At 42.8% G+C, this 232,185-nt stretch overlaps 1 protein-coding gene and 1 pseudogene across 5 annotated transcripts; one reads left to right on the plus strand and one right to left on the minus strand.

Annotated features, from left to right (window-relative positions):
- Window positions 1–19,396: 19,396 nt before the first annotated feature.
- Window positions 19,397–220,621, plus strand: EGFLAM (EGF like, fibronectin type III and laminin G domains). Of its 5 annotated transcripts, none has more exons than XM_033179399.1 (23): window positions 19,438–19,980; window positions 100,199–100,308; window positions 101,377–101,460; window positions 112,998–113,115; window positions 114,653–114,788; window positions 132,384–132,550; window positions 162,075–162,190; window positions 162,777–163,095; window positions 163,755–163,855; window positions 165,268–165,368; window positions 168,656–168,800; window positions 174,192–174,381; window positions 181,045–181,170; window positions 183,178–183,421; window positions 187,325–187,436; window positions 191,361–191,477; window positions 194,488–194,668; window positions 201,862–201,894; window positions 204,462–204,540; window positions 207,472–207,615; window positions 214,783–214,866; window positions 218,980–219,083; window positions 219,906–220,621. In XM_033179399.1, the coding sequence occupies exons 1-23, from the start codon at window positions 19,884–19,886 to the stop codon at window positions 220,058–220,060; spliced, it is 3,063 nt and encodes a 1,020-aa protein (XP_033035290.1). In that variant the 5' UTR covers window positions 19,438–19,883; the 3' UTR covers window positions 220,061–220,621. The 5 variants fall into 5 exon arrangements, with proteins under 5 accessions (XP_033035293.1, XP_033035290.1, XP_033035291.1 ...); XM_033179400.1 differs by having other exon boundaries at window positions 19,687–19,980; window positions 201,862–201,885; window positions 219,906–220,616; XM_033179401.1 differs by lacking the exon at window positions 201,862–201,894 and having other exon boundaries at window positions 19,696–19,980; window positions 219,906–220,616.
- Window positions 186,057–186,743, minus strand: LOC117064641 (annotated as a pseudogene).
- Window positions 220,622–232,185: the final 11,564 nt, after the last annotated feature.

Consider the following 232,185-nt stretch of genomic DNA (forward strand, 5'->3'; position numbering starts at 1 on the left):
ACTTCAAACTATACTACAAGGCTACAGTAACCAAAACAGCATGGTACTGGTACCAAAACAGAGATATAGACCAATGGAACAGAACAGAGTCCTCAGAAATAATACCACACATCTACAGCCATCTGATCTTTGACAAACCTGAGAGAAACAAGAAATGGGGAAGGATTCCCTATTTAATAAATGGTGCTGGGAAAATTGGCTAGCCATAAGTAGAAAGCTGAAACTGGATCCTTTCCTTACCCCTTATACGAAAATTAATTCAAGATGGATTAGAGACTTAAATGTTAGACCTAATACCATAAAAACCCTAGAAGAAAATCTAGGTAGTACCATTCAGGACATAGGCTTGGGCAAGGACTTCATGTCTAAAACACCAAAAGCAACGGCAGCAAAAGCAAAAATTGACACATGGGATCTAATTAAACTAAAGAGCTTTTGCACAGCCAAAGAAACTACCATCAGAGTGAACAGGCAACCTACAGAATGGGAAAAAATTTTTGCAACCTACTCATCTGACAAAGGGCTAATATCCAGAATCTACCAAGAACTCAAACAAATATACAAGAAAAAAGCAAACAACCCCATCAAAAAGTGGGGAAAGGATATGAACAGACATTTCTCAAAAGAAGACATCCATACAGCCAACAGACACATGAAAAAATGCTCATCATCACTCGCCATCAGAGAAATGCAAATCAAAACCACAATGAGATACCATCTCACACCAGTTAGAATGGCAATTATTAAGAAGTCAGGAAACAACAGGTGTTGGAGAGGATGTGGAGAAATAGGAACACTTTTACACTGTTGGTGGGATTGTAAACTAGTTCAACCATTATGGAAAACAGTATGGCGATTCCTCAAGGATCTAGAACTAGATGTACCATATGACCCAGCCATCCCACTACTGGGTATATACCCAAAGGATTATAAATTACTCTACTACAAAGACACATGCACACGTTTGTTTATTGCGGCACTATTCACAATAGCAAAGACTTGGAATCAACCCAAATGTCCATCTGTGACAGACTGGATTAAGAAAATGTGGCACATATACACCATGGAATACTATGCAGCCATCAAAAAGGATGAGTTTGCGTCCTTTGTAGGGACATGGATGCAGCTGGAAACCATCATTCTTAGCAAACTATCACAAGAAGAGAAACCAAACACCGCATGTTCTCACTCATAGGTGGGAACTGAACAATGAGATCACTTGGACTTGGGAAGGGGAACATCACACACTGGGGCCTATCATGGGGGGGGGGAGGAGGGAGGGATTGCATTGGGGAGTTATACATGATATAAACGTCATGCACATGTACCCTAGAACTTAAAGTATAATAAAAAAAAAAAAAAAAAAAAAAAAAAAAACCTTATAAGGGCAATAATTGGAAAGGGTCTTTACCAAGTAACTAGATGTCTTTTTTCCCTAAACTGGGAAGCCAGGCCAGACGTGGGGGAAAAGTCACGAAAAAGATAGTGACAAAGAAAGATAAAAAGTTAACTTGATCTTTTGGTTCTATGTGAACTTCTGAGTCTAAAATGAAAAAATTGTATTACCTAAGGCCATTCAGATAAAAATAAATTTAAAAAAGCCGTTTCCCTCAATTCTTCTTGCTGAAAATGAGAAAGTTAAAGGTTTCACAATTTCTTCTTCATGTAATCCTATCTCAGTGCTGTCAGCATCTTAATAGTGTATTGATTGGCTCACACTCCTGCTATCTTTAAAGAAGCATTATTACTCTGTTCGGCCAAACATGAAAAACTATGTTTAAAGACCTTTTTAAGGGTTTTTTGATTTTCCAAAAGCTTCTTGGGGGCTTATTGAGTTTCTCTGGCCGCTAGAATTAACTCTACAATGCTCGTTCTCTATTTCTGAGACAGTGAATTTATCTGAAGCCGGCAAGTTATCAATGACTCCAAGACAGGGAAGATAACGGGGCTCTCAAGATAAATTAATGTGGTAATTAGTTACCTGGACACCTGTAAATTTAGATTAGTGAGAGCATTTTTGCTGCCATCGCATTGGAAATTCATGATAATTTTCAATAGTCATTGAAATATGTGAGGCTGACTCCAGCGTCAAGGGGTAGGGAGTATGAAGAAAAGAAGATGGATTGTAAAAATTAAAACTTTTAGTACATAAAATAGCATTATACTGTTGTTCAATTATCAAAATGCCTGGCAAGCTGAAATATGACCAAAATCTTCATTTATAGCCCCACTGTACAATATTTATTTGATATCTATAATTCTTTTCTCAATTATTAGAAAAAAGCATCAGAATAATTTTTATTGAATGTTTAGAAAAATATTTGATGATCATACACTAAAATGTTATCACTTTGGGTGATGGTTTGTGCTTGGGTCTTCTGTCTTTGCGTTCTGGATTTTTTTGTGTGTTTCACCAGTTTTCTCTACTGAACATATGTTCTTTTGGACCCAGATTTCGTTCCTCACTCTACTCTTGGAAAAATTGCTTAACCATCCTGAGCCTCATTCTGCCATCTCAAAGTGAAGATAATAATAGTATCTACGTCAAAGGGTCATGGTAACGATTAGATTAAATCATCCGAAATGGCTGATATTTGACTGCCTTTTGACCTATAAAGATGGCGATATGAAATAGCTCAACATAATATTAAGTAAGTATTTAACATTGCATCTGGCAAATACTAAGCACTCAGGAAATATTAGCTATAGAAGTGCATTAAGGAAATAGAGAACTAGTTCAGAAATGGAGAAGATACCATATACAATTTTTAAAGTCAGATTTATTGAAAATAAGTTACATTTAGTATATAGTTCTATAAATTTTGACAAACACATACAACTGGGTAACCATAAACTATAGAATGATTTAATCAGCTCCCTCAAAATCTACTGTACCCCCTTGTAATCAGCTCCTACCCTACCCTCCCCCTCTATCAACCACTGATCTTTTCTCTGTCCCTATAGTATTGCCTTTATAACAATTGTTTCCCCTTACTTTAATTATCCAGATGTGTTCATTTGCCTTTTTCCTATGTGGACAGATACCTACTCCCACAGAGGCAGAAGATACACCCCATCCCTTTGGTCAACCACTACTTCAGTTACTTCCCAGAAAGTCTGGTTTAATTAGCACCGGGGAGTGAAGGATGCTAGACTCCAGGGTGTGTAGCAAGCAGGGGAAGACATTTGCTGAGTGTTTATTTTATTCAGAGTTCACAACTCCATGTGAATGGAGGTGAGAGTGTGATCAAGTCGACCTTTTGGGCTACTTTACCCATTATCAAACAAGGTTTTAGACTCTATGATTTTGCTGTTGATTAAAACATACACACCTGGCCAGGCACGGTGGTTCAGGTCTGTAATCTCAGCCCTTAGGGAGGCAAAGGCGGGCAGATTGCCTGAGCTCAGGAGTTTGAGACTAGCCTGGGCAACATAGTGAAACCCCATCTCTAGTAAAATCAGAAAAAATTAGCTGGGTGTAGTTGTGCACGCCTGTAACCCCAGCTACTCCAGAGGCTGAGGCATGAGAATTGCTTGAACCCAGGGCGCAGAGATTACAGTGAGCAGAGATTGCACCACTGCACTCCAGCCTGGATGACAGAGCGAAACTCTGTCTCAAAACAAACCAACAAACAAAAAACATACACACCTGCTTGTCAGAGGACTCATTAGCTAAAGATCAATTTAAATTCCAGATCTCCAAATAGCATTTAACAAAGATCTGTTCTTGGTGCAGCTCTCCTTTTAGAAAAATGCCCAACCCGTGGATGTAGGCAAAGACCTCCTTTCTTGGAGGCCAGGGCATGCATAGCAGGATCTTGTTCGTGTTTCATGCTCTTTGAGTTACATTTTTCCTGCCCATTGTCACCTTTTCATCATGGTATTACTTTGCGTGAATATAATTTGCTACAACATCCAAATGACTGATCTTTATAATCTTGAAATCCAAATGTCTCTCCCTGTTACAAGCCTTCAGTTCTCTTCCATTGTTTACAGGATGAAATCTGAACTCCTTTGCCTTTCAGATAAGCCCTTTATCATCTGATCCCATCTAGATTTGAATAATTCAGATAATAAGTTTGGTTTATTTGATGCAAATTGGAACCAGTACCTACCAAGTAGAGAACCTGGAACATTTACAAACATAGGTCACTTATTAGCCATAAAACAAATTTCAACAAATTTCAAAGTGTTGGTATCATAGACAGAGGCTGTTTCACACAGTGGAAAAGTTCATAGCCTTAGGAACCCACTTGCCTTTCTTTGGCTCCCGACCACTCCTGGTAGCAGCTCTGTGACCTCGGTCTGGTTCCTTAACCTCTCTGTGCCTCTGTTTCCTCTTTTGTGACTCTCAAAGACTTTGGTGAGGAAAACTGTCCTTCCTCCATCATAGCACACTCTCCCAGGCTTCTCTGACTTTGCACTTGCTGTTTCTGCAACTGGACATGCCTTCTCCATGCTAAGCCCATCTGAAAACGTCCATCATTCTTGGAGTTTCAGAATGAAATTCCTGACTTCCTTAGTTAGCCTCTGGGCTCCTTAGGCCTTTCTGAACAGCCAGGAAATCCATTTTGCAGATTTATTATATGAAAGTTGTTGGGATCTCTGTCTTCCCACTGATCTGTAAACTCCCTAAAGTAGAAAGAGCATCTAATACTTAATGAATAGTGAGTGAGTGCTTATTGCAAGCAAGGCACCATTCTACACTTTTTCGTATATCAATTCATTTATCTCTAGTACAACTCTATGAGCTGGCTACTATTATTTTCCCTACTTTACAGATGAGGAGACTGAGACACAGAAAACTGTGTAATTTGCCTAAATTCACCCAGCTAGGGAGTGGTTAAGATGAAATTCAAACCTAAGAAATGTAGCTCCAGCATCCACATTTTTAATCATTATGCTGTATCAAGAGTATGACTGACTAAGTAAAAGCTATAAGTCAATGCTTCTCAACCTAATTGTGCATAGGAATCACCTGGACATCCTGTGAAAATACAGATTCTGACTCAGTATATCTGAGGTGGCACTGAGATTCTGCCTTTTTAACAGACTCCCAGGCAATGCTACTGGTCTACGGACCACACTTTCAGAAGCAAGGCCCTAGACCAGTGGTTCAAAGCTTTGTCTTCTTTTGTCTCAAGACGCTTTTACATTCTTAAATATTGTTGAGGATGGCAAAAAGCTTTTGCATACATATGTTATATCTGCCAATATTTACCATAATAAAAATTAAAACTAAGAAATTTTAAATTATTTAAAATAGTTAACTAAGCCCATCCATTGTGAATAACATGACATGGAGTCTCTGGAAAACTCCATGGTATAATCATGAGAGAATCTGAGCCAAAAAGTTAGATGACATCTTATTATTATTGTAAGAAAATTGTAACAGTACAGAGCCCCTGAACAGGTCTTAGAGAGCCCACCAGTGTCCCCAGTCCATACTTTGAGAACTACTACTTTCGATTACTAAAGAATCCTAGAGTATTATGAAAGTTGTAGTATTCATTGTGGAATTAAGCTTTAGTGCTTTGTAAAATGTCTGACTTGCAAAATTCTGTAAGAATATTCTAACTCTAGATTCTGTCTCTTTTTCTAGTTGCAAGTTACACCCTCATCTTCATCTTCTTTTTATCATTATTACTATTATTATTATTTTTTTGACACAGTCTGCTCTTGTTGCCCAGGCTGGAGTGCAATGATGTGATCTCAGCTCACCGCAACCCTCGCCTCCCAGGTTCAAGCGATTCTCCTCCTTCAGCCTCCCGAGTAGCTGGGATTACAGGCATGCACCACCACACCTGGCTCATTTTTTGTACTTTTAGTAGAGACGGGGTTTCTCCATGTTGATTAGGCTGGTCTCAAACTCCCAACCTCAGGTGATCTGCCTGCCTTGGCCTCCCAAAGTGCTGGGATTACAGGCATGAGCCACTGTGCCTGGCCTCATCTTCATCTTATACTGGTGCATAATAATGGGCTCAGCAGAGATAAGAATCTCTTCTGAAAACCAACAGCCTAAAAGTGTTACCCGCTCCAGACAGAAAATTTGATAAAGAAGATCATTAAAAGGAAAAACACATATTTTATCAAGTCCCTAAAAGATTTTAAAAATTGCTTTAGAATAAATCATCCCAATGTAACACGTTGACTTCAAGCTAATATGATTTTCCTTTGTATGCATTTACTACATTTATGTTTAAAGTTTTTGTCCAAATATGGTTCCACAATTTAAAAAATATAAAATGTAGAGCGTTTGAAATCATTTGATATGTTTAAATATCACACATTCCCTTCTCTTTCCTACCTTTTCAGACCTTACTCTTGTGACTGTATTTCTAAGCTTACACCAACTCTACGCAGGAGCACATCTGAATAGGCTCATCGGTTCCTTGAGCTGAACTTCCCTTTGAGCTCTGAATTGTTTCCTTAGAACATCTGCTTCTCTGCTAGGTGTGTATCAACCTGACTCCTCAACTGTACGTAGGGAGTTATTCTCCTTGCCAAGCTTGTTTATTGTCATGTCAGGGCTTGACAGATATCATATTGAAAATTCAAGCCTCCAGGTTCTCTCTCTGGAAACTTACCTCCCCAAGCCTGATGCTTTCAATTCATAGAATCATAGAACCTCAGGATTGGAAAGGATCTTTGAGGTCATCTGGACCCTTGCCACTCAAATGTGGGCTTCAGATCAGCAGCCCGGGCATCATCAGGGAGCCTGCTAGCAATGCACAATCTCAAGAGCACCCCGACTGCTGAATCAGAATCTGCATTTTAACAAGATCCCAAGAGATGAGTGTGTACATGAAAGTTGCAGAAGGGCTGCTCCAGACCAGCTTCCCGCCTGAGGCAGAAGTCTTGTCTGCAGCATCCTCCTCCCAGCTACCTGTAAGTGCTCATCAACCTTCACATTCCAGCTCCAAGACATCACTCTAGATGTCCTTTCCTTCTAGAACGATGGTTCCCAACTTTGATTGCACATTAAAATCACTTGGGGAGATTTGAAAAGTCCCAGTGCTGAGGCCTCATCCCTGACTGATTTAACTGGAATCTCTGCAGATGGAACCTAGGCATTGGTATTTTATGAAGTTCCCCCAAGTGATTCGAATGTGCAGCCAAGCTTTGAACTACTGATCCAGAGCCATCTATTTGCATCTTAGGCTATCTACTTTTTCCTTTGCTTTGATTTCCTGTGAAATGCAAATATGCCCTCAGAAAGGCAAAACTGTTATCTCCCATTTACACTTTGCTTGGAAATAGGTTTTTTTTTTTTTTTATCAGCATAAATAATTTATTGCTAACTCTCTAATATCATATACTAAAGGCTTGGCAATTGACATAGTATTCTGGGATGGGAAAGCCAAAAGTTAGGAAATGAGATGAGAGCGGAGGATGTGAAGACAGTTGCTAAGGGGCAGACTTCATGCCTTCTGGTGACCAGCTCTTGGTCAGTCAAGCTGCCTTGCGCAGGAAGGAACTGGGCTGGGCCAAGAACCTGAAGCTCTCCTGTGGCCAACCCACTGCAGGTTTCCAGCACTTTCTCCCACTTCCTTATTCATGGTGCTGTGGGGTGAGGAAAGTGGGGAGAGGTAAGACACTCTATAGTTGCTGCAGTTGTGGGCTCTGTCAGCTGAGCGTGGGGTCCCCAGTCTAGTCCTTGGCCTGATAGAGCTAAGAGAAATTTTGTTAATGATTTAATCTTGCTGGCCGCAAAAGCTACTTGCTGTTTTCCTCAACTCAATAATCCTTTTGAGTAATATGCCTTTTTGTTTGTGACATTACGGCTTAACAAACTGAAATCTGGATATTTTTGCAAGATTTAGAAGAATACAATTTTGTGAACACATTATTAGCTTTTAAATTAGCTAGCTTTATTTAGGTAAAGCTACATTAGAATAATTGTTGTTTGGGAATATATTCATAATGTTAACAAGTAATTCTGAACCGACTAAACACATAATCAGCTGAAAATTTAGGGAGAAGGAGAAAATGTTATTTTAAAGGGAAAATTAATAGTACATAATTATATATTAATTTGCTATTAATAAAAATATAACACAAAATAAAACCTTAATAGTACATAAATTTGGAAGCTTTTAACATTTTAGATTCTAATGAGTATCATTCACATACTAAAATTTAGAAAATGTGTAGTTTGGAGCCGGGTGCAGTGGCTCATGCCTATAATCCCAGCACTTTGGGAGGCTGAGGCAGGTGGATCTCGAGGTCAGGAGTTTAAGACCAGCCTGGTCAACATGGTGAAACCCCATCTCTACTAAATATGCAAAAATTAGCTGGGCATGGTGGCACACGCCTGTAGTCCCAGCTACTCAGGAGGCTGAGGCAGAAAAATCACTTGAACCTGGGAGGCAGAGGTTGTAGTGAACCGAGATCATGCCACTGCACTCCAGCCTGGGCAACAGAGCAAGACTCTATCAAAAAAAGAAAAGAGAAAAAGTAAATGTATACCTTACAAACTCACCTCCATGCATATTTATTTTGCAAACTAAATAATTTTGCAAAATAAATAAATCTGATTAATTTAGATTTTGAGAATAAAATCCCATCACATCTTCTACCTCCCATTTCCTGCTAAATCTGGATAAACCTTCAAATCTGGATAAACACATCAGAGTGTTAAGAATGAATCAGATACATTTGACAGATTTATAGATGCTTTGGAGATTTGAAAAGTTGACTATCAGTTCTTTAAATGACCCAACAGGTAATTTTTAGAGATAATGTGCTATTAAAGTTTACTCTTTAGACTAAGCAAGTATTGTAGGCAGAAGGAATTGTGTTTTGGGTGCCTGAAGAGGTGCGAAGAGGCTTAGAGTATTTATTTTCTTTTTCTTTTACGTAAAAATTAACTTTCTGATTGTACTAAGAACACTTGTGATCTTAACAAAGTTTTAAATGTACAGCACAGTATTATCATTTATAGACACAATGCTGTACAGTAGATCTAAGAACTTGCTTAACTAAATGAAGCTTTGTACTCATTGATTAGCAACTCTCTATTTCCTCTTCCCCTCATCCCCTGGCAACCACCATTATATTCTCTGCTTCTAAAAGTTGACTATTTTAGATACCTCATATAAGTGGAATTCTGCAGTATTTGTTCTGCTGTGATTGGTTTATTTCACTTAGCAGAACGTCCTCTAGGTTTAGCCTTGTCTCACAGACTGCAGGATTCCCTTCTAAGGCTGAATTGTTAATAATATTCCAGTGTATGTACATATATACCACATTTTCCTTATCCATTCATTTGCTGATGGATGTTTAGGCTGCTTCCACCTCCTGGCTATTGTGAGCAGCACTGCCATGAACATGAGCGTGCTCATGGAGTATTTCTCCTCTCCATCATTGAACCCGCAGCTTGTCTTCCCAAGAAACTGTGAGAAGGGAAGATGAAGAACATTTTAAGAGAGCTTTTTTTTCTAAGTATGATGGTTTTTTTTCAATAATATAATGTTTGCATTTTTAATTAAATCTCAATTTTGGTACATATATTCTACTTTTTTTACCAGCTTATATTTTCATTTCAATAATGCTTTATCTTTCTATTTGAAGATACAGAAATTGAAATTTAAGCTAACATTTTAGCTTAAGTGTCTATTCTACTCTCAAGTCAAAAACACTTGGAAAAGTTGTCCTGTAGTGATTACTTCCCTAAAATTTAAGAAAAATTATTTTAAAATCCCAATCATTTCCCAAAAGAATCTTTTATATAAATTCAGATTTCTTAAAAAAGGGCACACCTAGAAAGAGCCACCAGTTTGGACTGGCAACTTTGCTTATCTACTTGACTTGTCATTAAAATGCTAAATAGTTAAAATTTGAGACCAATCTATCGAACCGGTGAGCGAATTCTGTGGGCTTTCTGGAATACAGGTGGCAATGTTCTTCCTGCTATCTACATCTTCTACTTTTGTCCCTTTCTCCACTTTCAATCTCTTTTCTTTTTTCATTTTTTAATGGGAGATCTGGATTTTATTATTACTCAAATCAGCCTCCCCAAGCATTTGGGGATCAGAGTTTTTAAGGATAATTTGGTGGGTGGAGGGCCAGTGAGTCGGGGGTGCTACTAATCTTTTTCTTGACATCGGGGACATTTTCTCGTCTTCATTTCCCTCCATATAGTCCTATACTGCTTGGGAAAGCCCAGGTGTGCACACATACATGTACACATACAGGGGTACACATACATATACCAATACTTTCGTTTGCATTAGAAATAAAAGTCATTATTTTTCCAGTGTCTGCTTTTTACCCCGATGAAAGTGGATAGCTTGAACTGTGTGCCTTTTTGTTTTTGTTTTTTTCAATGAAACCCCATGATTATGAAAGAGCTTGGGACCAGAGAATGATTAAAGCCATACTTTTCTGTTCATCAAACAAATACTTACAGGTTTGCCTACTACACACAAGCCAACATCTCCACATTCTGAGTTTTCTTCATGGGTTTTTCCATCATCTAGACTCAGCGATCACATTAATGTATTCCTTCAGCTCTGACATCAGAGTTTTAATGTTAATAGCATTTCTCAAGGATAGGTAGTTGGGACCTGGGCACAACTGAGAAGAATGTGTCTGGGCTGCCATGCCCAAACATAGACACAAGGATGTCTGAGCTGAGAAGGATCCTGTGCTCTACCAGTTAAGCCCAGGAAACTCATGTCAGATAGGCAATGTGACTCATCTAAAGACGTATAACAAGTAACAAACAAAGATTAGAAACAGGGAACATGAAAAACAGGCATACTGGATAAATTAAGAGGCACTAAAGCAAAAGGAAAATATGAATGGGCTAGCTGTTCCCAGGAGCAGCCAGGACTTAATGGTGACTCCTACGAGTTGTAGGTGTATCCTGTATGCATTTTCCTTTCTTTAGATGGCTCGGCCGTGATTCCTACCCCAAAGAATCCCCTTCTGGTATTTCATTATCTTTTGGGGGAGATCATTCATTATTCCAAAATGCAATGCTTGATTTTCCATTATTTCCAGTTCCTGTACAAAGTGTCTGGGTCAAAGCTTCATCTTTGGCCTTAAGTCTCATGTGCCATCCAAGTAATAATCTATTAGTGCTTCTGGGGTTTAACTTTGGAGAGGACTTAGCTTGTCTCTGTGATAGATGTGACTGATGGAATGATAAAGCCAACCCACATTCAGTGACGGTCAAGGGTGTGGCATGAGCAGTGCCTTGGATTATCCTATCTGATGGGCACACCCTTTAAAGTAGGTGTTACATTTCATTGTAGGAGGGAGATCAAATCTGTTTCCTCCTCCTCCTTAACTGTTGATCTTTCTTCATATTGTCAATTAATTTTAAAATAGGAATCTAAGCCATTCCCTCCCACTAAGGAATTTCCTTTAACGTTATTCCGTTCTTATTTCCTGTCACCAGCACTGCCATTCTGACATGCCGCCCACCTTCTTCTCTGGCTTGAACTCTTTTCTCTCACACCCTTCCTTCCCTGGGACTGGGTACCAACCTAACCATAGCTAGCTAACCATAACGTAGCTAACCTTAACTCAGCTACTTGTCACCTTCTTGACACCTTCTACTTGGCGACACTCACCGATCAGACTGTACTTACAAATCCTTCAGTCCCCTTTGTCCTACTTCCCCCTTTAAGAAAAACACATGGACATAAAGATGGGAACAACAGACACTGGGAACTACTAGAAGGGGCGGGGAGGCAGGAGGGTGTGAGCTGAAAAACTACCTATTGGGTACTATGTTCAATACTGGGGTAATCATCCATACCTCAGCCATACCTCAGCCATACCTCAAACCTTAGCATCACGCAAAGTACCCATTTAACAAACCTGCACACGTACCCCTGAATCTAAAATAAAAGTCGAAAACATTTTTTTAAAGAAAAACACAGAAAAATATCAAACTCAGACTGAAAAACTGGCCTCTTGCTTCTTTTTACAGGTTTTTTCTTGGCATCAGAAAATCTGCATTTGTTTGTACCATTGCAGAAGAAGCCAGAAATGGAGCCAGCATTTCTCGGCTTCCTACGCTCACCTCCCCACAGGAGTCTTCCTTGCCCTCCCTTCTCATGCCTCCCATTTCCGCTCTCTGGATGGACTACATAGGGCTGGCTTGGAAACTATGAGTCAGCTTCCTACAACCATCTCAGAGGCAAGGCATTGCTTTTGTCCTCCCATCTTTGTGTGTGTGTGTGTTGTGTGTGTGTGTGTATTAAATGCTGCATTTTATTTTGTTTTGTTTTCATTTCACTTTTTTGGCTAGAGACTTGCTTTCCAACCTCAAAGATTTTCCTGATAAAAAAACTTTTATAGGACTCTTTTGTGTTTAACAAGTGACATCTGCCTGTCCTGGGAAAAGGAAAGCAGCTCTGTCATGAAAGTGGAGACTGTGAGCCTTGGGACAGACTGAGATGGCATTTTATCTGACATCTTCAATTCCCAGAGGAGAAGAATAAGGGATAGAGTGGTTGATGGAATTGCTAAAGTCCCACTGTCAATAGTGACAGAGATGGAATGAGAGTGCAGATCTCCTGACCTGTACTCCGTGGAGATCCTTGCTGCCGTGCCATTTCACAAACTAGCCCTACGTTTGAAATTGTGTGTGAGTCTCCAAATAGATGCCTGTTAGTATGGTATGCAGTTGCATGTGGCCACTTTGGGGCTCTCTCGTTCTGTTGCGTCCTGTGTAGTTCACGGTTAGGTGGAGGTCACAGGACCCTGAAGAATCCCTCACATCTTCAAAACATGCACAATACAGGGGGTCTCCCTGTATTTTCAGGAAGACAATGGCTTCTCCATATTCCTGAAAATACAGGGAGAGACCCTGTTGTGTGCATGTCTATCTTTCTTTCTCCTCCAGTCTGGCAGCTCTAGACAGAACCATATAACTTGTGAGGTCTGCTTTTCATGCCCACGTCCCCCTTGGGAGTGCTGGTCTCCATCTCTTCATCTTCTCTTTCTCCTAAGGTGTTCAGGATCTATATCTCGTCTCTTGGTTTTTCAGATCCCATCATTCTTCCTGTCCCACCAAGCACTCCACCTAGACTGCCCTATATTCTTTTAACATTCATTCATATTTTCTTTTTAACCCAAATAGACTTTCCTGTAATTAAAAACATAAGCAGTGAAAACTAACACAATGCTAATTTTCCCCCATTCACCTCAGACACTCCAGTCCTCTTCTCACACTCCATTAACACATTTGCACTGTCCAAATTTGCTGGATTCACTTTGTTTCTTGCAGCACATGAAGCTCTAAGCAGACTTATTTTTTATTTTTGAGATGGAGTTTTGCTCTGTTGACTAGGCTGGAGTGCAGTGGCATGATTTAGGCTTGCTGCAACCTCTGTCTCCTAGATTCAGGCAATTCTCCTGCCTCAGACTCCTAAATAGCTGGGACTACAGGCGCCTGCCACCATGCCCAACTAATATTTGTATTTTTAGTAGAGCCAGAGTTTCACCACGTTGGTCAGGCTGGTCTCGAATTCTTGACCTCAAGTGATCCACCTGCCTGGGCCTCCCAGAGTGCTGGGATTACAGGCATAAGCCACCCACTGCACCCAGCCAAAGCCCATCTTTTTAAAACAGCTGCAGAGTGCTCTACTGCATTCCACAATTTATTTTACCAGTCTCTTCTCCAATGATGGTTGCCTTTATTGCTTTCAGGGTTTTGCTATTACTAACAATCCATATCCCAGATTCTGAAAATTTTCCTTCCCAAATTACTATTAAACTCATATATTATTCTACTTGCTGTAGACCCTGGAGCTGCTGTCCTAGGTGACAGCTAAATGAGCTAATAAATGAGTCCCCACTGTGTTAACAGGCACAGTATTCATGAGTCCTTCCTTCCCCTTCAGGAAACATATGTCCATTTTAAGAGGGACCACCTGGATAAAAGTTCTTAAAACATTTCTCTCCCATGATTTTTGGAATAGAAGGGCTATAAGTCATAAATAAGTCATAGTTTTAACCCATGGGAGTATTTCAAATGACAGAAATTTCACGAAGACATTTGTAAAATACTTAATTAAGTGAGATTTTGGGGGCAGATCGGCTTTGTTGAAAACACATAGATGCAGGGTGGCAAACTAGAGGGCTTATCCCAGGTGAGATGTGTAGTTCCAGCTTTAGCCCTGAGCCTTATCTTGGCTGACGCTGGCAGAGAAGGTACAGCACAGAAGCCACAACCTGCAAACCACATCTCCTTCCTGTGGAGATGCAGCTGCCCATATCAAAATCAGGAGGGAGCATTCAGTTAAAAAGGCTGTGAGCACTACGTCACATCATACATAAAAATCTATTGCAGATCTAAATGTAGAAGGTAAGCAAGAAAGCTTTTCAAAGAAAACATGGGATAATGTCTTTGTGACCTGGGGCAAATTGCTAGTCGTAAATGAAAAAAATGGATCAATCATACTACATTAAAACTAGGGTTTCTGTTCATTAAAAGTCATCAGGAGAGTTAAAAGACAAGACAGAGTGGAGAAAATATTACCAATGTATTCAACTACAACAGAAATCTCCTCTTAATTGTATCCAGAATATATGAAGAACTTCCACAAATCAATAAGAAATAAGTAGACAACCCAACAGAAAAATGGGCAAAAGAATGAATAGACACCTTATGAAATAGGATATACAATAGCCAATAAAGAGGTGACAAGGTGCTTGACTTGTTTTCAAGGAAACACAAGTCAAAACCACAGTGTGGTATTATTAACATGCACCAAAATGGCTAAAATGAAAAAGACAAACAACATCAAGTGTTGGTATGATTTTTGAATGACTAGAACTCTCATATACTTTGATGGGAGTGTAAATGAATATAGCCACTTTGGAAAAGTCTGACAATACCTTCCAAACCTAAACATATGCCTATCATATAACCTGATCATTCTGCTCACAGGTATACACAGCAGATACACATACATACACCTGCCAAAGACACATACAACAACATCTTTGTTCACAGCAACATCTTTGGTTGTAGTTCCAAACTAGAAACAACCCAAATGTCTATCAGGAGTAAAATGGATAAACAAATTGTGATACATTTATATAATGGAATCCTACACAGCAATGAACATGAATAACTACACAACTTGGATGAATTTTTCAAACATAATGTTGAATAAAAGAGGCACAAATGATTACATTACTGCATGATTCCATCTATATAAAGTTCAAAACCAGGCCAAAATAATCTAGGTGCTAGAAATCAGGAAAATTGTTACCTATTTGGTTGTGGGGTAGGTTATGGTTAGTAGGAAGAATGAAAGGCTTTTGGGGTGCTGGTATTGTTTTATGTCTTGATCTGGGGGCTTATTACACACATTTGTTTTGTCAGTCCATTGATTACATACTTAAGTATAATCAAGTATAAGCAAGGAGGACATAATGCATAGCAGATGGCTGTGCATTATACAGTATATTATTATATATGCTATCATTTGTAAACCAGGGTCTTTGTCACTCAACCCAACAGCACATTATTTGCACTCTTATTTAGGGCTTCCTTTGTTCTGCTTTATGGAATAATTGGCAGTGCAACTGTCTTCATCTCCCAACAAATTTGTAGTCTTCTTGAGTGCAAAAAACATTGCTGCATTTTCTCTAATATATTATTTCTGCTCTTAGCACAGAGCCTTACACATAATGGGATTCAGTCTCAATATTTGTTTTACATTGGAGTAGGGAAAGTGTTTACTTATTTTTACTGATCTACTTTTATTTGTGTGTTTTACTTAAAAGTAAATGGGAAGTTTGAATTCTCATCCCTCATCCTTCTTCAAAAATATACACTTCTAGAGAGGAAGCATGAGGAGGGCTTTGTGGGGCTGCTGGTCATATCCTATTCCTTGATCTGGGCAGTAGTTAATAAAAGTTATACAAGTGTTCTCGCTTTGCTATAATTCATCAAGTGGTACACTTACTATTTGATACTTTTGTATGTTGTATGTTGATTAAAATGTAACATATAAATATATGTATATTTATGTTTCTAGTTTGATAAGACACTATGTTGGTGAGAGTTCTTGGAATTAGTTAGGCACATATTCTGCTTATTGGGGTGTAAATTAGTACAACCTCCTTGGGAGGAAATTTAGGCAAATTGTCAAAATTGAAAAGGCATTTACTGTTTGACCGAGCATGGTTAGTCTAGAAATGAACCCTACAGTCTATTATAACATGTGCAACCTATTACACATTCAGCGTCATTCATGCCATGCTGTTTATAATAATTGGAAACAACAGAAGAAAGAACAAAGAAATTACACATCACACAGTAGAATATTCAGCAGTTAGTAAGGAGGCAAATCTGTATCTGCCGATTTGGAAGGATCATCAGGTTAAGAAGTGTGTAGAAGATGCTCTTGGTTGTGTAAAATATATGTGTATATAATTAGCCTGTCCATTCATAGACCATCTCTGGAAGGATATCCAAGAAACTGGTGATGGTAGAAGGAAGAAAAGGAAACTTACTTTTCACTATACACTCTGCCTGATCCACATTTCAAATTTTACATGTACCTATAACCAACCAATTTAGAAAAATAAATCAAAAAATGATTCTTGGCTGCTGCCTCTTTGTCACTTTCACTTAGAGTCTTAATAAACATTCTATAATTGATAAGTTTGCCTTTACTTTCTTCTACCAGCCTCTAAATCTATTCCATGCAGGAAAGGTCAGATTCCTCTTCCATGATAATGAGCAAAGTAGGCAGGTCACTCTTCTGCTGGTGACCTTATTAATAGAGTTTAGACCTCCAGTGAATTTGAACAGATTTTTTTTTAATGAAACATTCAAAGCCTCTTGGCCCCTCTTCAGTTCTCCTCCTCTCAGAAAGCAGGAAGAGAGTGAAAGCAAGTGTTCTATTTGTCTTTAGTCACATTTACAAATGCCATAGTTGGTTATCAAACTGGAAGGAGAGGGAATCTTGCAGGATGCGATTTGAACTGCAAAGGAAGGGAATAAGTTTGATGCAACATGTGCCCTAGATTTGAAGCGGATTTTGTGAAATAAGGTCTTATCTCAATAGCCTGATAATCCAGAGTGTTTGCAGGCCCTCAGAGGTAAAGTACAACAATATAATCTAATGTAATGCCCCCAAGGAAGAAACAAGAAGGGCCTCTGAAGAAACCAAACCTGTTTCCCAAGTCACCTACGGCCATCTGCAAAAAATGGAAGGGAGGCACAGGGCCGGGGATGCCGAGGTGGTGCGGGCACATGTGGAGGACATCGGCAAGAAGGCTGAAGCCCAGGCTTGCGAAATTTGCAATGGACAATTTGCACAGGTCTTTCAAAAGGCACATTCAGCGTAAAGGTAGCTTAGATTAGATAGTGCTGTTTTATCAGCTAATAAAGAGAAAGCAAAACCTGGAATTTACTGACTGTTTCATCCAGCCCATTCATTTTTACCAAGGCACACTATACGCAGAGCCTAGGATTAAACACCCACATCTCCTGATCCTCTCGGTCCACTGCTGTGTTTACTTTCCACATTGTCCTCTTAAAAGCCTGAAGCCTGGAACCAGACCCCGCTGCATGCGAGCTGCATGACCTTGGGCAAGTTTCTTAATCTTTCCATGCTTCAGCTGCCTCATCTGTAAAAGGCGAGAATAGTAATAACAGTATCTTCCTGGTATGGTTGTTATTGGGATTAAAATGCACTTCAAAGAGGGTTTGGTACATAGAAGACGTTAAATAAATGGTAGGCATAATATCAATGATTATTATTACTTCCAGTTTCTGCATCACAGAGAATCATTTCTAAGTGGGAAAGCCTGCATGGGAGGCATCTGCATTGCAACACTTGCTTGGTTCTGGGTGCCACATTAAGTCTGAGATAAGAAAACACTTTCGCATAAAGAAAGGCCTCCAACAACTTCCCAGCTGGCGCTGGAGGCTGGAGGAGCTCTCTGACACAGGTGGAGTTCAAAGGGAGGTGACGCCACCCACCACCAATGCTGAAAGCAGATCCTGTGTGGAGTGGAGGCAGGGCCTAGATGGCCTTTAGGGCTCCTGGTAATGCTAAAAGGTCTATGATTTTGGTACCTTAGAGACTAGTAGCTTCGGAAGCAGTCACTTTGCTTAGCTTAGTGACCGGCTTTATGGTCACCTTGGAAGTGAAGAGCATAGTCCTGTCTGCACTTTGCTCCAGTTCTGTGTAAGAGGACAAGCTCTGGTGTCACAGCTAAGACTTCCAAATACTCAAGTTGGAGGGGACTTTGAATTTATTTGTGAACAGACAGTTGCACACTTGAAAATGCCAACACATAAGGGAACATACTCAGCTTTGTTAACTGAGAAGATTGAGCTCATTACAAACTCTCCAGCCAGGGGATATTTCATTCTTAAAAGAGGAGTAGAAATCCTACGTGTGTGTTTGGGGGGCTGGGGAGGGGAGAAGAATATATCAGTCAGCATTGTTTCCTCCGGCGCTCCCAAACATAGGCTAACTGTGAAGAACCAGGACGCTCACCGAGTCCTGGCAGCGCTGCAAGGTGGGGCGGGGGCGGGCGCAGTCTTCTCGCTGGTGACTGCAGATTTCCTCTGCGGGGTACTTCCTAGGGCCTTTGATCTTTTCCCAGAAACTGGCGAGGGCCGCGTTTGCCTCTAAGTTTATTCCCTCTTGGTTTATTTATTGTATCTGTTTTCTCTTCTCGCTGGTTTGGAGGTCAGAACGCCAGTATGCAACGGGACATGGGTCCCAAGGTTTCCCATCTCCTGTCACTACCGCAAAATCTGGCAAAAGGTACATTTTACTGAGTCCTGGGGCAGCAAATTCAGCGGAAGAGAAAGAGTCTTTCTCCTCTCAGGGAGACAACCCAGGAAGCCCGATCGCGGGATCAGAGGCCAGGACCCCGCCCTGGCCCCCTGCCCCAGCCCCATCTGGGCGCCGCCGGGTGCTCTTCTCAGTACGCCAGAGGACTCGAGCTTGCGTCCCTCCCTGAGACGCCAGGCTTAACTTGGAGTTTCATCTCCTCCCCAGGAGGGTCTCAAGTTGCCTTCGTCTGCCGGTAAGGGCTCCCACTCCCCCGCTCCGGGCCCTAATCTCCACCCGGCGTCCGCGTCTGAGCCGCCGGGCCTCAGCTCTCCATCTGCGCGCCTTAAATCCCATTTATCTTCTTAGCGCCTCAGACCCGGCCGGCCCCGCCCCTCTTCCTCTCACCCCCCACCCCACTTGCAAATCACAGACCCTCGTCTACCCCTCGCTCCTCCAAGTGCGCTGGACAAACTATAGCAACTTTGAGGTGTTAGAAAAAGTCGCCAGGCTGGGTGGAGGTGACCTAGAGGGGCAGGAGGAGGGCCCGGGTGGAGTGGGGGGCGTCCCAAGATTTCAGGGTGAGGACCGCGGAGGGTCCTCGACCGCAGTCGCCTAACTCCTGCCTTGCGTCTCCAGTGCTTGAAGTCGGTCCCTCCCAGGCCCCCAATCTAGGTCACCAGCGGGGAAGGGCTGCGCTGGGGGTCGCTAGAGAGGGTGAGGGGCGGTCTGTCTGCTTCCGAGGTGGGCAAGGAGTGAACGTTTCAGGGCCTGCCCCTCTCAATTTCACTAGATTGTAATTTCATCCCAGGGCCGGTCGAGCCTCCCTCCCTCCCGCGGCCAGCCCTTCCCTCCCGGTCTGCCTCCTTCGTTGCCCCCGCCCCCGCGAAAAGCCCTGCAGCTTGCAGCAGGCTTCACTCCCGCACGCCGACCTCCCGGCTGCAGTCCTGCCTCCTGGAACTGCCGGGTGGTTCCGGGCCCAGACCCCGAAACCCCCCACCTCCTCGCGCTGACCCGGGGATCCGCGGGAGTTGCGTCCTCAACGCGCCCCCGGAGACGCCCTTTCCCTGTGCGCCCGGGACTTGGTGAAACTTTGCAGGCGCCGGCGGCAAAATGGATTTAATCCTAGGCGTCTTGCTCCGGCTCCTGCTCCTGGCTTCCAGCCTCGGACCCGGCGCGGTGTCGCTCCGAGCGGCCATCCGAAAACCAGGTAATGCGCTCCTCAGCCCGGAGCCACCACGCCCCGAGCGCCCCTGCTGGGCTCCCGGGCGAGGACCCAGAGCCGGCAGCGCACCGCCTCCTTCTTCCCGACCAGCGTCGGCTTAACTCGCTGCAGCTCTGCCAGGAGCTGAGAAAAGACGCGAACCTCGCCCTCCCCCGCGCCCGGGCGGCTCTAGGGATATTTATTTGTTAAAAGAATGATCAGTTTTCCAGACACAGTAGGGGTGGTGGTCCCCGTGTTTGACCGCAGAGAGCTGAGAGTTGGGACAGCGATCCTGCTGTCTCAATTACAGAGGATGGCAACCGTGCAGAGGAGTCAAACCAGCCCCTCCTGCGTCTCCAAACATCTTACTGAATTCATAGTGTCCAGAGCTCAGCCATTTCCTGTTAAATGTCTTAAGGGCTGCCTGGAGCCCCCTCTGCCCATCTCCGGTCCTGCCCACGCACCGTGCAGGGATGTGGACTCTGCTCTTAGCATCCTCTTCCACTCTGGGGCCGTTTGTTCAGAAGGAAGCACCCAGTGGGTTAATGTTACCGTGTTTTGAACTTCTGTCTTTGCTCTGCTATTTAAACAAAGATATGTGCGTTGCAGCTTGTTATAAGGGATTGAGGATTGGGGGAGAACTTGAAACCATAATAACGTGTATTTCCTCTAGCTGCATATAGGTAAAAAGTCTTCGTTTATTTTGGTCTACTTTGATTTGGCCTATGTTGTGAGATTATTCAAAGTAGAACATTCTGAACAATGAAGTTCTAAACACTGTTTCCCAAATAACGATTTTTATTATTTTCTGCTGGGACCATATTTAGAATTCTGAAAAATCTGTTTTGTCTTAGCTTACTTTGTAAGGGAGGTTGTCTTATGGGATTAATTATATCTTATGAACAATGGAAAACAATGTAACTTTTATTTGAATGCAGTCTGCAAAACCTCACAGAAAGTGCAGTTTGTCTTCACAAACGTTTCCCTAAGAAAGAGACAAAGCTGGGAAATTTTATCAGAGGGCAAAGAAAATCGTCTTAGCGGGATCCCATGTGGATGCTTAAATCTTTTCACATTGGAACTCTCTATCTAGAAATATGACTTGTTGCATTTCGGCTCTGGAAACGCCCTCAGTCTTTGCGCTGTATCTCTTATTACCAGCACTTGTTACCTGCCTTGAAATCTAAGGTCGTTATCATAATCTACACCATATTTAAATTATGAGCCATTCCATTGATGAGCTCTTCAATTCATTTTGGAGATAATAGCTTCAGTCCAAGGTAATATCACATTAAACTGTTTCTCTTCCTGCATGCACACATACACACACCTTCAAGGATTTCAGTGAAGGGCTTCTTTCTAACTTTCCTCCTTAAGATAACCACATCATGATCAATTGCATTTTGCAGATTTATTCACATGAAATAACCCATTAATTGTCACAATTTTTAAACAAAGCGTAGTTATATCTATAGTTTTAAAGCATGAACATTGTATGCAATGCTTTTTTAAGGATATATTTTAATCCATTTAAGGGGAATTTTTAAGAAGTATTTTATAAAAATCTGTAGTATAAAACTACTCATATGAGTCACCATATTTTCTTTCTTATTTTTTGTAGTTCTTCTCCTAAAAAGATTTTCTACCTGGTTCATTCAGGGTCTCATTCTGATATTCATATCAGGTATATGCCATGCTAACCTCTTTGGTTTTATTTGAAGCATAGATAGGGTTTTGATAGTGGAAACACCACCTCTTAAATGCTTTGGCATATTAATTACATAAAATTTGAGATAGAAGTGTTTAGGTTCAACCTAGAAGAGTTTTATTTTTATTACTTTATAATTTTATCCAGACACTGGCTTTCAGGTTGGAAAACTTCTCAGATTAAAATGACGGCTACTTCATAAACTTCAGGGGAAATTTCCCTCCTGGACTCATTTACATCCCTTGGAAAGCCTAGTTTTTGATCCGGAAAATTGGTCCAGATTAAAAAACTGAATGTGCCCTGCTTGGCTCTGATGTGAGCAGCAACCAGCTAATTTATAATTTTCCCCAGACACTAGCAAATCCTGCTAGTATCCATATGGGAGTTTCTTTGTACCTTGTTTCCTCAACAGAAATTGGTTCATATATAGTACTTTGAAGGTATCGTGGCCACTGTGCAGGCATACTGGATCGCTTCTGTTTTATTTGGATGACTCTCCCTGTCTTCTCATACTCCTAAGTCTACTTTTGATAAGTACAGCATTGTTGGAGAAGTCTTGGATTCAAAATCAACCTGCAAATTCCCCATCCCCACCTACCTCTGGTGAGAAAAAAACGAGTAGCAGCTTCAAGTCTGAGTCTAGTTTGGGTTCAACACAAGCAACCTTTCTTTTCACCCCAAGATAGCTCCTCTTTTGACACTGAACATTAATAAAGAAACCTCTGCATTTGCCAAGACTTACAAGAAATGACAGTTTTCAAATTAAGTTAAATTAAATCATAATAACGAACACTAAGTGCTTGCTACACTGTTCTAAGAACTGGATGCATAGTGATTTATTTAATCAACCCAATAGCCCTGGGAGATGGGGACTATTATTATCCCTTTTTTTCTGAAGGAGAAATTGTGGTTTAGAGAGGTTAAATATCTCACCCAAGGTCACACAACTAGTAAGCGGTGGAATGGAAATTTAAGCTCTGATATTCAGGACCAGAAACTGAGTCCAGAACACTGTGTTTGCAGAGGTGTATAGCATGTCTTGTAGGGTGTCTTCTTGGAGGTTGAAGAGTGGAGCTCCCGTGGGTCAGATACTGGAGGCTAGGTGGAGGCTGCTGTTTTGTGTGGGGATCCTGTGTTGCTCTTAAACATTTGTAAATGGGATATGCTCATGCCTCCTAACACAACAGAGTGCGTATGATACTGAAAAAGTTTTGGAAGCTACTATCTACTGGCCTCATTTATACGAATCACAGGATGTGGCCTTATGGTGTGATGATGAACCACTTGCTTCTCTTGTTGAACTCCTGAGGATTAAGGCTTGTGAGGACCAGAGGGCCCACTAGAGTACCTGAAGGTAGAAAAAGGGGTCACCGAAGAATGGAAGGGTTTAGGGCCCTGTCCTTTCCCCAGACCTTCACGGTGTGGAAACACAACGTGTTGGATAGCCTTCATTCCTTTTCAGACTACAAGTTAGAATCATAGGCCTAGAAGGAAGTGAAAAATCCTCATTTTGCAGTGAGGTTGAGGGTGACTCAGTGACTTGCCCCAGTTAACATCAGAAGCTGAACTGGAACTAGCACCTAGACCTCCCACCCTCCTGAGTGGTCTCTAGCCTAGTGCTTGTCCCATCACCTGAGTTTCACCAGAAAGTGCAGGAGGACTGCCATTCTTCTGTGGTGGGGCAGGAAGAAGGGAGGGGGAAATCCAGACAACTGCGGGAACCAGCATGCAATAAGTCACTTCATTCCCGCAGGCATAATGCTAACTCTTGTCCTTATTATCATTTTAAAGTCAGATTTATTGAGGTATAATTTATATACAATAAATTTCATGAAGTCTACAGTTTGATGAGCCCTAACAAACATACACAGCAATGTAATCACCACCAGAATAGAAATATATAGAACATTTCCATCATCCTTACATATTCCCTTGTGTCCTTTTGTAGAAAAATGACTCCCTCCCAGCGCCTGGTAACCACTGATCTAACTTCTATCCCTGCAGTTTTGCTTCTTCCAGAATGTCATATTTTGCGTCCGGAAGATGCATCCATGTTTTTGCATATATTGGAAGTTTGTTCCTTTCTTATTGTTGAGTAGTGGTGCGTTGTATGGACCATGGAATTCCAGTTTGTTTAACCATTTGCTAGTTAGTGGACCTTTAAGCTGTTTTCAGTTTTAGGCTATTATGAATAAAGTTCCTAGACACGTGCACATATAAGTCTTTGGAAGATATATGTTTCCATTTCTCTTGGTAAACAGAAGGAGTGGGATCACTGCATCACATGGCAGGTGTATGTTGAACTAGATAAGAAATCACCAAACTGTTTTCCAAAGTGACTGTACCATCTTACATTCATACAATGTATGAATGTTCTAGCTGCTCCTAATCCTCTACAACACTTGGTAGAGTTGTTTTTTCGGTTTTGTTTTAGCGATTCTATTATAAAAAGCATGTAATAGTATGTCATCACAGTTTTAATTTGCATTTCTCTAATGACTAATTATATTAAACATTTAAAAAATTATTTATCTGCCATATTTTCTTTGGTGAAATCTGTTTAAATCTTTGGCTGATTTTTAAAAATTGGGATGCTTGCCAGGCTTGGTGGCCCATGCCTATAATCCCAGTACTTTGGAAGGCCAAGGTGGGCAGATCACTTGAAGCCAGGAGTTTGAGGCCAGCCTGACCAACATGGCGAAACTCCAGCTCTACAAAAAATACAAAAATTAGCCGGGCTTGGTGGTGCATGCCTGTAGTCCCAGCTACTTGGGAGGCTGAGGCACGAGAATCGCTTTACCCTTGGAGACGGAGATTACCGTGCGCCAAGATGGCGCCACTGCACTTCAGCCTGGGTGACAAAGGAAGACTGTCTCAAAAAAAAGAAAGAAAAAAAAATTGGGATGTTTATTTTCTTATGATTAGTTTTGAGTGTTTTTTGTATATTCTGGATGCAAGTCCTTTATGAGATCCGTGTTTTGTGAATCTCAGCTTCTAGTATGTGGCTTGTCTTTTTGTTTTCTTAATAGTGTCTTTCAAAATGCAGAAGATTTACATTTTGATAAGGTCTAATTTATCGTTTTTTAAATCACTCATGCTGTTTTTTTTTTTTTTTTTTTTTTTTGAGGCAGAGTCTCACTCTGTCGCCGGGGCTGGAGTGCAGTGGCCGGATCTCAGCTCACTGCAAGCTCCACCTCCCGGGTTTACGCCATTCTCCTGCCTCAGCCTCCCGAGTAGCTGGGACTACAGGCGCCCGCCACTTCGCCCGGCTAGTTTGTTTTTTTTGCATTTTTAGTAGAGACAGGGTTTCACCGTGTTAGCCAGGATGGTCTCGATCTCCTGACCTCGTGATCCGCCCGTCTCGGCCTCCCAAAGTGCTGGGATTACAGGCTTGAGCCACCGCGCCCGGCCCATGCTGTTTTTTTGAAAGCTTAACCCGTGGCTGCAAAGATGTTTCCCTATGTTTTATTGCAGAAGTTTTTTAGGTTTTACGTTTAGGTCTAAAATTCATTTTGAGTTAATTTTGTATGAGGTGTGAGATAAAAGTCGAGGTTTATTTGCTTTTGTATGGATATCTTGGCTTTATTTTCTAAGCACTCTTATGCTTGGTGGTGGGAGGTGGTACCTCAGAGGCAAAGAGATCTCCAGCGTGGAAGGCTTGCTGTAGCTCTCAAGCCACAGTGGCTGGCGCCATTAAGACATCCTCATTTCTGTGCAGTAGATAGGGTATAGATCTTTTGTCTCTCTACAAGGTTCTGTCAGTGAAATCAGACTTAGGGCTGACTGCCGCGGCATGTCTGGGAAGGGTTCCTGGGGTTAAAGACCGGTGCTCCCAGGCCTAGAGCCTGGGGCTGCTCTTTGTTTATTTAGACAAGTCTCCTGACATTTATTAACTCTCTGGCACTAGAGGGGCTGGAGAACTGCACCGGTCCTCTCTTTTCTCCTGCCTGTCCAGTTTGCCTGAGGTCCCAGGGTCAGTGGGAGAAGATCAAATCAGCGTTCAGAGTTCAAGGTTTTCCCTGGAGGATCTGAGCGTCCACAATCATCCTTAGCAAGATGCAGCTCTCTCATCTTTTTCTTTCCACTTTCTCAACATTTCTCTAGTGGTATAATCAAACTAGAATAAAGATGTAAGGAAAGTCAGGAAGCAAAAAGAAAAGGCTGGAAGAGAAGAGTTAGCTTATGGGCAATATACCTTGTTGGTTGCTGGTAGAGATACATGCACCTCTAGTGGCATTCTGCTGCTGCTAGTGTGAGACTGAATGGCTAACGGGCAGTGGCCAGGGATCAGGGGTCACCCTGGTCTACTTCCCCAATGCCACCTTGATCTACCTGGAATTCACAAGAGACTGGTTACTTCCTCGCTTATAGCTTTCATCTAAGCCCTCTTCCCAAAGCATGGCATTTGGGGGAGATTCTGTCGTCCGTGTGTTCCTTCCTATCCCCTTTCCAGTCCACTGTACTCTATATTGCAGTGCTGGTTCAGGCTGTCTCATTTCTCCAGGAACTCTCTAGCTCAAAAGCTATGGGGCACTAGAAGCTAGGTGCTAGGGACGTAGCACACGCGTCCCCAGCACCCAACTCCTAGCGCCCCAAGCAGTTCAGGCAGACAGACATGTTTTCCTCTGATTCTTCACTCCGTCAGCCTGCCTCCCCTCCTATTGGTTTCAACATCGTGTTTAATCCTCTCTCTCTGACTCCATCTCTCATTGTTTGTCTCACTCTTTCTTTCCATTAATTCTCTGTGAGGTAAAGAGACAGAGAAGTCAAGGTCAGGAGTAAGTGTAGTTTAATGTGAGGCAAGACTTGTTTTTCTGAATTCCTTCTCAGGGAAGAGTGGCTTGGCCAGAAAGGAGCTGAGTGGTGCTTTTTGTTTTTCTTACCCAGAGCCGAGGGCTTTAATAACCTTAGCATTATTTGGGGAATCGTTGTCCATCTGTTCATGGCTTACTACAGCCCAAAAGTGGTCTAGTAATTTTGGCTAGATTTCTGGAAGACTAGGACTCAGCATCTGAGGCTGAGGTGGGACCCCAGCTTGACCAGAGCTATCCTGTAGCTACCTTGTGTTCTCATGCCTCACACCCTGGCAAGCCGGACTGTAGTGTTTCCCAGCTGACTGAATGATGTGATGTCTTGATTGCAGCAGAAAATCTTTTGAGTTGCTAAAGGCCCGTGTGCCTTGCCTTTGTTTTTACATGTCAAGCTGCACATCTTAGAGATGCACCTGCTATTTCAGGTATCGTAAAAGGGAAAAGGTGAGGAGATATGGCAGCTTTTAGAGGAAATTCCCCCAAACCATCTTTGATTGTGGACCTCCCCTTCAAGGAAGGACCCCAGGATGTAACTTCAGCCTCCTGAAATGAGCGGGGGTACTTTTGCTTCCTTGCAGAACCCGTCATCGGTTCTCATGTAGAGTGGCTTAGGTGAGTCAAACAAAATTTCTGCCAGTAGAGGGCGCACGTTCCAGAGCTGGCTCTGCGCGGGTCTCCGCCCTCAGCAGTAATTCCTGCAGTAAGTGGATGTGAATTTTTAGAGTGCAAAGCCAGGCACTCGCCTTTTTAAACAAGAACCTCAGATGACTTGATGCACACTTTGAGACATGCCAAAAGAGAGTTTGGACTCCCTTACTGCCTTCCTCTCCTTGGTACCTCGAACCAGGTATTCTGTGTTATGCTGATCGTCTCCACTTCCTACCACCACGCCCAGCTGTAACTCCTGACGACAACACGTTGCTCTGGGCATCTCTAACCAGAACAATCCCGCTCTTAGACTCTAAGTTGACTGGTCAAAGAGGGAAACCTTGCAATGGCGTTAACAAAAAAGCCGCGCTGTTCTCTATATAACCAATGTTTTCCCCCCTTACCTCCCATCACCCCCAATCCCAAGCTTGTTCTTTCAGCCTTCAAGGCTGGTTTCTCTTGGTGGAGCATGAAGGCTTGCGTGAGAGCACATATTCTGATATTACACACATTTGGGTTCAAGTTCTGACACTTTACAGCTACGTGGTGACAGTGGGTCAGTTATATATGCTCCATAACCCTCAGTTTACTCATCTGTAAAAATAGGATAAAGAAAGACCCTACCATATAGTGTTCCAGGGAAGATCCAATACGGTAATGTACCAGGGCATTAAAAAGGATTAGAAGACTGACATTTGAAGGCAATGTTTAAGAAATTGGGATTGTTTAATCTGGACAAAGAAGAAAAACCTGAGAGAATTTCTAATTTCCAGGCATCAGAAGTAATAAACACAGACATTTATGATTTTATGTACTTTTATTCTTTTCCATATGTATTAAGGTATGGTTACATGTGATGTAATTTGTATTGAATTGTAACATTTTTCAGACAAATGAATTAACAAATTAGAAAGACTCTCTGGTCAACCATATGCCTTGATTTTTGGTTTGGAAAATAAGGATGATTTTTGCCTGGTAATTGTCTTGGGGGAGGTTTTGCAGGATATGGTAGGGCAGCAGCTGTTCCTAAAACAGAATTATCCAAACTGATATGTTACTGGGAGTCAGTGGAAGTCTCCGTAAAGCCAGAGAGCTAAGAAATGGTCCAGGTTTTGCTCACTGATAAGTTGGTTGAAGTAATTCAGGAAGCACTACTAGGGACATGGAAAGATAGACCGGGCTCACTTAGTCCATTTCCTATTGATGTTTCCTTAGCTGGAAAAAGCCCCCACTTATCCAAAGCAGACTAGTGCTTTGAAAGAGCTGAAGTGCTACCTAAGGACAGAAGATGCTCTAACAATAGTCATAGTAATTATTATTACTTTCACCAACCAGACCGAGCAAGGATATACATCCCGGTGCTTTGATCTCATTTCCAGTATCCCCCATCTCTATTCCCCTAAAGACACTTGACAATTCTTTCTTGTCTGACTCTGCAAGTCCTGAGCAATTTAAATTTTAACACTTGTGTTTGCTGACAGGGCAACCAAAATCCCGAATCAGATTTAATGCAATGTTAATGCTATTTATTTTTCTTGGTGCAATAAGTTTATATTAGCCATTTAGTGGCTTACATTGTGCAAAAGGAGTTGTATCAGCAGGCACTTGTCTGTAACATCTGGGCACTTGGAAACATAATACTTAAATACAACCTGAGTTTAAAGACTTCCACGGACAGATGGCTAATTCTATTGAACTAATCTTTCAGTTAGGAATAGATCCCATGATCCTTTGCTTGTACTTCTCGGAGTGAGCAGAGAAGTAAGTAAAATGGGTGATGGCTGTGAATTAGGCACCTGTTATATTGTCTGTGATTTATTTTTAAAATGCTTCAATATAAACAGTGACTGTATGAATTACTTTAATCTCTGCCCTAGGGGATCTTAGTTAACACTTGAAGTAATCCAGGCTAGACGGTACCACTCTGGCATAAGAATTTACATCTATTTTCATCTCCTGGTGATTGTGCCATGCCAGTGGTTAAATATTTGGAACTTCACCTCTGTCTTAGGCAGGAATTCAGACTGGTTAGTGATTATTTGAAGAACTTTATTATGACGTTCAAAGTGGCAGCAAAAATAGAATGATGTTATCAGATAGTTACACTAGAGGGTTTGTTAATTGGCATAAATTATGTTAGATGCAATGTTTTTATTGGTGAAATATGTGATTAACTAGAAAGATTATTCATGTCCCTCTATTTTTACATGGACAAAGAGTAAGAATCCAGCAACTCCAGAAATCAAGCTACTTTGGAGTGGCTGAATACAGCTAGAGTTCCATTCATTTCTGCATTTCCCTTACACAATAGTAGTCATTTGCCTGGCCCCACCCAGCAAGATGGTTTGCTGATTTTGCCATTAGAATATTGATGTATCTCTCTCAGCAGATACAAGCAGGTGCTTGTATTAATTAGGGTAATTAGCATTACCTATTGTAACAAATCCAAATCTTGGTGGCTTGACACAAAATTTATTTTTTGGACTTAGTCTATAGTCCAAAGTGGACGTTTCTTTCTAGGCAGCCCGCCTCAGCTGTCTTCCTCGAAAGGGTGACTTGAAGACTCGGGTCATTCTGTCTTTAATATCACCATCTTATAACACCACCATCTTTAAAATGGACCTCCAGGGTAGGAGGTAAAGAAAAAGAAGTCTTGTTAGAGATTTTCTGTGCCAAATCAGAATGTGGTCATGTTGCCCCAACCCAACTGTAAGGTTTCTGGGAAATGTGGTTCAGTAATGTGCACAGGAAGAAAAAGAACCAGATGTGGTAGATTGTCTCTGATGCAGTGCTTTGGAGTTCCTGAAAGGACAAAGAGGAGACATCACCAAATTTACAGCAGCAGGTTGTATGATAATTTTTGTGGCTTCTTGCCCGTGGATATTTGTATATGCGGCAGAATTTGACTTGGAATTTGCTTTCGTTGTAGTGTACAACCTGGTTCAAAAGCAAATAGTTACCATCTATTTTTACTTGCTGGAGGCCACCACAATTTTAAAAAGGAATCTAAAAACCAAGCCATCAAATTGATTTAGGCCAGTTTGCAGTAAGGTTCAAAAATATGTATATGGGTAAGTGCATATGTGCTATGTTACTATATGTTTCCCACATTTTACAAAGGTAAAATTAATCCCTTTTAAAAAAAGTTGGCCAGGCTGAGTGTTTCATGCCTGTAATCCTAGCACTTTGGGAGGCTGAAGTGGTGTGTGGATTGCTTGAGCCTAGGAGTTTGAGACCAGCCTGGGCCACATGGCGAAACCCCATCTCTACTAAAATACGAAAAATTAGCCAGTCGTGGTGATGTGCACACTTATAGTCCCAGCTACTCAGGAGGCTGAGGTGGGAGGATCACCTGAGCTCAGGAAGTCGAGGCTGCAGTGATACATGATCCTGCTGCTGCACTCCAGCCTGGGCGATGGGAGCAAGACCCTGTCTCAACAGCAACAACAACAAAAACAGCCAAAAAGTCACTACCCAGTGGATTAAATAAAGTGAGTTTCTAAGGCATATCAACTAGAACTCTAGTCCCTCCCACCCCTAGTTTACTAGAAACTCCTTCTGTTTGTGTCCCGTAACAAAAAGGACTGACTATTCAAGGTAGAATATTCAGTGAGAGTTGCTTCTTAAATTATAAAAAAATCTTTTTTTTAGACACCACAGCCTTCTTTGATGAAGATGAAGATGGTATGGGCTGATCTCAACAAAAACAAATTGATACAGTTGGTTGAACCACTGTGCACTTTTCAAAGCACTTCTAAAAATGATCTCATTTGATCTTTGCAATCCTTGCCCTACCAGGAAGTCAGGGCAGATGACTTAACAAAAAGGAAACAGGAGAGCCAGGACATGAACCGAGGTCATCCAGCCTCTAGCCCTTGTTGCTTCCCATCAACCCAGAGGTGTTTCTGCAGCTAATGGATAAGAGTGTGATTATTGCTATGTGCTTCAGTCTAGCTCTGTAGCCAGGAGGGACCTCATCAAGAAGACATGCTCCTCATCCAGGCTTCACGTAGAAAGACTCCATGTGTGTCGTGGGACACTCTGTAGAGTGACCTGGGACAGCTTTCAGTCATGCTCCTCACTGGTTGGTATGTGGGGAAAGTGGCTTATTTTACAAAATGCTGGATGACTGCAGGTCTGTTTGCAACTGAGAAGCAGCTGTAGCAGCTGGAGGATATCCCCAAAATCTTTTCAGATGTCTTCTATGGAAAACTCTCTTGGGATCTCAAGGACCACCCAGATGACACAGCTTGGCTCTGAAGCTTTCCATCCCGCCACAATTTAGCCATCCTCCTTAGTAGCAAATGATATTTGTTAGACCTTCAGTGTGTCATATTTCAAGGTTTATCATTCCAGTCTCAAGGCTTCTGTTAGTTTCTCAAACATCTCTTTGATGTTCTGGGAATTCCTAATTGGTGTAGTTAAATAAACCATTAGTTTGAAAAAAAAACAAAACAAAACAAAAACAAGCATTAATTTGATAGTCGTTTTTAAGTAATTGACAAGCTTAGCCACAACCTATACCCATAATACGCATCCCTTCACCTTGGAGGAACTATAGTAAGACTCCAGTCAGACAGACCTGGGTTTGAATTCTAGCTTTAAAATGTATTGCTGTCTGATTCCAGATAGAATAGTTTCTTTATGCCTTATATATTTCATCTGAAATTTAAGGTCCATAATATGTACTACAAAGGTTTTGTGTGATAAATAAATGAGAAACTATGATGACAGAAGATATACCTGCAAAAGTACCTAAACATTTGGTACATAATGGGCACTCCAATGTTAGTGCATATTAATTAGATTCATTGTGGTTTATAGAGTTTATATAGTGGTAGAGATGTTAACTTTTCTATATTTATTGTAACCCCAAATATTGACAACATTGACATAAATGTATAATTGAGCTTAGGTATCCACGAAAGTGGACATGAAAATAATTTCATTTCCTTAATTTCATACCATGAATTATTAGAGTTTATTTCCTCAGATGAAGACTTTTGGTGTTTATATTACCCATAAAGTTACTGATATTGATGAAAGAGTTGGAGTCAGCTTTGAGTTTAATAAAAACACCTAACATTTGTTTTGGACTTTGTACAAAATCAAGAAGAAAGGATCAGGCCACAGTAGTAGTAATAGATTTTTCAGGCATCAGCTGCATGGTTCCCTACCCTGAAAGACATTATTTGCAGTTAGAATATCAAAATTTCTTTAGCTACGTTTTTACTGTGATATTAAGAGAATAAATGTAAAAGATGCTATTTCTATGATGTGTTCTCCATCTTCATTTTGCTTCAACCATACTCTACCAGAATAATATTCCCAAAATGAAGTTCCGATCCTATCACTGTTGAATTTAATATTCTTTTCTGGCTTACTACTGCTTTCCAAACGCTAAAGCTGGGCCTCTGAAATCTGTCACAATATAGCCCCAACTCACTTTCCTGTCTTTTCACTGAACACATGCCTGCATTCCAACCAGGATAGATTATTTGCTAATCCAAAGACCTCCTCTTCACTTTCCCAATGCCAAATGTTGTCCACATGTTGATCTGACCCCTTGGAATATCCTTCCCTTATCTCTACCCAAGGAAACACAAGCTTCAAAGCATGTCCCAGTTACCTCCAGTTCTATGAAGTCTTTGTGTACTCTTCCAGCCAGAAGCCATTCCTCTCTTCTCCCTTTCTACTTTATATTATATTATCTGTATACCTGACTCATGTCTTCTGTTAGATATGTAACTTGGTCAAGAAAAGCACCATGGCTTCTCTACTGTTGTATCCTCTTCATTGCCTAATGGATTATCTTACATATGGTTGGCCCTTCACAGACAGTTATGGAATGGAAAACAATGGCTTCATTTGGGGAAAATACATTTTCACATTGTGTGATTAATTTGATCCTACTCCCAGCTTCTGAAAATTCATTTCATACAGAAAAAATGTCAATTCCATGTGCCAACATTTTTGCACAACATATGCAGACATTTGAAAACCCACATTTCAGTATGATTCAGAGAAGTGAATGCCCCAGAGAGTCACTCTGAAGCAATATATAATTTAAATCCCACCTACATGCTGCCAAAAGCTATTGGAATAGTGGGGTTTTAAGGAGACTCTGATTGAGTCTGTGCTGTGAAATATCTCATCTTCAATACCTAGAGAACAGGTAGAGCTTGAAGTAATGCATGGGGCTACCTCAGACTTGCTTTATCATGTCTTTGGAGGCTAAGAAGCAAAGGCAATACCGTTTACTCATACATTGAAAAGTAGTAGGTGGGGAGGGATTAAAATAGTCCAATGTTCAACAATTCTCCTTCCCCCATTTGTCTTTAAAACCAAAGGAAAGAGAGGCTTGTGTGGGAATGGCATGGGAGGTATGATTGAAAAGGCCAAGTTGCAGGAGAAGGGATAAAGCTAGTCCAATCTACCATAATGAGATCTGACTGTGAAGTCATAAGTAAAACAGTACTCCAGTTCTTCAACATTCTTCTTCAATTTTATTGTACTGACCCTGGCTTGCTTTATGAAGATCAATTCCGTATTCCTTTGAAAGCAAAGCAGCCAAAAGCTAGAGTGTTTGCAAAGGATTTTTCATTCTTTGTTTTTTAAGAACCAACATGCCTGATACAGATGAGTGCTCCTGGTAAGTCCTATTGAAAACAACCAATTGATTGGCCGGGCGCGGTGGCTCAAGCCTGTAATCCCAGCACTTTGGGAGGCCGAGGCGGGCGGATCACGAGGTCAGGAGATCGAGACCATCCTGGCTAACATGGTGAAACCCCGTCTCTACTAAGAAATAAAAAAAACTAGCCGGGCGAGGTGGCAGGCGCCTGTAGTCCCAGCTACTCGGGAGGCTGAGGCAGGAGAAGGGCGTAAACCCGGGAGGTGGAGCTTGCAGTGAGCTGAGATCTGGCCACTGCATTCCAGCCCCGGCGACAGAGCGAGACTCTGTCTCAAAAAAAAAAAAAAAAAAAAAGAAAAGAAAAGAAAACAACCAATTGACTGGAACATTCATCAGCTGACATTTTGAGATGGGGTTGTGTGTGTATGTGTGTGTGTCTGTGTCGTGTATAACCTAAAAAAAACCTGCATTACAATAGCAATTAAAAATAAACTAAGTAATTTGTTTTGAATTGGTGAAGTATTAGTGATAGGTGTACCAACATCTGAAATTTACTTTGAAATACATTTAAAAAAATAAGATTTAGAAGAGGAGGATGGTGTAAGATGGTGGAATAGGACTCTCCAGCAATCATTCCCCTGCATAAACATCTATTTGAATAACTATCCACACATGAAAATACTTCCCAAGAGCTAGAGAAACCAGGTTGGAGATCACTGTACCTAGTTATAGCCTAACAATAAGAAAAGACACATTGAAGAAGGTAGGAAGGACAGTTATACATTACCCATGTCACCGCTTCCCCAGCAATAGGCAGCATAGCATAGAGAGACATACCCATACACTTGAGAGAAAGAAAGAGAAATAAGCATAGGACTGCTTTGCACTCCAATACTAGGCCCACCACAGTAAAACCCAGCGCTGGAAAGTCCTACACAGCCTGATGTCAGGCTGATACCCACAGACATAGCCCCTAGACCTATCCCAACACCAGATGGGAACACATAGCCCCTGCAAGATGGACTCAGGTTCTGGTCTGCATCACTGCTGGCTAACTACAGAGGCTTTGGACTCCAAATAATCCCTAGTGACAGGAAGGCCTCAGAAGCTGTGAGTTTTGGGCATGCCCCAGTGCTGTACTAGCTTCAGTGACCATGGGCTTTGGGTTACACCTCAGCACTGCAGCAGTCTCAGCAGCCATGAGATTCTAGCCTTGTGCTGTGACAGCTTTAGCAGCCATGGGACTTCAGCTTGGCACTGTGCTAGCTGTGACAGACCTGGGCTTAGAGGGCCCCTTTGCACTGCAATGTGTGCAGTAGTCACAGTCTTGGGGACTACACCCTGACAACCTGCCCAAAATCTCTAGATAGGCTTACTATTGAAGGACATTCTTTGACAAAGCTAGACTGTGAACACTGGATTAAGTATCTGCTTCATCAATGTGTAGACACTGACACATGACCAAAATGATCAAGAACAATTAGGGAAACATGACATCATCAGATGAATAAAATAAGGCACCAGTGACAAGCCCTGAAGAAATGGAGTGCTATGAACTTCCTGAAAAAAAACTCAAAGTAGGTGTTTTAAGGAAGTTCAATGAACTTCAATAAAATGCAGAGAAACAGTTAATGAAATGAAGAAAAGAATAAATGACCAGAATGAGAAATATAATAGAGAAATATTTAAAAAAATCAAATATTGTAACTGAAAAATACAATGAACAAAATGAAAAATATATCAACAGCAAAGTTGATTAAACAGAAGAAACAATCTGTGAACTTGAAGATATTTGAAAATATACAGTGAGGATTAAAAAGAGAAAATGAAAAAGGAATGAAGAAAGCTTAAAGGATTTATGGGATAGCATCAAAAGAGCAAATGTTTGAGTCATTGGCATTCAAGAGGGAGTAGAAGAAAGACAAAGGGGTAGAAAGCTTATTTAAAGAAATAATAGCAGAAAACTTTTCAAACATGGAGAAATATATAAATATCAAATTACAGGAATGCCAAAGGTCTCTAATCAGATTAAATCCAAATAAGGCTGTCTCAGGACATATTACAATCAAACTGTCAAAGATCGAAGACAAAGAGAGGATCCTGAAAGCAGCAAGAGAAAAGAAGCAAATAACATATAAGGGATTTCCAATATGCCTAGCAGCAGACTTCTCCGGAAAAAACTTACAGCCAAGAGAGGGTGGGATGATATATTCAGTTTTGAAGGACAAAAACTGCCAGCTGGGAATACTGTACCCAACAAAGCTGTCCTTCAGAAATGAAGGATAGATAAAGACTTTCCCAGACAAACAAAAGCTGAGGAAATTTATCACCACCAGACCTGTCTTACAAGAAGTGCTAAAGGTAGTTCCTCAGGCTGAAAGAAAAGGGTACCAATGAGTAATACAAAAACATCTGAGAGTATGAAACTGAATGGTAAAAGTAAGTACACAGTCAAATTCAGAATACTCTAATACTGTAATGGTGGTATATAAATCACTTACATCCTTAGTATTAAGGTTAAAAGATAAACTGTTAATAGTAATAACTACAATCATTTGTTAAGGGATGTGCAACATAAAAATGTAAATTGTGACATCAAATATTCAAAATATGGAGGGGGAATGGAGCTAAAGTGTAGAGGTTTTTTTTTTTTTTTCCCAATGAAAGTTAAGTTATTAGCTTAAAATAACCTGTTATAACTGTAAGATGTTTTCTGTAAGGCTCGTGGTAACCACAGAGCAAAACCTATAATATACACACTAAAAGCAAAAGACAAGGAATCAAAAATACTACCAGGGAAAACTGCTTAACCAGAAAGAAATATGGTAAGAAAGAATGAAAAGATCTACTAGAAAACAATTTTAAAATAGTGGTAATAAGTGTGTACCTATCAATAATTACTTTCAATATAAATTGATCAAATTCGCCAATTAGAAGACATAGAGTGGCTTGAAAAAGAAGATCCATCTATACACTGCCTATAAGAGGCTCACTTCACCTATAAAGACAAATGTAGTCTGAAAGTGAATGGATGTAAAAAAATATTCTGTGGAAATGGAAACCAAAAGGAAACAGTAGTAACTATACTTATATCAGATAAAATAGACTTTAAGTCAAAAACTATAAAAAGAGACAAAAAAGATCAGTATATAATGATAAAAGAGTCAGTTCAGCAAGAGGACATAACAGTTGTAAATATGTGTATAACCAACATCAGAGTACATAAATATATAAAGCAAATATATATGAACTGAAGGGAGAGATAGATTACAATACAGCAATATGAATAGTAAGGGATATCGATCCCCCACTTTCATCAATGGGCAGACAGAAAATCAGCAAAGAAACACTGGATTTAAACTGCATTCCAGACCAACTGAACCTAACAAACACATACAGAATATTCTATCTAACAGTTGCAGAATGCACACTTTTCTCAACTGCACATGGAACATTCTTCAGGATACATTATATATTAGGCCACAAACCAAGTCTTAACAAATTTAAGAGGATTGAAATTATATTAAGTATCTTTCAGACCACAATGGCATAAAACTAGACATCAATAACAGGAGGGACATTGGGAAAATCACAAATACATGGAAATTAAACAACTTACTCCTGAACAACCAATGGGTCAATGAAAAAATTAAAAGATAATTTATTAGTCCATTTTCTCGCTGCTGATAAAGACATACCTGAGACTGGGAAGAAAAAGATTTAAGGGACTTACAGTTCCACATGACTGGGGAAACCTCATAATCATGGGGGAAGGCAAGGAGGAGCAAGTCACGTATTACATGAATGGCGGCAGGCAAAAAGAGCTTGTGCAGGGAAACTCCCCTTTTTAAAGCCATCAGATCTTATGAGACGTACTCACTATCATGAGAACAACATGGGAAAGACCTGTCCCCATGATTCAGTTATCTCCCACTGGGTCCCTCCCACAACACATGGGAATTACAGAAGCAAGAAGATGAGATTTGGGTAGGGATGAAGAGCCAAACCAATCAGATAAATTAAAAAATTTCTTGAGAAAAATGAAAATAGAATGACAACATATCAAAGCCTATGGGATAAAGCAAAAGCAATTCTAAGAGGGAATATTTTAGCAATAAATGCCTAATAAAAAAGGAAGAAAGATATCAATTAAATAACCTAACATTGTACCTCAAGGAACTAGAAGAACAAGAAAATAAACTAAACTCAAAATTAGTAGAAGAGAATAATAAAGACCAGATCAGAAATAAATGAAATATAAACCAGGAAAACAATAAAAAGATCAACAAAACAAAGAGTTGGTTATTTAAAAAGAGAAATAGAATTGACAAACTTTTAGCTAGACTAAAAACAAAGAGAAGAGTAAATAAATAAAAATCAGGATGAAAAAGGATGTATTACCGTGATACCACAGAAACACAAAGATCACAAGAGACTCCTATAAATAATTCTACACTGACAAATTGGATAATTTAGAAGAAATGGATAAATGCTTGGACACATACAACCTATCAAGACTGAATTATAAAGAAATAGAAAATCTGAGCATACCAACAATGAGTAAAGAGATTGAATCAGTAATCAAAAGTCTCCCATCAAAGAAAAGCACAGGACCTGATGGTGTCACTAGTGAATTCTACCATACATTTAAAGAAGAACTAATACTTATTTTTCTCAAACTCCTCTAAAAGAATTTAAGAGGAGGGAATACTTCCAAACTCATTATTCAAGGCTAGCAGTACCCTGATACCAAAAATCAGATAAGGATATAACAAGAAAGAAAACTACAGGCCAATATACCCAGCAAACTTGAATATAGAAATCTTCAACAAAAAATTAACAAACCAAATTCAACAGTGTATTAAAAAATCATTCACCATGATCAAGTAGGATTCATCCCAGGGATACAAGGATGGTTCGACATATACAAATCAATCAATGTGATATGTCACATCAACAGAATGAAGGACAAACGCTATATGATCATCTCAACAAATGCAGGAAAGGCATTTGATGAAGTTCAACATTCCTTCATGATAAAAAGTCTCAACAAATTAGGTATAGATGGAATGTACCTTAACATAATAGAGGCTGTATATGACAAACCCACAGCCAATATACTGAACATGAAAAAGTTGAAAGCTTTTTTTCTAAGATCTGGAATGAGATAAGGATGTTCATTTTCCCTACTCTTATTCAACATTGTACTAGAAGTTCTAGCCAGAGCAATTAGGCAAGATAAAGAAATAAAACGCTCTAAGTTGGAAAGAAGAAGTCAAACTGTCCCTCTTTGGAGATGACATGATCTTATGTATAGAGAAGACTGTAGATGCCACCAAAAAACTGTTAGAACTGATAAAAAAAAAATCAGTAAAGTTGCTGGATACAAAATTAACATGCAAAATCAGTAGCATTTCTAGCAAACTCTCTGAAAAACAGTCAAGAAGACAATCTTGTGTATAATAGATACCAAAATTGAAATACTGAGGAATACATTTAAGCAAAGAGGTGACAGATCTCTACACTGAAAAACTATAAAGTATTTATGAAAGAAATTGAAGAAGACACAAACGAATGGAAAGATATTCAATATGCACAGATTAGAAGAAAGAATATTGTTAAAATGTCCATAGTACCCAAAGCAATCTACAGATTCACTACAATCCCTATCAAAATACCAATGACATTCTTCATAGAAATAGAAAAAAAATCCTAAAATTTGTATGGAACCACAAAAGGCCCCAAATAACCAAAGCAATCTTGAACAAAAAGAACAAAGCCGGAGGCATCACACTACCTGACTTCAAAATACACTAAAAAGCTATAGTAATGAAAACACCCTGGTAGTGGCATAAAAACAGACACATAGACCAATGGAACAGAATAGAGAGTCCAAAAGTAAATCCACACATTTATAGCCAGCTGATTTTTGACACAAGTGTTAAGAACACTCTTTGAGAAAAGGATAGTGTATTCAATAAATATGCCAGGAAAGTTGGACATCTACATGCAGAAGTATGAAATTAAACCCTTATCTCTCATGATATACAAAAATCAACTCAAACTGGATTAAAGACTTAAAGCTAAGACCAAAAACTATTAAATTACTAGAAGAAAACGTAGGCAAAGAGCTCTATAGCATTGATCTGGTCAATGATTTTTTTTTTTTTTTTTTTTTTTCTGTCACCCAGGCTGGAGTGCACTGGCATGAATTCAGCTCACTGCAACCTCCACCTCCTGTTTCAAGTAATTCTCCTGCCTCAGCCTCCCGAGTAGCTGGGATTACAGGTGTGTACCACCACACCCAGCTAATTTTTGTATTTTTAGTAGAGACAGGGTTTCACCATGTTGGCCAGGCTGGTCTCGAACTCTGACCTAAAATGATCCACCTGGCTCGGTCTCCCAAAGTGCTGGGATTACAGGTGTGAGCCACCGTGCCTGACCTCTGGTCAATAACTTTTTTGGATATAATTTTTGGGATAAAGCACAGGCAACAAAAAGAAAAAGACATATGGGATCCATCAAACTAAAAGTTTCTGCACGTCAAAGGGAACAATCATTCAACAGAGTGAATAGACAAACTACAGAATAGGAGAAAATATTTGCAAACTATATATCTGATAAGGGGCTAATATCAAAAATATATAAGGAACTAAAACAATTCAATAGTGAGAAACCAAATAACACAATTAAAAAGTAGGCAAAAGATCTGAATAGACATTTCTCAAAAGAAGACATACAAATGGCCAACAGGAATGTGAAAAAGTGCTCAATAATATCACTAATCACCAGAGAAATGCAAATCAAAATTACATTGAGATATCATCTTACCCCAGTTAGAATGGCTGTTATCAAAAAGGCAAAAGATAACAAGCGTTGGTGAGGATGTGGAGAAAAGAGAGTTTTTATGCACTATTGGTAGGAATGTAAATTAGAACAGCCTTTATAGAAAGCAGTATGGAGGTTTATCTAAAAATTAATAGAACTACCATATGATCCAGCCATCCCACTAATGGGCATACATCAAAAGGAAATGAAATCAGTACCTTGAAGAGATATGTGCACTCCCATGTTTATTGCAGCACTAGTCTCACTAGCCAAGATAATGGCATCAACCTAAGAGTTCATCAACAGATAAGGAAAATGTGGTGCATATCCACAATGAGATATTATTCAGCCATAATAAAAAGAAGGAAATCATGTCATTTGCAACAATATAGACGAAAAAAGTTGAAAAAAGTTGATTTCATAGCACTAGAGATTAGAATGGTGGTAACCAGAGGCTGGGTGGTTAGTGGGGAAGGGAATTTGGGTAATGTTGACTAAAGGATATGTAACTACAGTTAGATGGAATAAGTTCAAGAGATCTATTATACAGCTTGCTGAGTATAGTTAATGATGATATATTGTATTATTGAAAAATGCTAAGAGTAGATGTTAAGTGGGCCTAACAAAGTGATAACTATGTGAAGTAATGCATTTGTTGATTAGCTAGATTTAACCATTCCACAATGTATGCATACTTTAAAACATCATGTTGTACACAATAAATACACACAATTTGATCTTTCAAATAACAAAAATTTTAAAGAAGCTAATAAAGCAAGATATACTGATGATGAAGAAAGGGAGAGATTGTTGGATAGATATATGATAAAGCCAGTATAGATTCTACCAGCTGGTGCATATACACATATTCACTTGAAAATTATTTTTCTTTTCTGTATGCTTGAATATTTTTATAACAAAATGATGATGGAAAAATATGAACTACCAACAAAAGAAACTACCAGTTTGAAGACATAAATGACTACAAATCTTTACCCATAGTGAGTTTCTGGCATGCTCTGTGGTGCACCCACATACTGGTGGGTTTGCTATGATTGTCCTGCTTTTCACTCCACAGTTACTGTCAGCTCTTCTCTGCCCTGCTCAGTGTTCTGTGGGGCCTGATCTCACCAGCTGTGTCACTTACTCCTTTGCCCCCTGGCTTCTTTGGGTTCAGCCAATGGGAGGCACCTGAAGGAGATCCAAGGAAAGCAGGGGAGAGAATTTGTTTCTTTTCCCTGCTTCCCCCCAATTCCTCTCTCCTTTGGTACAGCTTCACTGCCCACAGCCATGTCTCTCTACAACTACATACAGCTCCTGGCCCTCCATGGCTTCCAACTCTGGCAGGCTCCGTGACATTACTCCCCGTCGTACTCTTAGCCCTGGGTAGTAACAATGTCTTATTGGTGCTGGGTCTCTGGGTGCATCAGTGTCCCTAGTTGTTCCTTAAAGCTGCTCACACCTCTGTAAGTAGTTTTCTAATTGAAATCTTTCTTTGATTAAGTAAATTCCTCTTCCTGCTGGGGTCCTAATTGATACCTTTGGTACTACTGCTTTGTAATAAATACCTATTTATATTTTCCTCCTTAGGCATAAGCATTAGGTTTTGATTTGTGTTTAGTTTGCATTCAGAACTCTCTGAGAATTAGGTCTGGTCTAGCTGAAGGATGCCTGCTGTAAATTCATGCAGTAACTACAGTGTAAGGGAAACCGTGATCTTTGAGGATGCACTAGTCCCCTGGGCCCAAATCTGACCACTTGGATAAGGGGATATTAAGACTGACATAGGGATAGCTGTGTGGTGTTGCAAAATGATTGCAGTGGTATCCAGGACTCAGTAGAAATTCTATGAATAAGTTCTAGAGATCCCTTATACAACCTTGTGCCTAGAGTCAGCAACATTGTATTTTATACTGAATCTGTTAAGAGGGTAGACCTTCTTAGGTTCTCTTACCACAAATATTTGTAAAAACTTAGTCCTGTTACACATATTATGCTAAGTTTTGATTCAAGTATGAACTAAATAAAGAGATAAGCTAAGCATCATATCTAGTGTTGCCAGATAACATACAGGATGTCCAGCCAAATTTGAATTTCAGATAAACAACAAATAATTTTATTAAAAAAATCATTGGATCAAACAAATAAGTTTTAATGTAGAGCTATCCAAAATATTGCATGGGACATATTTATACGAGAAAAGAAATCATTATTTATCTGAAGTTCAAATTTAACTGGACATTCTGTGTTTCTGTTTGCTAAATCTGCAAACTCTAATCATATAATACTTACAGTAATGTGTCATATTATGTTTGCTCAGTCTCAATGCCTCTTGTGTCTGATGGTAATAGCCATATGTCTTTTGTGGAAGTGGCACAGGGGGAAATTGAGCATGACATTCGGAAGAGGACTGATAGGTATTTGAATCTGGACTCTATCATTACTAGCTAGGTGAAATGGGGCCAGAAAATTAACCTTCCACAGGATTTACCACCTTTCCCCAGTAAAATGGGTTTACTACACAAGACTTGCAGATTCTGTAAGATTGGCCAACAGTAAATTGACTGTGCTTGATACACTGTAGCTGCTAAAGAAGATAAAGTTATTTTATTGTTCTACTTATTCTAATAAAAATAATTTAACTGGAAACATAATTCTAAGAATCCAAAGGTTTCTGGACGCATATGAAATAAAGGGAAGAGAATTCTTCATCTCCTGAGAGTCATCATGAACCCAAACTAACCTCATATTACTTTAGTGAGTTTTACCTAAAGGGAAAGATTACTGTAAGCTTGGATTCTTTTCCACTTCTGTTTAGGTTTAGCTTTTTGCTGATTTTTATGGTCTCAATATGTTTTAGACTCTTCTGATTTCTTGGCTGTCAGTATCTTATACTTTCTATTTTACTGATTAGTAGAGGTGAAAATGATTATTCGTCAAGCTAAAAATTTAGAATTAATTAGGTCACCTCCATTGTCTTAGTTTGGATTTCCCAGAAACAGAACTTACGACAAAGATTTGATTGAAAATAGTTTATTTGAAAGGTGCAAACAAAACAAGTAAGGGGAGGGAAAAGTGAGACAAGTAGTCAATGAAGATTTTCTTATCAAGCAGTTTACATGTGGATGATTAGAACCTAAATTCATGGGAGAAACTCTAGAACATGGTATAGAACAAGCAGCTCAGTTATCCCACCTGAGGGGTGAAGCTGGGGTATTGATATCAGTGCTATCAGTCACTGGGGGGAGGGCTGTGGGAAGGTAGGTGTTAATTCCCTGGCACTCCCAGGCTAATAGGCAGAGCAGTTTCTGTGTCTTCTGAGAAAACCCTCAGGCAAAAAGTTGCAGATCCTGGTAGCTGGAAATGGTGAGGCCCCAGAAGTTATGGCAAGCACTCACATTTTGGCTATACCTATAATTGCTAACTTCATTTAGAAACTTAAGACTGAATGCCATTTACCATTTTGATAGACAACTGTTTCCTCCTCCTACCAGGTTTATACACTGTATATAATCATGGGAAGAAGGCAAAATACATTAGGAAACTTCAAATCCTGAATCCCAGTTCTCATTCCCAACCTGCATTGAGATTTTCTTTCTTTCTTTTTTTTTTTTTTTAATTTATGAGACAGGGTCTTCTTCTGTCACCCAGGTTGAGTTCAGTGGTGCAATCAGGGCTCACTGCAGCCTCGGCCTCTCAGACTCAAGTGATCCTCCCACCTCAGCCCCCTGAATAACTGGGACTACAGACATGTATCACCACACCAGGCTGTTTTTGAATTTTTAGTTGAGACAAGGTCTCACTATGTTGCCCAGAGCTCAAGTGATCTGCCCACCTAGGCCTCTCAAAGTGCTGGGATTATAGGTGTTAGCCACCATGCCTGGCCTGGAATTTTCAATGGGGAAGAAAAAAATCTACATCACAGTACAATCTACAGCCTTTGATTGAATGACCAGTTCTCCAATTGGAGATATTCTGGAAGGGCTTGGGATTTGGATACAAGAACCACCTCCAACAATTAATGTGGGGGAAAAAAAAACTTTATTCATTTGTGCTGAGAAGAAGACCAGTAGGAGTTACAGTCTTCATTGCTTATGGTTACACCCTGTTGTTGTAAATTGCTTCTAGATCATTCATTGTTATAGTGGAGAAGAATCCATGTTTACATTTAAAGGCATGCATTGTGCCTTTACATAATGATAATGGTAATTAAGATTTATATAGTGCCTGCTATGTGCCAGGCACTGGTGGTAACAGCATAGCCTCCTAAGGCTGGCATGGTGCAATCTTAGCATTTTAGCACTAGAAGGGACTTTAGGGGTAACTGTCCAACCCTGCCTGGTCTAGGGCAGACAAGTCACTTGTCTGAGTTCATGCAGCTAGTTAGTGGTAGAATCAGGATGAGGACCCAAGTCTTCTGACCCCTAGTCTAGAGCTGTCTCTGCTAGATCCACCACCTCTCTGACTCCATGGGGTAGGCAGAAGAAACACATATGTAGTGGAGCTTCTGTTTTCATTAAGTAGTTCTTGCCTTTTGAATTTAGTCTTTGCTTCTACATTTAGAGGCAATGAACCCTGAGCCCAGGTTTGTAAGATGGTTCCATGCCTGCAGAAACAAATGACCTGTGGAGAGGTTGTCCTTGCTCTCCAGTCACAGCCAAACCTACCTTCTCAGCTCTTCAGAAGCTCCAAACTACAGGGTCTGTAAGAGGCACCAACTTGTAAGCCACAGACACCTGCAGGTAAAAGGTGGGGGTGTCAGTGTAGATGTGAAGACAGTGCATTTGTACAGTGTCAAAACTCCCATCTGGAATGATCTTCTCAGCCGACTCCAAAGTGAGGTGCTACTGAAGGGGAAATAGAGGAGAAATTTGTGTCATAGGACAGTGTCAGTGGCTTAGTTAATCACTTGGCTTGCCTCTCATTGTTGGGGATAACCTTGAGGAATTAATCTACTATGGCAAGGTTCCAGAAAACTTTTTAAAAACACAGTTACAGTCATACTTCATAATAGAGTTCTGTCTTGTATAGAATGGATCCTTTAGAGCCAGGGTTAACAAACTTTTTTTTTTTTTTAACAGATCAGACAATACATATTTTATTCACTTTTATTTCTATTTATGGGGTCTTTCTTGCAACTACTCAGCTCCACCATTGTAGAGCAAAAGCAGCCACAGGTGATAGGCAAATAAATGTGCATGATTGCTTTTTAATAAAATTTTATTTGTGGATACAGGGTGAAGGCCAAATGTGGTCCATGGGCTGTGGTTTGCTGAACCCTGCTTTAGAGTGCAGGAACCCCGAGCCTTCAGATAGGGCGCTCCAGCAGGCCTGCTGCTTTCTTTTTTTTTTTTTTTTTTCGAGAAAGAGTCTCTCCCTGTCGCCCAGGCTGGAGTGCAGTGGCGGGATCTCGGCTCACTGCAAGCGCCGCTTCCCGGGTTCACACCATTCTCCTGCCTCAGCCTCCCGAGTAGCTGGGACTACAGGCGCCCGCCAGCACGCCGGGCTAATTTTTTTTTTTTTTTTTGAGACGGAGTCTCGCTCTGTCGCCCAGGCTGGAGTGCAGTGGCCGGATCTCAGCTCACTGCAAGCTCCGCCTCCCGGGTTCACGCCATTCTCCTGCCTCAGCCTCCCGGGTAGCTGGGACTACAGGCGCCGCCACCTCGCCTGGCTAGGTTTTTGTAGTTTTTTTTAGTAGAGACGGGGTTTCACCGTATTAGCCAGGATGGTCTCGATCTCCTGACCTCGTGATCCGCCCGTATCGGCCTCCTAAAGTACTAGGATTATAGGCCTGAGTCACTTCACCTGGCTGGCCTGCAGCTTTCTTTTGTGTGCCTACTCTGTTGTCTCCTCATTTATCACTGACATTGTGAACATTCTCTTTTCCTGCCTAAATTCTCTTTCTTCCTGGCAAATAGATTGATTCAATTCTCAAGCACCAGCAAAGACTGGGTTGTAATGGTTGAAATGTATGCTGCCGCTAAAGAAAGTGCAGTGGAGTTAGCTTCAGCAGTAGCTGGAGTCACTTTAATTGTAAATAATCTTGAGAAGATAAAGACGTCACCAAATAAACTCTCCATTTTGATGTAGATAATAGGCAATAATAACTATGTATATTCAAAATACATAAACATTACGTAGAAAGCTTTATAGACCTGATCCATACCCCATTCTACTCATATTTTAAAGTAGTGACAATAGCTCTGTTATCAAGAAAAAACAAGACTCAATTGTTATCAAGAGCAACTATTTTCATGTAATTACAGTAGAAACTCTCTTGTCCAGTCCAATTTGGATTTGTTAGTTGATTGTAGAAGTTCAGGGGATGATTTTCACATAGATTTTATTATATATTTTTTCAGTTCAAAATAGCAATGGAAACTTTTTTAAAAAAATGAGAGCCCACCAATTGGAGTTCTTGGTAATTCTTCAAGCACAAACTGCAGCCCCAGTGCATGATCAAAGTGCAGAATGCTTCTAGATTTCCCCATCTTTTAGAGTCACGGCAATTGCGTTTCAGAATCACCTTTTGGAGTTATTCTAAAGCAATCACCTTACTTTTTACAGAAACTTTTTCTTGTTGTACTTGTATTTCATTCATTTACAAAATAAAAAGTCATGTGATCAAAACAGTGACCAGGACTATCACAATGGCGTCATGGTAACTGTGCACTCTACACACTACTCCACATTTGCAGGGAGGGTGGAACTGGGCTGGGGGATGATGCACCAGAGCCATACAGAGTGCATCCCCAGCCAGCCCAAGCTACCTTCAGGGTCAGTGTCATATGTTTGACAGAGGGAGTGGAGGCCATTGGTCTACTCAGGAAGTAACTTAGTGTATTAGTTCATTCTCACACTGCTATAAAGAACTGCCAGAGACTAAGTAATTTATAAAGAAAAGAGGTTTAATTGACTCACTGTTCTGCATGGCTGGGGAGGCCTCAGGAAACACAATCATGGCAGAAGGTGAAGCAAGCATCTGCTTCAAAAGGCAGCAGGAAAGAGAAGAGAAAGTGAAGGGGGAAGAGCCCCTTATGAAACCATCATATCTCTTGGGGACTCACTCATGATTACCAGAACAGCATGGGGGCACCTGCCCCCATGATCCAATCACCTCCCTCCCACAACTCGTGGGAATTACAGTTTGAGATGAGATTTGGGTGAGGACACACAGCCAAACCGTATCACTTAGGTAGACTTTCTTTTGCTCACTATGATTTAGTTCCAATTGATGAAACTCTTTCCAGCGAATGACCAGAGTCATCGCTAAAGCCTGAATCTTCTGTAATGACACACATATGTAAAAATTAGAGTGATCAGTAAACTCAGCATTTTGAAAAAATAGTAAACATTTGTATAGCTTAACTATATGCCAGCTGCATTTCAAGCACTTAGAAACAAGAACACTTTTATTCCTCTTAACATCCTTTTGAAGTGGGTATTCTGCATGATCATCTTGCGGTGCTCAAATTTCTTGACTGAGCCAGAAAGAGGTTAAGCAACAGTCAGGGTTAGAACCAAGGCAGGCTGGGCTGGAGTCTTTTTTTTTGGCCGCTTCTCATTTCTGCTTTTCTAGGCTGAAGTTGCTCTACAGAAGGAGGGTTGGAGATATGACCCAAGTGAATACTCTGACACACAAATCTTTTACATCTTACAGTCCATTCCAATGAGCACACGTGATAGGTTCTCAGCAAAATGTATCAGGAGGTATCAGCCTAGGGGAAGTAAGAGGTGAGCACACCTTCCCAAGTTATCCAGCTCCTCAAGGAAAAAAATGCTTGACTTAGTGGCATGGTAGACTTCCCGCCAGGAATGAGGTTTTGTCAGGGCATGGAAAGCCCTAGGTAGTTTACCAAGCATATATCATCCTTAGCCTTGTCACCTTGAAACTCCAGCCAACTTACCTTTTGTAGATATATTGCCATTAGGAAGCTATATCTCTGGATTGAATATCTGAGTTTGGGATACTTTGCCATCAGCACCATCTTGCTACACTTTACACAGATTATAAAATAGTGAGTAGACATCACTCCCAAAAAGTGATTTTGCACCTATGAGATGGTGACCAATGTGTGAATATACTCAGGCAGTCATGTCCAATCTAAACACACTGAGAGGAGATTGAACAAAGCAGGCCTGGTCAGAGCCTACCACAGGGCCCTGATAAAGTAAAGTACTTGACTGATATACTAAATGGTATTCATCAACTTCAGACAAGAGAGTCTATGAGGGCCATGATAGAAATACAGGAAACTGACAGATTATGATAACAATAGCTTCGTATTTGTATGGCACTTTGGTTTACAAAATTCTTATCTCCTAGGATCACTATTGCTGACAATGTGGTTAGTCCTAGGTAACAGATCTTGAACTCAGATAGATATACTTTACAATCCTACCTCCTAGATTTGTGACCTTGGTCAGTTTCCATAATCTTTCTGAGCTTCAGTTTTTTTCTTTCATTTGTAAAACGGGGATAAATCATTTACCTTTGGGGGTTTTATGGTTTATGGCATATAATGCTACTAGGGGTTAAGGCATATATGTGCCTAGCACAGAGTCTATTTGGCAGTAGGTTCAATGCAGACCTCCTTTTTTTTCAGTTGCTTTTGAGATGAGGTCTCTCTCTGTTGCCCAACCTGGAGTGCAGTGGCACAATCTTGGCTCACTGCAATCTCTGCCTCCTGGACTCAAGCAGTCCTTCCACCTCTGCCTTCTGAGTAGCTGGGACCACAGGTGTGCACCACCATGCCTAGCTAATTTTTGTATTTTTTGTACAGATGGGGCTTCGCCATGTTGCTCAGGCTGGTCTCAAACTCCTGGCCTCAAGTGATCTGCCCACCTCGGCCTCCCAAAATGCTGGGATTGCAGGTGTGAGCCAGTGCACCTGGCCAAGACAAGCATATTTCTATTTAATGACTGGTAAGGTAGAGGTACTGTCTAGTTGGAATGAACTCCCAACCAGTCAGAAAGAAATTGATCCATGTTCTAAGCTGAGATGTGGAAATGAGTATCTTTTATGCCCTAAGCGGGGGCAATGACAAATCAATGTGATTTTGCTAATCACTCATTAATGTTTACATATCTGTGTATTCATTTAGCAATTGTTTATTTAAGTACCATATGCCAGGTATTGTGCTAACTTCTGGGAACATAGTGAGTGAGAAATACAATGATTTCTCTAAAACTCATTAACGCTTTGGAAAATTCCAAAGATACAATGATTCCTGTTGGAAACAGAAATTACTTAGTTTGTAATTTAACTATATTAGATCTAAATCATCTGATTAAAGATTACAGAACTAATTATAAAGCTGAAAGGTACATTATGAACTGCTTTTTCAGTGTAATTTCTTAATATAGATTTTTATTAATGTAGTTTTATATAAACGAAAATTCACTGCACAGGTTAGATGGTCTGCAGATTTTAAAAAACTGTTAAAGATAAAAGGGCTTAAATATGTGGTAAGGCTGTTTTATTGTATTATCCAATTTTCATGACATCTTCTAGCACTTTCAATATAATTAGTAAAATAACTGTAATTTTTGGGGTTATGAAAGAAAGATGGTCAGTTTCAAAACTGGAAAATGGAAAAAACATATTGCCAGGAAAGACAGGGTCTCCACTGTGATATGATCTATTATGCATATTATTATTAGCCTTCTGATCACATAGATGGCCCTCCTTTCACAATTGTACTTTAACTAGAAAAACTAAATGATTTCATAAAACTTTATAATAGCCAAGAGTTTGACTGAATAGTTCACTTTTAAGGTTTGAGAGTGGAGTTTTGAGTTCCTCACGCTTTGGTTCATAAGCTGAGAAAATATAGGGCTCTTACCAATTATTGGAGAGAAGTGGTATTGTTCAGTTGCATAATGAAGCTTAGGACAGCCTAAATGTACATTTTCTTGCGGTAAAATGCTCTCAGACTATAAGAAAGGAGAAGATTACAAATATTTGTTTTTTCTTTAACAAGTTACATATTTCAGTTGTCTAGACAATATTAAATTAACCAAATTGTTGAGCAACGGCTCCTCTGGCTCTGTAGACCAGATGTGTGTTGTTTCTTCAGTATTGGGGTGGTTTTGAGTGGTAGGGAAAGCACTGTATTATAAGGTAGAAGCCCCAAGTAGAAGCTACCCCACCTTTATGTTCTATAACTGCGTCTGTGATCACCACATGCTTTTATAAGGGTAACCTTAGAGAAACCCTTTGTAGCTCATCTCCTTATTAATCCCCCAATTCCTGCCCTTTTGGGGGAGTGGGAATAGGAAGGCTTCCTTTGGTGATATGAAGCAGAACGTCTTTAAACTCAGGTCTCATAGCAAACGAGTCTCCCTGACAAACCTCTTCTTCTATTCTTGCCTCTTTCTCTTATGATACCATCTTCCTTTCAGTTTGCTAAGCTTGTATCCTAGAGTCATCTTTAATTCCTTTCCTCTCGTTCTCTACCTGCTAATTCTTCTTCCTTGGCAATTACTCTTTCTTTTTCCCCACACACATTTCAGTTTCTGGGTCTTATTTCAGATTCTTTTTACTTGAAAACTGTAATAGACTCCTAACTAACTTACTTTCAGTCTTTCTGATTCCTACCCATCTGTATTAGTCAGGGTAAGGTACATCATACTGCAGCAACAAGCAGCCACAAACCTCAATGGCTTGGAACAAAGGTTACTTGTGGTTCATGCTACACTGCCATGGTAGATTATAAGAGGCCGATCTCTGAAGCATCTTTACTCAGTGACCCAAGCTCCACTACTTAGAATTTTGTCAGTTTCTAATAGAGGAGGAAAGCGGACAGAAGGATCTCACACTGACAAATGTTCTGTCCAAGAAAGGACACACTAACTTCTACTCACAACCATTAGCCAGAACCAGTCACGTGGCAGAAACATGTAAACCTCTCATGGGCTTGGAACGTGTGGAGAAATGGATATCAGGTATCCTACAATAAAGGCCGGAATTCTATAGTGAAGACTAGGGATATACAAGGAAGGCCAGGGTCCTACATTCAAGACTAAGTTTCTCCAAAGAAGGCCACGGTCCTCTAAGGAAGGCCACGGTAGTCTCCTCAAAGCACTCCATTACTTAAAGTCTTTTGGCAGTTCCCACTATCAAACAGCCCAGAATGCAAGGATCTCTAACATTTATTGAATAGCCAATATTTGTGAAGCACTTACTATGTCAGGCACTTTGCTAGGTTCTTTATATCCATTATCTTATCCCACAACAGTTATTCAGGTGGGCATTATTATCCACATTTGACAGATAAGCAAACTGAGCATTAAAGAGTGTCTTAGTTTGGGTTTTTCCAAAATCAGACCACAGAGATGAAGACTTGGGTGCCAGGAAGCCCACGGAGGGGTCAGGGTAGAGGGTCAGTAATGTGGTGAGTGAGTCACCATTGTGAGCAGTTCGGGCTCAGCACAGCTGCAAACCCTCTGAGAGCCTACAGAACAGAGCTCCCCATGGTAGACCAAGGAGCTGGACGAGTTTGCCACCGATTCCTATCCCTCCTTGCTTGAGACTTGTTCTTGAGATGTTAACTCCCCAGCCAGTCCACCTGCCCTGCCACAAGCCAAGCACAGGCTGTCAGCCAGGATATACCCATAGGCAGAGGCGAGGAAGCTGTCAGTTTTCTGGAACTGTGCCGATAACCCGAGGGGATATGAGCACTGACAGCATCTGTTACAGAACAATGCAGTGGGCAAGATTTAAACCCAGTCTTGTTCCAAAACCCACTGTCTGTTCACACTGGCCTCTTACTACTTGCTACTACTAGAGATAGCTCTGTGCTCTAACCAAAATGTATTACTGACCTCTCTCCAAACCATCTTGTCCTTTTCCTTCTTAATCCCTTCGTTCGTGCCATTTCTTCTTCCACTTAGAGTTCCCTTTGCCTCTGGCCTCCAATGCAAATTCTGTCTGTGCTCTGCCCAGCTCAGTTGCTTTCTCCATGAATGAAGCCCTCTTTGCCCTCTGGGATGCTGCCTCTCTCCTTTAAAACCCTACAGGGATCAGTTATGCTGCCACACTCACTCTGCGGCGTCCCGCATAGCAGGGATACTATCACTTAGAGATCTTTTTCTGGATCTAGTCAGGATGTAGACTCCTTGGGGGCATGGACCGTATTTTATTAAGTTGCTTCAAATATTTGGTGGAATAAGTCAGGTAAATATGACTGTAAATGTGCACACACATATCCATATGCATGTCCATTTCATTTTCAGCCCATGTTGGCTGACCTTCCCAGAGGTCACTCTGAAGTCTGGATTTGGGGAGGAGAAGGTTTTCTCTTTCTCTGCTTCCTGCACCACTACCAGCTTCTCTACTCACCCAACCTCTGGCATCTGTGTGGCCACTTGCAGTTTCCACTCTTGAGTAGGAACAGAAGAGGGAGCTGACTAATGAGGGCAGGGTGGTTTCCAGCAATTTGCAGCAGGTTCCTCTCCATGTGTCTCCACGTGTCATATCTGGAAATGTGTACCTGTCATTATTCCCATTAGAAATAGAATTGGAATGAAAATGGTTTGCTCATTCTGAGGACATGACAAAGAGAATGCAATTAACCTTAAGGAAAACTGCCCAGAAACCTGTACATGCTTAGCCATATGCCAAGGATTGCTAATGATTAGGAGGTGACACAAACCTTTGGCTTTGTTTGGTTCAGGCCTAGAAAAAGGAAGCGACTCTTCAGGGCTGTCACCTGATATTCAGAGTTGCACTTTTCATAGTCTAAGAAAAATTGGCATGGACCGAAGAGGGAAATTCCACCTGGTTCTTCCTCACTTACATGTTTCTGAAGAATGACTTTTAGATTTCCATTGCACTGCAGAACTCTATGTCAAGAAGTAACAGCACAATCAATGGCCCTGGCCTCATCCATGGAGTCACTTTCTGGGTTTTGCAACCTGTGAAGTTTTCTAACATGGTAACCCCAACCCCTCCTTGTTAGTGTTGAACTTCAGTTTGAAATGTTGAGTCCAAGACAGGAACTTCTGGCCACAGATGGTGATTCACTAACCAAAGATAAGTGGCCCTTCTCATTCCCCCGCCCAAGATGTGCAGAAACAGAATATTCCTAATCAGACCCTTAACAATATCTTATCACATTACTTGCTTCAACAATTTCCTGCACAGCAAATTTATAAGTTAATTATGCAGTGGACAAAAAAAAAAAAAAAAGCATTTTCTTTTACCTGTGTTAAACAAGTTGCCTTCTGATTTCATTGTCCACCCCTTTGTTCTTACATGGCTAAGAGTTTGTTTGAGGAATGACTTTGTTGCGTTTCATGTGTTTGTCACCGCTGCTTAAATTAAAAGTTTAAAAGGAAAACATTGAAAAAGTCAGCTGCCCAGTGGCGGTCTCTTGCAAGTACAGGTAACCTAAAAGTTTGCTTTCATCTTCCAGGTTCTGAAACCATCCCATTTATTAATCACGTGTTCCCCAGTTTGCTGCTGAATGCTAACTGAACACCCAAGTCATTGAGTTGATATTATTCCTGTATCAAAATTGCATGATTCCAGGTATACTAAAGGGATAGTACCCAACTATACACATATAGGCATTTTAAGTATACTATGGAAAAGTATGTCTTCCTATCATGAAAATTTTGTATAAATAGGTGTAAGAAGATTTGTCAGGGCTGGGGGCTGGGTGGCATGTGTGATTAATCAAGGAGAACTTTCTGGAGGAGTTAAATTCTGTGCCAGTGTTGGAAGGAAAAGACATAATAGCATAAAGAGTCATATGAACAACTATAATTATTACACTAGATGAGGTAAGTCAGAGTTTCTATGGGGAACCATTAATCATCACAAAAAATGTCCTGCTCTGTCTATTCTCTTCACCATGGAACATAAAACAGAGTTATCCTGGTGAAAAGCAGCTTCACTGGAAATGTCTTTTCCTGTTTTCTGTTTGTTTGTTTTTAGGTTGCAGCTTTTATTTCTGCCATTGAGACTCTGACTCCATATGTTTTTCATTTCCACTTGGAGAAGTTTGAAATGCTATTGCCTGAGAACTTCTAGTCTAATAAGGCTTTTTATTTGTAACCTTTTAATTCATCTGGTGCTTCACACTATGAAGACCCTTGACTTTCTAATCTGTGCTGTATAGCAGTTGTTTTTGTATGAAAGAACATAGGATTTGAATCAGAAAACCTGGGTTCAAGTCCCAGTTCCTGTACCAGTTTCAGTTGTGTCATCAAGACAGAATCTTCAACCTTTCTGAACTTCGGTTTTCTTGTTTGTAAAATAAATTAAATAAGGATAACAATACTTATTGCCCACAGAATTACAATGAGGATTAAATTTATTCATGCTCATTGTATAAATTTTAAGTGGCTTTAAAACAATGATCATTGTTATTATTGTACTGGCACAGTATGGAGACTTGGCTGCCAAGAATTCCTCCTTTAAGATCGTCTTCCATTCCTGAAATACTTCAATCATAAACAGTTATCCACACACACAAAAAGTGAAAACATATTTTTTCCTTAGCTGTTTACTAGTTCCCCGAAGTGTTTTCATATATGGTTCTTCAAGATACAAATGGTGGAGTTGCAGGTTTTATAGGGTTATATAATACACTACATTATATAAAAATTATGCAAGAAATCAACATTACTCTTGAAAATCTTTATTATGATTATTCATATAGCATATGTGATTTGGTGTCCACACATATGACTTTCATGTTGGGAGCCATTTGTAGGAAAAATATTTCTCTTTAAACACCAAAATCTCACTCAGGGTTTGACTCTCACACTGGGAGATGCACATAGGAATTAAGACCTATTAAGGAACAGTAAATTCAGGACTCCTGGCTCATACTCACTCCAGGTGCTTACTCATTAAGCACTCTTTATATTACTGTTTCTTTCTTTTTAAAATTACTCGATTAACCAGCTATTGCTTTATGGAAAACCACACCAAAACTCAATGATTTGTAACAGTTATCATTTATTTTCACTCCTGTTTCTGCATATTGGCGGGGGTCAGGCTGACCTAGGCTGGGCTCAGCTAGGCAGTACTGTTTCAAGCTGCAGGTTCTCATGAGCTTGGACTCCTTGTAACAGGTTAAACTCAGATCTATTCCACGTATGTCTATTCTAGGACCCAGGCCGAGGGGGCAGCAGTTTCTCATGGCAATGACAGAGGCTCAAGAGGGAAGCCCAAGTGTGCAAGAACACTTCAAGCATCATACCTGCTAACATCTCATTGGTCAAATCAAGTAATATCTTTAAACTTAAACACAAGGAGTGGGGATGTATATATACCTTGCTTACTATGAAGTGAAAGCAAATAATATGGCCATCCCCAGTGTGAAAGGGGCTGAGAAGTATGCTCCTTCCATATTGGGCAGGAGATTAAATACTTTTTATCAAAAATCTAACCTACCCCTATAGCCAAGTGCATACAGTTGAGTTTCTATAAGTAAATACGCAGGTGTTGCATAATTTTATAGTATAAGCATAGAAGGCCCAGTACCCCTCTCCAATGCTGAAATGACATAGAAGATGATGGTCATAGGGTGATGCTCCCATACAGCATCATTTTCATTGTTTAAAAAAAATGAGAAAGGCTATAGGTTTTACAGGCTTATCTTGGTTCTAGCTATAATTTTACCATTCATCTCTCCTTCCAGAAAGTATAATTTGAATCCAAATGATACTAATTAAGGTTTAACTAAAAATCTACCTTGATTTATTTTAAAAAGCAACTCATTATTTTATTTTATTTTAATTTTTATTTGTTTATTTGATTTTTTTTGAGACAGTGTTTTGCTCTTGTTGCCCAGGCTGGAGTGCAATGGCACAATCTCGGCTCACCGCAAGCTCTGCCTCCTGGGTTCAAGTGATTCTCCTGCCTCAGCCTCCTGAGTAGCTGGGATTACAGGCATACATGCCACCAGACCTGGCTAATTTTATATTTTTAGTAGAGACAGTATTTCTCCATGTTAGTCAGGCTGGTCTTGAACTCCTGACCTTAGGTGATCTGCCCACCTTGGCCTCCCAAAGTGCTGGGATTACAGGTGTGAGCCACTGCACCCTACTGCAGCTCATTCTTAAACTTTGGTACTTTTGGTACAATTAGTAATAAGGTGCTTGCAATGAAGCTCACGCTGATGGCAACACATCATGACTAAGAAGCACAGCTAGATTCCGCTAACCACTGGATCTGAATAGTTGACTATAATACAAAGTTTATTGAATATTGCAGTGACCAGGGCTTTTTAATTCACTTTTAATCAGTTTGATTTGGAAAGGAAAGCCTATTTGCAGTAGTAGCCAAGACAGAGAGAGGTTGTTCAAATAAATGGATGTTTATACATAATATATTTGAAAAAGTTTTAAAAAATATGGCTGGTGAATAAAGTTTAGATTGACAAACTGCTGAATAGGGAATTACCAAATAGAACACCCCTTTTCCTTGCTCCAGATGTAGGCTGGAAGAGTCTCATTATTTCATTATTTCATTACATGGGAAAGTCTAGAATATAATTGATTAAAAATAGAAATAATTTTTAGGTCAGGAGATCGAGACCATCCTGGCTAACACGGTGAAACCCCGTCTCTACTAAAAAATACAAAAAACTAGCCGGGCGAGGTGGCGGGCGCCTGTAGTCCCAGCTACTCGGGAGGCTGAGGCAGGAGAATGGCGTGAACCCGGGAGGCGGAGCTTGCAGTGAGCTGAGATCTGGCCAGTGCACTCCAGCTTGGGTGACAGAGCGAGACTCCGTCTTAAAAAAAAAAAAAAAAAAAAAGAAATAATTTTTAAAATTTTAAACTAGAATGGATAGATAGATCTTGATGTGAAATTTACCCCTTTATAACTTCCCCTATCCTCAAAATGTACCAAACAATAAAGTAAGGTTATGGTTATTAGGCAACTAGTAAAACCTGTCTTCCTTCCAAACTTGTAGTAGGAAAAAATGCTTGTGTAAAGCAGAATGTGTTTCATTTTTAAGCAGACCTCCTTTTTCAATTGATAGTGGGTTAAAAGACCTTAACTCTATATTGTGAAGGCAAATATCACAGTATAAGTAGTACAATTTGCAATCCTGAAATGTGGAGGAGTACTTGTTATATAGTTAGGATTAGTGCTATTTAAATTGCAAAGCACAATCGGAGACAAGTCTCAAAATAATTGTTAAGGCACTTTGGTGGGTGGGTGGGGGACGGGTTGACATATCTGTTGATTCCTAGTTACACCTAACCCTGCTGGCTAGGAAATGTTTTAGAAATGTTGTGTATGATCAACATGGGGATTTGGGGTGGGGGTGAGAAATGATGTATGGGGGGGAAAAAAAAAAGAAAAGGAAAATAGGGTCCGTAGGGTATTGATGGGTTCAAGTTAGGAAGAAGAGTGGTCTCCCTCCAGTCTCTTTGTGGGAGAAGCCAAGGCAGAAAGAAAGTTTTCTGACTTTTATTGCTGTAACTATTCTAAACCAAGCTAAAGAGTTGTTCTGTAGCAGGTAAGCATTAATTTGATGATGATGATGGTGGTGATGATGATAGAATCAACTTACTGAATATGCAGCCCCGTAAGTTGAATAGTCTGGATTCTCACAGAAGCCAGTTTGACTCTGAAGTCCATGCTCTTTCATCTAAATTCGGCTGCTTCACAGGATACTCAGCTGCCTGGCACTTAAAGAGAATGGCATTTTCTTTACAGTAGAATTCCAACTAATAAACATCAAAGGAGTGAGGGAAATAGAAAATCACCATTAGGCAAACACTGCAATAATAACTGAGGCAGGCAAGATCTACCAATGGATGCTAACATTAGTGGGCAAAAGTTTGACAGAAATAAAATAATTCATAATACCAAAGTAATCTGCACCCAAATATATTTATTACTTACAAAAGAAAAATAGTAACTTGCCAGTGGAAAGAGTGGGCAGACATCACCTTATTCCAGTGACTAGGGTTAACATCACCAGTAATAAGACACATTGACACTGTGTACCCCTTGATATAATTTACTGAGAAGGGCACAGCACTTCTGTGGTATTCTTGCTCAAAATGTATAACCTCAATCTAATTGTGAAAAAAAATTACAAAGCCAAATTGAGGGATATTCTACAAAACAACTGACCAGTACTCTTAAAAAGTGGGAAAGTCATAAAAGACAAGGTAAAATGTAGGAATTGTTACAGATCGGGGGAGATTAAGAAGCATAACAGCTAAATGTAATATGAGATCCTGATTGGATCCTGAAACAGAAAAAGGACATTAGTGGGAAACTGGCAAAATTTGTATGAATGTTAATTCTTTTGGATTTTTACCATTGTATTATGGTTATGTAAGAGTTAACAGAGGCAGCTGGGTGAAGGATATAGAGGAACTCTATTACTATTTTTACAACTTTTCTGTAAGTATAAACTTATTTCAAAATAAAAAGTTTAAAAAATTAAAGATAATGGTGTAGTTAAATTAAGAGAGGTCAGGGATCTTATTGTATACTTAGAGAGTCATCTTTGTACCCAATAAAGGCCATTATTTTCCACTATTTACTTATCCAGAAACATAGATATTCCTAGAATTTAAAAATATCTAATCTCTTGTCAATGAATTTCAAATCACACAATTTTGGTTTAGCATTAAACTGGCAGTTGGATATTTTATTCCTTTGGATTCTGCACTGTGGATTTTGGAATTTTTCTAAAGCCTAGGTTATGTAAAGATTAAATCACATCTGAAATGGAAAGGAAGCTTTTAAGAACGCTGTGTCCTAATCCAAACTTGCTTGACCCTGAGCCTGTCCTCTGCAGCAATTACCTGGTCTTTAAAGTCACACTTCTCAGGCAAAAAGCTAGCAAGAGTCATTCATTAGTAAGTGTTATTAGCGCCAAAGGATCACGCTTATTGTCCCTGGGCTCACTATCCAAATAACAGCAGTAGGAGGTGTACCAGTCATTTCTCGGCTCTGAAAACCTCTCACCAAAGATTCAGAGCTATTTCTGGGCACCTCCGGGTCCTAAATCATTTTGTAAAGAGACGTGGCCAAGGAGGAGACAGCTTGCAGCTGGGATCCTTTACTGTCCTAAGGACAATGTTGCTTGAGCGCATTTCAGTCAGGATCCAGTGTCCTTGAGCCAAAATCCACACATCACATAGAGAACACCCTGGGAAGAGCAGCTTGGAGAAAACTGAAGACTTCAAGGGCTTGTGAAGACTCGGAAAACATCTCTAAGCTTGACAATGTAGGTAAGAGGGGATCTGTTGTCTGCTTAGAGAAGGAGGGAAATGGTTTTCCGACATGCTAAGGCTGGGAACCTTTACTAGCACTGAGTCTTTCTTTGACATTTTCTTCTTTCCCGCCTGTACAGCGATTGGCGTTGTTAAAGGCTTTGGCTTTAATAGACTATCATACCCGCTGAATTTGAGCAATGTAGGAGTCATTATTAGAGGTAATTTTTTAGATACTGTCTTCCAGGGCTCTCTGATTAGGAAAGATGTGAAACATCTCAGCTCTTTGTACCTTCTCTGCTGCTCCCTAGGAGCATGTTGCTGTACAAATAGCTCCCTCCCGCAGTCCTATCAAGCTTACACTTCTACAAGCCCCAATTCGCTGCATCATCTCTGGGCCTTTAAATCATTTGTAGAAACTCCTGTGTTGGGGTTCTGAGATGGTATTAAATACTCTATTATACGGTCCTATCTGAATGCCTGTGAACATCAAAGCTAAACCTCCCACTGAATCACCAAAATAAATATCAATACAACATGTAAATATTTTGACAAACATTAGCTAAGATTCTTGAATGTTTATTATATATTAAGCATTGTTTTCAGTTTCTTATCTTTTTTATTTTTTTTTTCTTGAGACAAGGTCTCACTCTGTCACCCAGGCTGGAGTGCAGTGGTGTGATCACGGTTCACTGTAGTGTTAACCTCCTGGGCTCAGGTGATCCTCCCACCTCAGCCTCCTGGGTAGCTGGGACCATAGGCACACATCACCATGCCCAGCTAATTTTTGTATTTTGTATAGAGACAGGGTTTTTACCCCGTTGCCCAGGCTGGTCTCAAACTCCACCTGCCTCAGCCTCCCAAAGTGTCACATTTCTTACCTTATATTAGCTAACTTAATCCTAAACTGCACATCTTTAAAACAATATTGGATATGGGCACAATGATTTCTTCCTAGTTGAGAAAGCTGAGGCACAGAAAGATAAGGAAATTACCCCTGGGAATTATAACTAGTGAGTGGTAGAGCAGGTTGTGAACCCAGGTTCTGTGGTCCAGAGACCTTGTTCTTGGTCACTACCATGTGCTGCCCCTCGGCTATGGCTTTTATTCTGCAACACACAAGAAAGAATGAGGACAGACAAGACTCTCCCTACTTAGATGCTCATTACTGTGGAAAAATACAACTTTTTTTTTGCCTACTCATTCTCATTTACCTAAAAGTATCCATGTACTATGTGGCTTACATAAAGAAGCCACAGCCCAGTGAGTATTTAGAATTCAAGACATTGTGGCAAGACAGTGAGTCAAGGTGAGGCTTGGCTATGGCACGTGTCATTGTCTGGATATTTGTTCCCTCCAAATCTCGTGTTAAAATATAATCCCCAGTGTTGGAGGTGGGCCCTGGTGGGAGGTGTTTGGGTCACGGGGGCAGATCCCTCTTGAATGGCCTAGCACCATTGCCTTGGTGATGAGTGAGTTCTTGCTCTGAGATCGTTGGATCATCTCTGGGCCTTTAAATCATTTGTAGAAACACCTGTGTTGGGGTTTTGAGATGGTATTACTCTGTTATTTACCAGAGGTTATCTCACTCTGAGTTCATGCAAGATCTGGTTGCTTAAAAGAGTATAACGCCTCCCCCACTCTCTCTTGCTCCTGCCCTCACCAGATAATATGCTGGTTCTTCATTTGCCTTCTGCCATGATTGAAAGCTGCAAATTCTGATGGCCAGCCTCCCAGAAAGGTGTTAGGATTCACTTGACATGTATTTATGGAGCATCTATTATGTGCTGGGCAGCATTTTAGGTGGTTGGGATGCCTTAATGAACAAAAACAGACACTGTTTTCTGCTGTCATAGAACTTGTTCTCGAGTGGAAAAAATAAACAATCTGAAAATAAATACATAAATGTATATGGGTAGTGCTATAGAAAAGTAGGAAGTGTTGCCAAGTAAGGAGGATAAGGAATGCTAGGCAAAGAGAGAGAGGGGTTGCAGTTTTAAATGGAGTGTCAGATTGGCCTCACTGAGAATGTTAAAGAGTTACCAAGGAAGTGAGGTAGTCAGCAATATGAAGAACAGCCAGTGAGAAGTCCCGAGGTGGGGGTGTGGCTGTCCTGTTTTAGGAACAGGACAGGCCTGGGTGGCTGCACCTCGGGGTCAGATCATGCATGGTCCCAAGGGGCATGTTTACACAAGTCAAATGAGGAGCCACTGCGGGTTTTGAGCAGAGGAATAACCCTGTTGTATTTTTCTTCTCTTCTCCTCCTCTCTTCTCTCTTTTTTTTTTTTTTTTTTTTTTTAGATTTAGTCTCACTCTGTTCGGCCAGGGCTGGAGTGCAGTGTGACACGATCTCGGCTCACTGCAACCTCCGCCTTCTGGGTTCAAGTGCTTCTCCTGCCTCAGCCTCCTGAGTAGCTGGGACTACAGGCACGTGCCATCACGCCTGGCTAATTTTTGTACTTTTAGTAGAGACGAGGTTTCACCATGTTGACCAGGCTGGTCTCAAACTATTGATCTAAAGTGATCACCCATCTTGGCCTCCCAAAGTGCTGGGATTACAGGCGTGAGCCATCGCGGGCCGGCTGTATTTTTCTTTCTGAAGTAAAGCTCTGGCTGTTGTGTTGAGAATAAAAATAGAAACAGAGAAATCTGTTAGGAAGTAATTGCGGTAATCCAGGAGAAAGAAGATGGTGGCTCAGTTCAGGTTCGTAGCAGCAGAGGTGGTGAGAAGTGATTAAATTGGGACAATATTTTGAAGATAAAACTAACAGAATTTCCTGACCCTGTGGATGAGTTATGAGTAAAAGAGGAAGGAGCAGAGAATGATGCTGAGATTTTTAGCCTGAGCAACTAGAAGGAAGGACTTTATGTCAAGTCAGATGAGAGAGACCGCGTGAAGCGGATTTGATGGTGGTTGGGAGATCAGGAATTCTGTTTTGGAGGTGTTGTTACATGTGAGATGCTTGTTAGAAATCCATGTGTTGGGAGGGCTGTTGAATGTACAAGTCTGGAGTTCGGAGGGGAAACTGTGGTCAGAATGATGGTACTGAAAGCCAAGTGTGTTGAGGTCACCAGGTGCTAAAATATTAAGAAGCCAGAGAGATAAGGAAGAACTCACAAGAGATTCTCAGGGGAAATGAGGTAAAACCAGGAGGAAACCAGGAACCCAAATGAAGACTGTCAGGAGGAACAAGTGATCGACTTGCAAATGGTGTTGAGCATTCAAGTAGGGTGAGAACAGAGAACTGGCCATGGGGTTTAAGCAAAGGCAGAGGACACCAGTGCCTTTGAAGAAAGGTATTTTAGTGGCATAGTGAGGGTGAAAACTGACTGAGGGGAGTTTAAAGGAAAATGGGAGGGGAGGAATCAGAGACAGTGAGTATAGATAACTCTTGGTTGCTGGAAAGAGGATAAAAGAAATGGGTGGTAGTTGCTTGGAGAAACAGGGTCAGGAGAATTTTTTTAGATGGGAAAAATAATAGTAGGTTTAAGTGATGTATAGTTCAGGTTCTTTAAATAGCATTATGACATCTTTCTGTGCTAGGGTTAACACAGAAAACCCAAGAATTATGCTTGGGTCATGGAGCTTGAAATGGAGTAGGGTGGGAATGAGATAAAAATAATAATGGGAAGAAAAAGAGCTATGTTAAGGTTGAAACTTGTTACATTCTGAGAGTTTGGGAAGAGCTGGTTACCAGTCATGTCTAAATCAACCCAAGCCTTTGATGCCAGACAAGTTTGCTGTCCAGTGCCTGGTATGCGGTTGGCACCAATCTCCAATATCTCCCTCCCCTGACAGCCTCAAAGGTCCTGCTTAATCTTGTAATAGGAGGAGATCAGGCCAGGCGTGGTGGCTCACACCTGTAATCCCAGCACTTTAGGAGGCCAAGGTGGGTGGATCACTTGAGGTCAGGAGTTTGAGACTAGCCTGGCCACCATAGCAAAACCCCGTCTCTACTGAATACAAAATTAGCCGGGCATGGCGGCGGGCACCTGTAATCTCAGCTACTCAGGAGGCTGAGGCAGGAGATTCATTTGAACTCAGGAGGTGGAAATTGCAGTGAGCCGAGAGAGTGCCATTGCACTCCAGGCTGGGTGACAGAGTGAAAGTCCATCTCCAAAAAAAAAAAAAAAAATCAGTCTCATTCACACGTATAGATTTTGTAACATAGACAGATTATTTAAAGTCAGAGTTCCTCGAGGATAACGATGACAAACACGGCATAGGCGTGGGAATCAGACAAGCTTGCATTCACATTTCAGCTGGGCCATCCTCCTGCTCCGTGACCTTGGGCAAGTCTCTGAGCCTCCATTTTCTTAACTGCGTTATGGGGACAATAATAATGACTACCTCATAAAATCATTATAAGAATTCAAAGATAGAATAAATGTAAATATAAATTTCGACATGAAACAAATAGTAAGTTAGCAAGAGAAGTGTCTCCTTTCTAAAATATAAATTAACTTTATCTCCATTTCTTGGGTTCATTTTCCCCCAACAGTCCAGAAGCACTTCTGCACACAGACTCTTGACATTTCAGACTGTTTCTTTAAGAGATTTATTTATAAGGTGTCTGAGAATCAAAAACGAGCACATGGAAAACAAGCCTTTTCTCCCATGTTTAAGTAGCTGTAAAGTAGACCATATAGATTTTTCTAAAGCTTCGCTGATACCTGGTAAGAGACAAACCTTAGTTATCTCAGCTTCTGAGTATTTTTTCCAAACAGGCCATAAGTGTCTGAGTGAGGATTTCATGAGAAACCTCCATCCTCACTACTCCTGGCTATCGTCATGCCAGATTCAATAATGAGCTCATTCTGGATTCTTAGAATACCGGGGTTTAGCAGGTGTCTTTTAACTCAGTTTGTGCAGCTGCTTGTGAGGAAAGATAGGGAAGGGTTGCCATTCCCATTTCACAGGGAAGAAAAGCATGTAGTAGTTGTGGAAGAGCAGAAATACACCCATTGTCCTTGGGATTTACCCAGCACACTCTTCAAAGGACTTCATTAAAGAAAAACATTCCCCCAATCTGAATTCTCTCCCCAAGTCTACTATAGTATTCTCATCAGTCTTCAATCAGTGAAAAATTAGGGGAGATAGCAGCTGAGCAGTTGCCTGAAGAATGCGAAAATATCACAGGGAAGTAAAAATTTCACTGGAAATATAAGATGAACACAATTTTAATTACACGAACACCTCTTATAGACAGTAATTTATGACTGGAAGATAAATATTGATAAAGATGCTTTGGGAGGAGTGAATGGGATAAAACCTTCAAGGGGAATTCTTGTTAACAAAAGAGTCTGTAAAATGCTGTGTAGGGGAGATGAATCCAGTTATCTATAGGGCTTCTAAGTTTTGCTGAGAGAGCTAGGCAAGTCTGGGGCTGGAGCTGAATTGCTAGGCAATAAAACTGAAGCTGTGGATCACTCACCCTTCTTTGTCTTCCCTAAAGTAGTGAGCAGCCTAGCTTTCTAAATAAGTATTGCTTATATATGTAAAAAATATTTATTTGTGTCTCTGCTGAAATGTTGAAGGCAATGAGGGTAGGTTAAACACATGGCTACTTTTGCCCCTACTCAAAGCTCCACGAAAATGACTATAAATTTTTTTTTTCCAAAAAAAATGATAACTGCCATAAAATTTCAAAATGGAAAGTAGATAGAAAAGTGATAAATGACTTAATAGACATAAGAAAACAGAATGTAGGCTTGGCATGGTGGCTCACGCCTGTAACCTCAGCACTTTGGGAGGCTGAAGCAGGTGGATCACCTGAGGTCAGGAGTTCGAGACCAGCCTGGCCAACATGGTGAAACCTCATCTCTACTAAAAAGCACAAAAAATTAGGCAGGTGTGGCCTGTAATCCCAGCTACCCGGGAGGCTGAGGCAGGAGAATCGCTTGAACCAGGGAGGCAAAGGTTGTAGTGAGCAAGATCATGCAATTGCACTCCGACCTGGGCAAGAAGAACAAAAGTCCATCTCAAAAAAAATAAATAAATAAAAATAAAAGAGAATCTAAAGCTAGCATTAAGGAACACTGAGAGCCTTCAGATTTACACTTTAGAATCCCCTAAATTCTCAGAGTTTGGTACCAAGTACTTCTGGAAGTAGAAGGTAAAAGAGAAGAGAAAGAAGACTGATTGAAAGTGTGATTGAGAAGCAGTCAGAATTCCATATCTCTTTCCAATACCTGCATAGCCAGACAATCCCCTCCCTCTTCCCAAAAGACTAGTTAAAAGCAGAAGGTCTGTGAACAGGGGGCATCCATCACAACTGGGGATATGGATACCATACCGCAAAGTATATGTACATGGGATGTGGAGACCTCAGTCTTCTTCCCTGCTCAGTTCCCATATTTTGGTCAGACTTGTTCCTTTAGGTAGGATATTGAAAGATCTTCCCTGGGATTTGACCAGCCTAAAAGGAAAAACATAATGATATTGACATTAAAAACTCTCAAAACATCTACAGTAAAGTTCACAGTCAAGAAGCCCCACTCACACACACACAAAGTTTACAATGAGCTTTTTATTAATGAATACTTAAATATGAGCAGATAATCAAGGATTCCCAAACATCTAAACAGTGCCTCTAACATGAAAGATAAAAGCCAACAGCATAAAGTAGAAATATCTTGGAGGAAATAGAGACCATGAGAAATGAAGAAAATGTAACAGAAACACACCAAAAAAAAACAAAAACAAAAACAAAAACAGTATTCACTTAGATCCCTAGACGGATAAAATACTGCAACCGTAAACATGAGCAGGATAGTATATAAAAGTAAATACATAATAATAAAAGGGCAAAAAGAGCTTTGAGATTTTAATAATATGATATCAGAAATGGACAACTCACTTTAAGGATTAAAAAGAAATTTGGAGAAATCTTTTGGAAAGTAGAACAAAAAATAAAGAGATGGCAAAAAGGAGAGAACAGAAAATTAGTGCCTTAATTCAGGACATCAGCTGTACAAATAACAGGCATTCTACAAAGGAAGAAAAGAGAAAAAATCAAGGAAATATTACCAATAAAATAGTTCAGATATACAAAAAGGTGAAAATAGACCCAAGCCAGGAAATGAAAAGAAAATGCTACACAATTCTGGAAAGTAAAAACAAAAACAGGAAAAGTCAAGAATCAAAATGACTTTGGACTTACCAGCAATACTGGCAGCAAGAAGACTGTAGGGCAATTAGTTCAAAATTCTGAAGGAAACCTATTTCTAACCTAGAATTCCATACCCATCCAAACTATCAATGAAGGATGAGGATAGAAGACTCTTAATACATTTACCTCCTTTGCATCTTTTCTCAGGAAGGTGGTGGAGGATGACCTTTACCAAAACTTGGAAAGAACCACGATGCAGGACCAAAGGTGCAGGAGACAGAAGATCCAACCCAGCAGAGGGATATAAGGAGTCCCCAGAATAATAGTGGGAAGGAGATGCTAGAATGACAAATATTTACTAGATAGAAAAGGCAGCCAGTCCAACTGGAACAGGTCAGTAGGCTCTGGATGAAACTTACTCTGCAAAGTAACGTTGATAAAATACCTGACATGTCTGAATGTCTTGAGAAGAGATTTAAAAGACTGGCAAAGTACAAATTTTGTATTATTCCTAGGGAATCCAAACTAACGAAGATTAGAACACTGGAGTGAATTTATTATGTAAGTTGTGCATGTCACCCTCTCACTGTGACCCCAGAAATGTTCAGAGGACACGTCCTTCACCAAGGCAGTAGGACAAACATTCATTAGGTGTGTCCTGGCATCCTTAAGGAACTTGGTAGTGGTTTCTTCTGTGTAAGCGAGAATTGAGAGTGTAAATGGCTGCATCAAAGTGGGCTCCCTAAATTCAGTGGGGATGATGGGATCCTGGATTATATGAGCCAAGAGGTAGCACTTTATCACTAGCAACTGAGTGGGTGACCATGGTTATGATAATTGGCAGTAGAGCCAAGCAGTTATCAGAATGGCCTGACCTACAGAGCTCTTTGGTGTTGGCTAGTTCATCATGGTGTCCTTATGACTGAAGTAGATGAGCAGTCTAATAAATGATTCCTTGATTTGTAAAAGTGGAAAAGTTCTAGGCCTAATGAATAAGAAATCTTACCTGAATTACTGTGATCTTTTTAAAAAGAGAGAGCATCACTTTGAAGGGGCACCAAATTGTTAGCCAACTCACATATCAAAGTTCAACATTTGATCACTTGGTAATATCTGTTCTAAGACAATGGACCCCAGAAGAAGCATGTGTTTTCCACCAGGGGGCTGCTTGGCTAAGCTGAAGTCCTGGTTGCTGGTGGCCTGACCTGGCCTGGCCTCTGGGCTCACACGGAAGCTACCCTTCCTCCCCCATGATGGCTATTACAGTTTAGTATCTTCTGTTCGGGGCCGTTTTACTGAATTGCAGTTGCAGCTATTGTTGCTATTCTATGATTTATGTTCTTTTTGCTTTCATGTAACTCTAATTTATTTTGTTTATATATACATTGTAGTTACACTGCTGAATATACAATTTTCCTCAGACTAGTGAGAAAGATCACCCTTTGTCTATTACATTAGTGATTCCCCAATGTATGATACTTCCTGTGGGTATTCACACACTTCTGTAGTACCCTCTCCTTGGACAGGGGCTAGCCCTGTGATTTGCTTTAATCAATAGGATGCAGAACATGTGATATTTAGTCAATTTCAGGCCTCAGCCTTATGAAGTTCTGACAGTTTCTGCACATAGGAAATCTAAGTACCCTAAGAGAATTATACAGTGGGGAAGCTCAGTGTAACTACTACTTTAAGAGGCCTCACATAGGAGAATCAATAAGCCCAGCTGGCAGCAAGAACCAAGAACCAAGGTCCTGGGTCGCTAGCCCCAGCTGAGCTTCTAGCCAACTGCAGTAGTGCCTAGTCCCCAGTGTGAGTAAGTCGTCTTGGAAGTGGATCCTCCAGCCATAGTCAGGCCAACCCACTGATGCTATGTGGAGCAGAGACAAATTGTTTTCACCAAGCTCAGCCCAAATTGAAGAATCGTGAATAAATAAATAATATCATTATTTTAAGTTGTTAAGTTTTGGGGTTGTTTTCAGGAACAGATAATATATTCCTAGTTTTGTTTACTTGTCTATCTGTTGTACCTGGTACCTTGATATGGTTTGGTTCTGTGTCCCCACCCAAAACTCATCTTGAATTGTAGTTCCCATAATCCCCATATTTCATGGGAGGGACCCAGTGGGAGGTAATTGAATCATGGGGATGGTGTCCCTTGTGCTCTTCTCATGATAATGAGTGAATTTTCACAAGATCTGATGGTTTTATAAGGGGCTCCCCTTACACTCAGCCCTTCTTCTTCCGGACACCATGTGAAGAAGGCCATGTTTGCTTCCCCTTCTGCCATGATTTTAAGTTTCCTGAGGCCTCTCAGGCCCTTTGAACTGTAAGTCAATTAAACTTCTTTTCTTTATAAATTACCCAGTCTCAGGCAGTTCTCTGTAGAAGCATGAGAATGGACTAATCTATACCTGGTGTAGCCCTAAATCTCTGCTGAGCTCCACTTTGTCACACAGCTCTGAAAAAATTGCTGCTCTTCTTCCTATTACTCTTTGCATATTATTCTCTTGGCACTTACCTTTCTCTTTGCATGTCTGTCCAACTAAAGAAATATTTGAAACTGCTTAGATATGCAGGGGACCATATGCCTAAAGATCTACAAATTCACTGGGTAGGATTTTCCAACATTTTTGACCCCAGAGTTACACTGACCTGTGGCCTTGCTGCCTATTCCAGCCTGAGGGGTGGTCATGGCTTTCTTGGCTTTGACTTCTGTCTTGATGTTTCTCTGGTATGCTCTGACTCTTGGGTCTCAGTTTGTTTCAGTTTGTTTCCTTTTGAGCTTCTGGGGAAGGCCTGGTTAGTCCATCACCATAGTGTTGTGTGGGAAAGAATAGTTTCCCAGAAAAATATGTTGTTGGAAAGATGTCCCCTTAGGAATAAACAGACTTCTTTCTCTACATGCTTTTTAAATAGTCCCTTTCAAAACCTCTCCCCTCTCACAATTGCTAAATAAAAGACAAAAGGGTAGCCTTTACTACACCAAAGTGGCACAGCCACAAAGTTCTTGTTAACATTTTAAAATTAGCCAGGCCTACTCTTGTCCCTTTTATTACTTCCTTCACAGAGCTGTGGGGCCCTGCCCACCAATGGGGCCAATGTCAATAAGAACTTGTCAATGTCCTTATTGCTCTTTCTCTTTTCCCTTGGTGAAGCTCTGACTGGGTGACTTCTGCTTGTGAGAACGTCCACATACTGAAGGCTGGGATGTACCAAGGGAAAGAAACTTGGCAACTTGGTGTCATTGGAAGAGCACCAATTTTGGAACCAGACAGATCTGGATCAGAAGACTGGCTCTGGCATTTTTTTTTTTCTAGCTGCATAACCTTAAGCAAGTTACTTAAACTCACTTGGGTTTCCTCATCCAAAAACTAGGAAATTTAATGGTTACTTTTAGGGTCACTCCAAGGTTTAAAAGTAAATTATGTTAAGAACTCAGAACTAGAATGGATGCTCAAAAAAAAAAGGTAGCAATAAGGAAGATGAGGATGATGATTGACTCTAGGGAAAGAGTTAGAGGTCAGAGAGTTCTTAAATGCTTCTTTCTATCAGGCCCATCTCACTAAGGTAGTCAGACAGAAGAGGACTGTGGGAGAAGAAAGAATCTGGAATGAAAAACCAAGATACGCCCTGGTTTGCATATTACCTACAAGGTTGATGTGTTGAGTTGAACAGGTTGTGCACTGCATTGCCCAACTGTACAACAATATGTGGATTCGGACTGCCTAGGAATCTGAAATGTTGTGTTGGTAGCTGTATAGAATTAGGAACAGTGGTGTACTAGAGACAGCTCCTACAGACTCACAAGAGCCAATTGTTAAATTTTCAGGGATTTTGGAAGCCAGCTGCCAACATAACCATTATTAAAAATTAAATTATGTTGTATGAATTTATCATCAAATACTCAAAACTCATCACTTACTAATTATTTTAGTACATTTTTGTGTTGTCTGTGTTCTTGAAGTTATTTACATCTACTATTTGTACCATGGAAGTACATACTACATAAAGTGCTACTGCACATCTCTTCCCAAAGTCGTGTTCATTGATATTATAATGGTAACTTAAAACTGGCCATGGTGTGAGTATTTACACCACAGAAATTGGTATGCACTACAAATTGGGGCTTTCAGAAAAACTTTTACCAGCACACCACTGAGTATAGGCAAGGTTGAGACATGCAAACAGTAATGAAAACATTTCACTCTTCTCTAACCCACTATATGTTGATTATATTTAAGCCCATCACTAGCACTAGTAGGAAAAAGAAACTGAGGAAGTGAAAGGCAGTGAGATTTTGCCCCACCTCATTAGCCTGTGGTGTAGATTGCTCTGCCCTCTCTCTCTTTTTCTGTATTTTTTTGAGCCCAATGTACCCCATACTGAGAAGCCCACAACCATCAACTGTGTGTACTCAGTGCAAGCAAAGGAACACTTGGACAATGTGACCTAAAGCCTTGAGTCAAGAGCACTGTGTTTGTACTGTAAAGCATACATGAAGGTTGCAGCTCCCTGTGTGGCTGGTGGTCTGAGAATGCTTATATTTCAGCCTGGCGCTTGCTTTTGTTTAATTGTCCCTCTCACTCTGGTACAACATCAAAAGGGGACAGTCAGTCCACTTCAGGACAGTAAATTTAACTCTTTGGGGGACAGACGAAATCCAACTTGCCTACACCTTAATAAATGACAGCGACCCAATATTACACAGTAACACCAAATGCCACCACTGGTGTAATGCCAGACGATGGCATCAGCCATGACAGCGATGGCTCAAGTAGGCCATAATGGGGAATTCCAAGCTGCTAGCACCGTTCAGGACCTCAAGGATTGCCGAGTGCTTGAGGAACACACAGAGAAGCATTGACACTAGATGTTATTTCATCCCTAGAGCAACAGTCGAGTCTTATCTTTTAAAGCGGCTAAACAGATTGGAATGGCCTTTCACATATGCTTTTCTAGCTGGTAATCCTCCAAATCCCCAAACAGTATAATCTTTCCTCGTCTTCATTTATTTATTGTAAGCCACTGTTTTGCTCTGAGGTTGCTTTCTTCAGATTAGGAAAGTGGTTGTGAGCTGTGGGCTCCAGGGTGAGAGAGTCAGAGTTCAAATCCATGCTCTCTCACTTACTAGCTGTACACTTTGTACCAGAGTTTCCTCATCTGTGTACTGGGAGTAATATAACCTACTACATGAGGTGACTGTGAAGACTAAATGAGTTCTACATATGTACTTGTCAGACCCTGTGTGACACAGAGAGGGCTCAAAAACTATTAAAATTATTCTTTAGCTATTTTCATATGAAGCTATTCTACCCATGCCTCCTGTGCAATTTCCTTTCTTCCCTCCTACCTTCTTCATCCTTTTACCTCCTTCTCTAGGAATCTCTCTGATTGTTATAATTTAACTCCCAAAAAGAAAAAAAGTATCAATTTTTTCCTAATGCCTTAACATAAATATTAAGGCCATTATCAATATCTACCTTCGTGGCCTGAATTTGCAGGTGATTTTTGAACATAACACAAGGTTACAGATGTAGTGATACAGACCTTTCTTAAGATTCCTGTTTCTCAGGCACTTGACCTGACTTGCCACTATTTAAGCCAGTTTGGCCAATAAACTCATTCCTTCTCACGAAGAGCTGTTCACATGGGAGAACTACTGAAAAATGATCATCTGAGGGTGGCACTTTGGCTATGCCACAGAGCCTTGTGATGCGGACAGCCCTAGAGAGATGCAGGGTTCAGCACCTACCCCATCCTTAATCTCCCACTGCCCTGCGACCCTTCCTCTGCTTGGCTCCTTGCCATTCCTTCTCCCACTTGGAACCATGGGTTGGTCACATTTCCTATACAGCAGTCACCTGTCTGTTTTGCAAATTTTTAAAAATTGACAAAAAATTGTATTTATTTATGGTGTACAACATGGTGTTATGAAATGCAGCCACTGTGGAATGGCTAGTGGAAGACTATCAACACACATACTTATTTATTAGTGGTGAGAACATTTCAAATCTATTCTCTTAGCAGTTTTTAACTATACATTATTATTAACTATAGTCATCATGTTGTACAATAGACTTCTTGAACTTACTCCTCTTGTGTAACTGAAATTTCGTATCCTTTGACCAGCATTTCCCCAATCTCCCAGCCCCCAGCACCTGCCTGGTAACGGCCATTCTACTCTGTTTCTGTGAGTTCAACTTTTTAAGATCCTACGTCTAAGTGAGATAATGCGATCTTCGTCTTTCTGTGCCTGGCTTACTTCACTTAATGTAGTATTCTTCAGGTTCATCCATGTTGTTGCAAATGACAAGATTTCTTTCTTTTTAAAATGGCTAAATAGTATCCCATTGTGTGTGCACATTTTCTTTGTTCATCCATTAATGGACAAACCTGTCTGTTTTTTGCATTTTTTTCATTTTTTCTGTTTTTGGCGATAATGACAGCAAGAATGTAAATAAAGACATCTATAAAACATTGAAAAGCCCTTACACTTAGCTCCCTACCAAGATATTTAACAAATCATAAACTTGAAGTGAAGTTGGCAATCCTAGAGTTGCTAACACTGAGAAGGGGATGCAAAAAAGGCAAAGAAACAGAAGGAAGGAATGGGTATAAGAGGTCCTTGGACAATCGACAAACTGAGTAACTAAGGCTATATGCCCCTTAACCAAGAAAAAGGGAGCAGCAGAGGAAAAAACAGAGAAGTATGGGACATACATATATATATATATATATATATAGTTTATTTCATAATGTAATTTAAGCCAGTGGTTTGGAAGGGGAGGGGATTCTGGGGTATGAGTGCCTGAGTCCATTCTTGCTAGCCCTGTAACCATCGTCATTTAATTCTCAAAGCCTGTTTTCTCATTTATAACGCGGTATAATAACAGTTACTTTATTCCCAGGGGTGTTGTGATGATTAAATGCAATAATCTCTGTAGAGTGTGGTTACACATGTTGGCTTTGGAGCCAGTCTGCCTTGGTTCAAATCGTGGTTCCATCACATGCTCACCAGCTGTGTGGTTTTGCAAAAGTTACTCCAGCTCTCTGTATCTCAGGTTCTCATATGTAAAACAGGGATGATAATAACATCTATAGGATAAATATATGGGATCAGTTAGAATATATCTGGCATCTAAAACATGTTAGATGTTATTCTTCTGCTTTGGTTGTAGGTACTTGCCCTGATTTTGTAAAGTGCCCAAAGTTTGGCACCTGACACAGTCAAAATTCAGTTATTATTATCAATTATGAAGATGCTTATTTTCTGTCATAAAAGTAATTCATGCTCTTTAGAGAAAAGTTAAAGTATGTGGGCTGAGTGCAGTGACTCATGCCTGTAATATCAGCACTTTGGGAGGTGGACGTGGGTGGATCACCTGAGGTCAGGGGTTCAAGACCAGCCTGCCCAACATGGGGAAAACCCCTCTGTACTAAAAATACAAAAATTAGCTGGGCATGGTGGTGTGCGCCTATAATCCCAGCTACTCGGGAGGCTGAGGCAGGAGAATCACTTGAACCCAGGAGGTGGAGGTTGCAGTGAACCGAGATGGTGCCCTGTATGCCAGCCTGGGTGATAGATGGAGCAAGACTCTGTCTCAAAAAAATAAAAATAAAAATAAAACAAAAAATAAAAAGTAAATAAAATATGCGGAAAAGTAGACAGAAAAATTAATCATTTTGAGTCAAGCATAATCTTTTCCGATTTTTTTATCTCATGATTTTGCTTTGCATAATTTTTTTAGCTCACACAGATGCAAAGGGAGGCTCTACATAATTTTATATTGTACGTGCGTTCAATTCACAGACTGCCTTGTTTACATGCATCATAACAAAAACATTTCCACGTGTTGTCTTAAATTCTTGGCAAGCATCATTTCAGTAATAGGCCATCAAGTACAAATATGTTATCGTAATTTGCTTTAATGTCTTACCTGAATTCACACTTTTTTTTTTTTTTTTTTGAGGCGGAGTCTTGCTCTGTCGCCCAGGCTGGAGTGCAGTGACCGGATCTTGGCTCACTGCAAGCTCCGCCTCCCGGGTTTACGCCATTCTCCTGCCTCAGCCTCCGGAGTAGCTGGGACTACAGGCGTCCGCCACCTCGCCCGGCTAGTTTTTTGCATTTTTTTTTTAGTAGAGACGGGGTTTCACCGTGTTAGCCAGGATGGTCTCGATCTCCTGACCTCGTGATCCGCCCGTCTCGGCCTCCCAAAGTGCTGGGATTACAGGCTTGAGCCACCGCGCCCGGCCCACACTGTTTTTAATTTTAAGTATTACAAATATATTGAGATGAACATGCTCATGCATAAAATATTTTTTCCATATCTGATATTATCTCATTAGGATACATTGTGAGAATTATTAATACTAGGGCATATTAGTGTATTTTAAAGAGTCATCATACATCACCTAATTACTTTCCAAAAGAGTTTTGCCAAGTAAAATAACTAATCAAAACATATAAAAATACTCCCTTTATAGAACTGGATTCTATCATTTAAAAAAAACTTGTCTTGATTTATTAGCAATGGCCCTCAGGATTGCAATAAGTTGTACTTCTTTAATTACTCATGTAATATTTGAATTACTCATGTAAAATATTTGAATGTTTTTCTGTGTTTTTAAATTTTACCTTTTCTAATAACTTGTCTATGTAAGCCTTTTGTCCATTTTTATCTGTGCACCATAAAATGTTTTTGTCGTATTTTGTATTCATTCTTTATATGTTAAATGATATTAATCTTTGTCTGTCTGTAGATATTTGTTCCCAGGCTGCATTTTAACTTTGGTTGTTGTTTTGACAGAAGGAAATGTTTTAAAAAATTTTGTTGTATAATCTGTTTGTTTTGTGTATGATTTATTCTATTAAGAAAAACTTAGAAGTAATTCTGCGGGGGTGGATGGGTGTGAACGAGGAGAATCTTCTTGTTCTGTGGCTTTACAAATATATATTTTTCTAATTCTTTATTCCATTTGGAGTTAAAGTTACATTGGTGTGTAGTATGAATTAAGGCTAGAAATTGATTTTCTCTTCTAATTTGCTAACCAGCTGTCCTAATGTCATCTGTTGAATAATTCTTCCATTCTCCATTGATCCAAGATGTCTTTTTTATCATAAATTAAGTTTTTATACATTCTAAGGCTATCTGTTCTGTTCTATTGATCTTCCTGTCCATTCCTATGCCAATACCATGGCGTTTTAATTACAGTTAAAGGGTATTTTAAGTCCACTATTTCAAGAGAGAGTCCGGCAGAGCCAGAACCATTATGTGAATGTGAGGGTGTGGGCAGTGGACGTATACAAATGCCTGATAGTTTTGTTCTCCTTGCCTGTCTTTGGATCCTGATCAAATCACAGAGTGATTGCTATGTTGAAAAGAGATCCTCAGGGATGTGGATGTGACCCTAGAAGGGCTCCCAGGCATTGGGTCCCTTGGACAGGGCCTACGTGAGCACTGCCATATTTTTCCTCTCTGATTTAGATTTTTCTGTGTTCCAAATGAAACCTTACTGCCCACCCAAAAGACACGGTTTTTCTTCACACGTTGGCAGAATGCTATTGTTAATCCATAATGGTGACTTGTTGAACTCGGGTAAGTCCATATGACTATCTCTGGCCAGTGAAAGGTGAGTGGTAGTCACTTGTGTCATTACTGGGAAGGAGCTTGAACAGTGAGCACATGCTTCCCCGTGCTCCAGATGAGGCTATTCCACTAGCGTGGGTCCTACAGTGGGGACAGTATGGAGTGGAGCTGCAGCTGACCTTCGGTGATTTTCTAGAATGCATGACAAAAAAAATCTTGCCATAAGCCACTGTATTTGGGGGTCATTTGCTAAAATAGACAACCTAGGCTATCCTGACTAATAGCAGTAGGCTAGTCAAAATACTTAACAATTGGTATAACATGAGCATTGACTAAAATCAACATAAATACCAGCTAGGACACCAAGAGGAGGTGCATCCAGGATGATTTAGCCTTGCACTTTTTTCAGGTCTCATTATCCCATCTCTTTAAGGTGACTTTGCATATCTCAAATCTCATTTACTAGGTATTGATTTTCTAACTTAGATTTTATAATCCCTAGTGATTCCAGCCTCTATGGTTCCCCTCTTCTCTACTCCCTGTGACATGATTTGCTTGTGCCAGAAAATAGAGAACTCATCACGCTTTATTGTGTCAGTCATGCATACCTTTTCCCGTTATTGATATCGTAAGTCCTGATAGGCACTTTCCATGTTATGAGACTTCTGTCCCTTCACAAGCGATACCACTGTTTATTGCACAATATATAAGTGCATTTTTGTGTTTAAAAAGTTTATGTGTGACATGCTGCTGTTATACTTTCTCAATTAATCATAAGATATTATTGCTCCCAACTGAACAGACCTTATGTAGATATTCTGAAATTAGAAGCTTGAGAGGAAATTGGTGTCCTCCCCAACAAGAGAGAGCATTAATGAGCCAGTGAGTGAGAGGCTGGTTTCTAACCTGGATTCCTAGCTGCCACCTATGAGGTGTGTGACTGGGGGACGTTATTTAATTTCACTGTCAGCCTCAGTTTCCTCATCTGTACAATGGGATTCTTGTGAAGTTTAAATGAGAATATATGTTTAAAATGCCTAGGCACAGGCTGGGCATGGCGGCTCATGTCTGTAATTTTAGCACTTTGGGAAGCTGAGGCGGGTGGACCACCTGCGGTCAGGAGTTCGAGATCAGCCTGTCCAACATGGTGAAACTCTGTCTCTACTAAAAATACAAAAAATTAGCGAGGTGTGGTGGCAGGTGCCGGCAATCCCAGCTACTCAGGAGATTGAGGCAGGAGAATTGCTTGAGCCCAGCATGCAGAGGTTGCAGTGAACTCAGACCGCGCCACTGCACTCAAGCCTGGGCAACAGAGCAAGACTCTGTCTCAAAAAAAAAAAAAAAAAAAAAAAAAGCCTAAGCACAGAATCTGGTCCTTAAAGCAGTTATTGATACTTTTATTTAATTTTATTACTAGTATAGCCCGTGCGGTGCCTCCTGTTTTTTGGTTCGTTGGTTGGCTTGGATCCCTATTTCAGGACTCAGAGCAACTCCAGGCTCTCTCTAGGATTCTGATAGAACCTTTTACCTCTTTGGAGTGTGATTCTGTCGCCAGCTCCAGTCCCCACGACTGTGTCATTTCCATCCTCACAGATGCAAACACCAGGCTCCATGTGTTACTCCCCAAGGGCCCCAGGCTCTGGAGTGGTCCTGGTTCATGGTCTGTCTGGATTACCTTGGAATAGCTACTTAACTTCTCCGTTTCTCAGATTCCTCTTTCTTAAAATAGGACAATAATAGTGCCTGCCTTGTAGAGTTGTTGTAAGGATTGATGAGTTAACACATCCAAAGCTCCTAGAACTGACGTCGACATCAGTGAATACATTTTAGCTATGATGATTCTTCGTTCCTGCATTTTTGTGATTTTGGCAATTTTTATTAAAGATTCTGCATCTCTTCCATACTATGGACTCAATTCCATGACATTCCACTGACTTCCAAAGCTCATGTGCTCACAGCATGCCCCTCACTGCACTCTGAACACCCTTGGGACATGAGTTCCAACTCAGCTGCTCCCACGCTTCTCTTCTGGAGGATAACCTTGCCAGGCCAGTCTGCTCCTCAACCCCAAATCTGAGGAAATAACATTTCTCAGTTTTCCTATGTCAGTTTTTTAAGTTCTTACCAAGAAAAAATGATAGCAAGAGAAGACTTGCTGCTTTGGGCCAAGGACAGAATGAGCAGGATGAGTGGTTGATGTGACTTCTGCCAGCAATTACTGCCCCATGTGGTAGTCTGCTTGCTTCCTGCAACGTTCCAGTGTCCATTCTATCACGTGATCCTGGAAGTAACTGGAAACATCTGTTGCAAAGTCAGAGAGACCCACGGTCAAATCCTGACTTCTTGCACAAGGATGCAGCAAGATTACTTTCTATGATCTTGAACATGTCAAAAAAATGTCTGTTTTCTGTTTCCTCATTTGAAAAATGGGTTTACTGATACCTACCTTGCAGAGCTGTTGAAAGAATTGAAAAGACTAACTTATATAATGTTGTGTGCAGCTGAGAAGGCAGAGATCTGCAATTCAGCTGGGTATCATCTTGTTAAGCCATGAGCTGTTGAGACCAAAGCTGCTCAGGAGGGAGTAGGGCAGGGAGAGGGTGAAGATGGGATGGAGGGTTGGAAGCGGGTTACATCCTCTCACCACGCCTTGTTCCTGGCCTTGGACTCTATGTCTGCCAGGAAGGGGAATCTTTTTTTCTGTTTTCCAAATTGTGCCTGTAGGCTTCGGGGCAGCAGACTGTCTTTGTAAAATGCCAAAGAGTGCCAGGCTTAGAGATGGTGGCCAATAAATTATAGCTGTTATCATCCCTAGCAAGTTCATACCATAACCATGAGTCTTCAAAGTTTCCAGCATTTTGGGAAAAGGGATGTGGTTTGTTTTCCATTTAAAAAGTCTTTGAAAGACAGGAAATGTCAAGCCTTTTGTACTACATACAAGGTTGTATGGCTTATTAAATTATTAAACCCCATGTTCTAACCCAGTGGCTTTACAGGCAGGAGCCACAGGTGAAGACCTGGCAAAATGTTTCAAGCTTCCGTCAGGAGAAGTGCAGAGACCAGATTCTGGCCCAGTATGAGGGTAAGGGGAAAGGAAGTTGCTGCCTAAGGCAGGTGTGGATTAGACAGCTCCTCACCAGATGTGCTGCCTTATGTGCTGGAGGCCAGTGTTGGCAGGAGGAAATCAGAGAGAAACCCGATCCTGAATGAGAAAAAGAAGGAAAGGTGCTCTCACCCATGAGTTAATGCGGTTGTTCAATGGCTGTGAGCGGGCACTCAGTGAAGATACCAAGTTTCTGTTTTGATTTTCAGGACAGTTCTGCTCCCATTGCCTGGGGAAATGGGCCCTGCCTTATGGAAGAGAGTCTCCTGCTGGGATTGTGGTGATGAAAGAAAGGACCCTCATTTTTCTCAGCTGTTTTATTTTGGATTAATTTTAGGCTTGTTAATTTTAGACTTATAGGAGAGTTATGGTGATAGTATAGTAGACTATACTATCTAACTAGAGTATGCTATACTAACTATAGATAGTATAGTATACTAACTATATAGTACAGTATACTATACTAACTATATAGTATAGTATACTATATTATCTAACTAGATAGCTAGATAGTGTAGTATGTACTATATTATCCAACTAGATAGCTAGATAACATAGTATATACTATACTAGTATAGTATCTAGCTAGCTAGATAGTATAGTATACTGTACTATCTAACTATGCTATTTAGTATGCTATACTGTACTAACTCTCCTATAAGTCTAAAATTATTCAAACACCAGAGCCCGGGCATGGTGGCTCATGCCTGTAATCCTCTCCACCTCCTGGGTTCAAGCGATTCTCCTGCCTTAGCTTCCCAAGTAGCTGGGATTATGGGCATCCACCATGCCTGGCTAATTTTCGTGGTTTTAGTAGAGACGGGGTTTCACCATCTTGGCCAGGCTGGTCTTGAACTCCTGACCTCAGGTGATTCACCTGCCTCGGCCTCCCAAAGTGTCGGGATTACAGGCATAAGCCACCGTGCCTGCCCTCTGGTGTTTTAATATGATTCTCTCTTTCCTCAAGAAAGACTCCCAGCATGGTCACAATAACTCAAAAAAGCCACTCATCTAGCAGTGAACCAGAGGAATTCCAGAGAGGGCTGCTTTCTGAGAGAATAAACCATAGTTCCTGAGGTTATCTGAGAGAACTTTCTAGAAGGCTGGTTGCAAATGTTATAGTCCATAGTCCTCACTAGGAGTCCCTATGTGGTTGTGCTCTAGGCCCATGAGGTGGTGAGAATTAATATTAGGGGTAAATATCACCTTGGCCTTTCTCCAGTGGTTTCTCCACACCTTCTTTGGAAAGGTGACCTTGTTCCAGAGCTCTGTCTCCTTTACCAGACACCCGACTCCCAGGGCTCTCTGGAGTGAGACATTGTCTTTAGTTAGACCTTCAGACTGGGGATGCCTGGAACCTGAGCCTGGTCTCAACCAAGACAGGGGTCTGATGTGGAGAGATGACCCATGCTTGATGCCATGATTTCTTTTCCCTAGTGGGCTTTGAACCTAGAAGAGAAAATTCAGGTTGAGGGATGTCAGCACAGATTGATGGGAGGCAGGATAGAGTCACAGCGGTAGGGCTAGAAGGAGAACAGGGATTTATTCAGTCAGCCATTTAGTCAATCAGGCAGCAAATACTATGGAATGCCTATTAAGGGTCGGAAACTACTGTAGCTGCCAGGAATAAAGAACGAACACAAAAGTCCCTGCCCTCGTGGAGTTTGCATTCTACGGGCTATTGGGGGCAACATAGAGAGTCATATCTGGAACACAGAGAGGAGGTGTGAACAACACTCCCAGATTTCAGGACTATGGGGAATGTGGGAGGAGACAGAGATCTAAATGGGGAAGATGATGGGTTCTGTCTGGAATGCTTGGCATTTGGGGTGTTTGTGAGCCATCAAGGCTGAAGTGTCTAGTTAGATATTCATAGTGTACTTGAAAAGACACATTTAGCAGGTGCCTGGGAACACTATACAAATGGGTGAGATCACCTGGCAGAATGGGACTAACAGTGGGGTTCAGGCAGGAGCAGGGGCATGTCAGGGCCACTTGGGGAGCTTCTTTAAACTCCATGAAGCAATGCTCTTGATCCAGACATTTAGAGGTTTGAAACACTGCCTGAGGGCATCCTCTCCAATTAGGAATCACTACCATTGAGGTGTCTTCTAAGAGGCTGTCTATGTTGAAGCAACAACAAGACTTGGGAGTCACTATATGGCTGGAGAACAGGGCCCAGGTAAAATTGGAAGCCATCATGGCAGTGTAAAATTTGGAAGAACATGCTAGGTGGTAGAAAGCACCTGGCTAGGGACTCAATAAATCAAGGTCTTCGTTCCAGTTCCTCCCTAACTACTGTTGCCTCACAGACACTAGCTTCTTTGAGTTTTAATTTTCCCATCATTAAAATCTGAGATTAGACTACACCAGTGGTTCAAGAGGCAGCAGTATCAGCATCTCCTGAGAACTTTTCAGAAATGCAAATTCTTGGGACCCCTTCCTGACTTAGCGGAATTAGAAATAGGGTGGGGTCCAGCAGGCAGTTATTACAAGTCTTTCAGGTGATTCTGATGCTTCCAAAAGAAGTTTGAGAACCACTGGCTTAGATGAATTTGAAACTCCCTTCTAGCATTAAAGCTTCTACACCATATTCTTGTTCACATGCCTTTGTCAGATTTCATAGTCTGTGCTTCTTTGTCCTCCTCCAATTGTTAAATGATTGTAAGTCAGTTTCTTCTTGAGGTGGAGGATGTGTGCTTTGTGCATATGCCTGTGAATGTGTGTGTCTGCATGTGTGCGTATGCTTATGTGTGTGTGTGTGTGTATATGTGTGGTGATAGGAGGTTGGTGGGTGGAGATGCAGAGCTTTTTTGCTTGCCTCCTTAGATGACGTAAGACAGCAGTCCCCAACCTGGGACCCCCCTGGGAGTTTGGGGTCTGCTAAAGGAGACAGGGCTTTGGAACAAGGTAATCTTTCCAAAGAAGGTATGGAGGAACCACCGGAGAAAGACCAAGGTGATATTTACCCCTAATATGAATTCTTACCATCTCATGGGCCTGGAGCCTGACCACATAGGAACTCCTAGTAAGGACTATGGATATAACATCTGCAACAAGTCTTCTAGAAAGTTCCCCCACCTTTTTGACACCAGGGGCTGGTTTCCTGGAAAACAGTTTTTTCCATGGATGAGGGTGGGAGGTAGGATGATTCAAGCACATTGGAATTATTGTGTACTTTATTTCTATTATTATTACATTGTAATATATAATGAAATAATTATTTCTTATACAACTTACCATAATGTAGAATTAGTGGGAGCCCTAAGTTTGTTTTCCTACAACTAGACAGTCCCATCTGGGGGTGATGGGAGACAGTGACAGATCATCAGGCATTATTAGATTCTCATAAGGAGTGCATAACCTAGATTCCTCACACGCACAGTTCACAACAGGGTTCGCGCTCCTACGAGAATCTAATGCTGCTGATCTGACAGGAGGCGGAACTCAGGCAGTAATGCTAGTGATGGGGAGTGACTGTAAATACAGACGAAGCTTGGCTCACTCACTCACCACTCAGCTCCTGCTGTGTATTGCCCAATTCCTAAAAGGCCACAGACAGGTACTGGTCCATGGCCCTGGGGATTGGGGCCCCATGATGTCAGAAGTGTGCTTGAGTCGGTGACACAAACAGGTCATACTGTGTAGGCTCCCACACAGAGTAGATACTTGGAAGCGGTTTTGTGCCTTTACCATCTCTAACATAACTGAGTTAATTGATAATCCCTCTAGTAGGTTGTCAACTCTTTGGTGCTGCCACTGTCTCCAGCAGCTCTTGATCTGTGATATCTGTGTTCCCCTGGGATTTCCAACTGAGTCTAAACAGGAACCACTGCTAGAGGCTCTCAGCATGGATTGCTCTCTGCCGGAAGTCAACACTTGGGCCAGAAGAATCCTTTGTGACATCCCTTTACAACCCAGCTGAGTCCAGTTTGTGAGCAGCGTGACACCCAGAGGTACAGACCTACCCCTGACACTGGTGCATGGAGCACAAGAGTTCCCATAGAAGCCCACGTACATTTGTCTTAAAACCTACAAGTCATTAAACAGGCTAACAAATTATTAGACACAATATTTTCTCTCCTTCCATCCTAACAAATATATAGTACACTTTCATAATGACCAGAAAGAGCAGGTTCCAATTCCAATTTCTCAGACTCCTTGAATATCTACTTCGAAAGGAGGCAACTTCTATTTCTACTTGGAGAGAACTGCCCTGCTGAACCCTGGTCTGCCCCAAGCCGAGCCCTGCCCCTCCCTGAAGGATGTTCATATGCACACGCATGGACACCTCTGCCCACAACCCTAGCTAGTGCTGTCCACTGCCCCGTCCTGCAGCACAGCAACCCATTGGCCACCCTCTTGCCTGAGGGCCCACATGGCTAGCAGTGCAGTCCACCCTCAGAAAGACACGCCCAGGGACAAGGCCACTGAGGACCAGGAAAAGGGCTCAGGACTCTCTGGGCAGGGAATTCCAGGGTCATGAGTACCCAAGGAGTGGATGGAGCATAGGCTTTCCATAGGAATGTCCTCTTAGCTTGGGACTCCACACTCCACCCATGGGGAGTGGTGTGGCTAGAGGAGGATCCAAACTGGTCCTTCTAAAACAGGGCCCACGTTTGCCTGGGTCTGAGGGAGCTGCGCTGAGGAGCTGTTCTGAGTGACTCTCTTTCCTGCTCACTGCCAGTGCTCTGCAGATACTTCCCCATGAAGTGTTTAGGGAGGAACTCTAATTTATGATCATCTAATCCAGCCCATTGACTAGGACATGAAGAAATTGAAGCACTCCAGAAAGGTGGATTACTCCCTGGAATTACACTCGGGAATGATGGATTACTCTCTGGGATTACTCTCTGGAGTGGCAAACTATTCTTTGGAATTGCACTCTGGCATGATGAATTTCAAAGGCAAGCATGATTGTGATGTGCAGGGTAACTGCTCCACAGAGAAAAGCCAGAAGGGGTCTGGAAAGCTCTTCCTACTTCTCCTTAGTGACTGACAACTTCTTTAATCCACAGGTCACTAGAACAAACACTGTTCTGTGTTTTAAACCCACTTTTTCACTGCTGCCTTGAAGGCATCACCTTGGAAGTAGCTCCAGTGGCCACTTTTTTTTGGGTTACATATTCATAGTGCTACTTTAATAATAATAGTTGGAACAAGCTTCAAACAGATGGAAATATGGTTTTTGTTTTTCTGCTCAGAATTTTCTGACTATTTTTAGTTAGTCTGGGCATTCTCTATTGCATCAGTGAATGTAGCTTGGTTCTTTCTGTGAAAATCAAATAACTAAAAAGCTAGCAATGTATTTCTGTCACAGATGATATTTTTGTTTGCATTTTGAAGTGTTTTTATGAACTGGATTACAAAACTAATTGAATCAGAGATGAATTTCGCTCAGAACTTGAAGTATTTTATGAAATAAAATTTCCATAAGAAATTGACCTAATTATTCAGAAGTTTCTAATGCAACAGCCTAATACAGTTTTGAAAGTCCTCCAGAGAAAAAAACTCAAGCATACGCTCCCTCATAGCAAAGAAACACCCTTTTTATTTACTTATTTCTTAAGCAGTATAGCTTTTAGTTCACAGGAACACAGCTTCAGGGTATATTGTATAGATGCATTATTTTAGTTTCAAATGCTGTGTTTCTTCAAAACTAGTTTTCTATTATGTACCACATTTTTCCATCATTTGTAACCGTTATTGGTGAAACAAGTGTTATTTTTGTATTTAACTGCTTAATATTACTTATCTCACACGTAAGTGGCCTACTGCTTAGATTTTTTTTTTAAATATTGAGGAAGCACTAGCATGTTTCTATGTAATAGATAAGATCCCAGAAGACTTCAGAGTTATAACCATTATTTAAAAATTTTTGTTTAATTAAGAGTTTTTTCAGCCAGGCACAGTGACTCATGCCTGTAATCCTAGCACTTTGGGAGGCCAAGGTGCGTGGATCACTTGAGGTCAGGAGTTCGAGACCAGCCTGGCCAATATGGTGAAACATCATCTCTAGTAAAAATATATAAAAGTTAAGCTGGCATGTTGGTGCTTGCCTATAATCCCAGTTATTCTGGAGCCTGAAGCAGGAGAATCACTTGAACCCAGGAGGCGGAGGTTGCAGTGAGCTGAGATCGTGCCACTACTCTAGTGTGCATGACAGAATGAGACTCCGTCTCAAAAAAAAAAAAAAAAAAAGCTTTACTTGCCCTAGCCAAAGCTTTTCCTGATGATTCAGACATTGTAGAGATGTGAGGAAAGCCTTGGGTGGTTTCCCTCTTTTGTTTCTCTCTGGTAGCTGGAAGAGATTTAGAGAATTACTTTGATCTGCTCATCGCAGTTGGGACTATACCCTAACGTCTCCGCGTCTCTTACGGTGATACCAGACCATGTGCATTGACTTTGCCTGATGGTTTCTCTGGCCTTTCTGGGTTCACCACGTTTCTGTACCTAGAACTTATCTCTAGCCCATGGGTGGTCCCACTGGTGGCTTACTCCTCCCTTTAGCCTGTGCCCCCTCCACACATACCCCAATAATACAATATCAATATACTTGCTCTACAAATATAGCTTCAGATGGGCCTGGACTGGGTCCTGCCCTGCTCTCAAGGACACTTCAAACAAACACACAAATAGAAAAATGCTGTCCTCAAAATGCAAATGTCACTTGAGAAAGCCTCTGGTTCTTCCTTCTATCTGCCATTTATAAGCCCTTCTCCACACAAGTTTTAGAGGTTCCAATCCAATGGCCCCAACTTTTGTGCTGCACTGAACTGCTTTACAGAAAAAAAAAGTTTCATTTACAAACACACATTCTTCAAAAGAGGCTGCAGGAGCTGTGGAGAGGGAAATCATATCCCTTAGGATCGGGGGAAGGCAGTGGGTTGCACTGCGTGCACAGCTCTGAACAATTAGTAGTGCTGCTCCAGGCCCAGTGTTGAGCAGGATTCTGAGGCTTCCTTGAAGAGGAGAGGATGGAGACAGTGTGACCAATTTGACGCAGAGGGTGACTTGCAGGTTTCTGGAAGTCATGGTGGATGGTGATGCCATCTACCAGGGTTACAGGAGGGGCTCAGGTCAAAAAGAAATGATGAATTCAGTTCTGTTATGTGGAATTTGAGAGGCCCAGTGTCACCTGGGTCCACCTGGCCATTGGGTATATAGGCCTGCTCCTCTGAAGGGAAGAGCTGGGCTGGAGAAATGGGTGCAGGAGCCACAGCATATGTGTGGCACTGACTGGCAGGGAAGAGGGTATAGTGGGAGCTGAGAACAGGGAAACTGGGCAGAGTCACCAGGAACATCAACGTGAAGGGTAGCGGAGAGGAAGAAATTCTCTACCTGGCTTCTCACTGTCCCATTGACAAGATCCTCATTCAACAGACTCTAGACCTCAGTTTCTTCATCTGTAGAGTGGAAATATCTTCCTCCACTACCTCTAGCAAACATGAGGAGTTGAAAAACATACTTACTACTGATCTCTTCAGTCCCCATTAAAATGCTTGTAAACTGGGGAGAAGAGTAGTAACCAGCAGGACAAAGGAAACAGACAAAGATGGCAGCAATAACGTTCGAGAAACCGAAATGTGCATGGACAAGTGGCGACAGATTTAGAAACCTAAGAAAGGTGATTTCTAGGCCAGCAGTGAGGCGAAGATCAGAAGTGGGCTAAGGTTTGAGCATTGCTTTAAGATTTACAAAGGCGGCCAGGCGCGGTGGCTCAAGCCTGTAATCCCAGCGCTTTGGGAGGCCGAGACGGGCGGATCACGAGGTCAGGAGATCGAGACCATCCTGGCTAACACGGTGAAACCCCGTCTCTACTAAAAAAAAAAAAATACAAAAAACTAGCCGGGCGAGGTGGCGGGCGCCTATAGTCCCAGCTACTCGGGAGGCTGAGGCAGGAGAATGGCGTAAACCCGGGAGGCGGAGCTTGCAGTGAGCTGAGATCTGGCCACTGCACTCCAGCCTGGGTGAAGAGCCAGACTCCGTCTCAAAAAAAAAAAAAAAAAAAAATTTACAAAGGCATCTCCCTCTCTCTGTCCTCTCAAATAGATCTTCCTCTTTTTAAGGAAATACAGAATACTCTTTTTAAATAAATTCAAGTGGTAAAGATACTGGTGCACTGTATGGGTAAACCATCATTTATCCATCTCTTTACTGATGAGCAGTTAGATTATTCCAGGAAAAATAAACATGCAGATAAAAGTACATACTTCATGAGGATAAAATCCAATAACATCAGAATGGTTGTTATCTCCGGAAGAGAGGAAGGAGGAAAGAGATGCAGTATGAAGTTTTAGTTGTATTTTATTTACCTTTATTTTCTTCTTTAAAAACTCTGAAAATTAAAATTATAATAATTATAGAACTATATAAATGTTATGTTTATGTATATATTAATAAGTTTATGTATATACATATTATAAATATTAATTTGAGAAAGAGAAAAAAACTCTTCCAGTCGGTATGTGGTGACAGGTGAGTGTGCGTGAAGACAGCCTGCTGGGAGCACGGGCTTCCCATAGCTCTGCTCAGAACCTTCATGAGGGCGTGGCGCTGGAGCCCTGGTCTTGGGCCTGTCTCCCCTCTCCCAGACACTGTGAGACCTGGCCCACCTTCCCGTGAGGGCCAGTGGTGGTCCCCCTCTAGCTTCCACAGCTATGATGGGGACCCAAAGGGACATGATGGTGGGACATCATTCAGAATCAGAACTGTCCTCAAGAATCCAAGACATAGAGAGCAAAACATTTGAAAAATCCTGTTCTAGCTGATGAGCAGCCACCAAAGTAGAGAGGAGCAAGGAGCCGCCTGTTCCGTGCTCTTTATAATCAGGTCCTCCCTGATAGTGCTTTGGTCACTGTCTGCTGACAGTTCCCTGTGGCCTTGTTCACAGCACTAACAGCCTCCTTCCTGGGCATCTTCATTTTGTTGTGTCCGTTAAGGGTAGTTATTTATTTATTTATTTTTAGACAGAGTTTTGCTCTGTCACCCAGGCTGTAGTGCAATGGCACGATCTCGGCTCACTGCAACCTCCACCTCCCGGGTTCAAGCGATTCTCCTGCCTCAGCCTCTCAAGTAGCTGGGATGACAGGCATGCGTCACCACACCTGGCTAATTTTGTATTTTTAGGAGAGATGGGCTTTTGCCATGTTGGCCAGGCTGGTTTTAATTAACCCTGAACTCAGTTGATCCAACCACCTCGGCCTCCCAAAGTGTTGGGATTACAGGTGTGAGCCACCGGGACTGGCCGATAAGGGTATTTTATGCGGGTATATTACCCTTTGTTATTGAGAGCTAAAAGATCTGCATCATTCAGGCCGGGCACGGTGGCTCAAGCCTGTAATCCCAGCACTTTGGGAGGCCGAGACTGGCGGATCACGAGGTCAGGAGATTGAGACCATCCTGGTCTACACGGTGAAACCCCGTCTCTACTAAAAAAAATACAAAAAAACTAGCCGGGCGAGGTGGCAGGCGCCTGTAGTCCCGGCTACTCGGGAGGCTGAGGCAGGAGAATGGCGTGAACCCGGGAGGCGGAGCTTGCAGTGAGCTGAGATCCGGCCACTGCACTCCAGCCTGGGCTACAGAGCGAGACTCCGTCTCGAAAAAAAAAAAAAAAAAAAAGATCTGCATCATTCATCACAAACTATTTTTAGCCATACCCTGAAATACAGAGAAACAGACTGCAAACATGAGACAGCACCATTTGCTCCAACCCAACTGGTGCAAACTTCATGAAGCAGTGTTATTTTGCAGATTTCCTTTAGTAACCAAGGAGCGTGGTTACCCGCACCCACATGTCTTTTGATCTTTGAATGTAAAAATATTTTTGAAAGTGAACTTTTAAAATTGGGAAAACAATGTAACATTCTGGAAAGGTTGCCAAATAGAAGAATATGGGAGAAAAATTGTCCTTCATCTCAGCCACCCTGATGTATCAATTAGCTTTCTTCTCTTACCTTCAAGTTATTTTTCAAATGAACATATTGAATAACTTTAATAATAGTATTGGTGGCCATTGAGTATGCTTTTCTGTTTAATACTACATCGCAATTTGCCACAGTGTCATACAAGCCTCTTTTTTTAAATAGGCTTTTCATTTTGAAATAAATTTAGATTTATAGAAGAGTTGGGTAGTCACCAGAGAGAATGCCTATCCACCTTTTACCAGTTTCTCCTCGTGTTAACATCTTGCATAACCATGGCACATTTGTCAAATCTAAACAATGAATTAGTGATAGTACTAACTAGTTATTGTACAGTACTATCAACTGAACCACAGACTTTATTTCATCTTACTGATTTTCCCACTAATGTTCTTTTTCTGCTCCGGGGTCCAATTCAAGATACCACAAACACATCTTGTGTTTATTGTGTGCATACCAGTAGATTCAGGTGATACACCATACTCGACCTAACTATTCTTTCTTTCTAAATATTTAGATTGCTTTTGGTTTTTCTGTATCACATGTAGTACTATGAAGAACATCTGCATGTGGGTAGTCGTATTAGTCCATTCTCACACTGCTATAAAGAAACACCCGAGACTGGGTAATTTAGAAATAAGAGAGGTTTAATTGGCTCATGGTTCTGCAGGCTGTACAAGAAATATGCCTCGGGAATTTCAATCATAGCAGAAGGTGAAGGGGAAGCAGACAATGACTTACGTGGCCAGAGCAGGAGGAACAAAGGGGGAGGTGCCTCACACTTTTAAAGAACCAGATCTCATGAGAACTCGCTCCCTAGCGTGAGAACAACAAGGGAGAAATCCTTCACTATGATCTAGTCACCTTCCACCAGGCCCCTCTTCTAACACTGGGGAGTACAATTCGACATGCGGGGACACAGATCCAAACCATATTTGTAGCCTTCTCTTCTTTTAAGATTCCTTCCTTATGGCTGTCTACAGTCAGATTTCTGGAGGCCCAAGGGGTAAGAACAGATTTATGGCCCTGGATACCATTGCATATTGCCGCCAAAGTGTGTTCCACAATGCCTGAATACTCATTTGTATCGCCATGAGCAATCTTTTGAGAGTAGTGCGTTCATGAACTATTGTCAGCATTACTCTCACTTTAATATTTTGGCGAATTTAGTAGGTGAAAATATCTCAATTTTTGAAATGTGTATTTTTTTGATAACTAGCAAATTTGAATATTTCCCCGTGTGTGTTTACTAGCAATACTCCTTTTTTTTTTTTGCAAATTATCTCTTCATATTTTATTTATTAGGGTCTGAATGTTCTGATTAATATGCATGAGTTTTATAATAAAGATATCCATTGGCCTCTCATTTTGCTGCAATTATTTACCCCTCCATCTATTGTCTGAATTTTTTCTTTTGTAATTTTCAAAGAGCATAAAGAAAGTTTTATGATGTAGATTCCATTATTTTTAAAAAATTTATTTATTTTTAGTCTCTTTTAAGCTTAGAAAGGTTCTTCCTCAAAGTCTGGGTTTAGGGTCGGGCACAGTGGTTTATGTTGTAATCCCGCATTTTTGGAGGTCAAAGCGGGAGGACTGATTGAGCCCAGGAGTTCAAGACCAGTCTGGGTAACATAGTGAGGCCCTGTTTCTACAATAATAATAATAATTGCAGGCAATTAGCTAGATGTGGTGGCACGTGACTGTAGTCCCAGCTACTCAGTTGGCTGAGGTGAGAGGATCAATTGAGCCTGGGAGGTGGAAGCTGCAGTGAGCTGAGATCACACCACTGCACTCCAGCCTGGGTGACAGAGGGAGACTGTCTCAAAACTAAATAAATAAATAAGTAAATACATTTTAAAAGTCTAATTTTAAAATTCAATTATTTTCTATAATTTGAGATCCCATATTTAACTGATTCATCTGGAATATTTTTGGTATTTGGTCCAAATGTCTGACTGGGCCACCTGTCACTCACCAGCTGCAGGTGACCACACCTACAACTTCATGGGTGGTCAAGCAGAGTCACTTCCAGCTGAGTGACTGGCGTCCTCCTCCTCTGTGTTGCCCAAGCTAGAATCCTTGAAGTCACCTAATTTCTATTTTATTTCTTTCTTTCACTACCCACATCCACCCAGCCATGGAGTCCCAGTAGTTCTATATTCGTGGTTCATCCCCCAGTTCTTTGGGGAAGAGTATATGCTGCTCTCTCTGCCTGGGACCCTTTTCCCTTCCTTATTCTGTCTGCCTCGTTCCTATGGGTCTACTGCACAGAGCCTGGTATGTCCTTGCTATGGGCCAGTAAAGTACTCCAACTTCCTAACCCTAATTCTCACATTCAATCGTAATATCCTGCTAATTTGTGTCCCTGTGTCTCTCTTCATCATTAACGTAGAGACTGACAGTGCGTGGTATGTATAGGGTGCTCAATATGTATGTTAGGTGTGTGAAAGAGCAAATAAATGAGTGAAAATGCCAATAAAATAGGAGTCATACCTAACCAGGGCCCAGCAGGGTCTGATTTAAATACTTTTCTACAGAATATGAAGGTAAAGGGGATAGCATTACAATTTATGCTTTTTATGGGTGCCAAGAGGTCATCGATACCTAAGATTGGCTTGTTCACCTTCTGGATGACTGTTTTATCCTCCTTCTAGATGCCATTACTATAATGCAAAGACTGGAAAAATAAAAACTACATTTTCCAGACTATCTTGTAGCCCATATTCTGGATGTCAATTAGGTCCCACAAATTGGATATACTCTTGAGAGAGAGGGAAGGCAGAGTGGGGTGGAGGCCATTTTCCTGCTGTTATTTCTCTAGCAAAGCAACGCCACGAAAACATGAGAACTCATCATTCCAGGGCCCATCGCCAGTCTTGTGGGTGTCTGGAAGCAGTTGTGGCAGCAGTAATGCCAGTAGTGAGGGTGAAGGCAGAGGCGTCCTGATTCTGAATCACCACTAGAGCATTCTCTCATTCATTCTCTCTCTCCCTCTCTCTCTCTCTCTAATAGAGCCATTGGAAATTCCAGAATTAATTTCTCCACTCTTTCTACCAATTTCCATAACCGTCTTCCTGTTTAAAATACCTAGAACATTTCTATTTTCTGTACTGAACCATTGCAGATACACAAAGGATAGAAGAACTGGTTTCCCTCTTAGTGACCCAAGGAGACTGCCTTGATCAATTGCAATTTTTCCCAGAGCAAAGGAAGCAAGAAATACTCCTAAGACTATGTGTGAGGCTATGCTTACTGGTTATTTTACGGTTCTACAGGGGACTGATAAATCATTTCCATTATCTTTCTCCCCACTTTTCAGCCACCTTTAAGACTGTGTTAGAATAGGCCTCTTCACTTGGCAATAAATATGGCCAGTACTGGATAATTACACAGGGGGAAACAAACAAAACTACCTGGAGAAAATATAGGTGAATAATTCAGATCTTTCCCATATTAAGGGTACTTACAAATCAGTGAGAAAAAAACTAAAACCCAATTGAATATGTGCAAAATACTTGAAAATAGGGAGAAAAATAGCCAAAAAAGATGCTAAAATATTTAAGCTTTTTAAAACCAAATTTGCCAAGGTTTTAAAAGACTAGAGTTTCAAATTCATAGTAAAATTGAGAGGAAGGTAGAGAGATTTCCCATATACTCCCTGTCCCCATGCATGCATAGCCTCCCCACCATCATCATCTCCTACCAGAGTGGTGCATTTGTTGGTGAACCTACATTGACACATCATTCTCACCCAAAGACCATAGTTTACATTAGCGTTCACTTTTTCTATTGTGCATTCTGTGGGTTTAAACAAATGTATAATGACATGTATCTACCATTATGGTATCATATAGAATAGTTTCACTGCCCTAAGAACCCTCTGAACTCTGCCTATTCATCCCTTGTTCTCTTCTAATCCCTGGCAACCACTGGTCTTTTTTACTCTTGCCTTTTCCAGAATGTCATAGAGTTAGAATCATACAGTATGTAGCCTCTTCACATTGGCTTCTTTCACTTAGGAATACCCACTGGTTTCCTTGACGTGGAAACTTGGAGGATTGAGACTATGGATGAGGCTATGCTTACTGGTTATGTTATGGTTCTACAAGGGACCGATAAATCATTTCCATTATCTTTCTTCCCACTTTTTAGCCACCTTTAAGACTATGTTGGAATAGGCTTCTTCACTTAGCCTATTCTAAGGCTAAGTGAAGGAAAAAGGAAAAGTTTCCTTTTCGTGGCTTGATAGCTCATTTCTTTTTAGTCCTGAATAATACTCTGTTGTCTAGAAGTACCACAATTTATTTATCCATTCACCTACTAAAGAACTTCTTGTTTACTTCCAAGTTTTGGCAATTATGAATAAAGCTGCTGTAAATATCCATGTGCAGGTTTTTGTGTGGACATAAGTTTTTGACTCCTTTGGGTAAGTACCAACGAGTGCACATGCAGGTGGTGTGAGGAGTATGTTTGGTTTTGTAAGAAGCTGCCAAACTGCCTTCCAAAGGGGCTGTACCATTTTGCATTCCCACCGGTGATGAATGAGGGTCCTGTTGCTCCACATCCTTGCCAAAATTTTGTTTTGTCAGTGTTCTGGATTTTGGCCATTCTAATAGGCATACAGAGATGGTATCTCATTGGTGTTATAATTTGCATTTCCCTGGTGACATATGATGTGGAGCATGTTTTCATATGCTTACTTGCCATCATGGTATCTTTTTTGGTGAGGTGTCTGTTAAAGTCTTGGTTCATTTTTCTTTTTCTTTTGTTTGTTTTCTTTTTTTTATTTTTATTTTAGGTTTGGGGTACATGTGAAGGTTTGTTACATAGGTAAATATGTGCCATGGGGGTTTGTTGTACATATTATTACCTCACCCAGGTATTAAGCCCAGTACCCAGAAAAGTTATATTTTCTACTTGTCTCCCTCCACCCACTCTCCCCCATCAAGTAGACCCCAGTGTCGAGACCAACTCGGTCAGGAAAACCCTAACCCAGCAGTGCTAGAGGAATTAAAAACACACACACAGAAGTATAGTGTGTGGAGTGGGAAATCAGGGGACTCACAGCCTTCAGAGCTGACAGCCCCAAACAGAGATTTACCCACATATTTACTGACAGCAAGCCAGTAATAAGCATTATTTCTATAGATTATAGATTAACTAAAAGTATTCCTTGTAGGAAACAAAGGGATGGGCTGAAATAAAGGGATGGGCTCTGGCTAGTTAGCTGCAGCAGGAACATATCCTTAAGGCACAGCTTGCTCATGCCATTGTTTGTGGTTCAGGAACACCTTTAAGAGGTTTTCTGCCCTGGATGGGTCAGGTCTTCCTTGCCCTCATTCCAGTAAACCTACAACCTTCAGCGTGGGCGTCATGGCCATCGTGAACGTGTGCTGCAGAGATTTTGTTTATGGCCAGTTTTGGGGCCAGTTTATGGCCAGATTTGGGGGCCTGTTTCCAACATCCCAGTGTCTGTTGTTTCCTTCTTTGTGTTCCTAAGTTCTTATTATTCAGCTCCCACTTATAAGTGAGAACATAGGGTAGTTGGTTTTCTGTTCCTGCATTAGTGCTAAGGATGATATCCTCCAGCTCCATTCATGTTCCCACAAAAGACATGATCTCGTCCTTTCTATGGCTGCATAATATTCCATGGTGTATAGGTACCACAATTTCTTTATCTAGTCTGTCATTGATGGGCATTGAGGTTGATTCCATGTCTTTGCTCTTGCAAACAGTGCTGCAGTGAACATTCACATGCATGTGTCTTTATGGTAGAATGCTTTATATTCCTCTGGGTATACCCAGTAATGGGATTGCTGGGTCAAATGGTGGTTCTGCTTTTAGCTCTTTGAGGAATTGCCACACTGCTTTTCACAATGATTAAACTAATTTATATTCTCACCAACAGTGTATAAGGGTTCCCTTTTCTCCACAATCTTGCAAGCATCTTTATTTTTTGACTTTTTAATAATAGCCATTCTGACTGGGTGTGAGATGGTATCTCATTATGGTTTTGATTTGCATTTTTCTAATGATCAGTGGTGTTGAGCTCTTTTTCATAGGCTTGCTGGGTGCATGTATGTCTTCTTTTGAGGTGTGTGTTCATGTCCTTTGTCCACTTTTTAATAGGGCTATTTTTCCCTCGTAAATTTGTTTAAGTTCCTTATAAACGCTAGATATTAGACGTTTGTCAGATTCATAGTTTGCAAATATTTTCTTTTTTTTTTTCTTTTTGGTAAAAGCCATTCTTTTTTTTTTATATTATACTTTAAGTTCTAGGGTACATGTGCATAACGTGCAAGTTTGTTACATATGTATACTTGTGCCGTGTTGGTGTGCTGCACCCATCAACTTGTCAGCACCCATCAACTCGTCATTTACATCAGGTATAACTCCCAATGCAATCCTTCCCCCCCCGGCCCCATAATAGGCCCCAGTGTGTGATGTTCCCCTTCCTGAGTCCAAGTGATCTCATTGTTCGGTTCCCACCTATGAGTGAGAACATGCGGTGTTTGGTTTTCTGTTCTTGCGAAAGTTTGCTGAGAATGATGGTTTCCAGCTGCATCCATGTCCCTACAAAGGACACAAACTCATCCTTTTTTATGGCTGCATAGTATTCCATGGTGTATATGTGCCACATTTTCTTAATCCAGTCTGTCACAGATGGACATTTGGGTTGATTCCAAGTCTTTGCTATTGTGAATAGTGCCTCAATGAACATATGTGTGCATGTGTCTTTATAGCAGCATGATTTATAGTCCTTTGGGTATATACCAGTAATGGGATGGCTGGGTCGTATGGTACTTCTAGTTCTAGATCCTTGAGGAATCGCCATACTGTTTAAATAGGAACACTTCTACACTGTTGGTGGGATTGTAAACTAGTTCAACCATTATGGAAAACAGTTTGCAAATATTTTCTTCTACTCTGTAGATTGTCTGTTTACTCTGCTGATAGTTTATTTTGCTGTGCAGAAGCTCTTAAGTTTAACGCGATTCCATTTGTCAATTTTTGCTTTTGTTGTGATTGCTTTTGGTGTCTTTGTCATGAAATCTTTTGGTCCATTTTTCACTCAGGTTGTTTGTTTATTTTTATTGTTGAGGTTTTTTTTTTTTTTTTTTTTGAGATGGAGTTTTGCTCTTGTTGCCCAGGCTGGAGTGCAGTGGCACGATCTTGTCTCATTGCAACCTCTGCCTTCTGGGTTCAAGCGATTCTCCTGCCTCAGCCTCCCAAGTAGCTGGGATTACAGGCTCCTGCCACCATAGACAGCTAATTTTTGTATCTTTAGTAGAGATGGAGTTTTCCCACGTTGGCCAGACTAGTCTCGAACTCCTGACCTCAGGTGATCCACCTGCCTTGACCTCCCAAAGTGCTGGGATTACCGGCATGAGCCACCATGCCCGGCCTGTTGAGTTTTAAGAGTTCTGTGTTATCTTAGTTTGTTCGGCTGCTATATCAAAATACTATAGATTGAGTGGCTTATAAACAACAGAAATCTATTTTTCACAGTTCTGGAGGCAGACAAGTCTAAGACCAAGGCACCAACTGATTTGGTGTCTGGTGAAGGCTCACTTCCTGGCCCATAGACAGTTGTGTTCTTGCTGTGTCTTCACATAGCAGGAGGGGAGGGGGCACTCTCTAGGGTATCTTTTATAAGGGAACTAGTCCTGTTCATGAGGGCTCCACCCTCATGACCTAATCACCTCCCAAAGGCCACATCTACAAATATGATTACATTGGGAATTAGAGTTTAACATATGAATTTTAGAAGGACACAAATGTTTTCTCTATAGCATTTGCATATTTTGGATAACAGACCTTTATCAGATATTTCTTTTGCAAATGTTTTCTCCTAGTCTGAGGCTTTTTAAAAAAATGTTTTCATTCTCTGAGCAAAAATTATTTAAAAAGTGGTAGTAGTAAGACCTGGTGGGGCTGTGTAACTTTACACTGTTACTTATACATCTCATACCCCACTATAAACTTCTAAATTGGTTAATTTTCTAAAAGTAAGTTTGATGATATTTATTAGAAATCTTTAAAATATTCATTCCCTTAAATCAGTGGTTCTCAACTGGGAGCAGTTTTGCCCCTTGGGGAACATTTGGTAATGTGTGGAGATGCTATTAGTTTTCACAGTGGGTTGGGGAGTACTACTGTCATTTAGTGGGTAGAGACCAGGGATGCTGCTCAACATCCTATAATTCAAAAGGGCAGCCCCCACAAAAACTAGGTGGCCCCAAATGTCAATAGTGTCAAGGTTGAGATACTATCTTAGACACAAGAGCTCTGAATTTACCCAAATAAATAATTGAATGCACCTAAAGATTTATTCATTTACTCTTTTGGAGAGAGCAATAAGTCATTAGTAGTAAAAATGGAAATGTATATACTTGATAAATTTTATAGGTATCCATCTTAGAAACACTGGCACATGTGCGCAAAAAGGCACATACATAGATGTTCTTTTCAGCATTATTTTTACCAGTGATATTTTGAAAATAACTGCAATGTCAATCAATGGAGTAATAGTTAACGTACACGCGTGCTCTGAAAAGCAGAGTTTCGGCCATCCAACTTCCCACTACTCTTTTCTATGATTCTATCCTCCTGCGGGGTTCCTTCTTTGCTGTGGATGGGCTTGGTGGAAGAACAATTCCCAGAACTGGTCTCATCCTGTCGTTTCCCAGTTTAGAAACCAGAAAGGACTGCTCTTTCCTCTCCTGCCGCTTGGTTGAGCCAAGAGGAAGCCACGTGGCCTAAGTCTAGCCAATCAGATGAGACATTAAATTGTGAACAGATTTAATGGCAGAGTGAGAGAGATCGTTAAGAATTAAATCTCTGAGTGGTGACAATCGTAGGTGTATGTGGGGCAGAGGGGAGCTGACTTTTGGCCTCATGGTTCCTGCTGACAGTGCTGGGCTTCTTCTATTTCTCAATCCATTAGAAAAACTTTGGGTTCTGTTATTAAGAACATTGATGATAAGCCCTAGCAGCAGTTCTTTAAATAGATACGTTAGATCTCTGTGAGTTGCAAAGGATCCTAACTGATAAGCTGGAGAATTACATGCAATTGTTAAAAAGAAAGCTTGCCGGTGCATATTAGTAAGAGGAAAATCAAGTTGCAGAATGTTCATTCACTTAAGGAATGTTTATTGTGCTTTTGCCATGACTAGTTTCTGTACTTGGAACAAGATAGACCTGGTCCCTGCCCTTGTGGAGCATTATTTAAGACAGCAATAAATTGCCTAATAATTGTGGGATGACAAATACTGTTTATTATGGCAAGTGTTATATGGAAAAATTTACAGCCATTAAAAATAATGATTTTAATGATTGTAAATATGCTGTTTGTACTATATATATATACTAAGTCAAATAAGACTTAAAATTATTAACATGTATGTATATATACATAATCACTATATATAACAAAACAATTTAAAAATTACATACATATGGCCGGGTGTGGTGGCTCATGCCTGTAATCCTCCCACTTTGGGAGGCCAAGGTGGGCGGATCACGAGGTCAGGAGATGGAGACCATCCTGGCTAACACAGTGAAACCCCGTCTCTACTAAAAAATACAAAAAAATAGCCAGGTGTGGTGGCGAGTGCCTGTAGTCCCAGCTACTCAGGAGGCTGAGACAGGAGAACAGCATGAACTCGGGAGACAGAGCTTGCAGTGAGCCGAGATCACACCACTGTACTCCAGCCTGGACAACAGAGCGGGACTCTGTCTCATTAAAAAAAAAAAAAAAAAAGTTACACATACACAAGGTTGAGCATCCCAAATCCAAAAATCTGAAACCCTAACTGCTCCAGAATCCAACTTTTTGAGCACCAGTATGATGCTCAAGGGAACTGCCCATTGGAGCATTTTGAATTTGAGATGCTCAACAGTTAAGTATATTGCAAATATTCCAAAATTCAAAAAAATCTGAAATTTCAGATAAGGGACGTCAACTGTATAGAAGCACGCACACACACAAAGTTTTTTTAAATTGCACGTGACCAACAGGAGATATACCACAATGCTGTCAAGACTCATTTCTGAATGTTAGAATTAGATATAATGTTTTATGTTTTCTAAATTGTGGCAACCTGTATATATTATTTTATAATTATAAATCTTATCATCTATAACTATGAAGTTACTTAAGATAAATAGATAGTAAAGCATTTGAAATTTTTAAACTTCATTTTATACATAACTATATTTTTGAAATGCCCCACAATAGGAATATCCTAACTATATAAGCGAACACATCTATATAATGTATACATACAACATATATGCTATTGAGTAAATACAAATGTGCCTGTCATCTTACTTTAATACATTTTAAATTTTTAGAGTCAAGTCAGAAGTATTTGTGGTCTATGCTACCCTGTATCTCCCTTTGTTGGTCCCTGACCTATTAGAAGTTACCTGAGAGAATGAGGGCAATAGCTGGACTGATTTATCTACTGATGCCAGGTTGGGAGGGGATAGCAAAGTGAGTGAGGTCAGCTGAGATAGGTGTGGTGTATCAGAAATTGACTGCATTTCTGGAATTATCTTTAAGTAGGCTTTTCATCTATCAGAGAATGCACTCTTAAATCTTGTGTAAGTATACTCAAGGTGGGATGTGTGGAGCTTCTAACACAATCTCTTTTGTTTGGGGGCAGGCAAGGTAGGGGCTCCTCTTGACATCAAGCTGGGCGCATTGAACTGTACGGCTTTCAGCATCCAGTGGAAAATGCCAAGGCATCCTGGGAGCACCATCCTTGGGTACACTGTGAGTCCACGGGCGCGGGAGTTTCCTCAGTGGGTGTGTTGTGTGACTGTATGTCTTTCTCATCCTTGCTTTTTCTAGGTATCTGTCCTTTCATATCAGTAACTGCCCCATTCTCCCTCCATAAAGCTGGAAGAGATGTCCCCCTTTGAAGGATATTTGTAAATGCCCTGAATGTCACATCACACCTGCATTACTCACTTAGGATCTATCCAGTCCTTTCTCTGTTCAGCTGTGGGAAAATATAAACTAAAAGGACGTGATTGTTGCTATTCAATTGCCTATAGTCAAATCTGGAGAATAAAGTATGAACATGGGAAAGAGGAAATCACTGTGGAATGTTGTCAATAAGTACAAAATAATGTAAAGTAAGAAGATGGGTAGGCAAGGTGGAGGAAGCAGCAGAGAATGCATTCTTACCTATCAGAGGCTGCAAACTGGGCTGATATCTTTTCACCAAAATGTTTTCTTTGAATAGTGTTTTTAGAAATGAGTCAACTTTGAGAAGTCAAGATATTTCACATAAATGTTTGGAATTGTGAACTCTCTGGGATATGGGGAGACCTGGCCACACTGGGTCCACATTCCTATCCACCTGCTGGAACTGAGCTGCTCATTTTAGATGAGCTGTAAGACCTCAGTAACACCCCAATCCCACCACCTGCTACTGTCTCCATTTCACCGAGGGACAGTAGCCATTGATAATGGCGCTTGTCCTATTGTTTTCTAAAAGTAGAGGAATACATCTCTGGACTCATGTCTTATCGAAAGTGAGAAAATGAAAGATTACCCGGGCGGCTCATGCATTTTGGGAAAAATAACACGAGCCACGTCCAGACCTCTGCATCTCACTTCATTGATATGTGTCTTCCTCCTGGACTCCGCAGGCTTCTGAGTTTGCAACACCCCCCACCCAACCCAAGTAGGTCTGATGTGTGTTCCCGCAGAACTAGTGCACGTGACATTAGGCGACGCACCTCAGAGCCTGCTGCCACTGTGAGTGTAATTACAACCTTTGATCTTACACAAGCACGGGCTCTGCTCTCACCGGGGTGTCTGCATCTTTTCAAGGTCTTTTACTCTGAAGTTGGCGCAGATAAATCCCTGCAGGAGCAGTCGCACAGCGTGCCTCTCAGCCGGGACATCCCGACCACGGTGAGTTTCTCCATCCTGGCAGCCTCCTCAAAAGCACGTGGGCGCTATTCTGGGGGATTGCTGATTTGGTGTGTGTGCTACTGTACATGTGATAATAACTAATGCTTCTAATAGTCCTTTAGGATTTCCCAATGTCATCCATGTACATTTCCTCTGAACCATGCCAACTACATCTCTGAAAAACAGGCATCTGACGAAAGAGGCCTGGTGTAAATGCTTCCATCCTGGACTCAACCCTATTTTATCATGCAAGAAAACTGCCACCTTACAGCTGGTTTTTCCCCTTCTTTTCTTCATAAAGTTCAGTTCTGTTTTTTTTATCCCAATAAAAGTTTTATACATAATATGACGCATTTGTATCTTCCCAGCTGCCTGAAGACACAGTGCAGAAGAAGAGGATGTAATTTGAAATGTATATTTAAATGGTCCAAGTTGTTTATTTTTTTTTTTCAAGCCCAGCACCCCGTCCTTCCACTAGCCAATTGTTGGGTCCTCATCTATTTTCTTTTCTGTTTCTCCTCAAGGTCTCTTGAGTGAATTTTTGGCCTTAGGCATCTTGTATTTTCTTTTTTTTCACTCCCCTCCCTCATTCTGCCACAACCTCAGGCTAGAGCCTTTTGAATTGCTCTACAAGGAGTTAGCACCAGTGCTTATAACACTATTATAATGGTGGTGGTGGTGGTAGCTCCTATTTGATCCGTGCCTTCTGGTGGCAGCACCTGACAAACAGGCAGCACCTGTTTGTCATCCATGATAAGGAACTATCACTTATTGAGCATCTGTTACCTGGCAGCCACCACCCTTTGCTTTACATTTACTTTGCCACTTACTCTTCACAACTATCCTATGACCTCATTTTATGGACAAGGACACTGAGACTCGGAGAGGTGAAGTAACTTTCCTCAAATCATACATTAGTGAGTAACAGCATCAACTGTAAACTCAGAGCTGACTGACCTCTGAGCCCCAGCCCCTGCTGGTTCTACCAAAGCTCTCATGACTCAGAAGGAATAGATGCACATTTCCAGCTTGCTTTTATTTTGTATGACATGCATTTAAGCTCAAAATAGACTTTTGCTTAAGCATCCAGCATTGGCTGCAGAAGCTGTCAACCTCAGCCTCTATAGTTTACTCTGTCTGAAGAGAGGGAGATGGGTTGGAACTTTCAATAAGCTCATTAACCTCACCAAGAAGCCTGATTGTCCCTAGTAGTGTCCCCAGCCACCCCAGCCTGGTGTCCTGCAGGGCTTACTGCTTGACCTGGAACCCAGTTCAGGTATCAAGAGTGACACAAGACTTTGAGTCTAGACAGTGCCTCTGAAATTGATATCCTGCCCATCATAGAACCTGGGCTGAAAATTGGCATCTCTCTGAAGGTCACTGCTGTATAAACCTAAAACAGGGTTGGGAGGGAGACCAGCACTCTGGACTTTTAGGCCTGTTTCTTCCATTTACAGGTTGGGTAATGTTGGTCAGAGTCACTTAAACTGTCTAAACCTCAACTTTTTTTCCATGATAGAGGTGTAATAATTACTCTCTTGTGAGGACCAAATAAAAGCCACGTGGGTGGTAGTTATCATTCCCGATGACTTATATGTTAAATACATTCTCTCCATTATCAACATCTAGGCATTAGAGTACGCTATCAAATTCTGCATTTGATCATCTTGCCAATTTTGACAAACTTGCATAGGGGCCACTCTATGCCCAACATAAGACAACACACAGTCCCTGTTTGGGGGCAGCTTTCAGTCTTCTGAAAACCACATCCACACAGATAAAACAATTAGGGAGCAATGTAAGATCAGATGTCATTATTAACATGCTGCTTAGTAGACAGGGTTTGAAGAGTGAGAGGTGAGTGTGGGAACAAGTGGTCAAGAGGTGAAAGTTGGGACTGAGGACTGAAGCAGGAACTTTCTGGAAAGGCAGACTCAAGGGAGGGACATCCCAGTTGGAATGGTTTGAGCCCAATGAGCATGAATGTGTCCACACATGTCTCTCTCTCTCTCTCTCTCTCTCTCTCTCTCTCTCTCTTTCTGTGTGTGTGTGTTTGGGGGTAGAGAGGGTTGGGGGTGGGGAGAGTTGCAGAATAAACAGAATGAAAAGAGGAAATCATGACTACACATAAAGGCAGTGATTCAGCAAGGGAGTGGGAGGAGTCTGATATAGCAGAATGTGTCCTGGATTCTGATGGACTTGTGTTCAGATTTCTGCATTTCAACAAAACAGCTGCTTAACCTTACTGGGTCTCAGTTTCCTCATTGACATAACAGGGATCCCAAAAATATCTATATCATAGTGTGTCTGTGGTTCCCAAACTGTGTGCCAGAGTGCTCCAGGGCTCTGCAGCAGGCTTACAGGGGCACAGTAGAATATTTAACATTTTTGAGGAAAACAGCAACATCTGGGTGAATTACTGCATTAGTCCATTCTCATGCTGCTAGTAAAGGCATACTTGACACTGGGTAATTTATAAAGAAAAGAGGTTTAGATGACTCACAGTTCTGCATGGCTGGGGAGGCCTCAGGAGACGTACAATCATGGCGGAAGGCACCTCTTCACAGGGCGGCAGGAGAGGGAATGAGTGCTGAGTGAAGGTGGAAGCCCCTTATAAAATCATCAGCTTTTGTGAGAACTCACTCACTATCACGAGAACCTCATGGGATAAGCCACTTCCATGATTCAGTTACCTCCGGCTGGTCCCACCCTTGACACATGGGGATTATTACAATTCAAGGTGAGATTTGGGTGGAGACATAGAGCCAAATCATATCAACTGTTATTACCAAGTTGTTTGGATATAACTACTTAATAAATGGGCATTTCTTTTGGCATTGAGATGCTATAAATATTACTGACACCCTAAGGGTGGCAAGAACAGAGAAAGTGTTAGGAACTCTGTACTATATCACATTATTCTATAGATAAAGATGTGACTTATAAGGTCATGATGGTAGAACCTTCAGCATGATACCTGGCACAGAATGAGAGCTTAGTAAGTGGTCAGTATGATTCATACTGCAAAGATGTGTGTTTGCTGCCCTTGGCTGTGCATGGCAAAAGGGGCAGGTGCTGTACAGATTTGTTTTATTCATGCAAGTTTTTTGTTTTTACTCTTCATATTGCCTCTGTTTTTTCCCCTCTCCAGGGATAACCTGATCATCAGGCAATTTTTGTAAGCATGTTTTAAAATTTAAACACCTGTCCCAACCCAGGATTCAGGGGATCTCTTTTCATCAAAATGTTGATTTTCCTGCATCTCCCTCTTGCTGATTAAGGCTCAGTGGAGAGTGCCTAGTTCTAGTGTAAGCACAGACAGCTGAATCTACAAGGTGAATTTTTAATCATTTAGAGGAAGCCACTTTTATCCTTGCATGTACTTCTTCATCTCACACAGCAGAGTAGGGTTAAGGGGAACCTCTCTGAAGGTTGAAGTAATTTAAGCTCTGGTTCAAAAGTAGGTGAAACAGATTGAAAAGGAGAGAAAATATTTAACTAGTGAGCACCTCTCTGGAAGTAGCTCCCGCGCCTTTTACCTCCTCTTTTCTCACTCCCTTATTTCCTCTGACAATTCCAGATTGTGTTTTCAGTAAGATAGGACCGATAGATTTGGTTTTCTGGATTGAATACCAAACTGGGGAGTGGATTGACAAATGGTTAATCTGATTTAACTGATAAAATGACCAAAATACCCCGGCTGATAATGTGGAGTTGGGCTGCATTGTTTGATAATCTGCCTTCTAGAAGCTTCCAATTTGGCAGCATTTCAAGCCCACCTTATCTTTTTCTTAAAATAATACCCTCCAGGTTTCCTCCTGGAAAACAAAATAGTAAAACAAATCAGGGCAATCTGGCAAATTTTTTAGAGTTAGAAATAGATAAGAATGTTTAGGATGGTGGTCTTTACACTTTTTGATCATGCATACCATCAGTTAAAAATATTTGAACATGCACCAATATATGTATATTTATGTATTTATAAATTATACATATGCTACTGTACTAATATATTATGTACATTATAAAATCTCACAGAATTTTAAAGGAGGAGATAAAACAGAAATAGAGAGTTCTTGTGTTTTCTTCTGGCATCTCAGTGGGTTGTCTTGCTGTCCCTGGGGATGCACCACCACCCTGCTTTAGAGTCCACTGATTGACCCAGAACTTAGAGAGAGAAAACTTAACCAGGAATCAGAAGACTTGTTCCTGCTCTCTCATCAGAGCAAGGGTGACCTGAGGTGAAGTCACTGAGCTCTTCTGAATTTCTCTTCAACTGTAAAATGAAGGGATGGGGCCAGGCGCAGTGCCTCACGCCTATAATCCCAGCACTTTGGGAGGCCGAGATGGGTGGATCAGGAGTTCGAGACCAGCCTGGCCAACATAGTGAAACCCCATCTCTACTAAGAATACAAAAAAATAATTAGCTGGGTGTGGTGGTAGGTGCCTGTAATCCCAGCTACTTGGGAGTCTGAGGTGGAAGAATCACTTGAACCCTGGAGGCGGAGGTTGCAGTGAGCCGAGATTGTGCCATTGCACTCCAGCCTGGGCAACAAGGGTGAAACTCCATTTCAAAAAAAAAAAAAAGAAGGGATGGACTAGCAATGATTCTCAGCTGGGGGTACCTTTGTCCCCTCCTGGGCATTTTGGTGGACAAGCATCAGGGATGCTAACTTTCCTGCAGTACATAGGACGGATCCACGTAAGGAAGATTTGTCCAGACTCCAAAGCTAATGCTGCCCCTGCAGCAAAGCTCTGGAAAATAACTTCCTGTGACCACCCAGAGAATAGAAATCCCTACAACTCCTCCCTCCACCCTGCTCTGCACAGCCATCCTCAGCGCATTGGAGGAAGGATGCTTGGAAGATAGCACTTTTTTCTTTCTCTGGTGCCTTCCACTGGATGATGCTAGGTGGTCCCAACTCCCACTAAGGCAACTGAGGCCTAGCCTTGACTTGTAGGGTCAACTGTGAGGTTGAATCCAAGTTTACTAGCTATTAATGAAGGTTGTTTTAGAAGAATTATAGACCTTCAGTGTTGAATCTTTGGCCCAGAGGAGCTAAGTGGCATCCCCAAGACCACACAGCTAGGTTAGCAGCAGAACCTGGGTCTCCTGGCTCCCAGTCCAGTTCTCTACTCAATTCATGCCTCCTCTCAACTGTGCTCATCTGAACTAATGAATAAGACAGCCTCTAGCCTTATTTCTGAAGCCAAATGATCTGTATTTCAGGCAGTAGGAGGAGAAAGAACAGCAGCATGTAAGGAGGTAAAGGTGAGGTCTGAAATCAGAGTCAGAGACTTCAGAACAATTCAACATGATTTTGTCAATGCAGAGTGAAAAGTATGTAGTGAAGAATAGCCTTGCTGGGTGCGGTAGCTCATGCCTCTAATCCCAGGACTTTGGGAGGCCGAGGTGGGCAGATCACTTGAAGTCAGGAGTTTGAGACCAGCCTGGCCAACGTGGTGAAACCCCATCTCTACTAAAAATACAAAAATTAGCCGGACATCGTGGTGCATGCTTGTAATCCCAGCTACTCAGGAGGCTGAGGCAAGAGAATCACTTGAACCTGGGAGGCAGTTGCAATGAGCTGGGATCGCAACATTGCACTCCAGTCTGGGCAACAAGAGTGAAACTCTGTCTCAAAAAAAAAGAAGACTCTCATCTTTTCTTGGGCTCTTCTTACTTGGTAACCCAGATTGGTTTTGTATATTGGGTCATGTATTAGATAGATATTAGTCTAGCAGGCCAGAAACTCAAATTAACAGTGTTTCTAATGAGATGTGCATTTACATTCCCCCCGATGGAACTTGTCTGGATGTCACCTTCTGGTGGCTTCACTTGATCAGAGAGCCAGGCTCCTTCCAACTCATTGTTCTACCAACCCCTTGTGCCCTCCTGCCCATGGTCCAGAATGGCTTACGCTGCCACATCCACACTCTGGCCAATAGATAAGGAAAAGAGGAAAGGAAACACACTCCTTCCTTTTAAGGGAGATCTCAAAAGTTGGTGTCAGCATTCTCACTCACAACCTATTGGACAGAATCTAGCCATAGGGCCACACCTGGAGGGAAAGGAGGCTGAGAATGTAGCCTTTGAGTGGCCCAACTGAAATATGAGGACTCTATCATGAGAAAGAAGAGAATGGGATGAGTCATCCAGGTGACAGACCGTGAATGGAGGGAATGGAAAAGGCAGTTGAACATGGGAAAAACCAGGTGCCCGTTTCAGAACTAGTTAGTGATGCTGTGTCTACGAGTCAGGTGATTAGAACTATATAAAGTTTCATGAGGGAAATCAGACCCACGGTTGCCCGCAGTTATATAAACTCTCTGAATACAGTCTCATTGTCTCCAAAATGCAGACAATAGGACTGATCTCTTAGAGTTGTTGTGAAGATTAAAGGAAATAATGGTGTACAGAGATTTTATAAATTCCAAAATGCTATATAAATGAAAACTATAATGATGATAACAATTGTAAGATGAAAGTTTGTTGTTCTGGCAAGCTGTGAAGAAGGCAAGAGTCCTGAAAGTCGCCCGAGCTTTCTCACTGGGCTCAGTGACCAGCCTTGCTTTTCTCTTCTATAGATGTGAATTCACTGCTCGCATGAAGCCGCTCAACAGCGGTGTTGAGCAGACAAATGGGTTTTGCATTTCAGAAAGAACCAGGCAAACACAAAATAGGGGTATTTTGTAGCAAAGCACTCAGCTTCACCCAAAGAATGGTGGGGGAAGGGCCTGGGGGAGACTGTTGAGGTCACTCTGGCCTCTACTCCAGGAAAACAATTTCCCCCACTCTGTTTCTCACTAACTTGTGGGGAAATGAAGCTCAGGAGAGATAAACATCTTGACTTGTCTTCAGACTTCCACAAGGCAACGAAACAAAGCAAAAGACTGTTTCTGTACTTTGAAAAGAGCATGTTCAGCATCTGCCCTAGTTTGATGCAAGCCTGAAGTGGTGATGGTAAGACCTTTAAGGACAGAAATACAAAGATGTATGGTGTGTGGTATTTTACTACAAATTGCAAGGATTATCACAAGTCACAATACATTGAGGATTCCATTTGAGAGGAGAGATGTCAGGGGAGGAAGTGACAGTGAAATCACTGAATTCAACATGTTTCTGTGGCCCTTACTGCTCAGTCCCCTTGATTTTCACCTTTATGCCATTTTCCGGAGTGTCAGTGCAGAAAAAGAGACAGACGGGAAACAGCCGGCTTCTGGGAAGGTCACCCTCTACTCCTCAGAATGCACCCAAGCTGAAGGTAGCACTAATCTTCCATATCCAATAAAGAGTTCCAGTAGTTTTTAATCTATATATGGAACTACAAATAGGATTTTGCTTGGTTTTCAGTGGTAACATTTAAATTTCTGATACATTAACTTCCGTGGTCATAAAGTAGTAATAATCTAGTTTTCTGTGATTATGGTAAGTACTGTTTGTTGTTGATTTAAACATTATTTAATATTTTTTGTACATGTACTGGCCAATTAGAACTTGGGCATTGGTGTCAAATGGAGAAGGGTTCAAATCCCTATTTTGCCACTGACTAAATCTTGAGCAAATTGTGAACTTTTCTGGGCTTAGGTTTTCTCCTCTGTAAATGAAAACAAGAGTGATACCTACCTCATGGAACTGAAGGAAGAATTAAATAAGGCTACATATAGCCTTCTTTCTCTTTGTTCCTGAAACAGAGAAAACACTCATCACTGGTAATTAATGGTAGCTGTGCTTGGTATTGAGCTATATCTACAATACTCTCTGGATCCACGTCACCACCCACACTTCATCCAGCATCATGACTTCCCAGGAGTAAAGAATCCCAAAGCAGAAGCCTGGGAGAGTGCTGTGTTGGTTCGAAAGTGTTTCTGCTTCCATTAGGAAAGCCTGGAGCGTTAGTCGGGAGAGGAGTGAGAACAGAGGGTTGGATCCACCTGCTGCCTCCAGTCTCTTAATCACCAAACTTGGCGTGAAACCTGGAGACAGAAGGTGACGCTCAGGAGCACAGATGCGAGGAAGTAGAGCCGGAGAGGGGATCTGAAGGCAGGTCCACATGTGCAGCAGAGGCCCCTTGTGAAGCCACATGTAGGATGGAGTGGAGATGGGAGGGAGGGAGGGAGGGTGGAGCAGACTGAAGACCCAGGCAAGGAGTCAAAGGGGTGGGAACTCAGGCACCGAGGTGGAAATGGGACAAGGGAGCAGGTCTGAAAGGCATGGTGGGGTGGCTGGAAGGAGGTGGGCAGGAGAGTCAGTCCTGTCCCTGGAGTTGCTAATCCAGGGCCTGGGGCAGGGGTACTGATGCTGTGAGTCAAGATGCAGGGCTCAGTAGTATCAGCTGGCTTCTTGATGAGGTCATCTGTTTACATGAGACATCTTGGCTTGATTTCTTTCTTTCATCATTCATTAGTTCATTTATTCATTCATCAAGAAGCATTGCTTGAGCATTTGCTAGATGCCTGGTAACACTATGCTAAGCTTTGGGATGCCAGAGGAATAAGAACTTGCTTACTGGCTTCAAGTGGGTGGGGACAAGGTGACAAATCAACTGATAATTAAAATACAAGGTGAGCGTTGCTCAGATTGAGGTGCACCAAGGACACCAGGACAGCCTAGAGAAGGGGCACCTAACCAGACTAGGGCAGGGCCAGAGAAATGAGGTAATGTCTCAGCTGATCTGAGTCATGAAGAATGAATAGGGGTGAGCCAGGCAGGAGTAGGGAGAAGGACATTTCATGTAGAGGGAGCAGCAGGTTCAAAGGCCCAGAGGCATTGAATGGCATAAATTTGAGCCCTGCCAAGTTCTTAAGTATGACTGGAATGTAGAATGTAAGGAGGGAACATGGTACGGGATGATGCTGGAAGGATAAACAGGGGGACATGAACATGCTCTTCTGAGGGGTTTTAAAGTATGAAGTATGTGATCAGATTGCGGATTTAGAAAGATAACTAGCATAGCACTGTGGAGTCCAAACTGGAGGTACAGGCAGGGCAGCACTGGTGGCAGAGGAATCAGAGCCCATTGTCATATTTATGAGGACTTGGTCTTCAAGGGCTGTAAGAATGAAATGACAGAAACACATTCAAGTGATATGAAAGAGGTGGAATCTGCTGCATGGGTAACTGATTAGATGGTGGCGAGGGGTGTAGGGTGAACTCATAGAGGAAAGCATCAGGAATTCTGGCCTTGGGTAATGAGTGGGGGGAGAGAGAGAGAGAGAGAGAGAGAGAGAGAGAGAGAGGAGAGAGAGAGAGAGAGAGAGAGAGAGAGAGAGAAGGCAAGCAGTGAAGCTATGTTTTGGTTTGGTTTTGGCAGGAGGAATGATTAGTTGAGCTTTGGTTGTGTTACACTTGGGTTGCTTGGTAGTCTCTGGGTAGAGATGTTCAAGAGGCACTCCATGCCTGGAGACCAGGAGGCAGGCCAGAGCTAGAGGTGCAGAGTTGGGAGATGTCACCCTGAAGGTGGTGCCAGAAGCTAACAGAATGGAAGAGGAGCGTACTCAAGCAAGACTATGAGGGAGAAGAGAAGATGGTGACAGGGTGAACTCCTGGGAAAGAGTAATCCTTACAGGTAGCAGAGAAAGAGGGGTGGATGGAGAGTATTGGAAATGAGCAACACGAGAAGTAGAAGGTGACCACAGAGGAGCAGAGTCATGATTTCCAACGGAGCCAAGAGATTGAAGAAGCAAGGGTGGACAATGGTGTTGAAAGCTGCAACGTGTCATTAAAGACTGAGATCACCCACTGGATTCACTACAGAGTTGTTACAGTGTCTTGGTAAGAACATCTCAATAGGTTTGTAGTGAGAGTGGCCAGGTGGGCGTAAGTTCAGGAGTAAATAGGAGGTGAGGCAACAAAGAGAACTTCAAGAAGGTTGCCTCTGAGGAGAGGATCTAGGGGTGCAGATGTGGTAGGGAATTACTGTTTTTAAGGTGTGAGAGTCTTGAGCATAGCAAATACAGAAGGATCCGAGAGTTACTGTTTTTAAGGTGTGAGATTCTTGAGCATAGTAAATACAGAAGGATCTGGTAGATACTGGATCTAGGGGGATCAGGACAATAGGAGGAGAGGGAACAGATGGGGCAGTTCAGGGCCTGAGAGGTGAGCCAAGCCCTAGAACAGCAGTTCACAAACCTGGCTGCACATTAGAATCACCTGGAGGGCTTTAAACAAATAGATGCCTGGTTCTGTCACCTGTAGATTCTGATTTAAGTGGTCTGGAGTGGAGTTCAGGCATCGTCATTTAGATCAACGAGTGATTCTAATGTGTAATCAGGGTTTAAGAACTACTGTATTAAGTATTCAGTAATTATTTGTTGAATGCTTTAAAAAATCATAGGGATGCCCTTAATTCTTCTTAGCAACAATTAATGTTCAAACATCTGCAAAAGAGGTTGTGAAGAAATTATAAGACATGGTCCCTGCTCTCAAATTGCTTATAATCCCGTAAGAGAAATAGTAATAGTTTTAAATAAATACATTGTAAATGTGTTAAAGTAGTGGCGCAATTTTCAGTAGGATGAGATCACCAGGCCTGTGTGGTCAGGGAAGGTGTCAAAGGGAGAGCTTGGCCTTTGGAGTAGTTCAGGAGCCTAGGTAAGCAGAGAAGAGGAAGGTTCCCACATGCCCAAGACAATAGTCATGACCACTCATTTCCTGAGCACATCTTCCATACTGGCTACTTTACACACAGTATCTCAAATGTTATAATCATGCAAGATGGTTATATGTCACGCCTATTTTACAAAAGAAGAAAGTGAGGCTTAATGAATTTAATATCAAGGACACAGCTAGTAATAAGTGGCAAAATCAGGATTCAAGCCCAGGGCTGGTTGACTACAATGACAGTGCCCTTTCCACTACAATGGGCTGCTGCTTCCCACCAATCAGACCCAGGCTCCCAATTACTGTGTAGCACTGTAGCTTTGGGGACACACCACTTTTGCCAAAGCTCAAGGTGGAGAAAGCCCTCTTTGGCTGGGGCTTCCTGCTCAGGGCCCTTTGTGCAGGGGAAGTACAGACACACACACACACACACACACACACACACACACTTTTAAGAAAGTCTTCCTGGTAGTTATAACGCTGTTTAAAATTTGAGAACTAAAATTCCAGTCCCTACTTTCTAGGTACAAATCAAGACCTCAGTGTGCAGCTGCAGCTATTCCCTGAGCATCTGAAATCTGCAAATGAAAATAAGGAACTGGAGAATTGGAAAGAATCATCACCTGCCTTCCAGCAGCCTGTACTTTAATCAAAGAATTCTGATGTTCACAGTAACATTTGCTAGTGTGAATGTATCCAGTTCTAGGATCATGGATAGATTTCAATAAAGGGCCATCCTCCAGTCTTGGAAAATATGTCATGGTCATTTTTTTCTTGGCAAAGCTTAAAACTGGGCCAGTCCTAGAAAAAGCAAAACATTCTCTATGCCAAGCAATTTCACAGGGACCTCGAGATATAAACCTCATGGAAATCATACAATTTGCTCAAACAAATCTTCTGATTGTTGGCATCTTTCTTGTTTGGTCATTGACAGGAGGAAGTGATTGGAGACTTGAAACCAGGCACTGAATATCGCGTGAGCATAGCAGCTTACAGCCAGGCTGGCAAAGGGCGGCTGAGCTCTCCTCGGCATGTCACCACTATGTCCCAAGGTAAAGTAGGTTCAAATTCGTTAATAGGTGGCAGGCTGCTCATGCATCCTTCATTCAGCAAATATCAGTAGGGACCTCCTGTGTGCCAAGCATTGTGCTAGGCTCTGGGAATTCAGTAGAGAACAAAAGCAAGTACAGCCCCTGCCCTCTCAGAACTTAGTGGGGTAAGTCAAGACATTCCCTCATTAGTGTGTAGTCACAGAGTGTGATAGGTGCTTCAGCACTGTAGGAACATACAACACAGGGATAAAGGAAGAATTCCCTGAAGAGATGACAACTAGTGAAGATCTGACAGGTAAGTAGGAATTAAGAAGGTGAGGAAGGGGAGTGGGAGAAGAGATTTATAGGCAAAGGGAATGTAACTAATGTTTTTAGAGGTGGCACCAAGCTGGACAGTAGGGTACAAAGTTGGGTTGATGGTGGTCACTGCTGGCAAGGAGCTTTTTGTGGAAGGAGAAGCCAATGACAAATGAGTGATAGCAGCACTTCTTTTTTTTTTTTTTTTTGAGACAGTCTCATTCTGTCACCCAGGCTGGAGTGTAGTGGTGCAATCTTGGCTCACTGCAACCTCTACCTCCCGGGTTCAAGCGATTCTTCTGCCTCAGCCTCCCGAGTGGCTGGGTCTATAGGCACACGCCACCACACCTGAGTAATTTTTGCATTTTTAGTGGAAACAGGGTTTCACCATATTGGCCAGGCTGGTCTCAAACTCTTGACCTTGTGATCCACCTGCCTCAGCCTCCCAAAGTACTGGGATTACAGGCATGAGCCACTGCACCTGGTGACAGCAGCACTTCTAAGGACTGCACCGGAGGCTGTGGAGCACACGAGAGGGCACACTTCCTCTGCCCCAGCCTCACAGGCTTTCAGAAGGAGTCCTAGCTTTGGCCTGAGTTACAAAAAAATGCATAGGATTTTGCTAGGAAGAAAAGACAGGAAAGGTCTCCCAAGCAGTTGGAGTAGTGTGAACAAAGGCTAGGAGATGTGTGTGTCTGGATGTGATCAGAAACAGTGGTCACTTGAGGTGATGGGCTCATGGGTGACTCCTACCTCTTTACATAGAAGGGCATTTCCCAAATGACCTACCATTACTATGCATTCTGATTGTCAGGGGCAAAACACACAGAGAAAAGAATGATTGGCAGTGATTGTAAGCATTTAATTTTCCTTGAAGGTAAATATCAGTTCTGACAATACAAACACAGATGTAAGGCTGTTAGGAGTTGAGAATGTGATAGAAGGTTTTCCAGGAAACTTACCACTGTGTGTCCCATGATTAGTGACTGGGACATAATTAATTGGATTTGCAGTCAGGGGTGCAGCCGGGAGAAGGGAAGACCAGTCTCATTGATTCGAACCTCACACAGTGATCAAGTTGTGATTATGTTTTTGTATTTGTTTGGTTTGGGTTTTGAGGCTGTTCTGAACAGAGATATTTTGGGTATAGGAAGCACTCATGCTGTTTATGTATTATATTAAACCTCTCCAACGGCTGAGACCACCAGCCTAGTCTAGTTGTATTTGCTGTCCCACCTAGATTCCTGCCTGCCTCCGGCAGCTCCCCAGCAGCCACATGTCATTGTGGTTTCGGATTCTGAGGTGGCCCTGTCTTGGAAACCTGGAGCAAGTGAAGGAAGCGCCCCTATTCAATACTATTCTGTGGAATTCATCAGGTAAGTCTGTATGTCACATTCAAAAGTCAAATGTGTGCCGGGCATGGTGGCTCACACCTGTAATCCCAGCACTTTGGGAAGCTGAGGTGGGTGGATCACAAGGTCAGGAGATTAAGACCATTCTGGCCAACATGGTGAAACCCTGTATCTACTAAAAATACAAAAATTAGCTGGGCGTGGTGGCATGCACCTGTAATCCCAGCTACTCAGGAGGCTGAGGCAGGAGAAACCCTTGAACCTGGGAGGTGGAGGTTGCAGTGAGCCGAGATCATGTCATTGCACTCCAGCCTGGGCAACAGAGCATGACTCCATCTAAAAAAAAAGAAAAAAGAAAAAAAAAAAAAAAATGTGTAGATGTCAGAATTCCAAGCCTGATGTAAGACAATGAGGAGAGTCACCTCCAGGTCTCTACCGCGTGTATATTTAAGAGTGAACACAGGCTTGGAAGCCCATGTATATACTTGGGCCAGTAATGATCCCCCACCTCTTTGTTGGTGGGTCGTCCAGTAAACCTGTCTGTATCACATACCTCTTCCTCATTTCCCTGGCACAGTCAGAGACTGTTCTAGGCTCTGAAAACTGCTGAGGTACCATTTCTGATAAGCCTGCCTACATTTCAAAGCATGAGCCTTGCCCTCCTGGCTTTGAAATATTATATATCAAAGTAAATATTTGATGATGCTGTTTCTTAGGAGCAGGGGAAAAATCCTTTAAAAACAAGGACAACCCATTGTTTCTTTCATGTCCCTATTGCCTTGGGACAAGTGTCTTGGTTTGGCCTCAACATTTTTCTTTCATCTGCCTCTCCATTTCTTATTATTCAGCTTAGCAGAGGGTAGAGTGACTGGACATTTTTTATAGATATTAAAGCATTTATTCTCAAGTTAGTACTGCTATGTAATTTTAAAGAAATAGAGAAAGGAAAACAAAGGTCAACAGAAAGAATTCCCAGTCTAAGGTATTTCCTCTGAACTCTAGTTGCTGTTTGATTTTGAATGGAAGCAGTGGCTGGTGAGTGAGTCTGGAAACAATGCTTGTAGAGTTGGGATTCTCTACGTTAAAGGTGATGAGGCTTGTCTGAGGCCTGCTGCTTTCTGCATTCATAAAGAGACTGGCTCAGAACCTCATTCCTAAGGTTCTCTGAAACTGGGACAAAGGATTCTCCCAAGATTTGTTTAGCTCTGCTTCTGTGTCTTGACTTCCTAGCCTATTCCCTGGTAATGGAAAGCAGATATTTGTTTCTTCAGAGGTGAGGTACTGCACTGAATCTCTTTAATGCTTGAGTACGGAGCGTTTCACACAGGACTTGTTAAATTGCAAGTGTCAGAAGCATGAAAGGAGAAGATGAGGTAGTAATGCATCAGCTCTTGTAACTGTAAAGTCCAGCAGCAAATCTAAATTCAGGGGAGGCTAGATCCGTGTCAATTCAGCCGTATGACTCCATGCGCCTCTCTGCTTTAGTGGCTTCACATTTAGATGACTTTTCCTATATGGTGGCAAAATGGCCACCAGGCAGTCAAGACCTGCAGTGACCAGCCTATCTCCCTAGGAAGGAGAGTAGCTTTCTCCATGGACCCAGCAAAATCTCAATATTTATTCTCATTGGCCAAGCTGAGGTCCCTTTCCATCCTTTGCACAAGTCACTGTGGCCCGTGTGGGGAGAATTCATTGACTGGTCAGGCACTGGTCATATTCCAAGCTCTGGAATTAACAGCGGGTTATTCACTCAAACCTGGATTACGTGGATTGAGTATTCAAGAGGATTGGATCCTCAAAGGAAAACTGTGGTACAATTACTGGAAAAAAGGGGCACAGATTCTAAGAATTTTTTTTTTTTTATAATGCCCACTGCAAAGCCCCAGAACAATGCTTTGCATTGAAGATAATCTACACCACTGCCATTGAACAGATTTTGTAGGCAAAACCTGGAATATCCCTAAAATAAAAAAGATTCTAATCCTGGTTCCAATACTGGTTAAATGTGCTACACTGAAAATCCTAAAACTTCAGCTTTTTCATCTATAAAACTTGGGGCAAAACTTAACATTTATAATTTACTTCCACAGATACATTAGACAACACCAGCAAAGAAGATGTAATACTTTAAAATTTTGAAAAATGCACAGTTCTGGCCAGTCGCGGTGGCTCACACCTGCAATCCCAGCACTTTGGGAGGTAAAGGCAGGCAGGTCACCTGAGGCCAGGAGTTCGAGACCAGCCTGACCAACATGGTGAAACCCCATCTCTACTAAAAATACAAAACTTAGCCGGGCATGGTAGTGGATGCCTGTAATCCCACCTACTCAGGAGACTGAGGCATGAGAATTGCTTGAACCCAGGGGGCAGAGGTTGCAGTGAGCTGAGATTACACCACTGTACTCCAGCCTGGGGGACAGAATGAGATTCTGTCTCCAAAAAAAAAAAAAAAAAAAGCACAGTTTTTTTATGTTTTTATGGTAGCCTGGAAGATAATCCATGTAACCCTGAGCAAAGGTAAGCATTATTTATTATTAATTTTTTGTTCAAACACATATTTTTAAAATTTTCTCTATATCTATATAAGGTAGAAATGGCAGTTTATTAACCTTGTGTGCACGCCTGAAAGTAGAAGAAGAAAGCGAGTCACTGGATTCAGACAGAAGAACTAGGAGAGAGTGCCGCCTTCTCTATTGGCAGCCGTGTGGCCCCGCACAGATTACTTCCCCTACTGAGCCTTGATGCCTCTCATAGTGTGGAGTCCCCTCAAAAGAGAGCTGCAGATAAGGAATTGGGTGCAAATAATTTATTTGGAAGTGGGAATGAGAGAGTGGGGAGAATGAGACAGGAAAGGAGGATATATATAAGGGTGTGTTAGTTAAGTCACTGCTGTAGGCAATGGGATCTTCACTGGGGTCTTGATTCCATTGAGATCTCTCTGAAACCCACAGAATTCTTCTCACATTGACCGTGAAAAAGGCAGGAGACATGGATCCACTTTGAGCATTGCCCCTGAGGGTATAACTCCCCCACATTTTATGATGAAGGGGGGAGTCCGGAGAGGTGAGGAGTAACAAGAGCACAGCATGTGTCTGAGGTCACATGCTGGCTGCAGGAGGCCAGTCTGAGCCCTCCAAGAACTGTCCATGCCACAGCTGCTGCTGAAATCAGAAGTAGGACAAGGGGAGGTGGCATGACCCCAGAGGCATCGGCTACAAACTCCTTATCTGTAAAACGTGGGCAATGACATCTTCCAGCCTTATAGTGTATGGTTAGGAGGATCAAGTGATGTTCTTGAAAATATGGGAAAGAGAAAGAGCTTTGTGTAAGAAAAAGCTGTGTTGATGTTAAAAACCTACAAAAGTATAAGGTATATGTGGGTGTTATGTACAAGTATAATTCCAATTAAAATGCATTTTAACATTCAGAGCTCTCTAATATCTAATATCTAAGGGGCTCAAGGTCTCAAATTCATATATGTATACTTTGAGGCAGAGTTTCACTGTTGTCACCCAGGCTGGAGTGCAACGGCATGATCTTGGCTTACTGCAACCTCTGCCTCCCGAGTTCAAGTGATTCTCCTGTCTCAGCCTTCTGAGTAGCTGGGATTACAGGCACCCAACACCACGCCTGGCTAATTCTTGTATTTTTGGTAGAGATGGGGTTTCACCATGTTGGTCAGGCTGGTCTCAGACTCCTGACCTCAGGTGATCCACCTGCCTCGGCCTCCCAAAGTGCTAGGATTACAGGCATGAGCCACCGCGCCTGGCTTCTTATGTATATTTTAAAATTGTATGCCGTTCCAACCAACTGCTAATATATATTTATCTCTTTACCTTGACAAATACCTTCACAGTGTCTGGAAGGTTAGCTTCAAATTTAGAATTCTCGTACGTTGTTGAATTCCAAATGGAATATGGGAATATGGGAAGGCCCAGTCGCTTGTTACATCCCCTGTGCTAGGAATTCTGCCTCTATCTCTTCCAGAATTTGTAACTTCAGCCAAGTTATCCTTTCTCAGAACCCCTATTTCCTCCTCTGTAATATCAAGCAAATGCAACCCTCATTGCAGAGCTCTTGCTCATACTCCTCATAAAGTATCTCTACATGTAGACATTCAGTGTGTATCTGTTTCCATCCTACAGTACCATTATTTCCCTTTCACAAAAGTAGAAATTGAGACTCCATTGCATAAGTTACTTTGCCAAGATAAAATGACTGGTTGGGGACAGAATAAAATTAGAACCGAATTCTCCTGACTTCCGGCCCAGTGCTCTTTTTATGAATCCCCAAGTCCTTTCATGTTTGTGACCTACCTTCAGAGATGGAAGCTTAGACCCAGCCTGCCCAGAGCCCTGCTGGCTGAGGAAATGAGAAACCTCATCTTAGGCTGCTGTTTGATGTATTCCTGAAAGAAAGCCTCCGTAGCTTGTTGCAGCATTTAATGTTTGGCTGCAAAATAAATCCATTTGTAAACATCTCGGAGCCTATCCCATTATAAGTGAGTGAATGTATGTTCAGAAAGAGCTTCCCTGGGCTCTAACTCTGAAACTGTAGTTTGTGTGTGCTACGTATGGTCTCAATGTTTATGTCCTCCACAAAACTCATACGTTAAATTCGAACACCCAAGGTGATAGTATTAGAATGAGGTCTTTGGGACATGGTTAGGTCATGAGGGCAGAACCCTCTGGAATAGGATTAGTGCCATTTATAAAAAAGGCCCAGGAGGTCTCTCACCCCTTTCACCATGTAAGACCACAGTGATAAGATGCCATCTATGAACCAGAAAGGAGACCCTCAGCCTGGGCAACATTAAAAAATTAGCCAGGTGTGGTATTGCATACTGTAGTTCCAGCTGCTCAGGAGGCTGAGGCAGGAGGATCACTTGAGCTTCAGAGATCAAGGCTGCAGTGAGCCATGATCATGTCACTACACTCTAGCCTGGGCATCAGAGTAAGACCCTGTCTCAAAAAGAAAAAAGGAAAAGAATGCAGACCCTCACCAGTCAATGGACCCTCACCAGACACTGAATCTGCTGGCATCTTGGACTTCCTGGCCTCCAGAACTGTGAGCAATCAATTTCTGTTGTTTATAAGTTACCTAGTTTATGGTATTCATTATAACAGTCCAAAGAGACTAAGACAGTAAGAAAGGATGAAAGGCTTTGGGTGGGGGGTGGGGGGACCATTGTCTTCAGTTATTTTATTTTCCCCAGAGAGGTCCATTTAATGTTTAATAGTGAATTCCTTTTTCTACTTCCTGTGTACAGAAATACACATGACAGGTTTCTGTGTGAGCCAAAAGGTCCTTATTATTATACATCTAAGAGGCAGGACTCTTAGATTCAGAAGTTATCCTCAGATTCAGATAGCTTAATGTGAAGTTCTTGTCTAAATTCTGTCACTGGAAGGTAAGGTTGCAGTCCTCTCTCTGTCTTCATGGTCACTTCTACATGGGTTACTCTTCTTATTTGCTATTCGGTGGAGATAAAGATTTCAAAGACATTGTTAGGAGATAGTCTAACAAATTTTTTCTTTTCTTTTTTTTTTTTTTGAGATGGAGTCTTGCTCTGTCGCCCAGGCTGGGGTGCAGTGGCTCGATCTCGGCTCACTGCAACCTCTGCCTCCCGGGTTCAAGTGAAATTTTTTTTTTTTTTAATATTCAACTAAACCAGGAAAGCTATCTCACATTTGAAATCCCAGCTACTCAGGAGCTGAGGCAGGAAGACCACTTGAGCCCAAGAGTTTTAGGCTACAGTGAGCTATAATTGTGCCACTGTATTCCAGCTCGGGCAACAGAGTGAGACCTCTGGTTAATAGAAGATTAATCTAAAAATTATGAGACCAGGGTATGGGAGTGCTGACTACTTACTTATTTGCTAGTTTTCATGATATTTCAAGTAGACCTTATGCATAATATGATGATATCTTGAGTTAGGGGCTTAGGACCAAGCAAATTTTTGTTCTTCATCCAGCTTCTACTACTCCCAAAATAGAGGACACCTCAGGTGTGAGCAACCTGAAGGCGCTCTCAGTAACTGCCTCAGAGAAGAGCTTGGTCTCAGGCCCAGGCAGAATAAAAGCTTTTAGATGGCAGGAATCTTCATGATCTCCCCCAAAGTTGGTCTGGAGGCTATTTGTTAGCTTTCTTTGTAGCCATAGATTTTTAGAAAAGATCTGAAGAGGCAAGTTCTGAGTAAGCCTTCAGGCCGTAACATATTTTGCAGTGTTTTAAACACTTTTACTTGCTTTTTTAAAACACAAAAGCCATGTGTTTGAGGTGAAGGAGAATATTTCTTTTCTAAAGTGACACTGAAAATTTCTTTGGGGGCAGCAATGCTTAGTGTTTATTAAAAGAAGAACCAAGCATAAATACAGCTACGTATGTTTTGAAATATCTTGGCTATAAATATCTGAGAAACCTTCCTCCTTCTGCCTAAAAATTTCCCCAGGGTAAGTGCCTTTCTCATAAGCAAATAATATATAGTATGGTGGCAATGAAAACCAAAGACCTGGAAAAACGTTCCTCATCACTGAAGTTCCAATTGGGGTGCCATCCTGTCGTATGCTGTCTATCGAGTTGGATAAAGGTGAAAAATAGTTTTCATTTAACTTACCTACAGTTTTTCTGAAGGTGTCACCTTATTGGCTAAAACTGCTTCAGAGCTTTGCATTGTTACCTGCTGGACAGGGCAGGCTAAAGCTCAGCAACAGTTGTTTTTAGTTTAAAATTCCACCATTGGCCAGGTGCTGTGGCTCATGCCTGTAATCCCAGTAATCCCAGTTCCAAAGAGGCAGATAACTTGAGGCCAGGAGTTTGAGACCAGCCTTACCAACATGGTGAAACCCCATCCCTACTAAAAATACAAAAATTAGCCGGGGGTGGTGGCACATGCCTGTAATCCCAGCTACTCGGGAGGCTGAGGCACAAGAATTGCTTGAACCCAGGAGGCGGAGATTGCAGTGAACCTAGATCACCCCACTGCGCTCCAGTCTGGGCGACAGAGTGAGACTCAGACACACACACACACACACACACACACACACACACACACAAAGTCTACTATTGGCTTATTTTGGGTACATGTGAAAGTTCAGAACATGTCTGTGTATGCTTTAGGGATTCAGGTCAAGAAACATTGATCTCTAAATCTCAACGTAAGATATTTATATTAATAAGTGAGAAGGAGCAATGCTTCCCTTCTTCTTCCTTTCCGACTTTTCTGCCTAAATAATTCTCTGGTCCCTGGCAGATGCCTTCCATAATAAGACTTGAAGAATTCATCTTCACACAGGGCTGCTTCTAGGTGGATTGCAGCACCTACATATTGGTTTCATTTGAGAATTTCAAGGTCATGCAACCTGGGTGGGTTTTTTAAAGTATTACTCGCAAATTGATATTTTTGTTAAAAGTCATCTCTCCTTCCATCTCATCATAGACTTCCATATTCTGTAAGTAACAAAGAAACTTAATTAGTTTTCTCACAGGAAGTGACCCTGCAAAGGCTGTTACAGAAATGAAGATCAAGTCTGGGATTCAGAATGGAAGCTGAACAGAGGATGGATTTTCTTTGAACAGTTGTAAGGGATGATGTGATTTGACTCATGGTCAAGGTCAAAAGCTGTGAAGGTTAAAGGAGTTTCTCATTCAGAATTGAGGCTTATAGCCTGATTCATGGTATCATCTCTTGAGGTTTTAAGTGTGTACAAATGTGGAATCAGAAGAGACAGTTCTGAACCAGCCTCTAAGCCTGGCGAAGTTGCTTGATTCCAGTCCTCAGTTTCTTTCTCTGCAAATTAAGGCATGCTGGATACGTGACATCTCAAATCCTGTGACTCTGCTCATCTAGTATCAAGATGTAGGGGAGGCAGTATGGACGGATTGAGTAACACACAGGCTCTGGGCTGGACTCCCTAGTGCAAACCTTGTCTCTACCACTTCTAAGCTGTGTGATCTTTGGTGGGTTATTTAACTTCTCGGGGCCTCAGACAACAGAATGGGGATAATAATTTACTTGCCTCATGGGGTTATTATGAAATTACATGAGTTGACACACATGAAATGCCTAGAACAGCACCGAGCCCTTAGTAAGTGCTCAATCAATGCCAACTATTCCTATATGGCTTTCTCAATGGGTCTTGTCTGCTCTCCTACATAGCCTGCTTGTTCCTGGCTACAAGTGTGTTTTCAAATTATTTTATTTAATTAATTAATTTATTTTTCAGGTAGAATCTAGTCTCGCTCTGTCACCCAGGCTGGAGTGCAGCGGTGTGATCTCAGCTCACTGCAACCTCCACTTCCCAGGTTCAAGCAATCCTCCTACCTCAGCCTCCCGAGTAGCTAGGATTACAGGCATGTGCCACCATGCCCAGCTGATTTTTTTTTTTTTTGTATTTTTAGTAGACTTGGGGTTTCACCATGTTAGCCAGGCTGGTCTCGAACTCCTGACCTCAAGTGATCCACCCACCTTGGCCTTGCAAAGTGCTGGGATTGTAGACATGAGCCACTGTACCCTCCCTGGCTACAAGTCTTTATGATTGCTATCCTGTCAGGATAGCTCTTCTACCTCCTTACTTAACCAACTCTTGTTCATCCTTCAGGACTCCTCTTTAAGCATCACTTCCTCCAGGAAGCCCTGCCTGACTACGTTCATCTACTCCCAGATTAGGTTAGCTATACCTCCAACATTTACTTTCAATACTCAACACACTTGTAGTTAATTACTTTTTCAAGGTCTGTCTTCTTCTTGGAACATGAAGGCAACGTCTACCTTGCTCCTTTGTGTGGAATATAGCACATAGCACTGTAAACACACCACGTGTCAAATAGGTGCTGGTAAGCGTTTGGACACAGGTAGTCATGGGATTGATCTAGAGCAGGGGTGTCCAATCTTTTGGCTTCCCTGGGCCATGTTGGAAGAGGAAGAAATGTCTTGGGCCACACGTAAAACACACTAACGATAGCTGATGAACTAAAAAAAAAAAAAAAATCTCGTAATGTGTTAAGAAAGTTTACAAATTTATTTTGGGCCACATTCAAAGATGTCCTGGGCCACATGTGGCCCTCAAACAGTGAGTTGGACAAGCCTGATCTAGAGGATGCCAGCAACTAGCTAGATCCCTGAGCAAGCCGCGTAGTCCTGCTAAGCCTTACTTTCCTCTGCTGTAAAATATGGATGGTAATAGTAGCTACCTCAGAAGGGTTGCAGAAATGAAAAGTTATATACAGCACTTAGAAGAATGGCTCATGGAGGATTTTTGATTTTTTTTTTTTTAACCTGAGCCACATGCAAATGTATCTTCACACTAACAGTTACTTATTTTTGAGTAAATAATGTAAAAAGCATTACCCCCAAGTAATTCAATGAATCCTTTACCACCAACATCAGAGGCCACAATGGTAACCAACATCTGACCTCACCCACTACAGAAATAAAAACCATGTAAAAGCCAACAAAGATCATATGCATCCCCCGACCCCTCACCAATGCCCCACTTCAATCCCAGCTGAAAGTTTATTTATTGCTATCGGTTTTTCATCATAAAAGTAATCTCAAGATGTGGTAAAGCTTCAGATAATACCTAAATGTGTATGACTAACTTGAAAGTTCCTACTGTGATTTTATTTCATATGGAATGCAAATTCATGTCTTAGAGCTCGTCATAGAAACTAAGTAAACTGCCACCGTTCTTCATAGCATTTTACTGGAATATATAGTAAAACTTGGGCATATGACTGCAATATTTAAGAGTGATGTAATCTGATGTTGGGTTGCTATCCCCCGAAAGTTAGAATTGAAAATATTTAAAGAATTATTCTTATACAGTCAATTTGGGGGGGGAAATGGGAAAAAACAACCCCCCAAACCCCCTTTCTTTTCAAAAAAAGAAGTGTTAGAAGTTTTGCTATTTAAGTATGAGCTTTCATTACCATCAGCAATAGAATTAGATATAAGCAAGAATGAGCTTGCTTGGATGTCAGCTGGGATTTCATATGACAGGCAACAAGTGCTGCTTCACAAAGAATTCTTTTCCATACTTTTAGTTTTGAAACTGAAAATCTTAGAACCACCTTCTAGACTGGCACCTGGTCTTAGAAATTCCAGAAGCTGAAGTCCCTTTGCTCAGGCCCTAATGGAAGGGCTACTTTAAAGGATTTAAAGAAGTCCAGCCTATAATTTGGCAAATTGATCCCGTAAAGCTTCAATTCCTCCTACCCTAAGCATTCCTGATATAATCTCTGGTTAGATTGATGGCAATTGACATAAATTGAATTATGAAACAGCTTTGGGAGCCATTTGTAAACTGTAAATGAAGTGTGCTCGCCTATTGCCCCACCTGGGACAAATTGCCAGCTGAGTTTATCATAACCCCGTTGTATCCATCTGTTTGTCATTTGGTTAGGTTAAACCAATTTGTACCTAAAGAAAGAAGGCTGAAAGCTGAAGGTCAAATAATACATCTTTTTTTTTTTTTTCTCATCTTTGACTACTGAGTAGTTTTGGACTTTTCTCTGCAATTCATTTAGTGTAGAGCAAATCCTGCCTAAAACCAGTCTGTAAAATTGACAGAGTCAGAGGCTTTTCTGAGCAGGAGGTTTTCTCTCACCCCTGTTGTGTTTGCCCTGGGTAATCTATGGGATCACATCTCTTCTCTTAGAGCAGGGTGTTTAACCGGCAGTCCATAGATCCCCAAGGGTTTCCTGGATAGAATTCAAGGGGTCCCTGGACTTGGATTGGAAAAAATATATATATCCTTAGTTTTACCAATGGAAATTTAGCATTTTCTTCAAAAATGAATGTAGACAATAAATCACAATCATATTAACAATTCTTGTGACCCTATCAACATTAGAATCACAGGTATTTTCTTATCCGGTTACAATGGTTGCACATATCTTGAAATAGCAGTTATGTTTATCACTATTTTAAAATTAGTATAGTTATTAAATCCATTGCTACATTTTAAAATTTAATGTATTATTAAAGAAGTATTTTATTTCATGATTTTTATTATTTTGATCATTCTTTTCAATATAGTTGATTTCCTTTGTGAACCTATATATTTGATGCATTTAAAAACATCACTCTGAGAAGGGGTTCATAGGCTTCATTGGATTGTTAAAGTGGCACAAGCCAGGTTAAGGCATGCTGTTGTCTTAGATCAGAGGTTGGTAAACTTTTTCTCACAGGATCACATAGTAAATATTCTGTGCTTTGCCAGCTGTATGAACTCTGTCTCAACTGCTCAACTCTGCCACTGTAGTAAGAAAGCAGCCATAAACAGTACCTAAATGGGTGTGGTTGTGTTCCAGTAAAACTTTATTTACTAACACTGGCAGCTGGCTGGAATTTGCCAACCCTGATTTAGGGCATCATGCTATTTCTAAGTTGAATTCTGAAGATATTTTAATTCAGCTCAATCACCCTTTATTGGATACCTCCTATGAGCATATGTTCATACAAACATGTATGTATTGAGCATCTCATGTGAAAAACATACAAGAGATTTAGGGATGAATAAATAAGCTGTAGACTCTATCCTTGGACAGTCTACTGGGGAATGCAGATGGACAGAGTTCAGAGGAGTAGTGAGTGTTGTAGGCAGGCATGGCCACCAGGAACCTAGAGAAAGATAAGCTTGATCTGACCTGGTTTTGAAGGAAGGAAGGCTTCTTATGGGAGCAAAGAAGGACACATCAGAGATTACCAGGCAAAAGGGGAAGGAGGAAGCAACGTGAAAGGCTTAGGCTGAGGAAGCCACTTAAGCAATGGCTTGGAGGCAAGAAGAAAATGTTCCTGGAATTGCTTAGAAAGCCTGGAGCTCTGTGGGGTGAAAGATGGGTAGGCGAGGATCACACCAAACAAAGGCCTTATGGAGGAGCCCATATGTATCCTGAAGGGAATAGGGAACTATGGAAAGTTGTTAAGCAAGAAAGGGACTGGTAGTGTTTCCATCTTTGAAAGATCATGCAGACATCTCAAGGAACACGGAGATGAAGAAGACAAAGTCACCATGTTTAATGAGCTCACAGCCCCGGAGAAAAGACAGAAGTATAAAATTATACTGGAAGGTGATCTAATCAGTGTCGTAGTAGAATCAGATTCAAGGCATGGGATTGTCTGGAGGAAAGTCTTTTTAATTCTGTTTCTGAGATGATGCTTAGAAGGAATAATGTGAGAGAAAATACTTAGGGAGGGAGCCATCAAGTAACCCCGCGTCCTCCAGAAAGCATCCCATTGTGGGTTGGTAGGTTCGATGTGGAAAGAAGGAAGCCACAGGTGTCTGTTGTGCTACAGTTAGGATTCTGGTCCCCTCCCTCTAAGGCCAGTAGAGTGGCCTCTACTGTCAAGGCTATTCTGGACATTCTGCTGTATCCCCTAGAGGACAGTTTCCTGCTCCAACAAATTCCACTCTCAAAAGTATTTTCCTAGCAGGATTTAACCAATTTTAGCAATTTCCTAGTTAACATCTATGACATGCTTGAGCTTCACTCTTCATCTCAGCTCCATCTTTCTGGAACAGGAGTTCTCAAACCGAGAGGTGGAATAGGATAAAAAAGAGAATACCACAGGCTCTCACGCACAGTAAAAAGGAGAATCATTTTGTGAAACTTGTTTCAGGTGTATGTGTGTGTGTGGTGTTTACTGGGTCACAATGTCCAGTGTATATCTTACTGTGAATCATTCAAAAACAGCTCTGATGTGTGATGAATCCAGAGGCTGGACAGGCTTTGAGGTTGAACAGGCTTCATTTGCCATGTGTTGGTACTGAATTCAAGTCCAAGGAACAGATTCCTCTCAGGGGCTAATGACACCTGCTTTCTTTATTTTTGGAATTGTAGAGTTCGAAATGCCATCTAAGGTATTCTAGGAGGAAAAGTTTAGTGCAGTGTGTTTCAAATTATAGGCCACAGCACTTCAGTGAGGGGCAAGATCAATTTAGTGGTCCTTTACCAGCATTTTGTTTTTTTAAAGAAGTAGAAAAGAACGGAAAAGGAGAGAAAGAAAGGAGAAACATGAATAAGGTAGTAAAGCTAAATATTTTTTATTGAAACTTTTTTCAGCTTTGTACTCATATATAATATACATATTCATGTGCATAGATATATTTACTATGGAAAAATGTATTACTGTGAGTCAAGGTCAGAGATGCTGAATTAAGTAGCTCCCACCCTGATCAGGAAGTCACTTGTTACATTATCATCCCTGATTGAGGACCACCCAGTTTTGCTTTAAGATAGTCATCGAGGCACAGCTCATCCCTTCCAAGGCAATCAGCTTCCTTATCAGTCATTCCTAATGGACATCAAAAGGTTTTCCTGCCATTGGCTTCTCTGTAAGAAACCACTGGGCCTCTTAGTCCAACATGGAAAACACAGAAGCTTTCCACGCCGTCTTTATTTGTCTGTCTCTTATGTAAAGACACCATCCTATCCTTACTAAGTTTCCTCCACCTAAGCCAGCAGTACCCACTCTTTGGATTCTGTATCAAGTGGAGATGGGTCTAGAGCAACTTCTGCCCAGTGATCAACGTAAAGAACCATGTCTCCCTAGGATGTGGATTCTGGGACTTGGACTTCCCTCAGAATTCTAGTTCACAGTGACCTATTCAAATACAGTTCTTGAAATGTGCAATTTTGCGCTGGCTTCCTACTGATCCTTGGAGGTACTGTTTCCGCACTGATGCTCAGATGTATTATATCCCCAGTTTATTAGGTTATAAACTCCCTGAAAATGGAACTGTGCTTATACTTCCCCGGAGCCTCCTGGAATATAACTTTTGTGTTGGGTGCCTGGTTGATAATCATTCATCATTTACCAATCGACTAGCCCATGGCAGCCACCTATGGGGTTTGATAGTATCAAGAAAAATGATTGCTCACTAAGGTTGAGACTGGCAATGGGCAAGGTAGTCAGAACACTTCAAGAAAGGAATTAAAACAGAAAGATATACCACCCAGTAGTTCTGTGACTTTGGGTAAATTATTTTTCTTCAGTGACCATGTGGGTAGAATGAGAGACTGGGTCAGATCAGTGACTCTCAAAGCTTTTGGGATCATAATTTTATCTTTGAGAATCTGATAAAAGTGAAGGACACTTTACTTAGAAAAATGAAGTGTGTTCATGTGTAAAATCTTGCATACAATTTCTGAGAGCCCTCAGACACTTGGACCAAATTATCTCTAAGATTTCACCCAGCTCTGATAGCCAGGTTGGATTCTAACAATGCCATTGGTAAGTGGCAAAATGAACCAGTGAGTGAGCCCTGATTAAGTGAATTGATGAATTGGGTTTTGAGTACCCACTGCTGGTTGCATTCTCTATTCCCCACCTGAACTCCCCTGTCCAGTAACCTTCCAAAGGTGAGCCACTGATCTCCTGAGGTATAGGGTGCCTGGCCCAACCCTATCTCACTACTTGGCAAAATGCTTGAAGTGTAGGCCCTGCTGGTGACTGCCCATGTTTTTTGTTGTTGAGGTTGTTTTTCTTTTTGAGACAGGGTCTCATTTTGTCACCAGGCTGGAGTACATTGGTGCGATCACAGCTCACTGCAGCTTCAACCTCCCAAGCTCAAGCAATCCTCCCACCCCCAACTTTTTTTTTTTTTTTAAGTTTTTTGCAGAGACAAGGTCTTACTATGTTGCCCAGGCTGGTCTTGAACTACTGGGCTCAAGCAATCCACCCACCTCAGCCTCCTTAGCAGCTGAGATTATAGGCGTGTACCACCATGCCTGGCTAATTTTTTTTTTTTAATTAAACATAGTCATAGTCAAACATAATTAAGACATAGCCCAGGCTGGTCTTGAACCCCTGGGCTCAAGCTATCCTCCCACTTCAGCCTTCCAAAGTGCTGGGATTACAGGCTTAAGCCACCCCACCAGTTGGCCAGGTGTCCACCTGTTCCTCGGGGGTGGCAGCCCATTCTCAGTCAACTTCTCACCCTCAGGCCTTTTCATTGTTGAATACATTGCCAAGATAGTGTTGCTATAGTGATCTGACCAACAACTTTGTAGTTAGGATAAAGTGATTTTTTTCAGTCAAAAAAAAGATAAAGCTGTTTTGGGAGATGATTTAAGACAATACTTTTGCCTGGTCGTCTCTTTCTCAGCCTCACCTTTGTACTTTTGTACCTCAAGAGACTCTAAAAACATTCAAATAAAAAACTCATGACAAAATCAGAGGCAAAATGTTAAAGGTTTGGAACTGGCATTCAATCTGCATAAGCTCATCTCTCTCACTCTATAGAATAAAAATAAATGCTAACAATTTCAATCTCTTATTTGCTGGAAATTAGAGTTTTTCTTTTCTGCATTAAATGGACATGTACAAAATCATCTCCTTTTTGTTTTGCTGTAGTTTTTACATAAAGATTGTTGCAGGTATTTGCAGGTAGTCCTGGGTAAATAACAGCAGACTGTGAGAATAGATATGGGTTATTTCCTCTATAAATATCACAAGGGAAGCTTAGCAAAGGATAACAGGAGAGTTTTATCTAAAGATCACATCTTTTCTGACTTTACTTTTAGATATCCCCTGTGGTTTTCCTCTGCGAAGTGATTTTGTTCTAATTGGAGTTTGTAAATGTGTTTCCTTCTACTCACTGAGGTTTTCTCTTTGATGATAAAGTTAGTTTACATGAGAATTCCATCTTTGGGGAAAGAATATCAGGAAAGAGAAGCCAGCCCTGCTTCCTCCATGGGCATACCCTGTGAACTCGGCTTTTCCAAACACATTAACACACTACTCCCAGCTCAGTAAGCTTGAGGAAGCATCATTTACTGGGCGTAAGGACTCCATCGGGCTTTCAATCGTTCCTGCTAATGAAAAACTGGGAGAGTTCATATTAAGGAAATCAGCTGTTCACCCCGACATCTTCTTTTAGCAAAATGAGTCTCTATTTCCTTGCCTGGTAAGTTGGTCATCAAAGACAAACAGAACTTTTTTGTTTCCTGCCTTCCTTTAAATAGCTGTGGGCAGAGGTGTTTAACAACAGTACACCTGAGAGGCGGCCAGGGAGCAAGCAAAGGGATGGGGAATTGCCTCTCACCCGCCATCACTCCAGTTTTTCATCCAGTATTAAGGGTCTTCTAAATCTAACCTCATCTTACCAATCCAAGTTGGCCTCACCATTTATCAGCTATGTGACCTTGGGCAAGTTACTTACCCATTCAGTGCCTTAGTTCCCTTAGCTGTCAAAAAAAAAGGTGGGAGTGTTTAATATTAGTACCTACTGCATAGGGCATTTTTGAACAGTAAATGAGTTAGAAGGGTGCTTGGTAGATGGAAAGCCCTTGATGTTATTAGCACAAAGCCTGTACTCCCCTTAGACCATTCACACTGTCCTCAGGCCGTGCACAATTATTTCCAACTTTTATCTTGTAGTTCTTATTACCTGGAATGTTCTTTTTATTTCTCCCCTTCAGCTAGGATGTCCACATAGAGCAGAGCTATCCAGTAGAAATACAATGCAAGCCTATGTGAAAGTTTATATTTTCTAAGAGTGGCACTTAAAGGGCAATAAGAAAGAAATGAAATTAATTTCAGTAATATATTTTAACCCACTGTATCCAAAATATACTCATTTGAACATATAACCCATATAAAAATTACTGAGATATTTCACATTCTTTTTTATTTTTCTTTAAAATCCAGTGTACATTTTACACTATAGCACATCTCAAATCAGACACATTTCAAGTGCTGACTGACTACCACATGGGGTAGTAGTACCGTATTGGATCATGCAGGTATAGGGTAAGCAGGCAGCTATAAGTTACTCATTTTGTGAATAAGCCCTTGAATAATGGCTGCTGCCTGCTGAGTGTTTACAATTTGATGCCAGGTACTAGGCTGGAGATATATATCTTATTTAATTTTTATGACTGTCCTCTTAGGTAGGTCCTTTTATTATTCTCATTTTACAGATGGGAAAACTGAGTCTTAAAGGAATTAAGTAGCAGCTAGTAAGTAGGAGAGTCAGGATTTGAACTCCAGAGCTCATCCTCCCGCCTTCTGTTTATTACTTCCCAGACGGGAGCTCTAAGCAAAGGTCTGCCTTCTCTGAAGGGTCCTCCAAAGGACATGTAAAAATTCAGCACATTGGCCTAGCTGTATAATTATTTAAGACTAAGAGTGTCCGTGAACAGATTCTTCTTGGGTTTTCCCATGACAATTCATGCAATTAGTCACCCTATAAAACTTATATTTATTTTGTGAACAGATTGTGAATAGATGGAATCTGTGTTCTTCTGACCTCTGGGGATGGGGACTGCCAAAGGGAGGATTGTTTGTGAACATCTGGAAAGCAGAGTCCTTGAAAGTGAATTCCTATGTGAAGATCTTTTCATCACAGCGAGGGCCTTACAAGGAAAAGCGGATGGTCTTTAAGCAGTGTTTACAACTGACCCTAAAAATAATCTCCTTATTTTTATCGGCAGGGACTTGCAAATGATGACTTGTGATTTCAAATCAGGATTAATTTCAGATAGGAAATGTTAACTTACTTTTACGAGTATTGCTTCCAGAGTTCAAATGCTGTTAGTTTACACAGCCAGCTAGCTTCCCTTCCCTCTGGTATTTCTGAACAACTGCTTCTTCTTTTTCTCTAATCAATAAAGGCCAGATTTCGACAAGAGGTGGACCTTAATCCAGGAGCGGATCCAGATGGACTCCATGGTAATCAAGGGCCTCGATCCAGATACCAACTACCAGTTTGCCGTGAGGGCAATGAATTCCCATGGCCCCAGCCCCCGCAGCTGGCCCAGCAACATCATCCGGACCCTCTGTGAGTACCAGGGCCCTTCTGAGGGACCAAGGGAGCTGCCTGTCTGGGTGTGCCTCATGAAGACTGGCTTGACCTGGATGCTGTACAGAAGGACAGCCTGGAAAAGGACTAACCCCAGGCTTTCCTCCTGCGGTTTTCCCAGCCCTTTGGAAGTTAGAGGCTGTCAAGAGGGACACAGGCTATTTCTATGTCCTGGAGGTCAGCAGAGGATTTATTTTTGTTGCATCCTTGGGAAGTTTGAGGTCAGTTTTCTTTCACAGTCACACAACAGACCACATAGCAAAATGATTTGCAGCCTTCCCCCTCCTTTTCATATTTTGAGAAAATGAGTTAATCTTAGAACCATAGGAGAAAACACTAAGGCCCCTGGAGGCTTCAGGGTTTGTGTTCGCCTGAAAATAAAGGATGTTCAAACAACATTAACTCCTCTGAATGATGGTCGAGGAGTATCAAAGAAGTTGAGCGCTGACATGGAGCTGGGGCTGTAGCCAATGGTGTAAGTTCTCATAGTGCCTAGGGGATGCTTGGGCCGGTGTTCATCAAATCACCTGGGGGTTTTGTTAAAGTCAGATTCTGATTTTGGTCTGGGTTTTAACAAACTCCCACACGATGCCAAGAACCATTCTTGGATTGGCAAGGGCTTAGACCACTTTGGCAAGCCCAGCCCAGTTTAGAGGTTTTTTATATCTGGGGAGTGGAGGGTATATTTCCATAAACCTAGAACCGTGTGTAGCAGGGAGAGCTGAGAACGGAAATGTTGGCCCTTTTTTGTTTGAAGACTCTGATCTTTTCAGTGTTGCCAATACATTCCTCCGGTAGGGCCCGGTGTTCTTCTGGGTCCTCTTTACCCTGAAAAGGTGCTGTCAGAAAGGAGCCAGCCCTGGTAGCTGGCTTAACCCGCCAACATGAAGCCCTGTTTTTATTGGTTAGCGGAGCTGAATAAACTCCTGTCCTCACAAAGCACCCACACAGCTGACATCCAGGGTCACTGCTGTGTTCAGGGGTAGAGATTCAGGAGGTTCCCCAAATCTGAGGAATTTTGGCTCCTTTGAAAACAACCCCTACCCTAACCTTGAATGTCTGGTCGCCTTTTGTCAAGTTAAATTGTTGGGTTATATAGGGAGGCTATACTCCAAAACACACACATGCGCACATACACATACACACACACGCACATGTACACACATATGCACATGCTCGTGCACCCGATAAGTACTATTGACCATCCAGACAAAAAAATGTTTTCACTCTTCTTCTTTAGGATTTAGAAGCTTAAACTTTCAAGCCACATGCCAAGAAATGTTAACGATTCTATTTAAAGGAAGGCCTTGTTTGATTACTCTTTGGCTGAACTTTGTGGAATAACAGGAGCTAGGGTCTGACAGTACTTTGAAACACTGAGTTCATCTTTTTGCACTACAAAGTGAGCAGCCATTTGATGCTGTGTCTCCACCTGCCCTCTCCATGGAACGCCTGCTCCCATTTTGTGAGCTGCTCAAGGCTCACCTCCTTCAGTCTATCCTTTAGCTTCCCCTTCTCCATAGAGTCAAGAACGTAGAATAAAGATGAGATACAACAAGCACATGCTGATTTAGATGTGCGCATAGAGACTGCAGTCAGGGAAGAATGGGTGGGTTGGGGCACCTCTCATACCGCTCCTGCTTCTTCTTCTTTTTTTTTTTCTTGAGTCGGAATCTCGCTCTGTCGCCCAGGCTGGAGTGCAATGGTGTGATCTCAGCTCAATGCAACCTTGGCCTCCCGGATTCAAGCAATTCTCTTGCCTCGGCCTCCCGAGTAGCTGGTATTACAGGCGCCCACCACGATGCCTGGCTAATTTTTGTATTTTTAGTAGAGACGGAATTTCACCATGTTGGCCAGGCTGGTCTCTTTGGCCCGGATGGTCTCGAACTCCTGACCTTGTGATCCACCCTCCTTGGCCTCCCAAAGTGCTGGGATTACGGGCGTGAGCCGTGGTGCCCGGCCTCATACTGCTTCTTTTTTAATGGAAACACTGATCTGGTCTTAGAGTTTCTGATTCTAATTTCCCCATTGCTGGATTCTGCTTTTCTGGATTAAGTGGATAAGTTATGTGAAAGTGTTTTACAGATCTGTAAGATTTTATTATAATTGGCCTGTTATGTGAAGTAAAATTTTAAAATTTCAAAGTAATTGTGGGTGGGGAAGGTGGACAAAACAATGCTAAGTCAGTGAAAATTCTCAGTTATGAAACTTTCTTAAACAGACATAATTTTACTGCTTCTAGGTATACACAGTTACTCAGATCAGAGTAACAAAATTTATTAGATGCCCTGTTTCATGAATACAAAAGCGTGTGCTATAATTAGTATTTCAATTGTGGTTTTTCTCTCTGGTCATTTCTGACATTTTGGAAAACCCTTTATTCTGGGATACATTTACATTTTTTATTTTGGTATTGGTTTAGACTATTATTTTGCTTCCAAAACATGCTTTTCCCATACATAAAATTACCTAATTATCAAATAGCACTATCTGAATTAAATTAAAATTATCAAATTTTAATAAATTAATAACAATTTAACAAATTAACAAATTACTTCAAATTAATAAATTTCAAATAATACAAAATAATAATATCAGAGCTACCACTGGGAAGGTGTACTATGAGCCAGGCATTGTGCTGCGCCATTGACCTACAAAACTCATTTAATCCTCACAGAAACACTGTGCTGGGGGAATAGTGTCCCCTTTTTACGGATTAAAAAAATTGAGTTTTTGAAAGGTAATGTATTTTGGCAAGATGGATCATTGTAAAGGCAGGATTTGAACTTGGGTTTGGCTGACTGTGAAGCTGCTTCCCTGAGTGAGATGCATATAGAGAGGATTATTCTTCTAATGCAAAGTAATGTGAGAATGGTTAACGTCAACAATTAATAAAAACAGAGAATAGTCCATGTGGAATATATGGACTAAGGAGACTCTGACAACACAGAATAAAACCTCTAAAACTTGCTTTTGTTTTTGTTTTTAATTTTTAGATTCACAGGGTACATGTGCAGGTTTGTTACATGGATATATTGCACAATGGTGAGGTTTGAGCTTCAAGTGTACCCATCATGCAAATAGTGACCATTGAGCCTAAGTAGTAATTTTTCAACCCCCACCTCCTCCCAACCTCCCCACTGCCTTTTGGAGTCCTCAGTGTCTGTCATTTCCATCTTTATGTCCCCGTGTACCAATTGTTTAGTTCCCACTTGTAAGTGAGAGCATGCAGTGTTTGATTTTCTGTTTGTGAGTTATTTCACTTAGGATAATGACCTCCAGTTTCATTCATGTTGCTTAAAGGACGTGAATTTGTTCTTTGTTATGGCTCCATAATATTCCATGGTGTATGTATACCACATTTTCTTTATCCAATCAAATTTTGATAGATACTTAGGTTGATTCCATGACTTTGCTATTGTGAATAGTGCTTCATAAATATGTAAGTGCAGGAGTCTTTTTCATACAATGATTTCTTTTCTTTTGGGTGGATGCCCAGTAGTGGGATTGCTGGCTCAATGATAGTTATATTTTTAGTTCTTTGAGAAATCTCCATACTGTTTTCCATAGAGATTGTACTCATTTGCATTCCCACAAACAGTGTATAAGCCTACGCTTTTCTCCACATTCATGCCAACATCTGGTAGCAAAGTTGCCATCAAGTCAAGTAAACGTTCATGTAGATGGTGGGGAAGGGGAGGAGTGAGGATATTCAGAGTAGTGTTTTTTTGACTAGTCATTCTGACTGATGTAAGATATCTCACTGTGGCTTTAATTTGCATTTCTCTGATGATTAGTGATACTGACCATTTTTTCATGAGTTTTTGGCCACTTGTATATCATTTTTTGAGAAATATCTGTTCGTGTTGTAGCCACCCAACGGTTCACCTTTCCGGCTGCCTAAACAGAGCCTATTTTTCAAGACAGGGGAATTGCAATAGAGAAAGAGTCTTTCACACAAAGCCAGCTGTGCAGGAGACCAGACTTTTATTACTACTCAGTCAGTCTCCTTGAGCATTCGGGGATCGGAATTTTTTTTTTTTTTTTTTTTTTTTTTTGAGACGGAGTCTCGCTCTGTCCCCCGGGCTGGAGTGCAGTGGCCGGATCTCAGCTCAGTGCAAGCTCCGCCTCCCGGGTTTATGCCATTCTCCTGCCTCAGCCACCCAAGTAGCTGAGAGGGGATCGGAATTTTTAAAGATAATTTAGTGGGTAGGGGCTCAGGAAATGTGGAGTGCTGATTGCTTAGGTTGGAGATGGAATCCTAGGGGACTGAAGTGAGGTTGTCATGTTGTCTTCTCTTCCTGGGTGGGATCACAGAACTGGTTGAGCCAGATTGCCAGACAGGGTGGTGTTAGCCGATCCATCCAGTACAAGGTCTGCAAAATATCTCAAGCACTGATTTTAGATTTTATAATAGTGATGTTATCCCCAGGAGCGATTTGGGGAGGCTCAAACTCTTAGAGCCAGAGGCTGCATGATTCCTAAACTGTAATTTCTAATCTTATAGCTAGTTTGTTAGTTCTACAAAGGCTGACCGATCCCCAGTCAAGAAGGGGATCTTTTTGGGAAAGGGCTGTTATCAATTTTGTTTCAGAGTCGAATCATAAACTGAATTCCTTCCCAAGGTTAGTTCAGCCTACACCCAGGAATGAATAAAGACCGCTTAAAGGTTAAAAGCAAGATGGAGTCAGTTAAGTCTGATCTATTTCACTGTCATAATTTCCTCTGTTATAATTTTTGCAAAGGGGGTTTCAGTGTCCTTTGCCAACTTTTTAATGGGGTTATTTCTTGTTTGAGCTGACTTCCTCATAGATTCTGGATATTAGTTCTTTTTCAGAGGCATGATTTGAAAAGATTTCTCCCATTTGGTAGGTTGTCTGTTTACTCTGTTGATTTTTTTTTTTTTTTTGGCTGTGCAGAAACTTTTTAGTTTAAGTCTCATTTGTCTATTTTTGTTCTTGTTACATTTGCTTTTGGTTTAAAAACTCATAAGGTAAATTGCACATACAGAAATATGAGTAAAACATATATGTTGATTGAAAGTCAACCCATATATATTAGTATAGCCCTAGTATTTTACAGCTGGCAGCCCCTTAGATTAGTTAGTCCCAAACCAAGACAGAGAAATGCTTTGAACACCACTCTCCATTTGTGAGATCAGTATTTCTACATGTTGGGCTTACCCCATTCTCATTCCTCTCACTCCTCTGTCTCCATGAATATTGACTTGATTTGATGCCCACTTTTCTCCTTGAACAGCCACCTTCACAACACAATGTTCAAGGAGACCCTTGAGGCTAAGTGCCCAGTGGGAACCTTGAGATCCCACCCAGGACACAGGCCACTCCCTGGGGTCCTCTGTGGCCTGTTTATCTTAGGGCTAAACTCTTTTATAAGAAAAGATAACCCTTCAGCCCTACTAACTGGGGAAGCTTTTACTTCCCTCTGGGCCTATTAATGCCAGACACTATTAGCAACTTAATTGCTTAATGGGGCAATTGGAAGATCTTAGTTGCTCTTGTGCTGGTAATTAATGAAAGCCAGGGCCCAGTATTATCATTAACTGGCACTTAGCTGAAGTGAGAAAGGAGGATGATGGCAATGTTGAGAAGTTTGTGCAGTGACAACATCTAATTCCAGCTTCACAACATTATAAGTAGAACAGGAAGAAAAAAAAAACTTTGATGTCTAGGTCCTCTAATGAGAGCTAGGATCATTTTGGTGACCTTGAATAATACTGATGCATCTACATGTACATCCATCTTCTCCCAGGAGGCATTCCACACAAATCAGCACCTGTTTTGTTTCCAAGAGGAAATACAAAGAAGACCCAAATCATGATCTCTCATTCCTTACCCCCATCCTGCTGTATTTTTTTTTCCCTGCAAGAAAGAAACACCAGCATCATTATAGTTTCCTTTTGATCTGGTAAATCAGGCAGTTGGTGTGCAGAACTGGGGGCTTTGTAAAAAATGTATTCACTGCATTCACTGGCCACCAATTACCAAGCTTGAAGCTTGTTGAGTACATTCTTCCATCGAGTAGAATGAAAGCCAGTAAAAAGGACATGAATGGTAAATAATAGAAATGGCAGAAGTAAAAAAGTCACGTGCCTTTCTTCTTTTTTCCAAAAATGGGAATTTAATTAAAAATAAGTTACCTGTATGATCAACTCTAGGATTATATAACTTCTCCTAGGAATAGAACTTGGTCTTAACCACCAAAACCACTTAATTTCTAGGGTACTATCCTCATGGTATAGACAGAGAAAGAGCAAATACATTCTTCACTGAAGTGAGTTGGTGTCCTTAGATGAGTTCCTAGTATATATTATTGTTTCTGTTCCCAGCAAAGGCTGTTTTGCACTTTTCTGCTTCGGGACTTTGGCACCTGCTGTTTCCTGGGCTTGGAACTCTCTTCCCTCAGATCTTCCTATGATCATGCTGCCAGCCTCCTCCCTTTCTCCTTTCAGATCCTAGCTCAAATGTCACTTTCTCAGATAAGCTTCTGGTTTTCTTGAGACAGGGTCTTGGAGTGCAGTGCTGTAATGTTAGTTCACTACAACTTCCACCTCCCAGGCTCAAGTGACCCTCCCACTTCAGCCTCCTGAGTAGCTGGGACTGTAGGCACACACCACCATGCTTGGCTAATTTTTGTATTTTTTGTAGAGACAAGGTTTCACCATGTTACCCAGGCTGGTCTCAAACTCCTGGGCTCAAGCGATCCACTTGCCTTGGCTCCCAAAGTTCTGGGATTACAGTCCTGAGCCACTGTGCCCGACCCCAGGCTTCTGTGGTCTCAGCCTAATACCCTGGTTTATTTTCTCCATAGCACTTTCACTGCCTGAATCTATTTTTTGCATCGTATTGTCTGTATCTCCTCTCTAGGATAAGGTCTATATTGGAGCTGGAATAACTTGCTCAACGTTGTGTTCTTTTTTTTTTTTTTTTTTTTTTGAGACAGAGTCTCGCTCTGTCACCCAGTCTGCAGTGGTGCGATCTCAGCTCACTGTAACCTCCGCCCCCCAGGTTCAAGCGCTTCTCCTGCCTCAGCCTCTTGAGTAACTGGGATTACAAGTGCCTGCCACCATACCCAGCTAATTTTTTTATTTTTATTTTTAGTAGAGACGGTGTTTCACCATGTTGGCCAGGGTGGTCTGGAACTCCTGACCTCAGGTGATCCTCCCGCCTCCGCCTCCCAAAGTGCTGGGATTATAGGCACCACCACTCCTAGCCATCAATGTTGTGTTCTCAACACCCTAGACAAGGTCTGCACTCAGTAAGTATTTATTGAGTACCTAAATGAGTGACTTAACTAGCTAAGAGTCTGTGATTACTTTGGTGATTGGATAACTCCCTACTGCTACTGTATGGGAAATTCAAAGACAAGATGAAAGGAAACAGTTGTTCTGGAAACCCACAAAGGCCAAAAGTGAATTTCCTGCTGGCAAGGTTCGTAGGCAAAAGTGAACTCCCAGAATTGCAATGTGGCATAAATAAGGAAAAGGTAAGCAAATAGAGTAAAAGAGGGAGGAAGGAAAGAAGGAAGGAAGAGAGCAAGCCCAGTGAATTTAAATTCAAGGCTGTAAAGGTGAGATTCTAGTGCTAAAAAGAGTACAGTTTGCTGATAAGAGGTTGATGAAGGGAGAGACATTTTCTAACCCTCTTTCAAACCAAGCCCTCATTCTACCCGTGTTCTTACTTGATCATTATAATATGCATTAACATTTCTAGACTATTTTTCCCTTCTTCTCTTAATAAGGCTAATTATGGTCTCAGATCCTCAGAGATTACATAGGGAAGTGTGAGAGATGTTTTGTTTTCGTTTGGTTTTTGCCATACTGTTCTCCCTATAATCTGTTTTCTTCTACAGTTTCAGAAACATACTCTTCCACTGAGCTGAGACAGACTCCCTCTGGCTCACATCAGATTTCTTTTTTTTTTTTTGAGACGGAGTTTCACTCTTGTTGCCCAGGTGGGAGCACGATCTCGGCTCGCCGCAACCTCCGCCTCCCAGGTTCAAGCGATTCTCCTGCCTCAGCCTCCCTAGTAGCTGGGATTATAGGCATGTGCCACCACGCCCGGCCAATTTTGTATTTTTAGTAAAGACAGGGTTTCTCCATATTGGTCAGGCTGGTCTCGAACTCCCGACCTCAGGTGATCTGCCCGCCTCAGCCTCCCAAAGTGCTGGGATTACAGGCGTAAGCCACCGCACCCAGCCCAAATCAGATTTCTACAGTAAATCTGATTACATGCTGTTCCCTAGCACCCTCCCATCTCACCCCTCTTTTCTTCTCTACACCTTCCTGCTTGCTTAGTACAGCTGTTGTTGGTTGTGTAAACTCGTCCCATACGTGTCCATGTGTGAGTCTGGCTTTTGCCTAGTTTTTGCTCTGAGATTTGGGCCCCTGTTTTTCATTGCCTGTCTGCCTGGAGACCAGCTACAGCATGCTAGGGTCCCTGGGTACATGTTGTCGTAGAGCCACAGAATAGATCTCCCTTACCGCTGTTCGCAAGCGAGGCCTCCTCTTTGGCGGCAATGCCCCTGAATTGGCTTCAGCAGTGAGCAGAGGGGAAGCAAGTGGAGACAGAAGGTAGTGGCATGTTCTGGGGATGGCTAGGAAGCAATCAGCAAGTGCTCCAAAGTCCCCATGACTTATCAGCACTCTCTGGCAGCTTCCATACAGCTGCAGTCTCTTTCAATCTATACCTATGAAAAGTTTTTGCCAACCTATACGCTCTTCACTGCCCCCAAACATCTGTACCTTTGCAAGGGGCAGAATCTGGCCAGCAAATCTGGGTCTGAGGTCCAGGAAAACTGTCCTCTTACCACCTTGCTGCGGGACCTCCTCAGAAAAGCCACTTAGTATCTCTGGGCCTAAGCTTACTCATCTCTAAAATGGGTACAGTAATGCCTGCGATAGGTGATATTTTCTACTTCTCAGGGTGATTTTAAGAAAACACAAGTAGAACAGAGGTTAAGGCATCTGACCACTCTTTAGGATGAAGGAGATGTTAATAGATGTTCCCTCCAGGCATAGTTACTGAAGGATGGTGTAACTGACAGGGGCAGCCGCTGGGGGTTCTGTAGCTTTTTCTTTAGACTCCAGGCCCTGAGCTCTGTTCTTGGAACGGGAAGACATCAGAATGCCAGAATTCAGAAACAGAAGTACAAGAACAAAAACTTTCCTCACTGGGAAGTGGCAGAATGGAGGAAGCCCTATGAGTTAGGTCCAACAGAATCATTAGGATGGGGCTTGATTGTGTCGGGGAGGGAAGACTTTCCCTCTACCCACAGAGAGTTTAATAACTGAGTATATGAAATAAACGGACAGCAGGTAGAGTAAGAGGAGAAAAGGTATACACATTTCTTATATGCACAGGGGCATCCAAGGAAAAAAAAGTGAATACCCCCAAACTCAGTGGGATCTAGAAGCTTGTAGACAGGGGAGGAAGGACTAGAAAACACAAGAGAGAGTAAATGATGAATGGGTCCTCCGAAGAATAGGTGACAGATAGCCCATGACAATCTGTCTGGGTGTGGTGTTAACCCCCAGTCTTCCCTCCAGAGATAGGAGTTAATCTTCCCCGGTAATGAGATTCCGGGGAGGGGATCCCTTGGCAATTGCATTCCTTTTGGGGGATCAGTCTTCAGGCAGATAAAAGAAAGCCCCTCCCTGAATCTGCTGCTCCCCAGGTGCCCTCAGTGTGAGGCAATCAGCACAGTAAAGCGGCTTGTGTTGGGGGGACACTTCCTCAACTCCTTCAGTTGGTTGCTTAGTTTTAAAAGACTGTATTGATCAGATGTCAGAGAATTAAAACTGCAAGTCGCGAGCTCTGACAACAATAAAATTTCATGTCGCTTACTACTTAAGCACATTCTAGACTCAGGCAAAAAGAAAAAAAGAAAAAAAAGTCTAGAGTTACAGTATCGTGCTGCTAGCTTTGTTTGTTTTTAGTCTTCCCAAAAATAACCATTTACTTAGACAACGGTCAGCAAATTTTTCTATAAAGGGCAAGATAGTAAATATTTTAGGATTTTTAGGCCAACTTTGCTGTCATAGCAGGAAAGCAGTCATACAATAAATAATTATGCATAGCTGTATTCCAATAAAACTTAATTTATGCACAGTGAGATTTGAATTTAAGTTTTATGTGTCACAAGAAATTATGATTCTTAAACTTTTTCCCCAACCTCTGAAAATGTAAAAACTGCTGTTACAGAAACAGAAAGCAGGCTGGATTTGGCCCGTGAGCCATAGTTTACTGACCTCTGTACTATACTGTTGGGGTATTTTTCCCCAAATTTTCTTTTTTTTTTTTTGAGACGGAGTCTCGCTCTGCCACCCAGGCTGGAGTGCAATGGCCAGATCTCAGCTCACTGCAAGCTCCGCCTCCCGGGTTTACGCCATTCTCCTGCCTCAGCCTCCGGAGTAGCTGGGACTACAGGCGCCCGCCACCTCGCCCGGCTAGTTTTTTGTATTTTTTTAGTAGAGACGGGGTTTCACCATGTTAGCCAGGATGGTCTCGATCTCCTGACCTCGCGATCCGCCTGCCTCGGCCTCCCAAAGTGCTGAGATTACAGGCTTGAGCCACCGCGCCTGGCCTTTCCCTAAATTTTCAGGAAATTGTTCAGGAAATTTGGTAAATCCCCTTTTAGATAGCAATTTTGTCAAGCTTTTAAGGAATCAATTAGCGCATACTAATGAACTTGTTCCCTTGATAGGGCTCTCTGTGATTTAATTTTCACGTAAATGTTCTTAAAGAAGAGACCTGGAGAGCCTGCAATCCAACTGCTTTGGAACAGGTTTGTGCTGGTGACATTGGAGAAAGAGAAAAAGCAAACTGAGGGGGAGGTTCCTTTGCTAGGCTTACTACAGCAGCATGGGATAGGCCAGTCCCTCAGGGAGCTTCATGGCTTTGTAAATCTTTAGAACGTGAGATGAAAAAGGGAACAGGAGGAGTGATACATAATTTATTTCACTCATAGCCTAGACAAATCTGCACTTTCAGTTTGCATTTGAGCATGAATATAACTTCAGATGTGATTTTACATTCAGGGTGTCCTCCATGGCAATCGCTCTATTGATTTGCTGATGCCTCCATGCATGTAAATCTGAGCAATGTTCATTTGCACAACTTTATTGGCTCTACAGGGAATGATTCACTTTGCTGTTTAAATACCTATTAATTGCTCTTCTGAGGCCTTTGTGCATCTTATATTATCATACATTTACTTATAATCAGGACACTGATATTTTACCCCCTCTGGCTAGGTAGAGAAGAGAGAGTAAAGCGAATGATAAGGAGTTGTAAGTTTTCAAAGGAAAGGAACTCATGGTGCTCTGATTTCAACTGGAGTATCTGGTCAGTCGGCTGATATTTCATGGCCACAGAATGTGCAACTATGTACAGTGTATTCCACTCAATTGATTTTTAAACATTAATATATTGAGGTGATATCCACACTCATATCCATGTACAAATATCCTGCCTATTTTCGCTTTGTTTCCTTTCATTTACTTTATTATCCATTTTGTTCTCTTTCCTTCACACTCATAGTGTCATGGCTAATCTTTTCTCTTCTTTCCTTTGGAGCATTTCTTGCTTTTATATAGTTCTTCATTGGAATCATTTCTTAGCATCTAACTTCTGGAATCGTTTCAGCTCTTTGATGAAAGAGTAGGGCCACAATTGTTGTTCAGCACAAAGAGAGGAGGTCTATGAAATCAGCTTAGCACAGTGACAGACACAGGAGGGACGCGGTGCATGCTGATTGAGTTTCATGGATCTCGTCTGATAATGCAACCAAATATGAAACACGTATGGACAAATATAAATGAGAAGCAACTGTGGGAGAAAAGATGACTTTTCTAGGGATCTCATCAGGCTCCTGGCACGAAATAGAGGCGAAAGTGCTTGGATGATTTGAAGCAAGTTTAATGAGGGGACTGTTTGCAAAAGCTTGGTCATGTGCTAATTGGGACCAGTATCCAGATGGACAAGGAGGGCCATCCTGCAAGAGCTGTGACCTTCAGACATGTGTCCCATGACAACCTCACAGGGTAGAAGTTAGGGAAACACTGTGACTATTTTTCCTCTGTCTTCTTTCTTGCTGGTGCTTCCTAATGGGCAGGACTCAAGTCCTGCCAGGCAGGTCAGCTTCCCAGGGCACAGGGCAGGGTGTAGAAGGACAGAGGAATTTTAGGAATCAAGTATGAAAAGGTAATCACCAAACTGGGTTCTGGTCCAGAATCTGCCACTTGATTCCTAAAATTAGTGAGATTCCTTTTGTCTAAAGATTCGATTCCTCAAGCGTGTTCAGAGAAGAACAAGAAGGTCAGTGTAACTGGAGAAGGGAGTTCTGGGGGAGAAAAGTCAAAGGAGATGAGGTTAGAGAGGGAGGGCACAGTTGGTGGATGCTGGTTAGGGACCTGGAGCCCATTGGAACCCATTTGATTTGGCTTTTTCTCAGAGAGGGATAAGACTGGGAGGGTTTGGGGTGCTTAATCAGGGGAATGAAAAGACCTTACTAAGGTTTTAACAAAATTACTCTTAGTAGAATATAGAGGGGTAAGGGCAAAAATAGGGAAAGTAAGGAAACCATTGCAATAATTGCAAAACAGAAATGGTATTTTTGTTATCACTAAATGAAAAGGATATTGTGCTCTATAATGCTTATTGTTAGTGAAAAAATTCAGGCAACATAAAAAATATTAAAATGAAAATTATCTTTAACCTCAGCATCTAGATATAGCCACTATTAAAATTTTGGCAGATATTATCTTCCATAATTTTTTTAATCCAATGATGAAATCATAGTACATATACATTTTCTGTACAACAAAATACTGTATACATATGTAAATACAAATGAATATAGGCATACATCATAAAATTTAATAACAGCATATTCCATTATAAAGGTGTGCCACATTTATTGAACTAATTCCTCATTGATGGACATTTGGATTGCTTCACTGGTGTAAACAAAGCTGGGCCTCTTGATGGTAACCTCACTTGTCTTTTGGTTGTCCAAGTTCATCTACCCTTCTGGTATCTTTTTGAAACAGAGTGGGCCAGCACCATTATTTCTCCCTTAGTTTCTAGTTGGATAGACTGACATACACAGCTGATCAGCAAGTGAATGGTATTCTGAACCCAAGTCTCTTACCTGCTATTTCACAAATTTAACCAATAGCCTATGTTGCACTAATCTCTTATTAACACATAATATTCATATAAACCTTTTGAGATAAAAATGTTTTTTCAAAAGGAAAAATAAGTCAGCTGCTGTAAGGCTCTATCTCTACATCTGAGCCCCAGTTGGAATTTTTTGGTGATACTGGCTTCTAATTCCCACTGGTATGAGGAGCCAAGAGGCCTGTCTTAGAACATAGATTAGTGCTGCTTTTGAACTCTAATCCAAGCACCTACCATATTTTAAAATGTGATTATGTCTCCATTTTGGCCCTGTGGATCCTATCTCCCATCACTGATGTTGATCACAGGATCCTTAGAGAGTGCCGGGGCCCGCCAGGCACAGCTGCTCAGGAGGAAGTACCAACAGTCATCCAGCAGATGGCAGTAGTTCCCAGACTTACAGAGCCAGAAGAGCCCTTAGGGCTCAGTCTGGAGTCACCTGAAGTGGTTGACCTTGAGAGCAGCGCCATTAGATTGCATCAGATAGAGGGCACCTTCTATGGTTCAAAGTCCCAACCAACATGGGAGAGGGCAACTAATTTTAGATTTTTTTTCTGTTGCAACCAAACGTCCTCAAACAAAAACAGATATTTCTTCAGCGACCTTTGGCGTTTATAGCATTTTATTTATAATGCTGTGTCCAAATGATGCAAAAAACAGGTACAGTACATTTCTTTCCAAAATAAAATGAAATAAAGAGCTGGCAAATTCAGAAAGAATTAGAACAATGAAAATTAGAAGAGTGGGTGATACAAACAAATTTGTCAGGCCTTTTTTTTTTTTTTTTTCTAACATCACTCCTGAAAACTGTTTGGGTGATGTTCAAGAAAGTGAAGAACCTAATTTCTGACTCTACATTGAGTATTTCACTTGTTTAAGCACGTATTCACACAGTTTCCCAAATATGTATTTGATGCCTGTTTATGCCCAGGTAATTTCTGGGTGCTGGGGTTTTAGCAGTAAACAAGATCAATAGTGTCTCTGCCCTCATGAGGTATATCTGTGGGAGAGTCTGTGAAATAAGTCTGTATCACATTAAATTATATAAATAATATCATCGGTAATGATAAGTGAAAAGAGGAAAAGTAAAGGGCTAAGAGGGTATAGAGGATAGTGGGAGCTGCTGCTTGGGATAGGCTATCAGGGAAGGCTTCTCTCAAAGAGAGATTTGAGCAGAATCCCTCTACGTGGAGGGAGTGACAAATGCAGAGGTCCTGGGGTGAGAGCCCAGAGGACACTGGAAGTTCACAGTAAGAGGCCCACATGGTGGGAACATGGTGAGTGAGAAGAATGATAGGAAGTGAGGTCAGAAAGTTTGCCAGAGGTCAGAGCATGTCAAACCTTATAGGTCCTGGTGAAGATTTTGAATCTTATTCAAAGTTAAAGGTCAAGATGTTGAAATTTTGAGCAGCAAAATGACATGGCCTGACTTATATTTTAAGCAGGATTGCTGTGGCTACAATGGTGGAACTCAGTGGAGAGGAAGGAGAAGGAATAAGGAGGCAATTTTATATTGCTTTAAGGAGAACAGACATGAAAAGAAAAAGGTAGAATGCCAAATGGGAATCATAGAATTTTGAAACTGGTGAGTCATTGAAGAACCTAGCCAGACTTCCACAATTTTCAGATAAAGAACTGAGACACCACCAGATTATGTGACTCTCTGAAGGTCTTACAGTCACCATGAGCGTTGGATGTATGGAACTCTCTAGCCAGTGATCCTTGCACTTCCTGTCCTCCTCTCTGTTGCAGAGACCCCACTTACATGCGTGGTTACACCACTCTGTTCTCATCCATTTTCTGTTGGTTCCTCTTGAGAGCACTGTGAGTGTTGCTCCCATACTCCCAAATGGGGAGTTTCTTCATCTGTTCCCTGAACTATTTCCTTATATAAGCCAGAAGTACTGGGATGTCTTTGCCTTTTTTAGTGCCTGGAGAACATTTCCTGACCAGGATCACCTGCTGTGTCCTGCTGCATGTCCCAGCCACATGTGTGAAAATCGTGCGGTTAGACTGAAGGCAGTCTGTGCAGTGACACAGTGGCCCACAGGAACCTGGTTGTAAACCCAACAGAAGTTAAGAAAGTTTGGGGATCAGTATCCCAGGCTCATTCTACTGCAGTCAGATCCCACAGGGTCTCAAGAAAAAAACAAAAAACAAACAACAACAACAAAAAAAAACGCAAATGAGTTTTTCAGTGAAAATAACCTTTTTTTTCTGAATACATAAGATTCTTTGGGGACCAAAATCACCCCCAGTTGAAATCAAGTACTCTGTTGTGCCCCCAAATGCTCAAAGGTATTTGGGGGCACAGTAGAGTAGTAGCAGATATGAAGCAAAGACCCTGTGGGTCCAGGATGGTCTCCATCTCTTGACCTTAGATCTGCCCACCTCAGCCTCCCAAAGTGCTGGGATTACAAGCATGAGCCACCATGCCTGGCCCACAATGCCTTTTCTTTTCTTGATTCTTTGCTTTTCAATAGAAATTTTAGAATCAGTTTTTCAATTCCATGAAAAATTCTGTTGGGATTTTAAAAATGAAAATATATTGAATTTTTAAAATGAAAATTATATTGTATTTATAAACTAATTTTGGAAGAACTGACATCTTTGTGATATAGAATCACTGACTTAATCACCACATTATATCTCATCTAGATTTTCTACAGAGTCTTTTAGTGTACTTTAATAATTTTCTCCATTATGGAGAAAATTCTGAAACTTAAACAGTCTAAAGTTCATCAAAATCTATTACCCTCCTCTCAAACAATAATAAAACAATAATGATGAGACAGGTTAGTTCCCTCAACCCCCTTGGTGGTCGGGAACTGGAGTGGCTCGTTTCACTCAGCTCACCACTGGCTACTCCTCGTGGAGGAAGAGTGCAGGAACCAGAAGTTCTTTATAGCTTTTGTTAGATTTATTCCCAACTCTCTTATATTCAGAAGTCTATTTAAGCTTTTTTGATCAAGATTTTTAATATTGTTCAAATCTTATCTATCCTTATGCATTTTTTGTTAGCTTGATCTATCAATTACTAAGAGGATACATTACAATTTCTCATTCTATCTCCCTACACCTCTCTCAGTTTTTTTCTTGATATGTATGTGAGGCCGTGAGATTAGGTGCATAGAGTTTAGAATCATGTTATATTCCTGGTGATTCTTTTAATCATTATTTAATAACCATCTTATCATTAATGATACTTTTCCCCCCTTAACATTTACATTGTCCAGTAATTATATAGGTACACTAGCTTTCTCTTATCTATTGCCTGGAATATATATTGCATTCTTTTACTTTTGATGTTTCTGTATGTTATGTTTTAGATACTTTCTGGAAACAGCATGTAGCTCAAATGTATTAAATCCAATCTGACAAGCACTGTTTTTTAAATGACAAGTTTATTGCATTTATAGTTATAATGGCTGACATGTATTATTTTTTATTTTGTGCTATTATATTTACTCTGCTTTTTCCATTTTTTATTGGAGAAGGATTTTTGTTTCTGCTGTTTTCCTATTTTCTTTCTTTCTTTATTTATTTTTTATTTTTTTTTTGAGATAGAGTCTTGTTTTATCACCAGGCTGGAATGTGGTGGCACAATCATAGCTCACTGCTACCTTGACCTCCCAGGCTCAAGTGATCCTCTTACCTCAGCCTCCCAAGTAGCTGGGACTACAGGTATGTGCCACCATGCCTGGCTAATTTCTTTTAATGTTGTTTTGTAGAGATGGGATCTTACTATGTTGCCCAGTCTGTTCTTGAGCTCCTGGTCTCAAGTGATCCTTCTGCCTCAGCCTCCCAAAGAGTTGGGGTTACAGGCATGAGCCACCACACCTGGCCCTTTTCTGTTTTCTTTAGGATTGACTGTATTTTCTTAGTCCTTTCTTCCCCTATATTAGGATGAAATTATACATTCTTTAATTTACCATCCACAAATTGTAAACTCTCAAACTTAAACAGTCTAAAGTTCATCACAATCTATTATCTTCCTCTCAAACAGTAGTAAAACAATAATGATGAGACAGGTTAGTTCACTTGACTCCCTTCGTAGGCTGGAACTGGAGTGGCTAGTTGCCCTCAGCCCACCACTGGCCAGTGCTCGCAGGAGGAAGAGTGCGGGAACCAGAGGGAATGAATGCTGGCACTGGCTGGTCGTGCCTCCCTGGTGGAGCAGGCTCTGTGCGGGCCCCGCAGCAGCGTCCAAGCATGTTACCACCAATGCTCTTTCAGCCTTGCCGTCCAGAGACAGCCAAGAGCCAACCAGCTTAGTAGAGGGTCAGGGTGGCAGCCCCAGCCCTCTCGGCACCCGGGTTCTTGTCCGGTGTCCAGGAAGAATCAGGTCACACAAACTCTGTTTGAAAGGTGGTGAATACACAAGACTTTATTGAGCCGTGGGTGGGTCTCAGCGGAAAGGGAGGCTGGAAAAGGGATGGGAAGGTGATCTTTCCCTGAAGCCCAGCCATCTCCTGCTAGGCCCCTCTCCAAAGCCGCACTGTCTGAAGTTAGCCACGCCTATCCATCTATCTGTAGTCTCCAACACTCAGTTGCTTCTCTGCTCACTGTTCAGCTGCTTGTATCCTTGCTGCTCAGCCACTCATGTTGCTCTGCCAGCTGAAGTCTTATGGGCACAGGACAGGGGCGAGGCAAGCCAAAAAAGGCAACATTTGGGTGGAAAAACGGGGTCAGCTGTTTTCACTTAGAGCTGTGGTTCCAGGCCTAAGGGTGGGGTTTAGCCAGGAGCCCAGCCCTTCTGTATCAATAGGGCCTTAGCAGCTTTAGTCCAAATCAGTTCCTTCTTGTGTTACATGTTACTTTTCAGTATTTTTGTTCTACCTTGTTTAGTAACCACATTTTTTAAACTCAGTGCTTGTTTAGATTTATTTACAGATTTACCACTTTCTGTGCCCGCAACTCTTCGCATCTTACTCTTTCCTTCTTTGTCTTGAAATATACTTTTGAATAAACGTTTAAAGATCTGTTAGTGATAAACTGTCTCGGGCTTTGTGATCATGTCTTTGTTTTAGTCTTTCCGTTGAACAACCATTTAATTGAATATAGGTTGTGATTTTTTTTTTGAGGTGGAGTTTCGCTCTTGTTGCTCAGGTGGGAGTGCAATGGCATGATCTCGGCTCACCACAACCTCTGCCTCCCAGGTTCAAGAGATTCTCCTACCTCAGCTTTCCAAGAAGCTGGGATTACAGGCATGCACCACCATGCCCAGCTAATTTTGTATTTTTAGTAGAGACGGGATTTCTCCATGTTGGTCAGGCTGGTCTTGAACTCCCAACCTTAGGCCATCTGCCCGCCTCGGCCTCCCAAAGTGCTGGGATTACAGGTGTTAGCCACCATGCCTGGCCTTTTTTTTTTTTTTTTTTTTTTTTTTTTTTAGAGACTGGGTCTCGCTGTCACCCAGGCTGGAAGGTAGTGGCGCAATCATAGATCACTACAGCCTGAAACTCCTGAGCTAATGGGAACCTCCTGCCTCAGCTCCCCCACTGAGTAGCTGGGACTACAGGTGTGAGCTACTGTGCCTGGCTAATTAAAAAAAATTTTTTTTTCTGAGAGACAGGGTCTCACCATCTTGCCCAGGCTGAATATAGGATTTTGTCTGGACGATTATTTTCTCCTAGTACTTTGTCTTTAAAGAGTGAGAAGAGAGAATGTAAGTGTCTCTGGTGTGAACAACTCGCCCATCCGAATACCTAAAGGAGAACTGAACCATGGTTGGTACCCAAATGCGAAGCCACTTTAAGGAACAGAGAAGCTCCACAGACTCAGGTGCTCACATCTTAGCTTCAACCCTCTTGCTGTGCAGCTGTAGGAGTGTAAGTCTCCCTTCCCACTGAATTGTGAGCCACCGACAAGCTACATCTGCTCTCTCTTTGCCATTTCACTTTCCCTGTTCTAGCTCCTGATTTATCAGTGCAAGGTGTGAATTGAGCCCTCTTTTTTAGGGAGCCAATTGGAGACCATACAACGTATGTCAATTTTCAGTTAGTTACCCTGTGTCTCCAAATGATTTATCTTTTCGTCTTTGCTTTTCTAGCAGATCATCCCCATAAGGACACAAACGTGTGTTCCCTACTCACAGGAAAGACTCTCTTTGTGCTCACAACCTGCCACCTACCATTCCATCTCCCTGCCTTCCTTCAAGCTAGAGTTACTGTGTTTTCAATCACTGTACCCACTTTTTAAAAACCTCCTATTCATTCTTCAACCCATCCCAACCTGCTCCCACCCCCAGCTACTCATATGTAAACACCAATGATCCACCTTTTTTCTAAACATAATGTTGTCCTATAAACATAATCACATGCCATTAAATTTCTTTTTAAAAAGTGCAAATGATAAGGAATGTGATATGTACAGCCAGATTATCCCACAGAAGGAGAGAGAGAGAGAGAGAGAGAACCCGCCAAAGCGCAAGCTTCCTTTTAAAGCCATATCCTCCTGATGCTACGGGAAATAGTTTTCTCTCATTAACAGTCAGTTTACAGTTGCTACCAAACTCCCAGTGAAAATAACTGACTAGATACATAGATCATATCAGATTATAACTGGGGTCTTTCAACTAACATTTATTTTGCATTTGCTGTGTGCAGAGCACCCTGCAAGATTTGGCTCGTATAGAAAACATTCACTCACTAATTTACTCACTCATCTAACAAATACATATTGAGTGCCTTCCATGTACATAGCACTGAATTCCTAATGTAAGCCACCATTTCAGCTGTTTAGAAATGTTTTAATCACCTGTCTGAATTTTACACTGTCCACCCCACCCCCAGTCCTGAAGTATTGCCACAGAAGGTTGCCAGTAAATTATTATTCATTATTCTCTAAACACACAGAGGCTCCAAGCCTGAAATTTCTCGCACACCATGATGGAAAGATGGCCCTGGGTTTTCCTGCTGTGTTCACAGTTGCTTCTCCCATTATGCTTTGCCTATGTATCTCCTCCATCAGCAGGTGGTAGAGAAGCAGGTGCATAACACCTTGGTCTCTGGCCATCTACTTAACTTTCCAAGGCCCCATTATCTTTAGAAAGGAGACTCTGAGAGAGAAAGACACAGTGGCATGTGTTTGGTTGACGAGCTTATGTACTTCAAAAGGCAACACCCCACAGGGTTTACGCACTGTTTGCGCTTCTGCTGTGTGGACGTGCATAAAGATAAAGGCATCTGAGAAGCTTTGAGGTGAGGGCTGTGGAAGTCACTGGGTGCCTGAGGTGCCATTCTTAGGCTGTGGTCAAATAAGAGTTTCATGAAACGTGCTGAGCGTAAAAGAACAACATATCTGCCTATGGCCGGTACTTAGAGCTACTTTCCCCCACCACTCGCAACCCTACCATCATAAAAACAAACTGCTGCATTCATTAGATTCATTCAGATTGGAAGGGGCTGATTCCAGCAGATTATTTGGGGGAAAGGGAGGAGCAACGGAAGCCATCCACATCTTTGCAGCCCCTGAGTTCCTGTACTGGCTGGTGCTGAGCAGGCCTTCTTCATGCAGAACCCAACTACTAGGTAAGTCACCCAGTAGCTCTTGTGCCTCACTCACACAGCAAGCACTCAGTTGCAATATTTTTTTAATTAAAATTTTTATCTTTATTTTTTACAGAGATGAAGTCTTGCTATGTTGCCCAGGCTGGTCTTGAACTCTGGGGCTCAAGCAATCTTCCCACCTCAGCTTCCCAAAGTGCTGGGATCACAGGTGTGAGCTACCATGTCCAGCATCAGATTCAATATTTTCTAAGACAGGGTCTAACTGAGCTGTTTGATCACCATGTTTCAATTAGGAATGCATTAGCTGCTGCAGCTCCAGCTATCACAAGCACCTTCACTGCCTAAGCAAATACAGAAAGCTGGGAAGTTCCAACAGGTGTCCTCGTGCATCTTAGTGACCCAAACTGGAGTCACTATGACTCTCCCTATCCCCACCCCATGAACAAAGGGGGCTTAGAAATCCAGTACTTCACTGCTGTAGTATCTACAGCAGAAGCAGGTGAGAGAGGAGGGAGCTGAGGTTGGAATATCTACCTTACCTTCCAACGTGAAGCATAGATTGTCATACCAAGGACCCTCAGAGGTCCTTGCATAATGTATAATGACTGGATGTGGTCATTATAAGATCAGGCATAGATCCTGATTCAGTCAGTTTTTGGCAAGGGTAGCAGGACTGACTTTACTTGAAGCATATAGCCCAAGCCAAAGTGACTTAATGCGGAAGAGCCACTGGGAACATCAACTCCAGAAGGTGCCCTGGGTATGGATTATTTTCCAGGAACACTCTGCAGAATGACTTCCTTAATATCCTGGAAAGGTGTGGCTCCCCTTGGGCCTGAACTTTTGCTGTTAAGAACCTAGATGAATGCTGCTGTCATATATTTTTATTATGCCTAAACTACCCCAAAAGTTCACTGTTTCTATTTTCCATACATTCTGTAAGTTCCTAAAATGTGTCAGGAGTGAGTGAGGTTTTGATGGTACAACAGAAACCAAAATAGATAGTGTTGATTTCCTCAAGGATTTTACAGTCTGGTGGGAGAATTGCATTTATGAAATCATCACATAAATAAGCATAAAATTACAAACTCATAATGCCACTAAAAAGGAGAGAGCTATGAGAACATACCTGACCTTATCTGGGATACAGGGAAAACATCCCTAAGAAAGTGATTTTGAACAGAAATATAAAAGAATTAAAAGGTAAAAGGATGGGCAGTGAGGGATAAGATTTCTAAGCATAGAGAACAGGTTCTACAAAGCCCTTGAGTCAGAGGAAAGGATGGTGTATCCAAAGCTTTGAAAGAAGAGCCAGTGCAGCTGGAACATGGTAAGAAGGAATAAATTGGTGAGAAATGAGGCTCGAGCTTGCAGGGCCAAGTCATGTAGGGTCTTGGGAAGACTTTGAAGGGACTCAAGTCACAGGTCTGACCTGTCATTATTCCATCTAACCAACCAGTTCTTGAACATTTGCACTGAAAGAGATGACCCAGTTTCTGTCTGTGGCTTACAGCCTCATGGAGAACCATTCTTATTCTGGTGGGTATTAGGGTTTTGAAGAGACACAATTAGTGGCACTTTTTTTGCCCACTTTTGAAATCAATTGAAAAATAAAACAATACAGTCAGCAGAGGAAGATAAGGATGAAGATGAAGCAGATGAATCAAATGCCATTCTTATTTCTGAAAAGGTTGTGTCAGAAGACATAGCTCATTCTAAGAGCCAAAGTGAGCTTGCACACTCCCTTCTGTCCAGTTCAGACTATGGGAGCTTACCTGAGGGAAAGTTTGGGTTTGCATAGGTGTCACACCTACCCAGGCTACTGTTTTCCACTGTGCTAGGTGGAGAGGGAAGGTAGGAAGAACTGAATTAATTAGTTCCAAATTGAATTCCTCCTCCCTCCCCAGTGTCCTTTTTTGTTTTTGTTTTAGTTTTTTTTTTGGTGAGGGGGATGGGGGTCTCACTGTCACCCAGGCTGGAGTGCAGAGGCACTATCCTAGCTCACTGCAACCTCCGCCTCCCAGGCTCAAGCGATCCTCCCATCTCAGCCTCCTGAGTAGGTGGGATCACAGATACATGCCACTATGCCTGACTAATGTTTGTATTTTTGGTAGATATGGGTTTTTACCATGTTGCCCAGGCTGGTCTCGAACTCCTGAGCTCAAGTAATCCACCCACTTTAGCCTCCCAAAGTACTAGTGTTACAGGTGTGAGCCACTGCCCCTGGCCCCCAAGGTCCTTTGATAGATGGGCTTCCCTCCTTCAGAAATGTGGACCTACTGCTTCCACTTAGCAGCCAGGTCACTGTCCCCACATCTGTAGGGAGGGGAAGGGGTTGGACAAGAATCCAGCAGTACTTAGGGAGACTCTCTTCTCATGATTGGAACTTCAAGAGTAGGGAATAAGTGTTCCTCCCTTGTCGTTGCTAAAAGACATTAAGAGAAGGGACTCAAAATACAACCGGGTCCTTTTCAGTGAAGATGGATTCCGATAAATGACGATGGATCGCCTCCTACAGGAGAACACAATGCTACAATCCCCAAAGCATATGACTTCCATGCTGAACTAACTTCTGTTTGCTTTTTCATCCACATAAGTAAAATTCTCCAGTTGTTTCTTTTTCAAACCTTGCTTGATGTGACAGATGTCTGCAGTATGTCTAAATTAAAAGGGTGGCTTTTAGGGTCACAGAATGTTAGTGCTGGAAAGGATTTCAAGGTCATCAAGTCTAATCCTACTCCTTATTTTATTGGAAAACACAAGACCCAGAGAGATGAAGTGGCTTGCTCAAGGTCACCCAAGCCGTTTGTGTTCTCCCAATTATTGGGATCCTATGACTAGCGATATTTCCAACTACATCACGTTGATATAGCTGAGAAACTCATTATTTATAGAAAACCTGTGATGCCTTTATTAAAACAAAGCACAGGTTTTTATAAAATGAAAGTCACCCTTTTATCTGTTAACAAAAATTTGTGTTTTGTTTATTAACTTTTTTACTGTGGAATAACCCCTGAACTAGTGGTTTGATTATTCTGATCCTAATAAATGTCTCCTTTTTAATGTTCTCTTTTCCTAATTAACAAAGTGCCAAGTAGAAAGAGATAAGTTATGCACTTTAATTACAATAACCCCAGGCTACAGGGAGAATTCTTATCACTGGCTTGGACCGTACATTCTGTGCTACTTAGAAATAACATTGGTAAAAATTTCCTGTAAGCTGTGGATTTGGGATCCGAGGTGGCGGGGCAGTCAGGAAACAGAAGCAGTGAGGCTTTAGTTCCAGGTTTCTTCCATCATGCTGTGCCTGGTTCTCTCTGTGCTCATTTCCTTCTTATTAAAAATGGGAAATGACTATTATCCTGGATTATTATGAGAAAGGGAGTTTAGGATGCTGCAAAGATGACTGGGTTGCAGCAGCAGGAGCCTAAAATTCTAGATCAGCTCTGCCACTAATGAACTGCTTCTCTGGGCAAGTCTCAAGGATTCTTTGAGCCTTAGTTGACTTCTCTGTAAAATGGGCTGGTTGTGTTAGCTGATCCCTGCAGTCTTTCTACGAAAGTTAAAATTACTTTGACTCTAAATCCTTGTGATTCCATATTCCTTTTCCCATTCTTCTTCCATACCCTATGTTCCCCCAAACTGAGTGAACTCAGGTTTCAAAGAAATAAGTTACAAAAAGTGTAAAAACAACAATTTTTATAAATACCAAAGAACATTATTCATTGAAAAATATGTGCCTCATTTTACTTGTCAAAATGAGCAGAGAATCTAGGATTATTTCCATTCTCATTATGGTATCATTTCGTAGCAGCAGCAATGTGCTTGTGGTCCTTTTCTCTGAGGAGTTCCCTTCAGGAAACAGAATTTCCTAGAGCAGATGGAGGGGCAATGAGAGATCTCAGCCACCTGCATTCTAACCCTTGGCTTCTCTAACTTCCAGGTTATCCTGACTGAACTGTCTTTAGATACTCAATGCAAAAAAAAAAAAAAATTGTGCGATAGAGTCTTATGGACATCGAACTAAGAATCATATTATCTGGTTCTAGAGTTAGAGCTTCCTCTAATAAGATGCATGGTCTTGATTTTAAGTCAATTGTCTTCTGTGGCCTCAATTTCCATGCTTGTGAAATGAGATTAGGCTGGATGGTGCCTAAGATTCTTTGCATTCTTAATTCTAGCTTCATTTGGGGAAAAGGACAGGATTGGTGGCAGTTTGGGGGGTCTTTGGATTGGGAGGCAGAGTCCCACCATGTTGAGCAAGGGCAGGACATAGTTCAGCACTGTGAGAGTGTCTCCTCTCACTTCTCTCAAAGGTGTTGGCCTTTGTTGAGTACATGAAGTGTTAGTGACATGGAGGAAGGGAAAGGATATGAAGAAATCTAAAATGTGGTTTCCGCCCTCAAAAGATTTACAATCCAGTTGGTAAACACAAGGGCAAGAGTCTAAGGCCAGGATCCCAGAAGATGTACATACCACCCTACACATGGGTTGACTTTATCAAGCAATGGGCATTTATGCTGATCAGAGGCACATATCCATGGCTGGGTAGCCCCATCCAGGAGAAGATGAAGGAATGTCCTACAGGTCTTGGTGGCTTCTTGCTTTGTGGAGTCACCATTTTTTCCCCAGAAGAGTCTGTTTTCTTTTTAGAATGTCGCTTGATTTTGGTCTTTTGATGGCACACATTAAACTCTGTCTCCATAGAATGCATGCCCCCTGGGAGAATATGTAGGCTGTGTGTAAGGAGATAGGAGTGGGAAAAAGATGACAATGGGAAAAAGCATTAACCAAAATCCTAGGGTAAGAACATACAAGATGCATTCAGGAGACAACTGGCAGACCAGTTTGGCTATTATATAGCTTTAAAAGAGTATTTTTGAGAAAACAACAAAAACCTGAAAACATAATTAAGATTCAGATTAAGTAACATGATGTAGTCAAAAGAGAGACCAAGGATAAAATCTAGCCCTGCCGTTCCTCATCTGCCTGCCTTTGAGCAAGTTATTTAATCTCTCTGTGTCTATATCTCCACTCCGTAAACAGGAAGTAATAACAGCAATTTTATAGTATTTTGTGAGGATTAACTTAAGCAGTGTATGAACAGCTCCTGGCACACTAAGAATGATCAACATATGGTAATTTTCTCAAATTCTATGATCTTTCTACCTCCACAGTGGCTTTTTCTGCATTAGGCGATTAGGAGAGCAGTCACCGGACAGACCTTGGATTTGAGTTCAGCTCAGCCAGTTATAAAGTCTTTGATTTTAGGCAAAATACTTAACTACTCTTAACTTCAGTTTTCTTATGTACAAAATGGGATTAGTCATACTTACCTTGTAAGATTATTGAAAAGTTTAGAAATATATCATGTTCAGCACCCAATAGTACCAGGTAAGAAGAGGAGAGGGAGTGGAATTCAATAAATCATGGTGATGGGGGGAAGAAGGAGGAAAAAAAGGAGCTGTTTTAATTGAGAACCTTGAATTCTTGATCAAGAAGCCTAGAATTTATGTTGTAGGCAGTGGAGAGTCACTGAAGGTGATTTTTCAGATAGGAAACCATAGGATAAAGATGAAGAGAATCTTAACCATGTTGAGAATGTGTCAATAAGGTGCACAGGGCAAGGGAGAACAGCCTGGAGGGAGAGAGACCAACCTACTGAAGACAAAAGCCAGTTTGCTTTATGTATGTGCTATATAATTCTTTTACTACCAAATGGATTTCTTCTTCTGGAATCTAACAATTCTGAATGTATGAGAGAGGCAGAGATAGAAATGGAGAGCGACGGAAAGGATAGAGGGGAGAAAGAGAAAGAGAGGGGTGCCAGGAGAGAGAGAGATACAGTAGTTCCCTTTCCATGGGGGATGCATTCCAAGATCCCCAGTGGATACCTGAAACTGCAGATAATACTGAACCCTATATATGCAGCAGAACTAGCATAAATTTCGTTTTCCTTCACAGTTTCACAGATAGAAGATTTGTTCTTGCCATAGATCTTAGTAGCCTCAGCATGTGATTTTTTTTTTCTTTCCTTAATTCAGCTGAGAACTTTCGCCTTTTAATTTAAAAGATACACTTCATGGCTTCTCTTTGGCATATCTGAATCCCAGAATCACTGCTCTTGCACTGTGGGGCCATTATGAAGTCAGATAATGGTTACTCGAACGTAAGCACTTCGATACCATGATAGTGAATCTGACAACTCAGACGGCTGCTGACCAAGGGGCAGAGAGCATATGCAGCATGGATGTGCCAGACAGAGGGATACTTCCTATCCCAGGCAGGACAGAGCAGGGCAGTGTGCTAGTTCATCATGCGACTCAGAACTTATGAATTGTTTATTTCTGGAATTTCCCATTTAATATTTTTGTACTGTGGTTGATTGAGGGTAAATTAAATTGCAGAAAGCAAAAATACAGATAAGGGGGACTGCTTGCTGTACAAAGACAGAGACAAGAAGAGGGAGCTGTCCTCAAGGGCTATTTGTGCGAAGACATCTGGCACACAGATACGCTGCATGCAGGTGGCTTTAGAGAACATGCATCCAGGTATAAATCTGGCATCGACAGGTTGAATTTTCAGTTGACAGGTGGACTATTTTAAATAAAACTAGGGAATTGGTGTGGAAGGGGTGAGAACACCGCCTCTGCTTTGTTATCCCACCTCCACCAAGATGTTCCTGAACCCCTGAGAACAGCTCACTCCACCCTGTCTCTGGGTTATCTGCATCATCTGCTGACCACATTTCTGTCTTCTGGTCTGGGAGGAGATGGATTTCTGGTCAACAGCACGCCCCCTGACAAAAATGACTTTCGGCCATTTCCTTCCATTCCATTTTCAATCTGATTGCTGTTTTGCTTGGAGGAGTGCTATGGTCAGAATGTTTATGTCTCCCTCAAATTCATATGTTGAAATCCTAACCCCCAAGGTGGGGCCTTTGGGACGTGCTTAGATCATAAGGGTGGAGTCCTTGTGAATGGGATCAGTGCTCTTATTAAAGAGGCCCAAAGGGGCTTGTTTGCCCTTTTCACCATGTGAAGATGCAGTGAGAAGGCACCATCTGTGCCCTCATCAGATACTGCCAGCCCTTTGATCTGGGACTTCACAGCCTGCAGAACTGTGAAAAATAAATGTTTGTGGTTTACAAGCCATCAGTTTATGGTACTTTTGTTATAGCAGCCCAGACAGACAAAGTAGGAGGGTGGGTTTGTCTTCGTGAGAATGGTGCGTGATTTAGCTTATTCTGAAAGCAAAATGTCTTTAAGTTTAGTTTATGTTTTTTATGCTTTTTATGTTATCTTTCCTTTTTCTTTTTCACTAGTCACCCAAACACTGGATGTCTAAAAACTAATGGGCATCAGCATCCTACCAAAGTCAGTTTCTGTTGCCAAAGTTGTTACTGCCCTAAAGGCTGGTTCCTGGCTTGTTCAGTTGAGAGAGGGCAGCAAGTTAGTACCTGTGCTGGCCCAGATCCACAGTGAGGACATGCAGGTGCCCTGGAGCCGCTCTTTAAAAGGCTACCACTTCCTGATGGAATGCTTCCTGTGTGCAGCCTAAGTCAGAGCACTGTGGATCAGTGGGTTCTGCAGATGACAGTTGAATAAAAATGCCAACTGAATGTCCCCCAAAAGACAACGCTCTGTATTGACGTCTGAGAGCTTTTCTCACCCACATTTCAGTTCTAAAGATTTTGTCATCCTGCTGAGATGGATGAAATGGTTGGCCCCCAAGATACCTTATAGGGCCCCTTTTTTTTTGATTGTGGGAGTGTTTACTATAATCTCCCTTTCTTGTTTTAAAGACCGTTTAGTGAAATACTTTGTACATCAAAAGTATATATATAAGATATATATATATAAAACATACAAAAATAATATGAATATTTACATGTACCCAGCACTTACTTTAAGAAATAGAATATGATGGAATACTCTCAAAGGCCCCTGCAAATCACACCTCATTTGCGTCCCTTTTCTATCCTTCCTTGGGTATTTATGTGATTGTCCTGCTTTTTAAAAGAGTTTAAATTACATATATATGTATCCCTAAGTAATCTATTGTTTTGTTTGCTGTTGTCTTTTATATTATGTCATCAAACTAGATATGTTCTTTTGCAACTTACAATTTTTTGGCATGAAATCATGTGAGATTAAGCCATGTTGATACATTAAATGATGATTCATTCCTTTCCCCTACTATATGGTACTCCATTCTATAGAAATACTATAAATAATTTAGTCATTCTTTGTTGATGGACATTTGGGGTGTTGTTTGTTCTTATAAATCGCATATTTGGAGTATTTTTACTATTACAAATTCTGATGCTATGAACCTGTTCTGCACATGCCTCTTGGTACACATGTGCAGGAGTTTCTCTAACATTTGTAAGTTGGGGTGGGATTGCTAGGTATGAACAAATATCTACTTTATGAAATATTTCCAAGTATTTCACAAAGTGACTGGACCAGTTTATACAAGTACCATATGAGTCCTCATTGATCCCATCCTTAGTAACATTTTTATTACCTGATTGACATTTTTGCCAGTCTTGTCAGTATGAAATGGAAGCTCTTTCTGGTTTCAGTGGGCAATTCCTTAGTAACTTACGAGAGGAAACATTTTTCAATATGTTTTGGTCATTGATGCTTCCTTTTCTGTGTTGAATGCGTTGCTATGTTTCCAATACACTGCGTTCCATTCGGTGCAGCTCTGCCTGCGGCTGAGTTAGGCTAGATAGTGGAGCAAAGAGCTGTGCTGATGAAAGGTGTGCTGCTTTTCTTTGTGAAGGCCCTGAGGAGGCGGGAAGTGGCCGCTATGGACCCCGTTATATCACCGACATGGGAGCCGGTGAGGATGATGAAGGATTTGAAGATGACTTAGATTTGGATATTTCCTTTGAGGAGGTAACAATAATCTCTGCTCTTAAAACCCAGGGTGTTAGTGTTTCCTTGCCGAACCAGGCAATTTAGCCAATGGACCATAAACATTGTACTTAAAACTTAAATGGGCCCATTTGCTTTTAACACTGATTTGTTTCCTCTGACGCTCAGTCTCCAGGGGCTGATAAATCAGTAGTAGGGAAGTACCAGCCATGCTGATGTTCTGTAGGCAGCTCCTGCCTGCGGACTCCACAATCTGGCAAAAACATATTTCGATTTCCCACCAAGGGAAATTTCAGAAAATTGGGTATTATAAGGAAATGAACAATTCCTTGACAAAGTCATGCATCTTCATCATATTAGAATAAGAATAAATCATGTAATATCAGTTTTACTGCTGATTTTCTGAGTAACACAGGGAAAAGCACTGAAAGTCCCTGAGCATCAAGCTCTTTGTCCATAAACTGGAGTCAGTGCTGCCTTCCTCATCTCCATCCTAGGGTTTTTGGAAGTGACCATGTTTTAAAGTACTAGGCAACAGCTATCAATAAAACAGTCCAATCGCCATGCTCTGTGTTCATCCTGAACCCCTTTCCTTCTCTGGCTTTAGGTTAAACCACTTCCTGCTACCAAAGGAGGGAATAAGAAATTTTTGGTGGAAAGCAAGAAGATGTCTATATCTAACCCAAAGACCATTTCCAGGCTCGTCCCCCCTACCTCAGCACCCCTCCCTGTGACCACGGTGGCTCCCCAGCCCATTCCCATAGAGAGGAAAGGGAAGAACAGTGTGGCCATAATGTCAAGGCTCTTTGACATGCCTTGTGATGAAACTCTCTGCTCTGCTGACAGCTTCTGTGTCAATGACTACACCTGGGGGGGCTCGCGATGCCAGTGCAACCTGGGCAAAGGTGGTGAGAGCTGCTCAGAAGGTAGGCCCTTGGGGGAGAGGAAGAATGTGGTGATGAATTGGCACCATTGAGAGCCAGAGGGTAGTTTTGTGGTACAAACATAGTTCCTTCTAGTCCCTTTTCCAAGATAAGTTCCTTCTTCCACATATTGGTCATTAAATTAACTATACAAGGCAAATTGTGAGGCAACTTTCATTGCTTCTAAGTAGACAGCAATCCTATTTCTATGTGTGCCAAATATGTAGTCCCTTTAAAGCAATCGATAAATCATCCTGATACTACCTTGGAGAGGTAGGTTTTACTATAATCACATCTCTACCAAAATATGCAGCTAAAACTTATGCATGAGGGTTAAGAAGGGTAACAACTGGGCCAACTTGTATTACACAAAGGCCCATATAGTTGAGGGCAAGTGACAGTGGCCCTAAAGCCATTGGTTTCTTCTTAGGAAAGTCAGTGCCAGTCTCCAAAAATGCAACTTCTTCCTAAGAATTTCAGAAGCTCAAAGTCTCCAAGAATGAGAGTTGTAGGTATAAAAAGTACAGAAAAGAACATAGCAAAGTTGAACAGATTAGTGAGGGTTCTCACTTAATGATATCCAGGCAATGCTGTATATTGATTTTTGCTTTTGAAGCAGTGAGGAAATAGCATTCTTTTGTGTTATCTTTTTTCTTTTTCAGATATTATTATCCAGTATCCTCAGTTCTTTGGCCACTCCTATGTAACGTTTGAACCTCTGAAGAACTCCTATCAGGCATTCCAAATTACTCTTGAATTTAGGGTAAGGGAGACATGTTGTTTGATGAGTGCTTTTTGGACACTTAACACAGCAATGTGCTACATTCAAAGGCGAGGGGAGAGGAAGGGAGGCAGCAGGAAGAGCCATCAAAGGTAAATATGACACAGAGCCTGTCTCTAAACCAGCTCATGAGACAATAGGATTGAGGAGCACATTCACAACATTCAAGTGTGACAGTGAGGAGGCAGTGGGTTTGTATGTCACTGAACTATAGAGTGGCTGACACGAAGCTTCCAAGTGGGAATGTTGGGGTCCGAGCAATGTTGTTCGTAATAGTGATTTCTCCCAGGCCAGGATTGAGAAGAAACAATGCATTCCCATTCCAAAATTGTTTAAAAAGAGAGCCCAATTCTCTGTCTTCATTGTGATAGCTGTCACTGAACAAATAGAAAACTTCTCTATGCAACATTTGCATTGTGAGGGCCCAATGGAGGTTCTCTGATTTGAATCAACAGCAGATAAGAATTCAGTCAGTGACCTCAGCTTAAACTGATTCTTTTGGGTATCTCCCAAAAGACATAAAAAGGTCTGGAGGTCTGGAAAGAAGTCTCATTGGATGTCATGGCCACAGTGTTGAGTCTTCAAGAAATGACCCGTCTTAGTCTAAGACCACCAGCATAGCTTTCGGTTGAGCTGTTCTTACCATCCTGTTCTCCTGATAGAAGGAAAGAAGCAAATGTGCATTCCTCCCCAGAGGGAGGGAAATAGAAAGAACAAAGTGAAAGTAGAATTGAATGTACACCAACAGCGTCCTCACTGCGACCGTGGTCTTTGTACATTTGGCTTTCCGAGGATCTGCAGGTGCATCCACAAAGGACAAGTAAAGAGCGGGTCAGGCCGGGCGCAGTGGCTCAAGCCTGTAATCCCAGCACTTTGGGAGGCTGAGACGGGTGGATCACGAGGTCAGGAGATCGAGACCATCCTGGCTAACACGGTGAAACCCCGTCTCTACTAAAAAAAAAAAAATACGAAAAACTAGCCGGGTGAGGTGGCGGGCGCCTGTAGTCCCAGCTACTCGGGAGGCTGAGGCAGGAGAATGGCGTAAACCCAAGAGGCGGAGCTTGCAGTGAGCTGAGATCCGGCCACTGCAGTCCAGCCTGGGAGACAGAGCGAGACTCCGTCTCAAAAAAAAAAAAAAAAGAGCGGGTCAAAGATGGAGTCACCTTCCTCTCGCCTCACTGCCACCTCTCAGTTTATATCACTGCCATTTGTTTATTGAAATGAACTGGGACCAGGTATCTGGGAGTGAATTGGAGCCCACGTGCTTGACCCTTTGTAGATAGGATCATGGAGGGGAAAATGCTCAAGTTTCACATTTGTGAGTCTTTCCAGATGGCGCTTTATGGAAGGAGAGGCACTTACTGTTCATATGGCTTTTGTTTGTATAATCACAGGCGGAGGCGGAGGATGGCTTACTGCTCTACTGTGGGGAGAATGAACACGGGAGGGGAGATTTCATGTCCCTGGCTATCATCCGACGCTCCCTGCAGTTCAGGTAATTCGTGCCAAAAGCCTCACACTCTTCTTTTGTTACATTATCCTATGTTATATTTGCATTTTTATAGTATAAGAAATACATACAGGATAGATTCTAGTAGATGAAAGAATGGTTTGTATAAAATAAGTATGATATGAACCAGTTTACCAAATACTGGGGTACTGGATTGCAGGATAACCTATAAAACTTGCGTTTTGGGACCTTGTAATCATTCATTCATTCAGCAGCACCTACGGTGTACCTGGCTCTGGAGGTGTTGTTGAGTATACCTGGTGCTGCAGGTACTGTTGGATGTAACTGGTGCTGTAGGTGCTGCTGAATGTTTCTTGAGCATCTACAGTGTACCTGGCACTCCTGTCGATCCTGAGGATGCAGAGTGAGCCAAAGGAATACAGTTCCTTTTCTCTGGAGCTCTAGTGGATGTGATGGGAAGAAGGCTGGGGTCTTCTCATCTCCTTTTGGCAAATGTGGCTGACAGATGTGGACTGAGAGGAGCCTCCAACCTCCCATGGGCTCCCCATCCTCATCTTCCTCTGGGCTGTGCTGGGAATTCTTTGGCTTGCCTCCACTGCCCTCATCGTTTCTCCCCCAACACACTTTGGAAGCCACCTTTAGCTTATATGTGGTCTTCTGCGGGGCAGAGTTTTGTGGAGGGGTGAAGATTTTAATGACTCTTGTGGAGGTGTGCAATGCACCTCCTTGTGAACAACCAGCGGGCACCAGCCTTGTCCTTCTCCGTGGTGCACTGGCTGACATCCTAATGGCACCAACCCCCTGCTGCCTGACCTTCAGCATATGATGCAACCTCTCCAAGCCTGCATTTCCTGTGGGGCTGTTGTGAGGGTTAAATGAGTTAATTCATAAAAGCGCTTAGAGCAGCGTCTGACCCAGAGCAAGTACTCAATAAGCATCAGCCATTATTGTCTTCTTAAATTACTTTCAGCATAAAAAATGTTTTTGGTTAAGTTGAAGAAGGCCTCTGAGTATCCCACTTGGGCTAGAAAATGGGCCTCCATGCTTTGCTAAATGGTTTGCTTCATGAAGTTTGGTGTTAGCCACCAGGATCTTGGGCGGTATTTTTTGCCTTGTGGGGTTCTAGCACTTGGAGGATCAGATAGACTGTCAGTAGCACTGACTGTTGTTAGCTGGTAGCAGCTCTCCAACTATGCAACTCCTGCTGAGTGAATCTGCTATCCTCCTTGGGGTAAGCCTGTCCCGCAATGCCTCTTGACTGCATCTCACTTCACTGAGGATCTCGAGACAAAGGGAGGGCCTGAGAAGTGACTGCAGTTAATGAAAATGCTAGTAAGGAAAATGCCGGCCATGACTTCTTCCCCACGGGAAGTCTCAGGATCCTGTGGAAGAGGCCTGGTGGCTATTTGGAAGTTGACCAGAAAGGTCCAAGATTCCACCTGTTAGGCATAGTGACCGTGGGCACTCCTGGGCCATAGGGAGGTTGGGATAAAAACAAGAATAATGCAGCCATCTGAGGATGCTCCTCCTCTGTCTCACCTCTCTGCGGAGCTTCCTGTGGACCTCGCCTGTGTTTAGGTACAGCTAAGCACAGATGGCAGGGCTGGCCAGCTTGCCAAAATGAGCCTGAAGACCTGGATTTTTATATTTTATGAATATCACTGAGCTTTGTTATTTGAGAGTTGGGAAAGTCCCAGAAAAATCCTTGGAAGCAGAGTGACTCGTATTCTAATTCTCTGTACCTTGAATTCATGGTAAGCATTTGGCAATTGCTGAAAACGAGAAGGAGGTCCTTCGTTGCCCATCATTTTATTTTCTTTTTTTTTTCTTTCTTATGATTTTTCCTTTACTTTTCTAATGGGTCCTGTCCTTTTCAGAAACAGAGAAGGCTAAATTCTTAATGAGCAGAAGTGATCATCGACTTCTAGTCAAAAGAAAATAGGAGCCGGGTGCAGTGGCTCACACCTGTAATCCCAGCACTTTGGGAGGCCAAGGCGGGTGGATCACGAGGTCAGGAGATCAAGACCATCCTGGCCAACATGGTGTAACCGCATCTCTACTAAAAATACAAAAATTAGCTGGGCGTGGTGGCATGCACCTGTAGTCCCAGCTACTCAGGAGGCTGAGGCAGGAGAACCGCTTGAACCCAGGAGGCGGAGGTTGCAGTGAGCAGAGATCACACCACTGCACTCCAGCCTGGGCGACAGAGCGAGACAGTCTCAAAAGAAAAGAAAAAAAGAAAATGGGATGCGAATTAGCTACTACCTTTCATTAATTTCTTTTTTCTTTTCGTTTTTCTTTTTCTTTTTTTTTTTTTTTTGAGACGGAGTCTGTTGCCAAGACTGGAGTGCAGTGGTGCAATCTGGGCTCACATCAACCTCCACCTCCCGGGTTCAAGCAATTCTCCTGCCTCATCCTCCCGAGTAGCTGGGATTACAAGCATTCACCATCATGCTCAGTTAACTTTTGTGTTTTTAGTAGAGACAGGATTTCACCATGTTGGCCAGGCTGGTCTCGAACTCCTGAACTCAAGTGATCCACCTGCCTCGGCCTCCCAGAGTGCTGGGATTACAGACATGGGCCACCATGCCCAGTTTTTTAAAATTTCAACTTGTATTTTTTATTTTTATTTTTATTTATTTTTGGGACAGAGTTTCACTCTGTTGCCCAGGCAGTGGCGTGAACTTGGCTCACTGTAACCTCCGCCTCCTGGGTTCAAACGATTCTGCTGCCTCTGCCTCTGGACTACAGGCACCTGCCACCACGCCCAGCTAATTTTTGTATTTTTAGTAGAGATGGAGTTTCACCATGTTGGTCAGGCTGGTCTTGAACTCCTGACCTCAGGTGATCCTCCCACCTTGGCCTCCCAAAGTGCTGGGATTACAGATGTAAACTACCATGCCTGGCCTAATGTCAACTTTTATTTTAAATACGGGGGTACATGCGCAGGTTTGCTACATGGGAATACTGCATGATGCTGAGGCTTGGAGTACAGATCCCATCACACAGGTAGCGAGCACAGTACGCAAATGCCCATGATTTTCTAAGTTGCAGAAAAAATCAGGCTAACAAAGGCCCTACGTTGAAAGGTCCTATGGGCAGATGAAAGATAACTAGACGGAGATCGTCCCCAGGAAGAGGTGCCTAGTTCTTCCCTGTATTGATTTCAACAGCACTTGATATTCATAAACATAACTCTGAACAGACTGACTCGGAAAGGAGCTGTTGACCTGGAAGTGACGTCCATGGAGTCTGAAAACATAATGAGCTGGTTCATCAAAGAATCTTCTTTTCCTTTTCCTCCCCAACAGGTTTAATTGTGGAACTGGGGTTGCCATCATTGTAAGTAAGACCAAAATCAAACTGGGGGGCTGGCACACAGTTATGCTCTACAGAGATGGGCAGAACGGGCTGCTGCAGCTGAACAATGGCACCCCGGTGACAGGCCAGTCTCAGGTAAGTATGAGCCCCACACCCTGCCCACCCCACGTACCACTCACCATGAGCCTCCTGAGAGGGGCTCACTGCACAGAGCCGTGGCAGCATCTGCAGGATTCAAGTTCTGGATGGGCTTGGTGAGGCCTATTTCTCACGGTGAACCCATGCAACAGACCTTTGATGTGCTCTTGAGTGGTCTTGCACTCCAGGTGAGCTTTCAGGACACACACCCACCTCACATCTACCAAAGAGAAGAATTCAACTTACAAGCATCATTGCTGTTGGTGCACAGGTATGAAGGCTGCAGGCCTGTGCCCAAGGATATGTTCTCTTTCCTAAGTACATCAAAGCCAGCGGTAGAAGAAGGTCCATATTGGAAGAATAGAACCCATTATTACTATTATTACTTGGAGGCAGAGGGTCTCACTCTGTCCCCCAGGCTGGAGTGCAGTGGCAGAATCGTAGCTTACTGCAGCCTCTACCTCCCTAGTTGAAACCATGCCACCTCAGCCTCCCAAGCAGCTGGAACTACAGGCATGTGCCACCATGCCTGGCTAATTTCTTTCTTTTTATTTTTATTTGTAGAGATAGAGTTTCACTGTGTTGCCCAGGCTGGTCATGAACTCCTGGACACAAGCAGTTCTCCCACCTAGGCCTCCCAAGTGCTGGGGTGACAGGGATGAGCCACCACACCCAGCCCAGAAGCCATTATTCGTGTCAAACACAAAGCTTGCTTTTAGGACAGGGGTGTTGCAATCCTGTGGCTTCAGAAGATAGTCTTGAAAGGTTCATTTGGTTCAAAATGCAGGAATAAGCTGTTCATCTACGTTTGAGGGGGGCCGTAATTATAGGAAATGGTAAAAAAAAAAAAAAAAAAAAAGCTAGACTGTTGGGCTACTTAGCAAATCACCTAGTATTCACATATTTGTTATGGTCTGAGCAATTTTAGGACTATGTTCGGAATAAACAGTTTGGATTAGCAGCCTGCCAAGGAACTGAGCCTATAATGATAATCAGGCAGGTGTCTATATTCTCCAAGGAAAAATGTAGCAAGAAAGCCTTTGTTTATATGTCTACAGCTTCCTCCCTGCTTGGGCTCCTCTCTACTCTTTGCCAGCAAGGCACATTATATAAAGCAGTGGTCCCCAACATTTTTGGCACCAGGGACCAGCTTTGTGGAAGTCAGTTTTTCCATGGACCAGGGCGGGCGTTTGATTTCAGGATGAAAGTGTTCCATCTCAGATCGTCAGGCATGGTTAGAGTCTCAGAAGGAGCGTGTCACCTGGATCCCTCGCCCGTGCAGTTCACAATAGGGTTCGTGCTCCTCTAAGAAGCTAATGGCACAGCTGATCTGACAGGAGGCGGAGCTCAGGCGGAAATGCTCACTCACCCCGCCACTCACCTTCTGCAGTGCACCCTGGTTCCTAACAGGCCACAGACTGGTATGGGTCCATGGCCATGGTTGGGGACCCCTGATATAAAGGGCTATGCCTTGCTGACACCCTGCCTTCCAAAATATAGAAGAAAATATCTCATTAATTTGGATCCCAGTGATTCAAAAGGAACAAGAATTCAAATTTAGTAAATGCGAATCCAGGGAGACTGTTTATGCTCTGATGGCTAGGTAAGAAAAAGACAGGGTCAGTGAACTACATCAGTGCCAGAACTATAGGCCTAACATGATAAAAGTTAGTTTGATAGGAATAAAGAAACTTCTAGCTTGGGTCCAAAATACTAACATGAAGACAGAATGGAGAAGCTACAATAGAAGCCTGTGAAAATGTCTAATTGTTTAAAACAGGGGAAGTTCCATAGCTGTTAACAAACAGGGTCATGTGGTAACAATAAGCTAAAGAAATTATAGGCTGTGTTAACAGAGTCATAGCATCTAAAAAAGGGAGATGATGATCTTATTCTATTCTGTTGACTATGTGATAGCTTCTAGTGACTCGGATAGTGACTCTAATCCTCTGAAAGGATTACATTCACATCTGGATCACATTCTAAGAAGGCTGCAGACAGATTGGAGCAGTTCCAGGGGTAGTCACCCAAACTGGAAGATGACTTGAAATCCCTTCAATGATTGATTGAAGGAGCAATGTTTAGTTTGGAGAAGTGAAGATGAAGGCATGCAAGGTGGTTTTTCATTATAGAGTCAAAGAAAGAGCCTTGGGAAAGGAAGATTTACTCCATGGACCCCCCAAGGCCGAAGCTGAATGGGGTGAGCCTCAAGAGGTCGATTTTAGCTTCACCTAATAAAAGGACAGAAGTGCAACAGACTACCTCAGGAGAGGGGGGTATCTTTGTGGGGGTGTTCAAGGGGTAACTTATCTAAACTTCTTGTTAGGGATGTAGCAGGAATCCAACAGCCAGTGAGAGCTTGAATTATACGAGTTTTTATATTTTTTGTTAATCTCAAGATTCTATGATTGTAATGAATATAAGAATTAATTGAGCCAGGTGCAGTGGCTCTTGTCTCCAATACCAGTACTTTGGGAGGCTAAAGTGGGTGGGTCACTTGAGGTCAGGAGTTCGAGACCAGCCTGGCCAACATGCGAAAACTTGTCTCTACTAAAAATATTAAAAAATTAGCCAGGTGTGGTGATGGGCGCCTGTAATCCCAGCTACTCAGGAGGCTGAGGCAGGAGAATCACCTGAACCTGGGAGGCAGGGGTTGCAGTGAACTTAGATTGCACTATTGCATTCCAGCCTAGGCTACAGAGCAAGACTCCATCTAAAAAAAAAAAAAAAAAAAAAAGAATTAATTTAATTGCCAGGCACAGTGGCTCACACCTATAATTCTCACACTTTGGGAAGCCAAGGCAGGAAGATCACTTGAGCTCAAGAGTTTGAGACTAGCCTAGCCAACATGGTGAAACCCCATCTCTACCAAAAATAGAAAAATTAGCCAGATGTTGTGGCATATGCCTGTAGTCCCAGCTACTTGGGAGGCTAAGGAGGGAGGATCGCTTGAGCCCAGGAGGTCAAGCCTGCAGTGAGTCATCTTTGAGCCTATGAATAGCTCTGCACTTCAGCCTGGGTAACATAGTCAGACCCCATCTGTATTAGTCCGTTCTCATACTGCTATGAAGAAATATCCGAGACTGGGTAATTCATAAAGAAAAGAGGTTTAATTGACGTACAATTCTGCATGGCTGGAAAGGCCTCAGAAAACTTACAATCATAGTGGAAGGGGAAGCAAACATGTCCTTCTTCACATGGCAGCAGCAAGGAGAAGTGCTGAGCGAAGAGGGGAAAGCCCCTTATAAAACTATCAGAGCTCATGAGAACTCACTATCGCGAGAACAGCATGGCGGTAAACACCCCCATGATTCAGTTACCTCCCACCGAGTCCTTCCCACGACACGTGGGGATTATGGGAGCTACAATTCAAGATGATATTTGGGTGGAGACACAGCCAAGCCATATCACCATCTTTTTTTAAAAAAGGAATTAATTGCAAGAAGCATGTAGCTTTATGGATACTCAGACTGAAGATTGCCTCCATACTAGCGAGATTTGCTAAGCAAGTTGTCAAGTAGGACCACAGGTGTGGCTGTTTAATAAGCTGTCCTGAGAGACAGTGATTCTATCTTAAGTGAGATTCCCCAGCAACAGACCTGAGATGTGGAGTCCTGTGCAAGTGATGTATTAAGAAAGTGCTCCCAGGAGAAACTGCCGAGAGAGAGGAGACGGACAGGGAAGAAGAGGTTATCAGCAAGAGTGAGATCTCAGGCCAAGTTTTTCCGAGTATGGTTTCTGCCTGATCCAGTAGAGGAGCTCTGGAGTGTAAATTATACCTCAGACTCATCCCAAACTGTTAAGGACTGCCCTGGGAGAATGTGAGTTCTTCCATTTCTCTGTAAAGGCAGGCAAAGCAAGCTCCAGGGATCAGAAGGCAACCTTCATCTGAAGCCAGGTTTGAAGACTATTGCCGGGGATCTTGCGAAGGGCGCAGCAAAGTAGCCACCCACCCCTTCAAGGCACTTTATGCTCTAGAAAAGGATTGAGCTGTCAGCCTCCTGCTGTGGCCCCAGATCACGGAACAAAACTGGAAGGGCCAGGATGGAATCCAGAAGAAGTCAATTCTGACAATCTTGGTGAAAGAAGCCAAGAGGATATTTAACTCATCTAATGAAAGCAGCATGCTCAGTGGCTGGCAAACAGCCTGAAAACCCATATCCTAGCTTGTGTTCAGTCTGCTTTTTACAAATGATTCTTATCTCTTCATCAGAAAAGATAAAATAATGATTAGATTTTCCACTTGCTGGTAACGGAAGTTTAAAGGATCATAATTATGTTTCAGAGTCTTACACTCTGAACATTTTCTAAGTTCTAGCAGTGTGCCTTTCCCTGACACCCTTCCTTACCCTATAATGCAGGTGAATGAGATATTTTGGTCATAAAAAAAAGAATGACCAGGCTGGGTGTGGTGGCTCATGCCTGTAATCTCAGCACTTTGGGAGGCCAAGGCGGGTGGATCACAAGGTCAGGAGTTCAAGACCAGCCTGACCAACGTGGTGAAACCCAGTCTCTACTAAAAATATAAAATTAGCTGGGTGTGGTAGCACATGCCTGTAATCCCAGCTACTCAGGAGGCTGAGGCAGGAGAATAGCTTGAACCTAGGAGGCAGAGGTTACAGTGAGCCAAGATGGCTCAGCCCGGGCAACAGAGCAAGACTCTGTCTCAAAAAAAAAAAAAAAAAAAAAAATGGCCAAGGGTGGTGACTTAATTTTGTCCCACCTAATCTTCAGCTCTGTATTTTGTAACCTTAAAACCTGCAATCCAGATCGTGGTTTGGTCTAAGATGGGAAATTTTCCTACCTCACTGTAACAACACTTAAAAAAAAAGTCATATTCATAAGCAAATTTCAAAACACTTTGCATCATGATCTGTTTGGTAATTTCCCCCCACCCCCCACCCCACCCCAATGATGTTTCTCTCAGGATATAGTATAAAGGTGACTAGGACAATGAAAAGGTAATGATTAGCCCACTGTATATGAAATTAGTATTATCACCTTTGGAGGCACAGAATAGCCCTAAGATCCTTCCAAAGTACACAGTCAGCTGGTGTCAGGACTGGAAAGAGAACGTTTTTGTTGGATGCCTAGCATGGTTCACTGCCTGGTGGGTCAGGCATGGCTCTGACCTCCCTTCCCTTCCCTTCTAGACATTCCAAAATTCTCCCTTCTGGAAGCACAGCCCTCTGAGAAACTCATTGAGTTCCCTACGGTAATTGTGGGTTTAATTTTCCAGTAAGGCAAGGTCTTAAAGATAAATACAGATGGAAGAAAACGCTGGAGCTGTCACTGACGTCTTAACCACGTCCCTCATAAAAATCTGGTGTGTTTTGGCTTTTGATTTTGTTTAGTGAGAATATTCATGAGTGGTCATCTTTCTTAAAGGGCCAATACAGTAAAATTACTTTCCGGACACCTCTCTATCTTGGTGGCGCTCCCAGCGCTTACTGGTTGGTCAGAGCAACAGGGACAAACCGAGGCTTTCAAGGTTGTGTGCAGTCACTCGTTGTGAATGGGAGGAGAATCGGCATGAGGCCCTGGCCCCTGGGAAAAGCACTCAGCGGGGCTGATGTGGGTAAGTGGCTGCCCGGTGGGTTGGGGTAGTCTTATGGGATGTATGTCTTATGGGACTGCCTTTCTGGCTTGGCCCATGGAGGGAACAGCAACATTAGGTGCCACCCTGGGAAGCTGGTACCTGCAGAACGTCAGGAGGGAGGTGGGCCCCAGGGGTGAGGCTGGTGCTCTGCAGACATGCTGACTCTGCATCTGAACACCAAGATATGGAAACAGTATGGTGGACCAAACACTGATTGTGTCTTGCTAGCAATTTGGGTCTCATGATGAAATATGGCATGGTCTTATTGGACAAAGCAACAAGCAATCCAGCCCATTTACCTTACCTCACCCAATCCAGTGGAAGAGCTAACACAGTAATGTAAGAAGAGCTTTCATATACTCTCTGTTTCTTAAAGAAGTGGTCGAATTCTAATTCATGATCACAGTGCCAAACATTTTCTCATACACTCTCTCATTTACTTTCACACTAACTCTAAGAGGTAGAAATTATTATCATGCCCATTTTATAGATGAAGAAACTGGGGCTTGCAGAAGTTAAATAACTTATCAAAAGTAGCAGGCAGAGCTAGGCTTATTTTTAAAGCAATAAGGATGTTTATTCTATCACTGAAGGCAGCAGGTAGATAATTCCCAGGTTGGTTAATTCAGGGACTGTCTACTAGAGCTGCCATAACAAAATACTGCAGACTGGGGGAGTTAAACATCCGAAATTAATTTTCCCACAGTTCTGGAGGCTGGAAGTCCCAGATCAAGGTGCCGGCCAATTTGGTTCCTGGGGAGGCCTCTCTCCTTGGCTTGCAGACAGCCACCTTCTCACTGTGTGCTCCAGGGGTCTTTCCTCTGTGTGTGCACACCCCTGGTATGTCTGTGTGTCCAAATATCCTCCTACCAGGATACCAATCAGACCAGATTAAGTCCCCACTCTTATGACCTCAATTAACCTTAAATACCTCCTTAAAGATACTATCTCCAAATACAGAGAGTTAGGACTTCAACTGTGAATTTGGGAGGAAAAGCAGTTTAGTCCATAACAGGGTCTCTATGATATCAGGACTCTGGATTGATATCTCTAGGATACTCTCCTTTTCACTCACTACTCTAAGCATCACATCCTCATGACTTTGCCAAGCCCCATCTCTCAGATGTTATTTTGAAAGAATGCACAGTGAACATCATAGTCTCATTGCCTAGATTCTACCGTTAACATTTTGCTGCATTTTCTTGACCACATATCAATTCATCCCTCTCTCCATTCCTCAATCAGAGGTAGTATTCAATCCTCATGACTCCTAGAACAGTTATTTGTTTTGTTTGTTTTTCTTGTAGCTAATATTAGTTGAGCACCTACTTTAAGTAGGCATCATTCTAAATTACTTTGATCTTTCCAAGGTTATTATGAAGTAGGTGCTATCATTAGCCTTACTTTACAGATAAGAACCAATGGGGCTGGACGCGATGGCTCATGCCTGTCATCTCAGCACTTTGGGAGGCTGAGGCAGGCAAATCACCTGAGGTCAGGAGTTGGAGACCAGCCTGGCCAACATGGTGAAACTCCGTCTCTACTAAAATACAAAAATTAGCTGGGCATGGTGTCACGCCTCTGTAATCCCAGCTACCCAGGAGGCTGAGGCAGGAGAATTGCTTGAACTCGGGAGGCAGAGGTTGCAGTGAGCTGAGATTGTGCCACTACACTCCAGCTTGGGCAACAGAGTGAGATTCTGTCTTAAAAAAACAAAAAACAAAACAAAACAAAACAAAACAAAAAACCAATGGCGCAGAACAGTTAAGTAACTCACCCAAGGTCACACAGCTAGTAAGTGGTAGAGCCTAATGTGACCTCAGCCATTCTGGCACCAGGGACTACCCTCTTAACAAAATCAACTACATCAATGGCTACCAAATTGTTTCCCTCCACCTTGTTCACTCCTATAGGTGATGCCATTGTTATAACTATAAAAGATGCAGTTTACTTAACAAAAAAAGTTTACCATCCGTTGATTACTTGGTCAAAGTAAACAGTAAGCAGCAATGACTGAAACAATTATTAAAGTTGTCACTATGGTAGGACAATGTCTCCAAAATCCGTTTTCTCTCTGTGATGATTCAGAACATAAGAACCAGCCATTCCATTAGGAATCACATGCCTTGTTTATGAGCCTGGACCCTGAAGGCAGATTACCTGGATTTGAAAAATTTTTGCAACTCAGTCTCCACATCTAGACATAGTATCTACCTCATAAGATTATTTTGTTTAAATGAGTTGTGGTGCATAAAAAGCACTTAGAATAGGGCTTTGCACATCACAAACATTTCATAAATATTTCCTGTTATTAATATTATTATTCATATTCTAATCCTACCCATCAAACTAGCTATAATCTGTTTCTTCAGGGGAACAGCCCTGAATAAACCTGGCAGTCCTGAGATGGCATGGAAACCTCTTACAGGTAGTTCAGAGGTTGCAAAGTTGGGCAAGAACTGATTTCTGCCAGCTTTGTTAATTCCGGCACAGTGTGATACCCTCTTCTCCAGCAGGTGGCACCAAAAAGACCTCTCTTGCGGGCTCCAGCTCCCGGGATACAGCTCTTGGATTACTGTATAGATTTCTCTCTGTGAATGTTAATGGCACCTGTCAGCCATGTTGGTGTTTTACATTTCTTCCCATTTCATTTTCCCCAGGGTTATAAGAGTGGGGCTGGTTATCCTTCCTCAGCTTTCATGTTTGCTGTCCTTTGGGTTACTCCTCCTGAAATTCAAGTTTTTGTAAGTCAAACGCGGCCTCACCAGGGAGGTCATGGTTTCCTGTCTGATATCTCTAACTTGGCATTGCCATCTTCAGCTGTGACTTCTTCTCTGCCTTCCCACTAAACCTGTTTTCATTCCCCAGAGGGGCCTTTCATTACTCAGTTCCTTCCACTTCATCTCTTGTCTTTCGTTAGCCTGTTCCCAGCTCCTGTGCTCCCTGCAAGTCACATTCTACAATAGGTAGTCAGAAATCTCAGCAAATTTTGCGTTCTCTGGTCCAGCTCTTGATTATTTCCATTCAGATTCTCAAACCTATATTTCCACCGCTCATTTATGCCAATCCTGTCTTGGATATCCCCACTCTGCTGGAGCAGTCACAGAGCCACTTCCCGGATTTGAGATTCAAGGGGTCTGTGGTGACCATGGGTCTCACCCTGGCTTACCAGCTCTTTTCCTCATTTCACTCAATAAATACTTCACTGAGCACCTGCTTAGTGCTTGTCACAGTGCTGGGTGCTAGAGATCAAGTAATGAACAAGGCAGGATCCGGCTCAGTCCTCATATGGTTACCATGAGGAGAGACCAAATTAATATAATAATCACACAGTGAAGGTGAAGTTACACCTGGGGTAAGTGTTATGAAGGAGAAGTGATGCTGCAATGGTGATGTTCAATAGGGAGGTTGTAGGGTTTGGGGGCCGGGGAAAGAGTTTCCCAGAAGAGGATGTTAATATGAAGCAAGAGTAGGAGTGAAAATGTGGAGATGGGAGAGAAGGACGTTCCAGGCGAGGGAAGGGCTTATTCCAGGGGAAGAGGAAGTGGGGGATGGGTGCCATGATGTAGTTTGTGATTTGAGAAGATCCCCTGAAAGCTCATTAGAAGGGGCTTTCAGGGATACATGTAGAGCAGCTGAGGTCTATTGCGGTAGGTCACATGACAAATGACGGTTTAATCCAAGTGGTAGTGGTGGTAGAAACAGAGAGAGATCTGACAGATCATTAGGGGAAAAATAGGTGGGCTTCGGTTATGGATTGGGGGCTGGAGACAGGGAAGTTTCTCCTTGTTCGTGGTCTCTTTAAGGAACTCCACCCAATAATGTTCCACATTCTTTCCCCTCCTTAGAAGTCTTATTTCTCTTCTACCTCTTGCTTTCTTATCTAGCAGAAACCTACACAACAGCCGGCCTATAGTAGGCGCTGGTGAAAGTGACTTTACATATTGATGATGAGGTCCATGTATACACGACCTTGCCGCACCCACCTCTCCTCCTCCTCACTCTGAGTTGAGAGTTTTCCCCCTAAAATGAACCTGTTCAGCTACACTCTGCACTTACCCTTCCTGGCTTCCCTGGGCTCTTGCTGCCAGGGTTCTCTCTTCTCAGTAGCCCAGGGGTTCTTAACCTTTTTTGCACTGCAGCCCCCTTTGGTGGTCTGGGGAAGCCCATGGGCCTCTTCTCATAAAGATGTTCTTAAATGGAGAAAAATAATATATGTAATATTATAAGGGGAAACAATTATACTGAAACCCAGCCCTATCATATATTTTTTGTTTTGCTTTTACAATGATATATGTGCTCCTTTATAAAGCATTAAGGAACAGAATTATTTAATGGTGGGTGAAATAACTCCCATGACTTCAAAGTAGCAACAAGTATAAATGATACTTTGAAATATGTGCAATAAATGGAATGTGACAACAACTGTGAGGTCTGTTGGTCACAAGTCACAAGAACTACTAATACTAGAAGTATCTTGCCTGCATTGAAAGTTGATGGAAATACATACCCAGCTCCAGGCAGAGGCTAGGCAAAATACAGATGCAATATTTTTTCCTTCTCGGTTCACAGAGCCCCTGCTGTGGCTTACTCACCCATGCTTAGGTTCTCTCCAGCTCACAAGGTGCCATGCCTTGTGTGACCCTGTACCCACACCGGTTTGGAAACTCTGGGAACCTCTCTCCCTTCTTTCAAGGCCTGATACCAGCACTGAGTATTTCCACAGTCATCTTAGACTTAAATCCAACCAAAGCAACCTCTCCCTTTGCTTTGCAGAAGTCAGGTCCTGTCCACAGCCACTCTTATTTCTTCCCTCCTGCACCATTCTTTTAGTCTTTCAAGCTACAAATATTGAGATTGTGCTGGAGGAATCTTCTTGCCCTTCGACCACTACAGTGAATCTCTCATTTCTTCCTTCCTTGGATGTCTGATCCTTCACAGTCTCTCCATTTTCTTTGTGGCCACCCTGTTCACTCCCCTATAGGACTTCTTTCCTCTCCTCCACTCCTGTCACTCATCAGTCTGTCTTGCGTGCCATTCCCAGAGTAATCTTGCTGAAATGCTGCTTTCACCAAGTCAGCAACTCCATCTGGCTTTCATGACCTCCCCTACCCTACCCTCACCTCTTAAAAAATAGTTAAAATGCATAAGATTTGTAAAGTAATCCTTTTCTGTTCATCTAAAATAACATACAAGGACCCCGCTTCTTTCTGTGGATCTAGCCAAGCTCTGGGAAGGAATCACAACGCACAGAAATTGGCAGGGCTCAGGGACGTTTGAGAGTTTGGCTCTTTAAGATCGAAGTCAGCCAGCATCTCTGTGGAGACTGCGAATGCTGGGCGTGACATTCTTAGGGCTGTGGCTGGAGACCACTGGCCATGTCTGCCTGAACATTCAGTAGCCACCAGCTGGAATTCACAGAGGCTAGCCCACCCCAGCTGGGGTGGCAAGCCATCTGCACGGGCTTTAATTTAATTCTGTTAGCAGTCCCTGAAGTCAGTCTCCTCTCCTGGGTCTACCCTGGGTGCCTGGCCCTTACCCGTCCTCCCAGTGAGTCTTTATGAAAAGTCTGGACCAATTCAAGGAGGGAAGGGTGAGAGATTCATCCGGCCAAGATGACACACTCAGGCCAGGGGAGGCTCCTGCCCTCACAGGGTGGGCTACCAGCTCATGCAGAGGGAAGCCTTGACGACTGGGAGAGAGCACAGCTGGACCCTTCATTTCCAGGGGCACGCCCTTCTACCTCCACCCCCAGAAAAAGTGTTTTGTACTCCCTCATGTGGTTCTGGGCCAGATGGTGGTCCATCTGTCTTAACTGATTTCTTACACACAAAGAGAAAACACAAAGAAGCAGAAGAAAAACAGCCCATGAAAAGTCCATTTGTTTTCCTCTGATGACCTGCACTTGAAAATGACAAAGGATACCCTTTCTGGATCTCTCTGATCTGTTTGGTGAAGAGAACTCACTCATTGGTGTTAAGCCTTTCAGCCTTCTTACTGCAGGCCACCTTTCTGTGCCTCATCAGGGTGTAACTTTGGAAGTAGAAATAGGGATTCTGAAACCCATGTGCCAAAGTATTATGGGGCCCTCTCTCTCTGCTTCCTACCCCAGACAGAGGAGTTGACAATCCAGGTGAGTTAATCAGCTTAGATGTGGCTGGGTGACTCCTTCCGTGCCTACCTTGCTTGTCTCAACTTTGAACCAACAAGGCAGCAGCACTTAAGCTAATTGGGGTCATGCAATTTAGAATGCTTTTAACATAAACACCCTGTTGACATTGGAGGGATTGAAATATGCTCTTGTGGGAGCAACAGAGAGATGAATTAAAGCAGAAACAGCTCAGTCATCCCAGTTAGTGGTCATAAAATTGCCCAGAAATGTATTATTTGATTTATTGTGTCCATCATGTTTTTTAAAGTCTCTGTGGCTCTTCATACAGGACAAACCAAAATCAAATTAAAATGAAGAGCAGGTTCCACTTATGCTGAAAGCCTGTTTGCAGTTGTGCAGAGCTGCAAATCAACAGGAGTAAGAACTGAACTGTATTTATTCAGAACCATGAGCTGCTGGTGGGGTCAGTGCCACTGTGTTGGACTGGCACACATGGCGGATGGGCTTTGTAATTCCCATTCTGTATTTAGGGGAATGCAGCAGTGGAATCTGCGATGAGGCCTCGTGCGTCAATGGTGGCACCTGTACAGCAATCAAAGCCGACTCCTACATTTGCCTCTGTCCCCTTGGGTTTAAAGGTCGACACTGTGAAGACGGTGAGAAAGAAGCAAGTTGATAGCGGTTTCTATCTGCATGTTAATTTGTGTAGATGTACTTTATCATCCATGTAGGTTTTTTTTCTTTTTTTTTTTTTTTGAGACAAGGGCTCCCTCTGTTACCCAGGGTGGAGTGCAGTGGCACATCTCGGCTCATTGCAACTTCTGCCTCCTGGGTTCAAGTGATTCTCTTCTGCCTCAGCCTCCCGAGTAGCTGGGACTACAGGTGTGTGCCACCACGCTCAGCTAATTTTTGTATTTTTAGTAGAGACGGGGTTTCACCATGTTGGCCAGGCTGCCCTCAAACTCCTGGCCTCAAGTGATCCACCCGCTAGGCCTCATCAATGTACTTTTAACAAAGCTAACAAAGCCCTATACACTTTTATGGGATCAACACTGCTTTGCTGGGAGAGATGGGGGAAACATTTTTTTTAACCAGGTTGGAGTGTCTGACTGCCAAAATTTGTTTAGTAAAGTTCATTCACTCATCTGATGTTGAGCCTTTCAGCACTTCTTACTGCAGGGCACCTTCTGTCCCTCAGCCAAACATATGTTCATTTCAAGATGCTAAGAATGAGTGGACTCCTCTTGGCCCTTGAATAACTTTTTTTCTTTTTTTTTTTTTTTGAGACGGAGTCTCGCTCTGTCGCCCAGGCTGGAGCGCAGTGGCACGATGTCGGCTCACTGCAAGCTCCACTTCCCGGGTTCACACCATTCTCCTGCCTCTGCCTCCCAAGTAAAAGCCTGTATTGGTATGGTTTGTATCAGACTGAATTCAAAGCATTTAAAGCTCATGCTCATGCTCTTTAGAATATCTGTCAATTTCTGATAAAAGATTGGGAAGGTGGGGCCAGGCACGATGGCTCCTGCCTGTAATCCCAGCACTTTGGGAGGCCGAGGTAGGCGGATCACGAGGCCAACGTGGTGAAACCCCAGCTCTACTAAAAATACAAAAATCAGCTGGGCGTGGTGGTGCACGACTGTAATGCCAGCTACTTGAGAGGCTGAGGCAGGAGAATTGCTTGAACCCAGAAGGCGGAGGTTGCGGTGAGCCGATATAGCACCACTGTACTCCAGCCTGGGTGACGGAGCGAGACTCCATCTTGGAAAAAAAAATGGATTGGGAAGGTAGACACAGAAACATGAACAATGTGATGGGACAAAATTAATCTTTATTTGTACTGTTCTACTAAATTATTCCACACTTTAATACTGAATGTACAGAGAGTATGTAAATATGTATACATGCACACACTATGTGTATATAAACATGGAAACACACACACAAATACACATATGTGTACACACACACTCAAATAATAACAGAAAATTTCAAAGATTTTGGAAAATCATGGAGGGTTCCAAAAATGATTTTGGAAAATCATTTTTGCCGAATTCTAAAATTAAAATAAAAAGAAAGTAAAACTGAGGCTAAGATCACAAAACTAGTCAAATTCTTCCCTAATTCAGATTTGGACCTAAGATTCCATGCTGGGCAAAATGTTTGTAATCTCAAATCTCATGTCACCTAAAAGAGGGCATATGAGTCAGGGTAAGCCAATGCTGTTACATACCATCTCATATTTCAGAAGCCTTATTAATCAAGGCTGGTTCTTGCTCATATTACAAAATCACTGCAGGTCAGAGACGATGGTGAGAGAGGGCGTTCTGCTCCACACAGTTACACAGGGACACAGTTTCCTTCCATCTAATGGCTCTTCTAGGACCTTAGAGTCCTCCACTGATACCTGCATCCTGCCAGCATGCAAGAAGAGAGGAAGAGCATGGAGGATGGAGGGAAGTTTTAGGGGTCACACCTAGGGTTCTCTATGATTCTTTCACCCGTATTCTACTGGCCAGAATTCAGTCACACCAGCAACCTAACTGCAGGGCTGCTGGGAATTATAGTTTAGGTCTGTACCCAGGAGGAAAAGAACAGGGCTGTGGGTGCACATGTGGCCAGTTTCTGCCACAGATTGATTTCTAACACCGTGCTTGTTTTTTCAGCTTTCATCTTGACCATTCCTCAATTCAGAGAGTCTCTGAGATCCTACGCTGCAACTCCCTGGCCACTGGAGCCCCAGCATTACCTTTCCTTCATGGAGTTTGAGATCACATTTCGGCCAGACTCAGGAGATGGTGTTCTCCTGTACAGCTATGACACAGGCAGCAAAGACTTCCTGTCCATCAACATGGCAGGGGGCCATGTGGAGTTCCGCTTTGACTGTGGCTCTGGGACTGGTGTTCTCAGGTGAGGGCTGAAACCTTCTGGGACCCTTTCCCTTGAAAAGGCAAATAGTAACCACTTCAGAAAAAAACCCAACTTGCCATTCAGCAGCTCACACTCGCCCTGTCTTCTCTACGTGCTTATCTTCTGAAACTTGTGCTGACTCGTCCTGCTTCAGGCAGATTGCAGGCTTCCCATAGAGAGTACTCTCCTTCCCACAAGGCTTCCTTTTCTCAAATAACTACCCAACAGGTGCAATTCTATGCTTCAAACTATGGAAAATGGACTTGCTTCAGGTGGAGGTAAACTGCCTCCATTTCCACCTAAAGTTATGCCACGTCATCCGCAGAAACTTGACGAACTGTAACTAATCAGTATCTTATACAGAGCGTCAAATGATGGGCATCCAGCAAATACATGTCAACTAGTAAAAAAGTATTAATATTTTTGAACAAAAATGTCCTTGATGACCTCACTCTAAATTTTCTCTTTCCTCTTGAACTATTTCTTTAATGGAAACTGACAGTGAATCATCAGCAATGCAAAGACCCGTTCCCTAAGCAGTATGCTCAAGAAAGATGTGCGATGAGTGGTTTCAGTAGCATAGCAGGAAATGGGTGCTTCTGCAGTACTTGCTGGTATTTGCAGAACTGGTCTGAGTAGTCAAAACTTTCCTACTGTTATCTAGTTTGTGCTATTAAATTACTTAGCAGGTGGATTGTTCCTTGGAGCCTGTAGTTTGTAGATGCAGATGCTTTTATTTATGCCTCCCATCTTTTTATTGCATTGATGGTAGTTTTAACCTTCAAGCCAGAGGGGCCACTAATCAAATGCAGACATACTTCTTGTTCCTACGTTTATCTAATGCTTCTCTTTTGAAACTCACTAGAATGTTTTGCTCCATGGTGCCCTGTAACATGATATCAGTCAGTCTGTTGTTTCAAAGAATGTTGCAAACTGCTTTCCATCACTCTTCATATTGCTAGACTGTCATGTTTAAAAAGAGTATGTGGGTGAGATGCTAAAACCATGCATTGCCCTTCACTACTGACCATTTTTCCTGGCTGATAGAAAATGCTCACTGCATTAGGTTTTAACAGTTCTTAAAAAGGATGGTTTATTTTTGTCCTTGTGGCTGAATTCCTGCACATCAGTGACACCTTCCGCCCTAGGGGAATGGATAAATATTGTTGTACCTCTGGTTATGCAAAAACATCCTATATTTCAAGACAACTTTGGTGGGGATTTAATTGATTCAATTTACATATGATTATGCAAAATAGCCTAAGCAATTCACTTAGAGCTGTATGTCAGGTTGACAAAGGAAGACACCTTGAATATCACCTTGCACTTTTAAATGGTTTTCTTCCTGGATAAGGAATGACCAGAAAGATCCAGCAGAGGGTCAGGGCTCATCAGCCCTCCTCCTGGACAGACTGCCCCTTCCACACTGCCTCTCTGCAGTGGCAGCTCCAGCTGTGGGGTCACGAGCACATGGAACCCTTAGAAGTCCAGCATTTCTCTCTTTCATAACTCTGTGCTTATTTTTGACATGAGATGTTTTTAATTTTTTTTTTGTACATTTATTAAGTTATTGTTTCACTGCCTATCAGGAAAGGCAACTGGAAAAGGAATTTTTCAGAATTAGGTGATGAAAATGAGGCAAGAGTTTCTAAGGGACAAACCACCATCTGTCCCCTTATCCCATCGCCTCCTGAGCGTAACCTAACAACAGTGATTACTCTTGGTGTTTCAGATGCCCCGTTGGAAGCTGTTTATTTTGAAAGCCATTTCGAAGACTTCTTGCTTAATTAAGAAAATGCAGTGAAAACCCAAACTACAGGAAGTTGCAGAAGTGGCCAGATCATTTTAACTTTAGGAAAAGGATAAGATGGGCAAATTCATTATGAACTTGATTAAAAAATCACAACAATCGAAATGAGTTCTTGATGGCCGTGATCAATAAAAGGATGTTGAAGAAGGTGGCATATTGACAGCAAATGACCTCTGCAGTACAAAAACATGAAATGGCTCTGTTATGGAGATAGACCACTTAAAAAGGGCTGCTTATTTCTTTATTGCATATTGATTTAGCCAAGGTGATTAAATTCTAATTGCTAAGAACAAATCACAGAAGCATTTGCCAAAGCCAAAAAAAATCAAGTGAGGGGGTGGTGACCTTTCAATAATTGTGCCCATTGGTATTCCTCATGGTTTTCTAAAGATGATCCAGGACCATGAGATAATTGGGAAGTTCAACGAGGGCCAGGAACTAGACATTGCTAGAAATACAAATGCAATAATGAGTCTCTTTCTGCACACCTCACTATAAAATGTAATGAGTAAAACTTGCGTAAATATCATTAAACTTTAAGCACTTCCACTTTGAATGAATAATTGAACTTTTAATGTAATTTTAATCATTTTTACAATATCAGAAAATATGGAATCTGTTTCCCTCCCAATATTTTATTATGAAAAATTTCAAACATATAGAAAAATTGGAAGAATTGTACGGTAAGCATCCTGATACCGAGCACCTGCAGTCTGTAATTAACATTTTGCTATATTTGCCTCATCACATATCTAGCCATTGTTATATCTGTCCATCCATCCTTCTTATTTTTTTAAAAAAATTTTAATGACTGAAACAAAGCATCTAAAACTGCAACTTCTCAAAGAACCACTTGTTCTTGCCCATCTGTTCATCTCTTCAAACTTGACCTTGGCCTCCCACTGGGCCTTGTGTTTAAGACCAGGGTCTCTGAAGACATCTTTATTGATAACAGTTTTGTCCAAGGGGATATGTGGTGGCTGTAGGGGTGATCTGAGGTGCCATCATCAACGTTCTTCGTGATGACAGCTTTGCGTTGGAGTAGCGTCTGGCCAGGACCACCACCAGTTTTCTAGGTTTTACGAATGTGCCCTTTTCAACAGCAACCACTCAGGCCTACAGCAGAAAGGTCCTTCTTATTTTGTATGCATTTCAAAGTATGTTACAGACATTGGTACACTAAAGAATTGGTTTTTTACATCATAGCTCCTATAATTTTTCTCTTCTTCCAAGCTTGTGTGCAATCATGACCATATTTTACCTTCACGCCACCTCTCATCTAGAAAACTCATTTCACCAGACTCACTGAACCCCATTTCAGGCTCATTGTAAGAAATAAATCAAACAATAAATGCAATGCTCCTACTGTAGGAAGGGGTCCAATAAACAGTAACTAATCCTGCTGTTGTTACTAAGCAGTAATTAGTGTTTTCTTTCTACTGAATGGATTGGGGTGCCAAAGGTTAGCACTAGCTTCCTCATGGCTAGATTGACAAACATGATCCATAACATGCTAACCCATGCTCAGTTTCCTTCTGTGTTAGTCAAGGTTCTCCAGGGAAACAGAACCAATAGGCTATAAATAGACATGTAGAGAGCTTTATCCTGAGGCATTGGCTTGCATGATTATGGAGGCTGAGAAGTCCCACGGCCTGCCATCTGTAAGGTGGCAGCCCAGGAAATTTAGTGGTGTATTTCCAGTCCAAGCCTGAAGGCCTGAGAACCAGAGAGCCCATGATGTCCGTCCCAGTCCAAGTCAAAGGCCCAAGTACCAAGAAGCTGATGATGTTAGTCTTGGTCCAAGTCTGAAGACCAAAGAACCAACATCGAAGCTCGGGGTCAGAGAAGATGGATGTCCCAGCTCAAGAAGAGAGAGCACATCCCCACTCCTCTTCCTTTTTGTTCAGTTCAGAGCCTCTGCAGATTGCATGATGCTTGCCCAGGTTGATGAGGGCAGATCTTTACTAAGTCTCCTGATTCAGATGCTCATCTCTTCCAGACACACCCAGAAATAATGTTCTACCAGCTATCTGGGCATTCCTTATCCTAATCAACTTGATACATAAAATTAATATCACATCTTCCTTCCACAGGAGTGAAGATCCCCTCACCCTAGGCAACTGGCACGAGCTTCGTGTATCTCGCACAGCAAAGAATGGAATCTTACAGGTGGATAAGCAGAAGGTAGTGGAGGGAATGGCAGAGGTAAGAACAGCACACCTTTTCTCTTGATGGTTAGTGTGAGCCAGAGTACTGTTTTCTGCCTGTCTTGGTACAAAAGCAGCACAGTGTTGTGGTTAAGTACATGGACTTCAGTGCCTGTGTGAATCCCAGCTCCCCATTGGGCAAATTACTTAACTTTTCTATCACTTAGCTATAAATGGGGATAATAATAGTATGGGCCTCATAGAGTTGTTGTGAGGATTAAGTGAGTTGACTCCCAATACGTTTAGCACTTACAAAATTGCCTTTCACCTCTTCACCTCCCACCTCCATCTTTGTTCTTATCAGCTGCACCAGGTAGTAGGTAAGAACACGGACTCTGGGGTAGGGCCCATGGTGCATGGGGGAGGCCTGACAAGAATGGGCTGTGAGTCCAGACTCCTGGGGCTCAAAATCTGGTTCAATTACTTACCAGTGGTGTGAGCTCATTCTGGTTACTTGACCTACCAAGATTGTTTTTCTTGTCTCAGCATTATCCTCTTATCAGTGGGGATAATGGTGATGATGATAATAGTGCCTACTTCACAGAGTTGTTGTGTGAATTAAAAGAATTATACATGTAAAAAACAGCAGTACCTGATGCCAGGTCAGCACTAAATAGCTTTACTTAGTAGTAGCAGCAGCAGCAGCAGCAGCAGCAGCAGCAGTAGTAGTAGTAGTAGTAGTAGTAGTAGTAGTAATAGTAGTGGTGGTGGTAGTGAATAGTGTATGGTTATGGAATCAAGAGGATAGGATTTCTACTCAAGATTATAAGTTTCCTCCATGATTTTAATTCCAAGGTCATATACAAAGAAAAATAACATTTTTAGGAGGAAGTCAGGGAGATTTGCTTTAAACTATAGCCTGCTAGGATTCTGCAAACACACACACAGTTTACAGTTCCTCAAAAATAGGGGGGACTTTAGATTTGCCAATATCTTACTTCCCACCAGTTTTCATTCTGTGCAAAGGAAGATTTGCAAAGGACATTGACAAATTTGGGTATACTAATAAGCAAATAGACTAGTAGAAAAAAGAAAAGGAAGGAAAAGGGACTTTTGCTGGGGAAAGAGGTACTTGACTGGAGAGAGAAGAAAGAGGGTCACATATGTCCAGAAGCCAGCCTGAGGGGCTGCTGCAGTGGGAGGACCAACTGGAACCAGTTGGACCTCCTTGGGAGTGAGGGGAATCCCAAATTGGGTTCTGTGTCAAGAGGTGGGCACCCTTCACACCTAGAAAATGCTCCATATATATCTGTGGAAGGCAGGAAGGGAGAGGGAGGGAAGAAAGGAAGAGATGAAGGGAAATTGACTTTAAATGGAGAACCGAAGTCAATTCTGGTGCAATCCAGAACACTCTAACAGCCGACTTTACTCCAAGACAGAATTAGAAGCTCACAAGAATGCACCTGGCTGTCTGTTGGTTTAATGATATAAATTCAATTATATCTCTCTAGATCTTAGTTGCAAACATCTGTAAAACAGGAACAAAAGCTGAGGATGGGAACGTTTGTAAACAGTAGGGGCAGGGTCCATGATTATAAATAAGTTACTCTTCAGGACGCTTCATTTACTATTAGGATTTAAGAGATGACACGTAGGTAAAAACCACACCTCAGAGTTTCTATCACTGCACATCAGCAAAAGAGCATGAAGCCAATATGGTGGCACCTGCACCCTCCATTTTGACTTTTTGACCTTTGGTGGCATGTGGGTGAATGGAGCTGACTGGAGTTTTAAAGCAAAAGAAAAGCAAAAGGAACCCACAGGAAGGTGTGGCTTTGGTGTGTGCATTGGAGGGACGTTCTGCTGAGTCTACTGTGAGCCAGGAGTGGGAAGGCCAATGCCTGATCTCCATATGCTAAACCTTCATCAAGTCTTTTCCACAAGGAATTCTGTTCCCCCGCTGTCCATATCATGTTCGAAGTGTGACTGACAGGGCAGTGGTCTTAGAGCTCAGAGACAGATGAGGGCAGGGGTTAGAGTACACTTTGAGGGGCTAACCCAGGACCTAAGCACCTAAGAGCCTGTGCGCAGACTAAACCTGACCACCAGGCTGCTCAGTTGGCAGCATGAGAAATATCAGAAGCCTGGGCTTGGGTCTGACTATGCAAGATGCATGGAAGAGCAGTGCTTCTGAGACTTTCAGGAAACTCCAGCCCGGAGGTTTGCTCAGCTTTGCAAACTGCTTCCAGCCAAGCCAAAGTATAGGATCCAGACATAAAACCCCTCGCTGCAGAGCAGGCCTGGCTTTGGTGGGGTCTGTTTGCTTCTCTCGTGCGGTCCCCCTTGGGCATGGCAGCTGCAGCCCTTCCACTTGTCAGCAGGAGAGTGTTGGACGAGGATTTTGATGAGCAGCCAAAAGGAACTGCTCCTCACTCCACGAGGCCCCGCTGCTGGACACAGCCATAATGCAGTTTTTTTTCCTAGCAGCCAGCTGCTCTGAAACCTCCTTGACCCTGTGTCCTTCCTCCTTTCCTCTTTCCATCTTATTTTAGCTTTTGGGTAAGAGCAATGACAAGAGAAAGATGCCTGTGGGTTTATGGTGACAGTTCCTGACTGGTTCGGTATTCTTCTGGGCCACAAGATTCCTGAAAGCCTTTATGATTCTTTGATAACCTCCTAGTTAAGTAAGAACCCTCAAAGCTGCCTGAAGGCTATTGACAGAAGGCACTTCGGTCAGTTAATCTAATTGAAATTTCCCTGGACTACCTGGCTGGACCCAGCCACTGTGGGTGCTCCCTAAGATAAACAGAGCTTCCCCCTCCATGGCTCGCCTGTCTTGTCTTCTCTACCCTTGACATGACCCCAGATTCATTCTCCTCCTTCTGGCCAATGATCTTCCAAAGCACAGACCTCTCTCTCTCCTGCTTAAATCTCACTGTGTTTTTGGGTAAAGTTCATGCTCCTAATGTGGCGTATAAGGCCCTGCATGCTCTGGCCCCTTCTCGCCTGTGCCTTATACTCACATTCCCTCTAAGCCCCAATGTCTTCCAGTTTCTACAATGTTAACTCTTCCTTGACCGCCTCCCCCACTCCCTGTGTCTAGGGTAGCGTATGAGACTCCCTTGTCCAGCACCCCGGTGCACCCATAGCCACCTGTACAGTTCTTCCCAGTGCTGATCTCACCTGCTCTTTCGCTTGTCTGTATTCCCTACTTGCGTAAACCCCTGCAGGGCAGGGACTGGGTCTTTCTTATTTTCTGCTGTTTGTCCAGCACTTAACATAGTAGATGGGGCATATTATAGTAAGTGCCCAATAATATTTGTTAAATAAATGATCAAAGCTGCTACTATTTGTATTTATTTTATTGTAAATCAAAGGAAATAATAACTTAACATTATCTAAAGTGTGTTCATTCCCAGAGCTCTCAAATTTAAGGGTTTATTTCTCACTCATGATACATACCCACCAATGGTTAGCTTAGCTCTAATCTGAGATCCGGGCTGAAGGAACAGAGGGAAGGAGAAAAGGGCATGGTGAACTACTCTCTGGCTCTAAAAGCCTCTGCCCAGAAGTGATTCTTTTCTCTTTTGCTCGTGTTTTATTGGCTATAGGAAGTCACACAAGCTCATCTGAGCCAGCCGACAGGTTGGAGGCAATCTTCCTGTGGGGAGGGTATCTGTGAACAGTAGTGCAGTCTGCCACAGTCATCATGACATAGCTATGAGGTAGATACAATGACTCCCATTTTGCAGACAATGAAACGAAGTCTCAGAAACATGAAGACTTTCACCAACATGCAGGCAGGTGGTAAATAGCAATGAGAAACACTGTGAGAGTGAAGCCAATGTGTAGACAGATTGTCGTGTGGGGCTTGAGGCTCTGTCTACCATTTTGTTCCACAACAGGGAACTGAAGACACATTTGATCATTTTGAACATCTGTTTTAAAGTTATACCATGCTTTGTTTTTAATCTCTTGGCAGGGAGGCTTCACACAGATTAAGTGCAACACAGACATTTTTGTTGGCGGAGTCCCCAATTATGATGATGTGAAGAAGAATTCAGGTGTCCTGAAGCCTTTCAGCGGGAGCATCCAGAAGGTACAGGCATCTCTTCCTCATGTTTACTGGGCCACCCAGACTGTGGACAATGAAAGTGAGGATTGCGATCAGTGTCATCTGCTGCACCCAAGAAAGACACTTTGAGAACGTTTTAACATTTTTAAGATTTTATATTTTAATGCCCGCAGCATGGCTTTCCAACCTCACTTTCTTATAACATCTGCTCCTGGGTCTATGCCCAGCAGACATTCCATGAATGCTACTTGGTGATGATGAATTTTTACAGCAAATCTACCAAACTATATTAGGACTGCTGAGGGAGTGAAATGGCATCAGGTGTCTGCAGATACTTCCACAGTAGGGAAGGAAGTGGATGGAGGTGAACAGCAACCTTGGCTCTGCACTTCCCTTTGGTGGTACTTTGCAGTTTGCTCAACGTTAGAGCCAGTGCTCATCCCCACCCCCACACTTTAGCAGTTGGTGTTCATTGATCATGTAACCAAGCTCTTAAGAGCATCAAGAGTTTTTCCCTAGAAGGTTCAGGAAAAAAAAAAAAAAAATTCAGTAAAAGATACTGACTCCCCTGCTTCCCTGCTCCCCTGCTCTCTGTCTTTTTTTTTTTTTTAAGACCGAATCTCACTCTGTCGCCCAGGCTGGAACACAGTGGCGTGATCTTGGCTCACTGCAACCTCCACCTCCTGGATTCAGGAGATTCTCCTGCCTCAGCCTCCCGAATAGCTGGGATTACAGGTGCCTGCCACCACGTCTGGCTAATTTTTGTATTTTTAGCAGAGATGGGGTTTCACCATGTTGGCCAGGCTGGTCTCAAACTCCTCACCTTGTGATCTGCCCACCTTGGCCTCCCAAAGTGCTGAGCATACAGGCATGAGCCACTGCTTCTGGCCTGTTCTCTGTCTTTTATTCCTTCTCATGGGGCTGCCCATGATCTCTGTGGTTATGAAGACACGCTCTGTCTGCAACAGACCTGCTTGACTCCCCAGCCCAGGTGGACAGAACCACTGAACACTGGGAGAACAAGGGTCTAAAGAAAAGCATGTTTAGTTCCTGGATATTAGCTTTGTCCTATTTTCCTTTCGTGACCAATGGTGGCTAAAGGATCCTGATGGAGCATGAGGGAGGCTAAGGTGAAGGAGGAATGATGAAAGAGTCCCTCCTCTCACTGAAAAGGGCCCCTGGGGCTGTGGCCATCTTATCTCCCATCACAGTGTCAGGCCCAGTCAACATTTGCTGACAGTCATGTGTTTCCCTTTGTTACTGAACTTTGAGGTATGTGACACCTTAGTTCAGACCATTCTCCCCCATGAGTGGGTTTGGCCATGCTTAACCAGGTGTTTCAAATTCTCACCTAGGAAACAAGCTGGGATGCCAAGACATTATCCATCCTCTGCCCGCTCTTCTCAGGCTGTGCCCTCCCCCTCACCCAGTACACACAACCCTCTCCCTATCTCCTGCTAGAAGGACCACCCTCTCCTGCCTGATTCACGGGCTTGGCCATGTGCTGTAGTGAACAGTGCTGTTCTTGGCTTGTCTCAGCACATATTATGCAGTCTCATGGTCCTTCACTTGCAGCATGAAAGGAGGAGATTGTAGAAGGATCCTGCCTACTTTCTAGCAGCGTCTCAGATTCAGGACTGGGGAAGAGTTTTCTCTCAACTCTCCCAGTGCTCTCCAAGGGCCAGGCAAGCCTTTGGAAGCTTAGATTCGTGGCAGGAAGTGCCATTGCTAACCTCTTATAACCCCTGGGCAGTGGGGATTCCCCTGGGAGGTGTTCTTTCTGTCTCCAAGTTCTGCAAAGCCAGCAATAGTTCAAAGTAAATCCATATTCTGAATCAAGGGCTGGTAACGTTGGATCCATTTATTGGGGGCTGGGGTACCAGGTAGCCCTTCCTCATAATTTATCAGTTTCACTAGAGTCACATTGCAGGGCAGAAGGTGCAAGGGAGCTCTTGAGCACCAGTAAATCCATGTACGGGGGGTAAAGAATGTGACCTGTGTTTCACTTTTGTTTCTTAAGTGGGGAAGGGAATGTGCAGAGGGAGGGGATTCAGGAACGTCAGGGAAGGAGGATGGCAGGAGTGAGTGGGACAATCGGGGGGGGTCCAGCTCATGAAATTTTAGGAGACTTCTTGAGAACATTAGTTGGAAACATACAGGAGTACACTAGGAAGTGTGTCTGGATTCCACAGCCACCAGGAGCCAGGGTGCCCTGTTTGACCTCCGCCTCCATAACACTGTGTTTTGTACTCTCCTCGCTCTCCTTTATATACCAGTGTCTCCCAACCTCAGCTGCATCTTCTGAGGTGACTCTCAAAAACTTTTTAAAGTTACTGACAACTTGGTCTCACCTTCAGAGATTCTGGTTCAATGGGAATGGGCGGGTCTGGGCATTAGTATTTCTTAAGAGCCCCCCAGGTGGTTCTAATGTGCAACTGGGTTGAAATCCGAACTTTGTAGTTCTTGGGACTTCTTTACAACCTAATCGAGTGGCCAGTCTTCTGGAACCAGAGGAGCGCTTCACTCCACAGATTCTCCCAAGTGGATCAACTTGAGATCACTTCAGCTCCTGCGTAGATGCCAAGACTCTAAAAGTAGAAACTGGGCCGGGCACAGTGGTTCACGCTTGTAATGCCAGCACTTTGGGAGGCTGAGGTGGGTGGATCACCTGAGGTCAGGAGTTCGAGACCAGCCTGACCAATATAGTGAAACCCCATCTCTACTAAAAACACAAAAATTAGCCAGGTGTGGTGGCAGGTGCCTCTAATTCCAGCTACTTGGGAGGTTGAGGCAGAAGAAGTTCTTGAACCCAGGAGGCAGAAGTTGCAGGGAGCCAAGACTGTGCTACTGCACTCTAGCCTGGGCAACAGAGCAAGACTCCATCTCAGAAAAAAGAAAAAGTAGAAACTGGACTTAAAAAATTTTTTGTTTAATCTCCGTATGTGTAGCTCAGGTTAATGTGCTAAGGGAAGCTTTAGAAGACTACAAAGATGTTTCTCAATTCCTGAATTTCTTTACGTTTTTCTCTCCCAAGATCATCCTGAACGACCGAACCATCCATGTGAAGCATGACTTCACCTCCGGAGTGAATGTGGAGAATGCGGCCCACCCCTGCGTGAGGGCCCCTTGTGCCCATGGGGGCAGCTGCCGGCCCAGGAAGGAGGGCTATGACTGTGACTGCCCCTTGGGCTTTGAGGGGCTTCACTGCCAGAAAGGTACACTCGGGGGTCTGAGGCACAGCTCCCTGGAGGGAGTGGAGGGAATGGGCAGTCAACTGGGGGACCACAACTCTTAGTGGGAGAGTTGTAACAGTGGTACAGCCATACTGGTTATTTTGATCAATTATTTCAATACCTTATTAGATGATTATTTATAAACTACCATAATTCCTTAATAAGAATTAAATGCTGAAATACTTCTGCTAACAGTGGATAAATAGGTTTCCCACCCTCTGCCCTGGCTCCTTCCTTGAGAATCGCTTCATGGTCTAGCAACCTAAGAGTTAACTCACAACAGAGTAGGGGTTTCCAGAACTTTTGCGCCGCAGCCACGCCTGGAGCCTGTCCTGATAGATGGATACCTATGCTTTGTAGACTGATGAATATTTTGACCCCTGTCTGTGAGTGCTGAATAAGAGAAACCTTGCCCAATATGCAAAAACACAAATTATACATTAGTTGCTCCAAACTAAAGTATGCATAGCCTTCTGTATAGTGCTATTTTCTTGGCTATCAGATTGCTGTGCCTCAGTTTTCTCAACTGTAAAATGGGAATAATAATAGCAGTGTTATTGTGTGTCCAACACAGAGGGTTGTGGTGTTGACTAAATGAGACAATGTATCCAGAGCATTTAGAAGAGGGCCTGGTAAGTACTCAAGCAACCAACCAATACTGGTCATTATTATTCATGGGGAGAAAAATAAAATCCATTAGCAGGTGCTGTGGGCTACTCAGTTTCCATCTTGCCCTAGACTGGAAGCCAGGGCAGGTCATAGACCATGAGACCCTGCTGGACTTGCTCTTTGTACCTGCTTATGGGAAATGGAGGACATGGCCCTGGTATCTAGAAGAGGCTTCCCACATATATCCATCATGTTGGGCCTTCGTTTTTCAGTCTCAGTGTGGCCTCACCTGCCCAAGAACTTTAAAAACAAAAACAAAAACGTGGAGGAAATAAAGCAATGAGCCTCTGAAGGAACGTGCACTGTCTTTCCTATTTCCAGGTTCTTGATTTTTATCAGAATTAGGACTTAGAGGAGAACTATAAATTACAGGTAGTTATGTTGGTATATGGAATGGTAGGAGAAGTCATTCTGCAGCAGTCTTGGAAAATATGAAAGATGCCAATTTGCCAATTGAAAGACTTAGTAGTATTTCTTATATTTAAATGAATTTTGAAATCTACATGGCAAATCATGAAATGTATTTTTAACAAGGAAGAGTAATTGATTCATTTGTGAATTACCCTGATTATAATCCTAACAAGCAAATTGCTGTTTAGCTAATAGGTTGTACTTGCAGAGATTTAGCTGAAGAGTGGCTCATTCATTCGGAAAATTGGGTTTGGATTTCACACATCAGTGTTTGAATTTCCTAAGTCTCCAATTTTACCACAGGAGCTTCGAGTTCATACCTGCCTTATATCTAACATTAATGATCAATATATAAATCCCAGACTTAGATGAACATTTAGCATTGGAAATGAAAGGGAGAAAGAAAGGATAATGTGTGATCTTGTTAGCCCTCATTTCCTGCTGCAGAACATCAGCCATAACAGAGATAAAGTGCTCACATTTATAGCTTTGTAACTATAGGTTCAGATTCAATGAGAAGCAAATCTTGCCAGAAGGTTGGGGCAGACCCCAGTGAGCACCTGGATCTGGCAAGATCTGTGAGAATGGATGATGGCAGAGGGAACTGCAGGACACTGGGGCCTCTTTTCCTGCAAAGCAGTCTAGAACCAGGATTGGAATCCAGATGAGCCAGCAGTCACTCTCCATGTTGAATCAGTATCTGATTGTGTTTTGAAATCAACATACTGCTTCTGGGAAGATGGCATCCTTTGCAAATCCTAAGAAGGTTCATATATCAGAGGTATGGCCCCTATGCCATAATTTCCTCTCCCATCATAATGACTGGAGAGGATTAACGGGGCTCTGCAACAATTTTTCCAGGCTCCAGCAGGTACCAATTGTGGGCAGTTGCCATGCCAACTGCTATAATATTGGGGAAAGCATTTAGTCCCATTGTAAAGATTGGAAAGAAAAGGAAAAGAAATGGGCAATTATGTTGTTCTATAGAGATGCAAGAGAATACATAGAAAGTTTGGGTAAATCCTTGGTTTGAAAGACGAAGAATGGTGAGAAGCCATCTTTGGTTGTCAGAAAGAATCCTGTCTCATTCAGCAAGGTGATTTTTAGCCTCATATATTTCAAAGTTGGAGTTTTTTTCTGCCTCATAATGAAACCATGTTTTAAAAGCAAGAACCTGTTCCCAGTATTCCTACAGAAGTTAAACCAGTCCTTTTACATGGAGTAAAATGGTATAGAAATAACCAGCATCAGGCCTCATCCAGTCCATACCAAAGGGCCTTTCTTCATGAGGAATTTCATTTTCTGGATCGTCAGTGAGTCTGGGTCTTTTCAGCTGCATCAGATAGTGTGGCAAGTGAGTTCCACAAGGGCCGTAGTTGGACAATTTTATACTTGTTCCCACCTCTTGGTAACCCAGGAGAGCAGGGGCCAGAAACTCAGACAAATCCTGGAGCAGTTCCAGGCACTTAGACTACGTGGTGGTTTCAGGGCCCCCACTTTTCCCTGTGAGGCTGGAGGCAAGAACAGGAGAGCCTGACCCAGACCGAGGGGTGCACCGAGCTCCCACTAAGCATCTGAGAGGCTCTTGGGATGCCACAGGCTTCCTGTCGCAATGGCCACTGCAGAAACTCAAACCTGTCTGTCCCACCTTCAAGACCAACCAGGACAGAAGCCAGACGTTCTTCTTACTCCCAGCCATGACTTCCGGTGCCAAGAAAAAACATAAGGTTTGACCTTGGGGGTCCTCTCGCCTTCCAATTGGTGGGTTTGACTTTCAGGCATCTTCCCCACCCTAAACCTCAGCACCCTATGCATTACCCCAACACCTAGGCCCCTTATTTTCTCAACAAGGTCTTCCCCATCAAAAATTACTTCCATATTTAGAGATTTCTTTCCTTTTTTCTTTACTTGCATCCAAGTGGACCCATCTTGTGTCCCAGTTCCTCAGAGTTTGTGTATCTAAGTAAGTTACTAAAATGTTCTAGAAGAACTCACAAAGCACATGTAAAAAACTAAGTTCTGAGGAATATTAATCGCTGCTTTGTACACACACACACACACACACACACACGCATTCACGTACACAAAATGGGAGGAGGCTTCTATGGTGAAATACATTTGGATAATCCTGAGTAAACAGACAATTCTCTCACTTCTGCAGAATTTCTTAGAGCCTTTGCTATGCTCTGAGTGTCTAAGAGGTGAATGCAGGGCGCAGATGTTTTCTCTGGGTTCTCCCAGTCAATAGTGGACAAGTCACCTGGGAAACTAAGCTTTGGCCCTTCCCTGTGTTACTAGAACAGCTTCAATTCAGACTGTGTAGGATTCCCACAGGCCACTAGATGGCGGTGTTTCTCTATAGCAGGTGGCCCCGCACAAGACAGCCAACAGCTGTTGAGACAAAGCTAGGCTTAGCGCATGTACTCATGGGGTGCACAGTCCTTAAGTATCCAGTGCTGCCTGATCAATACTGACCTACCACACATGCAACATTTAGGGCATTTATGTTGTGTTTAGTTGAGTAACATCATGTTCCAGGGTCTGATTTGGGTGATTTTGTTTGTTTTTGGGTCCAGTGTATATATAAAGAAAAGCTTCTGCAAATATAAGAAAACTCCGTATATAAACCACAAGTTAATAAAACACATAAATTATGCATACTAAAGGGAATTTCTCTTTAATGTAATTTAATATATTAAGTTTTATATCATTTAATGTATTGAAAATTAGTATACTAAATTTTATATTTAATATTAATATATTAATATTTATTTTAAATACTAAATTATATTAACAGTATGTTAATATTTAATACTAAACATAAAATTTTAATATATTAATTATTTTAATATATTTAATATGTTAAAAGTATATTTATTAAAAATAAGTCATTTCAAATTAATTGGAAAAGAGAGATTATTGTTACACAAGTAATTCGGTTGTTATATAGGAAAAAAATTTCAATTGTGTTTATCTTACAGATGAATTAAAGAATGAAACATGCAAACATACACATTAAACAAATACCCAGACCCTTCGCTGCAGTCCTTCAGCTAATGACCATGTTGGCTGTTCCCAGTTCCTCATTCTGGTCATTTCCTCCTTTAGTAATTGGAATTTGTAATAGCACAATTCTAAGATGGTTCCCAAGATTCCTGAACCTTTGTTAGGGAAACAGGAGCATAGGAGAGCCAGGGTGACACCATTTTAAAAGTCAGCTCCATCTTAAAACTAGCAAGGTAATTCCTTGTCAGTCACATGGTCATATAAGATGTCTATGGCTAAGGAAGCAGCTTAGTAATCCCTGCAAAGACAAACCCTAGGACAACCAAACATTCAGATGCTCTGATATCACATAATAATATATGCTTTTAAGATGAGTAGAGTCAGGCCAGGCGCGGTGGCTCATGCCTGTAATTACAGCACTTTGGGAGGCTGAGGCGGGTGGATCACCTGAAGTCAGGAGTTTGGGACCAGCCTGGGCAACATGGTGAAACCCTATCTCTACTAAAAATACAAAAATTAGCCAGGTGTGGTCATGCATGCCTGTAATCCCAGCTACTCGGGAGGCTGAGGCAGGAAAATCACTTAAACCCAGGAGGCGGAGTTTGCAGTGAGCCGAGATCATGCCACTGCACTCCAGCCTAGGTGACTGGGTGACAGAGCAAGACTCTATCTCAAAAAATAAAAAATATAAGATGATTAGAGTCATGCTTTGATGTACTTATGCACTAAAATGCGAAGGATAACTTCCTTTAGAAAACACTTAAACCAACTGCAAGAGCCAAATTCAGAGGAATTTCTTTTCTGTGGATGGTATATCATTAAACACCCCCAGAATGGGAGATCTGGGGGTGTTTAATGTAGATGTTTATCTTCAGATAGTTGAAGGGCTGCTAGTTTAGGGAAAGTTTTGTTTGTTTTTACTTTGTGGCTATAGTCAGCATACTATAATAAAGACCTCTGTGCCTAGTAGAATGGTCCAGCACGGTAGCGAGCTACCTTGTCTAAGAGTGAGCTGCTCACTGTCGGAAGTGTTTGCTCCTGCGGGATGGACATCCATCAGGGATGCTGCTGAGAGGAGCCCTGGTTATTGGGGAAGTTAGCCTTCCATGCCCACAGGGCCCTTTCCTTTGCTAAGGTCCTATGAACGTGGGAAAGAAACATTGGTCCCTTCAACTCTTTTTTTTTTTTTTTTGAGATAGAGTCGAACTCTGTCACCCCAGGCTGGAGTGCAGTGGCGTGATCTCAGCAGCCTCTGCCTCCCAGGTTCAAACGATTCTCCTGCCTCAGCCTCATGAGTAGCTGAGATGACAGGCATGCTCTGCCACACCGCGCTAATTTTTGTATTTTTAGTTGAGACAGGGTTTCACCATGTTGGCCAGGCTGGTCTTGAACTCCTGACCTCAGGTGATCCACCCACCTGGGCCTCCCAAAGTGCTGGGATTATAGGCATGAGCCACCACACCTGACCAACTCTTTATAGTCTATTGGGAATTCCAAGTTCCTCAAATGGAAAATTTGCTTTGCCTGGACTACAGGGCTTCTGGCTTGGAGGCTGCTGTCCACTGGGGTGTTTGTGTGTGTATGTGTGTGTGTGTGTGTGTGTGTCACCAGATGGCACAGGCTTTTAGGTATAAATGTAAGAAAATTAAAAAAACACATTTCAACTAATCGGTAAGGCTATTGCCACAGAAAAAAGGCAATGTAGAAAAAATTAGGTATACTGGAAATGGTAGAGAGAAGTGGGGAATAGGAAGAGATTTGTTAAAGGATACAAAATTACAGGGAGATAGGAGAAATAAGTTCTGATGTTCCGAAGCACTATAGGATGACTATAGTTGACAATAATAAATAGTTTCAAATAACTAGCAGGAGGACATTGAGTGTTCCCAGCACAAAGAAATGATACATTTTGAGATGGGATGGATACACTAATTACCCTGATCTGATCACTATATAAGTATCAAAACATCACTATGTACCCCATAAATATGTACAATTATTATGTGTCAATTAAATTTTTTTCAATAAAAGCAAAAAAATTAGGTATAGGGTTAGGTTAAAATATAATCATGTTGGCCAGGCGCAGTGGCTCAAACCTGTAATCCCGGCACTTTGGGAGGCCCAGGCAGGTGGATCACCTGAGGTCAGGAGGTCGAGACCAGCCTGGCTAACATGGCAAAACCCCAATTCTACTAAAAATACAAAACTTAGCCCGGCATGATGGCACATGCCTATAGTCCCAGCTACTCAGAAGGCTGAGGCAGGAGAATGGCTAGAACCCTGGAGGCAGAGGTTGCAGTGAACCGAGGTCATGCCACTGCACTCCAGCCTGGGCAACAGAGCAAGACTCTGTCTCAAAATAATAATAATAATAATGATGTTTACAACATTTAAACCAACTACAAAGAGCCAGAAAGGGCTCAGTGGTCACTTCAAGCTGTGATGATTTTGGATGTGATTATTTGTTCCTGTATATAGTCACTTAAGTGAAGCATAGTTTGACCATTTTTTTATTCTGCAGTGTTTCTCGAGGGTGCCTCTGCCTTTGTTAATCACAAAATAACCAGGGGTCTGGAATCTTGCAAGTGGAGATGGGGTGGGAATGAGGGCAATATTTTCCACTAGGGAGAGAGAAGAGGCAGCTAGCTGGCTTATCATTCCTTTTTCACACGCAGCCTAGAGCCAAGAAAAGTAATAATCATTGACAAGGTAAGTAACTCTTGAGCAAGGAGCTGTGTCTCTAGATTTAAAAGAAATGCAGATTGTCGGTGGAAGGTGAGGGAGCCTCAGAAGTGTCAGACAGCTGATTTCAAACATCTTCTTGGGCCACCACCACCCCCACCTTCATTAAGCCGAGCTGAGGCAGGGAGGCGGGTGGCTGGGTGCCAATCATGCTGAGGAGAGATTTCCAGTGGTTCCCCGCGGGGCTCATATTCACATTCCCTAAGAGGACGTTCTGGACCCTCGGGCAGAGCTTTGTGAGAGAAACAAGGCTGGCTTCAAGTGATCCGCAACCAGAGTAATTGGGATTTGACAAGGACTGTGAAAGGCTGATTCTCCCTGTTCTCTTTCATGCTGGCACCGGTCAGAGTGTGGGAACTACTGCCTCAATAGTAAGTACAGTAAGTCCTATGAGAGACTGCGAGAGCGCTCTGGGCTGGGGCCAGGGCCTGCCAGGGCAAGCCAACCGCATGCAGGGGGACCCAGGGTGAGTGGTGTGGGAGCTGGGACATACCTACGCATGGTGGGAAGCCTTCCCGCTGGCCGGCCAGAGGACATTCTCTCCTGAGCTGGGGGCTGAGCCGGCAGCTGCTGGGGGCGCCCACAGACTCCCTCGGAAGCTCGTGTGCAGAGCTGATGTGTGGCAGGCACGTCCTGACCCTTGCAAGGAGCTCAGGGGAAAGAAGGCTGTTGGCCACAGGCCCACCGCCACGGCCAACAACAGCAGGGACTGGCCCTGGCTGTACCTCTCCCCTCTGGGGGTGAGCCGAACCCACCAGGGACTCCTTGGTTCCGTTTAGCTCCGGGAAGGCCTCCCCCGCGGCTCAGCTTGCATCTTCTCTGCTTCTCCCTTCCCAGCCATGGTGTCCTGAATGAGGGGCCCGCTGCCCCAGCTGAGAACTTCCTTCCACCTCCTCCATTTTTGCACTCCTACCTGCTGCCCAGTCCTCCTCCTCCCTGACATTTCTGTCTATTCCTCTGGGTCCATTCCCTCCCCTCCTTTTCTGGCGCTGCCTTCTTTCCTTCTCTGTTTCCCATCCTTCCTTGCCCGGTGGCTGCTTTCTCTCCAGGTTGTCTTCCTCGGCACTGTCTTCCCTCCTCTTCTTGCTGCAGTGTCCCTTCTTTCTCATTCATCCCATCTGTTTTCCTACTCGGCTCCTTTCCCATCCTCTTGCCATTTTGCCTCCCACTCTCTTTTCCTCCCTGTTTTCCTTCCTTGTCTCCTCTTCCTCCTACCTCCCTTAGTCAGAAGGGAATGGCTGGGGGTGCAGCCCTGGACTGTAAGTGACAAGAGCCCTTCACCTCTGGCCCTGCTAAGTCCTTGCAGCCTCAGGCCTTTGTCCAGGGCTGTGCTGCTTCCGAGAACCACAGAGCGACTTCTTCGGTAGTTACCTCCAAAATTTTCTTTTTCATCCTTTGCTTTTCTTGTTTTCTTTCCTCTCTTCTTTTATTTTTGGTTTTTATGAAAGGCTCTGGGAAGCTGCCAACATAGAGACTTCTACTTGGGGGCCCATTGTCATCGGCTTTGCTGTTTTTGCTCTTTTTTTATGTTTGAAGGTTAATCTGTATGACTGTTCATAGTATCAAATAATTCTACATTTCCTCTCTGGGGTGGAGAGTCCTTTATTCCGTGTCTTCTTTGCACCAACCATGTATTTTCGTGAAACTATAACGTGTTTTATAAACCTTCTTATTTGCCCTCATTTTGTACATTTCTTTGAATTTGAGATTTATTCTACCTTAATTTCCTTAAACCACCATTTCTGTATCTTTCCAAAGAGGAAAGAGATATTGCTGTTATTTCTCTAGCAGAAATCCCCTAGCCTCATCCCCGGTTTGTGACACCACACACAGCTACTTAAACTCTTCTTTTGCTAACTATGTGTAAAAGGATAATTCCTCAGGAAAACAAAGTAATGAGAGTTTGGGAGGAAGAAAATGTATTTCTAAAATATTGGAAAGCTGAGAGGGGGCCAGAAGCCAGAATTAAGAAGAGCCGGTCAGGTTCAAGGCCTAGTGCTCTCTTAACTACGTCATCTCAGGCAAATCCTCCATGCTTTCTACTCCTCACTTTCTCTTCCGTAAAGTGAGAATAACCAACCCTTCCCTTCCCCCATACTAACTGCTACTTCATGAGATTGTAGTGAAGATCTTGTGAAATAGACCAGGCACAGTGGCCATGCCTGTAATCCCAGCACTTTAGGAGGCCAAGGCAGGTGGATCACCTAAGGTCAGGAGTTCGAGACCAGTCCGGCCAACATGGTGAAACCCCGTCTCTACCAAAAGTACAAAAATTAGCCGGGCTTGTTGGTGGGTGCCTGTAATCCCAGCTACTTGAGAGGCTGAGGCAGGAGGATTGCTTGAACTCAGGAGGTGGAAGTTGCAGTGAGCCAAGATTGTGCCATTGCACTCCAGCCTGGGCAACAAGAGCGAAACTCCTTTTCAAAACAAAAGATCTTGTGAAATACACTGGAAAGTGATCGGAGATGCAGGAGTCCAAGCCTCATTCATAGTGCTTTAGAGTCTCTCAAAGTCCTCACTTAAAGGGTTCTGCAGCAAATTAACTTTCAAGAATCCTAGTGGGCCTTACTTAGGGATTTGTTTTCTCTGCCTCCCTAGGAGAACATCTGGGGTTATCCCCAGCTGCTCCCCACATGGCCCAAGACCTGCTCTTTGGCTTCCAAGAATAATTGGGAACAGTTCAAGTTTCAGCACATCGTGAGGCCTTCTCAGCAGCGTTGAGGCCAGTGGCAGGGACAAGACTTCCCCAGAAGGGAAAAGTGGGGGAGAAGCCAACCCCAGGCCATGGGGCCGGGCAACTGTGAATATGCGTGCGGCCAAAGGGAAGGGGTTGATGAATTGTTAAACATCCTATTTCCAGGAGCTGGGTGTTTTCCTGCTGTATGTGTGAGTGCAGGAGCCAAGAGAACCACATACTATGTAACCTCCTTTTTCTGTTCTGTCCCAGCGATCGTAGAAGCCATTGAGATCCCGCAGTTTATCGGCCGCAGTTACCTGACGTATGACAACCCAGATATCTTGAAGAGGTAATAAGCTTCAACAGGCACCTTCCTCAGCTTTCTGGGGGTAAATTTTTCTCTATATCTTTCTCAGAGCTTTTTCTTATATTTCATGCCAAAAGATAATTCTCAAAGAAGACCATTCAGCCCTGGCCTCAGGGGAAAAACACACACAACATGAAATAAACATAGAAACTAGAGCAAAATAAAACAAAAAACAAACTAAACTTGAGAAATTGGCCTTTCAAATAACCCTGTTACAAACAATCCAGTATTTTTCTGGTCAAAGGGCCTGGAGAGAGCAACTTGACTGGTCCCAGAGTTTCCAATATTCAGGCTTTGAGAAGCAGTGAGAATGTGATGTTCCCAAAGCCTCAGTGATGACTATGATTCTCTGAGAAGGGCAGTTCCATGCTGTGCCGTGGCCGAACTGTGCAGCTCCGACCTGGGCCAGCAGCGGAAGGACAGACAGATCCAAGCCCGTTCCCTGCTGGGTCCATACCTACCCTGCATCTTCATCAGCAAAGGTCTCTTGTCCCCTTCAGGCTCTGGCCAGTTCAGTGAGAGGCTTCTCAGCTCTCTTCATGTGGATACAGGGAAATGCCCAAGTCACAGCCATGGCATCTCACCCCTGGTGGCAGAAGTCCCAGCCCTGGCCTGGAGTCCTTGCTCTTGGTTTGGAATAGCCTTTGACGTGGCAAAATCCTCAACTCGGTCAAGCTTGTCTTTGGCACTTTCAGTTTGCCCCTTATCTCTTTCTTTCCCTTCCCCCAGTTCTTTGTGGTTTCTAGTGTGCTATTCCCCTTTCTGCTCCCCACACAGTCATTCTGGGATTTCCCTGCCTCTTCAGATTGACTGCATCTTAACACACAAGGGCAAATCTTTAAACAAAAGACATCCAGTTCTTAGGGTGGAGTTTGGTGACTTGTCAGGGAACAGAAGTGGTTGGGAGGAATTCTCCTAGGGCACTGGATGTCCCTGGTAACTCCCAGCACACCCCAGGCAGACACTGCTTCACTTCTCTAATCCCAGGTTGTATTTATCGATGTTGTCTTGGCATGGGGACTTAGGTAAAATGGATTCCCAGCCAAGAGAGACTGTCCTCCTTCTTCAGCCCTTTCTCTCCAAAAATGGAAGGTCATTCAGTCCCTAGAAAGCAGTGACAGGGTGAAAGGGGCCCAAGCGTTCAGTCTCTGAGGGTTAGTGAGAGATTACCAGGTGGTTTGGGGGAGTAAAGGGGATTCATGAGAGCAAGAGACATGAGGCCCAAAACCACAGCTACCTTGAGTGCCATAGTGTGTGTGTATGTGTGTGTACACATGCGTGTGTGTGTGTATGTGTGTATATGACAGTACAAATGCATGTATGTGAGGCTGCAGGTAAAAGTCAAGTTCAGGATCTATTCCAGTCAGATACCTTTGGTGCAAAGTCACAGAAAGTTCAGCTTAAAATGTCTTGCGCATGAGAGATACTTACTATTTCATATCACAAGGTGTCCAGACTTACACTGGATCTTGGGTTGATCAATTAAGAGATGCAGCTGTACCCTCAAAGATTCCAATCTCATCCCTATTTCTTGCTTGTTGTCCTTAGCATCTTCTCCAAAGGCCACTCCCCAGCTGCCTATAAGCTGCACATAAGATGACTCTGACTATATCCAGTGGAAGTTAAAAAGACTTTTTTTCTCATGTGACTCTTTTTAAAAGAGAAGGAATTCTTCCCAGAATTGTATCTCACTGGACTAAAGGGATACGATTGTGTCTCTTCTGTGCTGCCACATGCCTGCCCCTAAATCAATCACTGGCAAGAGAAATGGGAACCTCTTGACTGGCTTGTAACCAATCAATATACGCAAGGCAAATGGGAGAGGGAAGGAACCTGAGGGAAGTCTAGGCTAAGCTGGTCTCTAGGGAACGGGTCAGTGCTTGATTGTGCTGCACCTGGCCTGGGGGACCTCGCTCCTTCTTCGCGGTGATGAGGCCCTGCATGGGGAATGCAAACTTGGTCTCTTCCTGACGAGCTCAGGCTCTGGGAGGCATAGACAATAGTCCCCTCCACTGTTCACGATTGAGGACACTCTGCAGACACAGACTCAGGTGTGTGGGACAGACAGAGGGATGGCTCAAGTGACTAGAGAATGGACAAAGAAACTTTTCCAATAACATTACGCTAGTAGCAATATTAAATTATGTTTCCTCCTATCTCACCCTTGATTCAAGGACCTGAGCCTTCCTCTTTTTCCTGTGCAAGATGAAACACTGATCACGCTAATAAGAATGAATTTCTGAACTAGTCTATTCTTAAGCATTGCTAACAGCACATCAGCCTGTGAACCTATTCCCAGCCAGGGATGTAGAGCAAGGAGCCGGCCTAGCCTGAGCACCCCTCCTTTCCTTGAAGCTTCCTGTTCTTCTCCACCCTGGCTCTGCCTCAACACCATTCCAGACCATTCACGGTCAGGCCATGTTCCTTGTCTGAGACGCCATCACTTGGGTATTTTCCCTGTCTAGGCCTTGTCCCCAAGTGACTTGTCACTCACCGGCCAGAGCTGGCCATCCACAGCCGTGGTCCTAGCCTAGAGTGGCTGCCAATTTGAGCCTCTTGGTAATTAGGAAGCACACTTTCTGTTGGGGAATGGGGCCCTTGAGTAGCAAAACAGGAAAAGAATGAGGTGTGTACGGGGTGCAGCCTAAACTGTGACGTTGGCCATAGTCTTGCTAATCTGTCACTCAGCAAATGCTCTGTGGTGGGTTTCACAGTGCTTGGGGAGGGAGACTGCTGCTGAGTGAGCAGTCCAGACCTTTAGATCCGTGGTGCGACTCAGGGTGATGAAGTAAGCATCAGAAAGTGCCAGATTATCCTACATCTGGTTCCTCAGGGCTGGCAGGCAAAACTGGAATTACTCGGAAACAGATGTTGGTAGTTGATTTGGTGGACTTGTTTGTGTATTTCCTCCAGGGTGTCAGGATCAAGATCAAATGTGTTCATGAGGTTTAAGACAACTGCCAAGGATGGACTTTTGCTGTGGAGGGGAGACAGCCCCATGAGGCCCAATAGTGACTTCATTTCCTTGGGCCTTCGGGATGGAGCCCTCGTGTTCAGGTAACCCACTCTCCAGCTGCCTTCAGCAGCACCTTGCGATTTTCTCAGACATTGCAGATCATGCCAAGCAGAGTGATTCAGAAGGGAGCCAGAACACAGTCTGCTGGAACTGGCTGAAGCCTGAAGCTTCAAGGCTTATTGGAAGCTCCTGGTCTTTCTTTCCAACATTCATCTTATACAGCAGCAGTCAGCAAACTATGGCCTGAAGGCCAAATCTGACCCACCACTCTTTTTTGTAAATGAAGTCTTGCTGGGGCCGGGTGCAGTGGCTCACGCCTGTAATCTCAGCACTTTGGGAGGCTGAGGCGGGCAGATCACTTGAGGTCAGAAGTTTGAGACCAGCCTGAGCAACATGGAGAAACCCCGTCTCTACTAAAAAATACAAAAATTAGCTGGGCGTGGTGGCAGATGCCTGTAATCCCAGCTACTAGGGAGGCTGAGGCAGGAAAATGGCTTGAATCCAGGAGGCAGGTGTTGCAGTGAGCCAAGATCGCGCCTCTGCACTCCAGCCTGGGTGACAGAGCAAGACTCCATCTCAAAAAAAAAACAAAAACCAAGAGTACCCGAGTATTCCAACAGGAGTTTTTTGTTTTTTGTTTTTTGTTTTTTTTTTTTTTTTTTTTTGAGACAGAGTCTTGCTCTTTTCCCCCAGGCCGGAGTGCAGTGGCACAGTCTCAGCTCACTGCAACCTCTGCCTCCCGGGTTCAAGTGATTCTCTTATCTCTGCCTCCCTAGTAGCTGGGATTACAGCACATGCCACCATGCCTGGCTTATTTTTGTATTTTTTGTACAAATGGGGTTTCACCATGTTGGCCAGGCTGGTCTCAAACCCTGACCTCAGGTGATCTACTCGCCTTGGCCTCCCAAAGTGTTGGGATTACAGGCGTCAGCCACTGTGCCTGGCTTGTACTCTTTCATTTATATATTGTCTATGGCCATGTTCATGCTACAGTGGCACACTTGAGTAGCTTCAATAGGAACTGCATGGCAGAGCCTTAGGAATTGACCATCTACCCCTGTGAGGAACAATTCTGTGCCCTTGTTCGAGTGTGTTACTGCTGCATGCTCCCTACTCATAAATTAGGAAGGGGCAGAAAGAGGACTTGGATACTGCCAAGCACGAAGGCCAAGCATGGAAGCGAGTACTCAGCCTAAGACTCAGCAGCTCAGGGAGGTCTAAAACCTAAGCTCCAGGAGCCCTGACTTTAAATTCTGACTCGGCTCCCTGTTAGCTGTATAGCTGTGGGAAGGAGAATCCCCGCTTTCAAGTCTCCTGCTGCCCGAGGAACAAAGCACAGATTCGTGTCTCAGGGGATCCAGCCAACATGAGCATTTTGTAAATGCTTCTTGGGTGTTACCGATAAGGCGGTGCCAGAAGTTCTTCCCTCTTTTAAGTGAATTTAGACTGTTTTCAAATGTGTCAAATACATAGCTATGAAGTAGTTAAAGAATTACCTGAATGATTTCTCCCTACCCTTCTTACCAGATTGGGTGAAAGCTGAGCTTCCAAGGGGCAGGGCCTGTCTCCTGTAACATGAAAACACTTCTCTAGAGATTGTCATGGCACATCCTCACACGAGGTTAGAAATCGCTCCTCTAGACAGTGGCTTTCCAAGTGTGGTCTCCAGACCAGCAGCCTCAGCATCACCTGGGAACTTGTTAGAAATCCACATTTTCAGGCTCCACCCTGAGCTACTGAACCAGAAACACTCTAGGGGTGGGGTCCAGCAATCTGTGTGGTAACTGTTTCCCCAGATAATTCTGATACCCTCAAAGCTTTGAGCTCCATGGGGGAGGCATTTCTCAGGCTTGTACTTCTTAATTCACCCTCTGATGACTAGCTGGAGTGGCCGCTAAATGATATGAAAGTAATTGAATTGAAATAGACAAAGGAGGATTCACTAAACAAGGGAGAAGTTGAAGACTTAATTCTGGGGCTTGGTCCTGTGCTAAGATTACTGACAGCCCAAGTAGGATAACAGAAATCTTTCCATTTGAATAAAAGGCATTTTGAGAGGCAATGTCACTTGTCCAGTGTCATGCTATTGCCTAAATAGGAGAGCATGCTAAGTGACTCAGTCCTATGATTGTTGGGGACTTTGGAGAGTCGTGTGTAGTTGAGGCTGGAAGCTGGTAGGTGAGAGACAGCGTCTCACCATCTCCGCCTTCCTGTCCTCCATAGCCTCCCACCCATTGCTGGCCCGGAGGTTGAACACGGAGTTCTTCACACCCTATTTCAGGCTGGCTGCCTTGAAGCCATTTTCTTGTGGTTTTCCTGTGGTTAACCTCATCAAGGCCTCAAGTACTTGATTGTGCCCAGAAAAGAGAACTGAAACAGTAGCTCAGCTGTGGGTGGGATGGTCCAGCTTCCCCCTAAACTGCCTGCTGAACCTATTCACCACCCACTCTACGCCAGCAGGGAAACAGCTCCCACCAGCTCCCACACAGAGCCCTGGAGAGCCCTGTCCCCTCTCCCACCTGCTTAGCATCCTTCAAACAGCTCTACTTTATCCTGGACATATTTCTTGTTACCATTTCTTTCTCAGGATTCTGAAAATTGGCCCTCTGTTTTTCATTTTAATCCTGGAGTTCGGATTGTGATCTGTGTAAGATACACTGCTGAGCCCAGGCTGAGGCTGACTTCTGTGCCTGCTCTGGTCCTGGAGCCGTCCCATCACTGCCGCTCTGTTCACTGCTGAGCCCAGGCTGAGGCTGACTTCTGTGCCTGCTCCGGTCCTGGAGCCACCCATCACTGCCGCTCTGTTCGTCCTTCATCTGGGCTATTATCCCACCACATCAATGCCCCCGGTGCTGACGTAGGGAGGTGTCCCAGCGGGCTGGGGACAGAGAGGAATTCCAGTGTAGGCCAGTAGTTTGAAGATGTCAGCATACAGTGAATCACTGGAGAGCTTGTTTCAAAGGTAGATTCCCAGGCTTGCCCCCTGAGATTCTGATGCAATTGGTGGGCACCGGGGTCTGATTAGAAACAAGCACCCAGGTGGTTCCAGGACCCATACCCTGAGAAACAGGGTCTGAAGTGGCTTTGGAATCACACATGCCTGATCCCCTATGTGGGCTCATGCAAGTTACCTAAATCTCAGCCTCTGTCCCCTCCTTGCAAAATGACAGGGTTCGCTGTAAAGATTAAATGAATGAATTCATGTAAGGGGTTCAATGCGGGGCAACTTTCTCCTTCCTACCAGTTCCTTGGGGTGCATTGTCAACCCTGTATCCAAGCTGCACTAAGTGCTGCCTCTGTTAGGAGTGGTGGGATTATTCGTTTGGCTCCTATCATGTGCAGTGCTTCCTACAAAGCTAATTAATGATAATGATAAGAAAAATTATGATCCTTGCGCAAGCATTTTCTGAGTCTTAGAAGCCTTTACCTCAGAGAGATAACATGTAGTTATTATTAAAACGTAGTTCTTACTTTTATTATTGTTACTGTTATTTTTAATAAGTCATGGGCCCTGCCCCTGAGGAGCACAGATCTGTGCAGTCTGGAGAGTGAATCTTTCTACAGAGCAGACAAATTGTTCTTGAGGTTTCAGTGTTTGATCCAGGCTCAAAGCAGATGAAGAGGAATCCTAAGATAATAAAATACAGTCTCAACTTTCATGACTTTCTTCACCTAAATGCTGGTTCTTTGGCTAATTTAGTGCTCAAAGCCTTTCTGCCAGAGAATAGGGAAAAGTGATGGGATTCTAAAAATGTATGTATATATATATATTTATAGTTTTGGTGCAAGATTTAGCAGAAAAAAAGGAAATCAAAGTGCTCGTGAAAATGAGTGTGTTTTTCTGTTTTCTGTTTTGTTTTTGTTTTGTTTCATTTTGTTTTGTGATTGTACGTGGGGCATAAAACCTACCACCGGCGGGGTTTGTGAACATTGCTTGACCGTTCACACTGAACATTGCCCACTTAGTTTCACCTCATCACGTCTTCATGCAATGAAGAGGGGGAAGAGACTTGACATTAGTAAAGTGCCTTGTGCTACAGTTTAAAGGGGACATGATTAAAAGTGTCACCACAGGAAAACAGGAAGGTGGCCGAGTGGTTTCCAAAAGGCCTCACCTGAAGGTATTTCCGAGTGGCCCACCTTGGTGCTCTGGCTCACAGCCTCTACTGCACACCAAGATGAGCGACTCAGAATAATCCATCATGGCAGCCAGGTTCCCAAGACATGGGTAGAGAAGTTAGACATAAACATTCTTATATCTGTTTCTACATTTTTATACTGAGGCATGCCTTCCTGCCATGCACGCTTGTTCAGTGTAGAGCTTGACACATTTAGTATATGTAAACACTGATTCACTATCACCCAGAACAAGATATAGAACATGTCCACCACCCAAAAATGCTCCCTCATTCTTCTCCCAGTGAAGGTAACCACTATTCTTGGTCATTTATAATTATATATATGAGGGAGCTTTTCCAGGGTGAGTATCAGCATGTCAGGAGAAGTGGGAGGTTCTTTGGAGGGTCTGAAGTCAGATGGAATTGGGGGGTTGGGGAACCAGGCCATGGAGAAGCCAACTGAGTTGACCCCTCCCGCAGTGATGGCTAGATTCCCATCTGCCAGATTCGCAGTTGACTCCCTAGAGCACATTCTGGCTCTTGGCCTGAACAGGAGAGTTGTTGGGTTGGAGAACAGAAGGAAGTGCGTGCATCCTTTGTCTAGATGGGCTCTTAGACAACTGAAAAGGTTTTCATTCACTGCACCACAATCATGTTGCAATCCAGCCTCCCTGCACTTACACAGCCAGGTCACCTTGATTCTGAGATCTGAGTGTTCCGGACTGCTTTGGTTATATATTGACAGCTTGTTGGCTTACTTTCCCACATGGCTAGTCTTCTAGGAGAGCTGTGACACATTCAAGCCTTGGTGGCAACTTTCTCCTTCCTACCAGTTCCTTGGGGTGCATTGTCAACCCCATATCCAAGTTGCACTAAGTGCTGCCTCTGTTTGGAGTGGCGGGATTATTTGTTTGGCTGCTATGATGTGCAGCGCTTCCTGCATATGTCATGTTACTTAGCATTCCCTAGGATTCTTCAGGAAAGGAATTATTATCCCTGTTTCATAGATGAGAATATTTAGGCTCAGAGAAATGAAACAAGTTGCCCAAGAGCTATTCACACAGAGCTATTAACTAGCGAGTCTGGGGATCAAGCCATGTCCATTGAATGTGAGTGTCCGTGCTCTTTCTATCACCCCATGCCGCCTCTCAGAATGGCCATAGATAGTAATTCAGCTAAGTTTCTGCCCACCAGCAACTCACCCTACTTCCTATTCATTCAAGAAGTATTTAGCCATCAAATCATGAAATCTCAAAATTCCACCGCCAGACTGCTTTATACAAGGAGATACTTGATGTGGGAAAATTCATTAGAAAACAGTGGACTTTTCAGGGTCAGAGTGGCAGCTTTGTCCCAGTGTTTGTTGAGTCACCCCAAGTCCTATTCTTGGTTAAATGTCAATGGGCTGGATGAGTTCTTTGAGCCTCCATTATCGAAGGAATGACATATGGTGCTTTCTCTGCAGAAAGCCAAGCACTTCCTATTCTTGCTGTTTTCTCAGAATGAGTACATGCGAGTGCCTGGTAACTCATCCAGGTTTTCTCTCGACATCCCTCTATCTTGGGCAATGAGGTGAAGGAGAGATATGTCCTCTTACAAAATGAGGAGGGAGTATCCCAGGTGGAACATACTTCCCTTCAAAAGCTTGATGGCCTAGGCTTTGTTGTATTATTCAGGGAAAGTCTGGGCAGTTGGCCCAGTGCCCAGTCTAGAATAGTCACTCACTAAATATTTGTCGAATTAAATTTAATTAGAATAATTGAATGAACACTGGATTAAGGGCGATATTTCTCTCTGGTAATGACATGTTCATGTTTTCTGAAACCCTTACGGTATCAGGGTGTCTGGGAACTGAAATAGAAAATAGGAAGCCACTAGAGAAACCTGATAGCAGAGTTAAATGGGATGAGGACAGAGGATACACCAAGTTCAAGTTCTACATTAGGTTTGTGATTTTAGGCAAATTCCCTTAATCTCTCTGGAGCTCACCCTACTCTTCAATGTTCAGTTTAAAAAAAAAAAAAAAGTGAAAACAGATGTATTCATTTCTTAGGGCTCTGGTAATGACCATAAATTAGGTGGCTTAAAACAATAGAAATGGGCTCTCTCGCGGTTCTGAAGGCTGGAAATCCATCATGCAGTGCTAGGGTTCGCTTCTTCTAGAGGGTCTCAGGGAGAATCGGCTCCATGCCTGTCCCCCAGGTTCTGGTGGTGGCTGGCAGCCTTTGGCGTTCCTTGGCTTGGAGATGCCCCACTGCAGTCCTTGCCTTCATCTTCCCATGGTGTTCCCTGTCTCTGTGTGTCTCTGGCTCCGTGTCCAAATCTCTTCTCATAAAGATACCGGTCATATTGGATCCATGGCTGCCCTAATCCAGTATGACTTCATCTTAACTAATGAATCTGTAAAGACCCTATTTTCAAATAAGGTCACATTCTGAGGCTCTGGGTAGACATGAATTTGGTGGGTGGAGGGAGTGGGCAGACCATCATCGTAACACAGTGTAAAACATTACACATGATAAAGCCCTTCTTGTTATTCCTGATACTCTAGTACTGATGTTGCCTTACATGAGGGCATTAAAAAACAATCTTGATAACATTATGCTAAGTGAAGTAAGCCAGTCACACAGTCCCCAAAAGACAAATACTCTATGATGCCTCTCATATGAGGTATGAAGAAGAATCAAATCCATAGAGTCAGAAAGTAGAGGGCTGGTTGTCAGGGGCTGAGGGGAGGGAAAAATGAGGGGTTATTATTTAATGCAATGCTTTTGTTTTGTAAGATGAGTTTTGGAGATTGCCGGCCCAACAATATGAATATGTACTTAATGCTACAGCACTGTATGCTTAAAAATGGTTACGATGGCCATGGTTATGTTATGTATGTTTTACCATAATTTAAATGTCTGATAATTTTTAATTACATGAACCAGCCTGGAAACCCACCAACTTTTATAACACTCTTGTTTTCTGTTAAGAAAACTGCACTCTGAGTTGCAAAGAACTTTTGCCCTGAGAATCATCTATGAACCATGTCTGCCTGTGCCTCAGTGTTTTATTCTGTTCTCTTCTTCTTCTCCAATGCCTTAGCTATAACCTGGGCAGTGGTGTGGCATCCATCATGGTGAATGGCTCCTTCAACGATGGTCGGTGGCACCGAGTTAAGGCCGTTAGGTGAGTCCCTCCTGCAGCATGAGCCAGAGCCAGAGCTGAGCAGTGGTGGGATGTGGTATCCAGTTCCCTTGTAGTGCCACTGTCCTGTTCCCCAACTTTGCCTGGCATCCTAGTACCCCTGATCCAGGGCATTCAGGGAATTTTCTATGAACTCCCACTGTGCCCTACACTGACACTAACAGGCCAGGGAAACTGAACCCCCAAACCTTCACTAAGCAGTAACCTTCTGGAGAAGAAACCTTTTGATGGCTGAACTGGAGGAGCCTTGAGAGTTCAGGGTATGTGGACTTTAAAGAATGTTTGGGCCGGGCATGGTGGCTCACAACTGGAATCCCAGCACTTTGGAAGGCCGAGGTGGGTGGATTGCCTGAGCTCAGGAGTTTGAAAGCAGCCTGAGTTACATGGCGAAACCCCGTCTTTACAAAATACAGAAATTGGCTGGGTGTGGTGGCACATGGAGGCTGAGGTGGGAGGACCGCTTAAGCCTGGGTGGTGGAGGTAGCAGGATCATGCCATTGCACTCCAGCTTGGGTGACAGAGTGAGATCCTATCTCAAAAAAAAAAAAAAAGAGAGACTTTCAAATGTCATCGTACAGGCAATCCTCCCGCATCCATCTGGCTTTTGTTTGTTTGTTTCATTTGTTTTGAGGCAGGGTCTCGCTCTTTCACCTAGGCTGGAGTACAGTGGTGTCATCATGGCTCAGTGCAGCCTCGCTTGCACTCCCAGGCTCAGGCAGTCCTCCCACCTCAGCCTCTTGAGTAGCTGGGACCACAGGTGTGCACCATCTGCCTTGCTATGTTGCCAGGGCTGGTCTCAACCTCCTGGGCTCAAGTGACCCTAACCCTAACCCTTTGACCTCCCAAAGTGTTGGGATTACAGGCATGAGCCACTGCACCCGGCCACTTTTTTTTTTTATAACATTACCTAAACCTTAGAAGCTGACAGTATTTCACCCAGCCCCGATTACTTATCTCCCCATCACAGAGGTAATTACCACCCTGACTTCTGATTAACTTTGGATGAATCATTCCTTTGCTCTTCTTTGTATAATAGTTTTACTATTAATACCTTTGTCCATATTTCTAACAACATATTTTCAGAAACCAAATAGCAGGCTGAAACTTAGAAATGTCAATCCCACATGTTACATGAAGGTCCCAGGAGAAGATAAGCTGAATCGAGGCTCTGGTTGGGGTTCCCTGAGAATTTATCATAACCCTTTCTGGGGAAGCCAGTGGGTAAAGTCATGAGTGAGGCCTGGGAAACATGGTGCCTACCATGGCTACTTTCCTACTCAGCTCCCATGTAGGCTGCGATAGGGAGAGCTTCGCTGGGCCCCCAACCCCTGGCTGCTGGGCCTGCCTTTGAAACCCTAGAGGAAATGGGGATACAGAGGCAAATCTGTGCCTCTCAGCTTCCCAGGTGGCCTAGAAAGCCCTTGAGACCGAGGGTGATTTTGATGAAGTCACAACTCTAACTTCCTGAAAAAAGAAATGTTTTCCCATCATGAATATCCACATGCTTGGATTTCAAATAGTTTCTAGACTACAAGTCAAAAATTAACTCCAAAATACTCCGAACTCTATGGCTTCTAACTTCTTCATTTCTCCCTCTTACCCATCTTTAAAGGGGCTTGGCCGGAAACATCTAAAGGAATATGAAGTGCTTGAGCTCTTTAACTACACTTGATCCCTACAAATCCCCACCCTGGGAACATCAGGGAACAGCACCCTTCTCCCACTTTCCTTGGGTGGAGACCATTGGTAGAATACTCACACATTGTGGAATAATTTTTAAACCTTCACAGTTGTTGTTGGGGTTTGATTATGTATATCAAGATACACACTGGTGAGGATACCAGGCACTTCCTAGACATCTAAGGAAACTGATCTTAAATGATCTTCCCCTAGACTGTACAACTGTTTGTGGGAAAAGCCAAGATTAGAATCCCAGCTCAAAGCCCTTTCCTTCCCACCCCATGATGAAACTCACCCAAAGCTAGGATTTCAGATGTTTGGGAGGGAAAAAGCAGTGGAAGAATTTCACATGTCAGAGTGTCAAGCTGGGCACCATGCAGATGACTCAGCAGACTTGGCTTTTCCTATTGGCATGATGGATACGTCTCCTGGTGGGTCTTAGGTGGCAGTGAGGCTGAACAGAAGGGGTTGAGCCCAGAACTGGATGAATGGGAGGATTCCAGCAGATGCTGAGAGTTGTGAGCAGACAGGCCTAGAAGGGAGGATACAACAGATATCAGGGGGAACTGGGTTAAGGCCATGGATATCAATTATGGTAAGAAGGATTGAGTGGATACCTTAATTCTCTGTGGCAGGCTCCAGGGTTAGAGATAGAAGTGTCAGTGAAAAGGAGATTGCCCAGGAGGCCTTGCTTTGGACCCTGTCTTGCTGTGGGGAATCCTGGTCTTGCAGGCATTAATCCCAGCAGAAAAGAGAAAATAAATTCCAGTTTATTGAACATCTCCAGGTGCCAGATACTTTTCATACTTTGTCTCAGTTAATATTCACAGCAACTTAGGTTTTATAATCTTCATTTTATGGATAAAAATGATGATATGATAATGATATTGATAACAATAGCAATACATTCCTTTACCAGTCTTTATAGAGCAAGATATATATTAGGTATCATGCCCTGTGCTTTGTACACATAACATCTGATCTCCACAATAATCTTGGGAGATGGGCATAGCTATTCCCATCTCAGGTGAGGACGCTGAAGCTCCACAGATTCCCTTGTTCATTCATCTTCTGGGATGAGCCTTATATTATTCCAGACATAGGAGATACCTCACTGAAGAAAATTAACATCCTTGCCTCATGGTCTTGCATTCTAATGGTAAGCGACAGACAGCACATAATAAACATGATAAAGAAGCATGTTATTATGTTAGAAGGTGATACCACATTTTTTCACATCTAAGATGCCATTGATTATAAGGTGTATCTTCATTTTAGATATAAAAAATGAAAAATTCTTAGACTTTATGAACTAGAGTAAGTAGAAAAAAATGGAATATTTTAGAGTAATTTCTTTTAAAAGGCAGGGCAAGCAAGGCCAGCTGTTGCGGGTACTGCCTGTCACAGCATTCAGGTACAGGATTCTAAGAAAGTACTTCCCAAATGGGAAGTTTGTGGTCTCAAAGACGGGGACAGAACAACAGGAAGTTCTCTAAAGCTCTAGAGGAGGTGCTATCAAGAAGTGAGGCCTGAGTGAGTCCACCCCCCAGTGCTATAAAAGCAAATGTATTTGCTCGAAGAAGGCTCATGGGGCTGGATAGGTTTGAAAAACAGCTTTGAAAACTGCAAAGCCCTTGCCACCAATGAACACCTCCCTTTTCCTGTCTTCAGAGTCACTTTAGGGCTCTGTGGGTCCTTTAGAAACTTCCGAGCCAGTCTTCCCATAGAATGATCCTCTACCTACAAAAACTGCTTCGTTGGCTTTTCATTATACTTAGAATCCCAGCTCCCTATGGCTTCCCATGCCTCGCCAGCAGCTCTCCTCCCCTGCGCTTCACCTGAAAGGTTTTCCCTGGCCCGCTGTCACCTTCAGGATAAATTCTCAACTCCTTACGAGCGGTTCACCGTTTGCTTGGGGCTTCATCTTTCCCAGCCCCAGTGTTTTGTGAGTTCCATCTGTGCTAATCCCTGCTCTTTCTCTTTGCTGTTGTTGCTTCCTCTGTTTGCATAACCTTCTCCTTCACTTGATTTAACCTACCCGGGCTACAAGACTCATTTTGGCCAGAATCTCCTGTGGGCAACTTTTTCTGACCATCTGTCTAATAACTGTCCTCTCCCTAGTCTAAGTTAGGTGCTGCTCCTCTGGTGGAATTCCACAGCACCCTGTGGTCTTCGTGGTGGAGTGCTGGCACTGTGTTGTCATTCACAGTTTGACTTTTTGTCTTTCTCAGTAGACCGCAGGCTGCCGAGGGCCAAAAATTTGCCTTTTGCCTTGATTTCTGCAGCCCCATCATTTAGCACAGTGCCTGGCACATAGCGGGTCCCTTTAATACATTTATATTGAAATGAATGAATGATTGAACGAACTCCAAAAATGCCAGGCTTTTTGTTCTTTTTTGTTTCGGCGTTTTGCAGGGATGGCCAGTCAGGAAAGATAACCGTGGATGACTATGGAGCCAGAACGGGCAAATCCCCAGGCATGATGCGGCAGCTTAACATCAATGGAGCTCTGTATGTGGGTAAGTGATCGACCCTCGACCAAAGCTAACTTAGGCCAGTGCTTTTCTTATTAGTCTTCCATTTGCTGTGCCAAGTCTGCATGCTTGGCTGGATCAAATACCTGAAAATCAGGAAGCCCTCCAGATATTCAGTTCTTTCATTTTCTGAACAGCTGACTCATGGCTGAGGGAGCAGGAAGGGCTCCCTTCGATGCTTTTATGCTTTGGACAGATCCACCAGGAAAACCAGGCTTTTCTTGTTTGTAGAACAAGAATCTGCTAAATATAGCTCCATGACTTCTCTCTGACAAAACAGGACCTGTTTTCTTTCCCCTTGCAGAATAGAATGACTAGTATTTCTGTAAATGGCTTATTAGAATTAATTTACTAGTGCAGATGCATAAAAATGAAGTTATTTTTATCTATATGGTATTTTCTATTGAAAGCATTCAACATTAGTGCATTTCTTTTGGTTTAAGATGACATCACTTCTAACTACACATTGCATTCTGTTGACATTATACCACACTTCAAAATTTACTAGACACTGTTTGGTCTCAAGGTGGTCAGTTGGGCCAGAAATCACACATGAGGAATGAATTTATAGCTTTTGATTGTGTACCAAACTGATCCACGTCAATCTGTTCCTTCAAGGATAATTATAAAATAGTGAGAAATGAGGTACCGAGCAGCTCAAGGGGCCCACAGCCCTCACTCACGTATCCTATGAATCGAGGGATGCCTTGATTAGCAGACATTCAAGTGCCCCAAAGTGGAACCCCGACCTTGCCCTGCTGACACCTGCCCTTTGGCTCACCTCATCTCCCTCTTGCTTCCTGGCAGGTGGAATGAAGGAAATTGCTCTGCACACTAACAGGCAATATATGAGAGGGCTTGTGGGCTGTATCTCTCACTTCACCCTGTCCACCGATTACCACATTGCCCTCGTGGAAGATGCCGCAGATGGGAAAAACATCAACACTTGTGGAGCCAAGTAACACCAGCTGGCCTTGCCCAAGGGACAGAGCCTTCTATTCTGGGAATCCCAGGGGCCCTGAGATCCTGCCTGATGCTATATGCAGAGGCCCAGGGACCAGGTGTGTTTCCTCTCACCAAAAAGGAAGTACACACTGATGAGAAACTGAGAACCAAGACAGGCATCCCTGGGTGGCCTTTCCTGCTGACACTCCGCGAGCTGACCCAGCAGAATTCTCTGTGTAGGAAGCATCGGACCTTGTCCATTGAATATGTAGCGGCTGCCAGAGATCACACATCAATGCAAATTCCAGAGCCTGTCTGCTATAGCTCAATGACTGTGTTGTGATTCATGGTACATTAAAGAGAGAGAGAGAGAGAGAAACCCCCAGGGCAGTATTAAAATACTTCTCTCCTTCCCTGACTCATGAGGCTCTTCCTGACAGCAGAATGACTGTGTGCCCTTGAACTTCACATTTCCCACCTTGACCCGTGGATTGTTCGGATTAACCCCTTCCACTCCTCACTGGCTGGCTCACTGTGTTCTGACTAGTCCATGAAAATAAAGATGGAAGGAGACCAAACACGGAATCATAATCATAATGCGGCCCCTTCCCCAGAGCTTACCTCGAATGTGAAATTCCTACTTTTTTTTTTTTTTTTTTTTTTTTGAGGCGGAGTCTCGCTCTGTCGCCCGGACTTGAGTGCAGTGGCCGGATCTCAGCCACTGCAAGCTCCGTCTCCCAGGTTTACGCCATTCTCCTGCCTCAGCCTCCTGAGTAGCTGGGACTACAGGCGCCCGCCACCTCGCCCGGCTAGTTTTTGTATTTTTAGTAGAGACGGGGTTTCACCGTGTTAGCCAGGATGGTCTCGATCTCCTGACCTCGTGATCCGCCCGTCTCGGCCTCCCAAAGTGCTGGGATTACAGGCTTGAGCCACCGCGCCCGGCCAATTCCTACTTTTTATAATGCAGAGTTAAGGAGCTGAGCCCCGTGATTTTGTAGCCGTACTTTTGTATGTGTATATTTTTATAGCTGCAGACTGTCCACACAGTATACTTTTGGAAGTTTGGGTGGATGACCCTGAATTCTTGCACACCTTTCCTAAAAATTTCTCCCAAAAGAGACTTGTTTGGGCCGTTTGTGGTGTCAGTGGAATGGATAGGTAACTTGGGTGGGCGACTTGGGGAGCTGACCATCCTCTTTTGGTAAATGTTGATGGCTCAAGGGGATGAATATGAAGCTTTCCAAGATAAGCAGATTAAAAGGAACTTGTGTTAACCGAGGTAGGTCACTGTCATTTTTGCTTTAAGAGAGGGGGAATATCTGTAGTAAACTTGAATAAAGGGGACAAAGCTAGAACTTACTCATTCATTCATTCACTTATGGAGGTGTTACTGATTTTGCGGAGGTCAGATCCATACTAACGGACACTAATACAATCAGTGTTTCTAAGGCTGTGCAGGGGTCAGGGGACATGCTGTCAGGATGGTCTGAGCATCTGGGTGAGAACCAGAGAAACAGGACTTCTTCCTTCTGTACCATGAGCTGTGCCCCTTCGCTATGCATGCACTTGACCCCAGATACAGCTGGTTCACTGGGAGATCCCCATGACGGACTTACTAAGGGAAAGGTGAGATGAACACTGCCCCCAGAAGGGGGAAATATGATCTAACTTATGCAAGAGCCTATAATTAGTCCCAGTCTTGACTCTACTTTTGTTTGTGCAGCATTCATTCGCCAAGACTTGGGGTTTGTGCAAGGCAGTTTTAAGCACATAATGTAATCATAAAAGATGGATAAACTAGAGAGGTTCACTTTGTGCCCCAATCTCCTGTCTTTGGGAAGCTTTGATGGCCAGGATCCTTTCTCCCAGAGGAATCATGGTAATCATCATCATCATCCACTCCTAGACACATAACCTTACATGAGTGCAATCCAGAGAAAGGCCACATGGTAGAAAGCGGGTCCTTCACCTCCCAGAAACCCTCGCTTCAACACCTCTTCCTTTGATACTGTTGGGACCAGTGCTTCCCAAGATGTCATGGAGTTGCTTTTACGGCCCATTTTGATGGATTCCCTCCAGCCATAAATATCATTGTGATCTTAGCAAAATCTTCAGCTGAATTGAAGCTAGAAGAGCTGTTGCTGATGAGTTGTTGTTCCATGAAAGTGTTATCCAGAGAAAAATGCGATGTCCCAGGGATGCAGGCCTGGGAGTAGAACCACCTGCCTCTGGGTGGGAAGCAGATGAGGCTAAGGGGAGAAGAGTGACATGATGACAGGGTCAGGGGAGTAGGGATCTGACAGGTGAGAGAGCAGCAGAATGGAGGGATCCCAGAGGAGCTGGTGACCTGGGAGGCTCGGGCTCAGAGGACGGGGTAAGAGACAGTGTATCCTATGTGGGCTCCTGGGTGTCCAGTTTTCTCTCTATGTGTATCTGTTGTCATGGCCACAATAATGCTGCATAACAAAAATCACAAAACTGCAATGGCATACAGCAATGAATGTTTATTCCTCACGTGCCTTGAGTGGTCAGCTTGGCAGCTCTGCCAATCTTGGCTGGGCTTGACTAGGTGGGATCTTCTGGTGTCGGCTGGACTTGCTCGCACGTGTCAGGGTTGCTAATTCAGGATAGCCTTGGCTGGGTTGATGAGGTGGCTTATGTCTGCTCCGTGTGTTTCTTGTCCTCCTCCTGGGCCAATGGGCTGACCTGAGCATGCCCTTGTCCTGACGATGGGGGAGGGCACAAGCACAAGAGTAAAGGTGGAAGACCTTTCGCGGCCTCGGCTTGGCACTGCCACACCCCAATCATCTGTGGATTCAAGAGAGGAAGAAATGGGCCAGCCCCCACGTGACATATGGGCTCTTCTCCAGCATGAGAGAAGTACCAAGCTGCCTGGCGGAGGGCATGGACTCAGGAGCAGTAGGAAAGCATCACTGCTGATGCAATCGGTCCACCCCAGCAAGTCCTGTGTCATTCACGACAGAGTGCAGTAGGGATGCCGTGACCCCCTGGCCATAGCTCTTCTCTGACCTTCTCTAACCCTTGGGGCTGGAGGCAAGGTCCATGATGTTCTCAGTGCCCAGCCAGTCCAGGCCAGGCCTGATGGGAGCAGCACCTGCCCTCCCCCTCGCATTGCGGTATCCTCTCTTCCCCTTGCCCTCCTTCCACCTGCTCCCTGACACTTGGCAGCTGGCCCCATTGCTGTTCTGAGGAGGAGGGACTGGACCGGCCGGGAGATGGGATCTGTGCCTGGCTTTTGGGTAGCCGCTGTGGGGAGAGCATGTTGGAGAAGGCTGGCCAGGCTCTTGGCTGGAGAGAAAGGTCTGGGGTGTTGCCAGGGAGCTCAGAGGCTAACAGCAGTCCCTGTCCTAGGAAGGAAGGATAGAGTAGGGCACGGGATCCTGAAAAACTTTTCTCCCACAATCAGGATCCGAGAAAATTCCCTGGAACCTCCCACATGTTTGAAGCAAGGGTGACAAAGTGTGGGCTGAGGATGTCCTTGCTTTTCCTATTAAGATGGACTTCGATAACCCTCCATGTTCCTGGAGACCCCACCTCAGGATTTCTCTCAGGAAGGTCTGTGGGGTCTTCTGCGTCCCCTCCTGCGGCTGCCCAGGCAGCTCCCACGGCCTGCCCACCGCCCTGAAGGCCATCCCGCTCTCCTACCCTGGTATTTGTCTTTCATTTCCTGACACAGTCCTGTTCCCGTCTCCAGGCCCCTCCAACACAAACACGTCGGCTGGTGTCCACACACGGACTGCCCTGCTGGCGCGGGCACTGGCGCTTTCCTGCTGCTGCCCCCTCTCCTTCCTCCCTGCCCACCTCCTCCCCTGGCCCTGCAGGAGCTGCCGCCGCCTCCCTGCGTGGGAGGAAGGAGCTCGGAAAAGTGCCCGGAGCTGGAGCTGGCAGGCCCAGGGCTTTCCACTTGGAGGAAACGCTGCATTTTTCACCTTTAACCCAGAAAAATATGGTTCTCAGAAAGCTTGTTTTTAGCACTGTGAGTCCCCAAAGGGGGAAGAATAGGCAGTAGGAGGGGCCCCCAGCCCCTCTGAGCTCCGACAGCAACCCCCACCCCAGAATGCCCTTCTTCCTGGGAGGGAATGACCCAGGGGCAGCCTGCAGAGGCCCAGCTGCAGGAAAACAAAGGCAGAGAAGTCCAGCTCCGAGTGGAAAGACAATACTTTAGGAGAGGAGCCTGGACAAGGCGTGAGCCGCTTCTCACCTCCTCCCTGCCTCTTCTAGCTCCTGCCCAGTCCAGGAATGCATAGTAGTTGTCCTTGGAGCTGGGGTTCAGTCCGGGCACACCCACCACCGCCCAGACCCTTAGCTGAGAAGGGGGTAAGATTAGCTTATCAAAGGCGGGACGACATTCTCCAGCACTTTCTCCCTGCAGTGGGGAGACAGCTGCCAGCATGAAATCAAAATTAGAATCCGAAATCAGGGGTCTTACAGCTTTAGCCCACTCCCACATTATTTCTCAACATGGAGATGTGGGTCGTCCGACGGTATCCTATCTGGGGACTTATTCGGCACACGCTAAACAGAGAAGGGAAAATGTAAGCAGCTCTGCCTCAACCATTGTGAGGCCAGAAGTCCCAGGGCTGCCGGCATTTAAGCTGGTGGATCCCGTGGAAGTGAGAGGCTGCCGTTAGGAAGTTCCAGCTTACAGGTGGCTATGTTCGGGCCAGCGAAATGACTAATCCAATGCAACAGCATGAGCTGGCTTCTGGGCTAGGCCCTGTGAGTAACCGCACCGCAACCTCACAGTCAAAGAATGTTCACATATTTGATCTTCATAACAGTCCTCCTCCTATGATGGCCGGAGCAGATGGGCATGGACTGTTTGACTTAGGAAGACAGACGCTGGCCAGAAAGACTGGGTGACTTGCCCGTGGTTCCACCACGAGGACGCAGCAACGATGCTGTGCCATGGAGCTTTTCTGCCCTTACCCTGACCTCTGGTCAGGTGCAGTCTGCCCAGGGACACCTGCATTGTTGAGGGACATTCCGGGGCTCCCTTGGGTTAGCTGTCGTCGACAGTATAGTCATGTAAGTGAGGGAGATTCAGACAAAGGTCAGGTCCCAAGAGTCCGCTTGCCAGCGCATGCCATTTTCTCATCACAGCCCTGAATCTGCCGTCTTTCAAAGCCCTTCTGCAGGGACTCTGGGTTGAGCAAATCTGAAAGCAGAAACTAAAGAGCTAGTCCAGCGGGGTGGGATTCAGGACCCTCTACAGGCAATTAGGTGTGGGTTAAATTCTTTTCCCTTCCCTCCTTTGCTTTCATCTCCACAAATAACCTCCATAACCCTGGGGAGTGGTTGCAAGCTATTTCTGCTCAGGGGCATGTTCCCCTGGGCCCCTCCCTCGCCCCGGCCAAGCCACGAGCTGAAAGAGCAGGGCAGGCAGCCGGGAAAGGCCTCCCCTGCCGCTCCTCTTCTTCCCGTTTACTCTTGCTGAGGCATCTTTGTCCTAGAAAGTTCATAGCTCCCAGGAGCACTTGCCCTTTCCTGGAAAGACAGGAGAGAGAACATTATGTCTGAGCACTTGGGAGGAGGTCTCCTGTTTTCTATTTATCCATCTTGTCTTTCAGTTTTGCTCAAGATGCAAATGGTGTCCAGAGGCATAGAAATTTCCCAGCATGTGGCATGGCCTCCCGTGATGTCCCAGCGCTCACCTCCAAGCCAGAGCCCGGCCCGGGGGTATGGCCTCCCCGGATGGCCTGCTGTCAAGGGGCTACAGCTCTGACTTGGCTAGGAGAGGACTTGAGTTGGAATGTCTCTTCGAAGGAAGGCCAGGGAGGCTCAAGAAATTTGCCGTTTATACTCAATAACAAAAGTAAGAGGCACCAGGCCAGGGGCTTAGCTAAGGAAAGCCCTGTTAGGAAATTGGCCAAAAGAAAGCAGAGGCAGAGAAAATGGACTATGAGGCAAAAAGAGCTGTGGGAGGAGAGGGGTGTGGGGCCGCAGGGGTTGCAAGGCTCGCTGCCTGGTGACCTCAGGTCCTGCTGGCAGCATTCCATGTTCTCACTGAACATGGGGTTCAGAGAGCAACTGTGGGGTGGGGGTCGGAATGAAATGGGGGGCCTTGTCTAATACAGTGGAAAGTGGAACATGTGCTGATTGCTTGTCCAGGCCACATTCATACCACCTTGGAAATGAAGGTAGCCTGGGCGGTCTCTGCTCCAGCTCCACATGGGGCTAGAGAGGTAAGAGGATGTGCCTAGGGCTGGGGCCCTTCCCTTATCCATGTGACTGCCTCTGGCCTGGAAGCCGGGAGCCCCTGGGAGTGCGTTGGGAGGCTTTAGGGGTGTGGGGATGGAGGGTGGAGAGCGGATGGCCTACGGGCCCTCACAAGGATTGCTGTAGTTGTCCCCTCCAGGCACTCGCCCACACAAGGTTGGTTCACATTTCACTGACACTGAGGATGAGCTATTCACAAACCAGCCCCTGGCCAAAGTGCCAGTGAGGATATCAAGGACAGAGAGGACTCAGCTCCCCGTCAAGGTGTCGCCTGGGCTGTGGTCTCACCTGAGGCTCATTGGCTCTTTGCTTCTTCAAAGCCAGGGGAGACTTTCTTTAGGCAGGGCCCAGTCCCTCTCATAAGAGCTCTCCTGAATAGGTCGCCCGCCCATGATCATCACCTATTAACTCCAAGTCAATTGATGAGTAGCCTAACCGTGGGAGCGACAATCCATCATTTCCACAGTTCCACGCAAGCATCTTAGGGGCCCTCGTAGAGTCCTGCCTACCACAACCCTGATCAACTCTAACTTTCAGTCTCTCCCACCTCCATATGATACCTCCCCAAAAACCAAGTTCGTTTTCCTAAAATGCACCTTCTGTCCCGTGCTATCCCAACTAAAGGTTACGCCGCGGTCAGCTGCGTGCCTAAACAATGAGTCAAACACTCAAGATGAGGGGAGTTCTGTTCTCAGAGAGCATAACCGTATTTTAAAATTCCTATTTATAGTTCTTGAAAATCCTGTGTTCCTGGGGTCCAGGGACCCTTTGCCATGACTAAGGACCTGGGTACAGTTGATGGTGTGGGTGCCCAGGGGGACTGAGGAAATTGTCAGGCAGCTGCCCTTTCCAGTGGCCACTCAGCATGACCCCAAGCAGCCCACATCTTAGAAGAGATAGCAGGGAAGCCATGGAACTCTGTGTCGGAATTTTCGGTAGCCAGTTACTCATAAAAGACCACATCAAAAAGTTGGTTTGGGTGTTTTTGTGTATAAGGTGCCAATGACTTTTAGTATGAAATTCAGATATCAAACTAATGCCAAACACTTTTGTTTGACTTTCAGAGTTATCCATTATTTAATGAAAAGTATGAATATAGAAAAATGTCCAGAATACAGAATTAAATAGTTCATCCATACATTGGGATTTCATATATCCATGAAAGAGTACCAGAGAAGTGTTCTGTTTATATGAAAAGATTTTCAAAATATGTGAAATAAAAATTCAAGTTCCAAAATAGAATCTACAATTCCCTTTTATGTATGCACACATATACATATATATGAATAGACATGTACATATATATACACACATTCACATAGGAAAATATTTCTGAAAGGATAAAAAGTAAAATGTTGAAAAGACCTAATGCTGCATAAAAAGATTGTGTGGGCCTAGCATGGTTGCTCACCCCTGTAATCCCAGCACTTTGGGAGGCTGAGGCAGGCAGATCACAAGGTCAGGAGTTTGAGACCAGCCTGGTCAACATGGTGAAACCCCGTCTCTACTAAAAAATACAAACAATTAGCCAGGTTTGGTGGCATGAGCATGTAGTCCCAGCTACTTGGGAGGCTAAAGGCAGGAGAACCGCTTGAACTCCGGGAGTTGGAGGTTGCAGTGAGCCGAGATCGCACCACTGCACTCCATCCAGCCTGGGTGACAGAGCAAGATTCTGTCTCAGAAAAAAAAAATAAAAATAAAAAAATGATTGTGTGATTTCTTTTTCTTTACCATTGATTTTCTAGTTTTTCTTCAGTGAGTATTTTTTGTTCTGTCCACTCAGGATATCACCTCTTTTGGACGGACTGGTCTTTCTCCAACTCTTGTGGAAATGTCCTTTGAATAGAACTTCTGTCCAGCCACAGGACTGAACCAGGGATGAGCACATGGCAAGCCAGGCCAGAGTCCTCAAGGCGAGCTGGGGAGGATTCTCCTGATGGCAAGGCCATAAGCTTGGATGAGCCTGGACCATGGGCCCAGATGCTTGAGGAGGTATTGCTTGAGGGAAGAAAGTTTTGTGTATAAGGAAATATGTGTTATTTCCGGGTGGAATAGGAGACTACAGTGGTGTGGCTTGAGAAACATGCCAGGGCTTACCTGCTCACGAAGTAGATGCCTGAAATATCAGAGCCAAGACTATCTTCCAGAGAAGCAGATACACAGTTTAGGGAAGAGGGACGGGGGCCAGAATGGATCACTTGGTCATGCAAGTTGTCCATGCAAGTTGGAAGGATACAGAGAACCTGACTCATAGAAAATGAAAACAAGGTTCAAATGGGGGAGAAGATGGCAGAGGGCGGAGGTGACAGACAATGGGTAGAATGACTCTAACCTGTTGTCACTTCGGATAAAGGCCATTTATCTCCCATCTACTGTTACCAAAGAGGTAAGAAGATAACGGTGAATTTCTGTCCAGGGAGAACAAGGTAATTGCATTCAACACATACTTAAGCATCTACTACAAGGCAAGATGGCCCAAATGTGGGGCAGGAGCTGCTTTGATCTACCACAGGGAGCCTCCCATCCTTGTCCTTAACCAGGGTTCCCTTGTTTTACACACTCTAAGACTATCTCACAAGGGATCACCCTCTGTAGGATCACCCTCTGTAAAATAACATATTTCTGATACCCAGGGAAACACATTAAACCACGTTTTTCTCAAGGTGCATTTAAAGAATATTTATCAAGCACCTGAGATGTGGCAGATCCTAAACTAAGCTTCATGGATATAAGAGCCCGAGACATTGTTCAACTCCCATTCCCAGATCAAGCGTTAGGATTGTGCTTGGTGCCGTGGGGACACGCAGGCCTGGGAAGGCACAGGACTGAGGGCCTGGCGATGCTGGAGGCGGCTTCTCTGAGCCAGCAAGGCCTAAACTGGGCCCTGCAGATGGAAGAAGTTATCTAAGTGAAGCCCCTGCGTTCACTCTGGGGGGACAGATGCCACGGCTCCCCTGCAGGCCCTGTGCTGTGCAGCTCCTCTCTGTGTAACTCGGAGAGATGCCCTAAAGAGCAGCCAAACAAGTGCAGAGGCATTTATACCTTTAAGGCCTTAGGTGTTCCTGTAGTTTCTCAAGAGGAGGCATGGGTAGCAAACATCCACTCTGTTGGGAACATGATGTACTCTGTCTAATCTTCCCTAGTCCTGCAAAGGTGGGCATGAAGAGCCACGTTTCAGAGATGAGGACACGGGGAGAGGCTGAATTTAACTCTCCAAAGGTTATCCTGGTAGTAAGTTGTGATGCTGGGCTGGGAGCCAGGCCTGTGAAACCTTCCGCAATGCAGTGGCTGACTCGGAAAAGGTGTGAACCCAGCCTCAGCCAACACAGGAAAGGAAAGGAGTGACAATGGCAATTGAGGAAATTAGACTCTAGGTTCCGTTCTGAAGGTGGTATGTTGCCTGCACTGGTAATTGGGCGATTTAGGACTACGAGGGTCCATCTGTTCTCAACACTGCTTTCTCAAGGCTTTCAGACTCTGGCTTGCAACAACTCCAAGGATGGTGTAGGTGAGGGGAGTATGTAAGTGCCTCTAGAGGCTCAACCTCGAGCAGAGTTAAGGCAGGCTGAGGGCAGGAGGGGAAGAAAGATTTGTTTGAGCTAAAGCTTGACATTCATTCCTTTTGAAGGTTTGGAGACAGAGGTTCATACACTGGGGTTGCATTCATTTTAAAGTTATTTCCACTTAAAAGTTTTTTTTTGTTTGAGATGGAGTTTCGCTCTTGTCGCCCAGACTGGAGTGCAATGGTGTGATCTAGGCTCACTGCAACCTGCACCTCCCAGGTTCAAGCAATTTTCCTGCCTCAGCCTCCCTCAGCCTCCTGAGTAGCTGGGATTACAGGCGTGCGCCACTACGTCTGGCTAATTTTTTGTATTTTTAGTAGACACAGGGTTTCACCATGTTGGCCAGGCTGGTCTCAAACTCCTGACCTCATGATCCACCCGCCTCGGCCTCCCAAAGTGCTGGTATTATAGGCGTGAGTCACTGCATCTGGCCATCACTGAACAGTTTTTATCAAGATCATCCTCAAAAGCTTTTCTTGTCTCTAATCTGAAACTCATCACCCAGGGATAAAATCATTTCCAATTTAAGCACAAATCAGTTCAAGGCATCTCTTGTTACTTTAACTTCCCTGGGACCAGCACAATGAATATTTTCAATTCAGTTTTATTGTTGATCACTCAGGGAGAAAGCTAGTAAGATCAAATTTATAAGCCACCCAAAACAAGCTATTATAGTTCGTTTTGAAGAACTTGTTTGTAAGCTAACATTTTAGTTGACATTGAATACCTTTAACATTTTTTTCATACGTCTCTATCTTTTCCCCCAATAATCTCATCATTCTTCTCTGATCCTTTTTAAAAGTTCCTGGGGTTGAGGGTGTTATACATCTTGACTCAAGAACTCACCATCTGGAAAACAAGTTATGCACTGAGAATCCCCAAAGGACAGGCCATATGTATGTACTTCCTTGCACTTAAATACTAACATATTTTTCACAATTAAGTTGGTCTGGAGTTTCTTCTGGTTAAATCCAGGCCCATTCATGTTTCAATCTGGCTAAGTCTAGGCTATACATATGACTAAGGACTTAATTTCTCCATTTAAGAACATCTATTTATAATCACTTTCGCTAGCGTGGTGGCTCACGCCTGTAATCCCAGCACTTTGGGAGGCCGAGGCGGGCGGATCAGGAGGTCAGGAGATCGAGACCATCCTGGCTAACACGGTGAAACCCCGTCTCTACTAAAAAATACAAAAAATTAGCCGGGCGCAGTGGCGGGCACCTGTAGTCCCAGTTGCTTGGGAGGCTGAGGCAGAATGGCGTGAAGCCGGGAGGCGGAGCTTGCAGTGAGCCAAGATCACGCCACTGCACTGCAGTCTGGACCACAGAGGAAAACTCCGTCTCAAAAAAAAAAAAAAAAAAGATCACTTTATACTTTAAAATTACTGGTTTTGCTAAATCTGACTGTATTTCCTAATAGGTTGAAATAAAATTTTGATACATTCTCAGAATCTTTAGGAATGTTTAAGCTATTTTCAGAGGACATAAACTAAAAACCATTACTTTAAAGACCAGTATTTATTATTTATTTGCCAATGTTGGATTCCCACTATTTGATTATTTTTATGCTAACTTCTCAGGTAAACAATAATGATTTAATGGACAGATGGATGTCACACCAATGGCACAGCAATGTATTCAAATGTTACAAATACATCCATAATGCTATGTGATTGCTTTACAACCACTGCATTTCTTACGGGATAGAACAAAAAAACACGACGACGAAGCAGACGCCACTTCTCCTAAGTGTGTAACACGGGGAAAAACCCAATAATGCCCAAGTCTGTCAGTGTAAGATGTAAGAAAATATATTTATTTTTTCCATGACAATACTATGATAAAATTGTTAAATACATGCATGTTTTAAAAACAGACATAAGTAACATCTTTAGAATTAACAGCCAAGCATACTAGTTTTACATTTATGGTGTTTAATAGATTACTTATTTTCTATATTTTTGCTATAATCATGTTTTCCAAAAGATACAGAAACTAAATTCTGAAATTATACAATGATATAAAGTGTCCAATTTTCCCATTCTAACAGCAATTTAATATCCAAATTTTCACAAGGCAGGAAATGCTTCAGTTATCATCTAAGTGGAGTTGTTTTATTCCATATTACTCTCAGAATTCTGTGAATCAGACTGAATCACACACACATACTTCATCTATAGTTTTATTCCTGTATATGTGTATTTAAATGTTTCCTTATACAATTAAACATGATTTTAGGTACAGCACATCACAACTGATCATTCACCTTAAAAAAAAAATGTCTGGGCCGGGCGCGGTGGCTCAAGCCTGTAATCCCAGCACTTTGGGAGGCCGAGA

Source organism: Trachypithecus francoisi, unplaced genomic scaffold (genome assembly GCF_009764315.1).
Source record: "Trachypithecus francoisi isolate TF-2019V2 unplaced genomic scaffold, Tfra_2.0 Lachesis_group2, whole genome shotgun sequence".
Lineage (NCBI taxonomy): Eukaryota > Metazoa > Chordata > Mammalia > Primates > Cercopithecidae > Trachypithecus > Trachypithecus francoisi.

What these genes read in the sequence shown, in the direction of transcription:
- EGFLAM (XM_033179399.1), top strand. Translation starts at nt 19,884, where the DNA reads ATGGATTTAATCCTAGGCGTCTTGCTCCGGCTCCTGCTCCTGGCTTCC. An exon ending in AAATTACTCTTGAATTTAGG is followed by an intron (nt 163,856 to 165,267) that starts GTAAGGGAGACA and finishes GTATAATCACAG; the next exon opens with GCGGAGGCGGAGGATGGCTT. An exon ending in TCAGCGGGAGCATCCAGAAG is followed by an intron (nt 191,478 to 194,487) that starts GTACAGGCATCT and finishes TTCTCTCCCAAG; the next exon opens with ATCATCCTGAACGACCGAAC.